Source organism: Chelonoidis abingdonii, chromosome 22 (assembly GCF_003597395.2).
Source record: "Chelonoidis abingdonii isolate Lonesome George chromosome 22, CheloAbing_2.0, whole genome shotgun sequence".
NCBI lineage: Eukaryota > Metazoa > Chordata > Testudines > Testudinidae > Chelonoidis > Chelonoidis abingdonii.
In genome coordinates this window covers 3,981,259-4,225,414 of record NC_133790.1, presented here as the reverse complement: position 1 = coordinate 4,225,414, position 244,156 = coordinate 3,981,259, and the positions used below count along the sequence as shown (strand labels likewise).

Genomic DNA, 244,156 nt, shown 5'->3' with positions numbered 1-244,156 from the left:
TATGTTGATTTGTTCCGGTGTTAGTGTCGGGAGTGTCCTGAGTAGATGGTGGAGTTTCTTAGTGTATTCTTCAGTGGGATCTGAGGGAAGTAGCCTGTAGAATTCGGTATTGGAGAGTTGTCTGGCAGCTTCCTTTTGTTAGTCAGACCTGTTCATGATGACAACAGCACCTCCTTTATCCGCCTCTTTGATTATAGTGTCAGGGTGGTTTCTGAGGCTGTGGATGGCATTGCGTTCTGCACGACTTAGGTTATGAGGCAAGCAATATTGTTTTTCCACAATTTCTGCCTGTGCGCATCGGCGGAAGCATTCAATGTATAGGTCCAGCCTGTCATTTCGACCCTCAGGAGGAGTCCATGTGGAGTTGTTCTTCTTGTGCTGTTGGTGGGAGGGTACTTGTGTCTCAGTGCGCTGTTCAGTGTTGTCCTGAAAGTATTCTTTGAGTCAGAGACGGCGAAAGTAGGCTTCCAGATAGCCGCAGAACTGTATCATGTTGGTGGGGGTGGCAGGGCAGAAAGAGAGTCCCCGAGATAGCCCAGAAGAAAAGTCTGTCCTGAGTGTGTAGTTGGATAGATTGATGATATTGCTGGATGGGTTAGAGGTACCACGGTTGTGGCCCCATGTGGCAGGTAGGAGTTTAGACAGCTTACAGTCCTTTTTCCTTTGTAGAGAGGTGAAGTGAGTAATGTAGATCTCCTGTATGGAGCTACATACAGCTTCTTCCAAGATCTTGGTAGCAAATGGCATTGTAAATGTCCTATTTGAAAAAGGTTATTCTGTAGCAGAGATCACTTTTCTTTTTAACAATACAGTGACTACACTATTTCTTTACTAAGCCAGGTGCCTTTTGATAAGACAATTTATGCAATAAATTAAAGGTGTAAAATAGCAATATAAGGTTCCCTACACTGTTCCTCTCCTCCTCCACCAAGCATTTAATAGGCATTAGACATTTATGAGAACGATACATTCAGTATGTATCCTACAGCTGCCAGGACTAGGTTTGTTTCTTTTTTTAAATTTATTTCCATCTTCTCTCTAATGCTCCCCTGGTTCTATCAAACCCCTGCTGTCTAGACCCCCTACCCTTCCAGCTGCTCTCTTTCTCTCTAACAGCTGCTACTCTGTCATTCTGCCATGCACTGAATGATCTCAGGCAAATAGGGGCTCACTCAGAAAGACACCTAATATGCCAGACATTTGGCTAACAAAAGCCCTTAGAATCAATTGAGTAATTAGTTGACAACGAAAAGTACTGTTAACTGCCAAGGCCCCTAATAATGAGTGGCAGCTGCCATCTTGAGGTGCTCTCAAAAGTCACAGGTAGCCATCCAGCTATCTTCTTTCATAACAGTGAAGTGAATCATCTTCACTGAACGATTCTAAAGGTAAACCAAATATTTTAAAAATAAATTAATACAAAACTGAGTGAGATCCCAAATTATTATGGGCCTGATCCTAGCCCTTCTTCCAAAGATGCACAGGGACTTAGACTTAATAAAACCAGTAGGGTGCAGTTGCAAGGGGGGCAGGAACGTCTAGTTTTCTACCCTCTCCAGCATCCCCATACTTATGGGCTTGGAGGTGGAATGATAGGCTACCAGTTGTTGTCCCTGGCAAAGCTGGGGAGCGAGAGATACTACAGTGGCACTTGAAACACTGTGCTGATAAGCACAGTATAAGTCCCTGGGGAGATAAATTGGACAGGAATAGCCTCAAGGCTACAGTAGCATTTCCTGAACAGATCCACTGCCTTTCCACAGCTCGGGAGGATTCTTCCCCTATCTTCTCTCCTACAGCCACTGTGCCAGGCATGCTTGTTTATTCTGGCTTTGCACAGCAGAAAGGATTTGGGCCTAACTGAATTAGGGTTGCCAACCCTCCAGGATTGTCCTGGAGTCTCCAGGAATTAAAGATTGATCTTTAATTAATATCATGTGATGAAACCTCCAGGAATACATCCAATCAATATTGGCAACCCTAAACTGAATACATGTGAAGATTTCAAAATCATCAATAAATATTTATTGAAAAAGAAGTGTTCTGTATCAGTTTCTCTAGATATTGGCATAGAAAGTACGCTTATTAAGTTTGCAGATGATACCAAACTGGGAGGGATTGCAACTGCTTTGGAGGATATGGTCATAATTCAAAATGATCTGGACAAATTGGAGAAATGGTCTGAGGTAAACAGGATGAAGTTTAACAAAGACAAATGCAAAGTGTTCCACTTAGGAAGAAACAATCAGTTTCACACATACAGAATGGGAGAGAGACTGTCTAGGAAGGAGTACGGCAGAAAGAGATCTAGGGTCATAGTGGACCACAAGCTAAATATGAGTCAACAGTGTGATGCTGTTGCAAAAAAAGCAACGTGATTCTGGATGCATTAAACAGGTGTGTTGTGAGCAAGACACGAGAAGTCATTCTTCCGCTCTACTCTGCGCTGGTTAGGCCTCAGCTGAGTATTGTGTCCAGTTCTGGGCACCGCATTTCAAGAAAGATGTGGAGAAATTGGAGAGGGTCCAGAGAAGAGCAACAAGAATGATTAAAGGTCTTGAGAACATGACCTATGAAGGAAGGCCTGAAGAATTGGGTTTGTTTAGTTTGGAAAAGAGAAGACTGAGAGGAATGATAGCAGTTTTCAGGTATCTAAAAGGGTGTCATAAGGAGGAGGGAGGAAAACTTGTTCACCTTAGCTCTAAGGATAAAACAAGAAGCAATGTGGCTTAAAACTGCAGCAAGGGAGATTTAGGTTGGACATTAGGAAAAAAGTTCCTAACTGTCAGGGTGGTTTTAAACACTGGAATAAATTGCCTAGGGAGGCTGTGGAATCTCCATCTCTGGAGACATTTAAGAGTAGGTTAGATAAATGTCTATCCAGGATGGTCTAGACAGTATTTGATCCTGCCATGAGGGCAGGGAACTGGACTCGATGACCTCTCGAGGTCCCTTCCAGTCCTAGAATCTATCAATCTCTCTGGCTGACTTATTGAGCCCAGAGTTCTATTTTACCTTTGCTAGAGTGGATGATAAACATCATGTACCCCTAAAAGCAGCCTAAGGAAAGTAACTCCTGCCCTGCTCTAGACATTTGTGACATCCCTGATTTGCAAGACAAACACTGAAATCTGTGAACAGTGAAAGCTCTTCTGTGACTTTTAACTGTTCAGAAATATTCTATTAATGTTTCAGTAACTCGTTTTTTCAAGATTTAGTTTAAAAAAAATTTACTCATTAAATTGGCCTATACTTTGTCACATCCACTTACATTATCGATAAAACCAAAAGCCAAATCATGTTCACTTTACTCACACGAGTAACTCTGTTTAAGTTAATGGCACTCAATCTTAAAATCAGTGGAACTACTCATAGGAGAAAGGTTAGCGGATCTGACTTTTAACTTTTCCTCATCAGCTCTTCGGAACCAATCATATTACAGGACAATGAGCTGGAGCCTCTATTCTGGAGGCCATTAAACAACATAGACGGCTAATTTCCAAGGGCAACATCTTTACTACTAGCAATGATGCATGAGATAGACAGAACCCAGCTTGTCTTCAGATTCCAGTTGAGTAGCTTCCCAGCAATGGTAGCTAGAAAACTCACCTTTTAACTTGTAAATTAAGTCAGTTGGCTCTGAAATTTATTCAGAGTGAAATCCACCCATCAGCTTGGGGAACACAAACAGAGTTATGCCAGGGCCACCATGGTCTTGCTGCTGTATGAGAGGAAAGGTGGCCACAGAGCAGGTGGCAATGCAGAGACATTTACACTGCCACAGAGGTATTTCGGGGCAACGTTTTGAGAAACCACAGTGACATTTCTTGGTGATACTTTGTGGCACCACAGAGACATTTTCCGGCGACATTTTGCGATGCTGCGATGATGTTTTGAGCTGCTGCTGCAGTGTTGTTAGAAGTGACCCCAAGCATTCAAAAAGCATGACTCGGGCCCCCTAGAATGGTGAGACTAGCTTTACAAAAGGTAAATTTCCATGATGACCACAGTAACTACTGGCTCTTTGCTGGCCTGCCGGGCTGGAGCTGTCAGGGGTTGTGCTTTCCAGCTCTTCTCACCCAGCTAGAAACTTGGCTCTTCCTTTAGGGCCAGTTGGGATTTTCGCACCAGGAGCAAACCTCCCACCGGCTCAGTGACAATACGCTGAGGGCAGCTGACTCCACTACTGATCTGCCCGGCCAGACAGACCCGGCTCCGCTGAGCGCTGCTGGGGCGGGGCGGGGGAGGAATCCTGTGGCCCGTCTCCAGGCCGTAGCAACCAACCAGCCCCCAGGAGCCCGTTGCTAGGGGGCCCATGCGCTAATCAGGTCCGACCCGGCCGCTTCCGGTCCGCTCCTTCTCCCGCCCCCTGGCCCCCGCGCTTCACGGTGTCTTTGGTTCCGCCCGGCGGCAGCAGGAAGGGCTGGGGGATGCTGGCCGTGGAGACTGACAGGGCGGTCAGGCGGCTCCTGCGGGCCGGAGGCGCCGTCAGGTCAGGAACGGCGGGGGCGGGGGGCTACAGCAGCCGCCTCCGAGGGGAGGGGCGGGAAGGAAACATGGGTTGGTAGGAAGAAAGTAGGGGCGGGGCGGCCGCAAAGGGGAGAGGAGGCGGGAGGGCGGGGGCAGTCGGTCACAGGGGAGTGTGGGGCTTGGGTGGGGCCCGTCCATGGAGGCAGGGGCAGAGGCCGAGGCCGAGGCCGAGGCCGCATCCCAGGCCAGGAGGCCGGAGCACAAGGCGACCTGCCGCACGTGGGTGTTTTACCTCTGCTGAGGTGACCATTGGGACGTCAAGATCAGCCCAGGTCATTTCCCGGCTCCAAGGGGTCATTGCACCTTCAGTTCGCCTAGGAATTGGGTTACGGATTCCTTAAAGATCTTTGCCCCGGGTTACCTTTCCGCGGTTACACATCCAGAAAATAATCTGCCTCAGAGCTAAGGGCGAGGGGGGCTGTGTTTACATATGGAATCCGATTGCCTGGCATTATTCTGAGCTTTAATTTACTGACTTGTCATATGACAGGTTGAATTTAACATGCACCAGGTTTTATTTCTTGTATGTTACCATGTATATGGCGAGATCCTCCCCGCCCCGGGAACAGCGGGCACTTGTGTCTATAATACTGCCAGCGCAAGAGCGACTGGACTGAGCTCAGCACCCCGACTCAGAAGGACCATATGTTAGCAGTTTGTGCTGAAGGCTAGTCCTATGACTTGCAAACTTTGGATCCTTCGTTTACATGAGAGATGTATTGATGGTGTGACAATTACCAAAGAGATGATTGGGGATAAAAACACACAAAAATAGGATTGTACCGAACAAAAATATCAGTGCTCTGTGTATTACAGTGTCTTTGCCTATAATTCCTATATGATGTGTTAATGTTGTTACTTGTTTTCCAGTAGAAGACAACAAGCAGACTTTTCCCCTTACTTTTTTAGGCATAAAGTAATGAAGAACTGGGGTGTTGTTGGTGGAATTGCTGCTGCTCTGGCAGCAGGCCTATATGTTCTCTGGGGTCCCATCACTGAAAGAAAGAAACGCAGGAAAGGTGGGGAAAGTTCTAAATTGACCAAAATTATCCATATCCAGTAACAGAAAAATGTGTGCTAATGATGAATAAATTCTCATAATCTTCTATAGAAAGAATGAGAGAATAGTACATTTGCCATTTTATTGTGGGTTTGAATTTATTTTGAGCTAACACTTTGGATGTTAGAAATGTTTTCACTTTTCTTTTAATCATTAGATCTTGTAAAACCGTTTATTATATAGCAAAATATAAATTTTTGTTAGTGAATTGTGTTGCCGCCTATCTGAATTAGGCTGTATCAATAAAAGATTTTTATTTCCTATGTAGATTTGATCTTTATATGTACTGGTTATGTTAGTTTAAAATTTTTAAAAGTACAATGATACATATTAGGCATGCTTTGTATGTGTTTTGTAATATGTTTGTATTACCTACAGAAATTCAATAAAACTTAAACAAATAGAAAAAATAAACACCTTATGGGATAAGTGAATGTTTTCTGCTTTGGAAAGTAAATATTCATACTAAAAATAGCTAGAGTAAAGAAATATATTACACAAATCTTTGAAAACTCGAGAGCATCCCTAATACAATACTAATCTCATAGGGAAGGAGAACTCACTAAATTGATACCAGGTGTGCAAATGCACATACTTTAGGCCTCCGTCCTGGAAACACTTTTTAATGTGTTTAACTTCACACATCTGAACAGACTCATACAAGCTATTTGAATGTGTAAAAATTAAGCACATATGTAAATGTGAGGATTATTATTATTTTATTTATTACTATTTATTATATGTATTATTCTTGTACCTAGGAGTCACAGTCATGAGGCAGGACCCCAGAATCAGGGCCTTCGACTTTGCAGATAGTATTACAAGTCACAAATTGAAAATTAAATACATTACAGTTGTTAATTCCAGTTTATATGATAATGTGCAGATAATCCTACAGTAATCCATGCTTGATAGTGTTAAAGTATAGCTTTCTGAAATTCAGTCAAGAACATTTTTCAGAAGAAGTTTAATTTTTTTTTTTTACAGTGGCATGATTCTTAGAGACCATAACACTATTGCATGTTTGAGTGTCTTCTAATTTCTTAAATAACAGTTGTAAACACCCAATAAAAGATAGAAGCTCGAAATCCAAATCACATGCATCATATCACTTTCAGTACAAAAAAAACCCAAACTGTCCTATACACTCAAATGTAAATTGTTAATGCGTATTTCTAGGGCTTGTGCCTGGCCTTCTCAACTTAGGAAACACCTGTTTCATGAACTCTTTGCTGCAAGGCTTATCTGCTTGTCCATCTTTCATCAAGTGGCTGGAGGACTTTACAGCCCAATACAAGACAGACCAGAATGAATCATCGGAGCACCAATATTTGTCCCTTACTTTGCTGTGCCTTCTGAAAGGTATCATGTTGTTAAACTTTTAAGGGGTTAGGTTGCATTAACAAGAAATTAATAAAACCTAATATGTTACTGTTTTTAAGAAATTAATTTGCACGGTGCTTAGTATAATTGAGAATGTTACGAAATCTTTTATTTTTAATATCACAAAGATGTGTCAACTGTTGTCACACTCAGCATTCAATCAGAAAGTAATTTCACTTACTATAATTCAATGTGGAAATTTCTCATAAATGCATGAGAGAGCATATGTGATGTTAGCTAAAAAGAGCAGAAAACTAAATTTCTTATTATGTTAATGAAGATTGGGAGATTTAATAGGTAAACTTAATTAGCTGACTTAATGGTGTTCTCTATGTACAAAGAAATGACTGTATCTTGGATCCATTAACTCCATTGAAAGCTGAGGGTTTTTTTTATTTGCCCAGGTTTTCATTACTATTGAGTCAGTGCAGCAATCTCAGGTTATTAGTATCCTTCCTAAGTCCCACCAAGGAATCTCTCAAACCTCTACTGCTGAATGAAGGATTAGCTCCACAATAAGTCATATTTAGGTTACATTCATTTTCCAAGTCCCCTCTACTCTCCTCTTTCCTTGAAAAAGGATTTTTCCATTCAGAGTTGTTGTAAAGTTGAATGAGGTGCCAGGTTCTTGCCCCTTTCCTTGCCCTCACCTGCATTGTTGTTATGGAAGCTGAAGGAGAGATCAGAGGGCGAGGTTTTAAAATAAATATAACTGGAGAACAAGGATTTACAAACATGTACAGTTGTTGAGGAAGGGGAAAAAAGCATTCTGCAAATCGTTCCTCTCGAACACAACTAAGAAATAACTCCGCAGCTGTGGATCAGTGGGTTTAGAATGTCTCTGCGCCCAGACTGGCTGGGCCAGCTCCTTGTACTTAAGCACATGTTAACAAGTCATTCTGCTTTGTAAGTGAAAATAAATTAGGTCCACTATATCCAGGTTTTGTGATCTAACCAATCTTAGTGTCTCCATTTATCATTTTAAATTTCATACCTCTAGCTTTATCCTGCCAAGAGGTCACAGAAGATGATGTCCTGGATGCAAGCTGTTTGTTAGAAGTGTTAAGACTGTACAGGTGGCAGATCTCGTCATTTGAAGAGCAGGTGATTACAAAATTCAAACTAGATTATAGCATATGTTTGAACTTAGATACTGTGATGATTGGAGCCTTATGTAATATAAGGTATTTATAGATCTGAGTATCAAATCTGAATCCTCTTCAGCATGGTGAAAAGTTATCTTTAGTAACTAAAAGAAAGCAGCAATGTGATTAATACATGACATCTTCAGTTTGTTTTAGAGACGCCTGATTCAGACTCTAGTTCCTTTCAACTGTCAGCGTTTGGTATGGGGCTGCCAGTAGTGACAAGATCCCAGGGGGTAAAATCCTAGCCCCATTAAAGTCAATGCAAGTTTTGCCATTGACTTCAACAGAGCCATGATAAAATGCCATGGCTTCTGTTTCTAAGAAAGTTCCCTGTGTTTTCTTAAGGCTCACAGATTCAGTTACACATAACTGATGGGGCTTCTAGATCTTGTACACAGTGCAAATGTCTGCAAACTGTGCAGACCAACCCAGTACAGTAGATTCTGCTTAATAGCAACATAGGTATTGACAATTTCGGTTAATAGCAGCATTTTGCCAGGAACCAGTTCCATCGCGTTGACTTTAATGTTAACGGGATGCAGATATTGGCAACTGCACGCTGCTTAGTAACACCATTTCTTTGATTCTTGGAAGAAAGGCCCCAGGTGTTGGCAGGTTTGCGAGGATGCAGCCAGGGAGGGAAGTGCTGGGGGGTACCTACCCTGGCCGCAACCCTACAAACCTGCCTGCGGCTCATGCTCAGCCCATCCCAGTGCTTCCTTCTGGGGTTGCAGGCCCACAAACCTGCTGCCGCACAGGGATGGCACAGGAGGTAAGAGGCTGTGGACAGGGCAGTAGTGGGGAGGGGGACTGCAGCCCACATGCCAGAGCTTCATGGCACTTCTCCCTGAACTCTCCAGGCTGTCCCCTGCTAGGGGGCTGCACCTAGGGAAGGAAGTGCTGGCACATGCTAAGCCCTGACCCCTACAGAGCACAGGGAGGGACATGGTGCAGTCCCATGAGCCCCCAGCTCCCAATAGAAACTCCATCATCCTGCTGGTTTGCAGGGGTGCAGCCAGGGAAGGCACATCCCAGCACTTCCTTTCCTCGCTGCAGCCTCACAAACCTGCCTTCTCCTTGTTAGCAACTGCTGGATAAGGGCAACTTTTTCATGGCAACCAAGAAGAATAAGCAGAATCTATTGTATTTGAAAAATGTTTTCTGCTCCTAAATGTGTGGAGTCTGAGGTCAGTAAATTGGTTCAGTTGTCTCTTCTATAAATAAGGTTGTATATTTTATACTTCATATCCAAAACAAATTACCTAAGGTTCAGTTCTGCTCTCATTGAAGTCAGTCATTTTCACCATTGACCTCCGTGGAAAGCAAACTTTGGGGTCATTATTGTGAGTATTTTGTGTGTATATACTCCAGTATTCTTTCAGTGTTATACATCACAAAAACATTTAAAACAAATGTACATTTTTGTGGGTTTAGCTTTGCAGAAAAGATTGTTGGCAAAATTGTAGCACAAGCATAGGGGTATAGGACTGGAAGGGACCTCAGGGATCATGAAGTCCAGTCCCCTGCTATTGGAGGGAACCCCATCTTATAATCCTGTTTATAAATATATCAAGCTTCATCTTAAAATGAGTAAGATTGTTTGCTCCCACTATTTGTATTGAGCGGTGTTCCAGAATCTCACTCCTCTAATGGCAGCTTAGAGACTAACAAATTTATTTGGGCATAAGCTTTCGGGGACTAAAACCCACTTCACTGGATGCCCACGAAAGCTTATGCCCAAATAAATTTGTTAGTCTCTAAGGTGCCACAAGTACTCCTCGTTCTTTTTGCTGATACAGACTAACACGGCTGCCACTCTGAAACTCTTCTAATGGTTAGAAAACCTTCTAATTTCCTGCCTGAATGTATTCACGGCCAGTTTATACTCATTTGTTCTTGTGCCAACATTGTCCTTTTGCTTAAATATCTCTTCTTCCTCTCTTGTGTTTACTCCCAAATGTATTTAGAGAGAGCAATCATATCTCAACCTAAGTGGTTGTTATTAAATTAACTGGGTCCTAAAAGTGTAATAATTTCTTCTTAAAGGAAAAATTAACGCCTCATTTTGCCATGACAGATTCCTATGTGCACACACACTCTTGGTATGTTTGTTGATGTTGTCTTGTTTGATTCCCCTCTAAGTTGCATATCACCCATTAATAGGATGCTCATGAACTATTCCATGTCCTTACATCTTCGTTGGAAGATGAGCGAGAGCGTCAGCCCCGGATCACACATTTGTTTGACGTGCATTCATTAGAGGTAAAACTGTATAAAAATGTTATTTCCCTTTCCTTTAAAGTGATAGAGCCTGTTTAGATACTAAATATGCAATGCTGTTCTTCCATCTTTGGATAAAAATGAATTAATAAAACTAGAAAATTGAAAAAGAAAACTTTTCAAAGCAATATAATATTTTAGTACTTTGCATTTATATTGACCCAGTCATGCAAGGAGCTGAGCATCCTCAATGCCCATAAACATCAGTGGGAGTTGAGGGCAGTCAGCATCACATGGGATTGAGCCCACAGCACCATCCATTTGAGAATCTGAGTATACTGTATGGATGGACTGTCGGAATTGCCTTGATGGCCCAGACCATTGGTCCATCTAATCAGGTATCCTGTCTCTAACAGTTGTCAATACATCAAGTGCTTCAGAGGGAAATACAAGAAACTATATAATGGACAATTATGGAACAGACTCCTAACCTTCCACAATTAGCAGTTGACTTATTCCCTGAAACATGAAGGTTTAAATCTCTTATACATTTTTATTCTATCTAACATAACTGGATGTTCTGTCCATTAAGCTTTTATCAATTGTTGTAAGCTCTCAGTATCTTGTTGCTAGAAGTTCCAGCGTTCATGGTGTGTTATATAAAAAACACTTCTTTTATCCATTTTAAATTCATTGCTTTTCAGTTTCATTGGTTGTCTCTAAATATTAATTTTTAAAGGTACAATTTTTAGATTAAAATGAGAGCATATTTAAGATTTTGTATTTTGTAAGGTGAGATTTAATACAATCTTTTCCCTTCCTCTGTAGCAGCCAGAAATAACCCAAAAGCAAATAAGCTGCAGGACAACAGGTAACATATTCTCCCTTGAAAAAATGTGCATATTTACTTATAGACATGGCCACAGTAGTTGTTTTACTTACTGAAGTAATATTACTATTATTTGATCTGTTTCTAGTGACCTGGAATTTATCTTTAAACGTCTCCAAAGACAATGTTAATTAAAGCTTTGCAAACAGAAAGGGAAGTGTTTTTAAAAAACCTGGGTTTTAAGAGCTATAAAAAAACCAACCCCAAAGAAATAAAAAATCCAGGTATTATAATGATCATGGTGAACGTGGAAGTACTAAATATTAAGACAGTTACAACTTTGTATTTTAGGGTCACTTCACCCCATGTCAAGTCACTGGAAGTCTCAACATCCTTTTCATGGAAGGCTGACCAGTAACATGCTTTGCAAGCACTGCAAACGCCAGGTATAAGAATTTGTATGTTTGAGATTAATTATAAACAAATAAAAAAGGAAAGCTTAATCAAAGCACATTCTAGAGGATTTTTTAATAACAAGTACCATCTTGTTTTATTTTGTGCAATCCTGAAAATGTGCAGGATTGGGGCCTTATATTGTAAGCGTACCAGGGTGAGAACTTTTGTTTTCATTTGTCTGTAAGGTGCCTAGGAGAGCATTGGTGCTGTACAAATATGTAACAGTAATAATAATGAAAAATACAAAATTGTGACCATGCTTTGTTTTATAAGTGTGGTGATTGTAACTTCAATATTGTTTTTAGTATTTGACTTTCACTTGCAGACACATTTGTGTTATAAGAGAAATCCGGTTGCATAGATAGCATTTTAAGACTTGTATCAGAGGGGTAGTCGTGTTAGTCTGGGTCTGTAAAAGCAGCAAAGAATCCTGTGGCACCTTATAGACTAACAGACGTTTTGGAGCATGCGCTTTCGTGGGTGAATACCCACTTCGTCATGCATCCGACAAAGTGGGTATTCACCCATGAAAGCTCATGCATTTTAAGACTTGGTCATTCAGTCTTCAAACAGCCAATGTTCCTGTTAATTCTTATGCAGTAAATGGTGGGATTGGGCTGGGAGTGTTGACTTCTGTGCTGGACAGAGGAAACAGTTCCTAATGCTTACAGAATATCTTCTGCTGCCATGGAAAAATTCTACTCAAATATTTACAAAACAATTTCCAAAACTCTTTCTTTGCAGAAGAAAACGAACCTGCCCTCCACTGAACTAACCAGAAGATATTTTTACCAGATCCTTGAATTGTTTGTAACTAATTTTGCTGTATTTAGAACTACAAATCCAGATCAGTTTATATCTAGTTAGAGTCCAGTCCTGTGAGGTGTTAGTACCCTTAACTCCCACGTAGGACCATAGGAGTAGCGGGTGCTCAGGCCTGTTTTCATTAGGTTGAAGGTGGACTGTAACCCTGTGGACATGTGAAATATTTTCTTTCAGAGTCCTGTGAGGTGTGATACATTTGACAGTCTTTCGCTGAGTATTCCAGCAGCCATGTGGGTATGTGCTTTCTGCTGAAGCATGATCCATTCTGTACTACATGCTGCCTTATAGTCAAAGCTTTATTCTAGATGCTAGTCCTATGCCTGAATTTAAAATGATGGGGTGAAACTGTAAATCAGTAATTTAGAATTAATGTTATTACATTTTATTAATTTTTGTTGTTGTTTTAGTAGATTTTCCTGATTCAGTATCTCACTCTGAACATAGTGGGGCAAATTTCTAGCTTAGCTAACCAAGTGTAACTTCATTGATATCAGTGGAGTTGTCTGCCTACACCAGTAATAAGTTTGGCCCTGTCTGCATATCTAGAGATACCAAAGTGCAACCTGAGCGCTGTGTGTTTACTGCAAAGTCCTCATATGTGCTTCTGCTTGCTTTCTCCCTATGATTAGAGTGAGGACAAAGATGCCAAATTGCAGGCTTTTAGAGCTGGTGATTTCAATAAAGAAGCCATTTCTGTTAATCTCTAAAGCCGTGTTTCTCAACCTTTTTGATACAAGGGACCAGCTTCCTGCCTTCCTAAACTGTGTCAGTTAGATCTCTGGGTCCAGTGCCAGTCCACGTAGCGGTTGTCAAGAAACATTGCTCTAAAGGAGATACAAGTCCGGACAAATATTATGGTTGTGTGCAAAGTTATTATTAGATTACAAATAGTCCACCTGTATGCAAAATGTGTGTGGTCCTTAGTATTGCAAAGTTTAGGACCCTCATATACTGTGTGCTATAAGTTTGTGTCTCCAGACAAGGGGTCTGCTATCTCCTTGGTGTGTTCATGAAACAGGCATTTGCATTCATAGGAGTTTTGTGCCAATGCCTAGGGGAGAATAGAACCAAGCTTTTGACACTTTTTCTGTGCTAGTTTCCTGTTTTTATACCAAGTTGAAGATGACCCCAGCTCACCAGCAGTATAGATTTTGCCATCAAAAAGATGGCTAAAATTAGCAAGAAAGCAACTAATGCATGAGATGTAAAATAGAGCCAGAAGGCCACATTCCTGCAGGGCAAGGGGTAGGGCTGCGGAAGGTGTTTCATGGGGCACTGTGTAATTGTGGAGGGAAGCATTGTAAGAGGGCAGGGATCCATTGGTTCAAAACCCCACTAAGAAGATGACACAGGAAATGTCATGAAACAAAGTAACGAGGGAGGTAATGGAATCTCTGTCACTGGAGGTTTTTAAGAACAGGTTAGACCAGTGGTTCTCAAACTTTTGTATTGATGACCCTTTTCACACAGCAAACCTATGAGTGTGACCCCCGTTATAAATTTAAAAACCTTGTTTTATATTTGACACTATTATAAATGCTGGAGTTTGGGGGTGGAGCCTGACAGCTTGCAACCCCCCATATAATAACCTTGTGACCCCCTGAAGGTTCACGACCCCCAGTTTGAGAACCCCTGGGTTAGACAAACCTGTCAGGGATGGTCTAGATAATACTTAGCCCTGCCTTAGTGCAGGGGACTGTACTAAATCACCTCTTGAGGTCCCTTCCAGTCTTACAATCCTATAGCTACTACTCCTACACATAGACTATAACAGCTCCCACGGATAAACTAGGTGGAAGGAGGAGGCTTCCATTCCCCCACCAACCTGGTGTATGTTCTCTGCTCAAAGCCCTTCTACTCTAGTTTGCGGAGGAGCCAGGATTTAGCTCAAAATATGTTAATTCCTATTAAATAGATGACTAAAAATCCTTTAACAGAGTTGAATTGTGTGTATCATAAAATCAGTACAAAGGTGTTTTTTCTCACACTCAGGGTCGTCCTATGACACTGGACCACTGCCTCCACCATTTCATCTCTTCTGAATCAGTAAAGGATGTTGTATGTGACAATTGCACTAAAGTATGTAATTTTAATTTATATACTCTTTCAGGTCTGTTTCTAGATCAGGTGTCTCAGAGTCAGGACTCCTAGGTTCTACTCCATGCGCTGCTGCTGACTTGCTGAACCCTCGGTTTCCTCACCTCTGAAGTGAGGATACTACCTCACAGGGGGTTAGGAATCCTAGTTTGTAAAGCACTTTACAGATCCTGGAATACTCAGTGATTGCCAGGTATTAAATTTTATAATACCCTGGTGGGTTTTTTTTTTCTGATCTTTAAACATTGTTTTACAACTACTTGTAACTTGACTGTAGCACAGGGAATAAGAGTAACGTGACTAAAATCAGACTGTGAATGGCTAAAGGTTAGACCTGAAGCCAGAACTTTTGTCTTCACAGGCACTTTCTATAAATGTTTCTATTTAGTTTCACTGCTTAATTCTCATGCACTTCTGAGGTTACAAACAGCTGGGAAATGGTTAAATCTAAACAAATTGTTTAAACCTGTGCATAGCCCTAGATAAGAAATTATTTTTTGGCATATGCACACCTGCAATATCGGTTTATGTAATCTAATATTATGGATAATTAAATGGCTATAATTATATTTCCTTTGTTTTCAGATTCAGGCAGAAGGAACACTGAATGGGCAAACCACAGAAAACCAGAGAACAACATTTGTTAAACAATTAAAGCTAGGGAAGGTAAGACAAATTGATCTGGCAAATTTATTTTGTAAAGCCTCTACAGTAGTGTCTTCTAAAACAATCCAGTGACTTATCTCTTCAGTCTGTTATTTTGATACCCTCTTCTTGGCACTGAGCTTGGAGACCATTCATACTCTGTTTTGTACTTAAATGTGAGATCATCTGACAGTTTTGTATGCCATAACACCTTGACTCAGCAAAGCACTTAAGCCCATGCTTAACGTTAAACACATGAATAATCTCCCCTTAATTTTACAGTGTGTGTAAACATATGTATTGGTGAGTTGTGGCTTATATGTCCCTTGAGTTTTAGCAACAAAAATACGTGATTCTGTGTTTCAGTGGTGACTTAAGTAATTCCTATATATATTTTGTTAAACACTTTGCCATCCCTAAGCAATTGCATGTTCTTAAAATAAATAAATAACCCCCATTCTGAATGGAGGTGATTGGGTGGGTGAACATGGTAATAAACGGCTGAAACAACTTAGATTGTTCTGTGTTTGTGCAGCACATAGCACAGTTGGATCTGGGTCTATGACTAGAGCTCCTAGGCACGACAGTCATACTAATAACTTAATTGAAAGAGACAGTAAAACCCTGTACTGCATTTTGGGTGTAAAACAATGTAACTGTTTGACTCTGGTTTCCATGGCGCTTGGTGGTTTCACTCTGACAGCCGCAAAAACATTGCACATGAAAACTTAGCTCTGGTTAGTACTAACTGCAAGGGACCCGGATCCTTTGTCCCCAAGGGATTATATTGATCAGAATCTTTGGTCTGCGCTGGACAAGTTTAAAAAGATTTCAGATGAGTCTTTTAGAAACATGCATGTGTTTTTACTGACTTTTCCCACTTGTGGCAAACCCTGTTAATTTTGTCCATCTACCTAACAAATTATGGTAGTGTTATTAGGAACTTTTCTTCTGACTGTCAGCTTTATACTTTGTATTATGGGTATTACTTGTAATGGGGTTATAGTAGCAGATGAGAAACTAGTTTAATTATCCACTTCTCCATTCACTCTCTTGGACTTCAATCCTAGTTCCAAGAATATACTTTTAAATCAAGCAGTCGTTTCTTCCTATTTTTAATATGTCTGTTGACTTTGTATTTCTGTGGAATGTGCTTGAAGCTCCCTCAGTGTCTGTGTATCCATCTGCAAAGGCTGAGCTGGTCAGACCAAGGCATGCCTCTGAAACATCATGAACATGTGCAGTTCAGTGAGTTCCTGATCATGGATATCTACAAATACCACCTCCCTGTCCATAAATCAAGCCAGCATGATCTAAACCAGAAAGGCAATCCACGGATGTTGTCTGAAACAAAGGATGGGTCAGCAGTAAAAGCCTCAGGTATTTGATCTGAAAATAAAAAATACAGGTAGTTTGTCAGTGTATGAGAAAAAATATATTTATTTTGATTTATACTAAAACCTAGAAAGATCCCCTTTCCCAGCAGGCTTTGGCCCCTTGACATCTATTTAAAATACAGTTCTTAAAAATTTACTGTTCACTCCCATTCCAAAATGCTAGGAGCATAGGGGACTGTGGAGAACTGGGCTGTTTTAGCCCCAAAGGATGAATGAGTTCCAAAGTCGATAGGCCGTCACAGAGAATGTCTTGCTAGTAGACCAGCTCTTTTAAACACGGGAGCTCCAACTATGGCTGTATTACAGGGGGAGTGCAGACCCTGGAGCTCTAATGTAATGTGGTCACAATCAGATCCTGTGTCAAAACTAATGTTGAAATTGCAGGGCAGTTCGAGGTGTAAATTATACAGTGTTTAATGAAAAGGGCCAGATCCTACAAACCCTTATTCATGCAATGAATCCCATAGCGTTCAGGGGGCCTGTTCACCTAGGAAAGAGTTTATAGGATCATGTGTCAAAAATTGTGCATTAAGAAAAATGGCCCTGGATCCAGTCAGCCTTCAGTGTGCAGGGTGCCCACTAAAGTCAGAACTCAGCTCTAAAGAAAGCTTTCGTTGGCAGGAACAGCCATTGAAGAGGCGTTAGGCATGCAGACTGTGCCCTTGCTTGAGAACGCCACAACTTTTTGCTTAAAGAAATAAACAAAATTTTCACATTCTTGAGCAAACTGTTTCCAGTCTATATGGCTATATTGTATCACATCATTTGAGCTTAATTCCCTTGTTGCTGCTGGTCCCACGTCTTCAAATAATTACTTGAATCGAAAGCTAACTACTACTTCAAATAACCCAAATTGAGCAGGGCTCTTGCAGCCACATTCTACTGTGAGCTGTTAACAGTGTCCTAGGATATAATGTTCCCCTTCCTCATTAGGGGATTGTGAGCTTTAATTAATTAATGTTGGTGAAGTGCTTTCAGATTCTCTAATGAAAGGTGCCATAGAGAGCACAGGGCTATTATTTGTAATATTAATAGTTAAGCTGCAGATCAGTTAAATCCCTGAATGTATAATTTCTCTTGCAGATCTGGAGCAGACATGTAGCACTAAATCATTCTTTATGAATGGCGCCTGCTCTCCTTCATTATTAACATCCCCGATAACTTTCCCACTTGCAATGGTTTCAGATTGCAGGTAAATCAGACTTTTTTGAAGTTATTTCATAATTTCTACCTGTGCTTAAAACTGATGTAAATTATAGTTTCCTTTATTCCATCTTTATTGTGATTCGGTAGCCACAGAATTTACCATTATCCCAGCTATTGCAAATGTCCTCCTCGTTAGGAAATGATTTCTGTTCCTTTCTGTTTGGGTGATTTGGCAGTTCTGCTCCCTGTGTCCACAGCTAGGAAAAGGAATTATGTGAATTATAAGTGAAGATTTCAAAATCTCCTGTCTCTGGTTGTTTTTGCTCTGATGGCTGCTGCAGGAAAAAAATCAGGAGTGCAGCAAGCTTCTTACTGCAGAGCCATCATAGAATATCAGGGTTGGAAGGGACCTCAGGAGGTCATCTAGTCTAACCCTGTGCTCAAAGCAGGACCAATCCCCAGACAGATTTTTGCCCCAGATCCCTAAATGGCCCCCTCAAGGATTGAACTCCCAACCCTGAGTTTAGCAGGCCAGTGCTCAAAGCACTGAACTATCCCTCCCCCTTATCTTGTAACTGCTGCCTCTTCACTGGTATCTCCCTTTCATTTGTTCTCAAAAGTCAAGAGAAAAGAAGTGTTTTGTCATTTCTTGTACACTTTTTTAAAAAAATCTTGTATTTAAGGAGCCTGTTTTTCAGAGGAGCTGTGTCCTTGCTGCTCCCTGCAACTCCTGTTGGAGTGGTGGACACTTCACTCTTGTGATGATCAGGCCTAGTACTTGTCCTGTTAACTGTTTTTCCCAGAGCACTCCAAGTTTGAGAATATTCACTTTTCCCATGTGGCTGATATATAGTTCCTATAACGTCTGTCTTATCTGTAATCATATATCTTTTCCCTGGGGTATATACTGACTTGAGATATTCCCTGCCTTTGCTCGCCCCATGTGTCCTGTTCCAGGAGGGGCAGCAATGGCTGTTTTATAGCCCACATGCTTGGTGAGATTCACAGCTTAGAAAAACAGGTGCATGGAGCAAGTACTTGAGAGGGCTTCCATTATTATATAGAGATGGTGTCGTGTAATTTTATGTTTTTTTCTGTTAAAATCACATGTCCTGGGATAACTTTTACCACTGACACTGCTATAGAACTTAGCATTCACATACTAAAGGAAACAAGTGAGGGGCCTCACTGCAAAATTCAGAGCCAGTGTGCTGCACAGTATGCAGTGGCCCTCTCTAGAATACATTCCAGAAACTGTTTTCATTAATACTCAGAGCACCAGTTCTGTCCTGCTGATTGGAGAAGAGAGAAGCATTTTGACAATCACAGTGAAGGTCTGGGGAGTTATGAGCGAATGTGCTGCTGTGAGAGTGCATCTGTTATGAAGGGGGTCCTTGAAATGAAAAACATGCTTTAAAATGAACTTGCTACTGAAAATAAAGTGGTGGGATTTTCCAGGTACGTGTTTGATACACAAGTGCTGCTGACCTCTTCCTTTCTCTCATTTGCCCTTCAGTTCCCCAGTGTACCTCTACCGTCTGATGGCTGTTGTAGTTCATCATGGGGACATGCATTCTGGACACTTTGTGACATATCGCCGCTCTCCGCCTTCTCCCAAGACCGCGCTCTCGGTCAGTAGCCAGTGGTTGTGGATTTCAGATGACACTGTGCGCAAAGCTAGTTTGCAAGAAGTGCTTTCATCTAGTGCTTACCTGCTCTTTTATGAGCGTGTTCAGTCAAGAGTGCAGCACCAAACTCAGGATTTCAGGGCTGAAGAATGACTTAGACCTCTGGAGAAGGATAAATCTTGAGAAAACTGCTCTTGTGAGATGTACATTGCACCTCCTGACTGTTATGCAAATAGCCCACTACATGCCCTTTGATATTCCACTCCTTCCTGGCAATGGTGCCTGGCTACTGCAGGGAGCTAGTGTTTCATACCAAAACGACGCTGCCCAAAGTTGGTCTGCTAGTGCTGGGCACTCCAGAGTGTGTCTGCATTAGAGAAGCATGTTTGCTGTTCAGATAATATTCTCTCTGCATCACAATTTTGAAACAGAGAATTTCAAACAGGGACTTCCCAGGGCCACATCTTTTTATTCTGACCTGTATGCATGTTTTCAGATGGAGCTGCTTAGTGTCACCTTAAGATATTCCTTAGCAGGGGAGCCCTAGAAGTGATTGATGAGAAATTACTGTTATCAAAGGCAATGATTTAAAAAAACGAAGTGCCTTGAGATGATTTACATTACCATTGTCTACACCTACAATCTGTGGATTACATTCTGGTAAACATCTATATCAAAGTGATATGAAGAACTATTAACTGAATCACATTTCTCATCATAACCCCAGCTAAGCAACTAAAATAAGTTGTCTCTCCCGAACATGCTTGATCCAAAAAAGCCCTTTCCTATTTGTATCTTTTTCCACTATTTCCTTTCTTTGTACATCATTAGAAGTACTTATATCAATACAAATGGCAGTTTTCCATTTTAGGGAAATACTCAAATAGTTGATCAAATAGAACTGAGACACTGATTTGTGGCTCCATCTCATCATACTGTAAGAGAGGTTAAGAGAGAGCAGTATCTGCTAGCAATCACTATGGTAATGTTGTCTGTCTCTGTAAAACAATTTGATGCTGTTGCTTTGGAGCATCAGGTAGACTCTGCCTCTCAGTGCTAATCTTAAAGGTGACTGATTGGTATTCTAAACTCCCCTTTCCTACCTTAACGATGAACGCTGCCATTCCCTATCATCCCTTCTAAGGAATGCCTTCTGATCTGCAATGGAGCTTGAACTGGTTGTGATTGTGAGCCTGGGACTTGAAGCAACGTGTGTCATGGTGGGTTAGAATACGCACAATTGCACGGGCAGTGGTTGGCACTTAGTCCAGTAAAATAGTACAGTAGCCTGAACAGGTTGGTGTCACTGCATTAGATATTGCTATTTTTAAAGAGTTTGATATTAATTGTATATTGCTGCTCTGTGCTCTTTGGTGTATAAAAAAAGAGATGAGGAAAGAGGCAAGAAATCCTTTTGGCTGTTTTTAAATGAATGGGGATAAAATGGACAGACGTGGGAGTTCTTTTCTATTTATGTACTTTGGGGTAAGTGTGTGTGTGAGGGAGGAAGTCTGAACGTCAGATTAGGTCTTTTCAGCGTAAAACAGTGACTGACTTTTCAGACAATATCTACTGCCTCTCTAAAGTAGCTCTTTGTCCAAAAAGTTTTTTTTAATTGTAACTTTGTACATTTTGGATCCATATCATTCAACTGCCCCGTGTTGTTCATATGCATTCAGCGCTTTTTAATAGGAGATGAAAGAAACAGCCACAGGATCATAGGCTATGAATGTATATAACACTTAGCTGTAGTCATTCCAGAGTGTGGATCACGATCTCTACTCAGAATAATGCTCATAACACAGAGAAGTCTGTATAAATCCATTGGCCTATCCGGTCCAAAGAACCCTTGGCTTCTGTGTTAGAAGCACTTTTTTTATCTTACTAATTTTATTACTGTTTAAAAAAATATGTAATACCAATGAACTTTATGACCATTGAAATAAGATCTAAACTCAGCATGTGACCCACAAAAGTAAAAAAAGAATATCTGAGGCTGAAGCTTCTCTGTTGTAGATGGATAGAACTGAGCAATATGGGCTTTGCAAAGCAGTGCTGGTTGTCAACAGGGGCAAGAAACGCATGCAAAGCATCTGTCTACAGAAATCCTGCCAGTTGTACCTCTGACCTTCAAAACATTTCCATCTGACATTAGTGTATGCGCTGCCATAGCGAGGCTCAACAGGGTCTTTTCTGAAATTTTAACTCCTTTGATTTTGAGGGGGGAATCTGCTCATTGATAGTATTTGAACAAGTCACTTTATTATGCAGTAATGTGTGGTGTGTCAGATAGTACCCACTAGGAGGACTGTAGGCTTTAGGACTCATCAGCCTCTATATGATTGTGTGAAGCCACATGCTGCTGCAAGTTGTGTGTGTGTGATGTTTTCTGAAAACTTCCTTTTGTATAAACCTGCTCTTTACTAGCGACATTTCTCTGTGCCAGTTTGGTGTGAGGGAAAGGTTGCACACTGTCACACATCACTAAGCTACTTGTTTGCCATACTGCCACTGAACTGGAAATTTCATTTGGAATCTTCAGCAGAGGGCAATAGGAATGAGTGTTGTGCAGAATCTCTTCTTATCTTCATTGCAAGAAAGGAACAGGAGTTCGTTTCTTAGCACTGGTTGTGGAGAAGTGTCAGTATCTTGGTCGTGATGCTGAGAAGTGCTGGGCACCCACAACTTACATTGGCTTAGGAGACTTGCAGATGGTTGGCACCCCTCACAGTCAGACCCTGGACACAGTCTGGCCAGCTGAACCTCATGTGCAGATACCTTTTGAAAGCAATATGTCTCTATTCAGGCGGAGGGGTACAGCCAAATGGCTCAGCTTGTAGGATTGGGGGGCTAGTCTCTGCCAGCCAATAAGAACATTTTAATTTCTCAAAGGCTAGAGTTGTTGAAAAGGTGCGTATGAATGGAATAAAGGAATGTTATGAAACATTAACCGTATAGAAAACTGACCTCTGCTTAATCTGGTAGAACTAAGATAACAGCTCTTTCATTGAATTATTCTTGTTTTAATGCACGTTAATAAAACGGTCTGATATTAGAGTCCAAACCACTGCACTTCGTTTCCAGCACTGCTGTCTTTGAACTGCCTATTTCCTTATGGGAATTTTTGTACCTGTCCTGTACAGTAGCAATAAAAGAACCAACTTATTAGAAAAGGTATCTGGATGCATGTGGTGATGGATTGAAACAAAAGACAAGTAAGCGGCAGCAGTGATGTCTTTCCTTTTCTAATCCAATGGCCTGCAGTACCGGCCATTGTGAGCCCCTGGTTTGCTCTGTTCCCTGGTTGAACACAAGACACTGACAAGGCTGTAATACTCAAAGGACGAGTTTTTAGTTAGTGTAACAAATCCTCTGTACACACAGTAAAATATCAACGTGAGGGATACACCAGCACACATGTAAAGGCAACCAGTTCTTGAAGTGTTTGTGTGTGTGTAGACCCCCTAAGCATGAGTTTGGATTCTTTTGGCCAGCATTGTCTCTTGGGGACATGCCTGCAGCTACAACCTGATGGCATATAGGGCCCAACCAGTTCCTTACTGCCCATGGCAGTGGGACAAACCCCCGTAGCATCCATGTACTCTGCACACTGAGCAATGGTTGTTAGGTTAGTATAATTCATTAGTTAGTGGTAATAGTTGTTTTTGTTACACCTTTTGGCAGTACATCTATACGTATGCTTAGGAGCTACCACGATACATAGTCACTGTGGCTGAGACTAAATCCTCAGGATTTAAAATTTGTCCCTCTTGTGAAGCTGCTGTACAGCTGAGTGGTTGACACTCTTGAAGACTTCTGTCTCAGGTATATATCTCTGATAAAGGTTCAATCTGCTCCTCTTTTTCCAAGAGTGTAACAAAGCCAGGGAAGCCTCCTAGTTCTTCTTTTTAGAATGCTCAATGAGGGCCTCTTCAGATCCTGGGCTTAAAAATCCTGTTAAGCCTCCTCTGTCTTTTTTGAGAAGTGCCCTATTGAGCTCCCAAGCACATTCTTTGTCCAAGAGTCAGTACCCTCTGCTAGGGGGTATGGCAGAGCAAACAAGCACTCCTCCACCCAGCCATTGTCTGAAACGGGTAGGAAGAAGCATTGCTCCAGGGACAAGCACAGGAAAGGGTTACCCACTCCCTTATGCAGTAAGAGAGACAAAACCCACCATGGTTTTGAATCAGCTCAGGCCTTCAGCCAAAGGCAGTTCACAGCCCAGATTGGGTCCTTCTGACACCTCAGCACTAGCTGATCATCAGGTACTAGAGATGGCACCTGAAATGCTGCTCTGCACTTTCCCAGCTACCAGCTCCTGGGTGCGCATGATTCTGACACCGGACTCCATGGTGCAGATGTTTCCAGTACAGATTTACTTGGCTCTGAAGACATTCTCAGTACCGAGTGATCTTATGGTAACCATGCATTGAGACTCATCCCTATTATCCTCATCGGCCAATAGAGGTGCTTCTGTCTTGGTACCGACTTCTAATGTGCCCTGGTACTTATAAAGCTCACCTGTTAATTCTGGGTTGCAGGAGGATCCTATGACACCTAACGGTAGCTCCACTGCATGAGGAAGAATATTAATTTTCTTTCTCTCCTTCACATAGTAAGGAAGATGGTCTCCCCCTGCACCTCAATTTCACACTTTTGAGCATCAATGGTCTGATAGAAAGTCTTGGATCACCCGAATAAGCACAGGTCCCTGGAATCTCATAGAGAACATTCATTATGGTTTCCACCCACGTGGTGTCCAGCCCTGTATCATAACAGCATGCAATCTTGACCATTTTGAGCTCCCCAGCACATGTAACCTGGGATCACCTTCTACTATTCCCTCTAGAGTTAGGGTACTTCTACACTACGGGATTAGTCCGATTTTACATAAACCGGTTTTGTAAAACAGATTGTATAAAGTCGAGTGCACGTGGCCACACTAAGCACATTAATTCTGCGGTGTGCGTCTATGGTCCGAGGCTAACGTTGATTTCCGGAGCGTTGCAATGTGGGTAGCTATTCCGTAGCTATCCCATAGATCCTACAGTCTCCCCCGCCCCTTGGAATTCTGGATTGAGATCCCAGTGCCTGATGGGGCAAAAATCATTGTCGCGGGTGGTTCTGGGTAAATGTCATCACTCATTCCTTCCTCCGGAAAACAACCGCAGACAATCAATTTTGCACCCTTTTTCCCTGGATTGCCCTGGCAGACGCCATAGCACGGCAACCATGGAGCCCGTTCAGCTTTTTTTTTACTGTCACCGTATGTGTACTCGATGCAGCTGACAGAGGCGTTACTGCAGCGCTACACAGCACATTCGTTGATTTGCCAATGATAGCAGAGATGGTTATCAGTCGTTCTGTACCGTCTGCTGCCATTGTAAATTGCAATAAGATGACGGTTTATCCTGTCATTCTGTACCGTCTGCTGCTGTCATGGGTGCTCCTGGCTGAGGTCGGCCGGGGCGCAAAGGCAAAAATGGGAAATGACTCCCGAGTCATCCCTCCTTTATGATCTAAAAATAGAGTCAGTCCGCCTAGAATATGGGGCAAGTGTACTAGAGAACCAGTGTATCAGAGAGCACAGCTGCTCCATGTCAGATCCGCAGAAATGACAAGCTGCATGCCATTCACAGGGTTGCCCCTGCAACAAACCCCAACCCGTTGCTTCCCTCCTCCCCAATCCTTCCTGAGCTACCCTGGCAGTGTCCCCCCCATTTGTGTCATTGAGTTATAAAGAATGCAGGAAATAGAAACAGTGACTTGTTAATGAGATAAAATAGGGGGAGGCGGCAGCCTCCCGCTGCTATGACAGTCCAGGCAGGACATTAAGCGGTGCGGGGGAAGAGGAGCCCAGCATCCGCGCTGCTATGATAGTCCAGGCAGTACAGAATCTTTTCTTAAACATGAAAGGGAGGGGGCTAATGGAGCTCAGCCCCCAGTTGCTATGATGAGGACTGTACCCAAGCCATTTTGTATCAATCTACTGGGAATGACCAGGAATCATTCCTATTTTTACCCAGGCACACCCCGGCCAGCCTCACCTGAGGCCAGCCAGGCACGCATGTGATGGTGACGACAGATTAGCAGTCATATGTAACCGTCTGCCACCGGGGAGGGAGAAAAGCGGATACTGCTCGTTCAAACTGCTGCAGCATCGCGTCTACCACGCATTCAGTAGACATAGGGTGACATTGAAAAAAGTCAAGAAACGATTCTTTTCCCTTTTTCTTCACATGGGGAGGGGAGAGTGAATTGACAAGCTATACCCTGAACCACGCCGGACAATGTGTTTGAAACTACAGGCCACAGGGCAGCTCAGCCAAGAATGAAATAGTTTTCGGAGACTGCTGTGGGACTGTGGGATAGCTGGAGTCCTCCAGTATCCTCCTCCTCCCTCCATGTAGCGTCCATTTGCATTCTTTGGCTTTCCGTATGCCTGTTCACGCAGCACTGTGGTAGCCTGGAGTATTTTTTCAAAGCATTGGCATTTCTTTCGTGTACGGTAGCTCTGATACATGAAAGATTTGGTTTCCCCATACAGCACATCAGATCCAGTATATCTCCTGATCAGTCCTGCCGGGGATGCTCTTTTTGGATTTGGGACTGATCGCCACCCGTGTCTGAATCGAGATTCCACGCGTGGCCAAACAGGAAATGTAATTCAAAAGTTCGGGGCTTTTTCCTGTTTACCTGAACAAGCCGAGTTTCAGATTGCTGTCTCAGAGTGGTGCAACATTGGTGCTACTGTGGATTAACCAGGCTTCTCTGAGGCCAATACGTCAATTTGCGCCATCACTAACCCTAACTCACGATTTTGTAATACCGGATTTAGCGCTACTCCTCTTGTTGGGGAGGAGTACAGAAACCAATTTAAGGAGCCCTTTATATCGATATAAAGGGCCTTGTAGTGTAGACGGGTACAGCGTTAAATTGGTTTAACGCTGCTAAAATCGGTTTAAACGCGTAGTGTAGACCAGGCCTTAATCTCCCTCCCCTTCAAGACAAGAGATATCTACTCAACAGGGTTAGCTGGTGCAAACCCACAGCCTACAAGAACAGAGCAGTGAGGAAGAATAGCAACAGGATATGAAAGATCAATTGTTCCCAACAGAAATTTCTTCCTCCTCACCAGACGAGGCAGTCACTTCTATTCCTCCTCCTAGCCGGCCAGCTAACTTCAAGGCTTTCCAAGATGCACGGTAGATACTTCAGAGAGTCTAGTGGAGGTGGTCCAAGAAAAGTCATACATTGCTAGGCCTCCTGCACTCCTGCGTGTCTGGTAGGGTTGTCATGTACATTACTTATTAGAATCAGCTAAGGCATTGTGACAGATCCTAGCATCAGTGTGGCATCTATTTCCAAAAGAGCTGACAAGTGCTACCAGGTACCCTTTGAGATTAGAATATGTTTACACCACCCCCACCTCCAGATCACTAATGATGGTGGCAGCAATAGATGAAAGATCTAAGCAACGGGGCATCCAAAGACACAATGTAGGGAAAAGAATCCTTGAGTTATTCAGCAGGAAGCTCTAACTCCTCAGCTAGTCTCCAGATGCAAATTTCCAGTTATCAGGCACTGCGCTCAAAGTGCCTCAATTCATAGAGAAGCTTCCACAGCATAGTCCCCTACTGTCTGGGGTAGTTAATGGGCCAAACAACTCATCAGGCAGCTCTAGACCCATCTAATATGGCAGCATATTCAATGACTACTGCCACTGATGTGCAGGGCTTCATGATGATTAGCCCTATACTGCCTGGATTCTGTATTGGTGAAGGAACTGAGGAAGGCCTGCTTCGCCCCTTATGCCCTCAAGTGGTGGGTGGGTGAGGTGCAATCCCAGAGGACACTGCTGGCCAAAAGAATTCAATTTCGGGCACATACGCAACAAAAGTAGGATCCATCTGGATAATACATCTCCAAGAACCATAGTTACAGGCAAGTCTTATCTTACACGGGGGTTCCGTTCCACGGTTAGTGCGTAAAGTGAAAACCGTGTATACTCAAAATTACATCCCCAAGCCCTTTAAATCCCACCCGCAGCTCCGGCAGCCAGGCCAGGGCGGCATTTAAAGGGCTCCACCAGGCTTCCCACCGCGGTGGGGAGCCCGGAGGAGCCCTTCAAATCTCGCCCACAGCTTTGGCAGCTGGGCTGGGGCTGGCACTTAAAGGGCCTGGAGCTCCATGGTGGCTGGAGCCTCAGGCCCTTTAGTTCGCCCCAGGGGCTACCAGCCTCCTCTGCAGCTGGAAGCCCCCTGGGTGATTTAAAGGCTCTGGGACTCCCAGCCACAGCTGGTACCCCAGGACCAGCGTAAAGCTGAAATCGTGCATGATAAATGCACGTAGGTTGCGACAGACTTCTACTGTAAGATAAGTAACAGTTCTTACTGCTTTGTTGGTATATATCTTCAGAAACTCCAGAACTGTGCAGTCCTGTTTCCAAACCTGCACCAGTTACAATCACATTGTAAATGATGAAGGGGAAGTTTGTCATTTAAACAATCAGCATTCCCTTCTTGTAGAAGACTCTTGTTTTATTTAAAAAATATACATGATTCATTTGTAGAGAACATTTCAGACTTACTGAATTATTACATTCTATGGTACATTAGTATTTAGTAGACAGCGGTACATACTTGAGACTTCAAAACAAAAAACAACGCATACTCACTGATAGGACTACCATGGATTTAACAGTAAACCTCCCTTCTGAACCAAGGAGAATAGCGGATGAAAAATATACCATCAGGCTACAGACTACAGTAGTGCTTGGCTGTAGAAAAATAATCTTGACATCCAAGATCAAATGGTTACCATATTTGTATCTAAACAACTGCATGTTATTCCCCGTTTGGTTTCCTAATTTAAATACACTCGTGACATAGCTTGCACCACAGCTAGGTTCCTATCTCTTGCTATATATGCAAAGGAAAAGGCCGTGTTTGAAAGAGAAACTGACTTATGACATGGAAAGAAAGTTCTCATTTTCAGAAGTAAAAGGGGCTGTTAAAGCTAGATGTTAGGTTGTTAAATAACTTCATTTTTTTGGTAAAGCCATTACTTTCCGAAATGTCAGGTTGATTCTCGGGGCTAGCACCTTTTTGCGGGTTGGCAAGCTGTGATACCAGTACACATTGGTGGGGTACTTCATCATTAGTAAACTGCCATGGGCCAGCTGCAGCTTGACTGGCTCAATGTGGCATGAGGCGTTTTTCCCTCGGGAAGCACCATGCCTGAAGAAAAAGTCCCTGCATGCTCCAAAGGACACTGACGCAATGGGACTCCGTGGAACCAATTCTCTCTCATCATCTTGATGTTCGCCTATGTGATCACAGCCATCTTTATATCTGTGAAGGGGAGATTAAAATTAGTTCTTCCATCAACTGTACAAGCATATGCCACAGATTGCTTTACTGCAGCATATTTATTTTTTATACACATACACAGACTATTACTGGAAACCAGAATTCAAATCTTAATTTAGTCACAAATGAGTCTAGCATTCTCACCCTCAGGGATGCTTTTCTACCACATAAAACTGACACACACACTTGTGAGTTGGTTATCTGGATGGGAAAGACTGAGGGCTCACTTGAAATGTAACCGCCCTAGCCTCACAGACAAATCTGGACTCTGTGCAGGGCTTGAATGGAGGAGAGTTTCCCGTGACTTCGTTATACTTCTGCAGAACACATTGAAAATGTGCCACATAGTGTGTTCCAGACAAATGCATATCTTGGAGAGAGGTTCCTCCCTAACTTCTCTGCCTTACCTTCTCAAAAATGACCCAGTTCAAACACCAATTCTGTGCTTGGTTTGCAGTCACTGGGATGCCACTCAACTGAGCCTACTCCTTGTCTCAACAGGTGTGCAAGGAACATAGGATTGGGTCCCGGGTATTTAATCATTCAGCAATAACAGAAGTATTTCCATTTAAATACTACAATGAGAGGCACTAAAGAAAGAGTTTAGCTTTTGGAATGCTTTCCAGTACTCTATTAGCTAGTTAACGCTACATTGGAAGTTGCGTATCCACAAATTCCTTTTCAAGGCTAAAATGAAGTGGCAAATAACTGCTTAATGATACCTGATTACTAAAATGTCCTACAATCAAACTGTTGTTTGAACAGAGATGCCTACTGCCATCAGAAATTAAATGTTACCTGTTAATAAGAACAAAATTAAAAGTGTGTCCAGTGGCCAGGGTGATGCGCTCTCTGATACGGTTGAGAACTGGAATCCATAGCTTAGGAGCAAAGGTAACACCTGAGTAAGTGTATGTTAACTCAGGATCTCCATATGTCACCTGCTTCCTTGGGATGTTGTGCCATTTGCCAAACACTTGCACTTTGGTAAGATCACCTGTTAGAATAAGAGTTTGGGAAAGTCAAGACCGATTCGCTCTCCTTTTAGACAGCTAAGTAGCAGTATTTTTTTTTTTTTTTTAAGTTTAGAGTTAGTTCAAGTGCAATTATCAATCATTCCCTCTGCAGAAAAGAGTACAACATGTTCCCTGCTGTGTAGCCGCTCTGAGGGTGACTTAGAATGACAATACCACTAAATGGTGCTGCACATCTTAGCTTACACACCTGTCAATTTTTAAAAGTGTTGCTGTCCAAAAACAATGACAGGAAGCTGACTATCACTAGAGATCAACATGTATAAGAATCCTCATAAGGGATGGAAATAGCACAGTGCTCTCGGCTTCTCCCACACCACTCTCTGTTATTGAATGAGAGGGGATAATTGTAAAATAACTAAAAACTTGAATCCTTTCATCTTTCATGTGTTTTCATGTTTCATGCTGTGGCCTTGATCATGCATAAACAAGAATGTGAGTGAGCCCACTGAATTCGTGTGCTTAATGCTAAACATATTTGAAGGATCAAAGCCTACGTTTGCCACTTACCCGCTATGGGCCTGATCATGCAAACACATCTAACCATTGGGACCTTTAATCCCATTAAAGCCAATGGGAATCCACTTAGAAGTAAGATTCTGAGTATGCAGACTGTATGTAGGATTGGGCCTCATGCTTAAAAACTTCCTCCCACCTATCCAATCCTGCAATGAAGTCATAAGGCAGAATGCGTCATGGCAATTAGAGATGGAGAGACATTAGATCCGTTCGTCTGTTTACCTTCAAAATATTCCACTTCCTTTTCCAGCTCCTGGAAAATCTTGTCAGCCTCAGTTTTGCCAAACAGGATCTTGTAATCGCAGTTCAGACCCTCAGCCCGGATTTGCTTCCATGGAGAATGCACAAAGGACTCATCTGCACCTGGCATTTCTGACCAGGGCCTTTTCTTCTCTCCCCCATCTCTCATCCAATCCAGCTCTCCTCCCTTCATCTCTAAGAGTTCTTGTTTGTTCTTGCCTGGGAAAGGCCTTTTGACCAAGAACTTATCCATTCCTAGCTGCCCCTAAGAAACAGTCATTAGTCTGCAACTAAAAGGCCTGATGGGGTTTCACTCTTGTTAGATTCTGGGCTGCATGGAACTACAGTGGCCTGGGAAATTTTAAATGCTTCGTTGAAACACACCTGTAAAATCCTTGCTCCCAAGTAACAGAGACTTAAAACTACCTTAATATGACTCCTAACAGATGGGGGATCGCTGCACCTCTGTGGAATGGAGTACCGGCTCCAACGCACTCAGTCATTCCAGGGTCATCCTCTGAATCTGGGCGATGCTCCTAGGGCCAGACAGATAACTTAGGACTCCACTGAAGCTGGCCTGGCTGTCAGCTCACTAAAGGCATCTAGGCCACAGGAACAGCTCCGGCAAGCCTCGTTTCCAGCAGCAATAGCTACTTCCCTCCCACCACTTCCTGTCTGAGACAGGGAGCCAAATGTTTCACCCTTGCTCAGCTCTCCCACCCATGCAGATTGTTTTGCTCTGTAAGGCTTGCAGCAAGGTCCCCTGGCACCACCTAGTGGATCTTCTTAGAAGCATTTATAAATGACTAGAAACCACTATCAGCCTGAAATCATTATCAGCCTGATTACGGAATCCATCACATTTATAGGCATCATAAGTTCTGTTTGACAGGTGACTGTAGCAAACAATGTTATTTATTTTGTATGGCTTTGAGGCCTTCATATAAGGCAAGCAACCAGGCACTCAGGGCACTTTTATCCTAATGTGCATAGCTTAGTAAACACTCATTACAGAATAGCTCCTAATGTTCTGGCCTAGCAAATTTAAGCCTGGATTTCATGCATGCATTCCAGGATCCATGTCACATGTGTATGTTCACTCCTTTGCCAACTAAATGAACAAATGAGGGATTTATCCCACATCAGTTATATTCTTAATCATTTTTATTAATGTTGTGCCTGAGGGCCAATCAAGAATGGGGCCCTATAGGCAGATGTTGAACAAACACAGAATAGTAGACAGTCCCTATGCCAAAGACCTTACAATCTAAACAGACCAGATAGATCCAGGGTGGGGAAAGGGGTAGAACACACCAGCAGAGTGAATGATGGGATGGTGGCAAATGCCATGTTACTACCATATTTTAAAAAATATATATATTTATTTTTGGTGTAGATGTATTTAGGAGGGAATTGGCAAAATGCAAAGGGAAGGGGGACAGGGTAGAGGAGGGTAAGAGGGGCATGCATGGAGTGAAACTGGGGTGCAAGTGCTATTCACAGTTGTACTGACAAGGCCACTGTGTTCTGGGCCCCTAGTGTCTTGGGCACAACTTAAGAGGCAGCATGGTTACTGCATAAGGACATAGGCTGGGACTCAGAAGATGTAGGATCTATTCTTAGCTCTGCCACTGATTTGCGGGGTGGTCTTGAGCCTCATCAATGCGACTTCCACTATAAATCTGCTTCCTCTTGTTATCTCCATTTAATTCTTTGTTTGTTTTCTGTCTTCCCTGTTGATGTTTTCAGCTTCCTCAGACAGGGTTGATAGGATGAGTTACTTAACATTTGTAAAGAGTTCTGAGGAACCTGTTATGCAAGTTATTTTATTTTGGTTGCCAAATAGGTGGATTTTGACGGATCAGAACAAGGGCTGTGTTGCTCTGCACTGAAGCTACAGAGATGTGGCGGACAACCTCAAAGTGCCAATTTAAGAGTTTGAAAACAAGATCAGGGGAGGCTGGGAATGGACAAAGGCTGAATGCAAGAATAGAGGGGGGAAGCGTGCATGTTCACTCTGGTTTCTTGGGATGCCAAACCACACACGCACAGCCAAAGTTTTCTAAGGGCAGAACTAGCCGTGCCACTACTTGGGCAGTGCATTTGGAGTTGAGGCTCATGTCCCTTCCTGGTATCATCCCCCTGCTCTATTCAGGCCCAGCACATCCAAGGAAAGATTTTTATTAGTTACCAACCGTTTCTATTACAGGAACACCCAAAGGCCTGCCTCAGGGGGCTGGGCGCTCTACTGGCTGTGCAGCCCGCCTCTCCCAGAGGCCCTGTAACTGCGCCCCCCCAGCAGTGCTGCTTCCACCCCATCTGCCTGCAGGCCACACATCACCCGCCCCTCGCTGGAAATTGGATTAGAATGAACCTGGAGTGAACCCATCGGGGGGGAGGGAGACAGGGTGGCATGGGGGCGCCACACACGGGAGTGTGGGGGGAAAGGTAGGACACACGGGGGGGAGGCGGGACAGACCCAAAGGTGGGTGGGTCACTGAGCGGGACGGAGGAACGGTAGATCCACAGCGGAACTGAGAATGAAAACTCCGTCTCCTACCCACGTGCGTGAGCTCCGAGGGGCTGGGGAGGAGCCTGCCCCATTGCGCACGCGCTGACTGCCCCTAGGGACCCTCTCAAGCACGTGCTACTGCCATGCCCCCCCCTCTTACGCATGCGCACTCACTTGGCGCCAATCTCGGTCAGTCTTTCACCCAGGCGGCCGCCGGCCACTACCTCCGCCGGCTCCCGTGTGGGGAAGGGGCCGCCTGTCCGCCTCCGGGTCCCGTGTGTGGACGGGTCCGCCCCTCCCCGGCCGGCCAGACCCGCGCAGCCCACCCGCCGCCGGCATGATCGGCCAGAAGACGCTGCACTCGTTCTTCCGCGCGGCGCCGCCGAGGAAGCGGGAGCGCTCCCCGGAGCAGGGCGGGGATGCTGAGGTACCGCGGGGCCGGGCGGGATCTGGGGGCGACACGGACATGCTGGCCCCCGGCAGAGCTTGTTTAAAAGACCCGCCGATTAGCGTGGCGCTGCTTTGAGGGATTGACCAATAAGAGAGCGCTCCTTGACCCACGGTCCAATAGGAGGGCAGAGCTGGGAGAGAGGTGGGGCCAGACAACTTGGCGGGATTTCCGTAGTCACTGGCCAGTAGGGAGCGGTTTTCCATTCTCACTGTCCAATCGGAGGCGTGTGACTGGGCGGGGTTGATCCGCGGAGAGCTCAGTCGGCGGGTCTTCATAGCGAGGGGCCAATAAGGGGAGCAGTGGCCCTGGCAGTGACCAATGAGGAACGAGGGCGAGGCTAGCGTGCCCAGCCGCTTTCCGTGGCTGAACGTCCAATAGGAAGGGCGCTCCCCTGGGGGAAACGCGCTGTTTTCCCGCGAAGTAGCCACGTGTTTGCGCGGCGTAGAGAGCATCTGTCTCTTAGTCCCGCCCAGGCTGGGGGGTGGGGACCCCAAGCGGCCTCCACTGCCACCTGGGCCGCGGTACCCCTGGGGTGGCTGGGAGCTAGTTGCGCGATCCCGGCCGCCCTGCCAGGCTCGCTCGCCTCCGCCATGGGGCTCGCCAGCGGCTTGTTTCTCCGCGCGGGGCCGGGCCGCTGCGTGCCGCGCTTCCCTAGTAGCCGTGTCCTCTGTGGCGACCTCCAGGCCAACTTCGCCAAAAAGCTGAAGCTGGTGGAAGATGACTCGGGGAAGGCCTCGCCCCGCTCCCCTCCGCTGAGCCCCGAGCAGCAGGAGCGGATCCGCAGGAACAAGGAGGCGGCTCTGCAGAGACTCGCTTCGCGGAGTGTCCCCGCGGGGTTCGGAGAGGGCTGGAGGCGGCAGCTGGCGGGGGAGTTCACTAAGCCCTACTTCTCCCAGGTGAGTGAGCGCAGGAGGCTTTGTGCTGCCGCAGCAGCTCGTCTGTAGCTGCTCGGCGGCTGCCCCTCTCCCTCGCCTGTACTGACCGCGCGCTACCCTGCTTCCTCTAGCTAATGGCATTTGTAGCCGACGAGCGAAAACGTCACACTGTCTACCCGCCCGCGCAGCAAGTCTTCACCTGGACGCAGATGTGCGACATCACAGATGTAAGTGCTCCTGGGGAGACCCTTGTAGAGCAGGGGGGGAGAGTGGGATCTGCTGCTTTCTGATGTTTTTGATAAAACAGTGAAAGCTGTATTTGCAGTCAGGCTCCAGGATGCCATGCATGTGTTCGACTCTCATGGCTTTCTGTCTAGAAACCCAGTGCTTTAGGCTGTGTACCCTGGTTTGTCTCCTGTGGTGTTTGTATGCTTTGCCCCTGTTTTCTCATCCAGATACCGAAAATAAGGATTTCTGCATTGGTTATTTCCGTCCATGACTGCAACATAATGCTCTTAAAAACAAAAGCTGTCGTCTTGGCTTCTTTTCCCTGGCCCTCCCAATTTCTGCGCTGCCTTCTTCCAGATGCAACTTGGCTCTGATCGAGAAATTTTTGCTTTGTAACAATACATAAAATTCTAAATATTTTGAGATGTTAAGACATATTGCTGGGTTATCAGCACTAATTCGTGTCTGTGTTCAGGTAAAGGTTGTCATCTTGGGACAAGATCCTTATCATGGACCTAGTCAAGCTCATGGACTCTGCTTTAGTGTCCAGAGACCTGTTCCACCTCCACCTAGGTATGGTTATGCTTTATCTGTTTAAAAGTCTGCCACTGTTTATTGGGTAGGTTGTATATAGGCATACAGCTGTTTGTGAGTTTGCCTTTCTGACTGCCTTTGACGTAATTGTGTTGTGATTTGCTGAAAAAATAATTTTATAACATATGACAGAGTATTTCTACTTGTTGGGGAGCAGAAAGGTGTCAGAAGAATAACTCATTGAATTTTAAGGTGTATACTTTCTGGGAAAGATCACCTCAATCAGTGGGTCCATCAGTCCTCACAGAGAGAGCGCCAATCACAACACCTCATTCACGTTGTTCTAGCCAGTCCTTCAGCCACCCGCTGACCAAACTGTCAGTGGCACCGGATACTCAACTGGCATAGTGCAGTGCAACCCAGGACCACTGAGCAATCCACCAGCCTCAGCCGCCCAAGTAGCTGGGATTACAGGCACACACCAGCACACCCAGAGACTTCTGGGAAAGAATTACTACAAAAATAAATTGGTGAATTCTACATAGACTTCTGGCTTCTCCAAGGTGGTGATGTATTCCAAGTATTTAGTGTCCAAACCTGCAAAATTGGGTTTCCATGCAGATCCATTTGTAGTATCAGGGCCTTATACAGGAATGACCTGCAGCCTGATGGCACAGAAGAGCCATTCGTGTCCTGGTTTCACAAAGATCTTTATTTTCTAAATTGGATTGGATTAAACTTGCTTGTTTTTCTATATTGCATACAGACACCATTCTGTGGCCCTATTCACGCAGACATCCATCCTGCAAATCCTTAAGCAGATGTTTAACTTGAAGGAGATGGGTGGTCCCATTGCCTTCAGTAAGCATTTGCATAAAAGGTAGCAGTTTCAGGGACTTGGTATTAATTAAAGGGAGCGGTGAAGAAAAGGACCTGTCATATACATCAGATAAATCAGATGACTATAATTTTCCTAAATGGGAGTTGGATGATGCATCTAGAATACAAGATCAGATTTTTAGTTCTTGGTAAAAGTTCCAATTGTACAAAGTCATTAACTTGTCTGTTTGATAATTTCACAGAAATATTCTAAAAATCTCTTCCATTATTATTGTTTGCAGTTTAGAAAATATTTACAAAGAGCTGTCTGCAGACATAGAATATTTCACCCATCCCGGTCATGGAGATCTAACTGGGTGGGCCAAGCAAGGTAATCAATCCGTTCATCCTTTCTGGGTTCTTCATTTAGACTGTGTCTGTGCTAGCACTTATGTTGGCAAAACCTTTGTCACTCAGAGATGTAAAAAAACACTCCTCTGAGCGGCGTAAGTATTATCGGCATAAGCGTTCGTGTGCACAGCGTTATGTCGGTGGGAGATGCTCTCCTGCTGACATAGCTACCGTTGCTTGTTGAGCTGGTTCATTATATCGAAGGGAGAGCTCTCTTCTGTCTGCATAATGCAGCTATGTGAGCGCTCTTACAGCAACACAGCTCTATCAGTATAGCTGTGCCACTGTAAGCTTTTCAGTGTAGATGTGGCCTAGATGGGGATCTTCCCCCCTCAGTGAGTGCGTTGTAGGAGCAATGTTAATCTAGTTATTGGTATTTTCCAAACTACTTGGCTGAGATTTATTAAAAGGAACCATTTAAAAACCCCAGCCTTTCAATGTTCATAAAATGGTTAAATAATACTGAGTCGAACCATGTAAAAAGTGAGCCTGTGCTTATGCACAGCTTAACCACTTCAGCCTTGACCTTATACCTGCATAATTGTCTTCAAGTTCTGTCAACAAAGCACATATGCAATGTGCTGGCCTTTTTAACAAAGAAGAGTTTACAATTTTTCTTGAGGTGTATTATTTGTAATAACTCTTGCAAAATTCTACTCGCCTGGGGGATAGCTTTTTGATGGTGAGTCAAATAGCATCCTTTTTATTTATTTAATTTATTTATTTATGTATTTAGCCTTTTAATGTCTGAGAAAATATTATGCTTGGCTGCAGGTCGGAAAACCCTTGTGGTAGCTGTGTAAAACTGATGACCACTCCCCAACAAGTATATAGCTTAATTGTAATAAATGATTATGTGATATCATTACTGAAAATCTCATGAAGGTCTCAGAGTTCATCTCTAACATCCGTGTAGTTGCCTAGCGAGGTTGTGGAATCTCTGTCATTGGAGTTTTTTAAGGGCAGGTTAGACAAACACCTGTCAGGGATGGTCTAGATAATACTTAGTCCTGCCTTAGTGCAGAGGACTGGATTAGATGACCTCTCGAGGTCCCTTCTAGTCCTGTGATTCTAGTGTTAATGATACTGACTCAGCATCATAGTGGTAAATCTGTTTATGCAGGCATGCTGTAACTTTAAAGGAAAACTCCATTAAAGCCTATTCATTTGCAGAAACTATATTTAGCCTCTATAATTTATCCCCTAAATAGGTCTATTTCTTAGATGGATTTCTTAATGACTTATTTTCTCCCTGCTTCGACAAATGGATTGTTTGAAAACTCTGTACTGGTATCTCTCATGGAGAGTTTTCCCATGAACAAAAGATTAAATGATTTTTTTTACCATTGGAGATCCAGCAAAAGACTGGAAGAGAGCTTACTACTTTGCAAACTAATTCATGTTTTCTCTGTCCATGATACGTACATGTCTTGTTTGTGATTAGGAGTACTTTTGCTCAATGCCGTCCTCACAGTCCGAGCACACCAACCTAATTCCCACAAGGAAAAAGGCTGGGAACAATTCACTGATGCAGTGGTGTCCTGGCTAAACAATAATTTGGATGGACTTGTCTTCATGTTGTGGGGAGCTTATGCACAGAAGAAAGGCAGCTCTATTGACAGGGTATGGTTTAATTCTTCCATCTTTCTAGAAGTCTCATTGCTTCTTACTTCACTTGGTAGGATGCCATCCGGAGGGGGCTTTTGGTCATAGGTGGAAAAACTGGCTGCTGCTGCCTACTATTCAATTAAAAAAGCTAGTAGACAGTTAAGGGTCTCAAGGCAGGCTGTCTTCTGTCACCACTTTGTGCTTATCCTCTGGGAACAAGAACAATCAGTGTGGAAGAAATTAAGATACTGTTGTGTGAAGAGGCTCAACATTATGATGTGTAGTTTATCTCCCACAGGAAACTTCCCAGAACAACTTAAACTCTCTGTTATTGCTGTTTGTTAGAAATGCAGCCATTTATTGAGTGCAGAAAGCCTGGGCTTCATGGCAAACCTTTGTGCTCTTGTTTTTAACTCGAACAATGAAGAGAGACTTGCAATTTCATTTCTGCATTTGATAATAGCACAGATGAGCAACTTCCATCTAGAATCTGAAAACCTGCCAAGTTTCTCATTCTTTTGTTATCTCCAACTTCTTACAGAAACGTCACCATATTCTACAGACTGTCCATCCCTCACCTCTCTCTGTGCACAGAGGGTTCTTCGGTTGTCAGCATTTCTCTAAAACCAATGAACTGCTGAAGAAGTCTGGCAAGAAGCCCATTGACTGGAGAGCACTCTGAGCTACAAACATTGATTTGGGAATGTAATCTGAAGTAGCCCTTATATCAAGGATCATCCCATTCCTGAAAAATTTGGGCTGGCATGAGAATTGTTCTTTAGACTTGGTCTAGCTGAAAAACAGAATGGCCTACTTTGCAGAAGTGCTACCTTTTAAGTATCTTTTTTACATACTGTATATGTTTAAGGGGAAAACCAGAGTTTGATATAAAGAATAATGAAACTTCGATGTTGTCAAAATTTTAAGCAAAAATCTCTTGAGCCTGTTCTCAAACCAAAAACCATGTATGTTCTTTGCTCTGATGGGACTATCTAGGGAATTCTCATATTGAGCTAAACTCATATAAAATTCAGTTCTTGTGAGCACCCTTTTACGGTTCGTGAAACACATCTTATTTGCTATTTCCCCCCTTGTATTTTCCCATGTGTAAACCTAGATTTTATGTTTTGGTAAAATAGAAGCACCTTTATAGTCTTACAGCAAAAAAGCTAGTTACTGTTTGTTCTGCTAAAGATCTGTTTAACCCAGTTTCATTTTCCAGATGTTGATGTATCTGTGCTTTAAAGATTGTTTTCTATCAGGCAGCTGGACTAGCTATGTGGTGTTACTGAACACACCTTTGAACTCCCTGAAGATTTCAGGGCTAATATCCCAGACAATTGGGGGAAGTTATGACCAATATTTGTAATGTTTCTTTTTTTTATATACAAAGTACTTTATTGTGAGTTTAATACTGTCAAAGTTCCATTGGGCATAACAGCTCCTTCTAACTACCACAACAGCCTGACTTTCAGAAGAAGTGTTCTCATGTTATTTAGTATGTGTCTTGTGTCACCTGTATATGTACCTGCTGATGACAGCTGAACTTCAAGGTGATCCTTCAGGATGGTATTAGAACCTTTCATGTCACTCTTCAACACATTTGAATGTACAGTAAAATCAGGACGCCTCAGATACAGAATTGGTTCTGTGCATTTCATAGTTATGAATGAACATAATTGTCTTCATTTCACTTTTTTGAACCTCCTCTCCTCCAGTGTGTATCTTTCTCCCAACAGTAATTACAGTTTTACTTTCACTCAGAGCTGGTCTGAAGTTGGAGGTGCCCAGCATCTCTAAAGTTACATCCCCTGAAGAGTTAAATCTGTTTGTAGCATGTCACGGGGCAACAATCTTGTTCATAGTCACCATTTAGCATCTGGTTACATTGTGCAAACCTATTACTCATGCCATACTGATCCAGCAATATTTGCTTAGTTAAAACTCCCATTGGAAACAATAGAAGTTTCTCCTGAACTACAGGAGTTGGGTCAACTAGGTCAGAGTGGATTATTGCCATTTCTTTTTTTATTTTTATTTTCAGTATGTTGCAAACTGCAGTATGGAAGTGACAGATCCTTTTCTCCATGAACATTTTGCTCACTGTTTGCCACTGTGATGGCTGGCTCCAATAGAAATTGAAGACCTCACGCTGCTCCCACAATGTTGGACACTCCCCCTGTTGTCAGTGGGAGCAAGGTGAGGCCTTGATGAAATTCTAGGCTTTCAGATCTAGTTCTAAATTAATTGATACTTTTCTATTAACTTTCACTGGTTAGAGAAAAAGTTTAGTTTATCCTGTGAAATTGCATCCTTATTTTGTACTATACTAGTACATTTTACACTAGTATCGATGAATGGAGAAGCCATTTCTGAATCTGTCCCAGTAGGTAACACTAGTACAAAAGAAAAGGTTCTATAAGTTGTTTAACCATGTTGTTGGTTTTAAATAAAAATTCTACTTTCTTTATGCTATTGTGCTGGAATCATTTGCTTAGCTCCCCATGTGTGATGGGGCAGCCCTGCCCCACACTAGTCCCAGCAGCATCAGACCACTAGCTCTGACAGTGGCAGTCCTGCCCTGGCCGTACTGGGCATGCTCCAAGTGCTCTGAGCGTATAAAAGGAGGGAACTCAGCTCAGTCTAGGCTGGCAGCCACAGGTGAAGGACCTAACTGGGAAGCTCCTGGCTAGCATGAAGCCCTACTGTGGGAGGAGCCAGAGGAGGCAATGGACCCAGAGACCCACGGAGAACCTAGGGACTTGTGGGAGACCCTAACTCTCCAGCTGGTAGGAAGTGACCCGGGGTGTAGGGTGACCAGATGTCCTGATAAGATCGGGACTGTCACTATTTATAGGTGTTTGTCCTGCGTCCCGATCAATGTTTGGTCGGGACTCTGGTTTTTTGTTTTGTTTTTTCTCTCTGCCGGCAGGACTCTGGGACTCCATGTTTGTTTGTTTTTTTGCTATGCTGGTGGGACTCTGCCTTTTTTTTTTTTTTTGCTCCTCCCACTCCCACCATGTGTCCTGATATTTTCCTCATCCCATCTTGTCACCCTACAGGGGTAGGGGGTTACGAACTGGTACCTTCCCCTGGTAAGCCTCAGCATGTTTTGGTAGGACCCCTTGCTGAGCCAGTGGCAAGGTCCTATGTTGCTGTTAGGGCTGTGGGCTGGGGCCCCATGGAGTAGGAGAGAGACTGGCTCCTAGGGCGTGCTGCCCTGCAACCAGGGGAATAAACCATGTTAAGTTCCTCTTATCATAAATGTTTTCTCTTATAACTGTGCTATAGACTGTTTTCCAAAAAATATTAATATTAAACATAGTAATCTTTGAACTTGAACTCTTACTCCCAATTCTCCATCCTGCTTTGTTTTCACGGACCTATTTTTTTCCCCTCAATATTTTGGAACTTCTAAAGTCTGCAATTCAAATGAAAATAAAACGTAGTGGGTCACCTCATCCAAATCTTCCTTCTATTGTAAGAGTCAAATAGAGCATATCACTTGCTGAGAGTGTTTTCTCAGCTGGCATACTATACATTTTAAAAAAGCCACCTTTATGAAATATACCCATTACCCATAGCTGCTGAAGCACAGACAATTATCACTTGTTTCCTTTTGCAGAACATTTTACATGTGCAAGTTTACCACCTTCCACCAAACTAGGCCTCCATAGTATAACTCGGGTAGGCAACCTATGGCTCGAGTGCCGAAGGCGGCATGCGAGCTGATTTTCAGTGGCACTCACAGTGCCTGGGCCCTGGCCACCGGTTCCGGGGGCTCTGCATTTTAATTTAATTTTAAATGAAGCTTCTTAAACATTTTAAAAACCTTATTTACTTTACAACACTTGTTTAGTTATATATTATAGACTTATAGAAAGAGACCTTCTAAAAATGTATTACTGGCACGTGGAACCTTAAATCAGAGTGAATAAATGAAGATTCGGCACAGCATTTCTGAAAGGTTGCCGACCCCTGGCCTAACTTCTGTAATTAGGCCATTCTTTTAGTCCCTTATTCAGCGATCCATAGGCAACATTCCCTACTGCTCCAACAGAGAATATTAAATTACATGACTTGGCTCCTGCCCTTAATTCTGGTGGAGGGAACTTTTATGGGCATTTATAAAATTCCAGTGGAAATATTTCCAGTATTTTTTATACTTGATTTTGGATGGAATTTCCAGCAGCTGCATGCTGAGTGGAGGGAAGGCGTGAAGGGGGCATATAGTTAGTTACTCTGCAACTGGGATATTGTGTCAAAAATAGACTTTGCCTTGCAATGCTGTAGGTTTGTATTTCCTTTTATAGAGGGCGTTGAGACCCTAGGATGAAAGCTGGAGGGGGAGGCGGCGGTATCCGAGTATTTTGGGCTCAAAACTAAATGCAAAAAGACTCTGGTAGCAGTTTTGTCTGAATTCCCTTGCACTGTCCTGGCCCAACGGGGGGCAGCAGGGAGCAGGCGGCACATGTCTCCGGTGTGGGAAGGGGCCCTATGCACAATCACAGGCCCGGGCGTTTCCAGGCTGGACCTTTGCAAACAGGAACTCCGCACACGGCCGCTTTACAAACAGAACCGCTCCCGCAGCAAGGCTAGGGCCTCGCCGGTTCGCCCCCCGGGTCGCTGCCGGGCAAGATCCGCCGCCTGGGCCCCCACCACAGCGCTGCCCCCCCGTGGACGACGGCGCCAAGGCTCGCGCCACGTCGGGGGGGGTGGAACCCCGGGCCCGGGGGGGTCCTTCACGCGCGCCGACTCCGGCCTCGGTTGCCATGGCAGCCGGCTGCTTGTGAGGTGCGTTCTGGAGCCCGCGGCCTGGCACCCTCCCCGTGCGGGGCGGGGGCAGCGTATCCTCCCCAGGGCCCCCAGGCAGGGCAGAGCCGGGCGCAAGGCCTCCCCGGAGGGGGCTCCGCCAAGCTCCCTGCTCCTCAGAGCGGCTCACCCGCGGGGCGGGGGCGGGGGCGGGGGCTGCCGCCCCCCCGCCTGACGTGGTTTCCATCACTTGCAGGGTTTACAGCTGGGTTCAGCGGCTCCCGCTACTCCGGGGTGGGAGCCCCAGGGAGAGCCAGGTCGGTGTGTTTTGGGTTTTCAGTTTTATTTTTAAAGCCCCCGCCCCCCCGGGACCGCAGCGCAGAGGGGAATGCGCCGCCCCGCTGGCAGGAGGAAACGAGAGGCCTAGCAGCTCCCTTCACCAGGGGTTTCTGGGACAAGGCGGGATTAATATACAAACCGCTTTAACCAGTGGGCTGTGAAACAGCCTGTGCGCAGTTAACCCCTAAGTGTCCAGAGCAACAGAAGGGGGGGTGGTTCAGAGAGCGGTGAGGCATTGATTTTGTGAGGGGAAAGCAAAGCAGCAGGAACCGCTCCCCTCTGGCCATGGGTCTTTGAACAAGAGGATTTGAGGGTTTTCTTGCCTGTTACTTGCACTGTGATCTGGCGCTCCTTGCTTAGGGGTTATGGAAGAGGGTTTATTGTTTAACTTTCCCATTGAAATACAAGCTTGATGTGTATGTGTGTGTGTAAAATATATATAATTTGTACAAGGGTGGGTGAACTGAGTGGTGAGAGTCCTGGGAGCAGCGGCTTGTATTCCCCCTCCAGCTCTGAAAATGTATCTCCTGTCTAGTTTGCATCACTTTCCTGCTCTTCTAATCCTGGGCCCCTCTTCAGCCACATGTGGTTTTGATAATGTGGGTTAAACTAGGATTAGGATGATACCTTCAGACTCTTTCTCCTCTGTGATCTAAAGCAAGATTTTATCTTTTGTACCTTGTTAAAAGCCTTTGATTAGCTATGGTTTATTTTCCTTGCTTTGAAAAGCAATTACGTTGTGAGGATTTGTTTCTCCTTATCGCATCCTGAGATAACAGAGAAACTTTAATGGAAGTTCAGCTCCCAAGATTAGACATCCCTGCCACATGTTGTAAACTTTTCTTTCCAGATAGCACAATATTGCTGTCCCAAAGGAAAGCAACAGCTGTCAGGTACCATAGTAAATTAACCACTAGAGGGAGAGTTTAGAATTCCAAAAGCGCAGTGAAAAATTGCACAAGAAGCTGAAGTTGGCTCCTTATCCATGGTACCAGCTTCTTATTCAAAGGCCTAAATTATTACAAATACATCAGTGTAAGATTAAATTTTTAGCAATTTTATCAAATTAGTAAGACTGAATCTGATAATTCAATTTCTAATTAATTAATTATTTATTGATTAAAAATCCAGTAAGGAGCTGGCTTTTGACTGGCTGTAAATGACAAACTAAGTTTTGAGTCACCTGAAGTAATGTGTCCTTGTGTCCGACAGACTCTTCTGAAGGAACTAGGACATGGTACTTGTTGACCTGAAGCTTCGTTCTTGAGCAGCACGCTCCACCTCTCTTCTATATTTTACACAAGACTTGAATAAGGAGCTGGGTTTTGACTGATTGTATGTGCTGAAATGTATCGCGAGTCACCCCAAATGACATGTCGCCATGTCTGTCAGATTATTGTGAAGGAGCTGGGACATTCACTTGCTGACCCAAAGCTTTGTTCTTGAGCAATGTGGAGTGAGCTATGATGTGCCCACCCCACTTTCATTTTGTACACAGGACTTAAATAAGGAATTGGGTTTTGACAGATTGTACGTGACAAAAAAGTTTCAGGTTACCCCAAGTAACACTCCCTGCGACTGTTGTTTTGTTATGAAGAGCTGGCGGTATGCCACTTCCAGCGGAAAACTTTTATTTCTGGTCTGACAAATGTATTACCCCAATTTTTATTTTGTGTCTTAACTAACAATGAGCATACAGTATGCAATATGCATGTAAAAAAACAACGAAAGCAATATTTGGCAGATTTACTGCAAATCCAGCTGTAATATTTTCACAGAAATTGTGTAATATTACAAATGAAGTCTATGGGAACTTTTAGTTTGTTGTTATGTGAGTTAAGGACAGGAAAACTGGCTAAACTGATGGAACCGTGTTTAATTGTGTGACTGATATAAACACATGGCTTATGGTCAGTGTTGTGTCTTGTGCTCATTATGTAACACAAATAATAAGGGGACACTGCTCGGGCACCACTGACACCCAAATAATTATGTTTATTAACTCTATGCAAAAGGCCTAGTTGAATGCACTCTGCTGCTCTGAGTGGTTCTAAAACATAGAAAGTTGTGAGTACCACTAGAGTGCTCACAAACTACCTTATTCTTATATAGTACAATTACTGAACCTGCCAGTGTCTTTAGTACTGCTCTGAGATTTGTACAACACCAATGTGTCTTAGTGCACTTGAACAGAATTTGGAGAATTCTTTCAGTGGCTAGAATATCACCACCTTTCCTTTTTAATTCCATTGTAGAAATACTAGCCCTCAATTTGATTAAGCATGTGGAAACATACAACACCAGGAAGCATTTTGTACGTTATCTCAACAACTTTGTACCTATAATGACAACACCTTTGCTTTAATAAACTCTATTGTTTATGCAAATAATTTTGATGACTTCTGTTGAACTAAGCAATATTTGAAACATTATTTTAAATATTAATTATATTCAAGTTGCATGAAAAAGCACTACAGAGAAGGCAAATGAAGGATTTTTCGGAGGTTGGGGGCATTTCATATTTGTCTGAATAGTCAGTGAGTGGTATTTGAAAAGAGGCAGGTCGCTGCTTTAAGAGGATTCCACCAAAACATGTCTTGGGTTTTTTGTTTTTTGTTTTTTTTCCAGCTTACTTGCTGTCATGTACAGAAGCTCTGACAGCTGAAGGGCACATTTTTTAATCTTGCGCTGATCAGACTGAACTGTGAGTGTAATGAGAGAGATGCAGGGCTCACCATTAATGAAACGATGTGTACTCAGTTGATGCAATCCATTGCACTTGTTTACTTTGACTATGAAATTATAAAATAAGCAAAGAAGTTGTCATTTATTATAATAAAAAATCAGTTGTTGGTGCTGATCACTGGTGACACCTATATTTAAGCATTCCGAAGGATTTGCATGCTAAGGCCCTATTTTGCACAGAAGGGAAGTTTCTTCATAAATTTCTACGTAGAATTACTGCATAATGTGGTGCTGTCTGCCTCTCCATAAGGAGGTTTTTATGGTCTGTACACAACCAGCTACTGCATGAAATTTCCACATGGAGAGGGAAACTTTGACAAAGTTGTGTGTGCAAAAGGGCCAGTAACAGGGTTTCATAGACTGAGAGATTTTTCAGGCCAGAGGGGACCATCTAGTCTGACTTCCTGTATGTCACTATCAAATTTCATCCAGTTACCCTTGTAGCTGGGCTCAAAACAGCTCATGTTTGACTAAAATATATCTTCTAGAATGCCAACTATCAGAGGGGTATCCTTGTTAGTTGGTATCCACACACAAACGAGGAGTTCGATGGCACCTTAAAGACTAACTTTCGTGGGAAAAAAGCCCTGTGGAAGAAGTGAGGTTTTTTACCCACAAAAGTTTAAGCCCAAATAAATCCGTTTGTCTTTAAGGTGCCACCGGACTCCTCCTCATTCTTCTAGAATGGCATTCACTCTTGATTTGGAGACATCAAGAGACGAAGAATCCATCACTCCCCTTGGTAGTCTGTTTCAGTGGTTAATCACCTTCACTATTAAAGATTTGTGCCTAATTTCTAACTTGACTTTGTCTGGCTTCAAGCTTCCAGCCGTTGGTTCTTGTTCTTTCTGTGGTAGATGAAAAGCCCTTTAGTGCCCGCTATTTGTCCACATAAAGATACTTGCACACTTTAATCAAATCTTTTTGATAAGCTACACAGATTGACCTCTGTAAATCTGTCATTTTAAGGCATTTCCTCCAGCCCTCGAACCATTTCTGTGACTCTTCTGTGCCCTCTCCAGTTTTTCAACATCCTTTTCTAAAATGTGAACACCAGAAGTGGATGCAGTAGTCCCTTCCATCCTGACGTTTCTATGATTCTGTAGTACTTCTAGTTGAGTTGAATGTCTCCTGGCTCTCTTTCCCCTCTTGGTCTCAAATCACCTGTCCACTTCTTTGGTTTGTAGTCTCACTAATTCCCTTATTGATGATCCCCTTCCCTGTGGTGTCTGTGACCATGATTTCCAAATCTAGTTGTCCAAGTCTTTGTTTTATCGGTTGCTGCACAATGTTGCAACTCATGCTTCCAGACCACGTCTTCTCCTCCAGGAAGGTCCCCAGCTTGCATTTTATATGCTCAAAATCTATTATGTCTTCCAGCAGAAAGGAGAACATGCTACGTCCAAGGCAGGTAGCAGCAGTTGTTCCTTCATCATTCATATCCGCTATCTCTGGTACAGAGCCATACCTACAACAGGCAATTGACTTGTATACAAGTGTCAGTGCTCAGCTCCCTTCCTTGGAAACAGGGAGGGAATAACCACTTAGAGTCTTCAAACAATGGTTCTGTTTGAAGGATCCCAGTAACAGGGCTTTCATTGACACACAAACAAACCTGACTCCGCTGGCCAGTTCAGGGGCGCACAGCCAGCCACACAACATTCTGTGAAGAACAAACAGATGGAACAATCCAACACTTGCTAAGTCCCTCTCCCTGGAAGCAGAGGATGCACAGCTTCATCCTCTGAACCTCTCCTGTTAGCTGCTCCCTTTGCGTCATGTCTGTGTCTGTGCATCTGAAGGGGGAGAAGGACTTGTGATGTGGGCCACAGTTTTTCACAAAGAAAATGTTTCAAGTCAGGGAGTTCCATGCCTCAGCTAGGTCAGAATGGTCCCACTGTCAAACTCTGGTTCCTTATTCAGATTGGAAGAGTGGTGGGGGTGTGCCATTTGGCAGACGATTGCACAGAAACACAGCTTTGGTTTGGGGAAAGACTTACTTAGCGGTTGTGAAGACATGTCACTTGGGGTGACCTGAGACTCCTTTTGTCACGGTCAGTAGGTCAGTCAAAACCCTCCTCCTTTGCCTGATTGGGATTGGGATTGGGATGGGAGTGTAGCACATGGCAGCATATTGCTCAAGAATGAAGGTTCGAGTGGGGAAAGTTAACATGTCCCAACTCCTTCAGAACAGACTGGCGGTCAAGGGGGAGTGTAGCTTTGGGTGACCTGAGACGTGTTTAATCACCTCCAGTCTGTCAAAACCCAGCTCCTTATTCAAACTCTATTGCCCAATATGGAACTGGGATGGGGGTGTGACATGTTGCACAGGAGTGAAGCTTCAGGTTGGTGAGTGACATGTCCTAGCACCTTCAGAACAGTCTGTCAGTCACAAGGATGGGTCACTTGGGGAGATCCAAAACTTATTTTCTAAAAAACAGCCAGTCAAAACCCATCTCCTCATTTGATTATTTAATAAATAAGTAATCTGTAATTAACATTTTTTATCACATTCAGTCATTAATTTGGTGACATTTTTTAAAAAATTAATCAGACACTGATGTATTTTTAAATAATTTTGGCCTTTGGGTAAGGAACTGGGAACCAGAAATAAGGGCCGGTACCAAGAATAGGAAACCTACTTCAGCTTTATAAATTGTAGCATATATATTTGTTTAGAAGCCTTGCACAATTAGTAACCAACTAATTTGTCCCCCAGAACTATGGACTTTGATAAAATAAATTTTTAATGTGAAATAAATTAATCTATAAAACAAAAAAAAATTGGATGGGAGCTCTTGGCTTGGACAGTGTCAGGGCTCTGTGTAAATGAAGGCAGAAAAATCTTGGGTTAATAGCCGTGCAAAAGAGACTCCTTTTGTTTATTGGAAGTGGCCCTTCTACATGTATGTTGTTCTTTTAATATGCTACACCCACCAATACCTATAGGTGTCTAGATGCAGAATCCAAATTGAAATCAGTTCATGACATGATCTGACTTCCCCTGGAGCGAAGCAAATAGACCCATATATACACGCACAAAAATAAGACCAAAACATAGGTCTTGATCTTATAATTTTAATTAAATGTTAATCATTAAAATAATTAGATATCTTCAACTTTTAATTCTGCTGTACTCTGCCATAGAATAGCTACAAATGATTTTATGCACAGTGCCTGTTTTGCTTATTTTCAGGACAATTGTGTGTTTTTAATTAAAACTTTCCACACTGGATCAATCTCCCCATATTTGTTTATATAATTTTATAGCAGGCTGAGAGAAAAAATGTTTGTGCGGAACAAACTCGGCATTAAACAGTTGTTCATTTTGCATCACTGGGTGACCTTTGTCCCACTAAATCTAATCCCATTTTGGTATGCAACAGAATAATTTGTAGCTGCTCTCCACATGCTTGATGTGGAGTCATTGTTGGCTTTTTTATTAAACTTGGCTTCGGTAAAAGTTTCCCAAGCAGAATGACTGAGGGGATTTTATTTAATATCAATGTCATAAGTAAGATGAGAAATTTAATTTAGGGGAAACTCCATTCAATGTGAAACCATGCAAAGAATGCAGATGACATTTGGAGTCTTTAACCCCTTAAGGCCTCTGATGATTGGAAATACCAGCAGCCATGGAAAAGTTACCAAAATAATCCTCTCTGTGCATATGGCTTTGGTTAGATGGGCTGTTCAGTATGGGCCATGCATTACAAAAGCAGTTTGGGTTTTCTGTTGCATGTTTTCAGATCATTCTAGTTCTGGAGATACTTAGATATCTAGCATGGCTCTGAGTTTCAAACAAACCATGGAAAATTGGGAATCCATTGAGGTAAACTTGTGTTAGGAAGAATAGCAAGTGCCTAAGTATATATATTGTTGCATTGTCTGTCATTCTTACCAGAGGATTATTAACTCTCTTCAACTGGTTAAATGCTAATAAGCTTCTTTTGTACAACAGGAATTGGTTATAATCTAAAATTTACATTCATCGCAGTTACCACTGCAAAGTATATTCTCCGATGCTCAGCCTCTAGTCCACTAGCCTGACAAGGTACAATAAATATTTAGTCTTCAAGAACTGTGTAATGCTGAAATCAGAGTGTGGAGGTCATGAAACAAAGGGCATGTGTGAAGATCCAGAGACCAGATAGGATGGTAAGTGGCTTAATTGTACTGGAACTAATATTGCTAATTAAAAATAGAAGCAGATCTGTGCAGGGAGGTAGTGCAATGGTTTGCCTGTGGGGGTTGTATCTGTCTGCTTAGAATCCTGTGGCCATGAAGGAGAACTGATAATGGGGCTGGATGTTGCTTACTTCGATCTAAACTAAGCAGTATAAATCACAACCTTATTTAAATGGATTATGTTATTCTGAACTACAAAAGCTGTTTAAAGATCAAATATTGAATGTTTTAAATGATATTTAGAGTTTTGAAAGCCCAGGTCTGAATATAAAAACTGCTTGCTTTTATAGTGACACCCTAAATGTTGCATTTGTAAGTTTTTCAGCTGTTGATTGTCTTCTAGCCGTTACAATGGGTGCATTTGTTTTCTGCCCCTTATGGCCCAGATCCTGCAAATGCTAGTGCACATGCTTACTGTTACTACTGTAAGAATGAGACTACTCATGGTATTTATTTAGCTTTAGATAAAAAGAACCCAAGGCTCTAAGTGCTGTAAGACATCATCAGTAATCCAGTAATATCCCAGCACCATTAAAATAATGATTTCAGCAAGAACTCAGCTAGCCAATCATGTATAGAAATGCCTTTCTACCCCTTCATTGTTGTGGGGAGCAGCACGCCATCTGCCCTCTCCAAAAACCAACCAAGCAGGTGGCTTTAGCCAGCATGCACAGACGCTCACCAAATTTGGGCTACATTGGACCATGTAGGGGAGAAGATCCAGACTCCTGGAGCTGGCAACCTACTTCTCCTTCTCTTTTAGAATGAGAGAAATCCAGCTCAAGTGTCCCTGCTAACCACAGCTGTGAGTGGTCCCTTATAACATGTGTTAACTGTTTACGCAGAACAGTTTGTTCCACCTTGTATTTAGCTTTGACACTCTGAGTACCTTTCCCAGCCCTGAAGAAGAGTTCTGTGTAGCTCGAAAGCTTGTCTCTCTCACCAACAGAAGCTGGTCTAATAAAACGTATTACCTCGCCCACCTTGTCTCTCTAGTATCTTGGGACGAACATGGCTCCAGCAACACTGCAGACCATAGCTATGGCAGCCTGGCCTGGGGAGAGGGGTGGTCTCTCAGGTAGGTTTTTCCATGCTATTTAGGGCTCTGTAGGTCATAACCAACACCTTAAACTCCATCTGGAGACGGCTGGGCAGCCAGTGCTGATCCCGGAGCACGGGGTGTCACATGCTCCCAGTGAGATACCCCTGTATTCTGTACTGACTTCATGTCCAAATCATTCTGATGTTGCGCAGCCCTCTGTAGAGTGCATTGCAGTAGTCTAATCCTGAGGTATCAAGGCACGGGGGCAATGGCAAGGTCAGTATCCAAAAAGAAAGGTCACAACCTCCTAGCCAAATGCAGATGATAAAAAGCTGATTGGATTCCTGCTGTGATATGGCCATCAAACAGCAGGTGGGAGTCTAAAATCACTCCAAAGTTGTGAACCCCAGTAACTCATGATGGACAGAGTCCCTCAGTCCAAAGGACTGAGATTACCTCTACCATCTACTCTGGCTGTTTCCTCTAGCCCACCACTATCAACTCCCTCTTGTCTGAGTTGAGCTTCAGCCAGCTTGCCCTTATCCATGCCCCAGTCTCAAGTAGTTGCTTGCTGAAGTGCTGAACTGCATCATCCAAGTCAGACAAGCAGGGGTGCTGGGGATGCTGCAGCACCTGTGGCTTAACATAATAATAGCAACTGAATGCGTGGCTCCCATCACATGTAGGGTTACAGTTTTGTTCAGTGGCTTTCACTATCTAAATTGTTCCAGTGCCCCTGCAGATGGGGTCAAGACAGACAGCTGGGAGTCATTAGCCTACTGACAACACTGCACCCCAGGCCTCCTACCCGCCCCATATGCACGTTGAATGGGAGGGCTGGCAGGATGGAGCCCTGAGGAATCCTACACTTCACAGTTCTCGGAGTAGAGCTGAGCGTGTGCCCATGTGTTGACAGGACCAGGGCCTGCGTTTCTCCCAGACCTCCTGTTTGTTTCTGCTCAGTTTTGAAAAGTAAAACAACGTGAGAATTGCTGCTTTTTCAGCAGCACCTGTGGTGGGCCTGGTGTTTTGGAGATGATACCCCACCTCAAGAGGGCTCCATCGTGGGAGGTGCTGAACTCATGCCTCCTTTAGTGGTGTCCATCGGGTTTGAGGGTGCTTAGCACCTCATGGGATTGAGCCCTTTGTTGGGCATGGGAAAAGCGGGGACATGAAGGATGAAGCTTACATAAAATAAGGGCATGAGGTTTTGTTTGTGCCACTTGTGTGCCATGTGTCTTGTTCTTATGTTTAATTCTTTTGGATTTAGTGTCAGCAGACAGAGAGGAGTGTGTTTGCATGGGAAGAGATGGGTATCAGTTCAGCACAGGCAGGAAACCAAGCCAGGCAGGTTTAGGAGGAGAATAGAAGAGACCATGGGAGACTGTACTATCAGCTAGCTGGGTCTGGTGTATTTTGTGGGGTATGGTCTCTTTCCTACCTAATGTGGATGAGGAAATATACTTCTTAGTCTTGAGGTGCAAATCCAGTGATTCCTTATGCTGTCATCTGCATGCATCATATGTGAAAGTTATCCCGATCTGGGGCAGCAACCTTCAGAGGTTGGCAGGACCCTTGTTTTGTGTCTGAATTTTTCCATTTTAATTAGATTACCCTTTACAGAAAACCTACTGTCTTGATAGGAACCTAAGAGTAGCCCTCCCAGATCAGAGCAGTGGTTCATCTAGTCGGGAGTCTGGTCTCCTCGAGGGGCAACACCAAATGCTTTAGAGGATGTTACCAGAAACTCCATAACAGAATAACCTGACAAAAAGCACTTTAACATACAGATTTTAGTCCCTTTGTGTGGTGAGGTCTGTGTGGAGCCTTGCTGTCCTATTGAAATAAACATTTCCAGGGTTAACGCTTGTCTGCTGCCTTCTCATCTGTGAATGCAAAATTGCAAGGATGAGCGCAACAGCAAGGTCCAGTGGATCAGGGCCTGGCCTGGCCTGGCCTGCCTTTTCCATAGCTGCCACTGACTTGCTGTATGACCCTGGGCAAGTCACTTCAGCTCTCTGGGCCCCTGGTTTGTTTCCCACCCTTTGTATGTCTTGTTTTTTTGGTTTGTGAACTTTTGGGGCAGGGACCGTCTCTCTCCGTGTGTTTGTACAGTGCTCAGCACAATGGGCTCTGATGTCACCTGGGGCATCCCAGTACTACCACAGTACAGATAGTAACAGTAATAACAATGCTAACCTGCAGGTCAGGTCTTGTTAATAGGTAATTACTATAAATCATCCTGCTGGACTAAAGAGCTCTGAGCCCATCCCTGTAATGTTCATGAGACACCGTGTTCCTTCCTAGCGTGCTAATTTGTCAGACAGCACGGTGGACCAGGCACCAGTCATTCACTGTCACAGAATATTTTTACAGGATCAGTGTGTCCTGTTTTAAAAATAAACCACATCAGCTTTGCCCCAACACTCAGCGTAATAAAGTCTTTGACATTGGACAGCAGTGGGAGACCATTGTCCCGTGACGGCGGCCTTGTTTGTTTGCATTACAGGCTTGCCAAGCTGTACGAGACAGTCTGCCCCAAAGAGTTTGCAGTCTAGGTAGGCAAAGCATGGAAGAAAGGCAGGCTTCTTCCCCTTTCCTCCGACGTTGTCAGAACACCAAGGGCACCCTTGTAACGTGCCACAAGCTGGACGGCTGAATCATTTGCATAAAACAACACATTACATCCTTTCCAGTCACCCCAAGGGCCTGTGGAGCCTCTGCGTGGCTTATGATAGAGAATCACAGGCTGGGAGTCAAGGCTGCCTGGTGGGGGGCCCTTGAGGTAGGATTTGTAGATGTGAAGCAAATTATTTATGCTAGGTCACAAGGGTTTTGCAAAAGATAACTAATAAATTCTGCACATGGACCTGCTGGGACCTTTCCCTAAAGCCCTTAAATTGTGAAGTTCTTTCCCAGCCACTCCTGAGCCATGGGGATCATCCTACTCAGGGTGAACAGGCAGAAACACAGCACAAACATAGTAAACAATGAAAAGGGACAGGGGAATAGGGAGGAAAGGGAAAAACTTCTAAAAAGAGAGGGGGAGATCTCCTTCCCACCACTCCCCCCGGTTTTTCAATTACTTGAGTTACAGTAGAACCTCAGAGTTATGAACACCTTGGAAATGGAGATTGTTTGTATCTCTGAAATGTTTCTAATTCTGAACAAAACGTTATGGTTGTTCTTTCAAAAATTTACAACTGAACATTGACTTAATATAGCTTTGAAATTTTGCTATGCAGAAGAAAAATACTGCTTTTAACCATCTTAATTTAAATGAAACAAGCACAGAAACAGATTCCTTATCTTGTCAAATCTTTTTAACTCTCCCCTCCATTTTTTTTTGTGTTTTAATTATTTATTTTTTTGGCTGGGGGCGGGAGGAGTCTCTGCTGCCTGATCGCATACGTCTGGTTCCTAATGAGGTGTGTGGTTGACTGGTCAGTTCATAACTCTGAGGTTCTACTGTAACTACTTTTCAGAAAAGTGGATATTCAGTTTACCCCCTTCTCTTCCATCCCAGCATGAATCTTTGGTATGTGATATCTGTAGCAGGGGGAATTGTTGTAATAAATAAATACTGTTGGCATGAAACTTGCTTGTCTGTGTGTCTTGTCTTGTGCACACAGTTGTCTGTGTCTGCATGCAGATGGGCTAGACCTATGATACGGTTTTGTATCTTGGTGGGTGTTTCCAGGGCCGGCACTAGGTTTTTGCCGCCCCAAGCAAAAAAAAACAACTTTCGGGAGCGCAACTGCTAAAGCAAAAAAAAAAAAAAGATGACCCTGGAATGCCTCTGCTGAAATTGTGCCGCCCCAAGCATGTGCTTAGTTTGCTGGTACCTAGAGCTGGCCCTGGGTGTTTCTCTCGTTGCAGACCACAGTCCCATGGGAGCCTGGTGCTTGCATTCTGTGCCTGGGTAGAGCAGTCGGGCAGAGAACTTTACAAATGGGATGGAAATTGACCGAAGTAGTGGTGCACTTACAAGGATGCTGGGTCCTTGCCATTTTTTTAAATTGACTTTTTAAAAAAAATCTACTTCTGGTAGACGCATACTCTTTATATAATCTGGATTTTTCTTTTAAGTTACCATCTCTTCCCCTGATATTTGTAAGGATCTTTTTAGCTAAGAGGAAACTGGGAAAATTGACTTTGCACAATGTTCTGTCAAGTACACAGAATGAACAAGCTTAAAAAAACCTAGAGGGAAATCATTTTTCTGCTAACGCCTTTCAGTTCCAGTGATCTTGGATGATACTAGTGACTAGAGGGCACCCAATTTTCAGAGAGAAATGTGTTTTTATATTTTTCCCATCCAAGATGACAGTGTCCCTTTCTAAATGTGGCTACACCAAAGTCCTTGTAGATGGTCTTTCATAATAGCCCAAAACTGGGGCTGTTGGCTTAGGATTTAATGTCAAAGTGAATGCACATCTGCTACTTCCATAAGTCATGTAAACTTATTAGACTGTCACGTTTCTGTGGAGGAAAAAGCCAGGGTGTTGACTTGTATTAGCCTATTAAGCATATCTAGGGGAAGCTCAGTGCATAGTACCAGTCAGCTCTTGCCAAGGTTCTGTTTTTAGGAAGTAAAAATAGCTTGTGCTGTAACAGTGTCTTCAGTTTAGCTATTGCCTGTAAGTACATTGCAGTGCTGAGTGAAGGACCAAGCAAAGAGATTTGTCTGAAGGATTTTATTGGGTAAAAGATAAAATAGCTGACTGCTTTCACTATTGAATGTTCTTTGGGTCTTAGAAATGTAACGGGAGTGGTGGGGGATAGAAGGGAGGTCTGCAAGGTCCGGCTGCTGGCGGCTGCCTTTCATTCTGTTAATCTAACAAACAGCTAATAGAGAATCGTGGTTTTGGAGCAAGGGGGATCTGATTCCTATCCTTACTGCTGTAATACAGTTCCTAGTGCTCTGGGAGGACACATACTGGTCATCTTGACATCTGCTGTGACCACAGAAGTTTTAGTGTTGTTTGATCCTGTGGTAGCATTTGGAATCCAGCCAGTCTTTCTCTGTTAGAACGAGCCAATCCCAGTCCACTTGCTGCCTGTTAGCGTTAGCTGAACTAGATTGTGACTTTATACATATGCATCTCTTCATCTTTTAGGGTTTCTGAATGGTACTGCTGGCCCTGTTGTCCTGTCTGATTTTGCTATGGTTTATTTGGACCGAAATGGCAAATTCTCAGCCCGTTAACCAGCAGACTGAGAGACCTAATCCTGAGCCACCAGCGGCCTCTGAAAACAAAGAGAAACCTTCAAAAGGATCAACATGCCTACTGCAGGAGAGGGCTGTAACACCACCCCAGTCCACGGGGCCTGCTCAGACTTCACCGACCTCTGGACATGTGTCTGTGGATGCCTTTCAGCAAGCAGCAAGTGTGCTTTGGCAACACAAACGTCCAAATATCCCTTCTTCCTCAGAGCCGGCACAAGATGTTTCAGCAAACAGTTTAGCAGAGCCTTTATCTCAAGTTCTGCTTCCTTCATCAAAGCAGCAGATGAAGCTAAAGAAGTCCATCTCCAGGGAAAAGCAGGAGCAGTTTACAGAACACACTCAGGTACAGCTCAAAAGGCAAGCAATGGCAAAATTTGTCCTGGGCTCTTTTGAAGATAACTCATCTGATGATGAGCTGATACCTGGATCCTTTAAAGTCACTAGCAGAAGTAGCATGATGAGTGTTGGTTCCTCCTCCTCTTTTGAGTCCTTTTCGCTAACGTCTCTGTCAGAGTCTGGATCTTCTTCCACAACCATGAGGTAAAGAGCCCTGAGATTTGTTTCCAGCTTCTTTTGCTCAAAGCTATTTATAAATAAGTGAGGGGGAATGTGGGAAGTAGGAGTCAGTGTATAAAATTAAAAATTACCCCACCTCTCAATCCCACCCCTCTCCCAGTTTACTGAAAATCGCTCTTTTTCTTCTAATGAAATTCTGTTTTTTCCATGGAAACTTTATTTTCCATTAACATGATTGGGGTGCTGGAGTTTGAGTGGAACCTTGCTAATCCCCACTTCGCTGGTCTGTGCATTTTAGAATTTTGCCCCCAAACACCAGGCAATCTCTGCCCACATCTTAGCCAGGGTTTAAAAGAAGAGCCAGCGCTCTTGCAAACTCTTTCTACATCTAAACCTGAGCCTCGCTTGACAGCAGCTCGTATGCTATGCTTTGCTGAATTGGGGCCTCACTCAATAATTTGCAATTGTCAGTGATTCCCAATAGTTGTCTTGGTCACTAAAGTAGATTTGCAAGGTTATGCTGACTTCAAGAGGCTATTTATGTATATTACAGCATTACATCGTCCAACTTGCTGGTGCATTAAATCTATTACTAAGTGGACTGGGCAGGTGGGGGATTAATAATGGAATGTGGAACTGCAGAGTGTAGTCTGCCCAAATTTACTCCCTTCATGATAAACCTTTAGGTGTACATATAGCTTGGGTTTTGAGGGGGCTTTCAGGTGAGCTTGGAGAAGAATTTAGTACCCCTGTTTAAATTAGAAATGGGCCTGGATCAGGATCCTTGATCTAAAGAGCTCCTAGCTGTGATCCTGATGCACATATTGCTTCTCAGACCTATCTCTACTTTGATCTAAATGCCACCATGCACAGTATGTTGTTGATTTGGTTTCAAAATGGATATAAAATAATAAACTCAGTGCAGCTGTTAGAGGTGGTGTATCCCCAAGAACTGTGTTCAGTGTCTGTGCAGAGAGTTTTCTCCTCTCTGCATGTGTTGCGTACATGTCATGGGAGCAGAGGTGCCAGAACAGTTCTGAAAGTGCCTTGTTTATGCTCCAACAGTGCCACAACCAAGCAGCTACACTTCACCAGTATCAGCCTACTCTTGCCAATGAGCATCTCTCTGACTTTTTTGTCTGAGGAGAGATTAAAGAGTTGAAGCGTGGATGCAGCAACTAGAGAGGTCATTCTAGTTGTTGCTCTTACATGACATGAGGAAAAGATTTCATCTGAATTAAGGAACTTAAAATGAGAGAAATAATATAAGGTGTATTTTAACCCCTGGACTGTGATGAGGGATGTGATTTGATAAATCAGCTTGACCCTGAGTTGCCCTGCCAACCTTTGTAGTTTTACAATCGTGTGTGTGTGCTCGCTGACTGTGCAAAGGAGAGAGAGAAAGTGACTATACACAAAGTGCTGTCAAAAGTACAAAGGAAACATTGCAAAAAATAGATTTTTTTTCTTCTCCTAATCTCTTTCCAAGATTGTTATAACAGATAATAATTGTAACTGTTTAAAAATATCAGATGGAAACGTGCCTTTTTTTTTTTTTGTTTTAGTCCATTGGATGTACCCCTGTAAACATAGTAACTCAAGTTAAAATCAGACCACTTTTTCTCCCCTGCTTTCTCTTTCATTTTGTTTTTTCCTCTTGTATGCTTGTTGTGGGGTTTTTTTTGTTTTTTTTTCTTCTCCAAGCACGCCATCTGTTGGTCTGTACAAATGTTGCTACCTTGCCACTGCCAATAGTCACCAAATGGGCCAAAAAATCTGCCCTCAGTTACCCTCACTAATGTCTTTGCATGAAGGTAACTAAGGGTAGAATCTTTCTCACTGTTGGGAGAATAAGACCATATTTAATACAGGGGCTCATCATCATGTATGTTACTCTTACCTTAGAGTTTATATCTGTATAGTGTATTTTTATTTTGTTCAGTAACTGCAATTTTATTTGGGTGACCTATAGGCATGATTTTCAGACACCATTTCAAGTGCATGTGATTGCATATGTAATACTAACAGACCCCGCTTGTCAGTGGGCAGGATCAAACCTGGGACCTCTAGAGCTGAGTGGATGAGCTTCTACTGCATGAGCTAGAAGCCCAATGGCTTGTAGCTAAGGCTGTAGAGCAGACTCATTTAACTCTCTCTAAGTGGTCTCAATGCCACTAGATAGGACAGAACACCACACCCAGAAGGTACGTGGGTTACACATGCACAAATGTGCCTAGTTAGCCAATTGCCCCTGCAGTTGCCTGACTTTTGTTGTCGTTTGGTATACATTTGTGTTAATATGCGTTGTGCCGATGTTATCTAAAAGTCTAGTCCCAACTGAGCATTATGGAATTTTAAGGAACTGTTTTCTGTAATTATTCTAGATAAATTCGCAATGCACTGTTGGGGGTGGGAGACCTTTACACTTTCTTAGCAGCATCACTTTGGGGGATTTGGGCAGGATTAATTTCAACTCTTTCTTGCCCTTCTAAACTGAGGTAGAAATACAGCCTTGTACTGTGCAACTTAACTGTGTTATTCCCTGTCTTTGGACTACACCAAAAGTAATTCTTAATTCAGAAATTTCCAACATTATTTGACTGTCTCTGTTTTGGGCTGGGGAGAGGGACATTACTCAGATACTACTGAGTAAAATGAAGGCCACTTGCCAGCACCATTTCTCTGCTTTTTCACTTTGTAAACATGTGGGTTCTGAATGTGTTGAAATGGCTACTGGCTGTTAGTAAATGAAGTGTATCCCTTTAAGGAATAGCAATAAGGTGACCTGGGGCTGAGCTAGCCTTGAGTCAAAGGGCTGTTTTCCTTGCATTTGGATCAGCAGATTATAGCGGTTGTGTGGGCCTGGGTTTGCTCTTTAGCTCCTGAATTGTTTCACTTGGTGTTCTTTAGAGGTAAGAGAGCTTTTAAAACTTTAAATGATAACAATATGCAGATGTGAGTGTTTGTGAACTGCTTGTGACCCAAAAGTGGAAACATGTGCCTTAACTATCACAGTGTTTGACTGTTTGGTGAAATTTGGGGCCTGATCCTCTGAGGTGCTGAGCACCCTCTGTTCTTGTTGACTCCAAGAACTGCAGCACCTTGCTGGATCACGTGCTTAGAAAAAGAAGTCACTGCTAGGAAAGGAGTCATTCAGGTTAGGCTGTTGTTTCACTTGTGTGTCATGGTGAGGGTCTGGGATCCCAAACAAGTTACTTTTGTGTGTGATCTTTGGTGACAGGCTGTGCTCCTCACTCTTATCCGTGGAGATGGCCAGGTAGAATTTTACCTGCTGCTATCACTGCTTAGGGAAACAATCACTAACCTTCCTTTGCTGACAAAGGAAAGATAGTGAAAGAATCATAAAGCAGAATGAAAATGTTTACATTTACAAAGATGGAGAAGGTGGGTGAGGCCTGGTGGCTGGGCCAGGGAGCTGGGATTCCTAGGATCTATTTCCAGCTCTGTCACCAGTTGCCTGTGATGACCTTAGGCAGGTTCACTTCATCTTCCTGTACCTGTTTCTGATGATGCAGATCCAGCTTGTAGGCAGGGTTATGAGGATGAGTGAAATGGTGTTAGTAAATTATCCTGAGATCCAGAGAGAAAAAGTTCTAGTGTTAATGGAATCAAATCCACAGCCCTCCCTTGGACAAACAGTCAAGAGCAAGAGCTGCAGAATTGGCCCTGATCTGTTACATATTAATTAATAACTTGTGTTTCTAAAGAGCCTCTTGCTGAGGCACTTGAGGTGCTCAGCAAATGGATGGGATGTGAGACCATTAAAACAGCTTACAAACTAGATGGTGCTGCTGTTATTGCAGTAAAGCGCGGATTATGTGCTTGGTCTTAACACTTTGGGTTGCCTACTGCTAAAAAGTGAGATTGATTAAGCTATGTGGAAAGTCAGAGGGGGTGGGGAGCAGGGGAAGGAGTGGGTAGGATCCATACCCTTGTGGCTGCTAGAGCAAAAGACTCCTTCCTCACCCACCTTAGGTGTAAAGAGGGAAGTCACATGCAGTGGTCATTACCAGAGTGCTGATCCTCCCCAGAACCCTTGCCAGGGACGTCTTTGGAAGCCAGCAGGACTGTCTCTTCGATATCCTTTATCAGCCCTGATGCTGCCCCATTAACTTCAGTGGGTGCAGGATCCAGGCCCCAGGGCATGCAGGATGGGTGCAAGGTGCTCATGGCCGCTTGCAATAGCGCTTGTTCCTCTTCCACAGTCTGAGAATAGGGACATAGGTAGGAATAACTTCCCCTGTCATCTGGTGAACGGATCATTCATTTAACTCCTTCCCAGTGCTGAGCATCCAGCATTTCAGCGTAGCTGGGAGCAGACCAGCCATAAAACAATGAATCAGATAGACCTGTCTGTATTCATTTACCAGGAAGGGGAACTTGCCCTTCAGATAAGGCATTTTGCTGTGTCAGTGCTTCTCAGGGTACATCTACACTACAGGATTATTCCGATTTTTACATAAACTGGTTTTGTAAAACAGATTGTATAAAGTTGAATGCACACGGCCACACAAAGCACAATAATTCGGTGGTGTGCGTTCCATTTAAATATGAGGTTATGCGTCAATTTCTGGGCGTTGCATTGTGGGTAGCATACATAGTTCCGACAGTTGCCCCACCCATTAGAATTCTGGTGAGATCCAATGCGTGATGGTGCAAAAACAGTGTCGCGGGTGATTCTGGGTAGATGTCGTCATCCTGCTTCCTCTGTGAAAGCAACAGCAGACAACTCATTTTCTGCCTTTTTTTCCCTGGATTGCACTGGCAAGACGCCATAGCACGGCAACCATGGAGCCCGTTAGACTTTTTTTTTTTTTTTTTTACTGTCACCATATGTGTATTGGATGCCGCTGAAGAGGCGTTACTGCAGCGCTGTCACAGCATATTCGTTTGATTTTGACTGATAGCAGAGATGTTTATCAGTCGTTTTACGTCTGCTGGTGTCATGGTTCTCTGGCTGAACTTCGCTGAGGTGGCGCCGGGGGCAAAGACAAAAATGGGAATGACCCAGGGGGTCATTCCCTCTTTATGTTCTTCTAAAAATAGAGTCGGTCCTGCTAGAATATGGGCAAGTGTTAGAGAACCAGTGTACAGAGGCACAGCCGTCGTGTAGATCAAGAAGTGATGAGTCTGCATGCATCAGGGGATGTCCTCAAAACCACCCTTGCTTCCCTCCCCCTAACCTTCTGGGCTCCATTGCAGCGCCCCGCATTTGTGTAGAATGTATAAAGAATGCAGGAATAAGAATAAATGAGGTTTTTAGTGAGATAAATGAGGGGAGGCACTCCAGTGCTGTGATAGTCAGACAGGACATTAAACGGTGGAGGGGAGAGACGTGCACGTCCGCTGCTATGATAGTCAGGCGAGTACAGAAATTTTTTTTTTGAAATGAAAGGGGGGGGGCTGATGGAGTTCAGCCCCAGTTGCTATGAGAGCGACGGTTCCAGCCGTCTGTACCATTGCCGGGAATAACATGAGTCATTCCTATTTTTACCCAGGTGTCTCCTTCACTACCTTGAGGCAGGAGCACTCACGGCTGAGGAACGAGGACGGCTATCCAGTCCTACTGCAATCAAGGGGGCATGTAAAGGATAAAGAGACGCGGGGGTCAGCTCATGTCAATGACAACTTACATGCAGGGTTGAGAACAAAATGCAGTGGCAGAGCAGGGCCTGACTGTCACTCTGGGTCCAACCCTCAAAACATACCTCGCAGGAGTCCATGTCTGACTCTAGATCCACTTCACAACAAGCCCAGCCTCAGAAACTCAGGCCTGTGCTATAACTACCCGTTTATATCAATTTAGCAGCGTTAAAACCGATTTAACGCTGAACCCGTCCACACAACGAGGCCCTTTAATCAATATAAGGCTCTTTAATCTGGTTCTGTATTCTCCCGACGAGAGGAGTAGCGCTGAAATCAGTATTACCTAATTCAGATTAGGGTTAGTGAGGCCGCAAACTTGAAGGTATTGGCCTCCGGGCAGTATCCCAATTGACCACTGTGACGCTCTGGAAGCGATCTGAACTCGGATTACTGGCGCAGGTAGACAGGAAACAGCCCCGCAACTTTTGAATTGCATTCCTGTTTCGCCAGCATGGAGCTCTGATCAGCACGGGTGCGATGCAGTCCAAATCAAAAGAGCTTCAGCATGGATCGTACGGGAGATTAGGATCTAATCGCTGTATGGAGAGACAAATCTGTTCTATCAGAAGCTCCATTACAGAAAACGAAATGCCAAAGCATTTGAAAAAAATCTCCAGGCTGATGTGGTGACAAGTGTAACGGAAAGCCAAAGAATCAATGGACGCTCATGGAGGAGGGAGGGGTACTGAGGACGGACCAGCTATTCCACTAGTCCCCCGAGTCTCTGACAAGCATTTGCATTCTTGGCTGAGCTCCCAATGCCTGTAGGGTCAAACACATTGTCCGGGGTGGTTCAGGGTTATATCTCTCGTCATTTTGCTCCTCCTCCCTCCCGTAGAAGAAAAGGGGGAAAAATTGTTTCTTGACTTTTTTCAGTGTCACGTAATGTCTACTGCATGCTGCTGGTAGACACGGTGCTGGGGCAATGAACAGCCGCATCTCTCCCCTCCCTCCCAGTGGCAGACGGTACAAGTCCACTCACCTGCATGTAAGTATACAAGTACATTGACACATGAGTGCTGAGCTCTCCCTGCTCTGGTATCCGTATGAACATAGCGCCGTGATAATGGGCTGATGGGAATAGATTGCAGCATGAAAACAAAATAAAATCCAATCTTTCAAATCCCCTATTCTAACCCATTCTGGGAAGATACTTACTAAAGCATTCAATGGCTAAGCTGGGGCAGAGATCTTCATTTGTTTATGTAATATAACATTTCACGAAAAGTAAGCTGACAATTACTATCTATTGCCTCCACCCAAAATCCATAGTCGGAACTTGATTCCTCTTCTCCCCTGTCCTTTGCAATGTTGGTCCGGTTGGTCTTGGTCTGTAATGAGCTCTTCAGGGCAAGGAGAACCATGGCTTAACTTTGTCCTGCATGGCATCACATCGAACAAGAACGCCCTGCACTCCAAGCGAGGTCAGGAAATAGCAAATGTGTCAGGCTCCAAGGGTCAGGGCGATGTTCTTGGCATTGTAGAATTATCGAGCCTGTGTCACGAACAGGGTTAGAGGTTGGGTTCCTCCCCTATTTACTTCTACCTGCCATCCCTATCCGTGCAGAGGCTTTTGGGCAATACACAAAGCTTAGAGAGCGGACCTGCATAGCGGATTGTCTAGTGAATCGTGAAAAACACTGGAGGCGTCTAAGGAGCGGGCTTCTGCCGGCTGTGTGATACACTTTCAAAGGGGACCACGTACCTCCACGTAACAGGGGATCATGAGGAATGTAGCTATAAACGGGGTTTTACTAATAACTGGGATTATTATGAGTAATGTCAGGGTGTTATCATGGCGGGCCACAACTAGGAAGCACAGTTCGTTCGCGTTGTGCGTCCATGGTCCAAGGGCTAACGTCGATTTCTGAAGCGTGCCATTGTGGGTATTCCTTTCTCTCTTCCGTAGCCTAATCCCATATGTTCCCGGAGTCTCCCCCCGCTCCTTGGAATTCGGGTTTGAATCATTATTTGTTGTGGGTGGTTCTGGTAAATGTCTCAGTCATTCCTTCCTCTCGGTGAAAACATCAAGCTGAAAATTCTTTGCGCGTTTTCCCATGATTGCCTCCTGCAGAACGCCATAGATGGCAACCAATGGAAGCGCCGTTTCAACTTTTTTTTTCCGGCACCGTATGTTACTGGAGGCGCGGACAGAGAAGGCGATACTTACGCCAGCACTACACAGCTACTCATTTCACTGCGTTTGCAATGATAGTCAGAGTGTTACGGTCCGTTTCTGTACCATTCCTACTGGCCAGGAGAAACTGGCAATGAGATACGTTATCTCTCTCCACCTTCTGTACTGTCCGCTGCTATCATAAGTGGGCCCTACTGGCTTGAAATCGGCGGGGCGCAACTGCAAAAGCAAAATTGGGATTGACTCACGTGGGACTGAGTCAAATCCGTCCCTTATGTTTGTGAAAATAGAGTCAGTTCCTGCCCTAAAAAGGGGCCAAGTGTAGTAGAGGCCAAGCTGTATCAGAGCACAGCTGCTCGTGTCTCAAGTAATTCACAGGGGGTTTGCCCTGGCAACAACTCCACCTATTGCTTCCCTCCTTCACCTCAACCTTCCCTGGGCCTAACGCATGGCAAGTGTCACCTGACCATTTGGTTGTCATGAAGTTATAACGAATGGCAGGATAATAGAAACAGATGAGTTTTTAAGTTGAGATAAAAAATTGAGGGGGAGGCGCCAAAAAGATGATATGACATAGTCCAGGCAGTACGGAATCTTTTTCTTTACAATAGGAAGGGAGGGGGCTGACTGAATGCTCAGCCCCACAGTTGCTATGATGAAGATTGGTTAACAAGGCGGTCATGGTCAGTCTACTTGGGAGTGACAGGAATCCCGATTCCTGTTTTTAAGCCTTAGGGCGCCCCCGGCCAGCTCCATTCAGACCTGTTAGCAGCCATTGAGCAATTTTAAGCATTGGAGCTGATCGGCGACTGACTGGACTACAGTCCTATTGCAACGTCTGCCAATACCGGAGAGGGGGCGAGGTAGGCGAGAATAGCTGGCGCTTCATTCAATGCCTGCAAGCATAACGGTCCTACCTAGCAGCATGCAGTCCAACCATAAAGGGGGTTGGAAACCATTGAAAGAAGTCAATGAATGACATTGTCTTTCCTCTTTTCTTTCACGTGGTGGTGGTGGCGGGGGTAAACTGAGGAGGCTATTCCCTGAACCATCTGCCAGACAATGTGTTTGAACCTACAGGCATTGGGAGCTCAGCCAAGAATGCAATAATTTCCAGTAGACTGCTGTGGAACTGTGGGATAGTGGATTCCTCAGTACCCCCGCCTCATCGAGCGTCCATTTTGAGTCTCTGCTTCCGTTAGCTTGTCACACAGCACTGTGTGCCTGGAGATTTTTTTCCAAAATGCTTTGGCATTTTGGTGTTCTGTAATGGAGCTCTGATAGAAAGATTTGTCTCTCGCCCCATACAGCGATCAGATTCTAGTATCTCTGTGACGGGTCTCAATGCTGGAGCTTTTTTGGATTTGGGACTGGCATCGCACCCGTGACGCTGATCAGAGCTCCATGCTGGGTGAAACAGGAAAATGGTAATTTCAAAAGTTGGCCGAGGCCTTTTCCTGTTTTACCATGCCCGCTGCATCGAGTTTAAAGATTGCTGTCCAGAGGAGGTACAGTGGTGCACTGTGGGATAACCGGCCAGAAGGCAGATAACGTCGATTTTACGGGCCAGACATAAAACTCTAATCGATAGTATGTTAATATATCGATTTAACGCTGACTCTCTCGCTCGGGGGAGGAGGGAGTACAGAAATCGATTTAAAGAGCCCTTTATATCGATATAAAGGGCGTTGTAGTGTGGACGGGTACAGCGTTAAATCGATTTAACGCTCTTTAAATCGATTTAAACGCGTAGTGTAGACCAGGCCAGAGAGAAGTGAGTGGAGCCAGCCCAAGGTCATTTAAGTGTAGTTTCTAATCTGTGCTGCTAAAGAGTTCGCTGTTACTACTCCTCTAGCTGCCAGGGGAAGGGGAAGAAATGGAGGCAGGGAAGAGAGACCGAGAAATTGAGGGGAAAAGGAAGCACCTGGGTTGGACTCTGCAATGGGACCCTAATCACACATTGAATTCCAGAACAGAGGGAGAGGATGGGTCCAGCTTCAGTGCTTCCAGTGTTTGAGAAGGTTGGCACCAGGGCAAAAGAAATGTTCTGCCTTGGGTACCTTGAAAAGGGGATCAGGACTTCAAGGCAGAATGTAACTTTCTAAACAGCTGCAACTTTTCTCCGCTTAGCAAAACAACAGGCGGCTGCTGCTCCTTTCTGATGTGCTTCTAGGGTTTTTCTTTACCAGTTTCCTAGTTCTGAGTATAGATCCAGGTATGAATCCTTGTACTTGTTGAGATGTGTGCAGAGATGCACTCCTTGAAAGTTAGTGGTAGCCAGGCATTGTTCCCTAAACAGTGCCTCCTGCACACTGCATTGGCTGTTTTTATTTTCTCATTGAAATGTGAAAGTTAATGAATGTTTGTCCAGCGATCTGAATTTATCGAGCAATCCACATATTTAGGGAGATTAAGGCAGCAGCTTTTCTTAGACAACCTCTTCTTTTTAGTTTTCTGAGAGTGGCAGTGAGTTGTTATATCTGTGTTTTTGTTTTGTTTCGTTTCTGCACTGCACAATATTTTTGGCATTTAACTTTTTTTTTTTACTATTTCTGTTTGTAAGAGATGCTGTCAGACTAAAAATAATTTATTTGAAAAACAAACTGAGATTCTAGCTAGATCTGGTAGCAAAAGAGTGACAACATTTAATGTGTGGATTGTTGTGTGTTTTGCTAATGGGAAAACTGTAGGGAATTTTTCTGTGATGGCTTCATACTCCCCCTAATATTGTCTAATTTTTATGCACAGTCCAAAGTGGTGTTTATGCTTGTGACCAAAGAATTGTTGGCTGTATGCTATCAGTTGGTCCTCTTCCAGTGCTGTTTAAAAATAAGAGGCAGTTAGGAACCTGCTAGGAAAGTTGACAGTCCCATCTAAAGCTGTGGAACAGATTCACCCTGAACATTGTTTTCTCATTGGTTGAAAGTTCTATAATGTTAATCAATGGTTCTGATATTCAAGTATCAATCCAGCTTTAATTTCCTTTTTAACGCAGGAGGAATGTTCCCATTTTTTAAAGGGCACGTGGAAATGTCAGGATTTCTCAGTATTAGCAACAGAGAAATGTTGCAATTAATGCATCCTGTGCAGGAAATAATTAATGATGTAACCCATTCCAGTTAATTTTCATAGTTGAGAACTGGATCCCATCTGTGCCGCATAACTGAACCTGTTTCAGTTGTCATGATATTCTTGCATTATAACGGGGTCCCCACAGAGCGTGGGATTCACAGTGTAGACCAACCCATAGGTCCCTATGTGCAGAATAGAGCACACAATTGGGTGCCTTAATTTAGATGCCCAAGTTTGATAAATGGTCTTCTCGTATCGCAGCTGTAATGAGATTTTAAAATGGTATAATGATTCTCTATATCACTTCCCCTCTTATTCAGTTTTCTCTTTATAGTGTTCAGAACAATGAAGTCAAGGCATGTGTACCATACACACGTTCACCAATGACTTGCTGTTTTAGTTGTTCACGTATAGCTTTCCAGATGTTAAGGCTGAGATTTAATGTGTCTGAGTCTCCTAGTGTGAAAGCTTTGCTGTAATTTTAAATTTTCTCTTATTTCTAATATCTGAGGCCTTATGTGCATTTTCTCTGCGTGGTAATTGCCAGAATACTAGACAAAGGTTCAGAATATTTAGATCTGGTTGAATCACAGAAGACAATTGTGAAAAATTTAATTGAAAGTGTTTATGTTAAAACTTGCTGTTTGAACTATTTACAGAGAATAATTTTGACCAGCTCTAGGTGCAATGAAGAAGCAGCTCTTCTCTGGATGACATGCTTTGCATGTTCCTGTCTTAACTACGTATCAGGCTCGTTTGCATAAGTTGCCCACCACCCCACTAGAAACTGGTCAAGCAGACAGGGCATTGGCCCCTGGGAGACCTGCTTTCTATTCCTGGCTCTCCTACTGACCTGCTGTGTAACCTGGACCCCCTGTTTCCTCTCACCCTTTGTCTGTTTAAAGAATAAACTCTTTGGTGTAGGGCCAGTATCTTACACAACAGGGCTCTGTTCTCCATTATGACCTGTACTGGTACTGTAGTACCAATGCTAACATCACACCTCCCCTCCACGCAGAGCAGCACAGTATCTAAACCAGAGCAAAAATTTAAACTCCAAACTCATAGCAGAACAGAGTGGAAACAACATTTGTAGACAAGGGAAGCTCCTCCAGCAGCCATGCTGTGCCTGGGAAGTATTTCAGTGTGGCTGGAATTCTGTCACATAAGGCACACCGTGAGTTCAGTATCTCCTGTTTCCAGTAGTGCTCCCCTGGCCCGTGTGCTTCACCACTGTTGTCCAAGGCAGCTCCAGATTTATTCAGTGACCAGTGGTAGCCCACTTCAGTTACAGGATGCAACTGTATGAGAGTGAATCTCAACCCCGCGTGCTGGATGTGGGTGTTGTGGTCTGCACCAGGCCTGGCCAGCAAAGGGTCTGGGTGGATCCTAGTTTTGAAGTTTTCCGAGCTCATTGAACAATTGTAACACACACAGTATTGATCACAAAAAATGAAGCAGTTTAAGCCACTAGCTTTTCCTTTCCCTCTTTGGAGAGCCAGTTGTTGGCCTCTAATACAGGCCTAACCTGTCCTTTTTTTGTTTTCTAACTGAAAGCTTAGGTCATGCTTACTTGAGAGGTCTTATGTTCTCAAACCTGTGGAACTTTGACTCCTGTTCCTTAGGCAGGAGAACAGTCAAAGATCAGGCCCCTGCTTGGGAAGAGCCAGATCCCAGATGCTGTGCGTAGCCTGAGAGATTGGGAACCTGTCTGCAGGGGGAGTATCATGGAGGTACAGAGAGCGGGACGGGAAATGAAGTTGACTGATCTGTGAAAAAGGAAACTGCTAGCCATGCATCTCTCCAGCTCCCCCACCCCCCACACCTGTTAGGGGGAGGGAAATGCCTACAGAAGTGTGTTCCCATGCCTCTGCGTGAGTTCCCTATAAATTGCCTTCCCTCCTCCTGCCTGTGCAGGATAACTGAACTGGTTCCGCTGCCTTCTGTTCCTGTCAAGGTAAAGGTATGGAGTGTGTGGGGCAGGGGGCAAGATTTGCCTCTGAAGACTTGACCTGTTAAGCCAAGTGCTGAATCTATCTTGAAGCTACAGAAGCCTCAAACGCTATTGCATATCTTGGATGGGGGGGTGTGGACACGTGATGGAATCTGGAATCTATGCAACTGTGCTAACTGAACTTCATGCCAAACCTGGCAGTGGAAACAGAACGCTTTCCTACCAGGAAATGACTCTTTCCCCCATGGAGTTCAGTTAATTGATAAAAGGTTGCCTCAGCACCCTTCGTAGCTCTCTGTGTGTGTGTGCGTGCATTTAATAAACCTATGAAGTTTGGCAAGGGACCTCGCTCTTTCTGTTGATTGTTGAGTGGACTCTACATTTTGTCACCACTGGGTTCTTCCTGTTTCTCCTGCTTATGAGCAGAGCATTGGCACGTTGTCAGCGATGTGTGATCTGTGAATCTTTGTCAGGCAGGAAGCAGATTAGTATTTGTCATGGTACTATCATTATTCTGATGGTAGCGACACACTCTCTCTCTCAATCTCGTCCGTCAACAGTCTTGAAATTCCCCAGTGACTTTGACTGTGTGTGCGTCTGTGGTCTGAAATGCAAACACCAGGATGGCTCTCAGCCTCTCTTATGGTATCTGTGTAGAAACAGAACATCTTTCCTAGCATCACAATTGCCTTTTATCATTGGTTTTGAAATTAGTGACACATAGCCAAGGTCTTGGGCACTTGGCATCATTAAAGATATCCTGTCATTTTGCATAAGAGTAGGGGATTCAGCCCTGAAAAATTACATTTCACTTACCTAAATTTACTGCTCCCATGTCTCTCAACTGAATAGTGTTTTCCTTCACCCTTTGTGCAGAGTACCGTTTAAACAGCTTCTGTGTTCTGTCGCAGAAGAGTCTGCATATTGGTAAAGCAATCCTTTATATCCTGTATTTACCTTGTCGGGGATGTACAGGTTAACTGATGGCTGTTCATTGCTTTGAGACCCTTGGTATTACTGCGATGGTTGGTTTGTTTTTCATCTTTAGTTTTAGGCTGTTGCATGGCTTGCCAAATTCATTCCTTCTCAGAGTCCTAAGCTTGACATCAGTCTGACTCTGCCCTTCTGAACTGTTGGCATATCTAGACAGCAGCCTTGCTTTGATGATGATTATTTTTTTAAACGCAATTTTTTTTGTACCTGATTCAGGCCTAGCATGTCAGGGCTGCACCTGGTCAAGAGAGGCCGAGAGCAGAAGAAACTGGAACTCCAGAGGGATTTCACCGTCGCCTCACCTGCTGAGTTCGTGACTCGGTTTGGGGGGAACCGCATTATTGAAAAGGTACCTTGCCCTTAGCCCAGCCCAGCCCAGTGCATGCTTGTGGGGACGTCTAGCTTCCTAGCTCTCTCTCTTTGCAGTTGGGATGCTGGTTTCCTGAATAGTTCTTATATTCTGTAGGCTCCTGGCATGGAGGTTCCTAGGATATTAACATAGGTCGGGTATGTCAAAGCACCATTAAGCATCAAAATGGACCCTACAAATACAAAACTCTTTGGAACTTCTTAGAGGTGTCTCCTATAAGCAGTTTTTTGCTTCTTTCTTTCCTCCCTATGTGCAAACCCACTTCTCCCTTGTCCCTGCTGATTGCCTGAAGGTTCTTTACTTTTTCTTTTCATTGTAAACTCCAACTCTTGACTTCCTATGTTGCATCCAACACCTTCTCTAGAGGGTGCTGCCTGTTGAAGCCAGTCAGTGCTGTGCTCTCAGTACTCAGAGAAAAGGCTTCTGCAGAGCTTTGTGAGGTATCTTATTCCTTCCCACGCAGGGCCGGCTTTAGGAAGTGTGGGGCCCAATTCAAACAGTTTCGATGGGGCCCTGGCAGGGATGACTTAAAAAAAAAAACCCCAAAAAACATGGGGCTTGTACTCACCGAACGGTGCTCCGAGTCTTCGGCAGTGGGTCCTTCACTCACTCCAGGTCTTCAGTGGCACTGAAGGACCCGCCACCGAAGACCCGGAGCAAGCGAAGTACCCACCTTCGAAATGCGGCCGAAGACACGGAGTGCTGCCGGGTGAGTAAAAATTAAAAAGATGCCTCTAGTCAGGGAAGGGATTCTCACTGGGCGCGAGGCCCTCTTAGGCGCGGGACCCGATTCGGGGGAATTGATGGAATAGGCCTAAAGCCAGCCCTGTTCCCACACCAAGGGCTGGGCAGTGCCTTGTGTTACACTGGAATCAGCCAAGTTGTTGTTCTAAGTCAAAATTATTTCCCACCATCCCAAAAGTAAAGCTTTTTGGCTAAGACTCGACATCATGAAGACTGGCAGCCAAGTCACAGCTCTGAGAAACAGTGTTTGTTATAAACACTGATCTAGTCTCAACTTTAGCATTCGCACGCAGCCCTCTCCTGAACTGGTTTACTTTGATGAGAACAGACATTGCAATTAATTGTCAGGGAGTGGCTGAGAGTCCCTCTACATTTCAGGGTGTTTATGAATTGTATTGCAGACATCGGGCCAGATTCTGATCTCTATTGTATCGGGAATAAATCTGGAATAACTACTTCAGTGAAGTAACCGAGAGCAGAATTTGACCTCGTATTTCAGCTTTCTCTCACTTGTGTAGAAATAGTAACTAGCCTAATGCTTCCTTCATCATCTGGAGACTTCCTGCAAAAATTCAGCTCTTGGAAAGGAGCTATTGTGAGCTGTCTGGGCTGTTATAATGTGTCTGTCCCTGTATTCTGGTATTCTGCTCTCTCTGCAGCCCTGGAATTCTCACGTTAATAACACTACTGTGTGTGTAATAATCAACGTACATGTTACTACGTAACTCCTTTCCAGTGATCTAAAGTCTGGAGTTTTGGTGTCTTGGCAGAATTTTTGCATAAGGTACCAGCCTTTTTACAGTTGCCATATCTTGAGCATTAGGGCTGGATTCTGCAAGGTGCTGTGTGCCCTTGTCTCCGTTTTCAGGGGAAATGAAGGGTCTCTCTGCCTTTTGCTGGTTTGGTTTGCTCCAAATGCCTGCCTCTGACCTTTGTGTTCCTTTCTGCCTCTTGCTTCCAGGTTCTGATAGCAAATAATGGCATTGCTGCTGTGAAGTGCATGCGCTCTATCCGCAGGTGGGCCTATGAAATGTTCAGAAATGAGCGAGCAATTCGATTTGTTGTCATGGTTACACCTGAAGATCTTAAAGCAAATGCAGGTGAGTCCTAGATCCATAAAAATCTAACCAATACCTAACATTTGTGTCCCCTTTTTCTTTGTGGTACCTATTGCAAATATCCCCTGATAGGTGCCAGCACTGCTACCTCTTTGTTCTCTCCTCAGCACTCACCTGGGAAGTTATGTCTTGATTGGTTTTAGTCAGAGGCCGTTCTGCACAAGTACCTGCAATCACAAGCCAGGACATTTCCCAGTGTTTTCAGTGAGAGTTTCTCCTTGCATAGACTATAGCATCAGACTGACTGATAGATTTAGCCTCTTCCCCCTGCCCTCCAATCTCCCTTGGGTTCTAGAACTGTGGTTGCTTTGCAATATACAGTGATGTGTGCAAACTTATCATGGCTACAGTTCCCTGGGGGAGTGACCATAAAAGGAGCGGAAGTTGTCAACTCAGATGCAGTCAGTTTGCTATGCATGTTCCCACCCCGACCAGCACTCTGTACACTATCACGAATGGGCTTTCTCTTCCAGAGTACATCAAAATGGCTGATCACTATGTGCCTGTCCCTGGAGGAGCCAACAACAACAACTATGCCAACGTAGAACTGATTGTGGATATTTCCAAGAGGATTCCAGTGCAGGTACCAGCACCGCACAGGGGGTTGGTCTTCATGGACTAGGGATGGTCACACAAAAGTTATGAACCTGAAGCTTAGGAATCCTCTGGGGCACATTTGAGGTCTGGAAATGGGTCCTGGCATTAGGCAGGTAATTCTGGGGGGACAGCCGTAGATCTTAGGGCCTACCAGTGCCTGTGCAAATTGAGGGAAAGATTTCCATTGGCTTCAGTGGGCAACAAGAGAGAATGGAATGTGTCTGCAGAGCTGAGGCTCTGGCTCCTGGTTGTAGGTATTTATTTGCAGTGACTGGCATTATGGCAGCAGAGGGGGGTCTTCTGGCTAAGTTACAAACAGAAATGGCTCTGGAACCATCCCCGCTCTTTCTGTTACACAAATGACCTTCAAAGCGCAGAGCAGACCCATACCTTAGTCTGTGTGCTCAGAGGTGCCACTTTGGCACTGTGGCATGAAGGGGAAGGTGCCACCGGGCTAGGTGGCCCCTCTGTTTAGAGTACCATGGCTCCATCCTTTGAGAAACTGAGAACAAGAGCATCCATCGATCATTGCCGCCATGACAGGACAAAGTGGGAGGGGTGAACCCTTAGGTAAATGGCTCCCTGACCACTTATGCCTTTGAAGACTGTAACTGATAGCCTGGGTTACTGTTGGAGGGGAGCAAGTGGAGTGTAGAAAGAGGCCAAAGCTGTAGTTAGGGCTTTGAAGTTTGAGGGTGTTGGGATCCATGCTGTTGATCTGCGCCTGTCTCTATTAGAGAGCAGTGCAGGATGCTGTGAGTGAAAAATGGGAGGACGCTTGTGCGGACAGCTATCTCCTCATACTCACTTCCTTTCTTTCATCACAGGCCGTGTGGGCTGGTTGGGGCCACGCTTCTGAAAACCCTAAGCTTCCAGAGCTGTTGCAGAAACATGGGGTGGCTTTCCTAGGTAGGGGTCTTGCTTATTTTCCTCAGTGCAGCCCTCTGCTTAAACCAGCAAAACCCATCACTGTCCAAGGGAGTCCTGTACACTGAGTTAGCAAACGTGTTGGTGTCCTTGGCTTCTGGTGGGCACCACTATTTCTGAGTGTGGTGTCTGTGTGTATTGGCCCTGCATGCCAGCCTTCTAGTGTAGGGGCTCTCAAGCCAGGGTTCGTGGAGACTTCCAGTAACATTCTTCATAATGTATGCTTTTACTCAGTTGTGTTTGATGCAGGTGGAGGGTGAGTGGGATATGGAGTTCTTTGCCTCTCTTTGAAAAGGGACCTACTGATTCTGTGAGTTTGAGGCACTGACCTCCGAATGTTTTTGTTTCCTGCTGGCTTTAAGGTCCTCCCAGCGAAGCCATGTGGGCTTTGGGAGATAAAGTGGCTTCCACCATTGTAGCCCAGACTGTCCAGATCCCCACATTGCCATGGAGCGGAAGTGGTAAGAATGCCTTCTGACAAGAAATGCTTTGTCTGAACTTGGCTTGTGTCAGATTTATTTGGGTGCTTTCTGTAAAACTTATTACAGAAGAGAAAAAGTGGGGCTCCTCATAGCCAGAGGGGCCAGATCTTGGGTAGGATGTCACCCCTCCTCTGCCCAGGCACATTTAAGTGCTCCCTTTTCTGCCTGCCAGGAACAGCCAATCCACCATTAAATTGCTGACTCTAGTTGCTATATAAACAGGAGTTTTGTGAATACTTACTGCTTTCCTTTTTCTCTTCCTCATCTTCAATTCTCCTGCTCTGTCTTAATGCATCTCTTCTTCCTTGGGCCTCTACTGTTGCTTTTACCCTCCTAAGTAGTTTTTCATCCAGTTTTTTTTTTTTTTGGTCCAAATTTTCCCATTAATAACCTCCTTCTCCTTCTGCTGTAGCCATTCTCATTTTATTGTATTTACCTTCACTGTTTTCTTCCTTCCCTCCTCTGTCTCTCGGGCCCCTGTTTCTGTTTGGCCTGTGTCTATGCTTCGGCTTTCTAGGTATGAATGCCTGAGCCTGGTTCCTGATCACTCTACCAATACAGGGAAGTGGGTGGCAGAGAGAATTTGTAGGTGTTGCTGTCCATGTGTCAGCTCAGCCACAGCTCTGTGGCTTTTGACAGCTCAATGTTTATTGGACTTGAGATACTAATCGGGTCTCTGCCATGGTGAGATGCCTGGCTGCCTCACTGCTGGAGGACTGCCAGGCCTCAATTTGTGTGGGGTTTTAAAAAAAGAGCCAGAATGATTTAAAAAAAACAAACCCAAAACACCTTGGTAATAGCAATGCTGAGATCTCTGCATGTTTGTTCTCTGGCTCAGAGCTGCTCTCCTGTGTAACCGGGTTTTGGGGAATACAGCTGGTCTCTGCTAAATCAGGCCTGGCTGCTACTTCAGACAAACTGTGCACCCCTGCTTGCTTTCCCATATGATTCATAGTGGAAATATGGCTGTAGTAGTTCCTATGGCTGGGCTGTTAGTGAGGAAGCTTCAGTAACTTGCCAAATCCAGCCATTTGCTGTGGGTCTCCGAGGAAAGAGAATAAATTAGCGAGGTCCCTCTGTAACCATGTGATCCTCTGTTGCATTAAGGTCTTCTGAGGTCAGTATTTTGTTCTGTAGGTCTCATGGCAGAATGGACGGAGGATTGTGAACAGCGGAGAACAATCAGCATCTCCCTAGAGACTTATGCACGAGGCTGTGTAAAGGATGTAGATGAAAGCCTGGAGGTAAAGATCCTGGCCCAACAGCGACTCAACTCATTTTGCTTGAAATTGTAAATGGGGAATCATCTTTATTCAGTGGGTGTGTTTCCAGTGGTGTCCCGCAGGGATCAGTCCTTAGCTTTGCGCTATTTAACATTTTTATCAATGATCTGGAAGAAAACAAATTCATCTGTGCTAAAGCTTGCAGATGACACAGAAGTTGGGGGGAGTGTTAAATAATGAAGATGGCAGGTTGCTGATTTAGAGTGATCCAGATTGCTTGGTAAACTGAGAGCAAGCAAATAATGTGCATTTTAATATGGCTATGTGTATGCATCTGGAAACACAGAATGTAGGCTGTACCTGAAGGATGAGGGGACTTTATCCTGGGAAGCAGTGACTCTGAAAAAGATTGAGGGGGTGGAGGCAGATAATCAGCTGAACATGAGCTCCCAGTGTGACGCTGGCCAAAAGGGCTAATGTGTTCCTGGGATGTATTAAAGGGGAATCTTGAGTAAGAGTCAAGAGGTTATTTGACCTCTGTAATTGTTACTGGTGTGACCGCTGCTGGAATACCATGTCCGGTTCTGGTGTCCACACTCAAAAAGGATGTTTATATATTGGAGAGGATTCAGAGAAGAGCCACAAGAATCATTAAAGGATTAGTGATAGACTCAAGGAGCTTAGTCTATTTAGCTTAATAAAGAGTGGGTTAAGGGGTGACTTGATCACAGTCTGTAAGTAACTATATGTCGAACATACATTTAATAATGGGCTCTTCAGTCTAGCAGAGAAAGATATAACATGATCCAATGGCTGGAAGTTAAAGCTAGGCAAATTCAAACTGGAAATAAGGTATAAAACTTTAAAGATGAGAGAATTAACCGTTGGAACAATTTACTAAGAGTCATGGTGGATTTTACTTCACTGAGAATTTTTAAATCCAGACTTGATGTTTTTCTAAAAGCTCTGCCCCAGGAATGATTGTGGGGAGGTCCTGTAGTCTGTGTCATATAGCAGTGGTCCCCAACCGTTTTGTGGTCAGTAGCACATTCATGTTTTTAGAAGAGTGTGGCGGGCACCAACAATTACTCACATACAGGGCCAGCTCTAGGCACCAGTGGAGCAAGCACGTGACTGGGACAGCACATGCTACGGGGCGGCATTCCGTCCATTCTGCAGAGTCGGAGTGGGTTTTTTTGTTTTGTTTTTGTGTTTTGGGTATTTTTGGTGCCAGTTCTGGGCAGTGCAGAGAGAAGCCAGAGAGAAGCCAGGAGGACAGACAACACTGGCGCCCACAGCCTGCAGCCGCGGAGTTCTTTGTCCCCAGCAGGCGTGGTGCCGTGGCTTTTCTCCCCTGCTGGGCACTAGGCGGGCACACATAAATGCCCTGGCAGGCACAATGGTGCCCGCGGGCACCATGTTGCGGACCATTGTCATACAGGGTGTCAAATTAGATGATCACAGTGGCCCCTTTTGCCCTGGGAATCTATGAATCTTTTCCTTAATTGGATTCCTAATAGTAATAGAAAGGGACCTGACCAGCGCTATTAGCTCCCAGCACATGTCACAGAAACAAAAATAAATTTCAGCAGTGACAGTCACATGCCTGGCAGCCAGCAGAGCCGAGACCCCTACCTGGTACAATGCTCTCCTCCCCAGGGCAGATCCAAACTCTCACCACACCTCACCTCCTGCAGCAGGGTGTGCAAAATAGAGGTGTCCTGAAGTTCAGCAGATGGGGACTGGTTTGGATCAGAGCTAATGGGAGTTCTTTAAGAGCTGATGACCCCTCCAAGCAGCTGATCTGCCACCAGCTCCCTCTCTGTTAAATTGAGAGGAATTCGATGAGTACATCTGTGTGTGTTGCGTTTTGCTCTGGACAAATTGAACCTCAGGGCAAGGGGACTCGACTCTGTGGGCTTTGATGGGTGCATTTGGCTCAGAAACATCTAAACCTTTCCCTTCAAATTCCTGGCCCTTTCCCTCCTTCAGGCAGCTGAGAGGATTGGCTATCCTGTGATGATAAAAGCTTTGGAAGGCGGCGGTGGCAAAGGAATCCGGAAAGCAGAGACCGCGGAGGAATTCATTGGCTGCTTCAGACAAGTAAGAGACTGAGGAGAGTTTGTACCTCCAAATCCCACCTTTTTTTAATTTGCCTCCTCAGAGAAGTAAGAGGCACCAAGGAGGATGCCTCCCTCCACCCTCTTCTGAACATATACCTGCCTTTTTAACTCCCAGTTTCCCCCCTCCAGAAGCTCTGAGGAGTGCCTTCCCCTCCCCATAAATCCTGAATTTTTATTTTTTCCCTTTTAAAAGAATATTTAATAGAAGAGTGCTCATTCCCCACTGTTTCCCTGACTGATTTTATAGGCATATTTTGGGGGGCACAGTTATTGTCAGTTCAAACACTAATCTTATATTTTTAAAAAATGTAAAAAGCTCAATACATGAAGGAGTTGGGAACATGAATGATATTTTGTACGGTGCCAGCCCTCTGCCCAGCAGTGAATTTCCCCCATGGAGGATGGGTTTACACATGTCATCAATGTCAAGGAATATACAAGCCTGGATCCACCACATGAATGCATTTCTCACACTTTTCTCCTCCCCTCCCAGGTACAGAGCGAGGCTCCAGGGTCCCCCATCTTTGTGATGAAATTAGCCCAGCACGCCCGGCACCTGGAGGTGCAGGTCCTTGCTGATCAGTACGGGAATGCGGTTTCGTTGTTTGGCCGCGACTGCTCCCTACAGCGCAGGCATCAGAAAATAATTGAAGAGGCACCGGTGACGGTAGCAGCTCCCTCCGTGTTTGACTTTATGGAGCAGGTATTCTGGGTCTTTCCTGTGGGCTAGGCTGAGGCAGCTGTCACAGAGAGAGAGGATGTTAGAGAAGAGGAACCTTTTCACTACTAGTTTTATTACATATATTACGGTAATGCCTAGGAACCCTGAGCAAGGCCCGGTTGTGCTAGGTGGTGCACAGACAAATAACAAAGGAGACAATGCCAGCCACAGAGAACTCACACTCCAGCTATAAGTGTGCTCACCTGGGGTGAGCAAACATATTTGCGTCCCCTGCCTTTTTTCATCATCTCACCCCAGCCCCTCCAGAGGTGACATTTGGGTGGGGAGATGGGACACACACTGTGTTACACTTCCCCCTCCCCCACCCCAGCTTTTTTGGTTGTGCTCCCAACCCAGACAGGCTGGGTGGCCCATTGAGGTGAGTTAGGGGCTGAAGGTGGTGCTTCCTCCACAAGCGCTGCAGTGTGGGACTTTATGTGTCACCTATTTCCACCCCACTTTTCCGTCCCCATGGCTTTGCACCCTGGCTGGCTGTCCCGCTCGCCGCACCCTGGTTTTGGCCCTGCTCAGGAGTGTCCAGCAAGTTTAATTCTTGTATCCCTTCCACAATCTCCTCGAACTGGGGGTTCTCAGCCTGGGAGCCATGACCACCTTCCCTTTCTAGAGGGAGCTCTGACCTAAGGATCTAGCCCTTAATCATGTGAGTATTCATTACTTCACAAGCCTCTGGGACCTCTTGTGTGACTAATGTGATCTTATCTGTGTCATCACCTTCCTGCAGTACACTTCTTGTTGTTTGAGTATTGGCATTATAGTAGCCACCAACATCCCCAGTCAAGGACCAGGTCTCCATTGTGCTGGGCACTGCATACACACAGAAAAACAAACAACCCCCATGCTTACCAACATTTCAGTTGAATAAGTGACTCTTAAGTGGGGAGGTTTGTTTAATTTAACTAGCATTTTTGGTCTATGATTTTAATTCTCTGCTTGAGATTTTTTCTAGCTGTCACTATCCACCTCCAGTTGCTGTAGACTGTATTTGTATTGCTGCGGCATTTGTCTTTCCCCGATTTGATGTAGTGTCCTGGAAATATTGCATGAGGGGCATGTCAGAAACATGCACAAATAGACTCTGAACACCAGGCAAAGTGCTCTGCAGTTGTGAACTAGCAGGAGCTAGTGTCACAAAAGCCAGATCTGTTTGTGTTTGTGTTTTTCAGTGCGCAGTACGCCTTGCAAAGATGGTGGGCTATGTGAGTGCAGGGACAGTCGAATACCTCTATAGTGAAGAGGGGGTCTTCCACTTTCTGGAGTTAAATCCCCGCCTGCAAGTAGAACATCCTTGCACAGAAATGATTGCTGATGTGAACTTACCTGCGGCTCAGCTACAGGTATTTGAAATTTGCCAACATACCATTTTTTCCCACTGTTGCTTTTCTTAAAGTTGTTGCAGCACATGAATGACTAAGGAGCTCATTGGTTTGAGCCACATACTGTGTGTGAGTTTGGAGCTTGTGAAAGGTACCAGATTGGCAGCCTGGGAGAAAGAATTTCTCTCTCCATCAAGAGGTAGAACATGGGCAGCAGCAGACCAAGGCCCTGCGTGATGTCTCACACCCAACCCAGAGGAGCCATCTCTAGGAGTGACGGGGACATTTGGTCTCCATGCCCATCAGTCCTGAGCACCTCAAAAATATGCCCACAAAGTGACCAGTTGGGATGACTGCTCTTAAGGTCATTTCACACGGGGCTCTGACCAGCCATCAGATAGCTGCTCCCTTAAATTCCTCCAGAAGCAGTTGGATTTGAACTGGGGATCTAGAGGGTGAAAGGCTCCTTGTCCCTTTCCTGTTTACCTGAGCCAGCCAGTCCCACTGATTGGCTGTAATTGTCATGCTGAAGCCTCATTTCAGAGCTAATTTAGAAGACTTCAAGCCCCATCTCCTTTTTCTCCTGGGCACTTTGTGCAGATTGCAATGGGTGTCCCCTTGCACAGAATAAAAGACATCCGAGTGCTGTATGGAGAGTCGCCATGGGCTGATACACCCATCTGCTTTGAGAGCCCTGCGAATATCCCAGTGCCCAGAGGCCATGTCATTGCTGCTAGAATCACCAGTGAAAACCCTGATGAGGTGAGGAAATGGAACCTTGTTTAGAAAGCGCCTGCTCTGGTCTGGATCAGATTAAGATGTTGCTGAGGGCAGGGCACTACCTTGTTTTTAGCGAGATCCGAACTCTGAGCAGTCCTCTACTGATAAAATGTTGGAATATTGGACACATTCTCAGATGAGATCTGTGGGGTTAATGGACTCCACAGGTGGACTTGTATAATAGCTGTTGTTTGCAATGGGATTCCTCTTTCCTGACTTGTACCTTTTTTGTTTCAAATGTAAACTCCTTACTTTCTTCTTTGTGTGTGTGTGTGTGTGTTTTGTTTTGTTTTGTTTTTTCATTGACTCTAGGGATTCAAGCCAAGCTCAGGGACTGTGCAGGAGCTGAATTTCCGTAGCAGCAAGAATGTCTGGGGTTATTTCAGTGTGGCAGCTGCTGGCGGTTTGCACGAATTTGCTGATTCGCAGTTTGGGCACTGTTTCTCCTGGGGAGAGAACCGCGAGGAGGCCATCTCGTCAGTAGGATCAGCAATAAGCATTCCTCAAGAGAGTCAAGTGCCACTGAATGTTGATTGGGTTTAGATTTAAAAATATTTGGTTTTAACGCTAAGAGCCAGTGAGCCGCTTCGGCTTTTCTGAACAGTTTAGTTGTGGACTTGTGACAAAGGGCCCTGCAGGGGGGTTATGGAAACTGTTCAAACAAAACTGAAATGTGGCGATTTAGCCTTGCTTCAGCAAAGCACTTAATGCTTAGCATTATTTATTGCTCTTACTGCTACTGGTCACATGCTTTGCTGCATTGGGACCTCACAGAGCTACTCTGTTACCTTTCAAAGTAAACTGTTTCCCAGCAGGCCAAAAAAAAAAAAAACTCTAACAGCTGAAGATGCAGAAAGGGCAGACTTTTAAAAACATGCACTCGGAGACAGCTTTTGACTGCAGGCTGTCTCTCTCCAGAGTTATAGAAACATGTCTATCTAGGTTTTTGTGAGGTTGCCTATCACCATATGCAGCATTCTCAACCACTAAATTCTGGGTAGCTTGCTGTATACCTTGGCTGCTGTATAAGAGCCTTCTTGCATGTTGGTTGAAATCCAATCAAAATGTGGCGTACGTGTTTGTATATTTTGTAAAGAGAAGTTTAACATCTGTTCTTGCACTTGTGTATTGGATAAATCAAATTTTGGGTCTTTAGTACTTTGTGATAGAAAATGAAGTGGGTAAAGATACTTGCTAAGGGGGGAAAAGAAACAGTTATCTTGTATGCCCCAGTAGATCGATATGCTTAGCACTGAATATTTATCATGTATTTTAAACTCAGTATTAACAGGAGAACTTTTCTTTAAAAGGAATATGGTTGTGGCGCTGAAAGAGCTGTCGATCCGTGGGGATTTCAGAACAACAGTCGAGTACCTGATTAAGCTGCTGGAAACTGAGAGCTTTCAGAATAATGAGATAGATACTGGGTGGCTGGACCACCTGATTGCTGAGAAAGTGCAGGTGGGAGAAGCTGAGCTCTGACTCTCTTCCCTCTGGCTAATTGTCTTCATTCTCACGTGGATCTGCTGTCCACAATGTGCTGGAAGTGTCATTCTTTCCCCTGCTAGGCCGAGAAGCCAGACACCATGCTGGGCGTGGTTTGCGGTGCTCTGAATGTAGCAGATGCCTTGTTCAGGACTTGTATGACTGACTTCCTGCATTCGCTTGAAAGGTAAAGTGCTATGTGACTAACGAGATAAACACAATGAAGCGTGGCTGTTGAACCCTTCTTATGACCAAATACTGGTCTCCTGAAACGAATGGGAGTTTTGTTACACTCCTCAGCGAGAGCAGGGGTATACAGAGCATGTGACATAAGGTGCTGTGTTTGAGAGGCAGTGGACAGGGTGCTGGGCTGGGGCTCAGGAGACATGGTTCTGTCCCCAGCTCTGTCACTGGCCTGCTGAGTGACTGTGGGCAAATCACTTCCCCTGTCTGTTCCTCAGTTTCTCCTCACATCCTTTGTCTGTTTAGACTGCAAGGTCTTTGAGATAGTAAGAGACAGTCTGAAAGAGTCCCTATGTGTTTGTACAGCACCTAGTGGATTAGGGTCCCAGTCTCTGGTAGAGGACTGTACATATTGTAATAATTGAGGGGTAGGGGTGGGTGTGTGTGTGTGAGAGAGAGAGAGAGATCCAAGGTTTTTTGGCACATAAGCTGACCCTTTGTCACACACATTCAGGCTACTTGTGCATGATTTTGTCTAATGCAGGTTCACACCCTAGCAGAGTAAGGCATGACCACTAAGGGAGTTAAGACCAGGCACAGAATGTTGACTTGTGATTACATTGCTGATTTTCAGAGTGGGATGTGAAGACAGTGTTCCTATATTCTTAAAGGCAGCTAAGTGGAGGAAAGGGAACTTTACTGTTTGACTTCCAGAGCCTTAATGGGGCCAGCAAAGGAGATGAGATATTAAAAAAGAAGATGCAAGGTTTTTGCTTTTTGCTTCTGAGATGTGGGAAGTCAAGTTAGAGTAACATAATGGTCCCTTCTGGTCTTTAATGTCTATGAGTAAAGTGTTTTTAAGTTGCTGGGTTTTTTTACCTTTAGGAATGTCAAGTTCACTCTTCACAAGATTTCCTGTTGGACTACTTGTGGTTTTTCAGAGATGTGTATTGTGAACTTTTACACCGTAGTTGAAAGGTGGGAGTGTTGAGTCTTTATTTAAGACATTCTGTCTCCCAAGTGTTCATTAGCCATTAGAGCTAAGTAGATGATGACAGAAACCAAAGTTTTAATCAGGCTGGCTAAGTCCCCTCTCCTCTCAGTTGCTGAACTTTCACTCACTACACTCTTGCGATGGTGTCATGTTGTTAGCTCTGCAATCATCACAGAATCTTGTAGAGCAGACAAGAGCTTAATTTCTCATGTGAAACAGCACAGCTCCTCCCTCACCACCTTTTAAATGTTTTATAAACTTTCACGCTGCCTTTATACATCAGAAAGGGGATGCAAAACCCACCATTTCTCTCCCCTGCAAGTCCCCTTTAAAAACTCTCTTCTGCAGCCCACTGCGGTCTATACCTGCTCTTTGGACTAGTGCTGATGGGCTATATACTGTGGCTGAGTTCTCTTGGTGTCTGACTTTTTGTCCTTTTCCCTTAGGGGCCAAGTTCTGCCAGCGGCTTCCCTGCTGAACATTGTAGAAGTGGAGCTTATTTATGAAGACGTGAAGTACGCTCTCAAGGTAAACAGTGTCTTGTGTTTTTCCAAGCTTGTGGCTCGTGCAGGCATTACTACACACGGCTAGGCAGATTCTCCATGTCTCTCATCAGTACAGACAAGCACTTCTGGGTGGATACTTCCAGCAAAAAGATAATTAAAAAATATCTTCATTATCCATTTTTTTGAAAGTCTCATATTAAATGAGTTTAACTATATTGGTTTTACAGTATGGAGAATTTTTCTGCTTCCAGATTGACTGTTGCTGGAGTTAATGTGTCTAAAGTGTTGGCTTTTCCTGTTCATAAACCCAGCTAGGTAGCAGCTTTAGTTAGTTAAATCACTTTCTTATCATGAGAAAGTGGAGGATCAGCTGAAATTACTGACAGTGGTTGAGCTGTAGAACCAGGCTAGCAATTCAAACACTAACCTCAAATCCCGTGATCTAAATCAATGTTTCTCAGCAATCGGTCTGTGGATTCTCAGCGACCGGTCCCTGAGATCTCCCTGACACAGTTTTAGGAAGGCAGCAAGCTGATCCCTAGTATCAAAAAGCTTGAGAGACACTGGTCTAAGTGATAGAGGGGGCATGGAGAAGCAGAGTCCGTATTCCACATTAAATCCTGCTCCCACCCACTACACAGTGAGAGCTCAGCTTCTGGTGTCATCTCAAAGGACTGATGCACAGCAGCCTGGCAATGCAAGCCTAAGGCTTGATCTCAGTGAGGGTTGTAATGTTCACGTTTTAAAGCCTATCTCTTTGGTATTTTTCAACAGGTTGCCCGTCAGTCTCTGACAACTTATGTCATTATAATGAATAACACTCACATCGAGATAGACATGCACAGGTTGAATGATGGCGGGGTGCTGCTTTCCTATGATGGTAACAGTTACACGACATACATGAAAGAAGAAGTTGACTGGTAAGTTAGAGAACTGACCCATTATCCCACTCCTGCAGCTTTCTTCCCAATCTCGCGACTAGACACAACAGCAATTGCAGCTGCTTCTGCAGCAGGCAGAAAATAGGTTGAGCAGTAACAGAATTTCCCCTCTACTTAAGCTACCGAATCACCGTTGGTAACAAAACGTATGACTTTGAAAAGGAAAAAGATCCAACCATGCTGAGATCACCCTCTGCTGGGAAGCTGCTGAAGTACACTGTGGAAGATGGAGGCCACATCTTCGTAGGGCACAGTTTTGCAGAGATAGAGGTAACTGTAGGTTAGTGCAGATTGTGTCACTGAGTGGCAAATGGCTTCCAATCTGTATGCTTGATAAAGAGATGCAGATTATGTATTTGCACCTCTACAATAAAAAAAATGAAGTCTTGTCTCTATTGTGACGGTTGGGAAAAAAATGACTGTCCTAGGCTCTTGATGTTGCATGGATGATACTCATTTATTACACTCTATTCCACCAATCCTCATACAGGTGATGAAAATTATTTTGACCCTGGAGGTGAAGGAATCTGGCCATATACGTTATATAAAACGGCCAGGAGCATTGCTGGAGGCAGGCTGTGTTATAGCTAGACTCGAGTTAGATGATCCTACCAAAGTGCATCCAGTGAGTATTGCTGCTGGGACAGAACCAGGTTATTTTCTATTTACTTACATGACTAATCAAGTCATCCGTGACTTGTAACTGTCTGTCTCTTATGCCTCAGGATCTTAATATGTTTGTTCAATTGGGTTTTAACACACCAGATACTTAGCAGTGATGTAGAATTTTGGTATTTGAAAGAGTAGCCTTTATATAAATAGTCTGTTGGCCCTAGCTAGTCTGTATCTTAAGCATATATGCCTTTTGGGATTTGGGCAGAAAACTGAATTTTGATTATTAAGACTTGATTGAAAATTACCAGAATAAGGAATTCTGACATACATTTTTCTAATGCCTCTTATTTGGCAACTTACCACTTGATTCATTCTGGCGACACCCTCCTTTGCATTTTAATTAAAATAATTATGGATACTGAGCAGTTTCCTTGCCTGCTGAGGTTGTACACATGTATTTTTCTAGATGGTAGTTTAATTTGAATGAGATCTGCCTTACTTTTCCCTTCTCCACTCCTGTTTTATATTCCAAATGCTTTCTTTCTCTTGTATTCGACCTCAGGCCCAGTTGTATACAGGTGGCCTCCCCACCCAGCAGATGTTGCCAATAGGTGGCCTGAAGCTGCACCAGGTCTTTCACAGTGTCCTGGAGAATCTGATCAATGTCATGAATGGCTACTGCTTGCCAGAGCCATATTTCAGTGCAAAAGTAAGTGCCTTTCTCTAATGGCATCTGCTTCTTATACCCAGAGGGTATTTTAACTGACACATGTATGCCAACAAACTTTTGTTCATGTGTAACCATCTGTCCCTTCAATTTCTTTTTCATACATGGACAAAGACCTGGATCTACTCTCAAATCTAGTTTAACTTGTATTCTTCTTGGAATGGTCTCCCACTATTCGTGTGATAACAAAGAGCACTTACCGTATTTCTCTAAGTGGCAACCTTGGGGGAAATTTTTTAATACTTTGCTAAGCCCCTTAATGTTAACCATTGGCTGTAGTACATCTTTTGTGCCTTCCATTCATCCAGCGATCTCAAAGTCCTTTACAAGCCTTAAGTTAAGTCTCACGATCACCTGTTGTGTAGATAGGTAGGAAGGTGTCATTCCCATTTTATACACAAGGATTCTAAGGGCATGATTTATGAGAAATGCTGAGCCGTCACCACTTGTACTGAGGTCAGGGACAGCTGCAGGTGCTCAGCACCTCTCAAAATCAGTCCTTGAATGACTTTGACCAGGGTTCTGTACCTGGTTTGATGCTACTCCCAGCTCAGTGCCACAGTTGAGAAACCATCCTTAATTCCATTGTGTTAGCCCACCTACTCTGTTGGTTACAGGGGTGCAAGCATAGTTTTCATTGGGATGGCAAGATCCATTCACTTGCCTTTCCTGACACATCCGCCTCTGATGTTTTCCTGTGACATCTTCATAGCAATAATCGTTATTTTGCTTAGATGAAAGAATGGGTATGTGAGCTGATGAAGACCCTCCAGGACCCCTCCCTGCCCCTTCTGGAGCTGCAGGAGATCATGACAAACGTGTCTGGCAGAATCCCGCTGTCAGTGGAGAAATCCATTCGAAAAGTGATGGCACAATACGCTAGTAACATCACCTCGGTGCTGTGTCAGTTTCCCAGTCAGCAAGTAAGCCATACAAGAGGGGTGGTCTTGTGTTCCAACCTCTTTAATATCTTGGTGACTGTAAAGGTGTGGACTCACCCCTGTGGCACCTCCTTCTGGTGACTTCCGGGAATTAGCTTGTTCTAGCTCTGGAGTGCCCTCTGCAGGCTGGTGAGCTGCCTGTCCTTTCGCCCCCGTGTCCCTCCCTGGACCTCGGTGCCGTTTTAACTGGGTGCTGTCCCTTGGCAGTACCCCCACAGTTCTGGGTCTCCCCCTCCCCAGGGAACCCCCACCCACTATCCCCACTTTGCTTCAGTCTTGGCTACTGCCAGTCATCACTTTAGCTCCCATTCCCTGGGGCAGACTGCAGTGTATCAGCCACTCATCACAGGTAAAGGGGTTTGGACCAGCTGCTTCGGCCTACCTGTGGCTACCCCTCTGTAGCCCCAGTACCTGTCTGACCTTACACTCAGCCGCAGCCTGAGGGTTTTACCAGGCGGAGCCCTACAGCTCCCTTGCCCTATTCCCCAGCCCAGCTTCCCTCAGGTACTCTCTCTCAGCTTCCAGCAGCCAGGCCCTTCTCTCTCTGAATGCCACAGCTGCGGCTGTTTCCCCACTCAACCTGGGCTGTTCTCCCAGCCTGCCAGCCCTCTCCCAGGGCTGGTTCCAACCCTGTCAGGGCTGGAGCGGGTCATCACCCTGCTACAGTGACTATCACAGTCTTTTCCTTTCATACTAAACTGGTCAGAATTTTTCAACTGAAAAGTTTTTCTGCTAAAAGATGGGGTTTCATCAAAAATATTAATGGGGAAAATGTCATATACAATAAATTCATTAAAAAATTTTGTTCAACATTTCTGTTGTGTGTGGAAAAACAGGTTTTTGATCAGCAAACGTTTGTAATAGATATAGTTTAATTTGGAATCTTTAACACAAGTTCTCAGCCCTGGAGCAATTTTTTTCCCCCTCTAAAATTGCGCTAACCTCTTTAAGCTATCTTTTTCCTATTTGAAATCTGAAAAATTATGTCTCCTCTTCTCCCAGCTGTTACTCTGAATGTTCCATGTAAAATGCAGTTGGAATAGATCAGTGTGCTTGACCTCCATGGGTTTTCTGTAAATAGATTTCTGTCAATCCAGGCATCATTTCCCTGCTCCAAGGCTTTCCAGTGAGTGTGTAATGATAAATGTCTGTCTTTCATTGTTCATGAGACACCGTGGGTGAAGTAATATCTTTTATTGGACCAATGTCTGATGATGAGAGAGACAAGCTGTGCGGCTCGAAAGCTTCTCTCTCTCACCAACAAAAGTTGGTCCAACAAAAGGTTTACCTCACTCACCATGTCTCTAATATCCTGAGGCTGACACAGCTACAGCTACATTTCATTGTTCATAACAGTGCCTATGATCTTTAATTTAAAAGAAAAGAGAGAGAGGATTGTGGTGGGTTTGTGAATTATTCCTGCTGGGACATACGCACACTTGGAATGTCTTGTGGCTGGCAGGCTGGCTGTACTGCACTTACCAAACAGAGATGGTTTTTCTTCCCCTTATAATACTTGCTGCCTTTCCTCTTTGCAGGGTTGGAATTAATGTTTCCAATTTATGGAGACATCTCTACAGCCTTGTAGTGCCCAAGAATGGCAACCATAAAGACACCAGATCAGTCGTGCAAATCCTTACTGTGAATAATCTAGCTGAAACTAATGGAACTGCTCACATGAGTTGGGACAACTCGCTTGAGTGAGGCATTGCAGAACCTGCCCCTGATCTTTGGGAAAATGGAAATAACTTACTGCTGCTCACAGTCTGAGGGTTTCAAAGGAGCGTAACAGTTAGACACATGGGCTTCTTTGAAAATCCCACTAGAGTTCCTGCTAATTAATATAGTCTCTTAAAAAGAGGAGTGTGTGTAGGGCAAGAGAAATGGTGTCTTAACCATTCCTGCGTATGTGTGAGTTACATCCCCTTTGTGCCCAAGCTACCTTTTTAGCTCCTTCATGCCTGTGTTTCTTCTGCTCTGTGCAGATTGCTAGCATACTGGACAGCTATGCGGCCAGTTTGCAGAGGAAGGCAGACCGGGAAGTCTTCTTCATGAACACGCAGAGCATTGTGCAGCTAGTCCAGAGGTGAATGCCTTCCTGTGCTGTGGCATGCTCTACGGTGTGGGAGGTTTCCAGATGTGCTGTGAAATGCTCCATAGAAACTAGTGCCGGCCCTGGCTCCAAGGGAGGTGGAAAAGGGCCAGAGCAGCAGGGCAAGCGGGGCCAATGCTGGTGTAGGTGATTGGAGGAAGAGCCCTGTGGGAAGGCTGGCAGTGATGCTGCACCCCTCTCTGTCCTGAGCAAGTGGAGCATTGGGTGAGCACCACTTCCTGGCTCGTGCACCGAGTTCCATTGTCTTGAGCTGTTTGCCTGCCCCAGGAGAGGAGGATACACCCTGACTGCTTCCTAGTCCATGTTCAATTCCCAGCAAAAGCAGCGTGGCCAATGCAATGGCGCGTTAGCTCTGGGGTGTGGCACACTTGGTCCTCTTCTCTGTTCCCAGGTACCGCAGCGGCATTCGGGGCTATATGAAATCTGTTGTGTTAGACTTGCTGAGAAGATATTTGCAAGTGGAAACGCAGTTCCAACAAGGTCAGAGGAAGTGGTGGTGTGTTTGCCAAGGGCCCAGTGCTGTTCCGCAGGCAGGGGGAACTAATTTAACCAGGGGATGCTTGCTGTCTCCCCAGCCCACTATGACAAATGTGTGATCAGCCTGAGGGAGCAGTACAAACTAGACATGACCCCGGTGCTCGAGTGTATCTTCTCTCATGCCCAGGTGGCAAAGAAGAATCTGCTGGTGATCATGGTAATTGTAAGTAGAGATGGCAACCTCTGTGAGACTAGGATGGGTGTCAAGTCGGATCAGAAACAGCTGTTGAGATGCACCGTAGAGTGTTACCGCTGACCTGGAAGGCAAATTCTGAATACAAGGAAATTGAGAAATAAGGGCGGGAGGGAATGAAGCAGTCTGTAGTTTTGCGTTTTGATGAGTGGCTTGCTGGTAGCAGTTTTATAAAAGGGATCCATTGCAGTGTTGTAAGAGTGAAGGTCAAGCTTCAGCAGAGAACTCTGGAAAAATTACCAGTGTGGGAAGCTTCCCTGTAATAAGAGGGTTGATTTGAGATACTGCAGCCAATAAAATAAAGCAAATGCAATGGATTGATTCGGCATGTTCATGTGATGTGTGTGTCAGGTCTCAAGTATTCTTACAGCACTTAATAATACTTTACCTGTGCAGAGCATCTGATGTAGAGCATCTACAGAGTGCTTTAACATCTTTAATTAAGACTCCTTATTAGATCTACTTTGCAAATGGGGAGGCAGGTTTCGAGTGGAACTCAGAAGCGCAGACTATTACATCAGATTGCCTCTCGTATTTTATTGTAAAATTAAACTTCTGCAGACATTTTGAAGAAGTATTTTGGTGTTACCTGTTTAAAACTTAGTTGTTTTCAAACTTTATAACATCTGTTCTTAATGTCTTTGACTGCACCCCCCAAAATTGTTATTGGTGGCTTCTTCACTAATGGAGCCTTCATTAAATGATCTTCCCTTTTCTGTACTGACTTTTAAGAAAAGGGTAGGTTTTCTGGCCTGTGCCATAAAGGAGATCAGACTAGATGATCACAGTGGTCCCTTCTTTCTATAGATTCCAAGGCCAGAACAAAAAATTGGCTCTGTGTGTGTATGTTAGAAGAGAAATGCACTTCTTCTTGGTTCAGTGTACAGACGTTTGTAGGCAAAGTAAGGAATGTAGATGGAGGTTTCTGTTCAGTCAGTGTTAGTCACTAACACTGGAAGGATGTTTAATAGGACCAGCTGTGTGGTCGAGACTCCACCATGACAGAGGAGCTGATGGCCATTCTCACTGAGCTAACACAGCTCAGTAAAACAGAACACTCCAAAGTGGCTTTGCGAGCCAGACAGGTTAGTATGTTTTGTGGTTTACACCATGTTAAATGGTGGTGATTTTTCCCTCAACCTTCCCCTTCTGCCTCCAAATCATAGCCATTTATTTAGATTCTTTTTATGTGTAGGTTTTGATTGCCTCTCACCTCCCTTCTTATGAACTGAGACATAATCAGGTGGAGTCCATATTCCTGTCTGCTATCGACATGTACGGCCACCAGTTCTGCCCTGAAAACCTAAAGGTTGTGACTACTTCTTAAAATTAATTCTAAAGCATGGGATTTTACTGTTTAGTTAGTTCTTAGTGAAGCAGTTTGATTTGTAAGCCATTTATTTCAAAAGGGCTTAAAAAGGCATGAATGTTTTGCAGCTCAAGCTATTGATGCTAGTATATATCAGACCATGTGAAATACTGCTTTCTGATCTCTTCTAGACGAAGGCCCATAGCACAGGTTCACTCTCTTTCTGCCACTCTCCTCAGAAGGGGTCGGAAGTGAATGGAGGATTCTGTTCCCCTAGTAGGGAAACATGTCCATATGCTAGGAATTGAGAACTGTGGTGACGGGTACTCTAGATTACATCTTAAATCATTCAAAACCCTCATTTGAACTGCAGGCTAACGAATCTAGCAAAAGCTACTGAGGGAGCTTCAAGATTGGAAGCAACTGCAGCTGTCTAACTTCCATCTCTTCATCTTTCATGCCAGCACTAGGTTGTTCAAACCTTGTCTTGCACTGAATTATGTTTTCCTCATGACAGAAACTGATCCTCTCGGAAACCACCATCTTTGATGTACTCCCTACCTTCTTCTACCACTCCAACCAGCTGGTGCGCATGGCAGCTCTGGAGGTAAAGAGTGAATTGAAGACTTTGGCTGCCATTTATTTAGAAAAAATGCAGCTCTTAGAGCTGCTTTTAGTGCCAATGAGAGAAGTTGTGTTGCCCATCGTGGTTGCTTCAGTGGTCAGCGATGGGAAAGCACTCTGATTTCAAAGTAAATTCTTCTCCTGCATCTTTGCTCAGGTGTACGTGAGGAGAGGATATATCGCCTATGAACTAAACAGCTTGCAGCATCGTCAGCTCTCAGATGGCACATGTGTGGTAGAGTTTCAGTTTATGTTGCCATCATCGCATCCAAATAGGTAGGAATGACCTGCACTTAGTCTGTTGTCCGGTTCTACGTGGTTATTGATGAACTTGACTTCCATGCACAGGCACCGACATTTTGAAGTGCTGGGGGGAGGGCTTGACCCTCAGTTCTGCCCCAGGCCCTGTCCTCGCTCCACCCCTTCCCCCAAGGCCCCACCTATGCCATGGCTCTTCCTGCCCCTGCTCCACCCCTTCCCATTCAGTTGCACTCTCTCCCTTGAGTGCACCACGTCCTTGCTCCTCCCCCACCCCAGAGCATCCTGCACTCTGCGAAAGAAACAGCTGATTGCAGTGGGCAGGAGGGAGGGGGAGGTGCTGATCGGTGGGGCCTGCCAGCAGGCTGAAGGCATTGGGGGGTGAGGGGGAGCTAATAGGGAGCTGCCAGTGGGTGCTCAGCACCCACCATTTTTTCCCTATGGGTGCTCTAGCCCCAGAGCACCCATGGAGTTGGTGCCTATGCTTCTATGGCTTGATAACTTTAACGATGGATACATGAGGAGGTTGGAGCATCCTCCCCCCCACCTGCTTTTGTAAAGCTGTTTAATTAATTTCTCATTAACTCAATGATGGAGACCCTCAAAGGGAAATTATTAAGCCTTCCTAGGTGGGCTCTCAGTGGATAAATCCCCTTTTCCATCTGGTGCACATTGTTGGGTTTGCTGTGTGAATCGAAGAGCTGGTGTTCCATGCTGTAGCTCACCGAGTTGTTCAATACTCTGATTTCAGAGGCAACAGCCCTGCTTTGAGCAGGTAGAGTGCAGAATTTTCTCTTTGAAGCATGAGAAGTCCATTAATGCCTGCTGCATTAACACTCTACCTGATGTGCCCATTTCTCTCTCTTTCCCCCATGACTTATTGACTGCTATGGTGGCACTTTGCTCTCTAGCAAGCAGGGCAGAATGGGTTCTTTCTGAATCAGGCATTCCTAGTGGTGCTGGGAGATGAGCAGAAGTTTGCACACAGTCTCGTCCCTCAAGCTGATTGGATGCTGCTCTGTAAGCCAAAATCAGAACAAACCTAAACTACTAAGTGCCGTGGTAGTCACCTCCGTGGACGCTCCTTTTAGAATGTGAGGGGAGAGCTGTTAGAGGCAGCCAGGTGTGCCTGGCAGGAGAGTAAAATAAAGACTTGAGGCTTTACATCTCCAAAGTGCTCTGTAGGTGTTACTCCTTGTCACATGACTGGGAGCTGAGCCGGTGTCTTTCCCCATTCTGTAGATGAACTCAGAAGTGAAAGGACTCACCAAGGGTCACGCAGCAGTTCGGTGATAGAACTATAGTAATGAACAGAACCCAGGAGTCCTGAGTCCCAGTCTTCAGCTTGGCCCATGACCGTGCAAAGTAAAGCTGGTCGGGTTAACATAAATAGTACCAGCAGCAAACGTAGGCTGCTCTCTTCTCAGAGCCCAAAGGATGTAGTTCTGTACTAGTAACAGTCCAAAAAGGGCTTACGTCAGGGAAGACCTCTCAGATCTGCCAGTCTGTTTCTAATGTGAATTAATTAACCCTGTTGCTTAGTTTGGAGCCTATGTCCTTGTGCAAACCCAGGTTGGTTCTAGGTCCAGTGGTTCTCAAACTTTCACATAGCAAGCCTCCAAGTGTGACCCCCTCCCCTCCCAAATTAAAAACATTTTTTCTGTATATTTAATACCATTATAAATGCTGGAGGCAAAGCAGAATTTGGGGTGGAGATTAACAGCTTGCGATTCCCCCCCCCCCCATGTAATAACCTCATGAACCCTGAGGGGTCCCAACCCCCAGTTTGAGAACCCTTGTTCTAGAGAAATCACAGCCCTGTGATTATTTGCTCCCTCTTTTTTTTTTTTTTTTTGGTGCAAGTAGAGCTCTGTTAATACAAGTGAGGTTAATAATAAATTATTCACCTCTGGCATGTTGGACTAATGTGAGATGGGAGAAGATCCTGCTGACAGACGGAAACAATCTCATTGCAAAACTGCCGCAGGCAGAGGCAGGAATACTAGACTCCCTCTGTGCAGAACTTGGTCACTGGTGCTCTGCAGGGAAGACTGAGCCAATCTTACGCTCCCTGGCTGGTGTGGAAGAATTATGGATTGGGGTAAGGGGGCGGGAGTGCAGTGTGCAAACGCTGCCAAGAAAGGTGATTTGCCTTGCTCGCCAGCATTCTTGGGTTTCAGTGAACTTCTACCCCACATTTAAGCTACCTGTGATGCAAGATGGTATCAGTGACCCAAGAACTTTGAGGCATGGGATATATTAAAATTATAGCAGATCTCTTTATAGAATGCTGCCACTGGCACTGTGTGATGCAGACATCAGTAACACATGCCTACAAGGTGGTAGTGGGATTGTCAGGCTGTCACTGGCATGTTTTAAACATAACTTGATGGAGGGCCTGGAAACGAAGGGAAATTCTTACAGTTCTCTTGAGCCAGCGTTGCGAGTCGGAGCACTGGCAATTCCTGTGAATCCACTAATCAGGAAATGTAAAAGATCCGAACAGGCGGTGTGTTTTTTTGTTTTTAACTCCAAGAAACAAATGGCTAGCACAGCATGGGGCGAGCATGCTGCAGATAGACAGTGAGCCCAAGCAGAGTTAAAATCCCCACCTGTTCCTTGCATTGCTGAGTGTCTCCAGTGGAGGAACTGGGATCACTGAGCTGTCAGTGAAAAGGAAGAGGAAACTTTTGGGGTTCTCTAGTGGGACTACCCAGGAGGATGGGTTTGTAGGGCTGAGCTGATGCTGCCAGTGTTTCTGTTCGGTGCCTTGCATCCAGCTCCTGAGCCAAGTGACTTGTGCAGAAAGGCTATTTTCTTGTGTGTATGTTTGCTATTGTTATTGGCATGTGGATCTCCATGACAGGCCCCTTTTCAGACATACGCAAGCTGGGTAGATCGTTCTTTCCATTTTTAAAAGAATATAATAGAGAAGAGAGCTCTAGGCACCACATGGCAATTAAAATCACAGCCAATGAAAACATTTCCCAGCAGTTTAATAAAATGGAAAAACATATCAGCAAACCCCATCCCACTGCACCTAAAACCACCGACCCTCAGCTTTCCCCAGAAACCCCGGGGTCTGTCAAACCGAGCGCTTTTGCAGTGAGCTTGATGTGAGCGTTAAAGGGTTTTTAAAAGAATTGTATTCTCGGAATAGTTGTCACTAGGTCTGATCTGGGTACAGAAAAGGAAACAGTAACAAGACACTGGTGGCTAAGGAGGCAGTATGGATAGGATTCTTTACAGACACCTCAGCTCCGGTGAGGGGAGGGGGAGGGAGATTTATACAGGTAATTCTCTCTCTCTTTTTTTTAAATGAGCATGAATTCTAGATAAGCTGTTTCCTCGCATCACATGAGTATTACCTGTATCCATGTCCTATCTAACTGCTCTCTTGTTCTTTGTACAGAATGTCTATCCCAATCAGCGTATCGAACCCTGACTTAGCCAGGCATAGCACTGAGCTGTTCATGGACAGCGGCTTTTCTCCTCTGTGTCAGAGAATGGGAGCCATGGTTGCTTTTGACAGATTTGAAGATTTCACAAGGTATGGAGGGAAGATGGTGGGGGGAGGGCGGAATAAATAGCACACGTAGTGTTAGCCAACACCATCTCCGTTATGCTAACCTGGTACTACCACTGTTATATCAAAGCAAACCAGGCGAGTGTTTAGTTCTGTGTACGGTCTTCAGTCTGACCGTTAAGAAATGCTGAGTACAAAGGATCTTGCCAAAGCTCAGCATTAGGTGGTTGGAGAATATGTTTCCAGCGTGACACTCAAAGCAGAGGGAGATGATGATTCCCCTTAGGTAAACTGTTGCTTTTTTAATTCATGGAAACACTTGTTAAAGAGAATGTAACTTGTAACTCTTCTGGAGTGCTTGCCTCTCTGTGTGTAGGTCCTCACGGCCCTTACCACCATAGTATCTGAGTGCCTCACAGCCATTAATGGGTTATCCTTAACACACGCCTGTGAACTTTGGAGGAGGGTAGGTTAACAAGTGACTCCCAGGGTCACAGAGGGAGTCTGTGGAACTGAGTCCCAGGCAAGTTTTTTTCCTTCGCTGCTGATGTACCCAATTCCCTGCTGAATGCTTGTCCTCAGGGAACACTCTCCATAGTTCGAGGCTGTTGGCTTTTGTATTAGGTGGGTTTTGTGCAAGGACTTCTCTAGCTAGCTGCAATCACTGACTTATCCACCACACCTTGTTTGGATTCTGCCAGGAATTTTGATGAAGTGATCTCCTGCTTTGCCGACCCACCCTCAGAGAGTCCCTTGTTCAGCGAGGCGCGATCCACACTCTACGAAGAAGAGGACAATAAGGTGAGGCTGTTGTCTGGTCATCTCCTTCTGGAGACACAGCGTGAATACTTCTGGGGCTGACGTCACCGTCTTGTTTTCAGACCATCCAAGAGGAGCCCATCCACATCTTGAACACAGCCATCCGATGGGCCGGCCACCTTGAGGATGAGGAGCTGGTGCCAGTCTTCAGAACCTTTGCTCAGTCGAAGGTCTTGTGCCTCATACAGTATTCTGCTTATAAACTTGGGGTGCAGCTCCTTTACAGGATGCTCACCTGATGTACTACAGCTGTCACTTCAGCCCTCCTGGCAGACAATGTATAATGCTCCTGTTTGCGGAGTTAGTGGTAATGTCGGTCAGAGTTGTCTGTTTTCCTGGGGGTGGTATTTTAAAATACCCTTGGGCACATGAAGGCTTTTCTGGTGATGTGACTCTTGTCTCCTGCTTTTCATACAGAAAAACATCCTTGTTGACTGTGGCCTCCGGAGAATCACGTTTTTAATTGTGCAGAAGGTGAGTGGAGAGAGGACTTTGAGTTGCAGTATCATGTTGGTCATGCTTTCAAGTGTACACTCAATGTAGTTTTTAAAGACTAGTAAATGATGGCTAGATGTTACAAGCCTGTTAAGACATGAGTGGTATGTGTCAGAGGGATAAAAGAAGGACATCAGTAGAAGGTGTTATGGATGGTTATAAGCAATCTGACAGGTTTCAGAGTGGTAGCCATGTTAGTCTGTATCAGCAAAAACAACGAGGCAGTTTAGAGACTAACAGATCTATTTGGGCATAAGCAACCTGTTAGCCTCTGTAACAATAGATTGGCATATCTATTGTGTTGCTCTTTATAGGAGGGTACTCAATGTAAAATGTGAATTTTTTGATGGAGTGGGACGGGTTCAAAACAAAGATGTTACAAGTTGCTCTTCCTCTTTTGGGGGTGACTTCACTGTCTTGTGTTTAAATGCCCTTTTTGCTAGTACAGGTGAGAATTGCTTGAGTCTCCTGTCTGTATTTATTGCCATTGCTGAGTTAATTTTGTTAATGTGTTTGGTTTTTTCCCTTTTTGTAGGGCGAATTTCCAAAGTTTTTTACATTTAGAGCAAGAGATGAGGTAAGGCTCATTGTCCGATTCTACTGTCTGACGTCTCTTAAGTCAGCTCTAGAAATAGTGAAATTATTCCGAAGTCAGACAGAGGTTTGCTCTCTTCTCTGGTGCGCACTCAGTTTGCAGAAGACCGGATTTATCGGCACTTGGAACCAGCCCTGGCCTTCCAACTGGAGCTGAATCGGATGCGTAACTTTGACCTGACTGCTGTCCCCTGTGCCAACCACAGGATGCACCTCTATCTAGGAGCTGCCAAAGTGGAAGAGGGCAATGAAGTTACTGACTACAGGTTTTTCATACGAGCCATTATAAGACACTCTGATCTCATCACTAAGGTAAAAGGACTTAGTGTGACTCAAAATTAACACCGTGTTTTTGTTGCTTTGTCCAGACCTGTAGAGCTCTCTGGAAGACTGTTGTGCAGGGAGGGATGGGCCTGTTGTGTATTCGTACCCCTCTCTCTGAATAGGCATATGCTACTCCTTTTTAGCCAGTCTGCTGTGGCTGCCAAGACAGGAACCAGCTGTGAGGATGGTTCTGAAATGCAGACGCATGTTGACTAGATGTGATAGAAACTACAGACCATCCGTGACACTTTCTATCCCCCATCTCCATAGTGTCTTGCAGACGTTGATGAATTTATCCTCACAGCCACATGCTGTCCTCTGGGGAGCCTAAGGCACAGAGATTGAAATGAGTTGCCCATGCTGATACAGGGCATCCGTGGCTGAGTTGGGGATTGAACCCCAATATCCATGGTCCCAATCTAGTGTCTTAGCCCCAAGACCATCCTTCTGGCCACAACCAGTTGGGGACAGGTTTGAAATAGTGCCTCACCTCCAGGTCACTTTCTTTCAGAGATCACCTTTTCCTCCATCAAGCTACTGACTCATTAATGGATAATGTTCGGAAACACCCAATGGGAAAAGCTATGATTTCCTTGCTGTTATTTTGCTCTGGCTTTAAGGACTGCAATCTAGGATAACCAGGGTGTGGGGCATTTCTTTTTTGCGGGGGTGCCCAAACTTTGCAAGTTTGCAGGAGCTCAGGATTACACGCCCAGTTGTGTCTGTGAAGGAGCGTATTGCAACTCTGCTCCTTTTTAATATAGAAGCATGGCACATGGAGACTGCAGGTGCCAATGCCCTGCTCTGACCCTGTCACAGCCATGGGTTACGCTTCTGTATTACTGATGGAGGCTAAGGCTGCACTTCGTTCGCCAGCCTGATTCGGGCAGGGACAAGCTTCTGTCTTACCTGTGGTGTTATTGCTGCTCGCTATTCATTCCCAGCTCACCCGCTGCCTTGTGCCCTGTTCCAGGAGGCCTCTTTTGAATACCTGCAGAACGAGGGTGAACGGTTACTCCTGGAAGCAATGGATGAGTTGGAAGTGGCCTTCAGCAACACCAGTGTCCGCACTGACTGTAACCATATCTTCCTCAACTTTGTGCCCACTGTCATCATGGATCCGTCCAAGGTGAGCTTCGTCGAAGTGGAGAACGAGCTTTCTGGGACAGCGGTCACCTCTTTGGTCTGTGTCTGTGCAGCACCTAGCATCCCAGGATCTTGGTCTGAGACCAGGGCTGCAAGGCACTATGGTAATACAAATAATCAAACCCTTTTTCTTTTTCATTTCTGATGAGCACGAAAAATGGAACAGCCATGTTTTTTCCTGTACGCAGAGGTTTCACTGTGGTAGATTTGGCTATAGGAGCAGCAATTGGGAGGGATGGGAGACATTTCTTCCCCCAAGTAGTGATCATCCTGTTGCTGTTCCATTCTCCTTCCACCCTCTCCCCCATTCCATTCCATTAGCTGCAGTGCTTTGCCTTCTGTTCTGTGTGCTCCCAGTGGAGGTGCTGTGTGCTGGGGAGATGGTGAGACCGCTAACATAGGAATGAATTAGTCTGTTAAGCTTAGATCTGCAGGAATTCTCATGTAAAATGGTTGGTGAGTGGTACTGAGTGGCTGCCTGCCAGTACCAGGGGATCAATGTGGGGGGTGCACAGGACCCTTGCTTTCTGGGCTGTCAGGGACTGAGAAGCAGGGAGGCAGGGAGGAGATTGAATAGAAGTGTAAGACTGGAAGGGATATTGATAGGTCATCTAGTCCAGTCCCCTGCACTGAGGCAGGACTACCTGTTATCTAGACCAGGCCAGCACAACATGAGGCCTGCGTGGGCTCACTCTGCGGCTCGTGGGGGGTGAGTAGGTGAGCTCACTGTGTGGCCCGTGGGGGGTGAGTAGGCAAACGGCGGGTGAGGGCAGGGGGCTGAAGAGGCAGATGGGCAGTAGCAGGGGGTGAGGAGGCGAGCCCAACGGGTGTGGGAGAAGGGAGGAGGAGGTGAGCAGGAGGGCAGGTGAGCCGGTGACGGGGAAGGGGGGGCTAAGAAGGCTAGTGGGCGGGCGGGCAGTGGCGGGGGCTGAGGAAGCAAGCCGGGAGGAGGTGAGCGAGGAGTCAGTGGCTGACCTGTTCTGCTGATCTGGTCTAGCTCCCATCCCCTCTCCAAGGGTTGCTGCTGTCTGGAGGTGTTGCCTTCCACACCTTCCTCAGTCACACCTCATTCATGCAACAGAGCAATTGATTACAAAGTGGGGGGAAGATCTTATTCTACTTCTAGCAAAAAGACCTTTTTCTTTTACCTTAATTATACTACTTAGGGGCCCGCTATAACATATTACCAAGGTTCAATACCGCTGTTTCGGTGGGGCAGCGCTGGGGAAGGAGAGTTTGTTTCCGCGGGGCGGGCAGTGCTGGGGGAGGGGGGTGAGTATTTAAGGGGGGCTGGGTGGCGCTGGAGGGGGTCAGCCCTCAACTGTTTTCTTTGGAGTAATAATATGGCCCTCACCGCTTTACGAGTTGTGCAGGCCTGATCTAGACCATCCCTGAGAGGTGTTTGTCTAACCTGCTCTTAACCTCCAATGACTGAGATTCCACAACTTGTTCCACACAACCAGTTTTTGTTTTTGTTTTTTGGTCAGGCAAACACGTTTGGCAGCACCAAGTTGCGCTCAGCTGGAGGGGACTGGGAGGGTGTTGCAGTGATGCCAGAGATGAGAGCAGGGAGGTGGTGGTACAGGGCCAGGGAAGGGGGATGTCTAGCAGTTTCTCATTGGTACACATTTAAAATGTCTGCATGTGAAAGCTTAAAAGGAGCAGGACAGGGAAAAGATGCTCTTGTGCTTAGACTTGTGGCATGTTACGGCCTGAAGTGTGGTGTTACGTAGTCATGAGACTAATCGGGCTGTCTGAATGAAACTGTTTTGAGATTCCCCTGCCAGATCATCAGTCATGCCCAGGTGTCTGGCGTTTGTGTCCCTAGATCGAGGAGGCTGTCCGCTCCATGGTGATGCGCTACGGCAGCAGGTTGTGGAAACTCCGGGTCCTGCAAGCTGAAGTGAAGATAAATATTCGTTTGACTCCTGTTGGCAAAGCCATTCCTATCCGTCTCTTCCTGACCAATGAGTCCGGCTACTACCTGGATATTAGTCTCTACAAAGAAGTGAATGATCCCAGGACTGGGAATGTGCGTGATTTACACTGGAGCTAATGCTTCCAGCCTTTTTTTTTTTTTTTTTTTAAATGCACTCTGCATTTCCCTTCTGCTCAGACTCTCTTCCCCACAGGCTTTCCTTTCGCCAGATCTTGTTACCATAGTTAAGCAAGTACAATTACTCAATTATGGTAGCATCAGGAGGGACTTCTGCACCTATTAGGGCTGGAGTCAGTACTTCCTGTCAGGGCTTCCTGGGAGCTGCCACTCAAGGTGTTACAGTTCCTGAAAATATTGTAACAAGTCTGGGGCCACAGCTGTCATTCAGCTGCACACTGTAGCTACTTGGAACCTTCAAGTGACATCAGGAACAGAACTCTGACCCTCTTGCTCCAAAAGCACCACTCAAGCTAGAGGAGAATTGCTGCCAGCTCTGAGGAGTATAATAGGCTTGTGACACATAGTTGCACTGTTCTGGTTCTGAGCAGCAGAGGGCAGTGGTGCATGCAGACACTACTATTCATTACAATATCATCTGTGATGTCCCCACCCATTGTTGTTTTATATTGAATCCAGTTATCACTGACCATGTAGGGCATTGTCATATACTAGCTGATCTAACATTTCTAAACCACTCTCCACACCTCACATCTGAGGGAGTGCGCATTAACTTTGTAAAGAACAATTCATCTGTGTGGGTGGGGAACTGACTCTCTGACCTTCCCTTTAGATTATGTTTCACTCCTATGGGGATAAGCAAGGGCCGCAGCATGGGATGCTGATTAACACACCATACGTTACCAAGGATCTGCTCCAGTCCAAGCGCTTCCAGGCACAGTCACTAGGCACTACCTATGTGTACGACTTCCCTGAAATGTTCAAGCAGGTAAGGCCTGCTAAGTAGTCATTGGAAATAGTCCTGTCCTGTCCTGTCCTTTCCTAGTTCCATTTCCAGCTTTTCCTGTTTGGGGGGGAGAGGCTGAGCGGTGAACCCTCTTATGCCAAACTAGCGTAAAAACAGGTTCATTTATGTAAAGTGTTTTCTAAGGAGATCCTCAGCTGATGTACAACTGACACAGCTCCGCTGACTTCAGTGGGGGAATGCCAGCGAAGGAGCTGCACCAGAATGTCCTGTACAGCAAGAAACAAAGCTGATCCATGTTGTCAATTGTTCTTGTCCTCTCTTCATTTAAATAATTAGAATGTCATCAGATAGATGTTCATTTGTAGTGCAGCAGTAGCCTTTGAACTGCTTCAGCACATGCTTTCTCTCTCATCAGGTGTGTGTGTTTAATTCTCTTAACTGGTTCTTTTGCAGGCTCTCTTTAAATTGTGGGGCTCTACAGAAATGTACCCCAAAGATGTTCTAACCTACACTGAGTTAGTGTTGGATTCCCAGGGGCAGCTGGTGGAGATGAACAGGATACCTGGAGGAAATGAGGTATGAACAAAATGAGTAGGTAGGAGACAGTGTAGAGCTGGGGGGGTATGGTATGGGAGTGGGAGACAGAAAACAGAAGGGAAGAGGTATCGGGGAGAGGGGGGGGAAGAAGAGAGAGGAGGAAACAGATGCCAAAGACAACACAGAAAAAGACTCATCGTGATCTGTTATAGGAAGGAAAAGAGAGAGAGAATGGAGTGGAGCCAGAGAGAGAGATTAGTAACAGAAAAATGAAAGGAAGAGATGTAAGTTGCACTTCTGTTGAACGCATTATGTAGAGAGCTGTTTGACCTGCTACAAGTAAATATAATTCCAATAAATGGTGCACAACAGTTGGTTCATTTATCTCACAGGTGTATGGTGACACAGGTGCCTCTCAGCATGGCTGAGTCCTTAGATGTTGGGACAATTTTTCAAGCCTTGCCTATTTCATTGGCTTTAGTTTGGCAGCATCACTTTCAAGTAGAGCCCTTCCTCCTGCCTTGCAAGATGCTCTGCAGAGTTTATGTGGTGCATCTTGGAGGAACGAATTGAATCGCATAAATGGTTAGGGAATCATATCTGAGTTGTGACTGACTCTGTTTCCCAGGTGGTGTAGCCACTTTATTAGAAGCCTGAACTTCAGCAAATTGAACAGATCAACCTGAATTACATTTTAAAGTTTGGAGAACGCTGTTGGGAGTAGAAGCTGTGTGTTTATACAGAGCCATTGATTAATCTGTGACAGAGCATAGCCTACAACTAGTATTTACTTCCTCTTGAGAAACTTGCTCATGTGACTTTATCTCTTTGAGCAGGTTGGGATGGTTGCTTTCAAAATGAAGTTGAAAACCCCTGAGTATCCCAAAGGCCGAGACATCATTGTTATCAGCAACGACATCACCTGCAAGATTGGCTCCTTCGGGCCCGAGGAGAATCTGCTCTTCCTACGAGCTTCGCAGCTGGCCTGCTCGGAAGGCGTCCCACGGATCTACATTGCAGCGAACAGCGGGGCACGGATAGGGTTTGCAGATGAGATAAAGGACATGTTCCAGGTAGCCTGGGTCGATCCCATGGATCTGTACAAGGTAGGTGCATGTGTCTCATTACAGTTGGGAAGGGGGGAGAAAACCTTCTCTGCGAAAGACCCAGTTTGGGAATCGGAAGGGTTGAAAGATGCATCAGCAGCCCTGAGATTAAATGGGATTTGATAACATACGGGGTTAATACACAAGTCTGATTGCAGAGCTCCACTCACGAGCAGGTCCCCCCACCTCCACGTACTCTCCATCCTCATCCTGTCTGCTGCCTGCCACCTTTGGGCTGTGGGATCGCCCCCCCACCCCTCTCTGCAGTGTCTGGTGAACCCACTAACTGGATCAGGAAACCAGAAGGTGACACTAAAATGCCCCTTTCAAAGCAGGCCGCAGGAGAGGGGGAAGCCTGAGAACTGGATTGATTGTAGAGGCTCAGTTGAGTCAGACTGGTCCGTGGGTGGCCGATGGTCAGATCTGTGCATGTGGTGCAGAGTTCTTTGTGCTGTGCATGGGTCTAAAGCTAGATTTATTCTTTTTGTCTCACAGTCCAGGCTAACAAATAACCCTACAGTTAAAATAACAATGGGCAAAATTTTTAAAAAATCTCAAAATCACTGAAGGAGCCTAAGTTTTATTGTCCAAAAGTGAGCTAGGTGCCTACATTAAGGTGCTTAACTCACCATAAGCAAATGGGACATTAGGACTTAAGGACCCTAAGTAATTTCTATGCTTTGAAAATTCTACCCAATGAATTTAAGGGTTTCTGTTTTATTCTCATAGCCACTTGTGGGTATTTGCATACGTTTTTTATTGCGGTTTGGTGATGCTGTATCAGTGTGTTACGTGTAATGTGGTGGTATATCGGGGGGCGTGTGTGTGTGTGTGTACACATTATAAAATGAATACATTACTGTGCTCTTTATAAACTTAAATTAGCAAAATACATGTACAGCTTTATTTTATAAAGTTGTGACCAAGTTCATCCTCTATCTTGGTGGGTCCTGCACTTATTGGCGGATTTGCTCACCTCAGTGATCTTTCCCTCTGGTGGAACCCACAGTCTGGGTCAGCTCCTCCTGTGTCTGATCAGGAGTTGGGAGGTTTGGGGGGAACCCGGGCCCACTCTCTACTCCGGGTTCCAGCCCAGGGCCTTGTGGATCGCAGCTGTCTATAGAGCCTCCTGTAACAGTTGCATGACAGCTATAACTCCCTGGACTACTTCCCCATGGCCTCCTCCGAACACCTTCTTTATCCTCACCACAGGCTTCCTCCTGGTGTCTGATAATGCTTGTACTTCCTCAATCCTCCAGCACAATCCTCCAGCAGCACACCCTCTCACTCTCAGCTCCTTGCGCCTCTTGCTCCCAGCTCCTCACACCCCCAAACTCACTGACTAACTGGGAGACTTTTAACTAGTCCCAGCCAGCCCTTGATTGGCTTCAGGTGGCCCAATCAATGCAGCTATCTCCATTGCCTTCTAGAAAGATCTCAGTTGGCCCCAGGTGTCTTGATTAACCTGGAGCAACTGCCATTTGGTTACCATGGTACTAGGGATTTGGTTAGCCTGGGGCTAACATACCTGTTCCTTACTACTTTACTGTAGCAATCTGGCCTTGCCCCATCACATAAGCTATTAGATTTTTAAACTACAAATCAGTGAAAACTGCACTACAAGCTGCTTATGATTGTATTGTAACAGACTTTACCTTTTGCAAGTAGCAAGCACCTGTTGGAAATAGTGTATTTAATGGCTATGCAGGCAGCTTCTTCAGCTAATTCTTTCCCACTTTATTGGAAGGGGTTCAAGTACCTGTACCTGACGCCACAGGATTACACAAGGATCAGCTCGGTGAACTCTGTGCACTGTGAGCATGTAGAGGAAGGAGGAGTGTCCAGGTGAGTGGGTTTTTATTCAAGTCCTGCGTACGTCTACGCTGCAAGCCGGAGGTGTAAGTTCCCCGCTGACCTCTGATGTAGCCAGCATGCTGAACCAGCCACTATGCTACATGGAGCTAGCTCTCCTGAGCATGTACCCAGCGTCGTGTACTTGTCAGATATTTAGATTTATCCCCATCGCACCCCTGTGAGACAGTGAAAGTATCGCCCCTTTTCACAGATGAAGAAACCGCAGCCTAGAGAGGCAAAAGGCCTCACCCTAGGTCACACGGTGTCTCCTGTGCCTGAGTCCCAGGCCTTACCGTGCACCTTGTGAAAATGAGCCTGTTCTGTTGTCTTCTCTGGCTCTGTATTGTCTCTTCCACTTCCCCACAGGTATGTCCTAACTGATATCATCGGTAAAGATGAAGGGTTCGGTGTGGAGAACTTGAGAGCATCTGGTACCATTGCTGGGGAGTCCTCCATTGCTTATGATGAAATTGTGACCATTAGCATGGTATGGCTTTTGGAATCATTAGCTGATTTTATGAGCCATTCTCCTTCCCTCTTATACAGCACACGAGGCATCTGTGGCATTTACTTTTAAAGCCACCCAGAATGAGACTGCTCAGGATTGGTCAAGTGAAGTGGAGCCAAATATTTATGAAATCCCTATGAACCAACTTAGCTATTGGTGTTCAGGTGAAGTATGCTACAGCTGTGAAATGCTTAGAATTTATTTTCTGGTCTAAAACACCAGTGGTGTACTACATTCAACAGAAGATTGAGCAGAACTAGCCACTTTCAGCTGGCAACCTGAAACCAGAGTGAAACAACAAGGTTATTATATACAATGCCAGAGTTCAGGCTTCATTAGGTCACTTTGATTGTGGTAATGGTGTATCATTTAGATGAAACAGACTAGCAGCAGCCGTTTCGTTACCTATCTTCCAGGTTGGTACAAAAAAATGTAGAGTTCTGTTGATTCTTCCTCATGATTATGTAGCCCTTTTTCCTCAGTAATTTTTGTCTTCCTTGTCTGCACCTCTTAGGTGACATGTTGTGCCATTGGAATTGGTGCTTACCTGGTGAGGCTAGGGCAGCGAGTGATACAGGTGGAGAATTCCCACATCATCCTCACTGGGGCTAGTGCTTTAAATAAGGTAACAAGGAGTTTAGTTTCTCTCACCATTTTATTTTCCCCTGAAAATTGTCCTTTCCTGTGCTGATTTATCACTCTTCTTTATAGCAACCAGAGACATTCCCTGTCTCCCACCTGCAAAATTCCATAATGGATACTAAGTATTTCACACAGAAAAACTCCACAGTACTCTGGATGTGATAGGTGTTTAAACCAGATGAGTTATTCATGGAATATGTGTACAAGAGACTAGTAAGGGAATTCCAAGTGATTCACAGCATTTGAAGGTCTCTACAAACATTAATCCATATACCACTCCCCTGTGTTTCCTGAGACAGAAAGGTTGAGAGATTTGTTAAGGTCACAGAGCAAGTCATTGCCAGAGCTGTCATTCAGAGTGCCTTGCTCAGTCAGCTAGTTCAGTGCAGCAGGTGTATGAACTTGTCTAAATGCAGAGTTACTCCGGCTTAATTTAAGAAGGGATGTGTGTGTTTGTTTTTTAAAAAAAAAAAAAACACATTTAGTTAGACCAGTGCAAAAGGCAAGGTGGACACTCCTACTTTACAAAACCAAAGTTTAGCTTAAGTCAGTCAAGAATAGGTTTAAACTAAACTAAAATAAGCCACTTAAAATAACCATGTCTACACACAGGTTTGTACTAGTTTTAACTAAACAGGCACAAGTTTGTGTGTGCATAACGTCTACAGCTACTTTACTCTAGGGGTGATAATCTTTTCTGTTTATAACTTTAACTAGGTCCTGGGGCGTGAGGTCTACACATCCAATAACCAGCTTGGAGGCGTTCAGATCATGCATAATAATGGCATTTCCCATGTGACTGTCCCAGATGACTTTGAGGGTGTCTACACCATCTTACAATGGCTTTCGTATATGCCAAAGGTGAGTAGCTCCAACAGGACGACAATGTGTTGGCTGTGACATTTTATTTAATGCAATGCCTTGTTTAAAACAAACACCCCAACAGCTTTTTATAATCCATTCGATGTACGGAAATTACTTCTGTAGTTGCTATTTTGAAGGCGTTTCTGCCACCATCTAATGCACTAGAAGCATCGTAGAAAGTATTGTGAAATATTGTCTATAGGGAAGAATAATTATAGGTAAGGGAATTAGTCTGGATTAATGCTATTTCTGTAACAGCCTAAGTAGCATTTCAGTAGGGTAAAGGGTAGAGTGGGAACAAACATTGTCCAACGGATTTTTTGTAGTGCTATTTGGTAAAACTGGGTTAGAGATTTTTCTTCTTACAGGACAATCGTAGCCCAGTGCCTGTTACTGCTACAAGTGACCCCATTGAACGAGAAATTGATTTTGTCCCTTCCAAAGGCCCCTACGACCCCAGATGGATGCTGGCAGGAAGACCACATCCAAGTAAGCGTGTTCTAACCTAGACCTTCTGCAGAAACTCCATTCTGTCTCTCCATCCTACGTGTATTTGTTGCTGTAAAATGCTCCCAGTCTTGTGTCCGCAGAATTTTACTGCTGTTTGATATAATGTGCGCTGGGAGTTTATTGTGAACTGGTCAGCAAAATAGCCTTACAGTTATGTGCTCTGTTTCATTGGACAGTTGTTAAGGGAACCTGGCAGAGTGGCTTCTTTGATCATGGCACTTTCATGGAGATCATGCAGCCTTGGGCACAGACCGTTGTAGTTGGCAGAGCAAGGTAACAACAAAGCACGGCTCTTCCCTAAACCAGCTGTTAACAGTGTACACTAAGAGCCATTTCCTGCCTGGACGTGCAGAATCGCGATTCCCACTGAAGTCTGTGCTCCTGTCTGAGTGGTAAATCAGGCAGGAGTAGGCACTAAACTGTCTGTATAAAAGGTAGCTGACCTTCAGCCAAGCGGTGCTTTAATTAACTTGGGGTTGCGTCGTCCCCTCCTGGGGGATGAGCCTTCCTGGGAACAGGTTCTGTGGTGTCCCCCCTATGTTGCTCTGTTGAGCAGTGGGGAAAGCAAGCCCCCTGGACTTGCTTTGAGACCAGTTGAACTCTTCCGCTTGATAGAAGTAAAAATTCATCTCTGCTTTAGAAACCGAACTGGTCCCTGGTTCTCTGCAGATTGGGAGGGATCCCCATCGGTGTGGTAGCGGTGGAGACCCGGACTGTGGAGATGGCAATACCAGCTGACCCTGCAAACCTGGATTCTGAAGCAAAGGTATGTTGGGAAACCATTGGGGAGTGTGAACATATATACAGTGGCAATGCTTTGTATCATAAAGCTAGAAGAAAATCCTGCTCTGGATGACCCTTCTGTGTGGATTTCTGGCTTCTCCATTCTTCCTCATCTTTCAGGCTGGTGGAATCAACTACCCTAGATCCCTTCACCGGTTTTAAACCGTCCGATGACCGTACTTTGTTGACCTACCAGCCTCGTTTGCCAAGAGGAATCTAACCCTAACTGAACACTCCTGCTTGCTCTCTTTCAGATAGTCCAGCAGGCTGGACAGGTGTGGTTCCCAGATTCAGCTTTTAAAACTGCCCAGGTTATAAGGGACTTCGACCGAGAGCGGCTCCCTCTCTTGATCTTTGCAAACTGGAGGGGATTCTCCAGTGGCATGAAAGGTGATTTGCTCTTCGCCGAACCGGAGTCAGTGAGGAGAGCCAGGTTGTGATCCCACGTGGAGTATGGGGATCCTGAGCAAGCTCAGCATGTCCCCTTTATTGCTGCTATTTCTAGGAGTGTTGTTTCCCCCGGGAGCATGCTGACTGTGTGATGCTGTTCTGAGATTCGCCTCCTGCATAGCTCTCCCGCACGGCAGCTGCTGCAGGAGCTGACGGCTAGGAGGGCTGCATTAGTGTCACATTGCAGGTTGGGGTGTCTTTTGTTTGGTTTATTTTTTACTGTGGAGGCAGCCTGTTCAGTCTCTGTTGGGGAGGGAAGTGCTTTGGATTGTTTAAGTAAGAAATCTAGCAGGTTTTATAGAGTCAAACTGCTGGGCATCCTCAGCTGGGATGGCTGCAGGGTGGCATCTGGAAGAGGCAGGCACTTTAGAGTAGAGGTAAGTGCAGGGGTCCAGAGAAGGGATAGGGAATGAAATATTAAACCTGGCACTTCTCCCTGGCATGTGTCACCCAACCCATAGTTTGTCTCTGTTAGTTCTGCAAAGCAGGAGGTGTTACCACAAGTGATTGATAACATAAAGGTCTTGGTTTTCAGATATGTACGATCAGGTGCTGAAGTTTGGTGCGTACATTGTCGATAGCCTCAGGCAGTTTAAACAGCCTGTTCTTGTCTACATCCCCCCACATGCCGAGCTAAGAGGAGGGTCCTGGGTAGTAATTGATCCAACAATCAACCCTGTGTACATGGAGCTTTATGCAGACAAGGAGAGCAGGTAGGTAATATCTTTCGCAGGGTGTTTTTTGGAGTCTTCTATTCTGGTACTTTCCTTGTAACTCTCTACTGTTCTAGGCATTTTTCCATAGCCTTTGGCTTAAGTTTCTAGTCAGCATTTCCATATTTTTTTAAGGGTTGGATAAGGATGATGAGCCCAAAACAGTCAGAGTGATCTAGATTGCTTAGTAAACAGGGATCATGCAAACAATATGTATTTTAATACAGCTGAGTTAAGTGTGGATGTACACATCTAGGAACAAAGAATGTAGCTCCTGCTTACAGGATGGGGCACTCAATTCTTGAAAGCAGTGACTGAAAAAATTGTGATAGATAATCAAATGAACATGAGCTTCTAGTGCAATGCTGTGGCCAAGGGGGCTAAGGTGATCATGGGATGCGTAAACGGGAATCTTGAGAAGGAGCAGAGAGGTTATTTGATCTCTGTATTTGGCACTGGTGTGATCATGGCTGGAATCCTGAGTCCAGTTCTGGAGTCCACACTTCAAGAAGGATGTTGATAAACTTGAGAGGGTTCTAAGACCAACTATAATTAAAGGATTAGAAAACATCCCTTATAGTGATAGGAGCCCAATCTATTCAGCTTAACAAAGAGAAGGTTAAGGGATGACATGATCACAGTCTATAAATATCTACGTGGGGAACAGCTATTTAATAATGGGCTCTTCCATCTAGCAGAGAGAGTTATAGCATGATCCAATGGCTAGAAGCTGAAGTTAGACAAATTCAGGCTGGAAATAAGGGGTACATTTTTAACAGTGAGGGTAATTAACCATTGGTACAATTTTACCAAGGGTCATGGTAGATTCTCCAGTCCTGACTATTTTTAAATCATCACCAGGTGTTTTTCTAAAAGCTCTGCTTTAGGATTATTTGGGGGCAGGTTTCTGGCCCGTGCTACGCAGGAGGTCAGACTAGATGATTGCAATGGTCCCTTCTGGCCTTGTGAGTCTGGCCTGGAATCTGTGAGTCTATGAAAATGTGACCTTCCTTTTCCTATGCTTGTAAAGTGCATGTGTTCTCCATGCCATGTGCCTGGGGGCCTTTGAATGGTGTTCTCTTCACTGATAAATCCTTCCCAACAGCCCACAGGGGTGGAAGAGAAATCTAAACTACACTTGGGGAAAAGACTCATTTCTGCTTTATGCAGTGTAGCTGTAGCCATGATGGTCCCAGGATATCAGAGAGACAAGGTGTGTGTTGGACCAACTGACGAAGAGCTTGGTGTGGCTCAAAAGTTTGTCTGTCTCACAAACAGAAGTTGGTCAAATAGAAGATATCACCTCACCCACATTTCGGCCTGACTTTCAAGCAGGGCAGTCATTGTGAATGCAATTATTGCAAAAAGTCTGAACAATACCTAACCAATGTCCTGTTTAAAGTTATACAACTACAACTCTGTAACTGGTGATCTGCTGAGATCTTTCAAGTACTAGGAGAGAACCTGTATTGTTAGAAATAATACTTACAGAACACCCAAAAAATGTGAGGCACATTGCAGAGGAAATACGAACCCGTTATGTGATCCCTTCATGAATTCATAGACTCATTTGCAGCAGTCTCATTAACACTTGGGATTTGTTAACCTGCCAAACTGATGAGCCAACAGCTAAAGATTGTTGGGCTCTAACAGCACAATTTGCTGGATATTCTACATAACTGATCCTCCAACAGTATACATTGCTGGGCTAAATAAACTTCTTATCTTTATTTTTAATGGCCTTTCTTTTATCTTCTTGAATATTTGGTGATAACTATTGAACGTAGGGGCAAATAGTAGAAAATGCTAGGAAGAGAGAGCTGCAGAAATCTGAGATTTGCGAAGGGAAACCCTTGCAGATTTCCTGTGTCCCTGCTCTTAATCCTCAAATTTAAACACCCTCTGTAACAATAAGAACAAAATTTCTGCTGAAAATAATATAAAACTGGAAAGGCTTCCCAGAATGTATCTTCCCCATACAGACTTCTCCACTGTACCAAACTTGGCATCACAAAACCTCCGTCCTTTCTAGGGGAGGCATTTTAGAAGCCGAAGGAACAGTGGAAATTAAATTCAGGAAGAAGGATTTGATAAAGACCATGAGAAGAATTGATTCAGTCTATGCCCGACTCGTTGAACAGCTGGGTAAGAAGAGAATTTGTTTCCCCCTTTCCTTCTTGTTCCAGTTTACGTTGCTAGCTTAAATCATGAGGCTGCAGTGGCCATCTGGGAAATCCTGTTTAGGTGCCAATGGAGGTTTCTTTTAACAGTGAATCCTGGACAGTGCTTGACCTGATTGGGGCCACTCTGTACTATTTGAATATAAATTAACAATAATCTCTCTGAGGGGTTGTGATGTCCATAGTGCCTTGTCTATCTGTTCTTCACACGATTCACACGCACCCTCAGAGAACAATCATCAGCTCTACAAATTTCAGAGTAGCTCTACAAATGTTATTTCTTCTAAGTTACTTTTTGTTTCTAAGATTTTAGGAAACTATAAAGATGCTATATGTAAAACACAAGCACACTCAGTCTGTTTAGGCATAGCTTGATCTTTGAAACTCCTTGGACAGAGACAGTGCCTTATTTTTCTGTAGTGTGCCATGCACATTTGTGTCAGTGTATAAACTACAAACTCCCATTTAAGGTCATTAGTACAGTAGTTAGGCCCATGGGTTTTCGGGTTGTTTTGTTTTGTGTTTTTGAGGAGAATTTTTAACCCTTTCTTGGTTGTTCCTAGTTTAAAATTTGCTGCTCTCTTACAGCCTGGCTTGCAGGTAACTGAACTCAAATCCAGACTGACAGATGCTTTGTTTCCTGGAATAACAGGTACCCCAGAACTCCTAGAAGAGGATCACAGAGAGCTGAAAAAGCAGCTGAAAGCTCGGGAAGAGCTCCTGTTACCCATCTTCCACCAGGTGGCAGTGCAGTTTGCTGACCTTCACGACACGCCAGGAAGAATGCACGAGAAGGGCGTTATTGCAGTTAAGCGATAGCACTTTGCTTTCAGCTTTTATTATGCTGATATTGGGGAAATGTAACAGCCCTGATGATTCGCCATTAGAAAACATGATCAAGGCATTTTAAAGAAAAAATCTCATTACTGTAGAGGGCAATCCCAGGGCTGATGTGGGTGAGACCCTGTCCTGTCATGGGATGGGCAAGAGCAAGGGAGTAGGTTGCTGCTGCGTGACATGACAGCACCAATGCTTCTGACTTAGTATTTCTCTCTGAGGCCCCAGCACCCACTTAGGACCCCATTGGCTCCAGGATTGGGCTCTGTTAGAGCGCAGTGCTGTGTGGAAAGGAATTCTGGTCAGAGTTGCATTGTGCTGCTGGAGAGAGTCTTGCTGTCCCTGAAGGATTTGAACAGCAGAGGTTTTACCTCTGATTGCGATGCTACTCTTGAGAAGGGCAGCATGTCTATAAGCAGGGGGAGGTCACAATGGGGAATCTCTCTGGAGACGCAGATTGCAAGGATACACCTGCCCCTCCCAAATATTTTATCCAGACAAATGGAATGTACCAGTATCCTGAACTTCAGCTATTTCCTCATCTCCACTATCCCCAAAGCATTTCCTGTACAAGCCTGAATTTTGAACTCTCTTCCCTCCATCACCCCAGGATATACTTGAGTGGAAGAAAGCCCGTACCTTCTTATACTGGCGTCTGCGGCGCCTCCTTTTGGAGGAGGTGGTGAAAACGGAGATTCTGAATGCAGACAGTGAGCTCAGCAACATTCACATCCAGTCCATGCTGCGCCGCTGGTTCATGGAGACGGAAGGAGCTGTGAAGGTATCTCTTCATCTTGGCTATTTCAGGTTCTTGTGTTACTGATCTGCAGTCTGTTTTCTCAGTGGCTCCAGTACTGTCCAACGACACCCTGCCGTGCATCCCCACACATGCACACGCTCATTTGACTTTCTGAGTTTGGCTGAAACGTTATCAGAGTTACTGTTCCATAGCTTGAGCGTAACATTCCTGCCATGGTGAGTGGCCACTAAAATCCAAGCAGGGTCTCTTCAGATCAGGTGACCTACACTTGGATGCAAGTAATCATCAAACTTAAACAAAATGGTGCAAAAAAAGAAGTCACATGGTTGATCTCTTTATCTTGAAGCAGCATCTATCAGTGGAGAAAGAAGAGATTGCATGCCGGTGCTTTCAAGCTGCTTTGTTGTATTTTTTTTATTTATCTTTAAATAAAAATTCTCAAGTCATGACTTATGAACTTTAAGTTAATTGACAATCGTGGCTGTTACTACCCTGTAAGTTTGATTTCTGTCCCTCATAAAATAATAGAACCAATACTAAGAGAAATAGAACCACTAACCATCTAGGGAAAGACAGAACCCTAAGCAGTAAATTACATGAGTTTCAGAATAAGTTTCACTAAGCAAACTGAAGTGCTTGATGAAATGATGGAATTAGTAGGTGAAGGGAATGTGAGATACATTGAATGTAAGATTCAAGGATATTCAGTTCTGAGTAAAGCAGTTGATTACAACCTCATGAAGTTTTACTCTGCCAACTGAATTTGCTTGGCCTCAGCTGTGAACACTGTCATGCAGACTGACAACTGGGTGCCTGAACCAAAATACAGAATAATCTGTGGAGTTGAGGGCGGAGTCTAGTGTTGTACTTCTGGGATCTGTGTTTAGCTCAGGTTTTACTTCACATTCCCTCTTCCTGATCATTAAGAAAGATGTTGAGTATGAAATACACTGAGCAGAGAGGAGTTTCAAATACCAGTAAGGATGGGAGGTGAGGGGGTTACAGAACCATCGAAGAGAATAGGAAAAGTGGGAAAATAAATCAATAAGAAACCAAGAATCAACTGAAAAATTGCAAACCAATATATTGGGAACTAGCCCAGATGTCTGGGTGGGAATATGAAGTGGGAGGAAGAAACCTGACAGAACAGTAATGCTCGGGGAAGAGGCAGGGAGAGGGGAAGTGAGAAGGAAATTTTGGGGAAAGGGAGTAGAATTATGCAAATAATGCATTGCATTTTCACCTGCTATGCAAATGAAGGCATTGCATTGTTTGCATAACTGCTTCAGCTTTCAGGACCTGCACGGGCCTTAAAAGATATGTGAGGGTAAGATCTGTTGGTATGAGGAATAGTGTCCCAAGGAAGGCTGTCTGTCCTGAGATAGTCTAAATCTGGGTTTGACAGTACAATCAGGAGTAACCCTGCACTGGAAAGAAGATGGATTGGATGACTTTGTAGGACTCACCTCTCTCTCAGGAGTATGCAAAGATGCTCTTGTTGTTTTCTCTAGGGCTATCTCTGGGACAATAACCAGGCAGTGGTGGAATGGCTGGAGAAACACTTGCAAGAAGAGGAGGGTTCCCGATCAGCCATTCGAGAAAACATAAAATATCTGAAACGGGACTATGCCCTTAGACATATCCGGAGGTGAGTAAATGGGGTGCTCTGGCTTCTTACTGGAGGAAGTTGGGTGTTGCTTCGTTAAAACTGAGTAATACGTGTCTCCTGGGTATAAATGGCCACAATAGATGATTTTATCACAGTTTGAGTATAGTGTGTAGGAGGCACTGGATGGTTGTTGCTTAGATTATAAGATCTTTAGAGCAGAAGCTGTCTTTCTGTGTGTCCATGCACAATGCCTGGCTCTCTACCAGTAATTAAATGATGCCACCCTCCTCCTTCCTTTCCTGTGTCCACTGTAGCTTGGTTCAAGCAAACCCAGAGGTGGCCCTGGACTGCATGATTCACTTGACTCAGCACATCACCCGTGCACAGAGGGCCCAGATCACTCGTCTCTTATCTACCATGGATAATCCTCCCCGCTTCTTGACAGAGAGGCCGCAGGTGGGGGTGCCAGGAACAATCGCTGTAGACAAGGAAGCGCACAGAGAGAAACCACTCCTTTGAGACCAGATGTCTTCTTGCCTGCATGTATTCAAACCTAGTGTTGAAGCTTTAGACTCTACTGATGTCTCTCAGTAAATGATGCCATCGTTGCATTTTCAGTCATGAAAATAGTCTTTCTGTGAACACCGTGTTCATCTTGGACTTGTGGGGACAATTTAAAAAAACAAATCCATTACAGTGACATTTTTGTGGGATTTAAATTCAACCCAAATTGACCTTGTCTCCAGCACAAAGCCGGTAGGGATGGGCCCCAGGGTCATTTTTGTGACTTCCATTTCATTAGAATGAATGGAGCTGGGAGTAGAAATCAAACTCTGTATAATAGCCAGAAAGAGAACTATTTTTGTACTAATGTTTATTGTTGCTGACCATCTGCCAGCATAATAAGAAAATGTTATTTTTAATGAATAAGAGAAAACTGTGTGTTGGAAAAACATTCACACTAACCACTAGAAAACCATTGGAGAGCCTCTTTATTCCCCTGCTATGGCAGTGTCTAGTGGAGGTGATTATGAAATAATTCTTGGAACGTGGTCAGGGATTCGAGGAAAGGTTTTGACAGAGCCATACATTTCAACTTGTCTCTTTCTTTTTATTTGTAGTCAGGACACCAAGTTTGCAGCTGTTAACACAGTTGTCAGTGCAGGATTTGTTAAACAGCCCCAGTTCTAACAAGGGAATGAAAAGGGGCAGTTGAATTTTCCATCTCTTCTTTAGTTGGTGTCCCCTTCCATTTCATATTGGAATTCCTTGGAATTATTTCAGTGTCTGCACCTGCTTTCCCTCCCACCCACCCACACTCTATTTGGAGTGGGGAGGGAGAGCACATGTAGACCTGACCTTGTCAGTGATTAACCTGACCTCGTGAATTAGGGTAACACATCACACACTTCAAACTGTTTAGTAAAAGCAATGATTTAGATCTTACTGTCCCTTGTTCTATTGTGGTAGCATTTAACAAATCCATTTGCCTAATGTAACTGCAGAATAGTGGTGATCCACCCTTTTGCCATTTTAAAAATAAATCCTCAGGTCACGTATATCTTTCGACTATCCTGGGTTGCATAACCTCATGACAATATATGTACCATGTCTCACTGTAATCTTTAATCATAAGACTAAGATACGGCCTTACGGCTCTTAGATATGGCCTTACGGGAATAAAATTGGTTACCTGGTTTAAAACAGTGTAAAAGCCATTATTTGGCAATGTTACAGATCCGTCACTTGATTTGAAACCAAATAATGACAAAACCAAAGACGCACAGGACAGCTGTATACACAGTGGGCTAGGGAATGTGATGAAACAACTTACTATATGCAATGCCAGTGGTGAGGTTTTTCCAAAAAGAATGTATTATGTATTTTATTGAGAAGCGAGCAGCAGGAGAGACTTTAAAAGCTCCTTGATTTAAAAGGTGTTACACCTGCACGAGTTTTGTCAGAGAGAAGAGGATGTGTTGTTAACAAAACTCACTGTATGGAAGGAGAATTGGGAAATCCAGCCCAACTGCTCCAAATAAAATGATGACAGTTTTCAGGGAGGATTCTCTGACTTCTGTTTCTTTGCCTTTGTTCTAAATGCAGAGTTTCCATGATCTGTATCATCTCATTGCATTAAATGTGCAGAGCAGAAACATCTGCCACCATGTGGTATGGAGCTCGCTTTCCTGGAGCAATGTGTTCATACACAAATCCCTGCTCTGCCACGGGTGAGCAGTCCCTAGCTGGTTACCTTTATGGTTTCCAGCGGCTGCTGTTATAGTGTGGAAATGCCCGGCTGTGGTTCTTTCTAACCCGATTATGTTAGAGTGAGGTCGGGAAACAAGGATGCTCTAGCCAATCTGTCTCAGTCATGTAGCTGGTTCTTTTTTCTTTTCCACCCTTTTCTACCTGGGTGGATTGGGTATTTTGCAGGAACATCATTTGATGATGCATGGCCTGGGGCCTGCACTGCAACACTTGGGCACTAATTGAGCAATTTTTTCAAAAAGGGCATTCTGGGATAGCTTGGGTAGGGACAGACCAAAGAGTAAATGATTCTTTTAGATTACTCTGTATGTAACCTATGAGAATGAAGACATCTGCTATTAAACTAGCTATAGTTTCCAGTAATCTTACAAAATAAAATCTCTTAAAACATGAATATTTGCAAAGCCCATGCATGATGGAATGCCCTCCACTGCACCAAATTTAGGGATGCACCCTGTTCCATCACCACCAATGCAATGTCAAAGCCTATTTAAAACCAGTGAAAGCCAATAGCACATGTTACTGTGCACACTTGATACTTTATTGTGGCGACTTAGCTAGTTACGCTCATCAACCCTGTCTCTTAATGAAAACTGAATACTATTTGTATGAAATACTGTATGTCTGGGATTTTTGAAGATAGTAGGAGTATGTTTGAAAGACTTGTAGGGAAGTATAGGGTGCATAGGCCTTTTACTGGATAAAAAACTTGCTGCTGTTAAAACTGCTGCAGAAAACACCAGAGTGACGTTCAGCTAGTGTCCTCTGAACCATCCGGAGAAGGGACTACATGGTGACCAGACCTTGGGTAAGTAACATGGCAACAGTGGTCTGTGTGATGCTCTGTAACATAAACCCTGTTTTCCCCCACCCCTTGCCCCAATCCAAAACCTTCCTTGTCACTTTACTAACCCTGGGGCACCTGTTAAATACAGCATCTGATTTGCAGAGAAGTTCTGACGTCACCTGTCTCTTCCAGGTGGATTGGCTGAGGCACAGGGAGGTGAAGAGGAAGCTGAGGTTGGAGCCTGAATGGCCTTTCAGGAATGTGAACCTAGTTCCATCATGATCTCAGGAGCCATTTTGCTAAAATGTTGGGCAGCCAGTGACACTTGAGGAGGGGGATGAGGCAGTGACTTTCACACAGGCCCTCAAAGAATGGTCCAGAGGTAGTAATGTTCAGCCCCTTCCAATGTAACCTGATTTCAATGGCTCATCTTTTTAAGATCTGTTTTCATACACAATGGGTTGGCGGGACTTCTTTTGTGAGAAGTGGAACTACACGAACATCAGTGGCTGCAGGTGAGTTTAGATGCAAAGATTCTCCACAGCAAGTGGGTTGTGCAGGAAAGTACATGATGCACCTTTTAAAAGTGTTATTCTCAAGGGAGGCTTGAATTGGGGGGCAGGGAGAAGAGGAGGAAAAAGCAACAGATTTATATCTATTTCTATTTAGAATTTTCCTGAAATAGGTTCAACTGCTTAGCCTGTTTTGTAACCCTACCATCTGAAGAGAGCAGGCGACTAGGAGCCAGGACTCCTGGATTCTATTCCAGGTTCTGCACAAATGGCTTGGCTTGCTGAACGACCTAGAACAAGCCACTCAGCTCTCTGTGCCCCTCTCTTCCGAGCTGTAACATGAGAGTGATTCCAAGGGATGTCATGGTAGGTTTCAAGGCATAATTTTATGTGTGACGTTTGATGAAAGGCGCTGTATAGTAGTAAACTGTTTTAATTTGTGTAGATAGTAGAAATGAGGGACACGACTGTTTTTCCTATAGTGGTGGCTCTTTCTAGATAATGTACAGTCTCATCTTCAAGAGAAGTTTCTAGTCATTTGCAGCAAACTTAGTACACAGTACATCAAAGATCAACATTTTCTGAGCTTACTGCATTATTAAATTGGATAAAACCATTCTCCACCAGGTAATATTCAGATGCTTTTTAACGCTTAGCTGCAAAGTACCCTTTGAACATGACTTTATGTACACCTGACTAATTTTAACACAGTCCATCTAGAATAACCCAGGGTTAGCACTAAGAAATATTTATTAAAAAATTTAAAACATCTTAAATGATACCACTCACATCAAATGATCAATGTCCACATTATTTTCTTTCTAAATGGGACTTGAGTAAACAATAAATTATGACATGGAGCATCATGCCATTTTAGAAGAGGTTATTACTTATGTGCATAATTGAAAAGATATATACTCATAAGACATTATCACATCTCATTTTTACAATGTTGATTTTCAACAAGAAAGTACCACTGGACATTGCAGTGGGATAAGATCCTGCATTCTACATCTTCCCAGAGTATCAGTATATAGAATTTAACAAAGGCTGGCTGTTTTATTTTTTTCTTGTTTAAATCTGTGTACTGAAAAATTAGTGGCGCCTTTTCTGCTTCAAAACATTCTTAGTCATAATTTAGTGTAGGGAAGAGTTTTTTGTCTGAATCTAAGCCGGTACAATGTTGGTACAATTATAAGGAAGTGTAAAATTGTTATCGAGGCACAGTGATAAGCAAAAACAAAAAATAATAATAAATATTACTTAAATGTCATATTTAAATGTACAAAAACCTAAACACTGCATATAAGTGTAATTCTTACAACTTGCTTTACATCACTCGTAGTTTGAACTTTCTTCAAATCCAATTTTAAAACGTTACCAAATACGTATTAGTTTTCAAAAGTTTACCAAAAAAATGCATGGTGAGAATCAATTTTGCTTAGGTTAATTAGGAAAAAAGACAATTATGAATTGGTACTGTACAGTTAAAAAAAAAATTTGGTCTGACTTTTTTTTTAAAGGTGTTTCACAGTATCAAAAGTGCTTGTTTAAATTCAGCTTTCAAAATGAAACCAAAGTACTACAAAAGTGATTTAAAATAAGGTGTTGCATTTGTGATTATGAATAATTTAGTTCATGCAAATAGTTACTGCATTTAAAAAAAACTGAACAGTGGTCAGTTTACATAATTTCTTTTCTCTTCATGACAATAAATATAAATAAATTTACAAATAGTAATACTGCCTAGCACAAGACTCAACAGAAGCACAATACACAGGAACTATTGTAACAAATCTAATTTTTTTTTCAAGCCTAAGATAAATGTCATTCCTAAAATTCCACTCCAGTGATCAGTTTAATAATTCAGCCCTACTACCTCCTCCACGTGGTCAGCCACCCACCCTCCTGTTTTATTAAGCCCTAGGTAAAAATTGTGGGTTTGATTTAAAAAATTTATGCTTGAAGCCTCCTTCCCACCCTACTCCCTCCTCCAAGAATACATTTAAAGACAGTTACATCGAAAGGTGTTGGCATTGCAAGAATTTCCAGAAAAGGCATGCGATATCCGTTTGTTTGATGGCTGCGGTTATTTGGCTCTTTGAAAAAAAAAAAAAAAAGAAACAAATACATAAGGTCAGGTGGTTCTCGGAATCTCTGACTCGGTCCACTGGAGCAGTGAGCTGGTGCATTGGCTCTTGTTGTATGTTGTGGTCAAATGGAATCTGCGTGCCACTCCTGCACACGACATTAGTTCTGAGGATTGGATTACGTTTAAACATAATATGACTAGTGCGTGAATTGTTCTAGTAAAGTTTTTCCTAACTGATGCATTCCACGCTCCGTTTTGTCAGCTCCCCTTTCTTGTATCACAACAGCCAAAATCCTCTTTGATCTCAGTGAAGATGACGAGGGAGATGTGTTCACAAACCCCATGCTAGTACTGGCTTGATACATTTTGGCATCACGCTGAGAGTTCTGGTAAATACCTTGCACGATGCAGGGGTCTGCGGAAGGAGCTGCTTTCTAGCTTTCAGATCCTATCCTAAGGCCTCAAAGGGAATAGGCCTGTAACAAGTTACTTAGGTCCTCGCATGTGTGAATCTTAAAGTAGAGCAATGGGCTTGTTGCCTTGACCATTCATGTACTGTGATGAGGCTACGTTATCCAATGTGGCGTAAGTAGTGTAGAGGCCTGTGACCTGTAAGTCTGAGAAGGAATAATCACTACCACTCGAGACGGGGGTGAGGCCAGCGATGCCCAGGTCACAGTCTGAGAGCTGGAGAGGGGAGTTGCTGAAGGCACCTAAGGTATCTAGATTGAAGCTGTCGTCTTTCATTTCTTCCCATATATTTCCTTTTAAAAGATGATAAATTCAGTCCTGTTACAGTTTTGACCTGTCATGGGCTGGGTTTAGGGTATACAATGGTCTTAAGAGTAACTGTTTGTTTAATTATCTTAGCTGAAAGGTTTTAATTTCTACTCAGTCATAGGATGATGCTTGTGAGCGACAAGGTTTTTGGTTTTGTGGTACAAAGGCCTTCAGAATAGCAGGAATAATATGGATTCAGCTGGTCAGTCCACAGCTATCTTTCCTGCCCCTCCCAATTTGCTTAAAACGTATTCTTCACCCGTAATGAGAGTATTTATATAGCCCTCTTCTCTCCTGCTGTGCTGCATGGACATGATGCAGCTAATCTTCACAACAACCGTGGGAGGTGAAGTGCTCCTTTTTGCAGGTGGGGAAACTGTGGCACAGAAGCTGCGACTTGCCCCCGGCCACAAGGGGGGAGTCATTGTCCGAGCTAAGATTAGAACTCGGGAGATCCTGTTCTAGGCAGGTTCTCGGACTGGCCATGAACATGGTCCTTTTCTTGAACCATTAAGCCAACCCTCCTCCACCCCTGCCCCTCCCACATGCACACCTGATCTTCCCTGGACACTGCACCACTGGGCTAAATTATACTGAAGCATGTAGGGAAATTCAATGTACATAAACCATAGTATTCCAGATAGAATTCTGATCTTCTATTTCAGCCCAATCTTGCAGTATTTCAGCGGAGGTGAGCCCAGTATGTCCTACTGGACCAGGATGTGTTTTATATGTACAGTGTCTCCATAACTAGGACTCACACTCTCTCTCACACTCTCTCTCTCTCTAATACACTGCTCCCATCCAGCTTCCCCTTACCTTGTAGTGCAAAATCCATGATGCTTGGATCAAGAGCATCCACTTCGCTGTTCATATCTGCCGTCACATTCAGGAAGTCTGCGGGTGCGCGGCTCATTGGGTGATGAGGAAGCGGACTCTGGCTCATGTCAGGCAGAGTATGGAGAGGAGGTGTCTGGGCAGGTGCCGGTGAGTCCGGGGCTATGTGAGCCTGGGTCTGGATCTGGTGATGCAGTGGTATGGACTGCAGAGAGAGCGTCATGGGCTGGGGCTGCAGCTTGGAGATGGAGATTCGGCCTTGGGCTGCAGTCATGCGGGTCAGTGTGGACACTTCGGATTCTGCCGATTTACTAGACCGCCTGCAGTTCTCAGGTCTGTCAGTGATTAGTTTGTCTAATTCCTCTGTATGGGAAAACAAGCAACTGAGCACACACGTCTACCATGGTGTGAGCAGGGCTAGTAGGTCCCTGAGGCAGCTGAGGGTTTGCAATGCATGCTTTGCTTTTCAGCAGTAAATAGAGAGACGCTGCAGAAATACAGTTCTAGAGCTGGACAGTTACCTCTTGCCACCTCCACTCCTCCCTCCCTTCCATACACAGGTCTTCTCTTTGATGTCTTATGATCAGGCCAAGAAAACCCTGGCATATTTACCAGGACAGTCAGGCTAACACTCTTCAAACCACATGGGGCAGACCTACATTGAGCTCCTTGTTGATAGAGATCAGGGAATTTTAATCGGACTGAGGATTTGCTGAACTTGTCTTTACATCTTAAGTATGTTTTAAGGACAGCCACATGATAGCTTCAATACTACTTTGTTTTTAAACTCTTCAGTCAAAAATAAAACGTTATGTCATTCTGATCACACGTTCCAGACTTCCCAGGAAAGGTCAGGTTTGGTTTCAGCCACTGCCATGCTACTAAGAGCTTAACAGATACGCTGTTTGTTATAAAAATGGGGAAATCTTGGAGCATGAATAAAAATCTCAATAATTCTGCAAAATAATAGGCATGAAATGTGGTGTTTAAAATGCAATGCTCTATAGCACTGACCATCAGAGGCAGTGGAACTTGTCTAGAATGTCTAAAGACTGGGTCAGAAGATAATTATCTTGGATCTGACCTGAGTCTGAGAGAGCTGGCATGCCCTATTAAGATTAATGGTTACTGTCTCAAGATAAAAGTGACTGGAGTATCTTGCGAAAATGGGAGTCAGGGCTTAGAATAGAAAATATTGTTGGTAATTTAACATCTTCCACCAGATGATCTCAAAGCCTTGTACAGCATGAATTCCGCCTCCCATCCATTGTGCTAGGTGGGAGGGAGCGCACCCATTTTACAGGTGAGTAGTCCGAGGGCTAGTGAGCTGAAGTCTGGTTTGCCCAAAATCTCACCATGTTAGAGGCACAGCTGGATATAAAAGACAGGAGTTCTGGCTTTCATTGCCAAGCATTAATCACTAGACGACGCTCCGAGGAGAGGTGAGGGGAGTGATGACCAGATAGCGAAGGGCAGGGAGAGGCAGCAGCTGGGAACATGAGTCAGTGCCTGGGGGGCGGGTTGGATCAGGGCTGGAAGGGTCAGAGGCAGGGGAATTTAGGAAGCACGGCAAGCTTTAGGATAAAGTCCTGAATCAAAAAATACAATAACAAAAATTCTCTGCCTCTCCTGTGCTCCCATGGCTCAGTTCCGATGCCAGCACTGACTATTTCACACGGAAGGCACTAGTCCAGCAAACCCAGGCCTGTGTTTTTATGCTAGAATCCTGAGAAACCTGTTTCGTTTTTAGGCCAATAATAAACACTCCTGGAGTGTGCCAAAAGAGCATGATGCACTGCTTCCCCAATCACTCAGCTACCCAAACCAACATCCTTGGCAGCCGCCTACGTGCAACAAGCCCCAGAGAGCGACTCTGTCCTCTGAAACGTTTTCCCTCCTTTCCCAAGCCCTGCTCTGGATAACTGTATAACAATTTGTGTGTGACTGGTCAAACTGTTTACTGTGACTCTTCTACACAGTCTACCTGGATTGGCCATGCTCCTGTGAATAGCAGCCAAGTCCTTCCTCTTCCATTTCTGCATCTCTTCTTCCATCTTGTCAATCTTAGCAGGGTTGAGGGCCCACAGGCAGCCTTTGCGTGAGGTGCCACTCATTTTATTCTCCACTTTCTCAAAGCACTTGTTCAGGGAGAGGTTATGGCGCACAGAGTTCTTCCAACCATCGGGCGCTGTCTGGAGGGCAGAAGTTTGTTGTTCAAATAAGCTGCTGCGGTGAGGAGACTGGGGGGGGACTCTCACTGGCCCTGCATATCACAGCAGGTTGCCCACCCGCTTAGCAATACAAGTAGCTTTCAGCGTATCACACCAGGCCTCCTTATGCTGCATGTTTTTGTACGTCACAAGGCTCTGGGCTGCACTAGCTTCCAAGCACAGTTCAAGGCCTTGGTGTCAATGTAAATAAATCAGTTTGGGTCCAACTTACTTCTGAGACAGCCCCTCTCCCTAGGCCCTCTACCCTTCTGTCAGGTGCGCTCAGCTGAGGCTGTGCTGTTGACAGGCCCTAGACTTGATCTGTGGAGGCCTGGAGGCAGCAGGATATTTTCAGGGGAAGACAACTGGCTGTGGAACTTGCTACATGCATGGGTCTGCCCAAGGCAGAGTTTGTGGAACTGGACACATTTTGTTTGAGGGTAGGGGGGAGATACCAGGCCTTACATGTCACAGCAATAGACCCCATGTAAAAACCTAGGAGGATCTGAGGGAGGCTCCAAGGCTACCAGGGATGGTGTTTCTTGAGGCCACCTTCTCTTGGGGACCAGGGTGTTCTTGCTTTTGGGGACAGCCCAAGGAGGGGATGGAAGGAGGATGATGTCATGGTGCCATCTGTTGTGGGCAGGCTGTTTTCTCTGTTTATGCCCAGAGGCTTATGCATAAATAGCCAGCTCCCCTAGACATCGTGTGACTCCGGAATTAAAATGCAGCCAGGGTAAAGCAGGGGAGACGCGTGGGTGTCTGGGGTGGTTGTTTTTGGTACACTGTGTTGAGATGCTACAGATCGAATGCAATGGCAAGTGGCTAGGCCTGTTTTGTTCCCTTCCGTTGTAAAAGCTTATTGATTCCTTACCTTAAAGTAGGGGAAGTGCTCCTTCATGAAGCCATAGATCTCACTCACTGGGAGGCTGCCCGTTTTACTGTTCTTTAATGCCATTGCAATCAAGCAGCTGGAAGAAAGAGAGAGAAGATAAAAGCAGTTCCCGCTTCAGACTGTGTGTCTTGGCCCATAATCTCCTCCTCTTTACCTAGCAACCTGACACCCACCTTTGCCCGTGTGAACAGTCACTTCCCACTGCACTCGGGGTCTCATCAGCTCTACACTAACATTACCCAGCTTCCGTGTTTAAGGGTTCAAAAGAGATAATGAAATCTTGAGAACCAAGCTCTTTGGTGCTGTTACTCCACCTCTGTTCTGCTGGAAGGGAATTAACTTGTCAAGGTCTTTCCACTGTTACTAACTACACTAACAACCTGGACAGAACAGCAGAGTGCTGTTGGAGGAGTTATGCGGATTTGCCTCTCCAGAGAAGGCTTCTGTCAAGATCATGGGAAAAGTAAATCACGTTTGTGCTAGGAAAGGAAACGGAGTTTTTGCTGTGCCAAGCATGATACATTTATAACCAAGCCAAATGCAGGCTGGAAGCAATAGCCCAGCTTGTTCTCCACTCACCTGTAGGAGTAGATTGGCTTGGGATAATGTTTTGGATGGATTTCCTGAGCAGTGTGAGGGGCAAGGCGAGGTTGAGAATATTGAGGATGGGGTCCATAGGATGCATTGTATATTGCAGCTGGGTTACACTGTATTCAGAAGAAAGAGGGAAAACTGTCAGAAGAATCAGCATCACACACACACACACACACACTCTCTCTCTCTCATCATGTGTTATTTCTGGCTTTGTACTGATGAGAAACAAAAGCTCCCCAAAAAGATCACATTCCACACAGTACAGGTAGAAAGGAAAGACTTCCTCAAACAGACTCCTGTGCTTTGAAGAGATTGGTTAGAATCTCCCGTCTCACAGTCAGTGAAGCCAAGAGCGGACTAAAGGACACGACGAGTTTGAAACAAGTTCCATCCTTTCTCATAATGAAATCCTCCGTCCCGTGCAAACCCCCTTCCTCTTTTGCAAGGGAGACACCTTCTATGCTGTTTAGACTCTAATTGATTCAGACACCAAATTACAGGACATCATTAAAATGAACATACTGAAAGCTTCCCAGTTCCGGTTCACTATACAGTAGCACACAAGGCTCTTGCTCATCTGAATGCTATTATCAAATAATTTGTTTGTAATTCGTGACATTGTCACAGCTCCATCCCAGGCTGTCCCTGCCCCACCTCAGGTTCATCACATTTTTGAGTAATCTAGCATTGGTAAAATACTGTCCTGAAGCTCTGGAGATTGACTAAGGTGGGGGGTTTTTGTTTGTTTGTTTTTGGGTTTTGTTTTTTTAAATATCCACAGTAGATCTGGGTGTGTTGTGCTGGTGCAGTCTGCTCCTGGCTGCAAAGCAGACCTGAGCTGAGGAGAGGGATGGAATGAGAGCAGCTCTGTCTCTGTTTCCACTCTGTCCTTGGCCTCTCAGAGGGACGTGAGGGGAGAGGGCCGTAATGGAATTCTCCCCAAAAGCTGCAGCTGTGGACTGGTGAGGTACTCTTCCAGACCCTGGGCATTGCTGTTGCAGTGAGCAGAGTTGTCAGGAAGCTGGCTGAGGGTGGGTAATAATAATATATGGAGATATACCTATCTCATACAACTGGAAGGGACCCCAAAAGATCATTGAGTCCAGCCCCCTGCCTTCACTAGCAGGACCAAGTACTGATTTTTGCCCCAGATCCCTAAGTGGCCTCCTCAAGGACTGAGTTCATAACCCTGGGTTTAGCAGGCCAATGCTCAAACCACTGAGCTGTCCCTCCCCCTATAAAATGACACACAAATAGACTAAGTTTTCTTCCAATTTGGGGGGGACTGTGTAGTGATAACCTAGTTGGAATAAGCAGCTGATTACTGGTTCTGGAAAATGAACACTCCCAATGCTGAGTTTCTATGGCACGTCACCAGTGGTAGGGGAGGCAGTGGTGTTTTTCCTTGTGAAGGGTTCCTAGAACTGGCATTTTAGAACCTGACTCTAAAAGGCACATGCACGGAGATTAGGTTAGGGGGATTCAAGGCGATTTTAGCTCAGCTATTTACTTTGGTGCAGAATATCTGTAGGTCTGTGCAAGAGCCTGCAAATCTGGTCTGTACAGCTACTCTGAGACGCAGGCCACATAGCAAATAATAGTACCTGTTGCGCATTCTGTGTGATGGCAAACACTTGCTGTGAATGAGGCGCAGAGAAAAGCAGGTGCTGTGACTGTAAACTAGGAGATGGCTGCCCTCCGACTGTGTACTGGCTCATCTATTGGGATGAAAAGACAAAAGTGTCGGTCCTATAGTCAAACATCTTTCCTTGGGAAATAGTGCAATGACCATTAACCCACTCAGGTCAGCTCTTACGTTTGCTCCATGCGATGTAATAGTATTCAGTCCCAGAATTCCCTGTGGCAGACTGGCCTGCACCTGAATCATTGCTCCTGGAGCACCTGTTGCATGCATATTACCTGGCATAGGACCTATTCATGAAAAAGCACATATGATGAATGCACCCACACAAAACTACATCTCTGAAAACGTAGCTGCTATTTATTTTTAAAGCCTTATTTCAAATCTGATTAGGCTCCATGGAAATAAGACTGAACTCAAAACACACTGCAGACTGCAAGGGTGATATCAGACGCCACTGAGAGCAGTTGCTGCTGGGGTGTTAGGCGACAGCTTTCTAATGATTTTGTAGTGTCATTAATGTAAGTGGCATTTTACAAAGGGTAAATTATACTGAATTAAAATCTTTGCCCCAAACGGTTTTATAATCTAATGGCATAAATTGTTCCATAAAGTGAACACAAATAGGCATGTTTGCTGACGTAATGTTGAGACTAAGGAGAAGTTTGGTGACCATTAACTGAGAGGCTGTATGAAGTGCACAGCTGCAGGATTGGTAAATTATTTTCTCTTTAGTGATGCTGAAACAAAGGCATAGAGATAAATGACCATTTCCAGAGATACTGAGAACTGAAAACGAAGTCCTTGCACCAAGGTCACACAATGAGGCTGAGCTGGGCATAAAGTCAAGTCCAAATTCTTCAATCTTTGTTCTAACCCCTAGTACATATTGCATCTTAGAAAAAAATATATATATAGGGGGTATCTCTTGTCACAGAAGGCAACAGGATGTAGTGCTTCTGGCAGAGAGTGAAATCTACTGTACTTACTGTGAAAAGTTACAAACAAGAAAGCTAGTTGCAGAGCATTTTGTCTCTTTATTATTATTATTTGTCAGTTAACAGCAGGGAAAGTTACCTGTCTCCTGCAGTATTGACTCCTGAGAGCTGATGCTGAAGTCCATTCTTCCACTAGCCATCTGTTGTAAGCGAGGAACATCAACAGAGGTCAGCCATGACAAGGACTGCAAGTCACTTGGAAGGTCTTCACTCAACTGGCAGGGGGCGGAAGCCAAGAGTCTGTAGGGAACAAGGTGAGATGTTAGCAAAGACCACAAAGATTCTGCTAGATTGTCTGTGGGTAAGGAGGATGTCTTGGGGGCCCAGCCTAATGCAAGTTAACAGTAGATGTGGGTCTGAGTTACAAAGTTGGGATGTGGATCCAAAGCTCATGATGTGAATTTTTGGTTCAAGCCCTGTCTCCCATTCATAATGCCTCCAAATGTCCCTTTGTAAGAGGTAACATTTTATTTAGCAGGCTTTGAAGTGTTTCTATTTTGAACCAGGACCAATTTAGGAGACTGTTCTGTCAAGATCTTCCTGTAGAACAATAGAGTGGTCAGCTGAACATTATGAAAAGTATATTTTTGCACGAAAGGGAGAGAAGGGCATTAGCACTGCGGGCAAAGCAGCAGCACTGTACTCCAAGTGCTGCTGGTGTTTCCATCTGAAATGCTGCTTTTCAGAGGTTAAAGTGGCTGTCAACATTCAGCCCGTGCTGTAAACGTTATCAGTCTAGGAGCACTTGTTGCTTTAAAAAAAGTACAGTTTGGCATACTAAAAAAAATACTTTAATTTAAAATAACCCACACAGAATATGGGTAATGGAAAATTGACTTAAGTGGGACTATTCCTGTGCTGAAAGTATGTGCTTAAGGCTCTTTAGAATTGATAACTAAGGACAAAACAATCACTCCTTTTCAGTACTTATGTCAAAAATTACTTTAAAACTGTGGCGGGGAGGGGGAGCAGTAGATTCATAATGTTCTAACCACTCTGAGAAACTTAAAAAATCAGCTAGCATGAGATCTTTCAAGTGTATCTGTCCGTTTCCAGGTGGACACTGTGAGGGCAACTTTGGCTGAGAATAAGATTTTGTAAAAACAAGTTTTTTTAATGGAACTGTTTCCATGAACTTTATTTTAATTCCAAATCCACACTCCTCTGCAGCATCTGCAAACCAAACAATGCAGCACTGTGCCAGTGTGTGAAAACCAGGAAAGGGGAAACTGCCTAGAAACAAAACTGAAATTGATGCCTCCCCCCCCGGCCCAATGCGTGCGCACACACAGTGATTGCAGTAACCTAAGGACACTCCATGGTTTAAAATAGGATTTTTAACCTGATAGTATTCCATTAAGTCTGAAATCCAGCTAAGACTAATGAGGAATTTCAGCACCTGCACCCTCAACTGCCTTTACTTAGTGGGCCCTTTAACAGTCTGAAGGAGCTTCTTCCAGCTACTGTATCATGTTGATGTCCACGTTTCCAAAGGAGAGAGGTTTTTGTTGGTGTTGGGAGCTGGGGTGTGATGCGAATCCCACCTTCAAAGGCTCTGTACTGTGGGGACCTTCTCTCTGGCTGCAAAGTCCTGACTGCAGCAGAAGTACAGTACAAAAGCTTGCACCTTCCACCAACGGAAGTGGGTCCAATAAAAGATGTTACCTCACCTACCTTGGCCCCTCCTGCAATCACTCCCAGTCTCTGTCAGAAAATCACTGCAGGGGAGCTGTTTGACAGAGATGCAAAATGCATCTCCATTTGCCCCCAACCGCCTGTCCCACATCCATACTCTTTCCATAGCACTTCCAGCCCATGCGAGGCTGGGGTAAAGTGCTCCTGCTCCAAGAGCTGAACATACTTCTGCAATAGCACCCCCAACCCCTGCTGATTTGTGGAGCAAAGGCTTTATATCCTCAACAGTACAGTAACTGCAACGAACAAAACTACATTAGAGTAGGTTAGATTAAAACCAGCCATATCCAGGAAGACCAGAAGGCTGGCTCTCAGCTTGGTGTGCTTTGTTGTCACAGGGCATGAAATATTGTATTCAGAATTGAATCCTGTTCAGGTTATAACAAAAATTCAGATATAGCCCTTCCTTAAACGGAACATATGCTGGTTTCTGAAGCCCTCATAACACAATCTTCACTTTAAAGCAAAATCTGTAGATTGTGGGATGAAGTGCAGATCTCCTCCATTCAGTCCTTGGTGAGATCAACTTAATTTTTTAAAACAGTCTTTGATGTGCTAAATCTTCAGATTGTAAGAGTTTGACCATAAATGCAGGGTATCTTAACTGATAAAGCCAATGAAAAACCAGGCCAGACTTCTCTTGGTGAAAAGTTCCATTTAGAAATCTAATTTCTGTACATTTTACCCCGCTTGCACATGCTGTGCTGTTAGAAAGGCACGATCAGCTTTGTATTACTGCTGATAAAGGAATGCACAACATAAAAAGCAAAAAAACACACTAACATGGAGGGCTAAACTGCAAAAGTTCTTACTCAGTTCAGAGCTGCCACTGAGTTAAAATGATTACAAACCGATGTCCAGACTGTGGGATTGTTACTCATGTTGAATAGTGCTGAGGAAGTCAGAGGGACTCCTCAAGGAGTGAGGCACTGCTTCACATATGTAAGGAGGATATCTCTACATAGCCTTGAGTAAGGACTGCACAGATTCAGCCACTGGTAACATGTTTCTATTTTGGAAGAACACAGGTTAGCCTGAGATTGTAGATTCTCTTTTTAAAACACCCTAACTGAAAACATTATATAGTAAACAAGTGACCTTTTAAAAAGCCAGATGCTCAGCACTAATGTGCATCCATTGTCAAATGGTGATAGAGGCAGTGAGTAAATCGGATTTCTGCTGAAGCATCTTGTATGTTTTACATGAGTCTAAATCAGCTTAACATAACATGCCAGAACAGCAGTGTGTTTCAGCCCAAAAGGCTACTGAGATTTTAGCTTTTTCTAGTCAAGATTTTCAGCAGTTCAAAAGTTCCCAAAACTTGACTACCCAGTAGATCTCTAAAGCAGAACTTTATTTGTTTGCACAAAAATTTTAAAACACAAAATAAGCAGAAGCCCAAGCTCAAATTCTGGCCAAAAACCTCTTCAAATCCTCCTCCGAGCCTACCCTGGTTTCTTTCTCCTACTGTAGTCATAGTGCAATAATTAGCATTGCCATGGTTACCACTGTTCAGTTATTTTGTGAGGCCTGGGACTTAAATGCATAAAAAGAACATCAGGTGACCACTCTCCCTACTTAGCCATTGGCTGGGTTGTAAGTAAACAAGAGCATTAAATGATTTGAAAACTGGGCAGGCTCATGTCGTTTGCAACAGTTGGACCCAGTCATTGTAAGCCGATAACCCATTGTGTTGCAAACGACTGTTGCCCAGTGGCACGTGGCCTCCATTGTTTTTGGCATTCTTGCTTAATTGTTTTTTCCCTCCTCCTTTTTACAAACTTCACATTAATCTGGCTGAATGACAGCCAACACACAACACACACACAGACACACACATGCCATCTGGCACCTTGGTCCCTGCCAGTCCTTCCAGACAAGTCAGCTCCTTCAACAAATAATGGGGTCAGATGGGCGGTGAGGGTCAAAACCCACTGCACACGCCTCCTGTCAGGAAATGAATCTGCCACATGCCCTCTCTCCACTCCACAGCATGGGCTAAACAGCTCCGAAGGGGAGGACTACAGAAGCCATATTTGCACAATAACCTCTCTACGTTTATCTCTTTGGAAAACTGATGAATTCCTTTGCTTTATGTTAACGTTAAGTGGATCCATCCAGCTCTTTCTAGAAGCCTAAATGATTAGTAATCCACTTTGTGTGGTTAGATGCTGTCAGAAACCTTAACTGCAAACAGCCTGAATAGGGTGCTGACTGACCAGTAGGAAGCTCGAGATTCTCCTTCCTACTATAACATGAAGAACATCTTTCCTTTTATACAGCATCCTTATTACACTGCACGCTGGTCTGTGATTCTGTGGATTGGGCATAGGCCTGTACCTCCGCTGACAGAGACAGGGAGGGGCATATAGGCCATATTTTAAAGATCTGATTTACTTTTAAAGATCATCTATCAGTCACTCTGCCCCATTTTAAAGCAGATACAAGGGTACAGTGAAATAGAGCACCTCGATCCATTTGTAAAACTAAATGTTCTTCTTGTGAGGGAGCTTATTTTACCGCCCTCCATCCTGGCATAGGCTTCTAGTCTGAATTTGACTTTATACTTCCCATCAAATCAAATCAAAACAGACCTCTGTTTTGTTCAATTAAACAACTTTGACATACTCTCTTGCAACTATCTTTTTAAACAGACTGACAAATATTCTAACAAATGTTAATAGTTCAGTAAAATAGTAGAATCTAAGCAGGTGACCAAAAATACATGCGGCACAAAGTGATTATTCTTTGAGTTGTCTTCAAAACAAATGTAAATTTCAGCAGTAGTGACTTCAAGTCACTTCAATACTTCACATTTCACAGTAACCGGATCCAGGCAATGAGAGATCAGACCTTTTTAAAAAGATTTACATAGGGAGAGCTGTCCTGTCACTGGGGTTTTTAAATGTACAAATATACTGTGCAATATAAATTCAACACATCTAACGGTAGATGGGTTCTGGGTGTGTCTTTGACTCATAGGGGAAAAAAATGCAAATCAAACCATCTGCTTTAGTTAAACCATGCATAATAGTGGCTAACTGGCAATTTATCTTCTTATGGAGTTCAACCTTCTTCCACCGGTGTAATCCCGTGCGCCCCCCCACACCCCAGCTTACAACCTATATAGCTATAACACACATACAAAACTATCTGTTTTGTATATCTCCACTGTATCCTTCTTCCCCTTTTTGTCTTAAATTAATGGTAAATGCCCACATCTTCCTGTGTGTTTGTACAGCCCAGGTACATATGGTTCAGATGAATTTAAATACCGATGGAGTATACCCAACGCATACGTACTGAAAATGTCTAAGGAGTCTGCCAGCTTGCTTGCTGGGAAGCCCTCCGTTTTTGGAAAGCAGTTTCAGTTCAAGATGGCAGCTGTTGCCAAGGGAGCACACTGAGCTCTGTCCTGGAGAACTTACGGGTGTTTTTTTTGTTTGTACTGCCCTAAGGCTGTATAAAGGCAGCCTGGCTTGTAAGCAAAATGCTCAGGCTGGGGTCATTAAGCTCAGATTTGAAGGTTAGGGATGGGCTAGGAAAGTGGTAAATTCTTAGGCAGCTGTTCTCAAACATTTTTCTCAGTGTAGGTGGTAGTGTCATAGAGGCTCTCATGGAAACCTCCCCTCACGTTGTGGTCACAAAGAGAACTTCCCTTCTCGTTTGTGATTGCAAACATCCCTTAGGCAATTGCACCAATTGCTTACATATTTTTAGCTGTCTCCAATGCAGGAAACGTTCCGTCATTTAAAAAATGAGTTAATTAGTCACAGTCTGCTCCTCACTTTATCTGTTCTGTTCTTCTTTCCCCTTTTCCTCCTTTACCCCTGCAAATGCTTCCTTGCCACTTGATTCCTGTCTCCCATGCAGCACAAGCATCTCTCTCCTCCCCCACCCCCCACTGTTCCTTTGGAAGTTCCTCTCCTGCTAATGGCTGGCTTGGGTCTCTGACAACAAATCCAGCTTCTCCTGTGTCTCTTACATAGGATTCAGTGCCCCCTACATCCAGGCAATGAGGGGGGCTTGCTCCTTCTTGTTCCCAGCATCTCTTCTCATTTCTGGGTCTCCTGCAAATAAGTTCAGCTAGTCTGAGAGACCAGACAGCTCTCCCTGGACCACCACCAAGTGCTCCATCAACCACAATTTAGGAACCCCAGCATCGGGGGTAGTCAATGGGCAGACCGTGGGCCAAATCCGACCACCAGATGCTTTTGAAGGGACCCTGAAATCTGTTTATTTACTTGTTTTGTTTTATTATTTTATCTGGAATCTGGACCTTGACCAAGAAATCTGGACCTTGACAAAAATAACTGACTCCCCCTGCATGGCGTTAAATGAAACGGGGCTTTGGGGAAAAAACCAAAAACCTGATCACTGTGTGCAATGTTGCTGTTTCACTTTTCCTTTTTCTTACAGTAGTTAAGATAAAAGGACAAAACTCTTCAAAGACCTTGAACAAAGATGCTTAGCCTCTGGTAGATGTACCTTAACGGCTATCAAAATGGTTTCTACCTTTCAATTAAGTTTCACAGTGCCTCATGGAAGTAGATCAATATCGGGGGGGGGGGGGAAGAACTGAGCCATAAATGAGTTGCATGATTGCCCAAGTCTCACAGGAAGTCAATCACAGAGCTGGGATGTGAATCCGTAGCTGTTGACTCCCTGCTGTGCTCTATGCAACAATCTTTCCTTGCTATGGATGCTGTTCTGCCAAAATGACTCATGTTGCGTAGCACCTTACTCTGCAAGTTCTTCCATGGAAGAAAATGTGGCTTCTACTTGGCGTAAAGAAGGGTGGCAGAATCTGGCCCTATATAGATGGTGCTGTGCAAACTGTTAATAGCTGCTGGCTGTGAACTACAACTGTTTGGCTCGTTTTCACTGGGATCTCCCTTGTTTTATCTCCTGGTTACTAACATTGGACTGACTTCCCTTTGCCCTGCATCTTGTACTCCAGTGCCAACCGAGTGTAGAATGCTACCATGCTAAATTCCCCTTGCACAGGTGTAAATGACCATGGGTTTGTGTACACCTGAAACACTGCACCTGCAGCACTTCAGCTTAGACACTACCTATTTTGATGGGTGGGGTTTTCCTGTCGCCCTAAGTAATCCACCTCCCATGAGGCAGTAGTTTGGTTGACAGAAGAACTCTTCCGTTGACCTAGTGCTCTCTACACGAGAGGTTAGGTTGGCTTAACTATGCTGCTCCGGGTTGTGGATTGTTCACACCCCTGAGCGACGTAGCTGGGTTGACCTAAGTCAGCAGTATTACTCACTGCCTTGGGGATCCAAGCATTCCACCTCACGGGGGATATAGGAGAGCTTTATAGATAAAAAGATAAGTGTTCTGTGCCACGAGTATTTGAAACTTCTTGTGATAACAGAACGCTAAACCAAATTCATTTTCTGCCCCGGGTCTTGAACTAGGTGCCAAGCCCCTCCTGTGAGAGGTACAGGGCCCTCTATACTGATTTCATTGAACGCTGAGGGGTCTTGGAACTTTGCAGGATGGAGCCTATAGACTGGCAGAGCTAGAAGTAAGAATTTTGTATATGCAAAATAATTTGAGGAACAAGGGCCATTGTTTTTAATTTACATTGATTAGTAAATTTCAGGAACTGCCTGATTTAATCCACTTAAATCAATTCTCAGCACCCTGCGTTTGACATGTTTTTAGGAAGCCAGTCTCTCTCTCTCTCTTTTTTTTTTTTAAGCAACTAATGTGATAAAATCCCTCAGCCACATCACGGTGTCAAGGGAATGGACACTGCAATTCTCTTCAGGAACAACTACTGTTGTATTAATTATGTATTTGTAACCTTTTAGCTGCAGAATGTTTTATTTTAGTGCAAACTCCCAGATCCTGACTGTCCCCAATGATGAATATTGAAAATATTTAAATCGAGATTGCTCCTCACAGCTCCAAATTCCAAACTTGGTTTGCTCATGTTGTAGCCTGACTTCCAGACAGACAGTAGTCGTTCCTTACAAGCACCTTGTCACAAAATATTTTACAAACAAACTGATATACAAGCAGTAGACAAGGCCCTTTCTCCACCACTGAAGTGCAGCTATCTCTGGAATGGAACATAACAGCTGTTTATGGCTCCAACTCAGCAAGTTATTTAAGCATGTGCATAACTCTCCATCTCCTTGCTTTCAGTGGGACTACAAACATGCCTAAATCTCTTGCTGAATCAGGGCCTATCAGAACAAAGCCAGACTACATAACCATTTAGGATAGGAACTGAGGTATCTGTGGGGGGAGTTTATGTTGGAAATACGTAATTACATCTGTTGGAATTTAGCCAGGATATCTAATGGGTTAATGCTCCTGTGATAATTTTGTGCACATTTACATTCCTGTAACACTAAGGATTTATTTATTGAGGATGTGCTTCACCCAGTATATGACGCAAGTAAAGTAGATATTTTTTACTCCTATAGTCAGTGCTTTGTGACTATTTAAATACCTTTTGGCTAAGAGCTACCTATTTAAACCCTTAGTTCTAACCTAATATGAATAGTGACTTTATACCTGCATTGCAAGTCCTTCAAAAAATATTGTACAAGGCTGCTCTAATAAATCCGAAATAGGGGAAAGTGTGGATGCTGTTATACTACATTACACTGAAAGTCCACAACCTTTACACAAAGTGATAAGCTACAGACAGTAGTTTATTTACCTAACTAGCTCTATTGACTATTTGTAAGGTGATTCCTTAAGCTAGAAAAGTGACATTTCATTTTAGTTAGTGACTCTTTTAACAGTATTCCTGGCTATACCACTACCCAAGTATGTTGCTTTGACTCTTTTAAATTTGCATTTGCATAAATGCTGGTTAGGCCAGATGAATTACTCTTGCATTCCCTTCTAATTCTAGAGGCACATGGTCCAAACACAGCATTTTAGTAATGTCACTGTAACCACCCTGTAACAAGAGTTTAGTGATTAGCCAAACCCAGTATGCTGCTGCTATATTTTAAAAACAAAAGGAGTCAAACATGAGCAAGAATGTTGAATATTTCTTAATAGTGAATTTTATGACTTTTGTTAATGTCCCACCCTTAACAAATATGTACTTTCTCTGTGAAAATATGTATGGCTTTTTGAAATGGCAGTTAAAATCAATTGAGACCTTCAGTAGGAGGTGTTAAAACCTGGATTACAGTATTTGGACTAGCTCCACAGTCATTTCTGAGGAAACTTCCACAGCCAACACTGGGAGTTTTGCCTGCTACTCTGTAAATGCAGACAGACTGCAGTGCAGAATCACACCCATAATATAAGACACCGGAGTCCTCTGGGGACAGTTGGTTCTATGGTCAAATCAATTTAGATTTAAGCTGTTATAAAAGTTAGACTAATTCAGTATGTATTTTGAGAGATGTCCCTTATATTATTTGATCACCATATTCCCCATACCTCCCCACAAGTGGGTCTACTGAATCTCCAATCAATTGATTTTTGGGGAAAATGCATAGTTTTGCCTACATGCTGATTTGGAAATAGAGCATTGTTTAGCAAATAAATAACCACTCCTGTGTTTGGGATCAATACTTATTTAGGAACTTTTAAAATTTCTGTTGTGTAAAGTTGTTTCACTGTATGAACATTTGGCTCAATGGCTCCTTATAGTTCCAAAGTTGCCATTCTGTTTTACTTTGTTAGCCTCAGTGCTGTACATTATGCACTTTGACTAATCCCAAATGAGCTGAGTGAAATGGGCCTCATTAACTGCTAACGTGGTAGTTATGCCCTCAACTTCCACTGATGTTATTGCAATCGTAGGGGATGCCCCCCCAAAAGGGTCAAAGATTATGTGATATTGCAGTTACGCAATGACTACCAACCACAAGGGGACTTATGTGGCTAAACTCTTGCCTGGAGAGGTACAAGTCTGATTCTATCCTGTGCTATCAGGACCCACAGCATCTGCTGCTTTTCATGTACACAGCTATAAATGGTAGATCCTGGAAGATCTAATACAAGCTCCATGTTGTAAAATTCTACCAAAAAGAATATTCTTAGAGACCACAGCACTCGTAAGCTGAATCACTTTACTCCTCAAGGGCCTGCTCTACAGCCCACTGACATCAAGGGGAGTCTTTCCATTGCTTTAATAGGCTTTGACTCGGAACCTATAATTTACTTAGCTCAGTACCGGATCACCCACAGATACTCCATTGCATTATAAACTTGTCACCTGTTTCAGTTTTGAAAAATACAATATTTACACTGAAATCAGTTTAATCTTAAAAAATGAATTAGTAAGAGCAACATGTTCAGGGTATGCCAGTCTCAGCAAGCTCCTCTACAGCTTTAGCATACCCTAAAATATTGGCTACAGTCAATAAAAGTGTATGTCCCTGCTACCATTAAGGGGTTAACCTTTAAGGGTTAGAGACAACAATGTTTTCTATGGACGAGTTGGAAATGCATCCTTTTATGCAAAGTAGGCAGGTAGCTACATCCCTCAGGAGGGAGGAGTTGAGGGTGTAGGCGATGGCACTTAGCAAGGATGGTGTTTTATGTTGCACTATTGAATCTGTGCAAAAATATGTATCTGAAACCATCATTCAAGTCTGTCCTTGTCTGGATTTGGCTGAGTAATGCAGTCCATATCGCCACTCCATCCACTATCTCTCATTTAAATATGCTTTGGTCCACAAGGTCTCAAAGTCCACCAAAGTGATTTTTTTAAAACAAGGAAAACCTTGTAAAGTTTCATATCTGACCTTTAAACCACACGGGCGCACATTCTCTATAAACCACATGTACAATTCTTTGTAGTTACTGCCTTTCATTCCTGTCTCTCTCCCTCTGACTGTTCTCTTCTTTACCCTTCCTGGAAAGCCTGGTCTCCTCAAAGTGCAACTGTCCAATTGAAAGATCCTAAGTGAGACAGAAGGGTCTTCTCAGCATAGTCCCAACCTCCCACTCACTAATTGGAGGCCATTTCCTACTCTGCAGAGCCCTGCTGCTCCCCCATGGAGAACTCAGAACTGTGGGTTCCAGTCTTGGACTGTGGTGACAGCAGGAGAGTAAACAGAGCTGATAGAATTTGACAGGTCTATTCTTTTCTTAAAATCATTCAGTCTAAAAGATTTTCTTTTACATAATCCAAAGTGTTTTCTCATGAAGCAGGACAAATACTGTTCCACATTTGCAGTGTAGCTCAGATCTGATGCATTTTTATCAGAAGTTTGTACTTGTAAATAAGGTCACATAACTCAGAAAAAATTTAAAAAAAAAATCACAAACTAGTTAAAAACAACTTTAGTGATTAGAACTTAAGAATATATAATAAATAACTAAAAGCAGTTTTAAAACCTGCTTGATCACCAAGTAAACTAAGATACTCTGTCAGTGTGTCCTAAAAGTAAAATAAACTATATCCTGCATCAAAATGTTTTTTGGGTGGTTTTTTTTGTTTTGTTACTATGAATTAAAGAATCCTCCCCACATGAAAGGTCTTTGTTATGGTGCTATATGCTTCAGGGAGCTAATACTGATTTACAGTTGAGCATCCACAGGTCACCCACACTCTTCCTGAACAACTGAAACATTTCTTTACCAATATTTACATAACCGACCAAATGCCTAGAGCCAACAGTGCTTTAATAAACAGCAAAACAGGGTTTCACAAACCTTTCTCCATAGTGGCTTCACCCAGTATAACAAATCACTTGTTGCGCTGAAAGAAGCTGCAGGGCAGTGTTTGCATTTTGAATAGAGAGGGAACACATACGGCTGCCCACTTTTACCCAAGGAAATGCTGAAAACACCCACTGGCTGTGAGAGTCACCCACTCAGCATTTCAAAACAAACCAACAGAAAACTCTCTTCGCTTTGCTGCACTGATTCACATGCTATAATGTATTTCATAAAACATCACCTCATGTGACAAGATGAAGCTGAACTTAACCCAAAGCACTGTAATTCATGCATAACCGTCCCGTGACTTCTAAGAAAAAAGATTTTTTTTAAATTCTAAAGGGGTAAGTGTTGGTATAGGTAAATAAATGCCGACTTGCTAAAGGTTGTCAGCAAACCCAAGTTTGTTCCTGTTCATATTATAAGTAGTTTGGCATCTGAATGCATTTGGGAACTAAAGCAAATATTTATTTTAACTAGGACCTTCCCAAGTGCTAGTTGAACATGACTCCTGTTTTTCCTGACTGCTTTCTATCAACTGAAAATGCTACATGAAAGGGGGCTTTTAAATCATTACTATTTTACAAGAGTATCATAGTCTGGCAAATCACATAGCGCACAGACTATACCAGAAGTTCACACCAGGCTTTGAACATATTTGCATTGACTATGATTTACTATCAAAACATTTTAAGCCAGGGTGTTTCTGAACACATGGTATGCTACAAGCAGTCAGCAAAGAGAAAATTTATTTTAAAGACAAGCGCCAAATGTAATTAGCTTCTTCATTAAATAGGATTTCTGGAATATCTGAATTTATTTAGAAACATACGTAACTGTTAAAGTCATCTAATGGGCCATGAGGATGCAACACCTCTTTATAAATGGATAAATTCCTCACCTGTATTCCTGTGGCAACGGGTGATGATTTTGCCCTGAATTTCTAATGATTCCTGGCATCATGGATGTAATGTCACTTTCTATCATCTCCTGTGGGGAAGACAACAAAAAAAAAATCATATAGGTATGAAGTAGCTATCCAGCATTTCAGCAGTATGGAGGAAAATTTTTAAAAATCCAAATGAAAAAACCTGGAATGTAAGACATAATTATTGTTGGCACATTTCCTATCACTTTTAAGAGCAATGTTTTACTTAGGCTATAAAATGTCTAAATATTTTAGAAAGGCAAAGGAGAACGTAATGCAGAATATATAACTGATGTAATAAATGGGAGGGTCAAATGAATCCATTACAGGCATCTCAGTTGTGTGAACTGAATACCAACCAAATTAGGAAAACAGTTGTGTGTCAGTTTTTATATACTAAACAAAATCATATGACCTGACAATTTAAAATTTAGGAAAACTAATTTAAAAATTTAAACTAGGAAAATTAATTAAAAAATGACAATGGCTAATATTTTAAGTACATCTATGTTATTACCAGAAAAAAATCTGCTAAAGAATTGATGTGAAGACACAAATTTAAAAAAAATCTGGGTGACTGCAGAGTCATTTAAAAACATTCACTCCATAATACAAGCAGCTGTGGCAATGAATGAGATCATTTTAGCAGAAAGAGAAGGAAAGGTTCAGTCATACAATTTGCCCCCAAAAGTAACTAACTGCAACACTTCTGTTCTAAAAGTACAGCTAAGGCTGAGTGAGGAAAAAAATAAAAACTACATGTGCCAGTAAGACTGACCCAAGTTTTCAGAAAAAGCTTGCAACCTCCATGAACTAAACAACATCTAAACATTATCTCCACATATTTCTCAATAGGAACTTGTAGATTACATCCTATGTGCTTACAGGAAAGTGAAATGTGCTAATTGCACAACTGTAGCAAAGCAAACTTTGCAGGATGGTACCTGGAGTGAGATCTGCGGCTGCTGCACTTCTCTGGTCTAAAGGGATCTCGCTCTTTGTAATTTGGCTGCAGTTTCTGTCTCCAAACCGTTTTTAAATTTCCCTCTCAGGAGCTGTCCAACCCGGAGCATGCGCACAGGGCGAGTGAGTTGCTTTGCAAGGTCAGTCACAGGGCAGGGTCAAGGGGACTGCAGCATTTCTCAACCCCAGGAGCACCGAGTCCCCATCTCATTCCCGCCCCCGGATTGCCAGCCCCTCCAGGAGTTGTTCGTGGCCAGCGGTTGTGCTCTCTAATCTTTTATAGCATTTAACCTTCCTTCGGATGCACCCGGCGACTGAGTTGGGAGGGAAGGGAGAACATTAAAATTAAAAAACCTATTGCAAAATGTGTAATAGGGCATTAAAATTACCATCCCTAGTTGGAAAAAAAGAGGGGGAGGGTGCTAAGAAGGCATTTCGGTTTTAGACACAGCCAACATTAAATTGTTTTTTAAAACAAACGGTCTCTTGCTTTTGAGTGGGGTGGTGGGCGAGAGAAGGGGCAAATGCAACAGGGCGCCACTTCAGCACCCCTTTCGGGGGGTGAATGGGGAACAGTACTAGCGTGCGCCACTCCAGAAGCAGCTGCACCAAGATGCACACCCATCCACCACCAATTGCAGCCTCGGAGTCTTTACTAGGGGAGGAAGCGGTGGGGAGAGAATTAGGGGTAACAGCAGCCGCTGAATACTGCTCTGCCAGCCGTGCCACTGCTTTGGAAGGGATTGGTGTCAACAAACTGCACTGAGAGTTTTCACCACCCAGACCTAGGACCTGGCTCCGGCAGTAGCTCCTGAGCTGGAGGGACAACTGCACTAGTGCAGTTTACACACACACACACACACACACCGAGCTGGGGAACAATGCACTAATGCAGTTTGCACACACACACACACACACAGGCTGGGGACAATTGCACTAGTGCAGGGTTTGCACACACGCACACAACGCGCTAAGGACAAGTGCACTAGTTGCATAAGGAGTTTGCACTACACACAACACAACACACACCAGCTGAAGGACAAGGTGCACTGGCTGCATAGAGTTTGCACACACACCCACACCCACACCACCGCTAGCTAAGGACAAGGCACGTGGTGCAGGAGTTTGCACCACAAACACACACACACACACACCGCTGAAGGACAGTGCACTGGTGCAGGAGTTTGCCACACACACACACCACACACACGCTGGGACAAGTGCATGGCAGGGAGTTTGCACACAAACACCAACACACACACCCCGATTGTCCAAGAGGACAAGCTGCACTGGTGCAGGAGTTTGCACACGCACACCACCGAGCCCCTGAAGAAAGTGCACTAGTGCAGGATTTGCACCACCCCTTTTCCTCCCCTCCCGCTTTGGGAATTAGGGGACAAACTGCTTATACTAGAGTTTCGGACCCTCCTCCCCCGCCCCCCCGCCGCAGGCTCCCGTCCCTGCAGAACGTCCCCCTCCCGCCGAGCTGCTCGGGGACGCCCGCGGCCGGACCTCCAGCTTCCTCCGGGCAGGGGGACGCCGAGCCGCAGCTGCCCCGAGTACCGGCCGGTCCCATGCAGCGGCCGCGGGCGGAGTGATAGGGGGGGGCTCTCAGTGGCGACGGTCTGGTTCCGCCTCCTTTCCCCGGACCGTGCGCCGCTCCTTCCCCGCTCCGCTCTTCGCTGCCCTGCGCCTCAGGCCGGCCTTCCACCCCGCGCTCGCGGGAAGGGGGCCCGGGGCCGGGCGCGCACCTGCGGCTCCCCAGCCCGACCGGCTTCCGGGGCTCCCCTAGTGCACGAGCGGGAACATCGCGGCCCGCCCTGCCAGGCAGTAAGGGGTGAGCAGCTTTCACGGAGTGGCACTGCCCCCCTCGACCAGCCATACGGCGGAGGGGCGGAAGGGGCTGCCACCCCTCGGGACTGAGCCAGGTCCCCCCTGAGAGAGGGTCGGGCGGGGACCCCTTAGAGAGTGTCAGGTAGGCGATGCAGCCATCCCGGATGTGAGCGACGTGTCCAAAGTGGGGGCACAGCCCCTTGAGAGAGGTTGTCAGACGTGGGGGACACAGCCCCCCTCAAGTGTCAGAGTTTAGGGATCCCTAGCAAGTCGACCGCCCCGCGAGCATGTTCCAAGCCGTGGGCCGTGCCCGGTCACGGCTCGACGGTGTCAAAGTGCAATGGGGGCACAGCCCCCTGAAGAAGAGGTCAGAGTTGGGACCACAAGCCCCCTCAGATGTCTCAAGTTCAGGACGCACCCCCCCGAGGAGCTGTCACAAGTGGGCGGCACAGCGCCTGGAGAGCGTCAGAGTGGGGGACACAGCCCCTCAGAATGTGCAAGGAACGCAGCCCCCCCCAAGAGTGTCAATAGTGGGGGACACAGCCCCCCTGAGAGTTTTGGGTCATAGTGGGGACACCAGCCCCCTTCAGAGAATGTCAAAGTGGGGTTACACAGGCCCCCTCAGAGTCGTCAGAGTTAGGGAGGCAACCTCCCCCCCCAAGAGAGTGTCAAAGTGGGGGACACAGCCCCGCTGAGAGAGGGTCAGAGTGAAGGACACGGACCCCTGAAGGCAGGTCAGAGTAGGGGACACAACCCCTGGACAGAGGGTCAGAGTGGGGGACAAAGCCAATAACAAGCTAAACATACTGTTAAATTAATATTATATTTTAAGAAGGTAGTTTTGTTCTAAATAAACAAGTACCCTTACAAGTCCCCAGTATCTGTTTTATTGTCACTCTTTTTGATGTTACCTCCTTAGCTGGCTTTTCATCAGAGATCCTTTGACCGTTCTGTGCTAGGGTTTAGTTCTGTAGAAATCTGAGTTCAGGTGAACTGCAAGTTGATAGGTAGATTCTGGGAATTTGCCTGTGGCCAGTTTTTTAGTTTTAAAAAAGTCTTTTCACCCAGTTAATGTTACGCTGGAGACACTGGATTGTCAGACAGAAGTAAGAGCAACAATGAAAACAATGTGAACAAGAAATGTAACTGTGAACTGCATTTTTACATGAAGGAATTGGGCCTCCCCTACAAGGCTTAAAATAAGAGAATTCCAGAAATGGGTTAAAGAAGCTGGATGGAAGCTTATTTTTCCTTATTATTCTGTATTAAGTGGTTGAAATTGGCTTTTACAGTCCTGTCTATTTAAGGAATGAGGCCAGTCCATTTGGCAGAACTGAAGTTATTTTTGTGGTGAACACTGGCAAAAAGACTTTATTGGCCAGTTCTGCTTATCCCTTTCTATTCTTACATTCAGATTTGGGCTAACTTAATTAGAAGCACATGGCCGAACCTGCATATAACGTTTAAAAATAATTTAACAGTAGTTAAACCTCCTCCATCTTTTGGAGTAACTGCAGCAGATTAATCATGAAATAAAGCAATGATGAACCAAAAGACAGAGTTACTTTATAAACGCACTTGGTCTCCAGTTCCTTTGCTCTGAAATAGGAGTTTTTCCTAGTCTTACATTTTTCTGACACAGAAAAAGCATGCAGAAGCTCAGTTAATTTAGTTGGGGTAGTTTGTTTTGGATGCTGTACTAACTTGCACTGAATTCACATTGCTATCAACAGATGTTCCCCAAAATGCATCCATTTCATTTTAATTTCTTTCTGATTAACTTTAGGAGATAATTCCAGAAAAGCAAGAGACAACTGAGGAAAATACAGGAATAGTAAGATGTGAGCTGATAATGTAGAAATTTACCTAAACTATGATGACCTCTGTGCCCCATCCAGCCAAGTAATAAAATATAAGCATTTCCCTACGTGAAAGCTGTTTGGTCTGGAATACAGAGTTGCTATCCTCAGCCCACCGTGACTGAAAAACTGCTTCAAGTTTACTCTTGATCTTTTCTGTTAGAGTACATTATAATGTCCTGACCTTTGAGCTCCTGGTTAGGCATGATTCCTGATTATATTGCTCCTTTTTCGTTGGCAGAATATCTTAAAACGTGGAGGAAATAATGATGCGCTCTAAGAGTAATGCCTTTTACTTAATAAGAGAGCTTCTTGAAAAGGAATAATTTCCCTGCACACTTCAAGTCACTTTGTTTTAGGTGAAAGACTGTATTCCCTGGCTCCTCCTCTGTTTGCACGGTGCCTTTTACAATTCATTCCCCCAACCCAAAACTTAAATAGTCTATTTCCAATTTGAACTGCAAATTCATTTTGAAAATTCCTAATTTTAAATAAGGTATGAAGGAATCTGGTCTATATCCTCTGCTAACCGGATCAGTGCATAGCTTCCAAATCTGTGTGTATACTTTTCCCCTTAGAAATAAAATGCAGCTATTTAGTTGCCAAAAACCTCTGTTCCCAAAACCTGTTCATTTATATTTCTTTCATATTAATGTCTCAAATGAAATGAATGTAAATTTGAACTATATACGAGTTAATTTAAATACAGCAAACTTACAAACTCTCTTATTACAGTGCCAAAACACTGTCTTTGATTCAATAATACTGTATCATTGTAACAAATTACACTTAAAAATCATTTAGTGTGAAATTGCAGATTAAGCCTATCAGGGATGGAGTTTTAGCACTAGTCTAGCCACTTGGGAGTGTACAGATGGTGAATCTGAGTTTTACAATGGACACAATCACTGATTACACCCATGGATCTAACGGACAAAAAGACCTGCCTCACAACTAAGATAAGAAAAATACAGTGGAGGTCCTAGTGCCTGACTTGTTCAGAATAAGCTACTTTTAAAAATGCTTTACCTTTAAAAGATTTGTTTAATGCGTAGTACAAAAAAAACCTAATTAATATGCCCCACACTTGCAAAAGTCTCTTTATGCCTATTATTTTTAAAATTTGTTTTTCCCACATTGCATCCGTGTAAGCAAAAACTGTATTTTTAATTGTTGGAATTATGCACATATGGGTTTGGCAGCTTCTAACTACCAGTGTCTTTAATACTTAAACTAATACCTGCTGTTCTCTGTTCAGAAGGGAGAAAGTTGTCATGCTCTGCATAGACTAATGATAGTTTCTCTCTCGCCTAGTATTGTCATAACTTTGGAAAATGCCATCTGACCTAATCACTGATTTCAAATTTCATACTGATGACACAAGGAATGGATCCATTGTACTGATGTAAGGGGTCACCAGGATAAGGCTAGTAATACAAAAGGAGAGCATCTTTCCGGGTATGCCAGCCTCCACTTACAGCTTTTTGAAAAGAAGCTTCTCTTTTTGACCATGAGCAATGCTAACTATACAAGTTTCAGGAGTCTTATGCAAGCTCTGTAACACTTATTTACATTACTGTACACTCATAGATACTCTTCTGTCACTAACATAATTGCTTTTTTTCAATTTTAAGAATGAGAGAAAGGTGAAATACCTTTATTCCTACGATATTAGTGCAAGTGCACTTCTTGTACAATTTGATAGACTCTCTTAGTTCAAACAGCAGAAGATGTACATTTTTCTCTTTTTTTCCTTCAGTGAGTTTTATAAAGTTCTCTTTGCAGAGAAAAATCCAAAAAGTATGTAATTTCAATATAGGCTAGGTTTTGTTTGTATTGCTGGCTATGATATGTCTGTAAATTTAGAAAAAAAATTATAAAATACTTCTAAAGGTCTGACAAAAGTAGAGAAATGTTGAGTTACAGGTGTCTGTGTCTCATTGTTCTTAATTACAGTATCTCAAAGTTCTTAGAAGAGTTATAGATGTGTTTACCATAAACACTATAAAGCCATAGGCTGATGTGTAAGCCCACTGGGGCTGGAACCATCCCACTGGAAAGTTTGTACAATAGTTAGCACAATGGGCCTAGGGCCTCTAAGAACTACCACTGTACAAAAACATAATAAAAGTGCTTGCAGGGCTGACAACCCCAGAAAAGATAGGAGATTCAGTGTAAAGTCTAACCCTCTGTCCATCAGTTCTCCACTTAAGCCTCATGTTGCAACATGGTACATTGTGAGTGGTTTGCAAAAATTAGAATGTCCTTGATAGAAGGTTTGTTCTTTGATGCACAGCATAATTTATCTCTGTGCAGTGTTATTGTGTAACATAATCATTTTTATATAGAATATTATACAACAGACACTGTGAAAGGATAAACATGATTTGCTGGCCCATTTGCTGTACTTCCGATGTCCAACATAATTGCTGGCGTCAGGACTTCTTAGCAAAATGGAATCCCAAAATGTCTCAAAAGTAGTAATGCGCTTCAAGAAGTATAGTTGTAGATTTTCATTTGTCCTTCAGTGATATAATTATTGAAGAAATATAAGCCAGTAGAATTTTCATTTCTAACATTAAATCCTTTTCCACATTGACATATGATAAACCTAAAAACATTTTAAAATATTCAGGCCCTATTGTGAGCCCATAGAAGCAGGAAGATTCAGGGCTGAAGCTGAAATTACTTCCTTTACTCATTGTCTGTAGGAATTGCAGCACATATGGAAGGTAATATCATCCATGTTCAGAGACACCCCCTATAACATCTAGGCATGAAAGGGTGTACTAAGAAACAGCATGTTAGTTTGAACTTGAATTTGCTAACATTTGTGAATTTCAGTGAAATCCTTAGTGCTACTTAAGCATGAGCATTTGTGCTTTAATTTTATTTTGCTAACATTTGTGAATTTCAGTGTAATTCTGCAGTTGTGACTGCTTACATAATTACACAATTGACATTCCTGGTTATGGTGTTGCTGTTAGGTAGGGTACAGTTTCCCTCCATCCAGTCCAAGTTACAGGGAAGAATGCATGGTTGTGACTTATATCTTCCTACAGCCTATTAGTTGGCTTTTCCAGACTCAGGTTCATGATAGTTTTAACCCAGTCTCCACAGACTGATTGTGAGTATGACATAAATGACTATAATGCATGCTCTTAACAGTGTTCATGCCCACACAATAGAGGGTTTTCCCCCCTTCATGCAGAACAAAAGTAAAACAAGATCATTTATAACAAAGAAGATACTTTTCCACCTTTTCCTGACCATTAAGAATTATTCCCCTCTGTCTGCCAGTTTACAGCTTAGGCCAAATGTGTAACTTTTGTCATAAACTCAGCTGGATCCCTTCGTTTAGAGTTCATGTTGGCCTCAGTGCTGTTGTTTGCTATAGCATTGCCTTCACACAAGATACTTGTAGGTGGTGATTTCCATTTATTGACAGTCCAAATGGTCTTTACAGGTTTCCCAGTCACCAGCTGTCTCTTGTTAACAACCGGAAATGCCTCCAGGAACTTCCTCTTATTTGATGTTCAAATGTATATTTTTTGAGGCAACGTAATCACATATACCAAGTCAAATGACAGTTCTGCTACTGAGGAGGTACTTTATAGGATTGTCTGATATGTTCAGTGTGAACAAGTTGGGGCCTAATCCTTTTGTGTCCTACATAGTCATTGACCACTACTCTCAGCCTTTCCTTATTGAGCTAATTCTTTCCAGTTTGAAAGCTTTGATATCAGCACTTTCCTTGATACCCTTATTCAATAGTTATTCTTCTACATTACAGTATAAAAATTCTTCAAGATGTATAGGTAGACTTCGTCTGCCACTTCATCCCATCAGCCCCCATTGTCACTTCCTTGACAAAGATAATTAGATTTGTTAGGCATGATCTCTTCTTTGTGAATCTGTGTTGATTGTCTTTGTCCAGCCTGTACCTGTCTAGTCATTCTCCTATTTGTTCCTTTACAGTGACTCTGGAGTCATTCCTAAGGACAGACTTCTCTGAAACCTGGCTTAATTTGTAACGAAAGAAGTGCCAGCCCTCAAGCAATTTTTTAACATTCATAACTGACGCAGCAAGCCCAGAGGTGCCGGGGCTATGAACTGCCAAGCCTAGAGGTGTTGGGGCTCAGCCCTGGCAAGCCCTGGCACAAAGTAAGCACTGTCTGAATCCTCTCTATCCCTTCTTTTTTCTCCCATCCTCTCCTTTTCTTAAGTGAGTCTAGTGTTAGTGAAAGATGCTATACTGACAGTATTGGAGACTAAAGTCTTTACTTATCCACGGAACAGGTGTAACATGGAGGCAAGCTTCAATCTATGTTGCCCCTTGCCAGAGCCTTAATTTGGCTTCAGGTGGTGAACGATGAGTTAGATCACCATACCTATTCAGTCCTTAGCTTGTGGACTGAGACTGTCAAGAAGGATGGTAATTATAATGCTGATTTTGGCGACAAGATCACCAACTTATGTCACATAGAACATTGAATAGCCATGACTTAAGTCATAACTAATCTGGGATGGATTCAGACAGTGACAGGTCCTTCTACCCAGTTTCTCTGCTCCTGTTTTGCTTCCTAGAGTCATTTTAGCCTACCTTTTGGATAAGGCTTATGTATGGTGAGATGTTAAACTCTGTTGTGCCAAGCATAGTGCTTTGCAAATGTCAATAAAATTGCTAAGATTTAAGTGCCTCTCCCTTTGATCTCCTTATAGAAGGAACCCACAGAACAAGTTAAAACAAGTTTCTGCATTCTGCCGTATTTCCTATGGATGCAATAAGTGCAGAAATCTGATCCACAGCCTTCCAGTGGCTGGAACACTGGGGCCTTGTCTATATTGGGAGTTCAACCACTGATGTTGTTTTACCAGTACAAGTCCCTACCATAGACATGATTTACACTGGTACAGTTAAGTGTCCTCTTGTGCAGTTATATTGGAGCAAATCGTGGTGGACATATATGATTTTTGTCTATATTAGGAGTTTACACTGGTAGGCTCATACCTGTTTTTCAAAGAAATGTTTTTAAAAGTAGCAAGTGACCTTCAGAGTGTGGGTTGTCATGTCGCTAGTTACTGCTTAGTGTACAGCTGAAATTTTATGTTGGTGTCAAAAGTATTGCTTCTTGCACTAATATTTTTCTTTTGTTCTCCATTTTGGAGTTTCGTTCCATATCTGAATTTCAAATCAACATATGCTTGGAGATCTAGTGGAAACATAGCACATTAGGGTCAGTGTTTGGGATCTTTGATTCTAGATTGACCTAGAAGATGCTCACTTAGAGTTTTTGGTTGTTTCTTTTTGCTTCAGTGGGAGCTGGATCAGGTCATTAGCCTCTGAAGTAGTAAGTTAGTTGCTTTACACAACGTTGGCCAGCTGGAGGGCACTGACTATAGCTTCAAGGAGAGCTGCAGCTTTTGCGGAGAAAGTTGCTATAATGTCTAGATTTTTCAGAGTGGATGGAGTGAAATTAAGCTACTAACTGAATCATATTGATACAGACACAAATTGATACAAGATTATGATTTGTCATTTCTCACTTTAAAGTCTCACTAAAACTGCTCTTCATTAGTCAGAAATCCAGTGTCCAAGACAAGGGCTGTTCTTAGAGCCAAATGGCAAAGTTTAGCTTCAGATCCAAACTTTGCAAAGCTTAAGTCTGTTTGGTCCAGAGTTTAGCTCAAGCCCCTCTAGTGCCAGGCTAATTTAAACTGTTATCCTGTATTTGTTTAGCATTAGGTGTATCACCCACAGCTATAAATATTGTGAATGGATTATACTTTTTTGGAGGAAAATTATTAGCTCATTAATAACAAATATAACATTTTTGTGCAGTTTCTGGTATAGCAGTACTTTCTTCCTATAAAATGACACACAGTATCTCAGCCAAACAAAATTACTTAAAAAAAATCTGAAACCTTGGCTTGCTAGGCTGAAATACAATAGATTTGTGAAACCCAAATACAATATGATGATTTAGGAGAAGCAGCATCAAAAACTATTTTTAGCATAAAGTATGCTTTAGTATACTACATTCAGCTGGAGCAGTTTTTAGAGAGCACTTAATAAGATCTGACAATAGCAAGAATCCATCAGTCCATAATCACCTATTAAGCAATCCAATACATTTTTAAAGGACAGTGGGCAAAAATATCACAATCTGGGATATAACATTTGGTTTCCATTTCTTTTTCCAGCTACAATGAAAATGAAGTAAGTATAAAACTGCCTCCAAATGTGTATCAGACTTTATAAAAGCAAATCTGTTTTTCCTGCCACATGCTCGAGAAGAACAGTTAAAGAAAATGAAAGCTAACATGGGATGTTTTCTGGAATCTCTGGCCCTAATTCTGAAAATACTTGCACAGAGGTTAAATTTACTCATGTAAGTAGTCATATTGAAATTGTTGCTGAGGCAATTCCCGTGTTTCTGTTAAATCAATGGGACTGCTCACATGAGTAAAGTTGAGCATGTGTGTGTTTGCCTAAGGATTTAAGACTAAAATCCCTTCTCTTCAACCAGCTTTAATCAAATTAGCACTATTGAGATGTAGTTGCTGTTACTCATGGATAGCTTACTCTGGCAGGTTCTCTGCTACCTCAACATTTGTGTGATAAACATTGCCACATTTAGGTGACTTTTGCGTCAGGTTTACAAGACAAGGAAATATAAATAAACCATTTCTTCACATTCCCTGACCAAAATCTTTAATTTCAGTAATTAGAAGACACCATAGTACAGACATGCTGTTTCATCAGAGTTTAGGCTACGAGACTTAAAACAAACATTTTCAAAAGCATTTCATGGTTTGAGGGAATCGTCAATTAACCTTCTGTTTCCTGTGGGGAACCCTGCAAAGAACTGTCAACAGTTCTGTTTAGAGATTTGTCCAGTGACCTACAAGGTTACCAAGTTCACAAATGCATGTAACAGTGTCATCATAGATTTGTTTCCTGGGTTACTATCACAAGAGAATAAACCAATTGTTTGACAGTTTCTGCTACAGTACCCAGGTGACCAACTGAATGATGGGTGCTGGCCTGCTGGTCTGGTGTGCACAAACATAGCTTTTCACAACTGGAACCAGTCAACAGGAAAAAGAGAAACTCCCATAGCTTTAAGATATATAATGTGGCTGGTTCCTTCCCTCCCATAACATTTTTTTTTTTTAGAGAGGGTAAGGGGAATTCACAGGCTGCCTGCTGAGCTTCTTTGTATTTTCAAAACTCTTCAAATGCCAGTATAAAATAAAGGTTGAAAATGTTTGATTATTCTAGTGGCCACAGTCCCGAGATTTAAGTGACAGCCACATCTAACATTTAATTCCAAATTAAGGGCTTTCTGTGGGAGCAGTAGAAATTGATTCAGAAGATACACCTGCTGGTAAAAATCAGGTTTATCCATTCTGAGGCCTTGAGGAAAGATTATACTGTCCAGCTACAGAGGTTACACAAGTGACCAGATTTTATAGTGGAATTGAAAGGACACTGAGGGCCAAGTCCTGCCATTTAAGATAGTAGGAGGAGCTTTGGAAAAGGAAGGCAGGGTCAGGCCATAAGTGATGTCATGTTTTCCAAAGGATTAGAAAAGTGTAAATCAGTCGGCAACCTTTCAGAAGTGGGGTGCTGAGTCTTCATTTATTCACTCTGATTTAAGGTTTGGCATGCCAGTCGTACATTTTAATGTTTTTAGGTCTCTTTCTATAAGACTATAATATACAACTAAACTATTGTAGTATGTAAAGTAAATAAGGTTTTTAAAATGATTAAGAAGCTTCATTTAAAATTAAATTAAAATGCAGATCCCCGCCCCAGACCGGTGACCAGGACCCGGGCAGTGTGAGTGCCACTGAAAATCAGTTTGTATGCATGCGTGCCATAGGTTGCCTACCCCTGGTGTAAATGAAAACAGAAAACCAACAGTTGGCCTTTGGTTTTGGCTTTGCATTGAGTGGTATGTAAACAGGAGTGTAGCAACTTAGTAAGAAGTGGATATTGTCCCAGCTGAATGAATGACAAGTAGGTTTCTCTTTTACTCTGCACCAGAATATTATGGGGGTAAGATTTTAAAAGGCTGAACTTGGTAAATGGATGTTTGACATATCACCAGCAGTGCTGATTGGGTGCTGACTATATAGATTATTTCAATGCCTTTTCTACTTATTTATTTAAAAAATCACTTATTCTTCAGTTAAGGATCTAACTACCGTATAAACTTACAAATGTCAGGTAATTCCAACTTAAGACATATATCTTTATGGCACCATGCCAAACGATGATGTGAGGCATTAAATGGTTCAATGGTGTGAGAAGATGGAGTGTCAGCATTGCATTTAATTTTCCTGGCTTTTGTCATTTTGTCAGACCCTTACCACTTAATTTTCAAAGTGTTGACCAGGGTGTTAGCTGTACGACTCTAGATGATTTTAATTGGAACAGTCCATTAAATCCAGTACAACCCTTTGCAAATCTGGAGGTTAATGCCAATTAAACAGAAATATTTGGTTAGGCATTTGTTGGAACTGTTGTTACAGAGCTGATACTCCCTGACTTTGAATACATATCTATACCTTTTATTGATATTTTATTAACAGTAGATTGGAATGACTTGGTCTAAGCTGCTTTGGTATATTGTATAGTGTTCTATTTAGTATGCATATTAATAAGCTTTAAAATAATGTTAACATGGCATTGACAGTTTTAATAGCTGTTTTTAAATGGATAAATATTATCATTTTAATATTCCTGTCCAAAACATTGTGCTTAATCACTTCTCACATGGAATTTTATAAACTGAAGCCATTTTTAAGTTATACAGCTACAGAAGGAGAAATGGCCATATCTAACATTTTAGACGTGTTAAAAGAAAAATCACTTGAGGACTGAGATGTTATACCAAATTTCTTCTTGCAGCAAAGTTTTTACTGCTCAGTTAGAAGCTCTGACTATAGTTACTTATTACTAGAATTGTTGACAAATCTTAAACATAAAATGTTAAATTTATAATAAGTGAACAAAGGCTCTTGTAGTACAAATATGCATGTTTCTGTATGTAAAGACACTCGCAACAGCAAGATTCTACTTCAGGCAAACAAACTTCCTTTTCAGCTGTTGCTTCATAGATTGCTGTGTAACTTTTGGTGTGAATGTGCATTGACAAATTTGGCAGGTTTCTTCCTAATGCACAAATTGTTCTTGCACATCCTTATATAGTCATAGCATCAGATCTGTATTTGAAATGTTATCTTAAAGATAATTTCAAGAGAGACTTAGAGAAGGTGTAATACCATGTTTTTACTGGAAGTGCCCTACTCTAGGAATGCTCACAATGAATAATTTAGTTTAATTCACTAGGATAATCTTAAAGTCAAGTATACAGTATGAGAACCACTAATAACATATATTTCAACTTAGAAGAGGATTCCTTGCTTTTTTAAAAGTACAGATAAAGATATCAGCTGCTAGGGAAGTCTTGGAACTGGAGAGTTTATTTTTCATGCAGCAAAATTTCAGTCATGAAGAAAGTTTCTAAGAAAGTTTTGAGGGCGTGAAAATGGAGTTTAAAGTTATTTCAGCATATATTTATGATGGTTTCATCTTTATTCTCAACATTGCCAAATATTTTGAGTTTTGGATGCGCATTTGTCAGTTATAGATTCTGATCAGAAAACTATCCCAAAATCAATAACTGAGAATATAAAGTACCAAATGAAAATCCAGCATTTACCATAAATGCCACAAGACTTACAGAATATTTTCTAAGACGAGGTGTGAGGATCCATGATTTTTATTTCCAAAGATACTATGAAAAAAGAAACCTGGTCCCAATGATTTTCCTCATAGTTTTCCCTATGTATTGGGGATTGACACCAGGGATTATAACTTCATTTTTTTTAAGAATGTGTATGAGATAGGGCTGTACTGGGGAAGTAGCGGGAACAAGACCATCAAAGATTCTGAGCAAGAACTATGTGTTCTTCTGTGTGGGAGATGGGTGTTCAGGCAATTTGGGCTACATTCAGGTTCAAGGCCATGGGCTAGATGGCTACAGTTCACAGTTGACTGTGCTGGCTGCACTGATCTTGCAACATCCCCTGTTGCCCATTCCTTGTAACTGCACTGTCATGAGTTCTGACGGAAGTCACTGCTACTTGTCCAGTTAGAAGTGTCATCTAAGTACTAGGTGGGACAATTTAGGGAAGAAGAAATGAGTTGTTCAGTAAAAAGCAGAGAGAAAAGAAGAAACTAATACATATATATGAATTTAGTGACTGTGAATAATTTAATATAGTATGAGGAAGAATTAGTCTTGCAGTTAAACACAGCATTAATAGTTAGGCGATATGGTTCTATTTCTAGCTTTACCGTTGACCTCTCTGTGTGACCTTCCACAAGTCCCAGGGGACCTAGTTGTCCAAAGTGTCAACTAATTTTGTGTGCCTTAATAATGAATGTCCAACTTGACATACCTTCAGGTCTAGTTTGCAGAAGCCACTGGTAGTGGCATGTTCTCAGCGCCTCTGAAAATCAGGCTCTAGCTGTCCCAAGTTGGGCATCCAAAAATGGAAACAGCCAAAATTAGTGGCACAGTTGAAAATTTAACACTCAATCTCTCTTAGCCACATGGTGTAATCAATTTTTAAGCAGAAGTCGCCACTGAAACTAATGGGGTGTTCTGCTCAAATACTTAATAGTATGATATGATCATCTCTGCCTAGGTTTTCTCATCTGTAAAATAGGGATCTGTCTCTCAACGTTGCTTTAAAGCTTAATTCATTAGTTTTTGTAAAGCACTTGAGATCCTCTAAGGAGAGAAGCCATAGCGATGCAAAATAATATGTTCTGCTGTTCCCACAAAGGAGAAAAATTAAATTTCCTCAAAGGCAAAGCTGCTATATACTTAATTTCAATCTGGCCCAGTTGTGGATAGCAAAATTATAACATCCTAGAAAAATAGGCTCTATTTTTGAAATGCTGATGGATGCTTAACTATAGTTGAGCTCAGAGATGTTGCTTATATGGTAATTAAATAGTACCTTTTTAATATGAACATTTGTAACTCCGTGCATAGTGTTCATCTGTATTTAGCTAAACCACGTGCTCCAAATCTTAGTACCTCAAGTGCAAATTCCTTTTAAGAATCTGACAAAATGACATGAGTTTCATTATTTGTTAAACCATTACATGACACTTAAATTTGTTCTTTTGAAGCATCATGTTACCTCTGACACGCAAGGGATGAAATCAAAAAAGATTGGTGTAAATAATTTATAGAATACTGCCCGTTGGTGTTAACCATAGCAGTGATGTGCAAGTGGAGATAAGTCTAGTGAAACGTGTTGATTATTCAAACTAATGTGCGCAGTTGATAACATTTCTAGATTAGTCACAGATTTAATAAAAATGTAAAGTCCTGGTTATGAAAAAATTAGAAAATTACAGACTGAGGGATCTCTATGGAATTGTACACACACAAATCCTCACCTTCCCACAGATTTATACAGCTGGCATTGGTTGAACTCTAATAGGTGTGAGCTTTTTGAATACAGGCAATCATGTTAATTTGGGTATAACAGAATCCTCACCAGTCTTTTCAGGTCCCTAAATGCCTTCCATTTCCCCCTTGGCTTGCCATGCCACCTCAGTCATGTGGGCTCCCAGTTAAAGGGAACTTTCCAATTCATTATTGTGTATGTGTTTATTTCTGTTGTGATAGTTGCCAGAGGTTCTAATCAGGATCAGTGCCCCATTGTACTAGGTGCTACATAAACACATAGAAGGACATGGTCCCTACTCCAAAGAGCTTGCAGTCTCTGTTTATTCCCATCTGTGTACCCGCCGATCCATAGAGGCAATTGAGTGGATGGTTATTTGAGTAATATCAAATATTTTTTTACCGATGGCCTGAGTATGCTGCCTCCACAGCACATTCCTCCCCGATGATAAGAGTTCAGAGTCAGGAACAAAACTGGTATCTCCCAGATGTCATTGCAGCGGATTGGCAAAAGCCTGTTGTAGTGCTAATAACCACTATGTTGTCATTTTAGCAATTATGTGTTTGTACTTTTCAAACATAGACATAAGGAATTCCTTTTGTGCGGTTTACAGGGAGGTGGGTGGGTAGAACACTGGGTAAGATTACAAATCCTAAAGAGAAATTTGCTCACTATCCATTTTTTTCACCCCAAAGAGAAAAAAGTCCAATCATGGGTAAGCACAGATGCTCGTTGACTACTTTTTTTTCTGTCAGAAGACACAGAATAGATTTAAAAGGCAAAGATTGACTTTGTAGGTTAATATGCACGAGGGGGAGGGGAATGCAGGATGGAATGCAATCAGGAGCATATGTCAGGGGCATCATTAGACATTGAGAAAGATATCATTAGATTAAAAAATGTTTTGGCAGAGACACAAACAATGTGTCAGGATTGCCAACACAAACTTCAGAGTCATCATCCTTGACAATAGATGCACCAGAAAACTTTGTCTCTGAGAGGTTAAAAATTTCAGCCAGGGTAAAAGTGGTGTGAATAGACAGTGACTGTCATTCTAGCCTAATAAACAGGCAGCAATACTCTACATCTCCTGCTCAGTTAAGGATTAATTACTCATTTAAAATGACAGCTACTTTCTAATACCTAAAAGTTTAGAGTAGTCACTCACCATCCCATCCCATAGCTTGAGTTGTCTCAGTCAAGTTTCTCCATTTGTCAGCTCTTCCAATAGCATATTTAGAAAATGCTGAGCAAATAATGACAAGTAAATCTTTCCTATTTTTTGACTCAAAAGAAAATAGTGTAGTAACCATCTTTTACTGCTACCCAAAACAGCCAGATTTCTTTCATGTATCCAAATTACCCTTCAAGGCTTTTAATACTTCTTTGTGTGAAATCCAATGTAAATCATCTTATCAAAATTATATCTATTAAACATTAGATAAGAAAATTCCTGATCTTCCTAAACTCTTCAAAGCAAGTACTGGGATGAAGTTGGGCACCCTTATTTTTCCTCTAAGGTTTTCAGTCATCATAGTAAATACGTTTCATCTTTTAGGCATGAAATATTTGGTTGGTTTAAGGTGCAGGCTGAATAGGTAGATGAATGATAATATAATAATACATAATAGAAAGAGAATCTGTTAGGGTTATTCATGTGCTTTTGGATTTGATTTACTTCCTTATTTAATAACTAGGTTCCTAAAGACTCCTTAAGCTTGAATGACCCATGTTTTGTTGCCAGGTCTATTCCAGTGACCCCTGCCAGGACTCCTGCCCCAATTCATCTATCAGACAAAAATGAATCTATTCCAAGAGCTATCAGTCCTCATTACCTCTAATTGTGCCTGACAGTTGGAGACAGGCCTCATTATTTTTAATTGGTCCCTATAGTTTTAGAGTTAAATTAGACACAGTTTAATGCAGATAGCTCATATACATTGGTATGACAGTCAGAGTAAAGTTGTATTTTAAGTTTTATAAAACATCAGTTTTTTTGTCCAGTTGGCTTTATTGCTGTGAGCTGTATGAAACCTGACTGTATCTAAATGAAATATGCCTATATGTAATTTGAGACTTGTGAACATCTGTTGCACCTATTAATTAAATACAGGTACCTGTTGAGATTTGAAACTCAGGAATTTGCCATCTCATTATAAGGGAATAATTTCATACATGCCTTGCTTATATAAAGTTCTAAGTAATTTGTGTGTACTAATGAATGTACGAACCTGGGAGGATGGATGTTTTAAAATAGAAATGGAATTGATTTAAAGATAAACACACATAAAGTGCTGAAACATTTCCAAACATTTCTGAAAGCAAATTATGCTATTGAAGGAAAGATTTCCTTAATGGTTTGTCCATCTCTCCACCAATATGCATCATATTCTTAGAACTAAACAAGATGTTTTAGAAAAAAATATCTTTCATTACATCAAACTTAATTGATTTCTGTCTGAAACTATATTAAGTGTCAAATACTCCATCTTGATTTGAAAGAGAACTGGATAATTTTGTGTTCAATAAAATATCATTTGTAGAAGTTAATATCTGGATAAACAAACCTCATGCTCCAGGGCATAATATTATCACCATAAGAGTCAGGAAGCCATTATTTCTCTCCTCTATGGAATACTGCACAAATTGGCCAGATGCAGTATAAATGGGGTGGAGCTTACCTTCTCTGAAGTATCAGGTACTGGCCACTGCTGGAGGCACAATATCAGACTAATTGTCAATAGTGGGATCTTGTTTATCAAATACTATGTTTATATACTGTGTATTATAAGTTATGGAACCACCCAAGTTTAATGGGGCAATTCTAATGATTTTTTCCAGATGACAAGGAATGCTAGTCTATAAAACAAAGACAGTAACTATGGGGAGGGATATAGCTTTTGGAGTATACCCGATTCGAGTAGACATCGTACCTCTGAGATTTAGCATTGTTAGTGCCAGTGGAAAAGAAGATCTATGGTGTCCCAGAGTGATGATGGGCAGAAGTGAGCATCTGAAGTCTTCAGCTGCCCATCAGAACATATATCTGAAATCTCTTGGCCCTTCGTGTTGCAGAAGTTGGAAATCTTCAGTGAAATGAGGGGTGAGGAGAATGCTGAGGGACAGGATGGTGATTCTAGTCACTTTCTTTTCCCAGAGAGATAATATACTTCAGGCCGTTCACAACAGAGGAACAGTCTTCAGCAGAATCATCCCCAGGGAATAGAAAGGTCTTGTCATGGAAGAGTGCAATTCTGACCACCCTCACGTAATTGTGCCTCTGTCAGTCCCTGGGAACAAGCAGTCATATACTATGAATGTTTTAAAAATAATACAAGAGTTTCAAACATACACATTGTAGGTAGTTAACTTTTTTTAATGACTGTGATTGTTGCCAATATAATCAAATAGAACATTTTGCTAGTCAGTTTCCCTTATTTTCTTCTTTTTAATCTTGTGTAGAGAGGGAGTTTACTGAGGTGGAGTGCAGTTGTTGCACAGTAATCCTCAAAAAATATGAAAATTCATCTCCACGTTATTTTTCCTTGACAGTAAGCATTGTAGACATGTCTTTGCTAATATATTTGCAGAGTAATTTGATCTTTGAATTGACCTCAGTATATAGGAGGAAACAAACAGAAGTTTTTTTATTTGAACAAAAACAGTACTTAACTGGGCAAAAAGAAGGGGCCTCAATCATCATCTGTCTCCTTAGTCCAAGCACCAACTCTCTTGTCTCACTTTCCTTTACTCTCCAAGTGAATGATGCAGAACACTGTCTACTCTTACAGCTACAGCCCTGCCACTTATACGAAGATAGATTCATTAACCCCATTCATTAACTTCATTAACATATTGGCAGGTTTAGACTTTATTCAACAGATTTTCTATTTCCAGACATACAAGTATAAGAAACTCCTGGAAGGGAGTAGGGCTATGGGGCAAGATGAGAATAAAGAACTTCCCAAAACTCCTACTCATATACAGAGTTTTAAAATGAAAATGGTGTCTCTCGATAGAGAATGTTGCCAGACTTACCAGAAGGGCAATAACCCTGCTCCTGATCTCCAAAAGTGACCTTGTCATTTAGTGAATCCTTGATACTTTCCATGAGGAAGCCAGAGGGTCTGTGATTAACAAGTACTGGTTTGCTTATAATCATGCGAAGGTACAGAGAAGGAATCAAGCCATCGTCTCATGCAGATGCTGTTGAGAAATGCATACCAGTGCAGCCCGATAAGCCCAGTCCTGCAACCCTTACTCACTCTAGTAGTCCTTAGTCATGCAAGGGGTTTGCAAATGCAGGCTCCATGCCTTTTATTTGCAGCATGCAGCTGATGAACACTGGACATATTGTGATGCTCATTCTGAAGTCTTTACTCATCTTAGTGTACTTTACTCATGCAGGTAATCCTAGTGAGGTCAAGGAGACAACTTGCAGAAGGTATAATAATGGGAGTAAACTTTACATAGTCAGGCCTTTTTACTTAAAAAGAAGTAAGAAGACTCAACACAACATAGAACTCAAAGAAAAAAAATGGTTTTCTGGCAGTTTTTCTTATTATTGGGTAGAAGTCTTGTTACCTCTACCTGCTTTTGTCCCCAGATCAAATGTTTTGAAGGGGGGAAAAAAGAAGTTAAACATTGTATCTTTTGTTTTGGGATGTGACAAACTAAATTAAACAAGACATTTCTCAAAACTAAGTGTGAGTCCAGGAATATTAAAACCTAAAGCAATGTTTTTCCGTTTGGCTCAGGAGAAAAGAAATTGTAGCCCTCTTAAAATATCACACAACTTATATTGTGTCAAATATTTATATCACAAGTTGTAGCTCCTTCTATCTGTTATGTTTAAGTGACACTTTCATCATACAAAGGATTTGTCATCAAAACTGTAGGTTAAAATGTTGAAGAAAAAGAACAGGGGTACATAATATTTATACACTCCATATATCTTTCTAACTGGTTTCTTTAGCCTGTGTATAGGCATCCATTACAGACCAAATCTCCATCATGCCCTCTCTTAGCTGCCTCTAATATGTTTCTTCTTAAGTATGTTAGACTCACAGCATAGATTAATGTCTGAATGAGTCCTTTGTTCTGTATTATACTGGATATAATCTCTAGCTTTTTTTCCCTGCAGTGCTTTTTGGGAACAAAGGTGACATCACAGATTAAGGCCTCTAAAGAACTGCTATACCTTCACTCCTCTTGTTGTGAATGACTATCATTTTAAATTGTTAGAATCCATTTGGCATTTTAATTGGGTTTTTTAATTTAATTTTTATTCTGTTTTTAAGGCCAGTCCTGTAGAGATAAGAAAGGAGGGATGATAGTTTAATTTATTCCAACCAATGTATTTTTATTGCAGTGGCAAAAAAGCACAGTTACTAATAGAGTTTCTTGTACGTAAGGAAGTTGTTACGGTCATATGTTATAGAAATTCATAGATTTTTTTTATTCAAAACAGCACACTGCAGATGAATCTAATAGTTCTCTCTGAAATCAGGTTTTCAGTGTTTCAGTTTTTCAATATTTACACTGCTCACAGAGCACAGATTTACTTTGTATATAGCTAGCTAGCCACTAAAGAAAATCTACAGGTTTAAGTGATACACTGAAATGTGAGTTACATGTGCTGGAGGCCTAACACTCCCAGTGCTAAAGTATCCTTGAAATTTCTAAATAATGTAGATGACAGTTTCCTAGCTCAAAAAATGTTGTCACCAACATGTGGGAATTCTGTATTAGACCTTGTCTTGACATATAAATAGGAACTGATCACAGAACTAAAAATTAATGGTATCTTAGGTACAAGTGATCATGACTTGATCACATTTATAATGTGCTTACTGAATAAACACACATATATATATGGTGCTTTAAAAGGGCCAATTTCACAAGGCTGAAAACATTTATGAGCCAAATTACCTGGGAGGAAGAATTTAGTCAGAAAAATGTGAATGATAATTGGGAATTGTTTAAGAATGTTTTGGTAAATGCCCCAAAAGCCACAATCCAACATCAGGGAAGAAGGCCATAAAAACTGACCTGGTTTAGCATGGCAGTGAAGGCAGCTGTCTCTGTTTCTCTCTCTCTAACAAATAGAAGAAAGGAGGAGTTGATAGTAATAAATTTCTAACTTCTGATTTATATTCAAGAAAAATGATGAGGGAAGTCAAAGGATACAAGGAGAAAAGTATGGACAATAAGAAGTTTTTAAAGTATATTAGAAAAAGAAAATCCTGACAATAGTATTAGCCCGTTACTAAATAGAAATGGTAGAATTATCAGTAATAATTCAGAAAAGGCAGAACTGTTCAATAAATATTTCTTTTCTGTATTTGGAGAAAAAACCAGAAGGTATAATATTCTCATATGATGGTAACACTTCTTTCATTCCACTAGGCTCTCTGGAGGATATTAAACAACAGTTTCTAAGGACTGGTCTGCAGTGGCAGTGGAGGGGAAAAGGGGAATCAATCTAAGTTACGCAACTTCAGCTACATGAATAACGTAGCTGAATTCGATGTACTTAGATCGACTTACCATGGTGACTCACTCCCCCATCGACTCCGCCTGTGCCTCTTGCGGTGGTGGAGTACAGGAGTCGACAGGAGAGCCCTCGGAGATCGATTTATCACGTCTAGAAGCAATAAATCCACCCCTGTTGGATCGATCGCCGCCCGCTGATCCAGCGGGTAGTGTAGACATACCCTAAGATTGGACATTTTTAAATCAGCAGGCCAGATAACTTGCATCCAAGAGTTTTAAAAGAGCTGGCCGAAGGGCTGGCTGGACCATTAATGTTGATTTTCAATAAGTCTTGGAACACTGGAAGATTGGAAGAAAGCTAATGTTGAACCAATATTTTAAAAGGGCAAATGGGTAATTACAGGCCTTTGAGCCTCATCAATCCAAAGTAAGATAATGAAGTAGCTGATATGGAACTCAGTAATAAAGAATGAAAGGAGGGTGATATAAATTAATGCCAATCGACATGGTCATATGGAAAATAGCTCCTGTCACACTATTTTGATATCTTTTTATGACGATATTACAAATCTGGTTGATAAAGGTCATAGTGTTGACATAATATACTTAGACTTCTGTAAGGCATTTGACTTGGTATTACTCTGCATGACATTTTGATCTAGATTGCTAGGTAAACTGGATGCAAGCAAACAATGTGTGTTTGAATACAGCTAAATATTAATGTACACAGCTGGGAACATAGAATATAGGCAATACTTACAGGTTGGGGGACTCAGTCCTGGAAAGCAGTTACTCTGATAATGGATAATCAGCTGAACATGAGCTTCCAATGCGATGCAATGGCCAAAAGGGCTGATGCCATCCTTGGAAACAAACAGGGAAATCTTGATAAGGAATAGAGTGATTATTTTACCTCTGTATTTGGCCCAGGTGTGACCACTTCTGGAACACTGTGTTCAGTTCTGGTATCCACAATTCAAGAAGGATGTTGCTAAATTGGAGAGGGTTCAGAGAAGAGCCACAAGAATGATGAAAGGATTAATTAGCCTTCCTTATAGTGATAGTCTCAAAGAGCTGAATCTATTTAGCTTAATAAAAGGAAGGTTACGGGTTGATTGATTACAATGTATATGTACCTACATGGGGAACAATATTTAATAATGGGCTCTTCTATCTAGCAGAGAAAGCTATAACATGATCCAATGGCTGGAAATTGAAGCTAGACAAATTCAGGATGGAAATAAGGCACAAATATTTAACAGTGAGGGCAATTAACCATTGGAACAGTTCACAAGGGTTGCGGTGGATTCTCCATCACAGGCAATTTTTAAATCAAGACTGGGTGCTTTTCTAAAGGATCTGTTGTTGGAATTATTTTGCTGAAGTTTCATGCCTTTTGCTGTTAAAGGTCCCTTGTTGTGGAGATTCAGTGGTCAAGACTTGTCTTCCGTCAAAGCTCACAAAAGCTGCTCTAAACACTGGCAATAGGGGAGGCAACTGAAGGGTAGAATTAATTTCATTTTACATAGTAAAACAGAGGGACAGAGAGATTCAGTGAATTGCTGAAGATCAGATAGTGAATCATCTGCTGAGTTGGAAACAGAACACAAGAATCTAGACTCCTAGAATATCCCAGGGCAGCATGCCAAATTGGGGACATAAGGGGCATTTCTCCATTCCCATGTTGAATTCACTGCACCATCATTCAACCACAATCTCTGCTTTACCACTTGTGAACATGAATGAAAGACTTTAAAAAAACAGGAAGTGGACCCATTACATGCCTCCATCATGACTTTTTACAGTGTAGCCTCTATGTGGTTATCACAATCCCATTTCTAATATCTAGATTTTTAAAAAGCACCTTTCGATGGACTTCTAAAGGTTAAAGTACTCAGTATTAGTCAGTGCCAGTACAGAGCAACATCAAATAGTAATGTATATTGATGACACTTCCCCTGTGCAACGCTGTCAAATTTACTGTTCTGGCCCTAGATATGATGAGTAGATCATGTGTTCTTTCCTTAGTTCCAGTTACCATGATAAATGAAGTGTTTTGACCTCTTAAAATATTTGATCTTGTGTAATCATAGTATTACTTTCAGAATGATCTGTAATGCTGCTCTAGGGCCTTTAGTGAAGGATAGGATTTCAGCTTTGCCTTATCTTATCAGGATCAGATTCTCTCACATTTCCGAATTTTTGAGGCATCCTCTTCAACTGACAGCAGAAAGCGTTGGGTTTACAAATGAAGCACATCCAGGATTTTGATTTAACTAATCAAGACATTCGGACAGTGAGAAAACATAAATGTAACTGAGGCAAAATGGGAAGGCTGTTGTACAATGCTGTTCTATTGTTCTTGGGTCACTACTATCACTTTTTAGTAAGAAACATTAATGCTGAGGAAAGGTGTTGCATTGACAGCCATCAAAACTAAACACAGAACAACAACAGGCAAGGCAGTGGCAAAACAAACTTCCCCCTCGTTGCTCCCTGCCTGTGTGCCCAAATTTACTTTAGGGCAGGATGAGACTTCAACCTCCTTCAGTCCTCGGCCCTTCTGTGAGGACTGCCAGCTGAAAAGTGAACTCTTGTTCAGAAACCACTGGACAAATACATACGAATGACCAGACTGGATCAGATCAAAGGTCCATCTACCCCAGTATCCTGTTTTCCAACAGTGGCCAATGCCAGGTGCTTCAGAGGGAATGAACAGAACTGGTAACCATCCAGTGATCCATCCCCTGTCGCTCATTCACAGTTTCTGGCAAACAGAAGATGACTGACTTATTTTTTAAAAATCCTACAAAAACAGCTGGATTCTAATGTTGACCTAGAGATGCAAAGCTGTATGCAGTTGCCAATTCTTGAGCCAATGGAATCCTCCAGCTTTTGCTTTGCAAAAAGTAGATCCATATTATTTCTTATCTCATCATCTCCTAACCTGAATTTTATAGCTATCAGGCATTTTTTGTTCAGACAAAATTTTGCTCTTTTTGGTAACTGCTTTTGTAAAGTGCATTACAAAGACCTATTCACTGTGGCACATGCAGCCAAATTCAATCCTAGTTTACATGTAGGCAACCCCAGTGTCCTCAAGAGAGAGAACACAGCCAGGGTTTTATGTCAGTGAGGTTGCACATCCACAGCTGTATGGTAGGAAGTTTATAGTGTGTCTGGGATCAGTGGCTGGAGAGAGGTCTGTTTTTGCCTTTTTTTGGTTTACTTTGTCAAGTTATTTTGAACCTTTTATAGATGCCAAAGGACATTTACCTATTAGAAAGGTACTTTTTATGCTTTTTAAATATTGTCTTGCTTTTTAGTGAGAAAGCCATGTGTGTCTCACTTAAACTATCCAGAAAATCATTACTCCAACAGCAAGTACCATGTGGGCTTTCATCTTATATAGGGAAGGAAGAGGGAGTAGATAGCTTTCAGAAGGAAGTATCAGAATCAAGACCGTAAAGCAAATTTTGTTCCCTGTATGTCATGTTTCATGCCATGTATTACAAATATTTTTCATATGTATTTAACAAAGCTGGTCAGCTCTCATGAGTAGGACATGTGGTCTTAGCACTTTTAGTATTTCATATTGTAAGAGATATTTAACCTGCAAGTGGATATGCCAACAAGAGGGGAAATGGTGTATGTATAATTACGATAGTACAGAATCCTGCAAGGATTTCTAAATGAAGGTTACCCCACAATCCCATCACTAATTCAAACCTTGGTACTTTTTGTCAGCTGAAGACAGAATGTTAGCCTTCATTTGTTGGTTCCATTCGTTTATGTCACAACTGTAACATTATTTAAATATACTGAATTTCTCTGGAGAGGAGAATGGTGAATTTCTGGGCATTAATCGGATATTCCAAGTAGTAATACATTAAACCTTCTTGGTGCCCTGGATGGAGAATAAAAAAGGCTGCTGTCCAGCCCACATTTTAAAACAGAAAGTTTAAAAGAAAAGAAGAAAAGACAAACACTCTTTCTCAAGGTTCCTCCCCCATCAGGAAATGATGAATCAGGTTTAGGATCAAAACAGATTAAAATCCTGGTTCCCAGCAACCTTCTATAGTAGCGCAACATGCCGTAATATGACTGGAGCCTGCTCTCCTTTTAAAATATATTTAGTGACTCAACTTATTGAGTACCTACTCATACTGTATGCGTCACGCTCTAACTTGCCGTTAGAGCAAGAAATCAGGGTTGAAATGCAAAGAGAAAATATTTATGGGGATAAATCCTTAACAGAAGAGGGGAGCCCTACTTTTGGCTTGTAATATTTAGAATTAATGAATGCATGGTTGAATAATTGATGATCATTTTAACACAAGCAAGAATTCAATTAAATTTGAACAAGAGAAGCCCAAGCATGCGATAAAGAATTCATCTTTCTGGCCAGGTCTACACTGCGACTTTAAATCGGTTTAATGGCCGATATACCGATTTAACGCTGTATCCGTTCACACGACGTCGTCATTAATATCGAGTTAAACGGCTCCTTAAATCGATTTCGGAACTCCTCCCAAACGAGAGGAGTAGCGCTAAATTCGATAGTGATAACTCGGATTAGGGTTCATGTGGACGGAAATCGACGTTATTGGCCTCCGGGCGGCATCCCAGAGTGCAGCACTGACCGCTCTGGACAGCAATCTGAACTCGGATGCAGCGGGCAGGTAAACAGGAAAAGCCCCGCGAACTTTTGAATTACATTTCCTGCTTGTCCAGCGTGGAGCTCTGATCAGCACGGCTGGCGATGCAGTTTGAAATCGAAAAAGAGCTCCAGCATAGACCGTACGGGAGATACTAGGTCTGATCGCTGTATGGGGAGACAAATCTGTTGTATCCAGCTCCGTTACAGAACACGAAATGCCAAAGCGTTTGAATAAAAAACTCCAGGATACACAGCGCTGCGTGACAAGCGTAACGGGAAGCCAGAGACTCAAATGGACGCTCATGAAGGGAGGGAGGGGGTACTGAGGACTCCAGCTATCCCACAGTCCACAGCAGTCTCTGAAAATTATTTGCATTCTTGGCTGAGCTCCCAATGTCTGTAGGTTCAAACACAGTGTCTGGCGTGGTTCAGGGAACAGCTCCTCAGTTTATTTCCCCCCACCACCACGTGAAAAAAAAAAAGGAAAAATTGCTGTGCTATGGCGTTTGCTCAATGCACTCCGCGAAAAAGGCGCCAAAGGGTTGTCTGCTGCCTTCACAAAGGGAGGGGTGAGGCTGTACCCAGCACCACCCGGGGCAGTGTTTTCTGCCCCATCAGGCACTGTGCTCTCAACACGGAAGTGGGAACTATGGGATAGCTGAGGAACAGCTACCCACAGTGCACCGCTCCTGAAATCGATGGTAGCTTTGGACCATGGACGCAAACAATCGATTTCGGGATCCCACTGTGGACGCGCTAAACCGATTTTATTAGATCTGTTTTGTAATATCGGTTTAAGCTAATTCGAAATAATCGTGCAGTGTAGACGTACCCTCTGTTTCAACTGAAAATAATCCCTTCAGAGTTGGTCACTGAAGACAGCTGGCAATGAGATGGGTGTGTGAAGGAGTAGGAAACCAGATATTATGTTACTTAAAAGTCATTCATCATGTCACAGGAATCTGACCTCCTGAAATAGATAATCACTGAAGGCTGACTCTCCACACAAAGGTACTATAGCATGAAGCTGGTTCCAGATTGTAAAATATTACTTGACTAATTAGGCCAGTCACCAAGAAAATGTTGTGTGTGCAAAAAAAAGCCCAGCCAGTTAAAATGGTAGGATACTTTATATGTCTTCATGAATAAAGTGAGAAGTCCCTTTTATTTGTTACTGAAAGGGAAACACAACTCTTTAATACTGCTTTGCATTTTTTTGTCTCAGTTCCCAAGGTAAATTGCACCTCTGACCTCTTTCTGGCCTAAACTGAGAGCACCCAACTTAAGCCTTGGGCCCCTAGCTGTCACCTTTCTCAAGGCAGGGTCCACAATCCACTCCCTCCAGACAGGGTACTAGGCTACCGACTCCTGCAGTTCACTATGATTACTTCAGCGGGTCTGACTTTAGTTCAGAACCTGCAGTCCTGTTCTTCTAGAGGCAGTGACAGTGTTAGCCAGCTCTGATTAGCAAAGTACTACTTATTCAGAACCAGAAACATATAATAAAAACAGTGAATAGCTTGTCCATATGCCTGCCACGAAAAGTTGATACAACAGTCTCTGAATAGTCATGTTTCTGTTCAAGAATTGTAAATTGTTTTATGAGTATTCACAAACAAAGTCTCGCAATACCCCAGTGAGATATGTCAGCATTATCTCCATTTTACAGATGTGGAAACTGAGGCACAGAAAGGGGAAGTCATAAGGAATCTGGAGTAGAGCTAGGAACAGAAGTAAGTTATCCTGATGATTCCCAATCCTGTGTTCAAAACACAAGACCATGTTTCTCCTCTTTATGCTATCTGCTCTCCAGTGAGCTATTAGATATTTCGAATGTACCCTCATCATGGTATCTAAGGTCATAATGAAGGTTCACTTTATATATTACTTTCCACTACTTTCCACTACTCCTTGATTCCACCTCTATTTCTTCTCCTCCTTCTCAGTCCAGGGGTCATTCTTCAGCCTTCCTTACTGTGAAATGGTCAGTTTTGTATCAGACATATCGGAGACTTCAAAATTCTAACCATATGAAAGAGGTACAATCCTTCTAGTGGTTCAGGGGAATGTCATCAGAGCCTATTCTAATAATTCTAGTCTAGAGCAATTTACTGAGCCAAACGGATGGCTTTTGTTTAAAGTCTCATTGAGTTAAGAGATGTGGGTTCTATTCCAGCCTCTTCTGCAGATTTCCTCTGTGACTTGCCCAGGGTTCCTTTACCTTAGTTTCCTTCTGTTGATAATTCAGGATGATAATACCAACCTCCCAGCTGTAGGCAGACTTTAATATTTGTAAAGCCCTTTGAGATTCTTGAATGGGAGGTTTTAGAGAGCTGCATCATGTGTGATCATCTCAAGGATCTGTTACAAATAGAATAGCTTGAGATACTGACTCTGAACTCCTTAAAATGATCATTTTAGTTGACTCCCAAATTGCATGGCGAAAAATCAGAGATGGGGCTGAATGCAGACCCGAGAATTTGACAGCACACAAATATGGAATCCTCAGTGCCTCAGGGGAACTGTCTGCAGTCAGTTCTGTATTTTTTTCCTGAAACAAAGAGGACTCTAAGGGTGAAATCTGGGCACCACTGAAGTCACAGGCAAAACTCCCATTGACTTCAGTGGAGCTGGGATTTCACCCTAAGTGCTTGGGTGCCTGTGTGATTGAGCAACACAAAGCAGATAATCAGAGAGCTTTGGAATCCATGTGCTGTATCGGTGCAAAGGTACTGACTTTGGTTTGAGGTTTATTTATTTTCAGATGATACAATGACCCTACTGAACAAAATAGGTGGGTGATGGAGATGAATACTTACTGGACTCTATCCTCTGAGTGTTTTGGGTGATTTTTAAGTAGACCACTAAAAAGTATCATTCTTCCCTTACCCCCCGCCATACAGTAATTAAAGAATTTAGCCAACTCTTCTTTTGTTTTGAGGGATTGGGGAATGATACTCAGGGCGCGTGGCTTTTTCTGGTTAGCATTAATTTGATGTAAGTTTCTTGCTTACAGAGACCTGACTCCCATGCCTTCCAGTTTCCTCCATAGCAAGTGAAATTTCTTGTAGAAGGGTGTATTATATCTCAGAACTACAAACTCCTCCCGTCTTCATGTGTGGGTGAACAGAACTAATAACTTGCACATCTATATTGCCCCTGTATGGCTAATACTTTGGATTAAACACTTAAAATTAGATTAATAGATTTTAAAGCCAGAAAGCACCATTATGATCATCTAGTCTGACTCCTGCATAATCTAGGCCAGAGAATGTCACTCAGTAATTTCTTCAGGGAGCCTAATAACTAGCGTTCACACACTTTACATCTATCTATTATATTTATTTTTGTCCTCTCTCCCGCCTTCCCCTTCAGGGTTGTATTTGAGATCTGAAAATCTAAAATAAAACTTTGTTTTGCATTAATTGTGGGCTTTTTGTGGTGATAAGGGCAGTCATGGGAGGTATAGAAACATGTAATGAAAATATCAAGATACATGTTTTCTATCTACCTAGGTTTTTACATTGGCTACCATCACTTTAGTACGTATGAGCCTCTCTGTCCCAACCCATCATGTAGCAGGCATAGCACTGCAAAGTTATACTGGAGGTATGCAGAAATTACAGCTGGGGCAAATAGCTGGTAATTCTCTGTGTGTGTGTGTATACACACACATACGTACGCTTCATCTCTGCATATGTATCATTGTACAAAACAAGACAAGCAAATGAACTGCTGTGTAAAGTTGTAAACATCCAATAACGGTTCTCTTCTATTTGACATAAGCAATTTATGGAATTAGCTAGTAGTTTTTCTTCTATTTTAACATAGGCTGATATGGACTAAACATCAGGATGTTCCATGAGGATGTCTGCAGAGGTATGATGGCTTCTCCTTAGGTCTGGTCACTACAGGTAAGAATCCTGTAGAAGAAGGAAGGAGAACAGAATACGTGAAGGTGTGAGTTGATAAAAACACGTTTTTGATGTTTGATAATTGTGCTGTATTTTGTCATTTTGTATCTGAATCCCAGACTGTGCAGCCTGCTGTGCTGAGCAGGCATTTTGTGTAGTCAGGTGACTAGCTTGCAGGGGTTGTAATGAGTCCAAGAAATTGGTAAAATTTACTATTTTAATTGGAAGCACATTAAAGATTAACATGCCATCTTAGCATCAGTTTTTCCTTTGCAGGGTTTCTGCATTTTTAATTTTTAAGTAGTGCCTAGACCAAGCCTGGGAAAAGAGATACCGTAACCCAGGGAATATACATTATTAAACTTAGAGCTCCCAGCTCAACTCAGTTCCTTCATCTTCTAAATTTTAGGGTTCTGAAAAGTCAGTTGAACATCCTAGCATTGTGTTTGCTATGCTGGACTATTCTAGGTTCAGCTGGCTCCAGTGGGAATTTTAATATGAGACACTTACGCTCTTTTACTTATTTCAGTAATTAGTGATTAGCATGTAATGTACCTGACTAATCAAAGATCAGCAGTGGCTGCAATATAATCTCAAAGAAGATACCGTTTCTAGTTCTTATCTTTGAGCTGCAGCCAATATGGGTATACAAGTATCCATAGGACACAGTCACTGACTCACACTGTAAATTATTAACAATGCTCCGCTCAGGTGAGGAAGTAGCCTGTCAGACTTAGCTGCACAGTGTTGTGCTACACTGGACCATAAAGCAAGTTCAAAGCAAGTTTTGAATGGTTTAGCTGGAATAATTGTTAACAACTGGCTTTAACAGCATACAGGATGGACATTCAGGTAATGTTAATTATTAGTGGATGTAGTCATGGATATATTAGTTAGTACATGAAGATGCAGCTCTAGATGACATTAAGTGCTTCAGCAAATGTGTGGAGATTGCATTAGAATAGATTAGATTATGGTGTAGTGATTTTGAATGAATATTCTTAGAAAGCACACAATTGATGTAATGCAGTCATAAGTAGCTATTGATTGTAGACTTGTTTCAAAAAGGTCATGGTGCATAGTCAATAGTTAAGATTCTTTTGGACCATACTCCTAAGCAGTAAGTGCTATTTTTATATTTGATATTTGCATACTCAGAAATTTAATTTAATTTCAAGTGGATTTAGATAAAGAAACTTTTTAAGATGCTTCCACTGAGCCAACAATTTCACTGTTATGCAAATAAAGAATTAACAATGGAGACAGCAGATACAACTCCAGTGTCAAGCCTGCTACCTTTTCCAATGGCAGATTTAAATACAGAGGGTTGTAACAGCTTCTTGTAATCAAGATGCATGTTGTCAGGTTTTTGCTGATGATTTTCGCTTTCCATAGACTGCAGAAAAGCTTACCAAGGAATTTCTTTACTTGGTATAATTTAATAGCAGGCAATGGAATTAAAAATCTGTGCGAGGCAGTATTAGCCACACCATTTCACTAATGCAAACTGATTTCAGGATATCAACTAGAATTGAATTGAACTGATTTGAAAGAGTTTGGAAAGTTCTGAAAATTGGCCTATTTGGACAAGCATCAATGACTTCGATAGTTTACCTCTGGCCCTACACAGCTTCCTTCAAATCCTACCTCAAAGCTAACTTCTTTCATGAAGTTTTTCAATGTCTGATCAATGTGAAATTCCTACAGCGTCTGCATTTTATCCTGTCACACCACCTATTACTTATTCCAGAACTGTCTTGTTAATGTCTGGACTAGGCTGTAATCTCCTTGAGGCAGAGCTATTGCCTTCCTATTCATTAAGCACTTCTTCTGCAGCAAAAGAAGTTTCTTTAACTGGCCTATTATTTATTGAAAATCAGTGTTCTCGGCACCATTCAGATGTGGAAAAAAATTTTTCCCCCATCTCCCCTTTCCACCTACAAAGGAAATTATAATGCATATTAGAGGCAATACAGTTTGCACTCACAACACACATCATGAAGATCATTCATGACATGAATTAGATGTCCAATGTGGGCTCAGGGTTAAAAGGCTTTGCAGAAGAGGTATTTTAAGAACTGATTTAAATAGAGAGGGAATCAGTTTGGCACATAAGAAGAGGGAGGTACTTTCCAGTGTAGAGAAGAAGCTCAGGAGAAGAAGGTAAGCACTGGGGAGAGTGGCATAGGGATAGTACAAGTGTAAGCAGGACTGGAGCTGTGCAGTTGGCACAGTGAAGACAAGACAAAAGAACTTGATGTGGAAGCCAAGAAGTGAGCAAGCAAATTTTTAGTTGAGTGGTATTTAATTTTTAATTAACTATATTCCTTTTTTCTCCTTTCAATTCTTCTGCACGAGGGGATGAGGTTAAAAGAAATAATGTGGTCTTCAACTTTTGTATCACAGTTGATCTGAGAGAGTGACTAAGGTTTGCATTTTCTAGTCAGTTGGAGTGTTGATAGTTAAACTTATTTTGAGAAGATTTGAGTGTTTGACTCTGATGATTCTATTGGGGTTTGCTGGATCACTGTGCACCAGCGACACTATTTTTTAAATTTTTATTTTAGTGTGCATGTTATTTCCAAAGCTGCAACTCTGAGACAGAGCTTACTTTAACCCACCAGTGTATAGAACGTGTTGTATTGCTATATTTCAAATATTCTGACCATTTTCAAAGCAATCGTCATCCAGTTTCTGTGTTGGACAGCCTGTGCTGGATTAGCTAGGAACTGACCCCATTTTACACCCCAATTCTGTAAGAGACTTACACATATGCCTAACTTTAAGCACATCGGTAGTTCATAGGACATGCTTAAATACCTTGCTAAATCAGGCTTTAACGATGGAGAATTGTTTGTGATTTTTTTTCCCCTTCTTCCTGCCGGAAAAGCATTCCTGCCTGGAAAAAAATTGTTTTTTTGCTTTTATGTTAGAAATATCAGGAATTTCAACTCTTGTCTCTCCCTGTTTTATTGGCGGATGCGGGGTTTGGTTATCGAAGGCTGCGGTGTTGTAACTTTGTTACTGGAGCTTTTCTTCCAGCTTTCCAAAGCAGAGTCAAACCAAAACAAATAAAAATCACTTCTGCTTGTCAGTTAACCAGGGGTGCCTTATATCAGTGACGGCAAACAATTAGTTCTCCATTCATCCTTCCAGGAAAAACAGAGTAAACAAGACCTGAATTTGTAAGGTAAAAAAACCCAGAGCAGAATCCCCCATCAAACACCTAATTTTTCCCCTTTGATGGTCAGCTGTAAAGATACTGTCCAACTAGCACAGTAATCATGCTGACACCAAGTAGTAGTTCTCCAAGCAAAGTCACCCTGTGAATCACAGAATGGGTAGATGTAATATTGTGAAGATTGTTGCAGTGCTTCCAGCTCAGGATGGTATGCCACCTACCAGTTGTTTCCGAAATGTCTTGTTAATATCTGAACTAGATTGTAATCTCCTAGATGCAGGAACAGTTTCTTCTATTTGTTAAGCACCAACTTTGGGATTTGCAGAGGAGTCTAAAGGAGTGGAAGAACTTTATAAACTTGGTTCAAAAATAAATAGAGCTACTGTCTCTATTTCATGGGCCAAGCGCATTGCCCTCAGGGGGCCTGGCTCAGCAAATAGCAAGTCACAGTCCAGGGCAGGGCCAGCTGAGAAGTGAGTGTTGTTAGCAGGACTCTAATCCTGGAAGGGGAAAGGTGTCCACCAGCCGTGACAATGGGAGATTTTACAAGAACATTAATGAAGGGCAAAAGAAAGAAAATGTTATGCCTGCAGTGAGCTGTACACACTTAACAGTGGCTTAGGCCTAGTTTTGTCTTTATTTCTCTTCTTACTCAGAGTGCCTAGCTGGTTAGCTACCCTTTTAAAGAAGGTTACAGCAAACATTCCTAGTGCATTTATTGTACCAGTAAATGTTGTCATTGTCTCAGCTTAATATGAGACATCTGAACACTGTATAAGACAATACACTTGAACAGAACAGCACTTTCAGGTAGAATACTGTAGCTGCAATGTTTGTGAGAAAGCTTCCTATGTGTACAGGATAGAACAGGTTCTGTTGTGCGCACTTGCTCTCGCTCTCTCTCTCTCTCCCCTTTCTTTCCTAATTCATTACCTCCCCAGAATGAAACTTCTCTAACTCCAGGAAGATTTGGATTCAGTAATAACTCTCAGCAACAAAAAGGGTCAATGCAAGAAAGAATTACAGACTCATAAGGACTAAACAGCCTTCCCTTTTCCTTGGAAAAATCCACTTACCCTATTTACACAGTCAGGACTTCCCCACTACATCAGTTGCCAGTCAGACAAACTGCAGTCAGGTCTAGCTTCACAGGGGAACATTCAGAACTAAGGGTAATTATCATCACCTCCTCCACCTGTTTCCCATACCAGGTTTGGATAGAGCTGACTTCTGTTGGTTTCTTGTTTTAGGCTATCAACCTCTTCCGGCATAGGCCTCATCTACAGATGGGAAACTGAGGCATAGAGAGGTTAACTGACTAGCCCAAAGTCAGACAGGAAGCCTGTGCTGGTGTAGGGACTTGAACTCACATCTCCCTGCCGTTGGCCAGTGCCTTAACTTCCAGACCATCCTTCATCTCCAAATAATTATCAAAGCTAAGTAATGTATAACCCCCTGTCATGTGGTAACTCAATATAAAGTTACTTCATTTGAATTGCATTTTGTTTTCAAGTCCCTTGGAAACAGCCATTTTGATAGTGACATCATCTAACTCAAATAGGCTTAGAACTCTAAAAGTTTTATAGCAGCCTAAAAGGCATGACAGTAAATTTATAAGGGTCAGCTCATCTACTCGTTTTAAGATTTGTCAGCCTACAGTTGCATTACAAAATCTAATTTCCTGAAGCAGTCACCCATGTAGTTTAGGTGGAAGTTTTAAAAGATAGAGGTATTACAATATCTAATGACTTGTTAAGAACCTATTGATAATAATAAAGCTGACTAGTTACTGTATTTCTACGAAGATATTACACCTGAATATTCTTTCCTGTATCTTCTCCTTCCCTACCTTAGGGCACAAACAAAATTACCCCTTAGAAACAGCAGTATATTTTCTTCACTACTCCAGAAGCCATTTAGTAGATAAGCTATTAAACCAGAGTCCTCTTTTCCCAAGGAGGGGACAGTTACAACTACTATACTACAGTACCCTACTTATTACGTAATTACAAAGCCTAAAGTGCCTTTAATAACAGCTCATTGCTGCTACAAAATAACATCCATTCACTTACAGCCACTTTACTTTTTTAACCATGTCCTTAAGTGATACCTTATGTGCACCTGCTGTCTCCTAATTGTTAACTGGATTTCCCTGTGTCATATGATCTCTGGCAATTAAGTAGCCTTCTAACCATAAGCTGAAACAGCTGAGTCACCACCACCTCCATGAGGTAGTACAACATCAACATTCAAAGTGCTCATAAAGGGCAGCTTGTTGTCTAGGTGGGGGTGGGGCTAGTTGTTCTGCTCAGTAACAACATGGAGGAGGAGATGGTAAGCTGCTAATTTTTTAGGTCTTTATGCAAATATGCTTTATTATAACAGTTCTTTTAGCACTGCAAAATTAAGAGCCCAACCAGCTCCTCAGTGCTTAGATTGATGGGCTGTAGAACTCCAAAGATGGGAGATGTGAAAGAAAGTAGTAAATTAGTTTGAGGAGCCTAGAAGGAAAAGAAGGGAGAGATTTGCTGGCCAGTGAAGAAGAACAGATTTTTAAAAATCAAGCATTTAGGGAAATACATATTTCTGATGTATAAAAAGCCATATCTGTTTAAAAAAAAAACTTGAGAGGGAGGAAAAGCCTGCCTCTCCCCCCCACTATAGGGTCCTGACACATATGAGGGGAACAATAAACATTTCTTTTTTCTTCTTTCAGAAAATTACAATGCTCTCCCCTAGAGCCCTCTTCCTTCATCCACCATTCCCCACCCACAGTGGTGGCAGAAAGTCTGTTACAAGGCACCTCCCATTCTTTCTCTAGCTGAGTGGCCTCCACCATGTGTGTCTCAACTGGAGATGACAGGGCCTGGTGGGAACAGTGGCCAGTTCTTTTTTTACTGAAAGATCAGGGCTTGCCCAAGACTAAACATCGAAAGGGTAATAAAAGGGCTGGGGATCGGTACTCTTTCACATTATGCTATGAAGCTTCAATCCATTCTTTAACTGCTGGTTAAGGCAGTTTTGTAAACACATATAGTTCACTCTTTGGGTATAATGCCGGTGTCTTAAGCTATCTGCAGGGCTGGTTTGTGTCCTATGTTCCTAAAATTTCAGGCTTCAGGGCTTCAGCTGGTCACCTGTAGGGCCCAAGAAGGGTTGTTGTGTTTTTTCACCTCAATGTATTCAAGATTTGAGGTGCTTTTTGTTTGTTTTTTGTTTAGTTTTTGATTGTCTTTCTCTGAAGCATCAAAGATGGCCATTGCTGGAGGTGGGAAACTGGGCGGGGCAGGGTGGGCTGGTTCATTTATCTTTTAGAAGACAAAAGACATTTCATTCTAGAAGCCTTGGGCAGACGGGATAAATGAGATGTTGGATTTGCTGAAACTGTTGTCAGATAAGCAAAGAAATTTTGTCTGGGATTCACCTCTGCCCCTAGCAGAGCATTCCCTGTGCCTCACTATCAGAGGCCAGGTGTATAAGTGCCTACTGACTAGCAATACAACATGCATGGAAGATGCATGCAAAGACTCCTGTGGCATCTTATAGACTAACACACATTTTGGAGCATGAGTTTTCATGGGTGAATACAGATGCATGCATCTGATGAAGTGGGTATTCACCCACAGAAGCTCATGCTCCAAAATGTCTGTTAGTCTATTAGGTGCCACAGGATTCTTTGCTGCTTTTGCAGATCCAGACTAACACGGCTACCCCTCTGATACATGGAAGATCATGTTACTCAAATACCAGAAGTCTTAATTACGGTGTAATGAACCAGCAAGGAGACTGCCCAAAACAGCCACCTTGTGCATATCTATAAGAGACTGATTAGATGTGATTTCCCCATCTGTAATAAAACTGAAGTACATTTGCTAATTTTTACCAAGAGTCTGACCAAACTCCAGGGTAACTTGAGACAGTGATTCACTCTCTACATCTATAGTTACCAGTGTTATTACATGCTGTGTGGTATTATCCACAATGACACTTGCTGGTGATTAGAGAATGCAGCTCCGCAGGGAGAATTCCCACAGAAGATACTTTGCCTGATCCAGCAGCTACGCAATTCTTTATCTAGTTAAACTAATGTTTTACTCTAGTAAATACAGTAAAACATGAGCATAATAGAACCACCATAAATGTCAGTTAATTCTCCAGTAAGTATTCCATCATATTTGTAACACTCCAGGCAATACGGTGTTGTGCTTGCATCCACTGCATGAAACTTGGATACTATAACAGCTGTCGTCACCAGCTTCAGTAAATTTAAATTTGGTCTAGTGAAAATTCTTTAGATTCTTGTCATGCTTCATACGTCTTCTCTTCCCCCGTTGTATCTTCAAGATGTACTTAAAGAATATTAGTTTGGTGTTAACTTTTTATTTTGTTTACTTACTGTTTAAACTGCAAAAATAAAAATTTCTCACCAGATTACCTTTTCTGTTTACCAGTTCAAATTACATGCCTTTCTCCTGTAGTTTCTTAGTAGGTGAAAAGAATGTCAAAGAGCATTTGCTTGTTCCATTTTTTTAGAGTTGAACTTGTATAAAAAGGAAGAATTCTCCAAATGGAGGTTCCATCATTTAAAAGTGCATTTGTCTTTTTTTTTCATAATACATAGATCTTGCCATTCTGGCAGAGGAATGGGACTTGGGAAATCTGAGTTCAGTTCCTGTGTCTACCCCAGACTCCATGTGACCTTGGGCTAGTTACTTAATCTCTATGTCGTCCTCTCTAAAATGGGAATTTTATCTCCTTTCTCGTACCCTCTCGTTTGTTTTTAGTTTTGTAAACTTTTCAGGACAGGGACTGCCTCTTAAGTTTACATAGATGACCAAGCACAATGGAGCATAATCTTGGCTGGTTTACTGTAATGACAATAATATAATACTGTAACTGGAGAGGAAGATGTGGTGTGTGCGAAGATTGGAGGCTATGGTAAATCAGATCAAACTAAATATCCTGTAGTTTGGTTTTGGAAATTGATTGTAAATAATTGTTTATTCTTTTCAAGTAAATGGCCCTACTACCCTGCGTATTCATCTCTAGTCATCAGAGCTAAATTGATGGCTGGCCCCACATTTTAGCCAAAGGGGAGAGGATACTAGTCGTACTATAAACTTTGTTACCCAGAAGTGGGGGAAACCCCATTCCATTAATTTACCGCTGCTTAATAATAATGTATTATAGTTCAAGGACTGTTCTGTTTCTAGCCACAGGGTTGCATAAATCAGCGGTTCTCAAACTTTTGCATTAGTGACCCCTTTCACACAGCAAGCCTCTGAGTGCATACTCCCATAAATTAAAAACACATTTTTTATATTTAACTCTATTATAAATGCTGGTGGATAAGCAGGTTTTGGGGGTGCAGGCTGATGGCTCATGACCCCCACCTAATAACCTTGCGACCCCCTGAGGGGTCAACCCCCAGTTTGAGAACCCCTGGCATAAATCTATAGTTCTTGTCTTCCAGAAGTTGCAACCCTGAATTTCTTCTTTCCGGTTGAAAATATCAGCTTATTATCTAGCGGTGATTTTTATGGAGCTGATCAGCACTTACAGTTTCTAGCAAGACACAATGTTCTGCAAATAATGAAGATTCAGTAGCTGTCTTTGGTCTAGCAGTAGTAAACCTGAGCATGTCACTGTTGAAGAAAGTGATGATAGCTGCATTAGAAAGCAATGATTTATGAAGGGTAGGACTCTTTAATTCTTCATGTTCAAGTTTTAAATCTTATGAACTATGTACCATGTTATAAGTTCCCAAGTGAGGCATAACCTCCTTTCAGTTTGCTAGCCTGTTTCTTCCCTGTGGAGGAGTTAGCAGGTGGGCATCAGGCTGCAGCAGTGTCTAGACAGATAACTTGCATTGGGGCAGTAAAATGATTGTTAGACTCAGTACAGTCGTACAATTTTAGTGTAAAACAGTTACTTGTAACTTTTATTAATAATGTTAGTGTATTTTTGCATACTAACAGTATTGCAATCTGAAGTCATTTAGCTATTTGACAGCATTCCTGAGATGCTTTTTCATTAATACCGGGATAGAGGACAAGGCTGAGTTACTAACCTGTGTCTGAGGAGCGGGATTACTGGCATTAACCCAAAATTTGAGCTCCTCATATAAACCTGACGGGCAATTGTTTTACTAAAGCTGACATGTTGAATGGGACTCTCTAAAGATATTCTTTACCTGTCTCATTTTGTTAAAGTGGGGAAAGGAAAAGGGGGCCGAAGAAAGACGGAACTGAGTGAGGGTGAGAGATGGCAGGTGGAACAGACTATCTGTACCGGTTTCATGTATTGAACCGCCCAGCTTAGTTGATGTAGACCGCATAACAAGAAAGAGTTGCTAAGAACAAATCTCTATTGTTCCCTGTCATCTTTAAATGAGTGTCAAAGTAGGCAGGGGGGCTTTGACCGTTAACCGCACAATTTAGCTTGCCTGTTGTGTCTGGTAGGCCCCACCTCCTTGGAGTTTCTCAGATTAGAAAAGAAGGCCTCAGTCCCTTATAAATGGGCCAACTCTCCTCCTTTGTGTGCAGACTGCCCAGTGTGAAATCTGCAGTGACGTTAAATGTTTTCTAATGAATAATTACTGAAAGGAAATGTAAGAATATATGTGTAATGGATTGTAGGGCATTAAAATGTTTTATTTTGCGCACAAAAATGTTGTCCTTCACAAGCACCACGATTGTTTCAAAAAGCCTTTTGTGTGGGTTTGATTCTCAATGGATTATCTGTGAGCTCTTACATTTCGAATAGAAATCAAAAGGGTCCTTTGGCAAACGAATGTTTTTCAAAATGGCAGCCATGAAGCCCATTTAGTATTTAAAGTTTGGGTTTTAAAGAAATGTTTGAACTCTGGAGATTTTCTCACTTTTTTCTTTCTTTTGATTTTTGAAAGTGAAGTAGTTCACCTCGACCTCTCTTCTATTCAGAAGGACAGACAGTCACCCTTTAACAAGTCTATAGTAGACTATTTCCTAGATACAGACAAGAGGCCTTAAGAATTGTTGGCATTTCTCTGGGCTGTTGATTAACCTGAAAACCTTCTTATTCTGTATTCTTTTGAAAAGAAATTAGTTTACAATGTGTACATGTTTTCCACAATATAATTGTATTTATTAATTCTGTTCTTTGAAAACTGTGTACTGTAGTTCAGATATTCTAGTTGCTTGTTCCAGGGCTAAGATGTAAGCTTCTTGCAGTGTTGAACTGCTCAGTAGTTGTAGAAGAAAACTGAAATGTAGTTTTAAATGTGAAATGTTATAGGGATATCTTGTATGGGCCACAGTCTCACTGAAGTTGAAAATGCACAGTTTTTGCTTGTATTTGTGAAGTCTACTTTGTTAATGTTACCTTCAGAAGTTCATTAGGAAAGCTACATAAAGCATCAATAATTATTTCTCTTTCCCAGGATTTTCAGTGTAGTCTTAATTTCTAGTGAAGATTCTAACTTATCTCAAACAGGCGCAAGAGTTGAGGTTTTTGATTTGTTGGGTAAATTTTAGAAGTCTTTAACACTTCTGATAGTGCCATGGGTATATAAGGGTTTCTAAATCATTGGAAGAATTTTGTCATAGAAACTGTCTTGAGAAGGAGGGTACAAGGCCTTCAGTGCTTATTGCGGAGAGAGGGATCTCTAAGATTTTGGGGTTCTTTGTTGCAGTTTTTTATTGACCAGTAGAGCGCTGCCAATATTTAACAAGGGGCTTTCAAGTTCTGTCTGCTTCTTAACTTCTGATGAATCTTGTGAACCAGAGATGCATGTGCTGGCAGAGGAAGGGTGAGGGTGTGAGTAGTAATATAGCACATTTTATTCATTGTGTGTCACTTGCAATATAGTGAAGACCTCGTTTAAGAGCTTAGGGGTTAATCTTTAAGGAGGAACATTGTTATAATTCTGCCATTTGGTGCAGTGTGGTCCCCTCCACCTGTTTAAAAAGGAAAGTAGCCTGCAGCTATGTTTTGAGCTACAAGAATGTGTCTAGAGTATCCAGAGAGGGGGTGTGTCTACCAGAGGAGAACCTCACCCCTGCTCCAAACTTGCCATCAGTTTAGCATTTGAGTTTTAACCTGTGGCTCCAAGAGCTCCCTTCAAGCACAGGACAATGGATATGCTCATGGAAGAGGATAGATTTACAGCCCTGGGGAGAGGGAAGGGGACAGGGCCCCATCTATCTCCAGAATGGGGACTACACAGGCAGCTGCACTGTGAGCTTCTCTAGGCTAACCCTTCAGTGTGCCTCAGCCCTGACCTTGAGGCAACTGCTAGGGGGGTGAAGGAAAGACTACACTTGCCAAAGCCTATTCAGTCTGTAGTGAGTCTGCAGGCCCCACCAGCCAAGGAGACTAGCTAGTGTGCTCGCAAGACTTATTTTCTTCCTGTCACCTTTAATAATATAATAAAGTGTTCCACTCCCTGGTTAAGCTCTGTCACTGCCTCCCTAGTCAGCCTCTTTCCTGAGGCTTAAGCGAAGGAGGCGGGTATATAATCTGGGAAACTTTCCTGGTGCATCTCTAACACGAGCAATCTGAGGCTGTTCTCATTAAAGTCAATGGGGAAACACCCACTGAGCTCAATGGACGCAGGAGCGCTATCTATGGCAACACCACCTGTTGCAATGAAGATGCCTACTTCTCATGTGCAAGACTAAGCAGACTTAAGGTGTCAGGAAGCAGCACTGCTGATGAGGAGCTGTGAGATCATCTGTCCTGAGCATATGAAGAAGCTTGACCTTATTTTTACTTCTGATTTAAACCAGAAGCCCTAGAAGGCTAACTGTACTAAATCACAGTGCCACTAGCCTTTCTATTTGTTTACATCTCAAGGGTAGAATGGTGAAAAGAGCTGTAAAGGGGTCTTAAATGTTTGGTATTATGACCAGGTTTCAGGATGGCAGCTAGTCATGGAGATGTGCAAAACCATCAGTAACTGGGCTCTGCCAAATTTGTGTGTCGAACCTGAAATAGGACATTCTAGCTCAGTGTAAAGCTTGTTACTCAGATATTAACACATCTTATTGACCCAGGGAATCCCACTATTTCTATAAGATCAGGAGATTTTGCTTCTCTCCGTCAAGGTGTTTCGGTCAGTGAGTGAATTTTATTTTAAGCAGGCAAAAGTAGAAGAGCCTTTGGCTGAGACACAAAGCTAGTTTTTAGCCACCAAAAATCTTTGAGTGAAGAAGGTAGAAAAATTCAGGGTATGTGTGCTTAGGGCTGTGTCGCTTGTTAAGTAGAGCCCTGCACGGGACTACTTATTTAATTGTGCCCCACAATACCCACTCCCACATTGCGAGTGAGAGTGGGATAAAGCGGCAAGAAACAAAAACCTTAGATCCCACAAATCCCTCGAGACAGATTCCGTCCTGCTGCTAGAACAAACCTGGTCAGTTAATATATTTTATATAAAAGGAATTCAGACACAATTTTTACCACTAAAAGAATAAAACAAATTTTGCTTAAACCTTGCGTTAAAGGGGGGAGGGGAATTGAACTCCTGTTTCAAATTTTTCTATCCCTTGCTTAAATTAAGTATTAAAACCTTTATTTAAAAAAAAACAACAACTTTGCTTTACATTGTTGACATTCTATTTGACAAACTAACAAGAGGTTTAGTGTTTTCCCACAAATGACCTGAGTGTTTTTTTTGTTTTTGTTTTTGCCTACCCAGTCCTGCCTGCAGCAAAGTACATTTTATCCACTCCTGTTGTTATGGTGGCAGCCCTATTGTGAAGGTGCTCTTCTTCCTCTTTCCCTGGCTTGTTTTGGTACTACGGAGAATATTTTCCCCACCTCCAGCACCTACCATTGACATTTGGCTTTTACTCAGAAGGTATTGTAATAGTTTGTTCTCAAGGGACATAATTAGCACTGGCAGCACAGGTGGCATTGTGACATGCTTTACTAAATCTGGTCTGGTTGGCAAGCCAGAAACTTGTGCAGCCTGTCAATGGGACCCACTGCAGTGGCTTTAGCCTACTTTATCTTGGTAAACTTGGTAGGGGAGGGAACACCAGATAAAACTTCACCAAGGAATGTCAGGAAGTGTGAGCTGTACTGCATAGATCAAACTCCCTGAAATCAAGTCTCATAGGATTGATCTGTAATCTAAGAGATCTGACTGTGCTATCCATGTAGACTGTGATGTTGTAGTGAAATCAGCTAGGTGATCAGTGTTACAAATTAACTGAACAGTCAGTCAATAGTAGCCATATTGGTCCCAAGATTAGAGACAAAGTGGGTGCTGTAATACCTTTTATTGGCCCAACTTCTGTTAGTGAAAGAGCAGCTTTCAAGCTACACAAAGATCTCCTTCAGGTCTGGGAAAGATACTCAGTGTCACAGCTAAACAGGAGGTGGAACAAATTGTTTAGCATAAGTAGTTAACACATTCTAAGAGACCACAAGGTGAAGTGGCCTGTTAGCAACCTCAGCCTCCAACTGAAGCAAGTAAAGCAAGACAGAGGTGAGTTAGGAGCATTGTGTAATGGGAACTAGCATGTTGTTTGGTGCTGCTATTCCTGCCTCAAGCCTGTGCTCTCAGGCCCTCACTTTCATGGGCACTAAAATTATTTGTGACTCTGTAGAACAGTCTTTTGTGATGGCTGTACATTTATCAACAAGGTTAATTCCTGCATGTATTAAAAATAAATCTTAATACTGGTCTGAATACAGTCTTGAACTGAGTAACCAGCTGATCTTATAGTAACCCTTGTTCTTCTTCAACCACACCATCCTTGTTGTTACTCTCTCTGTCATATATAGCACCTGGGCCCCAATGCCGTAAGGCATCTTGTTAAAGTTAGTGATATTTGGTGTGAGTGTTGGCTTTTCTTGTAGCCCACTGTTTAGGGCAGAGAACTTATCTTCACATAGATTCTGAATGATGTCCAGCACACTTTCCCGAGCTTTCAAAATAACAGAGATAACACTGTTCCCCTAAAATAGACGTGACCATCCCTCTACACTGTACTGACAGAGGAAAAAATAGCCATAAAAAGCACAGCACTTAGCTTTGGAGCGGTTGGGAAATTAAAAATACACAAACTTTTTTAACAAAAAATGGTAATATTTTAGCAAAACTTCTTGTGGACTTTTCCGTTTTATACCAAAATCAAACCATTCTTCTTGGAGGTGGATGAAGAATCGAAGCCTCTCCAGAGTTTGGTTCTTTTTGGAACTGTCTTTGCTTCTTATTATCTTCAAATGTTGAAAAATAAATTCCAGTGGGGGATAAAACAAATTGCTTTGTGTCTAAACTAGCCAGTTAAATGGGTAAGAATAGATTCCCTGAGAGAGCTCACATTTCAGTAAATCAGAAGAATCCTTCATTCTCATAGGTAGGCTGTGAGGAGAGTTCAGGATGACAGATCAGTGAGTATTCCTCATTGACTAGGGGAGGGTGGGACTTCATCTGAATAATTAGCGTTGGATTTGGAAAAATCCCACCTTAACTAACATTAAGAAATGAGTTTGCCATCTTTTGAGCCAAACACAGCAGTGAGCCAGTGCTGCATGAATCTGAGCACAGGCTAGCACAGAAATTAGTGCAGGATCCAAAGGGGAACAGAGAGTCAATTGTCAATATGTTAACTGGTAAACAAAGTAAGTTAAGGCAACTTGATGACCTAGGCAGCTACTGTGATTTCAAGATTAGTCGTGTTTGTGTTCCTGGGCTTGGAGCAAAGACTGGCTCTTTGCATTCCATACTGAGCGGATGTTCTAGAATACTATCAGAATTCCTCTTGGAAGTGCAGACAGGCTGTTTGTCATTTTAAACATTATCTCATTAAATGATAAACTCTCTTAACCTGGTTACAGTACAGTAGCTGCCTGACAAAAATAGCATGAAAAATTAATGTCACCCGCAGTTCAGGGGGAAAAAATAAGGGGAAATGGCTTGTATTGTGATATGGTTTGGGTTCTGAACTTCCTTAGGTCAGCATGGGTTAAGGCCGTCAGTATCTGCTTTTTTGATTCTGTTTGGTTTGGCAGAGTGGTGTCAGTAGCAGACTTGTAAGACACTTCTTTAGTTAGCTTAACACATGCAATGTTTATCAAGCAGCAAAACACCTAAAATATGATTTGCATCTTAACCCCTCCCCCCTATTTAAGAATCATTTTACCCTGGGAGAAATGTTAGACAAGAGAATTCCTTATCCTAAGTAGCAGAAATGGAAAGGCTTAAATAGAAAGTCTTATGCAGGTAACCAGAAGAGGGTCAGTGAAAGGGAAGCTAGGGGTGGGAGCTGGCACACATACAATAAACAGTAAGATGAAAGGGGTGTGGGGCTCTGGGAAAGAGAACAGGCTGTACCTTGCTGAGAGAGGAGGATCCAAAAACGAATTATCGCAATGTAATACATATAGTCACATGTATGAGACTTGAAAGACTGGTGCTCAGATACCAGTGACACATGAGATACATGCGGAGCCCCAGACAGATCTCTAGCACCCCAGACCTGAACAACTCAAGTGAGTTGAAGATAATCCAATATTAGTGACAGCTGAATTAGGATATTTAGGAATAGTTCAGTGGAAAATATTGTGGTTTGTTACTTATTGGGAGATACCAGTGCAGCCTATCCCAGAACAGCCATGGCTGAATGTGTGTAGGGGAAAAAGTAATGCTGACCTTAACTGGAAGAAAATGGCATTGCATTAAAGTGCGTATTGAGAAGGTGCTGAATGGTGCTGATTGGAGAAATCCAGGACTAGGCATCTGTAACTTCCACACTGTAGCCTGCTCACTGGTTTCCATTTACCTTCTCGCCCTGGCAGAGAAACTGCTCTGATCAGTTAGGATTGTCCCCTAAAGCCTATCTCTTAAGAGACTTTTTCTAGCCCGTGGCTAGGGGGACTAGGCCATTCCTCCATTCAGTGTTCCACAGATGGACTTGCAAAGTCTTTCTCAGCTGGAAATACAACCTGAAGAGTTTGGGTTTAAGCTTTGTGGCTAGATGCAAACCCTAAACTTCAGGTTCACTCACCCTCTCCCCCATCAAAATCCTTTTTTCATGAGATCCTACAGTCTGAATGTTTTTGATTTGATGCATTCATTTCCTCTCATTGTCATCATCCTGGAACAAGTAACTTCTGATCAGTTCATGACCTGTGCTACTAACAGAGACTCTGTTAACTCTGAAACTCTTGCATAATTTCGTCACGTCTTACAAAAGTTGTTCTCCTTCACGGCTGTATTTGTGAATTCCTGTTGGTGGAACCATGTTCCAATCAGAATTGAAATTGCAGCAAGATTTTAAGAAAGTCCAGATGATTAAAATTAGAAAACATTCCTTTGTTGATTGGTGAGGAAAGTAGCCGAGTGGGAAAAACAAGACCTACCAGGTAAATCTTTATCCCATATGTTCTGTGGCATGAATATAAAATGTTTTATTTAAGAATGTAAATATTAATCACTCTTTAGAGGCGACTCATACAGATAAACAATGTAGGATGGTATTTCCAAAAAGACACTAGTCTTTGTTTCATGGTGGAAGGATGTCACTTATTCTGTTGTGACAAAATGGGGATTTTCCTGTATGTTGTATGTGAGGCTATGTGAGTTTTACTGTTTTTCATGAATACTATGTATGCCTCTCTCTGTGTGCTGCGTCAATGTCTAGGCAGTGGGAGTACGGGTGTGGGACTTTAGCTGAGACTTTCGGAGGCAGGTGAGGCTGCTCCAGCTGCCTTCACGTAGGCTATGGGCGGTGCCCTTCATAACCTGAGACCCAGGAGGGGGATGCGACCAGGTGACACTTTGCCTGGGAGGCAAGACAAAGACCAGGAGGAGGAGCAACGAGGAATGTCTGAGATTGGGTTGCTTGAAGCTGGGCAGTCTGACTGGGCATCTAGCCCAGGATTCCCCCAAGATGGACTTGGCCGAAAGTCACTGATTTCTGTGCTAACAAGTTCTGTTCTATGCTGTCTTCCTGTCAACTAATAAACCTTCTGTTTTACGCTGGTTGAGAGTCACTGCTGGCTGCAGAGTTGGGGTGCAGATCCCTCTGGCTTCCCCAGGAGCCCTGCATGTGCAGACTTGCTGCAGGAAGCACGTGGTGCAGAAAGGGATGCTGAATGCTCCCAGGTCAGATCCAGGAAAGTTGAAACTGTGTAAGCTTCTTGCCTTAGTGACAGTATGCTCAGAGAGGAGGCATGCTACCCCAGAGTCCTGACTGGCTTCATGTGGAGTAGTTCCAGAGCACTCCCGGTGACTTCATGGCAACTGTATTCCCAGATAATGTTGAATAGCATTTGAAAGGGAGGGGAACATCAAGAGGACAGTTCTTGTGACTAGATCATAGATACATATTTGTCTTGTTTTTGTTTATTTTATTTTATTTCTGGCATACTGAAGCTTGCAGTTCATATCTTGCCAGACAAGAAAATTCCTGCAGAACAAGCTTTTACTGAATTTGGATGTTACTGTGACATCTATAACCAAGTGATACAAAACTGGGTATGAATGCTCTCCTGTGTTTTTGTAGATGTTCCAAACAGACTGAATCAAGTTGCTGCTTTGTTCTAGTCAGAATGGTCATTCTTAATATAGTATTGAAAGAGATCAGAATGAACTAATTTTTGCGAATTCATAACCCCTTGAGAGAAAGTAGAAATGTGTCCTAACTGTTCCTGTCACTACAGCTTAGAAAATGCCAGCACTAAAAGTATAAAACTTGTGAATCAGTTTACTGAAGCAGAAGTGTGGAATGAAAGTCGTGATGACATGCAGATCAAAAGCTGAGGGAGGGTTTCAGGCACTAATACTTCTTTGAGTTTTGTAAAGGGTCAAATTCAATGTTTACAGTGTATTAAAAGCACTCTGGAATTCATGGTAATTTTTCTCTCTTCCTGTACACCCTGGTCTTCTATCTACTGTAGAGAGTTGGGTATTTTCCTGTAGATATCTATTCTGTTAAAACATGAAAATAATTTTGAAGGTGATCCTCCTGATACAATGTTTGAGTAAGGGCAGGTTTCATGCACAAGGATCAAGTTCTTCACACATGCCTTAAAATACAGCCACCATTTCTACATCTGGGGTGGAACACAAGTTGCTTAACAAGGGCCCAGCAATAGTATGACACAATTCAGAGGATGCAGCATTGCTTTCTTCCACTTAAAATTAAAATGACTTTAAGATAAAGAGAACTATCTAATGTAATTACTTGAGTTAAAATTTTGGTCCAGATGCCCCTACTCATTTAAAAAAAAATCTCATTGTACTTTTTAAAAGTGGTCAAAACCTCTTTGCATATCTGAAACGTGTGGCAAGATTACCTCTGAAATGGAGGGGAGAGTTGATTTTTATGAAAAAAGTAAATGCACTTAATGTGTTTGTAGACAGGGCTAACATACTGCATGTCTTGTGAAAGATGGCTATTCTCTGAGCTCAACTGAATCTCCTTATCTCGGTCAGATAACAAATTGTGAACTTGTTTGATATGTGCTTTGATATGCCTTTGGTGAAATTCTTTTTTCATGATAACTGCACTTCTGATAGCAAGACTTGCTTTCTTCCACTTGAGCTTTGGAGAAGGTCTGGATAGCATAAGTCCAGAGTCAAGGTTTGCCAAAAATCAGTAGCAACTGGAAACAAAAGCAGAAATAGCATTTTATTCTGACTTCTCCTGCACAGTTTCTGGTAAAAACTAAAATAGCATCACAACAGCTATATAAATAGCCTCTCCCAACATCCTTTCAATGCCAGTTCCAAATCTTTTGTGCATCATTTTTTTGAGACAGAGTAGAAAAATATCAAGAACCCCTGTCATAAAGGCCAACACAATAATACCAAACATGAGACTTGCATTACAATTCCCATATCTGATAAACCTTTATATAAGTTTAGTGATCTTCAGCCAAACTTATTTCTCTAGTCTAATTCACCAAGTTTCAGAACTGCTTAAAACATTTTGATCTCATCTTAACTTTTATTTTTGAAAATATTTTGGCCCAATATAAAGAAAATAAATCATGTACAGAGTGAAAAATGAGTTCTTAGAAATGTGTAATGTTTGTTCAGGACTTTTTGAAATGTAAGTGCTATAGAAATTATAAAGAATATCCTACTTGTCGACTTGCTAGTGTTCACTGTGTTCACTGGACACATCATTAAAAACTGAAGGGTAAGAAACCTAATGCAATCTGCAAATCAGAACAGAATATTGGTATCCCTGTCATGGGAAATACCTTTTATTCTAAAAGTATTTTCCAAGGTAATAAGTCAAAAATGAATAGTGCAGAGAAATGGAGAGGCCTTTGGCACAGCAATAGCCCTGGCCTGGGCACGTTCTTCATCTGTTTTGAGAGGAGAATGCTAGCCAAGACAGCATTGTTATCTCATATCATTCCAAAAGTGCAGTGTCTCCAGCAAGACAACTCAGTTGTATCTAATAATCTTTGCATCATTATGTCCAGGACGCTTTCCTTGGTGTGTGGAGACATCTGCTGTCCAGATTTAAAAAGGTTGTTCCCCATTTGCTTGTACGAGGTTTAAAAAATGTCTTCAACTTACTCAATGCAGCAGATGCAAGTTTAGTTTTTCCAAGGAAATAAAAAATAGGTCAGATGCAGCACTTATTTTTAGGAAGAGCCTCCTTTTTTATTTTTTAAAGTAGCTTGAACAGCTCTCCTGACCTCCTTGTATCTAAACAAAACCAACTCAACTGGAAACAGTTAAGCTGACTCAGGCACAGTGATAGTGGCTTGTTAAATTAATCTTTAGTGGCTCATCTGGGTTTAGGAACCAGGTTTGTCTAGCTTCTAGGCAATTGTGTTAAGTTCTAGAGAACCCTATGTGGAAAACTGAGGTGTGTTTTTTCCTTCCTATCTGATCTTTGTTGTTCGGGGAAAAATTAATCCACTATTGAAGCTCACATCTTCATTCTAACTCACAGTAATGGGAAGTTCACAGTAATGGGAAGCTAATTATCACTGGGCCGATAAGCCCACGTCAGTTTTGAATTTCCCACTGGTTTAAAAAAAAAAAACCACTGCATTTTTCTAAACTCCAGTTTGAGGATCTTCCTACTATTATATTTTGATGATTGTTCCAACTGAGCTCTCATTCTGTAGGGCAGCTTGCCTTACTGGAGCCTAATTAGGTACAAACAACTTAGGAGAATATTTTATACCGGGGACTGTCTGTCAGATCAGATATCAATATGCATCCTTTACCTTTTACATGATTTGTCATCATCATTCTTCTCTTGCTAATTACCAAAGGTGGGTTTGTGCTGAAATTAAGGCTGCTTCCTTCTGCTTCACTGTAGGATTGGTTAGCAATTTTTAATGCTGAATTGTCAGCATTGCTGCCATCTGTATCTGTCTTGGGTTCTTACGGCTCCCATTACACTATCCTACCTGAGCAACTCAGTGTTTATTGAATTTCTCATCACAATAATGCTGAGACAGGACAGTGCTGTTATCTCCATTGTGCAGATGGAGAACTGCAGCACACGTAGTGGGAGATTTGCCCAAGGTCACATCAGGAGACTTGAACTCAGATCTCTAATGCCTTAGCCACTGGACCATGACTACAGAGTGGGATGTCAAAACACAGGATTCTGATACCACCACAGCACTAAGCAGGCTATTAGACTGGGAAGGAAGGTAAGCCTTTATTAAGCCATTAATTGCTGAAATAACAAAAAGGTCTAGAGCTTTCAATAGAGGTGGGTTTTTTTGTTTGTTTCAGTGTGAAAGCTCCCCCTTCAGAAAAAGGAAAGGATCACACATGTATAACTGAGCTCCTTTCCTTGCATTGTAGAAAGAAGAGGTGGGTGATAACCACAGCCAGCTGAACATGGAAGGGGCTCTGGTTGCCCGGGACAGAGTTGGAGTACAGGACTTCGTTCTTTTGGATTCCTACACCAGTGAGGCTGCTTTCTTGGACAACCTTCGCAAGCGATACAGAGAGAACCTCATCTACGTAAATCTGCATGTTTTTATGACTTCATCTTTCATAGCAATGCTGGTACTTGTGTCTAGAAGATAGTGTGAACTAACACGTAATTTTGGGAAGGTGTCATGCCTCAGACTACAACCTGCTTACAAGTCAGATCTAAGAATGAGGGCAAACGGGGCATCTCTGTGGAACCATTGTATTGGGATGATCAGAGTTCCAGGTGGACTTAATTTCTCCTGTCACTGCAGTGTTGACTTGTTGGTACAGAATGAATGATCTCCCCAAGAATATGGCTTTCTAATGCTTATGTCTGCTATACAAGGAGGAGTTGAAAGATGTTTGCAGTATCTGGCAAGCTGACTGCCCTGTTTGCCCTTTAGATAACAAAACAAATGCATATCTTCTGTGGATGGTATGGTTTATGTTCAAGGTATACGAGTGGTTGTAATAAATAACAAAGGAACACGAAAAGCCAGGCCAGCACAAAGAGTGCTCTGAACCTCAGGATCAAAATTTGCTAGTTCTTAATGGCCTTGTTTTTTCAAAGGTGCTGAGCACCCACAATGCAATGTTTTTGCTGTGCAGATCTTAAATGATAGAGAATCTTCCAAATCTTTCTTCTGTTAGATGAAACTCAATTTTTTTGAGGTGTGTGTGTGTGTGTGTGTGTGTGTGTGTGTGTGTGTGCGCGCGCGCGGGGGCGGGTGTGGAAATGAAAGGACTTGGTGGAGTGTCAGTTTAGTAGGTTCTAAAGTGTTTGTGTAACTTTGGCTCCCTGAAATATTCTCAAATTAAGGCAATTAGACTTGCACCTTGAAACCTGAGATTTGTTTATCTGCAGGGCTCAGGAAGGAATTATTTCTTTCCATATACAGTCTTATGAAAGAGTTGGACCAACTTTGGTTGGGGAAAGGTACAAGCTTTTGAGCTACACAGAGCTCTCTTTCACGTCTGGGGAAGGAAGCAGAGTAGAAAGAAGAGCTCTGTGTAGCCTGCAAGCTTATACGTTCCACCAACAGAAGTTGATCCACAAAAGATATTACCTTACCCACCTTGACTCTTTCATATCCTGGGACCAACGTAGCTACTACACTGCAGACATGCACAGTTCTAAGTAACCACCAGATGGCTTATGGATTTAGCTTTCCTATGAAGCATCAGCATCACATCTGGAGACTTTCAATGATTTAACAAAACAATGTTAGTTGTGGGCAAATATGTTCCTATGTTAACTGGGATATAAATATGAACCAAATCCCAGAAGCATCAAGGGACAGAGGTATCAAAAGTCTGTTAGGACAATTAAAGGACTAAACAAGAGGTCAGCAACCTTTCAGAAGTGGTGTGCCGAGTCTTCATTTATTCACTCTAATTTCACGTTTTACGTGCCAGTAATACATTTTAACGTTTTTAGACGGTCTCTTTTTGTAAGTCTATAATATATAACTAAACTATTGTTGTATGTAAAGTAAATAAGGTTTTAAAAAGGTTTAAGAAGCTTCATTTAAAATTTAAAATGCAGAGCCCCCTGGACCGGTGGCCAGGACCCAGACAGTGTGAGTGCCACTGAAAATCAGCTCGTGTGCCGCCTTTGGCATGCATGCCATAGGTTGCCTACCCCTGGACTAAACCAATGTAATGACGTTAGCAGCCAACCTTTAAATAAGGGTTTAAGTGTATGGGGAGTTAGAAATGGAGCACAGAAATACTGAAGTCCTTAAAACCTTTGTTACAGAAAAGTTCCACATTTTCTATTTTGTCAGTTTTCACATGGTACGCTTGAGGTTGCCCTTCAGGAGAAGTCATTCTGTTTGTTTACACTCTGTTCTTCCCTGTAGACATATATTGGTACCCTTCTAGTATCTGTGAATCCCTACAAAGAGTTGGATTTCTACTCAGTTAAACAGATGGAGATTTATCAAGGGGTCAACTTTTTTGAACTGCCACCACATATGTAAGTAGCACTAAATTCCGCTGCTTTCAGTTCACGTAAGCACTTTTTGACTTTCATAAGGTCAAGTCTAGCACTGTTTCTGTTGTGTGTCTTTTTTTTTTTTTATATTACAAACACTTTCAAACATAATTGGTGGTGGGGGGAACTTTTCATAATAGCAATCTTAGCAGGTAACTTGTTAACTTGTGGGGTTGTTTATCAAATAACTTCAGTTAGACAATGTCATAAAATCATAGGACTGGAAGGGACCTTAACAGGTCATCTAGTCCAGTCCCCTGCTTCATGGCAGGACTAAGTATTATCTAGTCTAGTATATGTCTCTGCAGAGTTGGCATTTGGATGTCAGAACTTGGACGGAGGGTAATTTCAACTTTAATATTGACACAGCTTTGAAAATACAAATGTTTTGTGAATGTTAATCACTCTTCACAACTTCCCTGTAAGTATTTATCTCCATTTTACAGAGGGCAAAATTGAAGGGCCAGTTTGTCAAAAACCACAGGGAAGAATCTGTGTCAGACAGGGCTAGAATTAAGGAATTTTTCTAGCAAGTCAGAGCTCAGTGCCTTCCTCACTTACCTGATGATGGGATGTCAGACCATCAGGGCTCAGCCATGATGTGCCCTGGCATAATTGCAGTACTGAGTATATCCTTTCAGCAGTTTCTGAAACGTTCCCTTTCACAGTCTCTGCCCTTCCTCCTGGCTCCCTGGGCTCCACCTATTCTCAGTGCTCATAATTCTGCCTCCAGCTGGTTCTGGGAGCAGGAAGTGGGTTGAGGTCAAATTTCAAAGCTGGATGTTGATTTTTGCATTTTCTTCCCAAATATGGGGTGGGGGGGGAATTGGGAAAGGGAAAGTGGCTGCACTAATTGTTACCTTTTAAAAATATCTTCACAGGCAGAAGTTGGGGCTCACCAGCAGGCTGCTTTTAAAAAAAAAATGAAAATTTGAGGTTGGTCAGTCTCTGCCTTTGGGTCATGGACTTGCAGTGTGCTAACCTGTGTCCAAAGCAGTGTGCACAGTCCACATGGGTTCTGTTGATAAAGCTCTTTTCCTCCATCATATGCCTACCTCTCCATTTGAATTAATGTTTCTACTTCCAAGTTGTGAATCTGCATATTTTCTGCTGGGAACATTGCTTGCCTGTCCAATTCAAGGTCTGTAAATTTTAGCTGTCTCCAGTGTTAAGGAGCCTATGGAACATTTTACTCCTGTCAGAGCTTTCTGTCGTCATTTTGTATGGCTGTTTCATACTGAGTAATTCTTAAAGCTGATTTTTTTTTGGTGACTCTTATTCAGATATGCCATAGCTGACAATGCTTACCGGGTAATGTGTGCTGAATACAATAACCACTTCATCCTCATCTCTGGGGAGAGTGGCGCTGGGAAAACAGAAGCCTCCAAGAAGATCTTGCAGTACTTTGCAGTGACCTGCCCGACTACGGAACAGCTGCAAATAGTCCGTGATCGCTTGCTGCTCTCCAATCCAGTTCTGGAGGTAAAACAAAAATTTTAAAAAAACCCTTTAAAGATGTACTATGAAGAGGAGATTGGCTGGCTGCAAGATTTCTCTGTATATAGAACTGAAATGTTTTGAATGTATGGAAGGAAGAGGAGATCTAATCAGGAGAATGGCCTCCAATTTGCAGGGATACTTGATCTCTGATTGCATTACAAGGAAAGTAATTTCAGCCCCTTTGCAAGCACGTCCTTTCTGACTTGGAAAATGTGAAGGAATTGATGTAGGCCAATTTGTTGTCCAGGGATTTAAATTTTGTCCGCTTGTAAGCCGAAAACTACATTTCTTCATCTATAATAAAAACACCTAGTCTACCACTCATATAAATGCTGTGCAAAGAAGAGATTTTTGTCAGTAGTGCTCCATAAGGAAAGGAGAAAATATTTTGAGACCCTTTAATAAATGCTGACCCATATCAATGAATGAACAAGCCTCTCAGAGCATCTGTCACCTATCCCTCTAGTTGCCAAATGTGCAGGAAGGTAACTGTGGATACTACTATTCAGGGCAGGTTTTCAGAGCTCTCCTGAAAATGAGATGAGCTGAGAGCTAGATATAGATTCGTGTGGTGGGCGCACACATTCAGTGAACTTTAGATGACACGTGCTCATATTATCAGAAATTTTAGGGAAAGCTTGTCTAAGTCTTCATGAGTAAACAATGGCAGTAAGTAAATGTGAGTCATTGATACTTAACCCTACATGAAGAGCCAACTGAAGAGAATCCGAGAATTGAATGTAACTAATGGTGAGTCTGAGGACGTGGATTCTACTCTTATGGAATGCTCTGTGTCAGCAGTGGGTGGGGAAAGAGGGAAGCAAGTATGTCCAGTCTCAGATAAATACAAACCTAACTTTTCAGAGTTTCATGGGATTTAGCTGCCCATTGACTGACCAAGCGTGAAAAGAGAGGGGAAAGTGCATAGGCTATTTAATGCTGTACATGCTGATGTTTCTCCCTCAGTTCCTCATGACCCTAGTTCTAGATGCAGAGCTCTCAGCAGCAAGAGGAGTGACTTGGTTTTCTTTGTTTCTCTGCAGGCTTTTGGAAACGCAAAAACTCTGCGTAATGACAACTCAAGTAGATTTGGAAAATACATGGATATCCAATTTGATTTTAAGGTAAGAACAAAAGTGTTGGACCATTCTCAAAACAAGCATAACTATTTACCTGTCTGGCACCAGCATGGAATACTTAGTCAGTAAACCTTGTACTGCTCTGCAAAATTATTTACCATGCAGGCTACCTTCTGACCTCACTTTTACAGCGCTTGCGTTTTTTGACTGAGGTGTCTGAAGTGTTGTATCTTGGAAGTTTCCAGCATTATTGGCAACACAGCCAACTGCTCGATGAAAAAGGTAATATTTCACTACAGAGCAGGAGCTAGTTGAAAAGACAGTTACTCCTCAGACAGTGTGTGTCTACTTGTGAGTGATATTTTAATAGAGAAACTAATGAAGTGTAAGAAGAGCAGATAGGCTTCTGGTGTCATCGCTACTTGCCACAGTGTGTGTTAATAAGAATACAGCAGTCACAAAACTTCTGCTGGCTTCCTGTCAATTGGACTGTTGAGTATTGAATGTTTAGCAGTCTAAGTTCACTTGGCTGTTTTTGCTTTGTTTCCTTCCCTCTCTCCTCCCCCCCCCCCCCCCCCAGGGAGCTCCAGTAGGAGGGCATATCCTCAGTTACCTGATTGAGAAATCCCGAGTCGTTCATCAAAACAATGGGGAACGGAATTTCCATATCTTCTACCAGTTGCTGGAGGGTGGGGAAGATGACCTGCTTCGTTGGCTAGGACTGGAGCGCAACCCGCAGAAGTACATGTATCTTATACAGGTTGGGATAACTAGGCCCCTGGCATGGAACTACTTATGGGGTTCTAGAGGCTGCATTTGGCAGCATAGATCTGCAGTACCTGGTACCTTGTTCTGTAAAGGTCCTGTATTATGATCACCTATGACTTGATGGGTTTTCTTCACTGTTCATGTACTCCATTATGGTAGAAGTCATGACGATAGCTAATGATTTTCTAAGTGGTTGTAATACTGTAGAACAGCTGTCCGTGTATGGTTTTCTACCCTTGTTTCACCTTTTGACGCTGATTTGCCATGGGTCTAGAGCTGCAGCAATATTAGTGCCTCAACTTCCTTTATTTCTAACTTCTGGATGGATTTCTAACTAATGGATAAAGCACATTAGAATGACACAACACTATGGCTTGCCCAAATTCTGCCCTTAGGCTGTGAAATCACTAGAAGCTGCATGAGAGGACCAGACTAAAACTTGGTCCTGAATTAGTTTCTACCCTCTACTTATGAATCCAACCTATTCTTGCCTCTCCTCCATTAATTTAGAGAGGGATTTCACAATGAAGCAAACTGAAATTTTGTTCCATAAGAAATTTAACAATACAAACACCTTGTATTCTCAGTGCTCTTAGTGAGGATATTTGTGCATGGGTGACAGCTTCTTCCGCTTCAGGGCTTTTGCCCAGTCCACGGCAGTGAAGTTCTTAATCTGTCTGTGATAGACTGTGATAAACATTAAACTATTGCCAGGCAAATGAGTGCGCTATCCTAGAGGAAGCATTGTGACTTAATGGCAGATGCCACTAGACGGAAGAGCTGGCTGGCTGTTGTATAAAAATACCCCTCTGGTTCATTGTAAAGCGTGGCCTAAACTACTATCTGCACGTTACACTTGGTGTAAAGGTCTCTCTTTAAGGCTTTCTTTATTAATTTGGTGTAAAATAAGTAAGCTTGAGGACTTAAGCAGCTGTTATATATAACATGAAGAAAACTGTTCCCTACGGTTGTTTATAAAATGCAGAATCATGTGCGCAAACTGCTGTTTTATGACCTCCTATTTCCTTTAGTTTTTGATGGAGTATAATATGCAGACAACTTGCCCTTCTGCCAGTATAGACACATTGAGTAACAAAGGCTACGTTACTATAAACGTAACAGATGGCTAGAACCCAAACGTCACCATAAATGCGCTAAGTACCTCGTACCCAAACTCAGCACACACCATGCTCTTAAGTAATGGTTATGGAAAGGACTGACCAGTAGAGCCATGGGCAGAATGGGCAAAAGTGGAATAACCCTCTGTGTGTATATCTACAAACAAGATGGTAAAGAGCTGAGAGAACTGGGAATCAAAAATGCCAAGCCAAGGTGTGATTGGCTAATGGTACACAGATCAATAGAACTGTAGTGATGTATGCAAAGTTTTCATGCTCTTTCTTCTCCTCAATAGGGTCGATGTGCCAAAGTGTCTTCCATTAACGACAAGAGTGACTGGAAAACAGTCCGCAAAGCCTTCTCAGTGATTGACTTCACTGAAACAGATATTGAGGTATAGAGGCAAGAGAAGGGATGTGCATTTATGAAAGGGGGTAACTGCTGATTCCATCCTGGTTCAGGCTAGATATCTGGGGAAATTTCCAAATAAGGGCTGTACAGCTCTTTCTAAGGAAGTGGTGGAAGTCTCTTCCCTTGCCACACCTAAAACTGGACTGGATACAGTGCTGAAGTATGTATTGTGGGGAACAATCTTGCACTGACTAAGACATGGACAAGATAACCTGAGAGCAGGAATTGTCTGAATATCTTACTGACTTCTGATAGTCCATAATGGATAGAAAAATGGGATGCAATAACCAATGCCTGTACCCACCAGGGGGAAAATGCTTTACAAACAGTATTACTGGGCCAGTGGCAAACTTTCTGATCCCCTCCCCACCCTGTGTTTTTCTGGTGTCAGAAGTGTGTTGCTAAAGGAAGTCTATATTGCTACCACTCTAGTGAAAAATGTCGTGTATAGAAGTAGAGATTGATATCAGAACTTCATGTCACCTATAAAAACCAGGGGCTGTTATTACTCTTCATATCATTAAACATTTGCTTGATAGATTTAACTAAAAAAAAAAAAAAGACAGGAAGGGAATTAATTTGATCTCCTACATAGTACAGGACACAGAATTAGGAGTTTGTGGGGATATGGTTGTGGCTTTGTCAAATGACCAATTCTCTTTCAGATGCGTGGTACAAATTAAAACATTCTCCCTCTCTGCAGTTCCTAACTGATTTTTTTTTATTATTTTTTTTTATATCACTTAAGTAAGTTTGGGTCCAGAGTTCATTGGAGTATCATCTATGCCTCTCTGAAATGGCTCTATACTGGCCATTTGGCAAGTGCAAGGATTGCTTTTGGCTTAACTGCATCATTATAGTCAAGTGCTCTTTTTCTGCTGCCTGTGTGTTGTAAACTTCTCAGGAGTAAGGGAAGAAGGGTCTATAAAAGTGATGGTCCTAGCACCAAAATGGCCTGAGATACAGGCCCTGTTGTAATCATGCCCGGTGACCTCGTCTTTGCCTCTCCCATGGACTTTGGTGATTCCCACCATCTATCTATTTCTTAGGTTGAGCGGCTGGCTTAATTTTGAAGTGTCAGCTGATGTGCATATCCCAGGGAGTCAGACTGGAAGGAGGTGGCCAGATTGGAGTGTCCTTCTGTACCAGGTCTAGAGAAGTAGCTGATGGTGAGAGATTATCTCCCTCAGCAGTAGTTGATTTTCAGATCAACAGATTGCACTACCACTGAGCCAAACAGCATATTCTGCTTAAGAGTAATGACCATGTAACCATATGAACTTGGCTTTTAACAGTCTTTGTCACTTTGACCTCAGCATCTCTTTGGGGTCATTGCCAGTGTCCTGCACCTGGGAAATATTCAGTATGAAGAAGATAGTAACGGTCATGCCATCATCACAAACGGCAGCCAGATCAAATGGATCTCAAAGGTATCTATGGGGAGACAGGAAGCTTCCACACAGATTTGGAGGCAGGAGCTCAAGACACGATGTTTGAGGGGTTGCTTCCCTTCCTTGCTATGTTTTTGATTTGTGGATGGTAGCATGTACTGTCCTAGGAAGTGTCCAAATTCTCTAGAAGGACAGCCTCTGCTCTGAGGGGCTCATCTGGGCTTTGTGCGTCAAGTCTGGCTTGAACAGTCCCTGCGCTAATCAGGGTATCCTAGAAACGTAGGAGTGGAAGGGACTTTGAGAAGTCAACTAGTCAAGCCCCCTGCACTGAGGCAGGACCAAGAAATCTAGCCCATCCCTTCCAGAGGTTTGTCCAACCTGTTTTTAAAAACGTCCAGTGATGGACTCCACAACCTCCCTCAGGAGCCCATTACAGAGCTTAACTACCCTTAGAGTTAGAAAGTTTTTCCTAATATCTAACCTAAATTTCCCTTGCTGCAGATTAAGCCCATTACTACTTGCCCTGCATTCAGTGGACTTGATCAATTATTCTCCACTGTTCTCTTTATAGCACCCCTATGAACTCTGTACTGAGCTGCCAGATGCAGAATCCTGACGTTTAAATGTTTTAACTCTTGCCATCAGCATAAAGATGGAAAAGTTGAAATCTGTAACGTATAATATGCAACAGGCTCCTTAGCATTTTAATTCAACTTTAGCCATCCAGGGTATTTATATTATATTTCTTGTGTAACTGATTCATGCTTTTCATTATGGGTGTGGAGTATTAAGGCATTACTAGAATATCCTCTGTCTCATTGGTTTTTAATAGTGTTTTTGTCCCCAGTTGGCATAAAGACACAAGCTGTCACTTCCCAGACCTACGTAAGTGACTTTGCATTGCTTACAGGATGGCTGCTGACAGATGTGCACAGTTGTCGCTATGCTGGCACGTAATGTTTTAGCTTATGTGACTCCTTCAGTCCAATGTACAAAAGGGTCAAGCTGCATATTCAGACTGGAGTGGCAGCAGCATCCATTTGGAATTTCCTGTTGTCAGTAGAAATATCACAAAGGAGATCAGAGCAACTTAATATGCCAATACTGCCTCCCCCTAACAACCAGAAATGGGTTGTGTGGGCTACACCCTAATAGAGAAGCAGCAGCTCAGTACTCCACAATGGAGCAAACCCCTACAAGGTGCCTATGCAGTCTGCCAATACACTGTGGGAGAAAATTCTTGATGGACTCTAATCATGGCAATCACGTTAAACCAGTGCAAGTAAGAAAAATGCTGTAGTTTAAAATCCCAATATGACCAGACATAACTGATAGCAAAGGTGTCTCATTCCTTTTCCTTTAAATCTTAATATGATGGATTTCACTACTTATCTGTGGGTGCAGAGAAATGCAAATGTTGATTGTCCTGTTACATTTTGGGTTTTCAAGAGTAATTAACAGTAAAAGGCAGCAGCCTGGACATTTCACTCCAAATTGACTGTATGCATGAAATTACCCTTTTGTATTCTAACTGTGGCTCTCCTCTTTGGCAGTTATTGGGCGTCCACTTATCCATTCTACAGGAAGCTCTTACGCACAGAAAGATAGAAGCCAGATCAGAAGAGGTATAAATTAAGCCAGTGTCAGATTCCTCATAATCTATTAGAAGTCAACACAGTCTAGTGGTAAAACCTTGGGCTAAGGAGCCAGGATACCCTGTGTTTTGTTCTTGACGCACTCAGATTCTCTAAAGAAACTTCACCAAGTTTACTGAATGTGTCTCTCTTCCTATCTGTAAAATAATTGTGATAAGAATAGTTACCTTCCTTTGTAAATTTCTGAGATATTAAGTTGAGAAGTGTTGGTGTGAGGCTGCCTTCCTGCTGAGTGACATAACAAGTGATTGAAAAAAGCCAGGAAAGAGGAAGGTTTTCACACAGCCACATGTCTGAGCCAAATTACCTTCATTTGTGTGTTCTGTAAAGTGCTTCTTGAAAAATTTGGCTTCATATGCAGTTGGGAGTATTTGTATAAAATGTCCGCTTGTAACACTTTGTGGTGTTTGAAAGCCATCAGAGTGTTCCCTTGAAATTTGGCAGAGTCCCAAAATGCAGCCTCCTAATCAATCCTGATAGTGTATGCCCATTTACCCCTTTACCTGGTGTACATCATTTAGCTCGTATATAGATGAATGTTTGCTGCTAAATTAGGGGGTAAAATGGGACTCAGTCCTTATTTTTGTTCATGCACTATGCTGTCAGTGACTCCTCTCCTGTACCCTGAATGTTAATGCTAGGAAATTCGTAGCTATTGTCTTGCACCTTCTGACCAAAAAGATGATATATGGAATATCTCACTTTATTTCAAAACCTCTTTGTCTTCAAATCCATCTCATCATTGTGAGACTGGGCCAGTCTAAACTCTGCTACAGGTTAGGATGTGTGCAGCTGGGTGGAAGATGTGTAGAAGTTGGGCACTAGGACTCAACAAGCGGTCTCATAGCTGGGGTGCTAGAGCAGTAGTCACACCAGCCTGAGGTGCGACCTACGGACCTGTACCTGGAGCTGTGGTTAGCTTCAATTTTGATCCGAAGGTAGAATTCTTGCTCATGCTTCAGTGTGAAATGGAGACTGTCAGATGGTAGCCTGCTCTCTAATCCATGAACGTGAAATGAGTTAGAAATTACTGACTTTTGAGTTATCTTGAGTATTTTTACCTGTTTGGTTTTTTTTAGGTCCTGAGTCCCCTGAACATAGACTTGGCATTCTGTGCTCGGGATGCAGCAGCTAAGGCGATTTATGGACGGACTTTTACTTGGCTAGTCAACAAAATTAATGGATCTTTAGCCAACAAGGTTGGTTTCCTTCTAGCTAACACTGTGCTCTACAGACGAGTACTGTCTCATTCAGTGAATGGACAGTGCTTCCAGAATGAGATAGTAATGTGGTGTTTTCCACCAGACATTTCAAGTCTGCTAGTTGAGTTCAGGGATTCAAACCATAGTGAGCTGGAGATTCATGTTCTGCTTGGTTGCTGGGGTGTTTTTAGTATTCGATACCAAAAAAAAAAACAAACATTGTCAAGTAGTTTGGCCAATGCATGACCTACTTTAAAATGGTCCATCTTGATTGGACGTAAATACAAATGTATACATGATCACTTTATCGCTGATAAGAAAAAAAAATCACTGCTTTTGTAGGATCTATCCAAACTATGGTATGTGCTTGTCCAACAGGAGATGTGGCAGCAAACTAACATGCCATTTGCTGGTCTGTAATGCTGGTGCAAAAACAAGGGGAGTTTATCATAAAACTAAGCTTTCTAGAAGTCAAGAAAAATGTTTTCCAAATGGTGACAGAACTTGTATGGAAAGTAGCCTTGATATCTGTGCTTAAGAGAGAGACGTGTCCTTTGAGACTAGTTGAAGGAGGTCTTTGCTTTTGGTTTGGTAAGCCACCAGGCAGCCATGCATGGAGTCATTTTTATTATCCCAGATACGTAATTTTGAACGGTGGAAAATGGGGGTTGGCTAGATTCCCCCATTAATGATTTAATCTTTGGATTCCTCTCTGCATCTACAGTAGCTGTGCACCAGGATGCATGTTGTACTATCAGCTTAAGAAACCCAGGTCTGAGAGTTAACATTAGGCTTTGAGTTGGAGTGACTACAAACGGTCACAGAGCTAGGAACAACCAGGAGTCCCCAGCATGGGATCCTGTGTCCTACCCGAATATAGAAGGCAGTGGTTGTCTGGAACAAATATATGTGATGGCAGGCCTGCCAGTGTCTATAAGAGGGTGAAGCCATTGGAAGATAAAGGGGATTTATTCCACGTTCTCTCCTACCTCTACGCCCAACCTCCACGAAGAATATTTAGATGTGTCTTGGCTTGCTCACCAAAATATCTGGTCAGTTCAGCTGCAGAATTGTCTGCTAGAGGGACCCATGCGGTAATGACACTGTCCCTGTAATGAATCTCCCTGGTCAGTGGCAGAGTGGGAACAAATGAGAGATTAGGTGAAGGGAACCACATGAATGATGCAGAGCAATTGCACCAGTTACAGAAATCATCTTTTCCTCATGGAGCATTTAATGGTATCTTTGGCAGGACCTCACGAGGAAAACGGTGATTGGGCTGCTTGACATCTATGGGTTTGAAGTGTTTGATACAAACAGGTAAGTGCCACTGAAGCTGGCTCAAACTGTGCGTGCACTAATGTGGGTCTGCTTCCAAAGCAATGCATGGCCATTAGGGCTCAGGCTTTGGCATACCCCAGAAAGGCAAGGAAGTTGAGTCCCAGCTCCCTTCATCAGCTCTGAGCTGTACCTAATCTGTGACACGTGTTGCAGTATGTAGGCGTAACTGGCTAAGTGGAGCACAGTGAAGGTCTCTACTCATTTCTTTGCTCTAGTTGGCTGATTGTGTTAAAAGTCCAGAATCATATGGAAGAACTTGTGCATATGTAATATTGGAGTGGGCCATCTTCTTGTGTGGGGCAGCTTTCAAAGCCTCTAGAGAGACAGAAGGATGCAACTACCACCTTCTTCTAGCCAAACAACTCATTGCCCTGTAATGCTTATTCTGTCGTCATATGTTCAATTATAAGGCTGTTGGGAAGGAAGTTAGTGATGGGTGACAATGTGGCAGTTGAGTTCAGAAACATTCAACCATTAGTCTGCTGCCCTGAGCTTGCTGTGTCAGCAAAAATAGGCTGGGAGTCTCTCAAAAACAGCCCTTCTGAGAAGAATGTTGGTACTTACCTCTGGAACTGCAGCTCAGATGACAGTGTGCGTATGTGTTTGGGGAAGGTAGAGGGCAGAGTTAGCTGAACTTTATCAAAGCTCTCTAATTTGGTTTGAGTTTCAAGCAGAAGTTTTAGGGGCAGTGGGTGGGGAGGGAGGAGTGGTGTATTTTATCCAGACTGATTTTCCAGTTCTTATTAAACATCTACAGTGGTAGATAGCCACTCTTGAAATGGGATATGGGCTTTTTCTATTAAAATATTTTCCTAATGGGAAAACAAAACTATAGCTGCCTCAGCTATTTCATGGACTCATCTTCTGTTATGGGGAGAAGGGTTATAATAGGAATTCTCTTTTTTACACTACTTTCCCTACAAAGCAAGAAGGCAGCTAGAAAGTTTCCTTTAATGCACATCCTTATTCTTGCTTATTTTATTTTTCAAAAGTTTTGAACAGTTCTGCATTAATTACTGCAATGAAAAGCTCCAGCAGCTGTTAATTGAAATGACTCTGAAGGCAGAGCAGGAGGAATATGAGATGGAAGGCATAGAGGTAACTCTCATTGCTTTTCCCTGTCTTGTTCTCTTGAACATCACTGCACAGCAAACTTACTTTTACTCACCAAGGCATTAATAGTGCTTTTTAAAACTTGCCATTATAGTTGAAATACCATTGACATTTGAGATGGAAAAGGCATAGTGGTCCCACCAATTCCGTTCCCTTCAGTTCGTGCAGGCTTATCATCGATGGTATATTTTCATATTGTCATGTTTTTTAAAGAATGCTTCCCTTTGAGAGCTACAGAGAGTGCAGCTTCCAACCTCTTCTGTCCTGTGGGCCCTCTCCCACAGACCCTCCTCCCATTTGGTAACATGAGATGTGTAGGATAGTCATGACCCCTGAATGCTTGTTTGACCCCCATCTTCCAGTTGAGAACCCCTGTGCTATGCAATAGAACTTACTGGAAGCTCTTGCTATACTTGGCCTCACTTTTCCCCTTCCTTATTTTGATCCCATTACTCCTAGTTGTACCCTTTCTAGTGCGTTCCACCATTTTGGCTGAGTTAATTTGTATGCTTTGAAGGAGAATGTGGCAGAACTAGGTCTCTTGGCCAGAAACAGACTCTGCAATGAAATGCCTTTGTAGAAATGAAGATCCTTGTAATGTAAGAATGGCCATGCAGGGTCAGACCACTGGTCCATCTAGTCTGGTGTACTGTATTCCAACAGTGTCAGGCACCAGATGCTTCAAAGGGAATGAACAGAACAATTATCAAATGATCTGTTCCCTGTCATCCAGTTCCAGGTTCTAGAAGTCAGAGGTTTAGGGACATGTGGGGCATGGGTTGCATCCCTGACCATGTTGGCTAATAGCCACAGAAGGACCTATCCTCTATAAACAACTTTTTTTTGAGTCCAGTTATACTTTTGGCCTTCAAACATCCCCTGGCAACAAGTTCCACAGGTTAACGGTGCATTGGATAAAGACATACTAACAACAAAAGGTGCAGCTGAGTGTGTTTCAACAGAAGAGACTGAAGGGTTGCAGTGGAGTAATGTAGAGATTAAGATAATTCTGCCCATGCTGCTTAAACGGGGAAGATATTGAGGAGTGGCTGGGTCAAGAACCTCTCCAACAAAACCTTAAATCCTAACTTGGAATTATTTTGGGTTGGAGTAGGTAAAGTTCTCCGAATTCTTTAAAATCACTTTTCCCTTTCTAATCCCAGTGGGAGCCAATTCCATATTTCAACAACAAGATAATCTGTGACTTGGTTGAAGAGAAACACAAAGGAATAATCTCCATACTGGTAAGAACAAAATTTATGCCTAATTGTGCAGTCATCCCATACTATTATTGCTTTCTCGATACGTTAAGAACTCCGCAGTACCCAGGATGTAAATATACGGATGCTCAAGTTCTGTCGTCAGGCTTCTGCTATTAAAAGGGTTGGGTAGAATACTAGGTTAGAGTCTGAAAACACCACAGAACACCAAAGTAAAGTTTGAGCAACTTATACTTTTTTCTGAGCTGTGCTCTGAGATTTTTCTCTTTGTTCCTTCCCCTGTTTACTTATCTCTGTTCTCAAAAACCCCAAGTTACGGCCACCACCATCCTGCATTGGATGCAGGGGCTGCTCAAATGAAGCTTTCTAGCCTGTCAACATCACGAAGGGCACTGTTTGCAAGAGAACTTCTAGAGTTCAGAGCAGTTTTCCCCTCCTTTTTGGGATAAATGGGGTAGGGGCCCTATGAGAAAATCAAGTTGCTTTAAACTTGGTAATACAAAAACCAAAAAAGGTAAGATTTATAGAGATTCTTTCTGTAAAGTTGCATGTAATTCAACAGTAGTGCATTGTGCTTTGACCCACATGGCTTGCTGACTTGTAGACAGAGGAGTGGAGAGTTTATCACATGGATACAGAAGCTGAGTGATTAATGTACTGTAACGAAGGGCAGGAGTATCATGATTCTTGAAGCTTAATGCTAGTATTCCCATTCTAGTTAAGAACATGTACAAGCAGAACTCTTCTATACATATCATAATTGTATGGGTGGGGGGTGGTTCTCAGGTAGAAAATATAAGAATTCAGTAGCTTTGGAGGCTTTTGGACTCTTAGAAGCTGTAATTAATGTTGACCAAGAATATCTAGCATTTATGTATTCCTGGGTCTCAGTGCCTAATGATATCCATTTCTTCCACCCTGCCACCTTCATGTGAAACTCACTGTGAGACGGACAAGGAGAGAGGCACACGCTTGCAGAAAATGTAAAATTCTCTGCATAACAATAGCCTTGTAAAACTGAGTTATGAATTTTACAAGGAAGCATATAGATGTTTTGTATGAAACTGAATAGTTTAAAAACTGAAAACCTTAATTCTAGTTTCTCGTGGTAATGGCTGTAGTTAAGTTACAAGTAATTACCATGACATGTTATCTTGTAACCAGACTGTGCTAAGTTAAACAGTCATTAGATGACAGTTTGTGTTCTGAAAAAAGTTACTTGGCATTTCTTTTAACAGTTGCACTCTTATTTGAACGAGGGTAGGTGTGTCCACTGCCTAGATTTTAGTGGCATTCAAAGTTAAATGTGCATTAATATGGTACATTTAATTAAATCATGATAGAGATAAATACATTTTTAATACACCCCACCTTCCTAGACTTACCTTGCTGAAACAAGGCATTTTGTTGCAAATTTTCTCTATACTTTGATATTATATGCTGAGAATGCTCCTAGGGGCTGAGAATCTGCCACTTTTGTTGAAATGTAATGGGATTGTGGGTTTATAAACCTTTTGAAAACTAGGCCAGCTTCTCTATACATCAGCGCTTAGGTAACTACAGTGATGGATGCTATTAGAAAACCCTAAAATCAGTAGGTAACCACAAATCCCAAATGTACAAATGACCACTCTCTAAAGAATGTGGGGTTCTCTGAAGGGATTTGTACACTTTATACAGATTACAGAAAATGATTTTGGCAAATCCTGGATCAGTAAATCATGTTTAAATCTGCCATCAGGAGGGAGGAAGGTCAGATTAAGATGCTGCAATGTTTCTTCTTTAAGGATGAAGAATGTTTACGGCCTGGTGAAGCAACTGATTTAAGCTTCCTGGAAAAGTTGGAAGAGAAAGTAGGAGATCATGCCCACTTCCAGACGTATGCACTTATGCTCTGTAACCTACTGTAGGGGAAACTTTCCATAGGGTTTCCAGTGTTCTGTTCTGAGGTCCTGTTTTATACCAAAGAAAAGTTCCAGTCTAGCAGGCTGCCCGCAACATACCACTATGATAAATGACATTATTAGAATAGCAGCAAAGAGTTCAGTGGCATCTTATAGACTAACAAAGGTATTGGAGCATGAACTTCTGTGGGAGCATCTGACAAAGTGGGCATTCACCTACGAAAGCTCATGCTCCAATACACCTGTTAGTCTATAAGGTGCCACTGAACTTTTAGTCTGGATCTGTAAAAGCAGCAAACACAGCTACCCCTCTGATTGTTCGAATATAATCTGTGGTATGTGAGAGGAGGGAATTCCTGTCTTCCCTGTATCAGTAGCTTGCCAATATTTAAGCCTAGTTTATCCATCCTTCTATGTGTATTTTATATCCAAATCAGGGACCAATCCTGTGAGATGACAAATAGCTTCAACTTGCATCAAAGTCAGTGAGAGCTGAAGATACTTAGCACCAGGCAGAACTGAGCCCTGGAGATGAGATCAGCTTGCAGAGCTTAGATTTAGAGCCAGATACAAACTTCTCCAAAGAGCCCATCTCCATGAGATGTGTGTGCCCCTGCTAGATTCTTCCCAACAAGCATCACTTTAGTAAATATTTCTTTTGCTCCAGTGCCTAGTGCTAGGTCTCTGTTGTGGTAGGTGCTTACAAATGCAGGTGAAGACAGGGTCCCTACCTAAGTGTCCATAAGAGGTGGCTAACTAAAAACCAGTGAGGAGCCAGCAGTTCACAGAATCAAGTTCTGAAATGTTACTTCTGGCTGTGTGACACTCAGGACAATTCCTTGTGGAGAGTCAGTAACTAATCTGCCTGCTACTTATGTTTCTTAATATCCTACTCTCTTTGAGACTAAGATCTTCAGAGAGAATTGCCAGAACTACTCCATTTTTAAAAAAGGCAATGCATGTTGGAGGGCAACATCAGTGTGAATGCACTTCAGTCACAAATGGAATCTTGCCATTATTAAATATGTATTATAGTAGTTCCCAGAAATACTAAACATTCACTGTTTCAAAGTTTCAGTGGGGTCCTCTTTGCATTAGGTATCTGCTATTCATGGAATACCATTAACTGTGTTTTTTGCCTGTAAAATTTTGGGGTGTCTTTTCAAACTGAAATAAGACAGAAGCCAGCTGCCATCCTTATCCCAGCCACATAGACAAAGATAATAAAAATATCTGAACATTTAAATGTCTTCTGCAAGGTGTAAAGTGTATCCTGAATGAATGGCCTTTTCTAATGAGGATATAGCAGGCCGCATAAGATTATGGGAACTACCATGACAGTACATGAACCATTTCTGTTGAAATAGGCTCTTCGTTATTAGATGGCTTCTGACCAATTTGTGAAATGTCTATATAGGCCCCAACCCTGCAATCAGATTCATGCTAATAAGAGCCTAACTTGATGTCAGTTTCTGTTTTTGCAACAAACTGTTCTTAGTATGGTTGATTCCACCATTCTCATGAGCTGAAGAAACTATTTGGCTTCTTGTTTTTCTTTCTGTAGCCGCAAGCTTGCAGATCAGAAGACACGAAAATCAATTGACTGGGTGGATTTCCGTCTCCTTCACTATGCAGGGGAGGTCACTTACTGTGTAGTAGGTGAGTGGATTAGACAAGCCTGCATTCTTGAAGAACATTTTAACGGTTCTCCCTGTGGCATGTGCTTTAACTTGCAGCACTTAGGCGGGTCGTCGCAAATCCTCCACCTCAAGTACCTGATTAGAAAACGATTCTGAAATATACTTCCCCTTAAAGGGCACTCTGTCTTTCCTTTTTTGGTCTTATTTGGACTATCTCAAATCCCCAAGTCTAAATTTTTGATAGAAAAATTCAGTTGTTTGAAGATTTAATTCATGCAACTCACTTTTCAGAAATATGGGAATCTATATAGATGTGGTTGAAACTGACATGCGGGGCCGGGGACAAATCAGCCTGTATGGGCCCCCCCTTAACATTTTTTTTTTTTTTTTTATACACGTGAAATCTGGTTACAGTGAACTTCAAGGGCAGCTGCAGGTTAAATATTGATAGCACCTAGCTGTATAATTAAAAGGTAGTTATGTTATCGTTCTTGTGTATAACTATAATGAAGTTCAGATAATTAAAACTCACTGTGAGGCAGTCCCGCCCCAGAACTGACCTGCATGGACCCTCTAGCTGGGGGCCAGTCTCTGAGCCACTCTGCATCCACCATGGGGAGCTCATGGGCCAGGGCCTGGCAAGCTGGACCTGCCCCTCACAGAAATAACCAGCCGCGAAGGGGCCTCTCACAGGCTCCCAGGGCCTTCCTGTGACCCTGCTGCTAGCAGGCTGGTCTGGGGACTCAAGGCGGGCAGCACTGAGGAGGGCAGCTGATAAGGCTGGGAGGTCCTGGCCCATGGAATGCCTGCATGGGACCTGCGCAGGGATAATCGCCGCTGCCTCCAGCACGGCAGGGCAAACCTGAGAACCGCTGCCAGGATCCTCCCACAGATCACCACTGAGATCCCCCAGCCCTGATCAGCTCCCAGGATCCCTGAATCCTCCCGAGCAACAGACGCATGCTGTGATGGGTGCACGCGAAGTATTGCATCTGACCCTGTGATGTCAAAGCGTGGGGCCCCCCAAAGCATGGGGCCCAGAACAGTCATCCTGATTCGCCCTACCCCAAGGACGGCTCTGCTGACATGAAAGCATATCCAGGGAGAGGCTAAATTGAACACTTGGGGTCAAGCTGTGTGAGTAATTTCATTTTCACACATGAGTAAATTCACTCGCACATAAGCCAATAGGACTACTCATGCAAACAAAGCTGTGTGCATAGGTATTCATAAGATCAGGGCCTTGATTGTTAGTTGCTAATAGGAAATTGTTGGGTGAATACTCTGGGCCAGATTCTTAGCTGATGTAAATGACACACAGCTCTTGAAATCAATGGAGCTACCCTAATCATAACAGCTGAGAATCTGTCCTATCTTCTGGTTCAGCTGCAAGGTCTGGGTACAGCGCAATTATAGTTCTAGAGCTTCAGTCACTAACTGCTTCAGACAATTGCATCGTCTAAACAATACAAATAACTTTCACTGGCCTCTGTGTGCATTCTGCGTTTCTTTAACTTGAGCACAATGCTTGTTCCTCATGTAGAATCTAGCATCACTAATGGTTGCAGTGGCACTTCCATATGTTGGTTCCTATGTGCCGTGAGTGTTGCGATCTATGGATCAAATGTCTGTTCTAAAGACCAGTTCTTAAAGGTGGTGGTCTTTTTCTGCTCCTGGTTGCAATGAGACTTTCACATAGAAGGGTCAGCTCAAAGAATGAATATTTTATTTCAGATTTACATTTTATTTGGCACACAGCTGCGTAACAGTTGCAGGCAAAGATTATATCTGGTCAAATAACCACTTAGCTTGGCTGGTCTGCCTTGGTAATGCCTAATAGAAGTTGAACTGTCCTTGCAAGATGGAGACTTCCCTGCTTATGGCTGATTTGGGTAGTGACCATTTGGATTTAGAGTGTCTGGAGGATGACAGTTCTATTTTGTGGCAACTTCTCAAGTGTCAACATTTTTTCGTTCTTCACTAAAACAAAACCCTTTGAACAGACGTGTGCTAAGATGTCCACTTTGGATCCATACCTGAGCTTGGGGGTGTGGTGGGTGAGAGACTTGCACTCTACAACCTGCTGGGTAGGGCAATGGTCTAGGAGGTGAGACATGTAGGTCTAAGGCCTTGCTCTGGTTGATTCAGAGCAGAGTTTTTCATCCCGGATCACTCTGAATCAGGCAGAGCTGAGACTTGAATTTTGGGTCTTCTACATCGCAGGTAGGTACCCCAACCAGCAGGCTATAGAGCATGCCTCTGTCTTTGGCTTTGAAATGAAATTTTGCTGAAAATGTTCTGACCCCCTCACACATTACATCTTGAGAGCTGCAAAAGCAGCAAATTCATCAAAAACCTCCTAATTCTCCTCTAATTTTCTTCAAAACGTTTGTTTCTTAAAACTTTCTTTTCAGGATTCCTAGAGAAGAATAACGATCTCCTGTATAGAAACCTAAAAGAGGTAAGATGCTGTTGAATCACTGGAATTGGCTTTTCAGAAGGATTTTTTTGTGATAGATCTTTAGTTTGGTTAAGTATCTGAGTTGCTTTTACACAGTTTCAAGCATTTCAATGGCCATTACAGGTCATGCAGTGTTCTGGAAAGCTCTTGTCTATGCAGCCTCATTTGTTCGCTTCTTCAGCAGCAGCCTGTGGGAGTAGTGTGCCCATTTCCTTTACCTTTACACTCCTCTGTTTCAGGTACTGTGCAAGTCTAAAAATGGTATAATTAAAGAATGTTTTCTTCCATCTGAGCTAGACAACAGGAGACGGCCTGAGACTGTGAGTTTCATCCCTTACATACAAACCTATAAGGAAGAGCAAACTAACTTCTGAAATAGCTTGGCTTCCGGAGGCCTAATCCCTCTTCCTGAGCTAATTCTTGACTTCAGTGGAATTCCTCAATAGAGCAATACTGAGGCAGTCTTGAAGGGGAGGGAAAAAAATGCAATACTGCTGCTTAGATCTCAGTAAGGAGTGTGATGCATCTCTTCAGTGGCACTTGTGGTTTATTCAGCACCTGAAACTTGGTGGGTGCTTTCCATGGTAAATAAAGATTGTTCAGTTCCTGAGGGTTGCCTGACACATCTCTCTGCTTGGCAGATTCTGAGGGTAGTTGGTTTAAGGAAAACCCTCCAGAATTCTCATACACCTCTACCCCGATATAATGCTGTCCTTGGGAGCCAAACAATCTGACTGCATTATAGGAGAAACCGTGTTATATTGAACTTGCTTTGATCTGCTGAAGCATGCAGACCTCCCCCCTTCCCCGCCGGAGCACTGCTTTACCGCGTTACAGCCAAATTCGTGTTATATCAGGGTAGAGGTGTATTCAAATGTGTTCCCACCTCACTGAAGGATTTTGGAAACACGTGTTTTAATTCAACCTACAACTCAAGGACTGGAGTAGGGCTCTACTGTTGACTTCAGTAACTGCACTGTCTTCACTGTATCATTAACAGAAACTTCATTGTCTGTACAGGTTGCAACCCAGTTCAAAAACAGCCTGGCTAGCCTAATAGAAATCCTGATGTCCAAGGAGCCGTCTTACATCCGGTGTATTAAACCCAACGAGGGCAAAGAACCTGGTAAGGGATGTCCTTGTTATCGTGGTATTGGTGGGGTGAAGAGGCAGACCCTCAGCTATGGTGTAACTCCTTAAAAAACGGACAGAGTCCAACACCTGGGTGCCGCCAGATGCAGTAATGGAGCAGACCTGGAACACTTCATAATGAAAGGCCAAACTTCAGTGAAAGTGGGTCCCCCTGGTTCTGGCTGCTGAACTTTTTAGTGCTGCTTATACACTAGCCAGCTACGCATACTTCCTATATCACATACAGCTGCTACTTAGTCTGTGCTTTTTTCGTCTGCTATACAGCCCTTAGAATTCATCAAGGCGTGCCACATGGGCTGCCGAGCAGTCACCCCTATGCAGCCAGCACTTGGTAGGCTAATCTTCAAACATGGCTGAAGTACCCCCAGCATACTGCAAGAATCCCCTTTCTTAGTGACAGGGAATGCAGGAGAACATTTTCTGCTTCTTACTAGCAGAAAACCCCATCATCCATATACTGCACCTCTCAGAATAGACCCATTCTCCTCAAGGTTTTCAGGCCATAGCTGGTTCCTGGTCTACTTAATGCCTTGATATGGTACATTTATCAATCTGCCTAATTTCTAACCAGAAGCAAGCAGGAGGGGGCACCACTGGTTAGAGCGGGAGATCTGGAGTCAGGCTCTAGCTTTTGGAGGGGAGGTGGTGTGGTGATGGGGGCAATGGGAGTCATGATTTCTGCTGCTTTTCTTGGTCCCACCCTCCATGATGAAGGTTTGAGCTAAGTCACTTTGTGTGCCTGCTTCCTGACCTACAAAATGGACACACTTATCTCACACTACTATAGTGAGGCTTAATTAAGATTTAGGTACTTTGGAAAAGTACTATCAAAGTGCAAGGAGCTACAGTGTGAAACTCTTACATGCCAAGAGAAAGCAAATATTCTTGAAGTTGTGTGAGGGGAAGCCGGTTCATTATCCACGTAATGTTTCAAAAAGCCAGCACTCCCTGCTGAAGCACCTTCACTTGAAGTAATTGCACATCTGGTGCTTCCCAAATTCTCTGGGCAGCTGTACCAGTTTACCATGCTAAGACCTTGTCTGTACCAGCCAGGGCCCATCCACCACCTCCATGTTCACCTGTGTGTCCTTGTTTCAAGCCCTGGTCTAATGACTAGTTGACACAGAGGCCCATTGGTGCCAGCTGCCAAAAGGTCAACTTCTCTGTAACAGCAGTTCCTGACAAACTCCTTACACCTAGCATGCTGCTTTCATGGTCTTTATGCATAAAGAATATCCTGTGAGGGCTTAAATGAAAACCAGGGTCATGCTGGTTATTAATATCAATGTGAAATGTGTGTACAGACAATATTTATGGCGTTGTGTATATGTACCAAAAATGTTTTAAAGTCAGTTCCAATCAAAGAAGGCAGAAGGTAAGATGGGCATCTGTCAAAATGTAAAGAGTTGTAAGGCAACATAATGGAAGCCCTACTTACATGCTGAGTCAGCCAGAAAGGCGCACACTGGAGAATGAACTACAGCGGGTTACCCTGTGTCTGGGGGCAGACAGTGAACTCTGGGGAATATAAGGAGTAGGTTCTCCTGCACCTGAGGAAGTAATCAGGCAGCGCGATTTCCATTCATGAAAACAGGATCCCTACCTACTGTGGCTGGAGGCACTGTAACGGACGTCTGAGATAGACAGGCTTCCTCGGAGACCAACCTCCTGTTTTTCTAGAGCATCAACTGATTTTGTTTTGTACGTCACCTTGGTGTTTCTGTTCTCCTTATTCATTGTCTCTTAAATCTTAATTTGGTGTTGACAAACTTACAGCTGTTTTCACTATTAATATAACTCAGTGCTGTGGTATTCTACCAGGTGCTGATTCTGAATTTGATCCTATGGGTTGGTCTGTGCACTGTCCCCTTGGGGATAGCAAACCTGGTAGATCTGTGAGTGGTCAGTGGACAGGAGCTGAATATTACTGGGGAATGCTTCAAAGGGGCTCAAGGAGTGAGGTGCACCTATTAATCTGCAGGGTTTAAGGGGGCCTGAGGAGATGGTTTGGGTGGTAGTATCAGGGAGCTGACACCCAGGTAAGCCCAAGCAGGTCTCCTTATTGCTGGAAGTGGGGGGGCGGGGGCAGGGCGGTAACAAGATGATTCCCAGTCCTGGGTACCCTCAGAAGTGTGCCACTAGCCTACCATGGAGCATGGGCTGCCAAGTGCATGCAGCTGAATGAAAGGTGGGTAGCAATGGTAGTGGGGCCCAGAACAAAGGCTTGCTGCTGAGGAGGGAGCACAGAGGGCCAGGCTGGTGCCAGCGTGCAAGGATCAGGGAGAGGATTGTTCAGTGGTTATGGTGCTAGCCAAGGGCAGGGTTCATTTCCTTCATTCTCCACAGACTTCCTGTGTGATCTTGGACAGCTCACTTAGGTGCATTTAAAAATGTTACTCAAAATCCCCTTTGAAAGTGTGACTTAAGCACCGATGAAAATTTTACCCTTGGCTCCTCTGCTTCAGCTCACAATCTGCGAAGTGGGGGAGTCACAGCCTCTCACACGGGGGTTGTGAGCAGAACTACAGTGAAGATTGTGAGCTGCTCGGAGTAAATAGTAATATGGGCTGTAAAACACAGACTGACTTGTTCAGCAGACGCTCAGTGGAGCTTACCAGGCTGTGATCACACTTCATCTGCCTACCGTGGTATGCCCTGCTGAAGTGCTGCCTATCCTGGTATATGGAATAGTGTGAGTGATGCCACTGAGAGAACTTACAAGTGATTCCTGTTCACTCTGTAAAGCATTCACTACAGGAAAGTTCGATGATGTCCTGATAAGACACCAGGTGAAGTACTTGGGGTTGATGGAGCACTTGCGGGTGAGGCGAGCTGGCTTTGCATACCGGCGAAAGTATGAACTCTTCTTGCAAAGGTAAACAGAGTTCCCTTGAAAGGTTGCTACTCCTAAAAATGTAAAGGCACAGTGAGGTCAGGTTTCTCAAGATACAAAAGGATCCCTCTGCCTTGGAGTCCAATGTTACATCAAAGCTCAGGTCTCCTGTGTGCAGGGATGCCCAAGTGTCAGCAGATTGTTGGTCACTTTCTGTGTGTAAGGGCTTTCAGATGCTGCTGTGCTCAGCACCTCGGCATTAGGCTACTGTTCTGGGGACCCTCAGTATGGGTTTAAGTGACTAGGCCTAAAAACTTTAGGTAAATGTCTTGGATTTACAGAATTTAAGGCGGAATCAGTGCAAGAAAGAAGCTGTCTTAGGCACTGCTGTTGTGTTGAACATATCTTATCTTTGTCTGCTTTAATCATCTGCATCCACTTTAATCTACTTGTTGGCCTCTTTGCTCTTTCTTTCAAACTAAGTTCAGTCTCGTTGATGTGCCCCATCACTGATCTTTCTAGATACAAGTCCCTGTGCCCAGCTACTTGGCCTCATTGGCACGGACCAGCAGCTGATGGTGTGGAGAGGCTCATAAAGCACATTGGGTACAAACCTGAAGAATACAAATTAGGAAGGTAAATGCTCTTTTCTCTTGCCACAGTGTGTTACACCAGATAACCAGGTCAGGATACTGCTCCTTTTAAAACTGTTGCAATGGAGGATCTTGACTAATAGGCTGTGTTCTTTCTTAGAACGAAAATATTCATTCGTTTCCCAAGGACTCTGTTTGCCACAGAAGATGCATTTGAATACAGCAAACACCTGCTAGGTACAGTTCCAATTGCCTTTTTATCATGCAGAGCCTAATAACCTTTTTCATCTGAATAATGAAAAGAAAAAGTCTGTCCTTTATGAGCATTCTTCATTTGTTTGTGAGAAAAATAATAGATGCCAGAAACACAACATCACTGGAGGCAATTATGGGGCTTTCAGGAGATGGAAGTTACAGGAACGGGGTAAGGATTTCAGGTCTGACTGATTCTAGGGAGGCTTGAGGTCTTTGGTATTTGTGTATGCAGGTACCATGATTGCACATGCAATACTGAGTTTGCACACACACATAGCTACTTGGGCACCTCTTTAAATTCTGTGGATGCAGCACCACAGCTGAGAATAACAGCTAGGTTAACTATCTGTGTAAATGTAGATGCTAAAATGCATGTGCTGGGAAACCTCTGCTGCTTAAACATGGCTTACTGCTTCCATTTTTGTCATGATTAGTGCAGTGCTCTAATATGCATATAAAAAGACCCCAGTCTAATGTCCTTTACATGGAATCTTCATCTCCAAAGATCTTAAATGCATAATGGGAATTGCTTTGCTGGCACTGAAATGCAACTGTTCGCGAGCACACACTAACACCTACAAGAACCAGTCATGTAAAGGAAGCTTACCATGCACGGCAATGGCGTAGAAATGCAGTGCCATATAACAAACCATTCGGAGATGGACCGAACAAAGAGCAGACCAAGCCTGCATAGTTAGGAACAGCCAGTTATTGGTGTATCTGTTACCTGAAGCTATAGTCCAAGATGTGAGGTGAGGATCATAGTCTGCAGGGCCCTGTGGGGGTTGAAGAGATTCCTGAAGAGGAATAGAAATAAGCAGACTGCAAGGTCAGAACAAAATTCACATTACACGTGTTCTGTTACATCAGCCCTGTGGAATTCACTCAGAGCATCTGTAGATTTTTCACCCCCTCTCCTGGAGGAGTTGCACCCCATGGGGATGCTGGGGGAGACATCCTTCTGTGCCAAGTACTATCTGCCTGAGGGCAAGAAACAACTTCCCTTCTAGGTAGGTAATCTCTTAATTGGCAGTTACAGGGTTTCTTGTACCTGCCTGTGAGACATCTGGTACTAGCTGCTGTTGGAGATAGGTTAATAGAGTAGGTGGACCCCACTTCTTCTGATAAGGCTATTCTTGTGTTTCTCTTTTTGACAATGACATTGTGCCCCATGCAGAACCTGCATGCTTTAATTGTTCTCACATAGACTCCCCACCCATTCCTTCTTAGAGCTGACCCTGTCACAGGATATTTTAAAGCTGATTGAATTGGATGCATTTTCCTTGTGAAATTGGAAGGCCATCTCAAACTGCTGCGACTCCATAGTATCAAGAAATGTGTTTTATTTTCAGTTACGAGAATACAGGCCAGATACAAAGGCTGCTTAGGGAAGAGAGAATACAAGAAACAGAAGGAAGCAGGTAAGTTTGATCATTCCTTAGTACTGAGTTTTCTAACATGAGTTTGTAAGTGGTCGAGGATACCACTTCCCTGCAAGCAACTGCATCTGCACTAAACTCACCCTATCTAGGGATGTGTGACTTGTCTTTAGCTGCCAAATAACCGTGGCTGACAGCAGCATTCAAGATAGTCAGCCAGTTTCTTCATTACTCAACTGGCTTGTGTAGGGCCGGCGCTTCTATTGAGGCAAACTAGGCAATCGCCTAGGGCGCCAGGATTTTTGTGAGGCGGCATTTTGCTGGGGGGGGAGGGGAAAGGGGGCGGCAGGCGGCTCCAGTGGAGTTGCCGCAGTCATGCCTGCGGTGGGTCTGTTGATCCGTGGCTCCGGTGGAGCTGCCGCAGTCGTGCCGGCGGACGGTCCGCTGGTCCCACGCGGCTCCGGTGGACCTCCTGCAGGCACAGCTGTGGCAGCTCCACCGGAGCCGCGGGAGCGGCTCACGGGGCGGCGAAATGGCTGTGCGCCTAGGGTGCGAAAAACTCTAGTGCTAGTCCTGAGCTTGTGTGACCCTGTTTCCTACCGCGCATGTGTGGGTCCCATCCCAGTAACCTAGAGGAGATCAATGCTGCGTAAGCATAGTACCCTCTGCTCTACGATGGAACATACCTGGATGCTACAGCACTGGGAATGTCTGAATGCTCCAGGAGAGAAGTTTTTGCTTGGTTTGCTAGTCAAACCAAGCAGCTCTGTTCCAATTAGCTCGCTGGCTTGTCCTGTTTCTATCCAAGTGTGTTACAAGGACAGCTGTGCTCTCCAAAGGACACTAACAATAAGAGCAGGTCTAAACATTTTTTTAACTGAATACATCAAGCACCATGCTGGCCTTATTGTCATTGAGGACATTGGACCTGGTGTTGCTCTGAAGTTTAGGATCCCAATATCCCCACATTCCCGTCAACAGAGCCACCGTAAAAAACAGTGCTGGATCCAGGGAGATGTATGAAGAGGTCTGAAGCATTCGTGCCCTTTACTAAGGAAATGATTCCTGACTTCCAAATCGGCAGGGGATTTAGCAGGATTTGACAGCAAAGGGACTATAAATATTTATAAGTGTAACCTATCAGTGTGGCTGACTCTTGCAGCTATTAAGCTTGAGGCCTGCTGGAGAGGGGCGCTGGCACGCAGAGAGGCCAAGAGAAGAATGTGGGCTGTTGAGACCATCAGAAGGTAGGTTCCACCATGGGAAGGTAAAAGGTGTGTGTGTGTGTGTGTGTGTGTGTGTGTGTGTGTGTGTGTGGTGGGGGAGAGAATGGGTACTGGGGCACAGGTGGGGTGATCCCAGAGTGGTACCTAGCAAGTATAAGTCTACTCTTGCCCAGCCTGTAGGTGCCTATGGCAAATACCTACTTCATGCCTGTTTCTCATCTGCCACTTGTTATCCCTTTGCAAATGTTGCTCTTACCTCAACCATCTTCAAATGGTTATTTCTGGCTTGACCAGAAATCTCAAGCCCCTTCTCATGAACTTTGTGGTCCACTTTCCAAGGCCAAGTAGATTCTTATGTTTTGAATGAGCGTCCAGACTTCACGAGTGATCCTCAAACCAAATCTCTAGAAGTTACCCACTCTTCACGTCTTTAAAACTGACTCTCTTGCCTGACTTTTTAAAATAGTGCTTTGGAATCTCAGAGCAGAAGGTCATAGATCCGATCTTCTCTTAAACTTGCAAGCACAATTTATTGGTGCATTAAAAATTAATGGTTTCCATAAAATGGAGTTTGGGTGTTGAGTGGACTAGTCTTTTAGTGTTCAGCATATTGTAAATCTGAGTTTCTCTGCTACGGAGACTGGTTGGTTGCAGTGCTTTTACTGAATTGTACTAAGCAGTTGTTGACATGAATTTTCTAACCTTACTTGCCTTCCGCTCCCATTACTTTCTGAATTCCATTTGTAAGCAAGAGTTCTGATTAGGATCTTTCCTGTAGGTTTATAAAAGGCTTCATAAATCGAAAAAATCCTCTTTGCCCAGAAAACAATGAGTTTATAAACTTTGTGCAGTTCACCTATCTCACGAAGCTCCGAGACCACGTTCCCAATAATGTCTTGGACAAGAACTGGCTCAAGCCTCCTGCTATCTTGGAAGAGGTGAGGACGGGGTTTATGATATAGTGATACAGTTTCAAGGCACTGCTTGTTTGTATAAACTTCCCTTCTAACACAGTGAAGTGACTCCCTCCAGCTCCGCGCTCAGCCTGCAGTGAACTGCACTCAGGTGCCCCGAGAGAAGCGGCTCACTTCGCTTGCAATGTTGCCCCCGTCCCTACTAATTTTATTGTTGAAAATTGTTAACATCAGAAATGCAAGCTCATTACACTAAGATCAGTTACTTAGGGTTGCCAACGATGTATTACAAAAATAAGGGACTCTTCTTAGGACCTGCATCTACCTCCTCCTGATATTAATAATACGAAGCATTACACACTACATTTGCCAGGGGTATTTCTTTTTTGCAGCACTCAGCAACTCTGATCTTGTTGTCAGCAGCGGCTCCAGGCACCAGCGCTCCAAGCGCGTGCCTGGGGTGCCAAGCCACAAGGGGTGCCCTGCCGATCCCTGTGAGGGCGGCAGTCAGGGTGCGTTCAGCGGTTTGCCTGCGAGACATCCCCAGTCCCATGGATTTGGTGGCAATTCGGCGGTGGGTATGCTGAAGCTGCAGGACAAGCGGACCTCCCATAGGCAAGCCGCTGAAGGCTGCCTGACTGCTGTGCGTGGGGTGGCAAAAAAGCTAGAGCCGCCCCTGCTTGTTGTAGAGAGAGGGAAAAAATAAGGGACATCCCCTCTTGTAATAAGGAGCTGTTGGCAACCCCATGTTGCAGTAGAAGAACAAACCCCACAGCATTTTAAACTTGGAGCATGAATAATTTGTGTGTCCTCTTGGATCTCTGTCTCACATTATATCTCACAGCTGGGGCTTGGCAGTATGAGAGGTATGGCCTTGCTTAGTGTAAGAATTGGATGAACAGTTCAGATCATCCCCAAGAGAATACTAAATTTAAAACAGGTCACATTTTTATTGGCCTTCTAATCCTTGGTACAGGGTTGTCAGAACACATCAGATACTTGAACCATGTGTCTGAGATTCTGAACTGTCATTTTTATAGAAACAGCATCTGTTCTTATATGAAACTCCCATTTCCTCGATAAACATCTTGGATCCCTTCAGCTTCAGAAATACTACTCTGCATTCACCTAATGTACAGCATTTTCAAAGCACTGCACAAACATGAACCATCTCTCCCTAGAGTAAACCATTTTATTGGGCGGGCAAGAGGGAGGGAACCCGAGGGACAGGTTGACTTGTACCAAAGTCAGACATGGAATTGGTGTCCAAGCTGAGATTAAATTTCACAAATTCAGTCCATGCTGCCAGTTTGGTTCCACACCAGTTACATCTGGACACCTGGTGCATGTTTACATTGGAAATACATTCTGTTGTTTTCTGCAGACCTCTGAGATGCTGAAGAAAATCTGCATGAGGAACCTAGTGCGTCAATATTGTCAAGGGATTACAGCTGAGAAGAAGGCCCAGGTAATATATGAAGTCTTGTGTGTGTTCATGAAGGGATGTGGTAAGACATTCCATCAGATAAGTGTCCTTTTCTTTAGGGAGTGGTACAAAGCAAAAGCTATAAAAGGTAATTAACTTTACATTTTATGCTAGCCCAACCAATGATTCCTTCTCCCCTTTACCATAGGAAAACAGATATTCATGCTTTTCTTTGAGGGTGATGGCCCTGACCTTCTGTTGTGGAGTATTTTAAATACACAGTACTATTCTTCCCCATCGCCTAAGCGGAGACCTGTGTAATATGAATGGGACTGTTTCCCATCGCTTTTCAGATGAACAGTGTTTATATATATAAAAAAAAACAAAAAACCCCACCTGTCAGGCTGGTTGTTTACTAAATCCTTGCAGTAGCACCACAGGAATAAACTAAACATGGTGGGAGAAATGCAGCTTTACAGCTAATGCACAAATCGCAGGAACCCTGCTCTAAGAGTGACACCCTTCACTCAGGCTCTAATCTGGCTAGTGGGGAAACTCTCCTGGGAATATAAAAAGATTGTTTGTTTGTTTTTTTCTTTTTAATAGTTGCAGCAAAAAGTAGTAGCAAGTGCCATATTCAGAGGGAAGAAGGATGGCTACCCGCAGAGCATAAGCCAGCCCTTTGCAGACACCAGGCTAAGTGAGTATACAACAAACAACTTCACTCCTGTGCGCCTTACTCAATGTAGTCCCATTTAATATACTGGGGAACAGATCCTGAGGTCTGTGGAAGCTTTGCCTGAGTGAGGACTATCCAGTTAAGTCCTGTAGGAAGTGTTTTCTGCTGACTGAGCTCTGGGTTCCAGTATCCTGTGGCTTATTATGAACTGACACCCAAAGGCAATCTGTTAGAGGAGACCTTTCAAATACACACAGATTTTAGTGTGTTTCAGTTGCGTTGGGAGATGGTTTTGATTATTAATGGGATGCTTTCTGAGAAGGAGCTTCACCTAGCTCTCTCTAAAGAAAGAAGAGCCGGACTGGAGAAGTATCAATGGGAGCTAGTCCTATCCAAGCTGAGGATGTACCCCTATGAGATCAATGGGGCAAGAGACAGGTCAGTATAAAATGTCCTTACTCAGTAAATGAATCTTAACATTTTGGGACAAATATTTCGCAGCAACAGTTTCAGGAGTCCCTCTAAGTGAGGCCATAAAATCATGGAACGTTCAGAGTTAGAATGTGGATGAAGCTTATTGAGATTAAAACAGCGAATGCAGAGGCTGGATCAATTCTGATGGACATGGTGGCACTGCATACACTTACATACCGTGTGGTACGTGTTTCTGGTTTGCTTCTTAGGTGAGAAAGACGTAAACCCCAAAGTACTGCAACTAATTCGTGGTGAGAAGGTCAAGGTAAGGAGGAGACATCTGTGACTGAACATCTTATCAGCAACATCTCACTGTCATCCCCCTCTCTCTTAACCAGGTTACTGCCAAGACTTGTAAACATGCCAGCGTTAACCTTGTGACTTCAAAACAGTGTCACAGCCAATTCTAAAGGATGATACATGCAATCAAATAACCAGTGTAGCCAAATATTTTCACACTGGCCAGACCCATGTCTGGGTTATGTGAGTTTAACTTTAAAGACCATCCTTGTGCTGCTTTTGAGTAAGTATGTACCTAGGAAGCTGAAGAAACACAAAATTATTTATAGTATAGAGGTTCTTTTTAAGCCTTCATCGTGGGGGAATGGTTTATTGATCTGATCATGTGTGTGGGGAGTTCTTATGGGGCTTATTGACCTAACACATTAATAGCATCTTCAGGCTCAGTTGATTCTGTTTTGAGAATCCTGTAGATGGAGTGGTTGACAGGGAATTCAGTGCTGCTTTCCTTTTCTAGGATGGCTGAATGATGGAAGCCCAACAACTTAATGCCCCATTATTGTTATGCCTCTGCCAGCACATAACTGACGGTTAAACTGCAGATGCATATAGTGCCCATTATGTTATCCCATAAAGCTGGAGGGCCATAAAAAAGTTACAGAATAAACTGTTCCCCAAATCTCATGATCTGCCCCCACTCACAGCAAAACCTCCCACCCCCAATTTCATAGCTTAATGAAACCAGTACTATCTATTTCCAGAGTATTCTAAACAGGGGAAGGCAATAACACCCTAAATCTTGTCTTATGCTATAGTTCCCAGAATTTCAAGCTAATGTTGCCTAATTCCTGAGTTGTCTCCAATTGGAGCCTAACCTCGCTGGGAGCTGCTAACATTCACATGTTGTTTCAGTATGGGACGCCAGTTGTAAAATACAACAGGAATGGGTTTAAAGCACGAGAACGGCAACTTGTTCTGACCCAGTCAGCAGCTTATGTGGTGGAAATGGCCAAGATCAAACAGAAGATAGACTATGTGACTCTGAAAGGTAACATGTAAGTCAGTGCTAGTTCTTCTCTTGCAGAGGTCATCAAGGTCTTGGCAAAGGGGCAGAATGTGAAGAGAAAGAGGTCTTACCCCCTTGCTAATTCCTCCTTCCCTCTAGGTTTCCAACCCCCTCACCTGCTGTTTAACTTAGTGATTAAATCCTTTACACTTCTTGGTGGTTTGTAAAAAGAAGCTCTCAAGTACAGAGGGTTATTGCTTCACTTGTTTCCTGGTGATTCGCTGAAGGATGACGACAATTCATCAGCTAATGCAGTGTGACCTCCTGTGACCGTGTGCCTGAGTATCAGAAACTAGCACTTTTTTCTAAACAACCGTACTCTACAGGGATTTTTCCTTTAAGTCTTACTATTGTCTAAAGGGTTCATTCAGTTCTGGGCTGAATTACTTGTGGGGGTAGTAACTATATCTCTCTACTCTTGTTTGAGAAAACACCTTTGATTCTCCATTACTGTAACTAACAAGCATCTCTCGGAGAGGAATCTTATTAAATGACCTCAAAACCAGACCTCATCTGAGGAACAAATGTCAGGTTGCTCCACTAATTGCACAAATCCTTTCTATTTATAAAACCACTGATCTCTGTAGTAGAGTAGCAGTCTGTATCTGTATATGTGCTGCATGCAAATCTTTATTCGAGGTTAGGGAACTATATCTGTTAACTAAAGCAAACAGTACATGAGGCAAAAGGGATTAGCGTACTAGATTCTTCAGAGGAAATAAGTTTCCAGACATCTAAAGTGCAGCTTATGCACATGTCCATGAAACTGGTGTAATTTGGAAAGGCATGGCTGCACATTCAAAGTGTGTGCTTTTTTAATACCCCATTCTGGCAAGATAGTGGAATTTGTTGGAGGGGATGGGGTTACATAAAAAAAAAAATCCTTGATTATGGCTAGATAAAACAGAATATTTTCAAAATTAGCTGTTTCAGTATGTTAGGAATTAAAACAGGAAAAACAAATGGGAAGCAATGTAAGAATAATGTCCAGGAATTGGCACTGATGCTTATTTCTCAGCTGCTTTTGGAGCAAAGGTTTCTGGGATCTGGTAAGTGGGAGAGAAGGTTTTCCTCATACTTGAAAAGGTACAAATTCAGTGTATTATCCTTTTCTACACACAAGCCACAGCTTGAGGGCCCTGATATTGTAAACAAAACTACCAACCTTCACCCAGGATGAGGATTGTGTTTTTTTGGGTTTTTTTTTTTTAAGGTGTTTCTACCAGCAATCTGAATGATGGGCTTTTGGTCATCCATGTTCCTGAGGGCAACAAACAGAAGGTAAACTATCAGAAAGCTCCTAATGAGCCAGGCAAATGTGGAATGTCTTCACATGAAACAACCAACTTGCTATAAATACCAAATGCACTAGGGGCAGGCATTTCACAAACCTCCTTATACAGGATCACTGGTTTGAGAGGGGGGAAAAAATACCATAAACTGTTAATTTACCTATCATTAGAAAGTGTCAGACATTTCTCTGCCACTGCTAGGCCATTGTGAAAGTATTTCCCTACGTTTACAAAATGTTGTCTAGCTTCACTGCTGGTCTGAGATGAAAAGCTCTTTGCCCTTGTGCCTAAGAATGTTGAATTATTTTGTCCCCATTTCTGCTTTCAGGGAGACGTGATCCTTCAGTGTGAGCACATCTTTGAGACTGTCACAAAGCTCTGCATGCTGGCCAATAAGCAGAACGCTGTCCAAGTTGTTCAGGGAAGGTAAGCACCTATGTTGCCATTCATGCTACATCTTATGAAGGGGTTACGTGGCACTGAGCTCTCCCATTTAGTCAGCCAAAAATCTTTTGACCTAGCAGTCCACACCTACCTGACAATGCAGTGTGCTTACGTCATCAAAGGGCAGGATTTGGCCCTTAAGCTCATTAGGAGAGTAATCTGGAGCTTGGAGCTAGTTTTCAGGTAATTGTTTCACAGACATTTCCCCAGCAGTAGCTGTGGTAGTGATGACTGTGCAGGCTTAGTTGATGTAGGTGAAGCAGGTTGAAGAGATGCAGCACTATGTACAAGTGGACTATCGTGTATCAGTGCTAGCGTGAATGATATGTCCCCATAGTACATGTGGGTTCCAGCATGTCTGTGTAGCTGGATAATCAGCTGTCGGTTTTACTTAGAGTTTTTTCATTTCATAACCTTTAAAATGCAATATTTTTCAAACTGCTTCCTGCCATGGGAACAAGTCTGAGTTGTTTGACTGTTGTGTAGTCAGCTGGGTGATACCCTGTTCATTTTGATCGAACATACTGCAAAGACAAGATCATGGAGGAGCCTTAAACTGCCAGCAGCTTAATGGTTGGGTTTTCTTTAAACTGAGCTGTGCTGACCCAATGGCTAGACAGTGTGCCATCCAGATCACTCCAGAAAAATGCAGCTCTCAGCTAGACAGGAGCAGGTTCTAGAGACGCTAAACACTGAGCAGAGGCAGTTGCTTCCAGATAACATCTGACTAATGCTACCGGCTCAGTATGTGTTTAGGCCTTGTGGGCTTTCACGAGACAGGGAGGTGATGTGTATCGATCCTAGACTGAAACCAATGGACTGCAAAAGATACATTTTCCTGCTCTTTATCTTCCTTCTGATTGGGTTACTGTAATACAGCATTTAGGTTTGTTCAGTCCAGCCAGGCTCCCTCATTTAGCATGCTTATTTTTTTTTTCTTTCATTAGTTAGGGTGTTCTAGTAATCAAACTGCTGTTCTGGCTTGGTTGCACAAGTGCAATTGTTCAGAGAATTTATTTGTCTGAGGGGTTTTGAACTTTAACTTAATGAGATCTGCCTGGGGAACAGAACCAAAGAGGATCTTAGAGTAAAGCTATTGTAAGGAAAGCACATAACAAGTAATATACATTTGTGCACTTGCAGCCTCCAGTTTCACATCAGTTCTGGGAAAGCAGGGATGATAGCTTTCACAACTGGGCAGGCGCCTCAGATCTATAAAGCCAAAAATGGACACCTAACAGTGGTAAGACCTGATTTAAGAACTAGAATTCTAAGTTACATCTGACACTGCTTTTCACATGGGTGATGTAAGTGAGCAGAGACTGCTCTGTTCATTTGGAAAACGGGACCGATTCCTTCCTCTCGTTGTCTGTGCATTACAGTGTTGGGGTCAGATAAATGACTATGCTTCGTCTTACTCAATACATCTCCACTCTGTGTATTCTGAGTCCTGCCTATTCACCTTAGTTACACATTCTTACTCTTGCTTCCTCCTGTTAGTCCTGCAGAGCCAGCCTGGCAGTGGAGGGGGAGCTAGATTTTCTTCTGGCTTCTGCAGCAACAGAATTGTTCATCAGACTTGACTGCAGAATCTTCCTCTATGGTGGCAGTGTGTGAGCCTACAAACACAGCTGGACATTCAGGTCCAGAGCAGAGTTTGTGACTTTGGTGGTTAGGAAGAAATAAGCAAACTTTACCTGCTTTCCCTGAGAAAGCAAGAAACCCATGGTTCCATTGGCATAACCACGTCTTTAAGGCACTATCAAGTCTCTAGAGACTGGTGGATAAATCCTGCCTCACACCAGGGAGTTTCTTCCACCTTCTTGCTAGCATTTGGGTAGAGAAGAGCAGGAAGACTGACTGACAAGCCAGAGTGAAGGGAACTTTTCCTCCACCAGCCCAAATGTCTCATGGGCACCAGGTAGCAAATTAACCCTATACAGGGAAAGGTAGGAGTCTCTCTCTTAGAAGCTGTTTCACAGGCAATGATGCCAGCATGTTAAGCAACACTTCAACTTAATTTAAAGCTGAAAGATGGCAGTAGGCATGTCTGTCTTTTCTCCATGAGAAGTAACTGTCTCTGGGTGTGAGTGGGTTTTCAGCCATAACTCAAGCACGTGGGTGCATCACTTTCCTTTCCTTGCTGATCCCCAGAGGTGCATGCAGCATAATATGCTTCCTGGCACTGAAGTGCCACATCACTTCTCCAGTGCAGCCACTTCAGACTATCAGGAGTTCTTCCACACCATTCTCACCAAGGCTGGAATGTCTGCACTGCAATAAAATAGCTAATAACGCCTTCCTGTTATCACAGGTGTCAACCAGAACAAAGTCCTAATGGTGAACAGGAATTCCTGCTCTGCTTATCGCTATCTTTGCTCATACCGGAAAGGAACCCACTGGATGAGATCAGCACTGACATCTTCCAGCTGAAAGCTTTCTGCTGCCATAAGACTATTGTGATTTGAGTTCACCTGCATCATTTCAGCACTTTGGGGTTTTTTTAAACTAAAGTTTAATATTCAACTGTAGCTAACTCCTAGATTCCATTATGTTGCTGTAACATTCCAATTGATGTAGATTCTAGTTACTAATATTAAATGTCAAATCTGGTTAACCCAAACGATGAAATTCTCTAACATGCAAAATAGCTTTGTCTTAACTTACTGGGTAAGTCAAGTTAAGATCTTAACCATCCAGGAAAGACTTTGAGCAAAAACAAAAGCAGTTCAGTAGGGATCAATGAGCAATTCATGGCACTAACCAGGAGTAATGCACAAACTGCAGACTGGCAAATGTGGCAGTATGGTCTGGAACCAGCTCTGCCCCCATGAGGCAGCACAGTCTGACTTCACCCTGATGCACCAGAGACTAAGTGGACAGAGCGAGTGTGTGCTCTGAACACAGCAAAAATAAGGCTGGCAACACATTCTCTTTACTTGACTCAACATAGTACTAGATGAGGTTGCTTAGCTGGAAAGCACATTCACCCATTTTTCTTTCTGGCCAGTTAGTGTCTATAGTAGACAGAATTCTTTGAGTCATTCTTCATGTCTGGTATATTAATGGCTATACACAGCGCACTGTTTGAGTACAAGGCCCTGAATAGTAATGAAATGAAAATAAAAGATGGGGGGGGAACAACATTCTTTGACTTTAAATTTAATTGAGTTGAAACAACAGAACGTAAGAATGGCCAAAGGTTCATCTAGCCCAGTGTCCTGTCTTCCCACAATGGCCAATGCCAGGTGCCCCAGAGGGAATGAACAGAACAGGGAATCAGTGATCCATCCTGTGCCCATTCTCAACTTCTGGCACACACAGGCTAGGGACACCATCCCTGCCCATCCTGGCTAATAGCCATTGATGGATCTATCCTCCATGAACTAAGCTAGTTCTTTTGGTTAACCCTGTTATAGTCTTGGTCTTCACAACCTCCTCCGGCAAGGAATTCCACAGGTTGACTGTGATGTGTGGAAAAGACTTCCTTTTTGTTTGTGTTAAACTTGCTGCCTCTTAATTTTATTTGGTGAGCCCTAGCTCTTGTTATGAGAGAGTAAATAACACTTGATTTACTTTCTCCACACCAGTGGTGATTTTATAGACCTCTATCAGATCCCCTCCTTCAGTCATCTCTTTTCCAAGCTGAAAAGTTCCAGTCTTATTATTCTCTCCTCATACAGAAGCTGTTCCATGCCCCTAATCAATTTTGTTGCCCTCTTCTGAACCTTTTCTAATTCTAATCTGTTTCTGAACAAAGCACAATCCCTTGACTTGCAGAGTCTTCAACTGTCTCCTCTCACTGAGACAAAACTACTTTCTCTAGCTGCTTGGAAAGTGAATCTGGTAGAGCAGTGGTTTTCAACCGATCATCTGCAGACTCCTGGGGGAATGGGAGGCAAGGGGTGCAGCAGACTAACATGTCCAAACGGGTCTATGCCTCAATTTGAAAAAAATTTTGGGGTCCACAAATGAAAACAAGTTGAACACTGTTCTATAGGGAATGAAGGCAGCTCCTGATTGGCCACTCTTCTAGCTCAGAGGTGTGGTGGTGGCAGCTCTGGGGGGGTATTTCTCCTTTCCCTCTTCCCCAGGCTCTGCAGATGTATTAAAAATGGTTCTTGCTAGCTTAGCACTCTCTATGCTGTGAAGGATGAGGCAAGTACTCCTCCTCTTGCTCCATCAAAGCAGAATACCAAGATCTGCTTGGGATGGGCTGAAGCCACAGACTACATATCCTTGACTTGCTGCCTCTAAATCCTGCTGCTGTACTACTGAAGGGGGAAGAGTCTGGATTAACTAGCTATTCAACTACAATCAGTATCGGAAGATAAATCAATCAATCTAGGGGGAGACTATAACATGACTTAGCTTCCCCTAAAAAAGCACTTGCTATGGGAGCCAGCCAGATAAGACGAGGGACAGCTTTAAAGAGAAACAACAATCAATAGGGATGTAAATATGAAACATTTCTAATTTATTTTGCATATAATCAAACCAAACTAGCACATACTGCATACACAACCATACACAGGAATCCAGCTTAAGCTTTTTGTGCATAGCTATACAAAGTTAGTGACTGTACAAAGCAGATGAGCTTACTAGTGCCGTATGTTCAGTGTAACCCAGGCCACAGAACACTCAGTGAACCAGCCTTAAGATTAAAAACAAGGTGCAGCTATGAGCTCCGCTGTTTTACCTTAAAGGACAAGCTATTTCCATGAATAACTGGTTCAGCTGCACTCTGTATTGCCAATATTACTGTGTGTATTACATGCTGGAAACAATGGCATGAGCCTGAAACAGTTATGCACTTTGCCTTGCTCTCTTGCAGCTGCTGGTTGAGATACTGCTTGTTACCAACTGGGGGTGACCTTAGTTACATAAAAACTGCATCTCTTTTCATCTCAGGAAAGTTGTAAAGGCAAAGGCTTTCTATATGATCCCTTGGCCTTAATGAGGCTTCTCAAAGAACAGCTCACGCTTGGGGAAAAAAAAAAAAAGTGTACTCTTAAGATGGTATTGAAAGCCTGTAAGTTAGTGAAACTATCCCAAGCCAGCTGTGTTGTCAGGAGATCTATTTTAAAGCACAGTGAGGCTTGCACTAAGATTGACTTGTCAGTGTCTGTAAAGTATGCAGAAGATGAAAGCTATGTCCTAACAGCTAAGGGGTTGTATTCAAGGCTTCCAATACAATCTAAAGGCCACCTTTCTGCTGGTCTTCAGGCCCTGGCTGGTGGTTTTAATATTCTGCAGCATAATTAAGGCTTTGTTGAAACTTCTACCCTATTTAATAAGCTTTGTGCTATAGAGGATGTTTTGTTCCGTGCTGCGGCATGAGGGAGGTCCTCTGAGGTCAGAGTCTCAGAGGGTTATGGTCCCATCCATAACTACAGTCAGATCAGATCACATACTGCACATTATTTTCTAACAGACAAGACAATGGTACACTTGTATTGCATAACTAAGGCAATTAGTGAGCTAAACCAAGAATGTACTGAACTGCTGTCACAGTAACTCAATCCTTCCTTCTGACTAACATGGCTTTTAAAAAACCCTTCTCCTTTGCTTGAGTTGTATTAATGTAACTTAAAGCTATTTAGGAGGGGAAAATGCCACTTTTTAGTCTGATTAAAAAGGGCTGGGGAAAGGTGGTGTTTTTAGAAACCTTTGTTTGTTAAATTGTACCACCCAGGGGTAGAAATCTAAGCCCCTGTATTTATACTAAGCTCAAAATGTAACAGGCAGTCTTGTATATTTTCCTTCTTCTCGGGGCTTATCACAGTAGAAATAGAAATGCTGTTGCTTCCTTCTCATTCAGGAATGTATAGTGCTATCTGGACACTGCAAACACAGCCGGCTTGGTACAACAGCACTAGCAAAGACAGCAGGAGAGATTGGACCTCTTGACAGAAAATGCAGATTTCATGTCACTCACTTCTCTACACAACTGACCAGTCAGCCCTGTAACAGTGGTGGGTTGTGCTTTAGTAAACAAGAGCTAAATTCTTAAACATGTAAAATCTCAAAGTACAGAGTATTGGAAATACAGAAGTGTGCAGTTCACTAGAGCGGAGGCTTTTTCCTTCACCACTGCCCCCAGCTCTGCTTGTAGATAACAATCCCCCCAACTGAACAATGACAGGGGAGGGGAGGGACAAAACAACTTCCTTCAGTGTGACAAGAGTTTTAGAAATCAAATAACACATGTAGCTGTGGCAGACAAACCATTTCCTTTGTCAGTACAGACTTGAGATTAAAATGAATAGCCTAGTTTAAACACTGGACCCTAGCAGGGCTTCTCTAATCTTAGACACGTGGGGGTGGGTATTACAGTATCTACATACAAAACACTGCTATGATTGCACTTTGAGCCCACATCTGTCAGTTACACACAGTTCAAGATGCTACACTGACTGTTTGGTTTGAAACTAGCTTTACCACAGTGACCTCTTTACATAACTTTACTACTAGAAAGTTAATGTTTGAGGGGCTAGAAGACAGGCACTAGAAACAGAACTGTACCATGAAAATCATCTTTGGCTGATAGACAGTTGCCTCTGAAAAGCAGTCTCCACACTCACTTTCCTAGGCGTGAATAAACAAGTCAAAATATTGATTGTCCAGTAATCCCTACAAGCAGGTGTATGTATGGCTTTATACCATTCCTACCAACCATTACTTTAGAGAGCAACAGCGAGTGACGCTAACCAAGATAGTAATGCCTTTAAAACTAATATTCCTCTGACACATGCTAAGTGATATCAGGTCTATGCTAATTTTACAGCATAACCATTACTTTTGTCAGACTTCCCGCTAGCCACATTACTGGAAAACAGGAATCACAAGACAGGTGGTCCAGCTAGTCCATCATCCAAGTTCCAAGAGAGGCCAATACCATTCTGCATCAGCAGAAGCTCCAAGAAACAATCTGCCCTGTGTGAAGGTCTCATTCAAAATCCCTGAAGCATGAGGCTTTATATTCCTTCCAAAACTTAGAACCAACTAACTCTGGCTGCTATTTTGAACAACACCCACTGCCTCTGAATAATATATGAACTTCCACCATCACTTTTACTTGACACTCTACTATGCAACAAGAGACTAGGAGGTAGATAAAACACATTATTTGCAACAGAAGAGCAATCTTAGAAAATGTAAAGGTCTATATAGTATTCTAGAGATTATTGTAGCCATTTTCTTCCAGATGGCCTAGAATATGCTGTGATAGAGACAGTGAAGAATAGCTGGAGATATTAACACTTAAAGGGATGGCCACCCATTTCTCCCCAGTAGGCACCAGTATAACAGCACTAGAGGTAAAGCTCCTGGTATCCCTTATAGAACTCCAACTATGAGCAAATGTGTAATTAGCTCCATATTTAGACTAGGATTACACGATGTTAGTAGTAGCCCATGAGGGAGTTATCTAGGGCAGCTGTAAAGAAAAACATCCCTATTGATTCAGGCGAAAGTGGAAAAAGTCATCTAGCATGACCTTCAAATTACATTTTGCGTTTAAGAGTAAATGTTAAATGGTGACTGATTACAGTAGAAATCCTGGATACCTTAGGTAAAGTGTTATGCAAGTCTGATTCCTAGCCTGCCATTTACATAAAGCATAAATATCTCCCATCCTTGAACTCCAGCATAAAAAGGCTGAGGGCTCTCCACTAGGCCTTAGCATACCACTTTCACTGAACCATTACCACAAAGCTCAAGCAGGGGATGCCACAACCAGCTCACTTTAACATACTGCCTGAATTTTGAACTTTAGTGCTGGCAGCTACTCAGACTCAACAAAAAACAGTCTCTGCCAACCAGCAAGACCTAGCCCCAGAGCAGGTCTGGTTCTGAAACAGTATCACTGCTATTTCAAACCAAACAAAGCAACTCTATTCTGGAGGGAAGCCAGCGTCCATAGAACCTTATCTTCTGAAAGCAAGGCTGAAGCACTTCTATCTAAGGTGCCTTCCCCCTTAAATGTCCAGTGGGGAGGAGAGTGGAGAAAGTGCTGAAGCAGATGGGGTTAGTTTCTGTAGCGTCGCTGTGGCACAGAATAGCATTTCTCATGTACAGGAGGTTCAGATGGGATGGACTAAACATGGGTCTGTAGGAAAGGTGGACAGCTCTTTGAAAATCCTAGAGAAAGTGCAGAATAAATACTAAGAGGCAGAAGGAAGAGAACACTCCTCCTCTCTAACCACAAAACAGCAGCAAAAGGAGTGCTGAAAATTCAGAGACATTACACCAAATGCATTGATCTGACCCTTGATACCTTCTTTATTCCTCCAGTAGCTCTACTTCACGTTAAATATCCCAAATCTAGTCTGGTATAAAATGTAATTTTATAGACTTCACTGAACATAAATAAGTTGACTGCTCATCAACTGTAAATAATGGAGCAGGCCAGGCCACAGCTTTCCCAAGAGGGCTGTGCAGTCTGCAGCTGTCACTCCTCACTGATGAAGATGTGCCCTGTCATCTGGACGCTTAATATGAATCCTTCGCACACGTTCAATGCGCTCCCGCTCCTCATCCTCATCCAGGTGATGAGAGCGGCCCGCTGCCCCTCCTGTAGCCTCCAGAAGCGCGTTGTCAGGTCCTCGTCCATCCTGAGCCTCGTAAAGCAAAATGTTCAGTGTCTCTTCATAAATTCGGGCTTCTGGGAACTCCACCTGAGTGCCCAAAACAGCTAGTTTAGGAGAAGCAAAATCAATCTTACTCACTCCAGGTTGGCTTAAATGTCAGCCTAGCCCTCCAGTTTTTATGTACCCTTTGGTAGTTAAGAAATCCTCTCCATTATTCTTGGATGGTGGTACTCTGCAGGAAGTGTGAAATCTTGCAAAAAGTTAAAGCTATTAAGAGGAACTCTTTATGATCTATGTTTCTCTGCTCCACCTACTGGCTTTCAGCCTCAGATGTCCAATGTCCAGTGTTCTCAGACATGAGCATTACCACAAAAAGGCAGATGCAAAGGCAGATTCTTTCTGCACAAAGTAAGATTGTATGTGAACAGAATACTCCTGGTTTTCATGAAGTATCTTTATATGTTAAAAAAGTGAAGCTGGGTGAATGCATGAGTGGGTTTAAAGATCAGAGCTTCCATTTATTTGTATTGTGATAGTATCTGGAAGTTAGTACCCTATTGTGCTATGCACAAGCACAAGATTATCCCTGTCCCACAGAACTTATTAGTTTGATTTGTTCTCTGCCCTCTCCTCTTTAGAAGGTATAGTGGATGCTCTAGGGAGGAGAGAGCTATTAAAGGGAGGTTTCAGAACAGAAGTCAGGACATTACTCTTACAGCAGCTACTAGGTTGCATGAATGAGTTTTATCCCTACCTTTGTCTGTTTCTTCTCAGTAGCATAGACAATGGAGGTGCAGCAGACCTCAGCAATCTTACGCCCCTGTCCATAGAAAGACCAGCAGCAAATCTCATCTCCTATCACATCCTTAATAAAGAGGACTCTCCCATTAAACCGCAGTGACAGCTTATCAAACAGCTCGATGTTCTTCAGCATGTTGTCATCAGAATTACTGCAAGAGAACAGGGCATCAGTCAAACAGAGTTAATGCCACGCAGAGGAAATAAGAACTAAGGAGATTCAGGCAGCTGGAGGTCTAGATGTCCTGCCTCCCTTTATTTACTGTACCAACCATCAAGGTTGTGTTTAGACTTGAGCTCTGGGGCTGCTTCATCTCACTTAGAATCACTCACCACATTAGGGGAGAGCCTGCAGCTGAAGGGTGACTGGCCTTCGGCGAAGAAGGTGCAGAGTGTAATACAGGGTCAGTGGTGGGAGTAACCGCTTCAGGATCCATCCCTCAACTAACCTAGTCCATCTACTAAACTTTAGCATTAGCTGGATTGGGTCAGTGTTGTGATGAGTTAGATACTGTCACATATGAGGATGAGAGCCCTGCCACCACGCCTGCTCAACTGAGAGCCACATAGGCACAGCCCTCTGTCTCCTGGCCAACTGCCAACTCTGTAGGTAAGACCGCTGCAGGCCATGCAGAAGACAGGGCATCATTTTGCCATGGAACCCCTGCAGGTTACAGCTGGGTATTAAAGAGAAAGCTCTTTATTGCTGCAAGTGTGCACTTAGAAATGGAAACTTCTCCTGTGGAAAGCTAACCCCTGTTAGCAGGGACTCCACAAACTACGCAGGAAAAGTGCTTACTGCATATGTCAACAACAAACACTCAGTAAAGGGAAAAGCCCGTTCTCCTGGAATCTGGTTTCAGACTTAATTTCCAGTTGAAACGGTACATTTAATAACTGATAATGGAAGTTGTTTTACCTGGTGTAGGAATACTTGTTATTACTTCTGTTATACAGCAACTTTACGGCTGGCTGGAAGAAAACAAACATACAGGAAGCTGTAGTACAGCTGCAACCTTAGTTCCAGGCACGCCCCGGCAGCAGAGAAGGGGTCACATAAAGTGATAGTGCTGTGCGTACACCCACCATTTGTGCAAGTGCTGCTGAGGCTGCTGCCTGGTGCTAGCGTGGCAGTCCTGTGTCCCCCGGACAGGTACAGCACAAGTTTCCCCCACGGCGTGCCTTAACCCTGATGTCCCTGGGCTGCAGTGACCAGATCAGTCCTTTATGCCTCTGCTGAGACCCCCAATTAATGCCTGCTGTGGTGGGGTTTTTTTGGGGGGGGGGGGGGGGGGGGGGGGAGGTGAGGAATAGCAGGAAGGAGAGTGCATACGTGTCTAATGGAAACAGGAGCCATTAACATTTCATGGCAGGCAAATATCAGTGACTATTGGGCTGGTAAGACAGGTTAAAGGCTCTGTAGCCCACGATTGATGCCCGAAGTCAACCTGTCCTCCCTACTGACTTTACCTGAATACGTAAGGCAGGGAAGGCCCACACTGTAAGATGCATTTTTTTTCAAATATAGACCCATTTAAAGACCTAGCTGAAAAGCTGTTTAACTTCTAATTCAGATGGAATAACTAGGCTGCAGAGACCAAGTACCAGTTTTCAGACTCACAAGTTAACAGATAGGTTCCTGAGCATGCACAATTCTGCAAACTAGTGGGTCACATTCCAAAGAGTCCGCTGACATAAGAACTGCCACACTGGGTCAGAACAAAGGTCCATCCAGCCCAGTATCCTGTCTACTGACAGTGGTCAATGCCAGGTGCCCCAGAGGGAGTGAACCTAACAGGTAATGATCACAGTGACTCTCTCCTGCCAGCCATCTCACCCTCTGACAAACAGAGGCTAGAGCACCATTCCTTACCCATCCTGGCTATAGCCCATTAATGGACTTAACTCGCATGAATTTATTCTATCTCCTTTAAACCCTGTTATAGTCGCAGCCTCCAGAACCTCCTCAGGCTAGAGTTCCATAAGTTGACATTCTGCAAACTGTGTGAAGAACTTCTTCCTTTTATTTGTTTTTAAACCTGCTGCCCTTAAATTTCATTATGGTGGGCCAGCCCTTATATTATGCGAAACAAATAAGTAACTTTTCCGTATTCATCTTGTTTCTCCAAACCACTCAATGATTTTATAGTACACTCCTATCCATATCCCCCCTTAGTCTCCTCTTTTCCAAGCTGAAATGTCCTAGCCTCTTTAATCTCTCCTCATATGGGACCCGTTCCAACCCTCTAATCATTTTAGTTGCCCTTCTCTGAACCTTTTCTAATGCCAGTGTATCTTTTTTGAGATGAGGAGACCACATCTGTACACAGTATTCAAGCTGTGGGCATACCATGGATTTATAGAAGGGCAATAAAATATTCTCAGTCTTATTTTTGATCCCTTTTTAAATGATTCCTAACATCCTGTTTGCTTTTTGACTGACTCTGCACACTGCATGGTCGTCTTCAGAGAACTATCCACGATGACTCCAAGATCTCCGTCACTCTGGCTGGTGAGCTCTGCCTAGCTATAATCGAGGTGTGTGCAAACTTCCCCCAGGGACCAAGCACAGCCTGCTCCTCCTTACCTTATTGGATGTTGCTATAAGTTTTTGCTCTTCCTTAGAAGAAGTGATGACTGGCACTTTGCAGAATGGCTCGTATGCATCTTTGTTCTGCTGAAACAAGACAGTCTGTCAAATGCAGCAGGTGAATGGAAATCTACGGTAGGGCCTTTGAACAAAATGCAGGGGACCATCAAGCTTTCTCTCATATTGAAGCCTGGGATTAGCTACAGCGATGCAGATGGAGTGGTGACTCACCATTGTCTGAGCCAAGAGGACTTGATGGAGCAGTGAGCTGACCCAATGAGATAGCTATGTTCCTTTGTGCAGGCATGCTGGGAACAGGGGCATTACATACTTCCCCATCTTGCTCCCCCGTGAGGGGAAGAGGTACATGAACAGCTGCTGAGGTGCTCTGGGGAGCCTGGGCTCCATCCCCAGGACCGCATTAATGCACCACAGGCCTGTGCCTAAGGCCCTGGCTTCTGGGGTCATGTGACTCTAGATGCCCAACTTTTTCATTTAAAAAGGTTCCTAACTCATTTATGGAAAAATTTGATCTGAGCATAACTGATGTAATGGTGCCTGCCTGAGTCTGCAGAGAGCCTGAAACAAACATGGCTCAGAAGAGTTAACTCTCTAATGCATCTCAACAGGTTGTTAACTCCAAGACCCACTGCTTTGACAGGCCTACTCCACCCCTGCCAAAGACTTTGGGCAGGAAGAGATGAGTGCAGAAGACCCTAAGCAACCATGCAATGGCTGCTGGGGCCCCCCCAGTTGCTGCTGCTCCTGGGGGAGCAAAGCACCTTATGCCTTTGACTACACCTCTCTGCCATCAGCACTCCACGCAGGTGTTAGGGTCACAGAACAGGCCTGTAGAATCTTATACTGGTGATGAGCAAGCAGGAAAAAGTCCAGCTTGACAGTGGGATCCCAAGGGTGTTCGTGGTGCTGGCAGTTTTAACTATCTTTATTTGTAAGCTAATCGGATCTGATCTCTGACAAGTACATACACCTGGCACCCCATGATGCCATGTTTAAAGTTCACTAGACACAGAGAAAAGAATGATTTGTCCAGAAAAATACTTGATCTTTCCTAACACCTTACAGCCTTAACAATCCACATCAAACAAAGGAGCGGGGACTCATTTTTCACTGCTTCCTGCGGACAGGGCAGGAAGTGGGATTAATCAGAGGAAATATTCGGAGGGCGTAAGGAAAGGCTGGCTGATGGAATAAGCTCAAGCCACTGGCACTGGCTGGTGACCAGGCGTCTCACTAGCTCCATGCTGAAGACTGCACACCTACCTGTAGAGCTGCCTGGCACTCATCCACCAGACCCTGAACCAGGTAATACTTGGCCTCAGCCAGCAGCTCTTCAATCTCTCTCCGGCTCTCGGGAAGAGGCACGGCCCCGTCACGCAGGTAATTTAATATTGTCCCGAAGTGTTTGCCACAGCGGTCGATCAGAATCCAGCCTGGGAGGGATAAAGCAGGGTACAGCTGAACAGCGGGAAGGGAAAGACTTAGGCAAAGAGTCCACCACTCTCCCTCTTTCCAACTCCAGCTGGCCAGAACGTGGTGCAACACACGGCAACTCTGCGCAGAGGAGCCTCTCCCCAGAACATTGCCTCATGCTGGTGCACTGAGCACATCCTGCTGAAAGGCTCCAAAATCCCCCATCTCTGCTTGAGTTGGCAGCTGGAACAGCAGCAGGCTGTACTTCTACAGGGAATTCTCTGTGCGTCTGTATCTCCAACATTTCTTCAAGTGTGTGGTGGGAGGCGAAGGGAGGAAGCTCACTGTATCTTTCAACTCTCAAGCCACTGACCATCAGTTAGCTGAAGTGGTAGCAAAACAAAATTCCCACCATCAAATTAAACTTAGTTTTTCTCCTCCCCCCCCAACCCCCCGGGCAACTTCTTTTCCTGGAATCCTGTCTGCTCTGTTGGACCTGCTAGCATACTTCAACCCTTGACTGCCCCTGCTGCCCTCAAACACCCACCCACCGGGGCAGATTTTCTATAACTACAGCTAAGAGACAGCTTAGGGCAAAACCAGGGATTCCCAGGTAGCTAACTGGAGTCTAGCGGTATGTCTACATTGCACTAAGCCATTGGCGGCTGGCCCAGTGTAGCAGACTCAGCCCGGTGGGGCTCAGATTGTGAGGCTGTAACATTGCAGTGGAGATGTTTGGGTTTCGGCTGGGGCCCAGGCTCTGAGATCCTGCGGGGAGGGTCCCTTAGCCCAAACATCTAAGGAAGAAGTTTTATAGCCCCACAGTCCCGGTCTAAGTCAGCTGACCCAGGCCAGCCCTGGGCGTTTTACCCTGAGGGACCTAAAGCCAGTCAAGGGCAGAGCCAGGGACAGAACCCAGGAGTCCCACCTGTTACAACTGGCTCTCTCATGCCTTAGACCCCTTACTATACACAAACAAGAGAATGGTGAACCTACGCAAAATCCCCATCATGCTGGTATTTAATGGCTGTTCTGGGACAGACCACTCCTCCCCAGCATGCAGGAAAGACTGTTGTTGTTTCAAAGAACATTTATTTTCTCCCATCCCCTGCAGGACCCTGATGAAATGCATTCCCCTCCGCATCCCACACACTGCTATGGAAGGGGGGCTTGGGAGTGCTTGCCACTCCAGATGCTTTATTTTTTAAAAACAACGGCAGATTTGCACTGAAAATAATCCTGCTGCCCGCAAGCAGCATTCATGCAAGAAGGATGAGAAGGAAGCTAAGATGTGTGTAAGACACAGATACTAGGGAGTTCAGCAGAATCTTTGCAAGTCCCATTTCATCTTCCTTATTCCTAACTGGCACTGAATGGGAACAGCAAACCGATTAGCAGATGAATGCTTTTAAAGTGCTTTGAAGATGTAATGCGAGTATGTGAGCAGTACGAGTGACGCATGAGATCGTTCTACACGTTGTAGCGTTTCTTTTACACCACCACCTGCTAAAAGGCCCATTACTTACCAGTACTGGATACGGATACCAGACAGAAAGGGAAACAAAGCTTCAGCAGAATTTAGAATAAACTATACGGCACCCGTAATCGGAATAAGTTGTTCATATTTCATCTCCACACAACAGCAGTCCATCTCCTGAAGCAGACCAAAGGGCCCAGAAAGACATTATGCAACGTCCAGCTCAAGTTTCCATAAACAGGCGGCCATTTTTATGGGCCTTGACTCAAGAATGTACTCAGGAAACGCTTGTGGGGAAGGACTCATATTTTAGACAAATAAGGGAAAAGTAGGGTAAAGCATGTACCACATGGCTTGAATTAATGAAATTACTACTAAAACTCTGATTACTTGGTTAATTCTCCAGCCCCTGAGTTGAATGTAGGCCTTTCCTCCTGATGGCCTAATTAGCAAGAGATTCACTAGCATTCTACTCTGCACTTTTCTCGGTTTTCCCCCTTACACTGGGGTGCTGCATGGTTAGGACTGCAGCGTCAGAGGGCGTGGGAGGAATGTACTAGGAAGTTAGGGTGATTACACAGACCTGATTTACAGATGCTTGTTGCAAATTGACAAAGGAATCAAACTACGATTGTCCCAAATTACTGGGCATAGTACAACATATATAGGGGCCACGGCAGAAATGAGGACCACTGGCCACTGCAGCCATTCCCAAGACA

The 244,156-nt window shown here is 43.2% G+C and overlaps 7 protein-coding genes across 20 annotated transcripts in view; 4 read left to right on the top strand and 3 right to left on the bottom strand.

Moving 5' to 3' along the window:
- Positions 1 to 3,883: 3,883 nt before the first annotated feature.
- On the top strand, positions 3,884 to 22,537 carry USP30 (ubiquitin specific peptidase 30). Of its 2 annotated transcripts, none has more exons than XM_075059997.1 (13): positions 3,884 to 3,966; positions 5,440 to 5,549; positions 6,770 to 6,952; positions 7,974 to 8,077; positions 10,285 to 10,383; positions 11,170 to 11,212; positions 11,522 to 11,616; positions 12,626 to 12,685; positions 14,444 to 14,530; positions 15,134 to 15,214; positions 16,354 to 16,573; positions 17,674 to 17,782; positions 19,253 to 22,537. In XM_075059997.1, the coding sequence occupies exons 2-13, from the start codon at positions 5,450 to 5,452 to the stop codon at positions 19,515 to 19,517; spliced, it is 1,446 nt and encodes a 481-aa protein (XP_074916098.1). In that variant the 5' UTR covers positions 3,884 to 3,966; positions 5,440 to 5,449; the 3' UTR covers positions 19,518 to 22,537. The 2 variants fall into 2 exon arrangements, with proteins under 2 accessions (XP_074916098.1, XP_032661282.1); XM_032805391.2 differs by lacking the exon at positions 3,884 to 3,966 and adding an exon at positions 4,388 to 4,492.
- Positions 22,538 to 27,444: 4,907 nt separating this feature from the next.
- Positions 27,445 to 32,176, bottom strand: ALKBH2 (alkB homolog 2, alpha-ketoglutarate dependent dioxygenase). Its single transcript, XM_032805441.2, has 3 exons — positions 30,511 to 32,176; positions 29,534 to 29,732; positions 27,445 to 28,717 (listed from the first exon to the last, which is right to left on the bottom strand). Exons 1-3 carry the CDS (start codon positions 30,779 to 30,781, stop codon positions 28,408 to 28,410), a joined length of 780 nt encoding a protein of 259 aa, XP_032661332.1. The 5' UTR covers positions 30,782 to 32,176; the 3' UTR covers positions 27,445 to 28,407.
- Positions 32,177 to 33,903: 1,727 nt separating this feature from the next.
- Positions 33,904 to 40,436, top strand: UNG (uracil DNA glycosylase). Of its 2 annotated transcripts, XM_032805432.2 has the most exons (6): positions 33,904 to 34,387; positions 34,498 to 34,593; positions 35,070 to 35,167; positions 36,250 to 36,338; positions 37,803 to 37,981; positions 38,508 to 40,436. In XM_032805432.2, the coding sequence occupies exons 1-6, from the start codon at positions 34,082 to 34,084 to the stop codon at positions 38,646 to 38,648; spliced, it is 909 nt and encodes a 302-aa protein (XP_032661323.1). In that variant the 5' UTR covers positions 33,904 to 34,081; the 3' UTR covers positions 38,649 to 40,436. The 2 variants fall into 2 exon arrangements, with proteins under 2 accessions (XP_032661323.1, XP_032661325.1); XM_032805434.2 differs by lacking the exon at positions 34,498 to 34,593 and having other exon boundaries at positions 34,078 to 34,387.
- A 9,331-nt stretch (positions 40,437 to 49,767) lies between these two features.
- Positions 49,768 to 117,626, top strand: ACACB (acetyl-CoA carboxylase beta). 6 transcript variants are annotated; one of them, XR_012654733.1, is made up of 54 exons: positions 49,768 to 49,960; positions 56,153 to 56,802; positions 70,485 to 70,535; positions 70,818 to 70,950; positions 72,677 to 72,815; positions 73,307 to 73,416; positions 74,258 to 74,339; positions 74,720 to 74,818; positions 75,977 to 76,083; positions 78,055 to 78,165; positions 78,679 to 78,888; positions 80,091 to 80,261; positions 80,841 to 81,002; positions 81,333 to 81,496; positions 82,331 to 82,481; positions 82,589 to 82,692; positions 84,129 to 84,210; positions 84,963 to 85,108; positions 85,249 to 85,399; positions 85,620 to 85,754; positions 86,307 to 86,453; positions 87,206 to 87,394; positions 89,398 to 89,498; positions 89,917 to 90,005; positions 90,101 to 90,225; positions 91,227 to 91,340; positions 91,451 to 91,564; positions 92,082 to 92,171; positions 92,346 to 92,464; positions 95,859 to 95,996; positions 96,674 to 96,773; positions 96,854 to 96,961; positions 97,209 to 97,265; positions 97,822 to 97,863; positions 97,977 to 98,192; positions 99,178 to 99,333; positions 101,179 to 101,382; positions 102,080 to 102,235; positions 102,668 to 102,790; positions 103,588 to 103,857; positions 105,605 to 105,702; positions 106,078 to 106,198; positions 106,734 to 106,844; positions 107,579 to 107,722; positions 108,094 to 108,214; positions 108,412 to 108,508; positions 108,905 to 109,001; positions 109,273 to 109,408; positions 110,004 to 110,181; positions 112,164 to 112,326; positions 113,014 to 113,168; positions 113,809 to 113,979; positions 115,470 to 115,606; positions 115,882 to 117,626. XR_012654733.1 is itself a non-coding variant. In XM_032805413.1 (54 exons), the coding sequence occupies exons 2-54, from the start codon at positions 56,162 to 56,164 to the stop codon at positions 116,084 to 116,086; spliced, it is 7,491 nt and encodes a 2,496-aa protein (XP_032661304.1). In that variant the 5' UTR covers positions 49,768 to 49,960; positions 56,153 to 56,161; the 3' UTR covers positions 116,087 to 117,626. The 6 variants fall into 6 exon arrangements, 5 of the variants coding, with proteins under 5 accessions (XP_032661304.1, XP_074916095.1, XP_074916097.1 ...); XM_032805413.1 differs by having other exon boundaries at positions 112,214 to 112,326; XM_075059993.1 differs by lacking the exons at positions 49,768 to 49,960; positions 56,153 to 56,802; positions 70,485 to 70,535 and adding an exon at positions 66,527 to 66,603 and having other exon boundaries at positions 112,214 to 112,326.
- A 2,233-nt stretch (positions 117,627 to 119,859) lies between these two features.
- Positions 119,860 to 142,678, bottom strand: FOXN4 (forkhead box N4). Of its 3 annotated transcripts, none has more exons than XM_032805443.2 (10): positions 142,416 to 142,678; positions 141,445 to 141,533; positions 129,265 to 129,425; positions 128,362 to 128,477; positions 128,150 to 128,263; positions 126,531 to 126,658; positions 125,931 to 126,027; positions 124,831 to 125,038; positions 122,829 to 123,209; positions 119,860 to 121,236 (listed from the first exon to the last, which is right to left on the bottom strand). In XM_032805443.2, the coding sequence occupies exons 2-10, from the start codon at positions 141,528 to 141,530 to the stop codon at positions 121,094 to 121,096; spliced, it is 1,434 nt and encodes a 477-aa protein (XP_032661334.1). In that variant the 5' UTR covers positions 141,531 to 141,533; positions 142,416 to 142,678; the 3' UTR covers positions 119,860 to 121,093. The 3 variants fall into 3 exon arrangements, with proteins under 3 accessions (XP_032661334.1, XP_032661333.1, XP_032661335.1); XM_032805442.2 differs by having other exon boundaries at positions 121,155 to 121,993; XM_032805444.2 differs by lacking the exons at positions 141,445 to 141,533; positions 142,416 to 142,678 and adding an exon at positions 140,538 to 140,626 and having other exon boundaries at positions 121,155 to 121,993.
- A 48,442-nt stretch (positions 142,679 to 191,120) lies between these two features.
- Positions 191,121 to 244,156, bottom strand: part of KCTD10 (potassium channel tetramerization domain containing 10) — a 399,500-nt gene continuing 346,464 nt past the window's right edge. Inside the window, exons 3-8 of one of the 5 annotated variants that reach the window (XR_012654701.1) lie at positions 241,811 to 241,980; positions 240,524 to 240,613; positions 238,856 to 238,908; positions 237,893 to 238,088; positions 227,977 to 228,072; positions 191,121 to 191,478 (exon numbers count right to left, since the gene is read on the bottom strand). Coding sequence is in view for 3 of the 5 variants with exons in the window: in XM_032805427.2 (XP_032661318.1) it covers positions 237,007 to 237,225; positions 237,893 to 238,088; positions 238,856 to 238,908; positions 240,524 to 240,613; positions 241,811 to 241,980 (728 nt within the window). In the remaining 2 variants the exon portion in view is untranslated. Of the gene's footprint in view, positions 191,479 to 197,124; positions 197,247 to 227,444; positions 228,073 to 233,003; positions 237,226 to 237,892; positions 238,089 to 238,855; positions 238,909 to 240,523; positions 240,614 to 241,810; positions 241,981 to 244,156 lie in introns of those variants that run through there. The other 4 variants (XR_004377158.2, XM_032805429.2, XM_032805427.2 and 1 more) reach the window with 4 other exon arrangements.
- On the top strand, positions 193,667 to 230,061 carry MYO1H (myosin IH). The gene is made up of 30 exons (XM_032805426.2): positions 193,667 to 193,822; positions 195,637 to 195,752; positions 197,054 to 197,252; positions 198,314 to 198,394; positions 198,930 to 199,109; positions 200,532 to 200,630; positions 201,964 to 202,077; positions 203,592 to 203,663; positions 204,773 to 204,892; positions 206,148 to 206,215; positions 207,229 to 207,334; positions 208,513 to 208,593; positions 210,357 to 210,448; positions 212,038 to 212,132; positions 214,528 to 214,574; positions 214,814 to 214,894; positions 215,595 to 215,700; positions 218,484 to 218,601; positions 219,082 to 219,195; positions 219,313 to 219,389; positions 220,760 to 220,828; positions 221,949 to 222,033; positions 222,791 to 222,950; positions 224,311 to 224,394; positions 224,959 to 225,052; positions 225,715 to 225,770; positions 226,658 to 226,793; positions 228,025 to 228,092; positions 228,432 to 228,529; positions 229,691 to 230,061. The coding sequence occupies exons 1-30, from the start codon at positions 193,697 to 193,699 to the stop codon at positions 229,830 to 229,832; spliced, it is 3,084 nt and encodes a 1,027-aa protein (XP_032661317.2). The 5' UTR covers positions 193,667 to 193,696; the 3' UTR covers positions 229,833 to 230,061.

Excerpts from the sequence above, each read along its gene's own strand:
- USP30 (XM_032805391.2), top strand. The coding sequence starts at position 4,431 with ATGCTGGCCGTGGAGACTGACAGGGCGGTCAGGCGGCTCCTGCGGGCC. Across the intron at positions 6,953-7,973 it reads TTTGCTGTGCCTTCTGAAAG|CTTTATCCTGCCAAGAGGTC; the intron begins GTATCATGTTGT and ends TCATACCTCTAG. Across the intron at positions 12,686-14,443 it reads GTATTCCAGCAGCCATGTGG|GGTCGTCCTATGACACTGGA; the intron begins GTATGTGCTTTC and ends TCTCACACTCAG.
- ALKBH2 (XM_032805441.2), bottom strand. The coding sequence starts at position 30,781 with ATGGATAAGTTCTTGGTCAAAAGGCCTTTCCCAGGCAAGAACAAACAA. Across the intron at positions 29,733-30,510 it reads GGAAGTGGAATATTTTGAAG|GTGATCTTACCAAAGTGCAA; the intron begins GTAAACAGACGA and ends TTATTCTAACAG. Across the intron at positions 28,718-29,533 it reads AATTTTGTTCTTATTAACAG|ATATAAAGATGGCTGTGATC; the intron begins GTAACATTTAAT and ends TCCCCTTCACAG.
- UNG (XM_032805432.2), top strand. The coding sequence starts at position 34,082 with ATGGGGCTCGCCAGCGGCTTGTTTCTCCGCGCGGGGCCGGGCCGCTGC. Across the intron at positions 34,388-34,497 it reads CTAAGCCCTACTTCTCCCAG|CTAATGGCATTTGTAGCCGA; the intron begins GTGAGTGAGCGC and ends TGCTTCCTCTAG. Across the intron at positions 36,339-37,802 it reads AACTGGGTGGGCCAAGCAAG|GAGTACTTTTGCTCAATGCC; the intron begins GTAATCAATCCG and ends GTTTGTGATTAG.
- ACACB (XM_032805413.1), top strand. The coding sequence starts at position 56,162 with ATGGTACTGCTGGCCCTGTTGTCCTGTCTGATTTTGCTATGGTTTATT. Across the intron at positions 76,084-78,054 it reads ATGTAGATGAAAGCCTGGAG|GCAGCTGAGAGGATTGGCTA; the intron begins GTAAAGATCCTG and ends TCCCTCCTTCAG. Across the intron at positions 78,889-80,090 it reads TGTTTGACTTTATGGAGCAG|TGCGCAGTACGCCTTGCAAA; the intron begins GTATTCTGGGTC and ends TGTGTTTTTCAG.
- FOXN4 (XM_032805442.2), bottom strand. The coding sequence starts at position 141,530 with ATGATAGAAAGTGACATTACATCCATGATGCCAGGAATCATTAGAAAT. Across the intron at positions 128,264-128,361 it reads TTACATCGCATGGAGCAAAC|ATGAGCCAGTACACAGTCGG; the intron begins GTAAGAGCTGAC and ends TCATCCCAATAG. Across the intron at positions 126,028-126,530 it reads AAGCCAATCTACTCCTACAG|CTGCTTGATTGCAATGGCAT; the intron begins GTGAGTGGAGAA and ends TCTTTCTTCCAG.
- MYO1H (XM_032805426.2), top strand. The coding sequence starts at position 193,697 with ATGGAAGGGGCTCTGGTTGCCCGGGACAGAGTTGGAGTACAGGACTTC. Across the intron at positions 204,893-206,147 it reads ATGGATCTTTAGCCAACAAG|GACCTCACGAGGAAAACGGT; the intron begins GTTGGTTTCCTT and ends TATCTTTGGCAG. Across the intron at positions 212,133-214,527 it reads GGTCACTTACTGTGTAGTAG|GATTCCTAGAGAAGAATAAC; the intron begins GTGAGTGGATTA and ends CTTTCTTTTCAG.